This window comes from Schistocerca piceifrons, chromosome 4 (assembly GCF_021461385.2).
Source record: "Schistocerca piceifrons isolate TAMUIC-IGC-003096 chromosome 4, iqSchPice1.1, whole genome shotgun sequence".
NCBI classification, from domain to species: Eukaryota; Metazoa; Arthropoda; class Insecta; order Orthoptera; family Acrididae; genus Schistocerca; species Schistocerca piceifrons.
This window is the reverse complement of record NC_060141.1, coordinates 836,534,439-836,811,915: the sequence shown is the minus strand read 5'-3', so window position 1 is coordinate 836,811,915 and position 277,477 is coordinate 836,534,439. Positions and strand designations below refer to the sequence as shown.

The 277,477-nt window shown below is 43.5% G+C and overlaps 1 protein-coding gene and 1 long non-coding RNA gene across 3 annotated transcripts; one reads left to right on the top strand and one right to left on the bottom strand.

Moving 5' to 3' along the window:
• Positions 1–55,339: 55,339 nt before the first annotated feature.
• Positions 55,340–72,681, bottom strand: LOC124794884. Its single transcript, XR_007016625.1, has 3 exons — positions 72,525–72,681; positions 67,038–67,330; positions 55,340–56,288 (listed from the first exon to the last, which is right to left on the bottom strand). It is a non-coding gene; the product is annotated as an uncharacterized LOC124794884 (long non-coding RNA).
• On the top strand, positions 72,353–203,446 carry LOC124794883 (F-box/LRR-repeat protein fbxl-1-like). Of its 2 annotated transcripts, XM_047258577.1 has the most exons (7): positions 72,353–72,399; positions 87,036–87,429; positions 128,217–128,442; positions 156,095–156,402; positions 190,449–190,628; positions 198,324–198,554; positions 203,134–203,446. In XM_047258577.1, the coding sequence occupies exons 2-7, from the start codon at positions 87,245–87,247 to the stop codon at positions 203,306–203,308; spliced, it is 1,305 nt and encodes a 434-aa protein (XP_047114533.1). In that variant the 5' UTR covers positions 72,353–72,399; positions 87,036–87,244; the 3' UTR covers positions 203,309–203,446. The 2 variants fall into 2 exon arrangements, with proteins under 2 accessions (XP_047114533.1, XP_047114534.1); XM_047258578.1 differs by lacking the exons at positions 72,353–72,399; positions 87,036–87,429 and adding an exon at positions 110,666–110,726.
• The last annotated feature ends 74,031 nt before the right edge of the window (positions 203,447–277,477 follow it).

The following is a 277,477-nucleotide window of genomic DNA, read 5'->3' as shown; positions in this document are numbered from 1 at the left end:
AGCTCTGTTACAGGCTGAGCGCGGACGGATACTGAGTACTGGAGCTCACGCAACACTGTGCAGCCGCTGTGAGTGGCTGACGCGTGGGTGACGAAACAGTCCTAACTTTAAACTGCTAACCGCCATGACTTCCATCGTACATACTGGAGGAAAGACATTTGCACACTTGTGTGACTACATTTTCATACGTAAATTAAGCAAATTTCTTGAGTTGAAGTTAAGATGAGTGAGAAATAGATTGTCAGATTACTCAGACCTTAAATCCATTAATACCGGCACTCGTGAACACTGCTAAAATTAATTATAATCCTGTCTCTCGATGGACAAAGAAAATGGAGTTGTCTTCCATAGTGCACATTCAGACAAGTCCTGATCCTTAATGTATCCAATAGGTTGTAAGTTATACTAATAATTTCCCACTTCTGTTTCAATTGTAAATAAAAACCCGGGAAGGCACTTTAATCCCTGGCACCACAGTGGAAAGGACGATGTACTGCTTGATGAACGCCGCAGACAGCTAACACAGAAAGTAATAACGTAGCACTACACTTCGTGATGCTTTCAAACTGTAATTGAACCACAATGAGTCAGAGGCTCTAACATTGTTTATTTTAACTTAACTGAAGCGGACACTCACTGTACTCATGTATTAGTTGTTAGAATTTACATTCTCTTGAGTATGAGTTCTATCCCCCAAGTGAGAAATGAACGTTCTCTTATTGTTATAAGCAAATATGTACCAAACTTAACTATGCACATAAATGTGAATCTTGCTATTAAGAAATGAAGTAACTGATGAACAAAGAGTGAAAAACTTTATTTTGAAAAATGATATCACATATGTTTATGTAATTTCAATTTATGTACTTCGTACGCCAGTAACATTGTGTCATGTCATGTCATGATCCTCATACCAAAAATCGCGAATAGCTCGAGTTAATCCTTCGACATTCCCTCTCTCCTCATTAATACAACAAATAGAGAACACTTTCAGCCAGAAGGCAGATACTTGTTTATAAAAAATGATTAATGTATAGTAAGATGTCTCATAACGACGGTGGAATATCCTAAATAATGGTATTCGTTGTCTTTGGGCGGCAATATAAACAGAAGAATACGGATCGATATGCGATCCTTCACTATTTTTGAAATGGGTGGTATTAACAAACCGCGAAAACCCAAGGGTGAATGACGGAAGGTGTGGACCAAAGGGATTTGAGGCATTTCATTCACTGTTTCCTTTTAAAAGTATTATCAATGTTATTAATAAAGGAGTGTTGTAAAAAAAAAATAACTACAGGCCTTGTAAATCGCCTAACTGCATAAGTGAACTACTAAAAATAATCGTTAATATGTTTATTGTGTTCCTAAACTTCAACTCACAAATAGCATTCAGTTATTTACTAATTAATTAAATGTCTGTTCAAAGCAATTTCCCCACATAATCAACAAAACTTGAAACCAGAACTCAGTACAGTTCCTTGCTATTAAATGTCTGCGTAAGTTAATGGCCATACATAGTAACGTCTGAACAACAATTCAATTGTCCCTAAAAAAAACAACCATCTATGCATTTCTTTCCCATAATTCTGTAAACATGTTTATACACCTATAGCAAATGGCAATTACGGAAGCGTCCGATCCCGCCCATCTGCTTTGATCCATGACGTCACAAATATGGTGGAAACGACCATAAACCACGATTCCAATATGGCGCATATAAAGTCGTTACGTACACATTATGAGGACGAAAATACATCGAAAAACAAACACACACACTTTCCACAAAGCGCCTAACGACACTAACGGGACAAGCGCGGGAAATGGGGTGTTTTTGGGTGGGGGCAAACTAAATATAAAATTTAGACATCCACCCCCATACAAAACCACACAAAACCACACAAAACGACGAAAAAACGACATCACAAAACTCCCCAAATACCACTAAACAATATTATCCGGAATCGGACACTTCCCTTGACCTATATGGGATCGGGAGCTGCTGTTGAGCTATAAATTACGATCAAACACTTCCCTTGGCCTATATAGCTCAAAAACATCTCCCGATACCAATACCAACATACACAGCCACACTTTGGGATCGAACACTTCCCTTGACCTGCGCACTGTTTGTTCAGGAATGGATATGACGGATAAAATTAACAAACAACAACCGATTAATTTTACTAAAATTACCACACTATGTACAGCGAACACTAAATTAACCTTCACACAAAATCGTTAAAACTCACTGAAGCGAATTCCACTACAAACACGGCCGACACTAACAATTCTGGATAACGAGCAAAAGCAAACTGAGCCCATTACACCACACAAATGAAGACCCTGAACATGCCACCAGAGAGCACAACAAGCCACAACACGACGACATCTACAAACACGCCACACTCGCATACCAAACTCCGCGCCGTCATGACGCCACACGACAACACCCTTACGTCACGGATCAAAGTCGACGCCTGGGATCGGACGCTTCTGTCGACCCAGCAAATGAACCACTTTCGGCCTGAGCCACCAACAACATAAGTCGTTCTCATTACCCACAGAGCCACTCCGAGGTACTGGAAGGAAAACGTAAGCCTTCCACGTGTAAACCAAAGGCACGGTTTCCCAGACTGCAAGCCGTAAGAAACCAGTCAACACGCTCCCGCCTCCAAACACAGGAAGGCGTCGGGCTAGTAAACAACGCCCGCTACGGTGGGCAAGCGCGACTACGTAACTGCTTGCCACAGTGGGTCGGTTTCTCCCGCAGCCTCTGCCAAGACCGGTGGCGAAATTAATGAAATTAGCACCACCTGTGGCACAAAGGGCAAGCAACGCAACAACGTAATAAGGACATAAATTATCTGCATATACAACGTGTCCAAAACAGCTGTCTACCCACTACTTTCAGCACCTCAGAGGACACCACTTAACACACTGCGCGGTATGTTTAGATGACTCTGAATTCAATCTGCGCAAAACCACAAACTTCCTGTGCATGAGCACACTACGCTTAAACTAAAGAGTATTAACTTAATACAACGTACAACTTGTAAATCTCCTGGTGACCGGCCTGGACTCGTGAAATGGATCTACCAACACATCACGGCCAATAAACCACCTCCGCTCTCCACTTGCGAGGCACAAATAGGATATGTCATGCAACACACTTATTAAAATATCTAAAACAGTGTTCGTTACAAGATTAACACTTAATGTCACAGGGAAAGAATCAGGAACATATCGGTTCGTTACAATAAACGCACAAATTACGTGGCTGAAAAACACAACCAAGTCAGTGGCACACAAGAAGGGTAGTAATAGTTAGGCCCTTTATCTTTTCCCATTCAGAGGGGCGTAAAACAATAACACTGAATTGCTCAAATGCATTCATACTTCTCTGCTTAAGTGACTGACAACTACTAAGTTTTTAAATGCAGAACAAGTCCTCACAGGATAAACGCGGCCTTACGCAATGGACTCCTAATAGCAATGTCAAGCGTCCAAAGCACATTGCTCAATAAATACACCACAACGGCAAGCACACTCAGTAATCGCCAGAATCATGGACAATAATGTGATGCCATTGCGAGCACAGTTGGTTTGGATATAAGCAGCATTTTGTTCTGTCACAGAACCATAGAGACGAGAATGTAGTCACAAGAAGCAAACGGTAAATCGATCATAAACAAGGAAGCAGCATGCTCCAGACAGCATCGGCGCCTCTACCCACCTAGTCCGCCGCAAGCGCCCAAACACAATCAGGTAGCGTGGCGAACTCTGCCCTCGCCGCCACCCACGGCTTCACGCTCCGCGCACTACCGCCCATCCCACTGCTTCTGCTCGCCCTCCAAAACCCAACTACTCGACTCTGCCAGGTGCCTCGCCGACTTCCCCCGCGAGGGGGCGCCACTTCTCCCTTTCCTCCGCGATACGGCGATAATATTACACGCGGTACGTTCGATAGATCAAACCCGAGCCGTCACGGCTCAATTTGTTCGCTGGAGAAGAAAAACAGTACAAGTGTTTAGCGCTCAGGGCTTCATTTGTTAACTAACACCAGATTTATGGCGGTCTGATCTAATTCTTTACTAAAAAATAAAAACGTGTTATGTCTAAGTTTGAGTGAAGTGTAAAAAGAAGAAGAACTGTTATAACTTATCGTGACGAGTCACGGGTGACTCGAGAGGACAATGGCTATCTATATAAAAGAGCGCTCAATGGACATGAAACGGACATAAAAATCTACCGTCATTGTAGTACTAAGCATAAGGTACGATATATGTTTTAGTTATAATAAATGTTCTGGAAATATAGGAATGAGCACCGCTAACTGATTCAATATCTCCTCAGGAAAAAGCATAAGTAAAGTGAAAATAATACTAAGATAACAGACTCCAAGATCAGCAGTCCAATGTGCGTGTTACATTGACGATAAAACAGTTTTTTTTTTTTTGTCTTCTTGCATCAGCTTTAACATCACACAAAAGGGAAATTCAATATTACAGTTGCTTTTGCGCCCTTAAAACAATTTCCTAAGGGACCAGAAAGTTCTTGTCATAACAAGAACTTCAAGATCGTACATACGATCACACCCGGTCGTGAAGTAATTAGCTAGCGTGCTATTTATTAACACATTGCATTATCGTCTTTCTGTGACTACTTGCAGTTTCGCGTGGCTTGAAGTAAAGACTATCCTAAAATATTGCATTACGAAATGTGAATAATGGTCAACCCATGATTCTTACGCCAATTGTGACTTATTTTGTTACAACTTTGCCATTGAACATCAGAGTGATAAAACATTAAGTGAAATCTCAAATTCCATCAGAGTGCTGCTTTCGCAAGGTGTGATGGACATAATGGAAGTTGGGAGATGAAGTACTGGCGGACGTAAACCTCTGAAGGTGGCCCGTGAGTCGTTATGGGATGGCTCAATGGCTGAAGCATTTGCCCACGTAGGGCAAAAGTCCCAGTCTGGCATACAGTGCGCCAATTTAAAACTTGCTGTCAGATTAGAACACTTTGCTACAGAGCGAAAATGCATTCTGGAAACTTAACGAATAGTTTATGGGCGCAATTTCATTTTTGTTTTATTATACATTAGTGGTAGTTGTTGTGGTCTTGAGTCCTGAGACTGGTTTGATGCAGCTCTCCATGCTACTCTATCCTGTGCAAGCTTATTCATCTCCCAGTACCTACTGCGGCCTACATCCTTCTGAATCTGCTCAGTGTATTCATCTCTTGGTCTCCCTCTACAATTTTTACCCTCCACGGTGCCCTCCAGTACTAAATTTGTGATCCCTTGATGCCTTAGAACATGTCCTACCAACCGATCCCTTCTTCTAGCCAAGTTGTGCCACAAACTCCTCTTCTCCCCAATTCTATTCAATACCTCCTCATTAGTTATGTTACCTACCCAGATATAAATAAAGACATTTGAATATTGTCAATGCAGCTAACACCTGATCGGTGGAAATTTCAGCATAGTTTGTACGAATAAATGCAAATTTTTGGGATCATTAGATTTCCACTCTTAGCAGCGTATTTTCTCGTGTTCTGCAGTAGGAAGTCCTACAATGAGTGAAGCTGAGTTAGTGAAGAGCTCAAACTAACTGACATGAAGTGTTCTGGCACCTGCTTTCAAATTTACAAAGGGTGTAGTAACAATGCTAAACAATCGGTCTGTGGAAAACGTTGTCGTTCTGACGTCAGAGTATATACAGAGCAGACTGCTATGACCTAGGCCTTCTTCCAATCTATAAAAAGGGTAGAAAAATCGGACACACATAATTACCAGCATATTTCAATGACATCGATTGAACCCAAAATATGTTCCATGATTCTACAGCCAGACATTGTGACCTTTCTAGACTCTGCTGTTTCCTGAAACAAACCATGCTGGTTTCTGTAGATGAGCTTCTCAGTCATGCGAGACACAGCTGGCCCTGTTTGTGCATGATATACAACAGGCTCTAGATATTAGTTCCCAGGTTGGTGGCATATTCCTCCACTTTTTGGCGCAAGCGACAGTGCGGAATTGAGTCAAACGCCTTTCAAAAGTGCGCGCTTACAGTGTATCCGATGACATACGTTGTTGGATAGAAAGTTTTTTAACAGACAGAGAGCAGTATGTCGTTCTGAATGGGGTGACTCAAAACAAGCAATCAGGTGAGCCCCAGGGCAGCGTAATAGTTCCGGTGCTTGTTACGATTTACATAAACAATCTGGTTGGTGGTATTGACAGCGGCGTTAGACTGTTTGCCGTTGATGTTTTAGTCTACAGGAAAGTAGTATCACATGAAAGTTGTGAACAAATCAATGAGGATTTGCAGAAAATAAATGTGTGGTGTAATCACTGGCAGTTGTTATACGCAGTAGGTTACGCTTATCGAGAGACAAGGCGAAAACCCACATTGATGTAAGAGTACAAAATAAATGCCCAGTCTTAGGAAGCGGTAACATCTGTCAAGTACCTGGCTGTGACTGTTCGAAATGATCTCAAATGGAATGATCAGATTACACAGGTAATGGGCACAAAGCAGCGCGGAGCAGACGGCACACCACAAGAGAAGCGGTACTTATAAAATTGTCTTAAGAGTATTGTACCTTTATAGTGTAAAGTGTTGACATAGTTAAGATGCCCCAAACTAATGAAGTTGCGTCATCCTCCGCTAATGGTAAGACGTCAGTGAAGGAAGCCTTACGTATTGTTTCAAAAGTGTTCGAAGGGAATAAAAAGGATTTAAGGGAATCTACTAGTTCAAATGCCGCATGTACATTTTCGATAAAGCCAGAGGAACAAGAAACGTTACTGAAGTTCGTTAAAGCAAAGATAACCGGTGAGGCCAGGTCGAGACTGCAAGTGCACGAGCGCACCGGGACGTGGCAAGAGGTGAAACGCGTTCTAGAAGAAAACTATGCGAGTAAGCGTACCATAGACTACCTCGCATGTAAGATTTTCCAAGCAAGACAGAGACAGGGGGAACCAATTGCATTTCGTCTATTCGGCTTGTCCAGATTCCAGAGAGATTTTCGAGAAGCAGTAAACAGAGTTACGGCTAGAGAAAACTTGAAGGATGCGATAGAACTGGTTGATTCCTTAGAAATGGTAGATATCGAAATAGACGACAGAGGGATAGAGAAACAATTAAAATCGCTCAAAAGAGGAAAGGCCTCTGGACCTGATGGGATACCAGTTCAATTTTACACAGAGTACGCGAAGGAACTTGCCCCCCTTCTTGCAGCGGTGTACCGTAGGTCTCTAGAAGAGCGTAGCGTTCCTAAGGATTGGAAAAGGGCACAGGTCATCCCCGTTTTCAAGAAGGGACGTCGAACAGATGTGCAGAACTATAGACCTATATCTCTAACGTCGATCAGTTGTAGAATTTTGGAACACGTATTATGTTCGAGTATAATGACTTTCCTGGAGACTAGAAATCTACTCTGTAGGAATCAGCATGGGTTTCGAAAAAGACGGTCATGTGAAACCCAGCTCGCGCTATTCGTCCACGAGACTCAGAGGGCCATAGACACGGGTTCACAGGTAGATGCCGTGTTTCTTGACTTCCGCAAGGCGTTCGATACAGTTCCCCACAGTCGTTTAATGAACAAAGTAAGAGCATATGGACTATCAGACCAATTGTGTGATTGGATTGAGGAGTTCCTAGATAACAGGACGCAGCATGTTATTCTCAATGGAGAGAAGTCTTCCGAAGTAAGAGTGATTTCAGGTGTGCCGCAGGGGAGTGTCATAGGACCGTTGCTATTCACAATATACATAAATGACCTGGTGGATGACATCGGAAGTTCACTGAGGCTTTTTGCAGATGATGCTGTGGTGTACCGAGAGGCTGTAACAATGGAAAATTGTATTGAAATGCAGGAGGATCTGCAGCGAATTGACGCATGGTGCAGGGAATGGCAATTGAATCTCAATGTAGACAAGTGTAATGTGCTGCGAATATACAGAAAGATAGATCCTTTATCATTTAGCTACAAAATAGCAGGTCAGCAACTGGAAGCAGTTAATACCATAAATTATCTGGGAGTACGCATTAGGAGTGATTTAAAATGGAATGATCATATAATGTTGATCGTCGGTAAAGCAGATGCCAGACTGAGATTCAGTGGAAGAATCCTAAGGAAATGCAATCCGAAAACAAAGGAACTAGGTTACAGTACACTTGTTCGCCTACCGCTTGAATACTGCCGACCGATGTGCGATCCGTATCAGATAGGGTTGATAAAAGAGATAGAGAAGATCCAACGGAGAGCAGCGCGCTTCGTTACAGGATCATTTAGTAATCGCGAAAGCGTTACGGAGATGATAGGTAAACTCCAGTTGAAGACTCTGCAGGAGAGACGCTCAGTAGCTCGGTACGGGCTTTTGTTGTAGTTTCGAGAACATACCTTCACCGAAGAGTCAAGCAGTATATTGCTCCCTCCTACGTATATCTCGCGAAGAGACCATGAGGATAAAACCAGAGAGATTAGAGCCCACACAGAGGCATACCGACAGTCCTTCTTTCCACGAACAATACGAGACTGGAATAGAAGGGAGAACCGATAGAGGTACTGAAGGTACCCTCCGCCACACACCGTCAGGTGGCTTGCGGAGTATGGACGTAGATGTAGATGTAGATGTAGAAGAGCCTGCTTTATACAGGGATTAAGCAATGATAGAATACAGACAATAGTGAGAAGCAGAGGCGACGAAATTACGTTGGCAGCAGCAGTGGAGGTGGCACTGCAGGAAGAGAGTGCGATATTGTCCATGAGAGAGCGGGGACTAGCCCCGAGGGTAACGAACACTCGAAATGAGGAAGCGGTAAAAAACGATAACGGAACAAGTATTACAATTAGCGGCAGTGTTTGGCCAAATCGAAGAGGAATACGAGCAGATGATAAACGTCATTGTAAATGCTCAAAAGGGAATACTGCAGCCTCACATAATTAATCCAGTCCAGATTGTGAAATATCTAAGTTTAATACGAGACGAACTAAAAGACGTGAAGTTTCCTGTTCCTCTCGCCGAGTCGCCTCTTGTTAAGAATAATTGATTTAGATGTTTTCATTTCCGGTAGCATACTAGGGTACCTAATTAAAATTATTATTATCTATTAAAGGAATGTTAATCTCCCATTACCAAAAGAGATCCCAGATTTGAAAGGAAGGTACGTATACATACAGCCAGAGAAAGAATTTCTACTGATAGTACGCGAAACTTTCTACGGATGACCTAAAATGTAACGAACTGCCTTTTGGATTCATCTAAGAATAGGCGACTGTGCAGACAGTCATTCGCATTGCTATCGACATTCGACCATGAGGAATGCGAAGCCAAATAGTTACAACCGGTAAGAGAAATTCCAGAAGATTGATTCAGTGCGACTATTTTTCGCACACAGAGCCTTTGGATCCATCTAAACAGTAACGAATGGCTATATGTAGCTCCGAAGGGAGAAGGACTAACACAAACAGTATTATGTGGAAAGGAACCCCCAAAGGACTTATTTTTCCTACCCCTTTCATTAATAAGTTTTTATAGTAAATGTAAAGGGCATGGAACGAGAGTGTTCATACAAACAGATAAAGAAATTCATAGCAACGTAACAAAGAAAGATATAATACCTCAAATTAATTTAGAATTTGACTGTTGTGTTGTAAACGAAGAAAATTCTAATGTTAGCATTGAGACATTTTTCTTAGCATTGGATCAGGTAGTAACACAATTAGACGATTTGAAAATCGCTGGGAAAAGACTGGATGATGTCCAGCGAATGGCAGAAAGGCAGGAGGAAGAACTAAAATATTCCAGATATTTTACACATTACTCAATAACTACATATGTTATTATAATAAAAATGACTATCGCTTAGCTACATGTTTCTGTAAAAACTGTAGATGCTGTAAAGGATGCTTGAAAAGCTTATGGAAGTACTTTGACGATAGTAACTGTTGTGGTAAAGTGTGTATAAGAAACACCATAGTAAATCAGTACCCAGAGAATAGCTTAAGTAGAAGACAAGCTAATAAAGAAACTGAAGGTGCAGTAATATATGAAAGATGTGCGAAAAACCAAGAAGAGTCAGTTCTGTTCAGAAACAGGCGTTAAGTAAAATCAAAAGATAAAATATATTAAAAGTGTCTTATGGAAAAAACACTAAAATTGATTTCACCTTTTTATGTGTTATGAAACTGTACCTACTATGTAACTGTAATGACCAACGTTGAATGAAAATTGTATTTTGTATCAGTGCTTTAACAATGTACGTTGATAAACGTATGTTTGTTAATTGTAATCGTATCAATGATTTGTAAAAAAATGTACCTTGATAAATGTATGTATAAAATAATTGTGTCTAACAAAGAACTTAATGGAATTAAGTGTACCGAATGTGTATGAAAGAAAAAAAAAACATGTGGAGTGTTGATGTAAGCAAATAACCCAAATAAAATGAGAGAATCACAATTGACGCTACTCTGAGGAGTAACGCCAATTTCCCTGGCGGGGGAGGTGTTGTAATTAGACTTGGCTTGTTCCTGCGGTTACAATCGTTTCAGGCAGTACGCTGAGAATAGTACGTAGGAAGGAGTTAAAATTGTAGCGCTGGACGCCTGGCGTGGCCGAAGGGTCGGCCGAGGCGGAACTCAAACTGCTGGGCAGCGGCGCTTGACAAGAAAGCAAACAGCCAGCAGATACAAACGAAGGTCTGTGCTTATCACGAGTCCCTACAATCAGTTAAGGAGTATAAACAGAAAGCATTTCTGGCTAGAGAGAGGTCTGGGAGTGGAGAGAGGAAGAAAAAGAGGGCCCTTGGTGGCGACAGCGCTACGTCGTGAGGAGCCAATGAAGGGCTCAGGACGCAGTGCGTGACGTCACCACATAGGGAGAGGCGCCTCTATCCCTCCACCCAGCCTCTCAGGAACAATAGCAACAACAATACTTTAACGATACCAAATACGGACAAGTTGCCTTCGACGCCTCGTCATGCGAAGCGCTGGCGGGGTCGAAGGGGGAACGCTAACAAAACTCGAGAGCACGCAGCTCTGCGGCCGTCTTGTCGGGAGATTGTCGAGTAGTCGGCGTGATAGCAGCAGCCGACTTGGGCTGGGGAACGGGCTGTAGGCAGGCAGCCGGAGATAGTCGCTGGAGCGCGTCAGGGCGTAGCCGCGGGACTCTAACGTAGGGCGCTGGGAAATATTGCTGAGCTTCTAGTGGGCAGTCGGAACGGTGGAGTCAGTCACCGTCTCTGTGTTAGACTTGGCCTTCCTGTGAATACAGCTCACCCTGACTGCAGTTTATTCTGAATGATTGCAACCACCACGCAATGTATTAAAGTTAGCAAGACTTTAATTCTACCCGCTTCCTGTCTCCCTCTCACTAAGGTCAACCGGCTAAATCCCTTTCACGAACCGTGCCGCTCAATCCCTCGCAATACCCACGCTTGGGAAGCGACAGTGGGCTCATGAACTAACAGCTCGAAATAATTTTCAGAGAATGCGTTTAGCACAATTTTGGAAGATATTTTATGCGTACCTCCGGAATTGAACATTAATTTACCCTCGATATGTTGGCGAAAATACGTCACCAACTATTACTGTACGTGTTTGAAATTAAAGATTTCTTTGAACCTTTCAGCAACTGTATCATTTGAACTGGGAGGTCGGTAAAAGGATCCAATTATTAATTTATTCCGGTTGCCAACAATGGCCCATACTAACTCACAGGAAGTATCTAACTTGACGCTAAATTGAAGTAAACTACTTCTGACAGGCTAAACATGGTTGGCGGTGACGTGTTTGTTGCTATCTTTTCGGAACACCTTTAGGTTCTTCGCAAAAATTTCGGCTGGGCTTATATCCGGCTTTAGCCAGCTTAGAAAGCACTGATGCTCAAAACGTTATATTAGCGCTTGGAGCTCTGGTACTTTCCCAACACAGCTACGACAATTTACGACTGTTATACCGATGGTTCCTGTATCTACGTTCTTCCTGTGTTCAGCCTGCACTCCTTGTGACTGAAGCACTTCTTGTGTTTTCCCTAGTTCTCTAACCTAAACAACCGCCCAGTCCATGCCACTCAGACTCTGCTACCCGTGTAACTGCCTCCTGCGTATAGTGGACACCTGACATATTCAGCAGAACCCGAAACCCAACCACCCTTTGGCACAAGTCGGGGAATCTGCAGCCTACATGGTCGCAGAACCGTCTGAGCCTACGATTCAGACCCTCCACTTGGCTCTATACCAGAGGTTCGCAATCGGTCCTGTCGACTATGCTGCAAATGGTCAGCTCTACTTTCATCTTACAAGCGAGACAGGCAGCCTTTATCACTTCTGTTAGGATCAGAAGACATTTCGTGTGGCTAAGTGACAGATTAGAGATTAGATTAGATTAGATTAATACTAGTTCGATGGATCATGAATACGATATTTCGTAATGATGTGGAACGAGTCAAGTTAATATAGCTTAATTATGACATGTATTGGAAAATTTAATTATGTTGTTAAATTAACAACTTTTTTGTTTTTTTAATTTTTTTATAATTTTTTCTTTTTTTCTTAATTTATATCTAAAAATTCCTCTATGGAGTAAAAGGAGTTGTCATTCAGAAATTCTTTTAATTTCTTCTTAAATACTTGCTGGTTATCTGTCAGACTTTTGATACTATTTGGTAAGTGACCAAAGGCTTTAGTGGCAGTATAATTCACCCCTTTCTGTGCCAAAGTTAGATTTAATCTTGAATAGTGAGGATCATACTTTCTCCTAGTATTGTAGTTATGCACACTGCTATTACTTTTGAATTGGGTTTGGTTGTTAATAACAAATTTCATAAGAGAGTATATATACTGAGAAGCTACTGTGAATATCACTAGATCATTAAATAAATGTCTGCAGGATGATGTTGGGTGGACAACTATTATTCTGATTACACGCTTTTGTGCAATAAATACTTTATTCCTCAGTGATGAATTGCTTGCATATGGCATCATATTTTGGGGTAATGAGAGTAAATTAGCTTACTACGCCTATTTTCAAACATGCAATAGGGTCATTGCAAATTTTGGTGATAAACATAAGTAGCTGAACTCAAATGTTTCAGCAGATCATCAATGTGTTTCTTCCAATTTAGTCTCTCATCAATGGACACACCTAAAAATTGTGAATATTCTACGTTAGCTATATGCTTCTGATTGAGGTCTATATTTATGAATGGTTTTGTGGCGACGTCATTTATCCACTGCGCCAAAAACAGCAGGTGAAAGCTGCAGTTGATAGATATTTATCTTTGCCGTAGTCGGCTTGGTTACGAGTTGTTTATTCTTGTTAGTTTTTGATCTGTGCTTGGAAAATAAAATGTTTTCTCATATTATGAAAAAAGCTGTTACTTCATAAAATATAAAGGCTCCCAAAGTTTCACTGAATTTTGATAAGTCACAGTACATACATTTCTGTACAGTAAATGGTATGAGAGTCCGTTTACAAGGAACCACTTAAGAATTAACTGATGAAATTGTCAATAATGTCTTTCAGAAAATTACTGTTTGTCAGGTGTGATTACTATACTTGTATCATCAGCAAAGAGAACTAACTTTGTTGTTGTTAATATATATTAATGACTAGCCGTTCTATATTCATGAAGAGGCAAAGGACCCAAGACCAACCCTTGTGGAACCCCATTCCTGATAGTTCCCCAGTTTGAGGAATGTGCAAAAAGTTGAAATGAGCAGTTCTCATAATATGCAAAGATCAGCACTCTTCCAGTTTGCGACAGTGCACAAATGGTTTAATTCGTACCTCTCATGCCACAATACTCGAGCTTGTCTAGCAGAATTTCATAATTTACACAATCAAAAGCCTTTGGGATTTTTTGTGATCTCTCAATGGGTGGTGTTCGGTTATTCAGATCATTCAAAATTTGATTGGTGAAAGCGTATATGGCATTTTCTGATGAAAAACCTCTCTGGAAACCAAACTGTAAAAATGAAGTACTAACAAAATGTCAGACATGTGAAGCTACTCTTGAATACATTACTTTCTCAAAAATTTTGGACAAAGCTGTTAGAAGGGAGATTGGACGGTAATTGTTGGCATCAGATCTATCCCATTTTTTATGCAAAGATATAACAATAGCATATTTCAGTCTATCAGGGAAAATGCCCTGTTCCAGAGAGCTATTACACATCATTAGTACCGACGTGACCAACCACCTGCAGTTGGCTGCACCCTGTGCTCTTCATGGCATCTGGGAGGACCCTTTCCACATCTGGAATGACTCCAGTGCTAGCAGTAACTGGGTTTGCCACCGGTGAGGAATGATTGGAGGACTCTGACATGCTGAACTTGCGTCGGATCCCCACGGCTGGCCCACAACAGTGGCGCCAATCCACTGCAGCCTCAAGCTGTGAAACCGAAGCCATCACAACCTGAAGCTGAGAGCGAAGTGTCACCAACTCGCCTCGCATCAGCACACAACACTCGCAGTCCCTGACCGTGGAAAACTATACTATTCAGATAAACGGACTATCGGTACGTCCTGCACAACTCTACTGTAGACCCTGACTAAAACGCACGAACTGTGTCTAGTAATAGGCAGATATTCAAAAACCTAATTACCGAAGCACTCAAGTGAAACTAATAGATATAAAATTTACACGCAGAAACTCATGAAACAAAACTAATACCCACAGTTCTCGCATCTTTGTTTGTGTCAGAAAGTAAAACGATAATGTGACATATTACCAGTTCCTTATCAGGGGCAAATTATTTAAAGCACACAGATGGTACAATAAAATTCGCTCCTGGTTAGGAACTCTTAAATGACACAAAAGTGGTTTACTTACCTTTTGCTGCGTCTGTCTCGATCAGCTACCGCTGCCTGACACACTGGTTGTAGCGTTAACTCCGAAGAATGGTATGATGAATCATGCAGTGTAACTTGCTGTGACAGTGCGAGAGAGAGAGAGAGAGACAAAGATATTGTTTATTACTCTGTGGCGGTCAGTGCTCACATAATTATTCTTAGGAGATAGAACTTTTGTTCTTCTTAAGAGTAAAAATTTTAGGAGAGGAGAGCCATTCTTGTGATGTAAAAATCGACACCATTGCGAGTTTTTTATTCACATTGTAAAATATACGTGTATATGGAAGGAAATCAGCTAATAGAACAAATAAAATATTGTTCATTTCAAGAAGGTACGTGTTATTATACACCCAGCGATATACTGCTATTGTGATTTACTAATAAACACCAGCTTGAGAACAGTTCCGACGGGAGCGTTCAGTTCTAGTGAAATAGTTCGATGTTTTCTTCGGAAAAGAAGTCACTTCATGGATCATTCAAATCCACAATAGATTGTTACATAGCAATCAGTACCTGGACATTTCTCAGAACTGAACGCAGAGCCCCGAAGAATATTTCTCCGTACTTTGGTTACCACTTTCAGCTCGACACGGTATCTACAGCATCTGGAGCAGATTTCTACAACAGCGGAAGCGTGTAATCGCTATCAGTTTCACACACCGCCCTGTATGTATTTACCCACAACAGTGAACATACAGTTACTCACACACATAGAAAGACAATACAAGGTGGTGTGGGGAAACATTTCAGTATAAAGGTCCTGTAGAGCTAAACAGTAGTTAGCCTAGTAGTAGTAGTGGTAAACAAAAAAATTTTTCTTTTTTTCAGAGGCGTCTTTATAATGGCTAGTAGAGAGAAGCATTCTGTATGATCTCACGAATGTGTTAGATGATGTTCCTGGCAACCCCTACTCATGTCACTAGCTGCTTAACACAAACTAACAAGTGTTGCAATTAGACGAGAAGCTTTTTATAGCTTATTTCGTAATTATTTTACTTACTCAGAAGAGTTGTGTAAGATGAGTAACAACTGGCTGTAACCTTAGTTGTTAGGATTAGGACTTGAAATTACGGCAACGACACGTGTTTAACGAACAACTTTATTCATAAATGGGTAATTTCCAAGAATGATTGCCTATCGAAGTCGCTGTGTCCAAACGGTACATACCGAACGTGCGATCGGAAATCGATCATGCGACTCCGGTGGCGAGCGCTATGAGTATGTTTATGTTAGTCACTACAGCAACGTCATGTACCGTTTGAACCGAGCGACTTCGGTAGGCATTCATTCTTGGAAATTACCCAAAAAAGGACCGCACACTATCTGTGTGCGTTCCTTGTTCAGAGAACACACACTGCTAGGACAACTATGTACATAACATTTGTGGACACCAACGATATTATGTGGCGGTAAAATTTGAATCTCAACATTAACTACGAAGAGTGAGTAGTAGACAGAAGCATTCTTTATGCTCTCACATAAATTTGTTAATAAGTGTTAAGATGCTTTTGTTGATGTTCATCTTATAGCCTCCTTTCAAGACACTGTCCATTTCGTTCAGCTGCTCTTCCAGGTCCTTTGCTGGTGTGTGTATGGTGCCATTGCACATTGGCAGCTATATTGGAACATCAAGCCTCACAGAGAAAAATAATTATTTGAATATTATATTTATCTTTCTTTACTGTTACGCGATAAGCAAATTAATTTTTTTTACCCATCGTGAGTGAGACTGACATCTTCATGTTCGAATACGTATGATGTGTTTGGCAATAGCGCCCTGAGAAATGAAATTTAGCCATGGCTCTTAATGAACGTAAAAGAGATTTTCTTTAACCAAGCACTCTTTTTGAAAGAGAGAAAAAATGTTCCATTTATTTGAAATGAAAGTAAGTTATGCGATAATATATGTGAGGGAAACAATTTGTGTAATGGTCTAAAAGCCCTGTTGCCATAGTTAATAAATATTCAAAAGTAAAGGTCACAGTCCAACCAATTTTAGAGTATCGTGCAAAAATCTAAATTTGTCAAGAATTTTTCAATATTTTTGCAAAATATTCGTCCCTATTACATGTTATGTGTATATTATATTCTGTACAGTTTTAATATATATTATGTGTCTTTTAGTTCCAATTTTTACATGATACTCAACGATTCAAGAGCTTTTTGAGACACTGGCTAAAAATATTTTCTCTGTATATAATTCTATATATGTACTTATACAGGGTGTTACAAAAAGGTACGCCCAAACTTTCAGGAAACATTCCTCACACACAAAGAAAGAAAAGATGTTATGTGGACATGTGTCTGGAAACGCTTACTTTCCATGTTAGAGCTCATTTTATTACTTCTCTCCAAATCACATTAATCATGGAATGGAAACACACACCAACAGAACGTACCAGCGTGACTGCAACCACTTTGCTACAGGAAATGTTCAAAATGTTCTCTGTTAGCGAGGATACATGCATCCACCCTCCGTCGCATGGAATCGCTGATGCGCTGATGAAGCCCTGGAGAATGGCGTATTGTATCACATCCGTCCACAATACGAGCACGATGAGTCTCTACATTTGGTACCGGGGTTGCGTAGACAAGAGCTTTCATTTATGGGGGCATTTAAAAGTCAAGAGGGTTGAGGTCAGGAGAGCGTGAAGGCCACGGAATTCGTACGCTTCTCAACAACAGATTCGGTGACCGACGGATTGGTAGAGGCGGACCAACACTTCGACTGAAATGTTGTGCCTTTACAAGTACGACACATGTTCTAGCAGCACAGGTGGAGTATCCCGTATGAAATCATGATAACGTGCTCCATTGAGCGTAGGTGGAAGAACATGGGGCCCAATCGAGAAATCAGCAACAATGCCTGCCAAAAGGTTCACAGAAAATCTGTGTTGATGACGTGATTGCACAATTGCGTGCGGATTCTCGTCAGCCCACAAATGTCGATTGTGAAAATTTGCAATTTGATCACGTTGGAATGAAGCCTCATCCGTAAAGAGAACATTTGCACTGAAATGAGGACTGACACATTGTTGGATGAACCATTCGCACAAGTGTACCCGTGGAGGCCAATCAGCTGCTGATAGTGCCTGCACACGCTGTACATGGTACGGAAACAACTGGTTCTCCCGTAGCACTCTCCATACAGTGACGTGCACGAAGAATTGCCTCGTCCACTGCAGGTGTTCTCGTCGTTCTAGGTCTTCCCCAGTCGCAAGTCATAGGCTGGAATGTTCCGTGCTCCCTAAGACGCCGATCAATAGATTTTCAGAACGAAGGTGTCCCGACAGGAAGACGTTCGAAGCAGTCTCGATACAAACGTACCGCGCCACGGCTATTGCCCCGTGATAATCCATAAATCAAAGGGGCATCTGCCAACTCCGCGTTTGTAAACATTGCACTGACTGCAAAACCACGTTCGTGATGAACACTAACCTGTTCATGCTACGTACTGATTGGTGCTTGTGTTGACATGCGACTCATGTGCTTGATGCTAGTACTGTAGAGCAAAGTCAACATTACCTTCCCTCAATTGGGCCAACTGGCGGTGAATCGAGGAAGTACAGTACATACTGACGAAACTAAAATGAGCTCTAACATGGAAATTAAGCGTTTTCGGACACATGTCCACATAACATCTTTTCTTTATTTGTGTGTGAGGAAGGTTTCCTGAAAGTTTGGCCGTACCTTTTTGTAACACCCTGTATACCATATATATTAAAAAATTGCCTATGTTCGTCTAGCAAGTTTCAAAATTTTTGCTGACAGATTCACTTCAAATTTGTAAATGATAGTTTAATAAATGTTCAGACAATGTTTCCCTTTTGTGTACGATCCATAGCTGACATTCATCTGCATGTTTATTAGAGTATCGTGTACGAATTTGAAGTAAATCTTTCAAGTACTTTTGCAGATTTTTGCTAACAACATTTTGCGATTATGTAGTATATGTGTATTTACACTGAAGTACGAAAGAAACTGGTACGGGCATGCGTATTCAAATACAGAGATACGTAAACAGGCAGAATACGGCGCTGCGGTTGGCAATGTCTATATAAGACAACAAGTGTCTGTAGCAGCAGTAACCGATCTAACAACTGACACAATGGCAGGTTATCAAGATTTTAGTGAGTTTGAACGTGGTGCTATAGACGGCGCACGAGCGATGGGACACAGCATCTACAAGACAGCAATGAAGTGAGGATTTTCCTGTACAACCATTTCACATATGTACTGTGAATAGCAGGAATCTGGTGAAACATCAAATCTCTGACATCGCTGCGGCCGGAAAAAGATCCTGCTAGAAAGGCACCAACGATGACTGAAGAGAATCTTTCAACGTGACAGAAGCGCAAACCTGAATTGATGCAGATTTCAATACTGGGTCATCGACAGGTGTCAGCCTGTGAACCATTCAATGGGACATCATCAATAAGAGCTTTCAGAGCCAAAGGCCCACTGGTGTACCCACGATGACTGCACAACAAAAAGCTTTATGCCTCACCTGGACCCATCAACACCGACGCTGACTGTTGGCGAGTGAAAAAATGTTGCCTGGTTGGACGAGTCTTGTTTCAGATTGTATCAAGTGGATTGACGTGTGCAGGTATGGAGACAACCTCATGAATCCATGGACCCTGCATGTCAGCAGGCGACTGACAAACTGGTGGAGGCTCAGTAATGGTGTGGGGCAGGTGCAGATGGAGTGATATGGGACCCCTGAGATGTCTAGATACGACTCTGACAGGTGGCACATAAATAAGCATCCTGTCTGATTATATGCATCCATTAGCGTCCGGTGTGCATTCTGATGGACTTGGGCAATTCCAGCAGGACATTGCGAGCCCCCCTCCTCCCACCCCCCGACCCCACCATGTCCATAATTGCTACAGAGTGGATCCAGGAACACTCTTCTGAGTTTAAACACTTCTGCTGACTACCAAACTCCCTGAACATGTGCTGTTCAGAAGAGATCTCCATGTCCTCACACTCTTACAGATTTGTGGACAGCCCTGCAGGATTGATGGTCTCAGTCCCCTCCAGCACTACTTCAGACATTAGTCGACTCCATGCCACGTCGTATTGGAGCACTTCTGCAGGAGCCCTACACAATATTAGGTAGTGGTAACAGTTTCTTTGGCTCTTCATTGTATATAGCATGTATATTTTAAGAAATTATGTAGTGTATGGCCATAGAAACATTTATTAGAGTATCATGTAAGTATCTGAAGTACATTTGTCAATAACTTTGCAACTTTCACTATATAGTGGTATAGATTTGACATTCCACACATAATTAGAAGTTGTAAATCACGAAAATCTATAACATCACACTTGAAGAGTTCATCACATAAATAACTCTTGCCTTTTTCCTTTGTTTTTGTGATTTCAGCACACTTTGGTAGCCATCTCTAGAGTCAATATTTGCATTAATGAAATATGCCAGAAACAGCCCTAGTCCTGAGTTATTGTAGCGCAAGGATACAGTACTTCTATGAAAACAATCTGCCAGTAAGATTCAAGTGACAAATGGAGCTTTTGCCAGAAAATTTCTCACAAAGATTAACACTGTGTTCCAGACCAGGTCTCAAACCTAGGACTTTTGACTTCTACAGGCAAGGACTATCTAAGTCCGAGTCATTAGCTGCACTTACAGCCTTACTTCTGCAAGTAGCTCTTCTGAAACTTACTGGAAGATTAAAACAGCATGTCAAAGGTAGAAGATCAGCAAGAAACCCCACTGCAGAGTGTAAATTCATTCTGGAAAACTCCTTTGTCAGTTCACAAGGGTAATTTTCAGAAAAGCTGGTGAAGCGTTAATATGAATGTTTATTACACACTAAAATGTAACTGTCATGGACAGCTTAATATACTGATGAAAAAAATAGGTTTATTGGGCTCTTCATTAACCAGTTAGATTGATGTTGTAACTTGTCATTTTGAGGTTTTGGCCAAAATACAGGGTGTTTGGACTTTCCCATTATAAGTCATAGAAGTTTGTAGAGGGGAGTCAGTACATAATATTTTGAATAGGAAGCTTTTTCTGGAAACATACCATTTCTGTTCTGCAACAACTTCAGATATTTAACTCATCCACGTCTCCTTGAGGAACTGAATTAGACATGTTGCAGAACAATTATTAGGGCAATCCAAAGGAAACATAAGTGATAAGTGAATATTTGTTAACCACTGTAATGGCGACTTCCGCCACCAAATGCACCAGGGTGACCAAATGTAGCAGAAACACGCTAAATGTAGTGGATGGGTGCCAGGAGGTGCCGTATTAAAACTCGGCGAGAACTTTCCAAATGATGTATTGTTTCGAACTACGGTGTCCTCGTTCACCTCGGTCTGCGTCACAGGGCCCCGCAATGCTGAGGAAGCACCCCAGCGGCCTGTGCAACACAACGCTGTGTCGTGCCGGCCTCGGTTGCCCCGCTGAGTCCCGATGATGTCAGGATGCCTGCCCCAGCAGCCCACTCAGCGGCCACCGTCCTCGATATCTCCACGCTGCTCCACCGGGAGTCGTAGGCCGGCCCCGCAATGCTTCTTCCTCGCTGGCATAGCTCAGATCGCAGTGGCAACGAGCGCCCACTATCTGGCATCCAAATGTGCGGCCCTCGCCTCGGGAAGTCTCTGGGGTGTGTCGGATTCCTAGACGACAGCCCGCGATAGTGAGCGGAAGAGTGGCCTGCTGCTGGCTGGCTGTTGATCGGCCTCAGAGGGTCGAACCGAAGACCCGCCATGGACTGGGACGCTGGCGTCCCATCTGTTGCTGTGTGTAGCCTGATGGTGTGACACGCCCTGCTGTCCAGGAGAGCTGCCACATTTGAATGACTCTCATTAGAAAATTGCACCTATTTATACTTGGCTGTGTGCCTCTCTTTTGCCAAGTGCGCCACTTCGCGCCACGTATTCGAAACTCGCCCCATTCTGCCTGTGACATGAGCCGTGCAAACTGCTGGGTGTGCCTTCTCCGGTAGTTCTATGCCCCTGCGGCTTGTATTTGCTTTTGCAACTGCTGGTATGTGTAACCCACTGCAATCCGGCCTGCACCTGGCTGTAACGTGTGCTCAGAATATCACACAAAACTAACTTCCCCTATCCTAAACGGTGGTGCCACTATGAGCACATTTGTTTTTAATAACACTCAGACATTACATGTTTACTTTACTCCAAAACAAAAGTGAACCCAGTACACTGTACATACAGAATGTAATGTTTAAGTGTTAATACAGACAAATGCGCTTAAGTGATAAATGGATTATGTTTACTTTCGAACTGTTATCTAATAATTGTACTGCATGACGCTTGATTCAGTTCCTCATGCAAAAGTGGATGAGTTAAACATCTGAACTGAAACTGTCATGTCCAGAAATATACTGTTTCTGTTCTATATGTTCCTATTCAAAACATTATGTACTCACTCTCCTCTACAAATATCGCAGTTTGCAATAGGAATTTCCAAACGCCCTGTATGTAATTCTGAGTAGAAAGTTGACATTTCTGATAATAATGAATAACAAAATGAAATAAAATTCTCAAACTATCATAAATACTGAAACAAAGTCTTTTAAAAATACAGATGGTAGGGGCAGTCCTCCGTTTGCATCATGTACACTTTCAATTCACCATAAATTGTAACACAAAATAATACACATGGCAAAAATGAATTTTCTATTCCAGTTGATATTAAGTAATTGAAAACATTTGGATGGTTAACATTTAACAAATTTCAAGAAAAGTCAGATATTTTATATGTACATCATATGAAAAGATTATATTCTTTTACAAATATGCAATGTTATAAAATTTTGTACTAAGATTTTAAATAATTTGTCGCAAGAAGTTTGTTATGAAATATTGTTGGAAACTGTAACTACATATTAAACAAAGAAGAAATGTGATCAAATTTCTAATCTTTCAACAATCAACAGAGCTGTGATTGCACGTCTCAGTACTGGCTTGGCATCTCTCAGTCTATGGATTTTGGTTACATAGTCATTGCTATTACAGCTGCTGTGAATCATTTGACAAATCATAATAAAATTGTGAATTGGTCTGAAGCAGAATTATGTTTACATCTTTAGTCAGGCATGAGGATCCAACTCATCTCCCAGCCTGAGTTAAGCTAATTAACTTATTTTCAGAGTGGCACATTTACGAAAGCAAAAGCTAGAGCTCTACTTTAGTACTTCCATTAACATAGCTAGAAAGTGCCCAGCTTTGAAATTGGCACCCCACACTTTGGATCACACCACAGCCCTAAACACTTGTTTTAGAATGCTAAAGTCAGGTTGGCACCTCACAACGAAACCATACAAAGTACAGTCACTGCATGCCACACCGATGAATAAGCAGTGCTGGTGTAGCATGTGTATTAAAATTTGTCTACATCAAGTGATACTTGAATCTTCTGAGTACTTACAACTGTCTCTGAATAGTACTGTGCAAATGGATTGCACCAAGTTTATTACCATATAGATATGAAGATTTACTTAAGTGAACCAAGCTCCACTCGATCTGCTCTTGGAGAAAACCAAGGATCCACCATTGCACCAGTGGATGTATTTCCATCTGGCACAACACAAGGCGATGACGATGCCGGTCATAAACTAAACTAGACTCGCCTCACGCCTGCAGGGTTACTGTCTGCACGTGTGTACACACTTTCACCACCTGTTGTTGCCAGCTGCTGTTCTTGAAATTTGTGTAACATATCCAGTGTTCCACCATAGCTGATGAATCACAGGGAACGTCTCTCACCATAATTGTTCAGTTTCAACCACAAGAGACCGAACACCTGCTGCACAACATTCGGCAACTGATGTCGCTAATCTCTCGCCGGTCAGCACTGCCGCAAATTGCTGTGCCTGAATTGCACCCAGAACGTAGTGAGCAAGGGAATGGTCAGAATATCGGGCACAATCTGCAGAAGTGAAGGATTTGCAGCAGTGTAGAAATCTTCCGTGGCAATATGCAGGCAGATGAACAAACTAATTGTGTGTTGTTCCACTCATAACTAAACGAATAGACTAAAACTGGATACTGGTGCTTCCATTTCCCTAATTAAAGACACATGTGGCAGCATTTGTAGCCCACTGCACAACAGCCCACTTCTATTACGTCTGCCTATAATGGACAAGCAATTCCAGTCCTCGGCATCTGCAGTTTGCGAGCAGTTTTCGGTGGAGTTGAGGCGTAGCGCCGTATACCGATCCTGCCTTGGAGGCGGTTAAGTGGAAGATGTGCCTCAGAACTGGATAGTGACAGATGGTGACGCGAAACTGGACGCGCACGTAGTTCATGTATCAGCCGATAGAGGACAATATTGGATAGGGGACTGATTTAGTTTCGATTGTACCCACTAGAGTGCACTAAAGTAATAGAATGTTTTTCATAAACTGTTCTGGTATTTTCATAAAGTGTTATAATGTCTTTTTGTGTATGTAAAATGTTATAAATGTGTTTTAGCAGTATGAATGATGCGTGAATGTGGTTTAAGGTTAATATGAAGATAATTGTTTAACGAGTTACGTAGTAGGATTTAGTGTGGGAACATTTCGAAGAAGTATGGATATGGACAAAGGAGTTTTTTGTAGAATAGATTTGTAAAGTAAGTTTATGGTAAAGGGAAAGTTAATGCAGGTATTTACTATTGTTATTTATAACTTTATATGCTGAAGTTTTGCTTATGCATAGATAATAACGACTGCACTTTTTACCGACGTAATGTTTACTATTTTGCGATTGGTTATTGATGAAAAGCGCAGATTGACGCGGGAGAATGTTGTTTTGTTATTGGCTGTTGAGTAAAATGATCAATGGCAAAGCGATATTCTTCGCGCGCCTTTCTCTGCTGGCAGAGAAGACAGAGTATTCTAGAGAAGAGTCGGAGCCTAACCCTGAAACGGTTCGGACGTGTGTAGTAGTTCCGATGGAAACGATAAGTTGCCGGATCTAGCGGTTTCATACATCGAAAGTGTGATAAAGTGACGGCAATATTATTCCGATTTGCGTGTAGAAATTTCGGAATTTTTAAGTGAATTTTGTGACGAGAAAAGATATATATTCCGCGTGGCGTATTGAGCAGGTCGGTGGCTAAAAACTGTGACTGCATTAGGTACCGACAGACTTAATATTTGGCGAGCATTCTCAATCAAAAACAATCAGTATTTTTGTAGCTATTACGTTTTCGGGAAATGCAACACCATAATTTAGCTAACGTGAGTGAGAGGGATTTTGAGTGACAGTCTTAACACAGTCACTGGCTTAGCAGTGATACTTGTTCACCTAAGTTCCAGAATATATTAATTGAGGACAAAATTTCCAACCTTTCATTTCGTGTGAAAACTTTCTCCCGAAACGTAGATTAGTGACTTTAATTGCAGCCTGGTTCACGTCGAAGTACAGTAGGTTTCGCTCGGCTTTCCTACTGATGATATGCTGAGACAATGTTCACAGGTAGATGCAGGTCCGTCGCAAATAGACGGAAAGAACGGCGCCGCCGCAGAGTGACAAAGTGTGTTTTGTTTCGTGTACTCAATTCTAGAAACAGTGCTAACATATTTGGGTCAGATTTACAAGGGGCATTCGAAAAGCAATGCAACACATTTATTTTCTGAAAGCAGGTCAGTTTTATTCAGAATTCCATATTATTCCCCATTCATTTGGCTACAAAACCCTATTTTTCAGCATAATCTCCATACACTGTGTTGATGTCACCTTACCGAAAAGGCCCGTACGCCCGTGTGGAATGACTGTTTTAGTGGCCCCTGGAGCCGACGCCTCGCCCCGTCAGTAACTTCCCGACATCCACTCCTGTGGAGTGCATCCTTCATTGGGCCAAACTGATAGAAGTCGGAAGGTGCGAGGACTGGCCTTTAGGTCAGGTGAGGAAGAACAGTCCGGTGAAAATTTGCGAGCTGCTCTCGGCGGCGCAGAATTGACAGGCTTTGTGTCGTTATGGAGAAGAAGTTGTTTGCATCTGTATTGACAAACTACACCGAAATCATTTCTTTAGTCTCCTGAGCATAGCAGAGCTGACTGCAGCCAGTCGGCTGCTAGTTGGCTCAGTTTGACGTCGTTGCAGTGATGACAGATGCTTCGTCCGGTGAGTCGGTAAGGTTTTGCTCACTGCCAGGTCTTCGTATACATTCTGCAAATGCCTATGAATATCTCTGTGTTGCTCTCGTTTTCTGCCAAAAGCAAACCAATTACAGCTCTCTGTTTGGAACCCACCTCCTTATGTACACCATTTTGAATGCTACGTATAGTGCTACCACGTATTGGAACTTCATGAAACTATAGGGGCTGAAGCAGGTCCACAACGTCCCACAACAAATTTCACATTTTTGCAACCAAAATTTGTTGAGAAAGAAATTTGTTCCATTACTTACCGAACAGCCCTCGCATTTGATTTGTCCGACCTCTATGTTTTCCATATCAGTGTTTCGATGCCTCACACTAGTATTACTGACTTTTGCAGTAAGTATGAAAAACTGAACCGGGCTTAGTGTAATGTGTGCTTCAATCATAGTCTTTAGCTCTTCCTGAGGGACACGCAGCCACGATTTTCTCGTGCAGTACTTGAGTAAGTTGCTCAGTAACTGCAAAGATGGAAACACAGAAACCGTTTCTGCAAGTTAATGAGCATCATCATTCATCACTCTAAAGAAGCCATCGGGTGGTTTATATCTGTGTAAAGCAACAGTAAATCCACAAACTGTCACGGATTCTTTTCCTCTTTCTCATATGGAGGAAGTGATAGACAGGGACAGAGCAGATACTCATTTCCCGCTGGACGAGCAGTCCAGGCAATACTATGGAACTGGAACAAAGCTAAGTGAGTGTTCATATATATACTTACTTACTTATCGCGAATGGACCCAGAAGGATCACGCAAAGCTTTCTGACGTCGTTTCTTCCATACTTCTTTCATTTGTTCTCCATGTTTTCTTTTTCTTTCTTCTGTCCATTTTGTTCCTGGTCTCTTTAGTGCTTCCTTCTCCGACAATACAATCCACTTTTCCACCTTATTTCTAAAAGTTTTTCTATCTTTGACATCTTTAAGTTCAATATTTGCTTTTTGTAAATCTAATTTTACTTGGCTAATCCATGGTGTTGTTGATTTGACGTTTTCTATGTAAGTGAGAATTCTGTTGGTGAGTGGTGTGGGGGGAAGTCTAGTGACATGTCCATAAAATTTTAATCTTCGCCTTCTTATGTCTGCTGCCAGGTTTGATATAGTTTCTGTGGTTCTTCTTGATTGTATCCGGTATCCTTCTTCTGTTAATTTTGGACCTAAAATCTTTCTCATAATTTTGCGTTCTTCTTTTAGTATTTTTTCTAAATCACATTTTGTGTGGAGTGTGAGCGTTTCACTAGCATATAGTGCTGCTGGCTTAATTACTGCGCAGTAGTGTTTGATTTTTGTGTTCGAGGAGATGCATTTTTTATTGTATATTTCATGTGTCATACCATATGCTCTCTTCATTTTCTGTTGTCTGATCTTCTGTGCAACTTTCTCTCCTCCGGTTGGCTCCAAAATTTCACCTAGGTATTTAAAATGTTTTACTCTATTTATTTTTCCATATTTTGTGTTCAAACTGTGTATATGGAATTTCGTACAGAAAAATTCTGTCTTTTGAAACGAAATTTGTAAACCTACTTTATCCGCGCATTCCTTAAGGATCTCTATTTGTTTGGTGGCGATTTCTTCATCATCTGCAAGTATGGCCAAGTCGTCCGCGAATGCTAAACAAGATATCTCCACGTTGTCTTTGGTTCTACCAAGATGGATTGGTTTCCAGTAGAATTGATTTTTTAATTCTTTTTCCCATTCCTTAATGACTTTATCCAGGACTATATTAAACAGAAGTGGAGATAGCCCGTCACCTTGACGTACTCCAGTTTTTATGAGAAAAGGTTCAGAGATTTCTCCCCTGAATTTAACTTTAGATACAGTGTCTGTCAGTGATTCTTTGATAAGCCTTAGTGTTTTGGAGTCAAGTCCAAGTTCCTCTAAAATGTTAAACAAAGATTGCCGGTCAATTGAGTAATAGGCTTTCTTAAAATCTACAAATGTACAAATTATGGGGGCATTTCTAATTGCTTTGTGTTTTAATATTGTCTTTAAATTAAATATTTGTCTATGCATGAGCGACCGGGGCGGAAGCCTGCTTGATAATCACCAATTTGGCGTTCCAGCTGCTCTTGTGTTCTTTTCAGCAGGCATGTTGAGAGAATTTTGTAGGTGACTTGTAAAAGTGAGATTCCCCTGTAGTTATTGACATTTGTTCTGTCTCCTTTTTTATGTAACGGGTGAATAAGGGCACATTTCCAATCCTCTAGTAATTTTTCTGTTTCCCATATTTTTGTTATTATTTTTGTGAGCTCTTGCAACGTCTTTGGTCCTAGGTTTTTTAATAGCTCTGCAACAATGCCATCTTCGCCAGATGTTCTATTATTTTTTAAGTTTTTAATGTGACATTTGATTTCTTCCTGTGTTGGTGGTAATGAATCCGGTTGAGCGTTGGCACTGATTTCTTTGGGAAACCTTAAACTAGGTTCTGGGCAATTTAGTAGGTTAGAAAAATATTGAGCCAATACTTGACAGTTTTCCTGGTTTGTTAGGGCTAATTTACCATCTGGTTTTCTGAAACATAAAATACGAGGATATATCCCTCAAAATTTATCTGCGAAAGTTCTATAGAAGTTTCTTGTATTATAGTTTTGGAAATTTTCTTCTATGGCATCCAGTTGTGCCTTTGTGTACTTCCTTTTTGCTTGCCTAATAGATTTTGAAACCTGTTTTCTAACCTCGTTAACTAAATGTAGACTTTCTCGTGATTTTTTACTGTTATATTCTTGAAATGCCTTTTTTCTCCTTTCCAATGCATTTTCACAGTCTGAATCCCACCAAGGGTGTTTGAATATCTTTTTAAAGGGAATAGTTTCCTTAGCTATTCGCGTGATTTTAGAATGAAATTCTTCCCATGTGTTTGCCTTTTCCTTCTCCCATTCTTCTTTTACTTTAGATTCTTTAATCTTCTTGGTGTCATATTTCTGTATTTCTGTTTTCTTCTGATGACTTCTTCGTGCTGTAAACTTGATTTTAATTCTAGTTAGGTAATGGTCTGAATCAATGTTTGCTCCTCTGCGTACTTGGACGTCGTAAATTTCTTTTTGTACTGGGTATGAAATCGCCACATGATCTATTTGAAACTCGCCAATTTGTTGTATAGGAGATCTCCATGTCTTTTGTTTTCTTGGACATTTTCTTAGAGATGCTGACATTATCTTCAGGTTATTCTGCTTACATAGTTCGACGAGCCTTGTACCATTTTTATTGGTAAATTTATGTGCAGGATATTTGCCTATGGTTTTTTGGTGGATTTTCTCTCTACCAATTTGGGCATTAAAATCGCCGAGTAGAACTTTTGTATCATCTTTTGGAATCTTGGCCATTATATTCTCCAAATTTTCCCAGAACTTTTCTGTTTCTATGGGGTTTTTCTTGTTGTCTCCGTTTGTGGGAGCATGAACATTAACCATTGTGTATGTTTTGTTGGCACATTGTAAGCGCATCGTCATTATCCTATTATTTACGGGAGTAACTTCCTTGATGGAGCTGAGCACGCTCTTGTGTATGATAAACGCCATCCCGAGATGGGGGGCTCCTCTTCCGATTCGTTTATCCGTCTTGCTCTTAAAGATGCGATAGTTGCCATAATCTGATGTTTCTTCATCTGTAAAACGTGTCTCCTGTAAAGCTAGTATTACTATCTTTTGCTTTTCAAGTTCTGTTGTAAGGTTTAGAAGTTTTCCTGGTTGGAAAATGTATTTATGTTAAAGGTTCCAATGTATGTAGGTGTTTTAAGTGGAAGTTTGCCAGAGAGCTCCGACTTTCTCTGATGTAATCATGTAAGTCCAGGTTCCCCAGAATCCCAATTCCTGGTTGCCATCTGTTGATGGGTGGATTGGTTACCACCTGGGGTAATGTTGTTATTACTTGCACGAGTCATACTTGCTTGTAACCAAGTTGGTCCAGTGTTTCCACTGGGTGTTTAGAACCAGGGATTGTTAGTTCCTGGCGCATTATGACCAGCCGCACATTGTGTGAACAGACGCTGACCAGGATGCCGATGGTTCCCACTTCAGAAGCGTCCTGGATTTGGGTGTTGACAGTGCTTATTGTAATGGCGGCACTTACTCGCCATGACACAGCAACGTCTTCGGGTTCTGTGGTTTTTGAATGAGTGTGACCCTTGCCAAAAGTCACCCTCCCTATGTTCCCCTTAAGGTAAGTCTTTCTGCGCCCGGGATTGGAATGACTCCTTATGCTCTCCCTTAAAACGCACATCCTTTCGTCTTTGCCTCTCCTTCCCTCTTTCCTGATGAAGCAACCTTGGGTTGCGAAAGCTTGAATATTTGTGTGTGTTTGTGTGTTTTTTATTGTGTCTATCAACATACCAGCACTTTCTCATTTGGAAAGTTACAGCATCTTTGTTTTGTATAAATATTTTTCCCATGTTGAATGTTTCCCTCTATTATTTATACATATTGTTACTGCTAACATTGTCCGTGGCTCGTGGTCTTGCAGTAGCATTCTCGCTTCCCATGCACGGGGTCCCGGGTCCGATTCCCGGGCGGGTCAGGGGTTTTCTCTGCCTCGGGATGACTGAGGATGAAACGATGATGAGAGACACAACACCCATTCACTCGCAAGTCGCCGTAGTTGCGTTACAGAATTTGTGCAGCGGCGGCCGAACCACCCCGTGAGGGGTCTTTCAGCCACCAATGCCATACGCTCATTATTACACTCCTGGAAATGGAAAAAAGAACACATTGACACCGGTGTGTCAGACCCACCATACTTGCTCCGGACACTGCGAGAGGGCTGTACAAGCAACGATCACACGCACGGCACAGCGGACACACCAGGAACCGCGGTGTTGGCCGTCGAATGGCGCTAGCTGCGCAGCATTTGTGCACCGCCGCCGTCAGTGTCAGCCAGTTTGCCGTGGCATACGGAGCTCCATCGCAGTCTTTAACACTGGTAGCATGCCGCGACAGCGTGGACGTGAACCGTATGTGCAGTTGACGGACTTTGAGCGAGGGCGTATAGTGGGCATGCGGGAGGCCGGGTGGACGTACCGCCGAATTGCTCAACACGTGGGGCGTGAGGTCTCCACAGTACATCGATGTTGTCGCCAGTGGTCGGCGGAAGGTGCACGTGCCCGTCGACCTGGGACCGGACCGCAGCGACGCACGGATGCACGCCAAGACCGTAGGATCCTACGCAGTGCCGTAGGGGACCGCACCGCCACTTCCCAGCAAATTAGGGACACTGTTGCTCCTGGGGTATCGGCGAGGACCATTCGCAACCGTCTCCATGAAGCTGGGCTACGGTCCCGCACACCGTTAGGCCGTCTTCCGCTCACGCCCCAACATCGTGCAGCCCGCCTCCAGTGGTGTCGCGACAGGCGTGAATGGAGGGACGAATGGAGACGTGTCGTGTTCAGCGATGAGAGTCGCTTCTGCCTTGGTGCCAATGATGGTCGTATGCGTGTTTGGCGCCGTGCAGGTGAGCGCCACAATCAGGACTGCATACGACCGAGGCACACAGGGCCAACACCCGGCATCATGGTGTGGGGAGCGATCTCCTACACTGGCCGTACACCACTGGTGATCGTCGAGGGGACACTGAATAGTGCACGGTACATCCAAACCGTCATCGAACCCATCGTTCTACCATTCCTAGACCGGCAAGGGAACTTGCTGTTCCAACAGGACAATGCACGTCCGCATGTATCCCGTGCCACCCAACGTGCTCTAGAAGGTGTAAGTCAACTACCCTGGCCAGCAAGATCTCCGGATCTGTCCCCCATTGAGCATGTTTGGGACTGGATGAAGCGTCGTCTCACGCGGTCTGCACGTCCAGCACGAACGCTGGTCCAACTGAGGCGCCAGGTGGAAATGGCGTGGCAAGCCGTTCCACAGGACTACATCCAGCATCTCTACGACCGTCTCCATGGGAGAATAGCAGCCTGCATTGCTGCGAAAGGTGGATATACACTGTACTAGTGCCGACATTGTGCATGCTCTGTTGCCTGTGTCTATGTGCCTGTGGTTCTGTCAGTGTGATCATGTGATGTATCTGACCCCAGGAATGTGTCAATAAAGTTTCCCCTTCCTGGGACAATGAATTCACGGTGTTCTTATTTCAATTTCCAGGAGTGTATTATTGCTAACACTGAAAATTGCTGCACCACACAATGGTAGGCTGGAAAAATGTTCTTCTGTGTGCTGCAAAGAATGTCAGATGGATTTTCAGCAATTAAAGGATGCATCGTTAAGTTGTCAATGTTTGATTCATTTTGATCCAGCAAAGTCCATTGTGTTAGCTGTTGATGCATCTTCTTACGGACTGGAGTTCTGCTCTCCCGTAAAATTGGTTCTTCTGGTAGACCTATTGATTTTGCCTCGAAAACTGTTAACAGAGTGCAGTGTAACTACAGTCGGCTAGAAAAAGAGGCACTTGCCATTATCTACGGCGTTATAAAATACCACCGATATTTGTACAATCAGAAGTTCTATTTGCTGACAGATCGTCATTGTTCGATGGCCTTGTTCGACAATGCCACGCTCGTCCCACCCCGGACAGCGCAAAAACTGCTGAGTTGGGCTCTAAGATTGTGTAATTATCAGTATGAGTTGTTGTACAGGCCAACTGTTCGATAAATGAGACAAGAAGTCAGCATTTGAGTGTCGGTCAGCTCTTCAGGTTGTTTCGCAATATGTGCACCATTTGTGGTCATGTAGCTTGAAAGAAATTCCCCACCCAGTGGCGTATCCTACTTTTCAAGTCGTCACATAGTATCCGTGCTACTGGATGTTCTGCTGTCACCTACAGAGAATGACAAAGTGTGTGCGACAATTCCTCACTCCCTTCGGCAGGAAATTTTGTCTGTATAGCATCGAGGTCATTGGGGTGTAGTTCACAGAAAGAAACTATCCAGACTTCATTGTACTCAGCAGAGAACAGGTGAAAAGGTTGCGCAAATGACAGCTCGTTGCGAGTCTTATGCAGAGCATCAGTCAGCTCCACCACGACACCTTTCAGGCAGTGCATTTGTATTGATCTCGTGGGCCTGTTCTGGAGCAAGCACTGGTTATTAATGGTAGATACTTAGAGTAAGTTTCCTTTTGTTATCATAGTACATCCACCACTACTGAAAGCATTGTATCGGTTTTGTCTTCCAGTTTTTGTCTTAAAGGTCTTCCAGAGGTCATTACCTTGGAAAAGGACCACAATTCACATCAGCTGATTTCTGAAAATTTTGTGCTGCCAATACGACTACTACTACTACTACTACTACTACGTGATCAGGCCCAGTGGACCACATGCATCTACAAGTTTCCTCCTCCACTGTATTCTGTCCATTGCTGCTATTCGCAATCCGTTCACACCTATTGACACTTGGTTTAAATCTTCATGGAGGCCATCCCTCCAGCGCTTCTCGGGTCTCCCTGGCGGTGTCTTTCCTGTAGGTGTGAAATCCAGGAGCTTCCGAGGCCATCTGTGATCCTCCATCTGGGACACATGGCCGGCCCACTGCATTCGTTTGGCTTTGACGGTTCCTGCTATGTTGGGCTGCCGGTATAGTTCCTCGAGCTCTCGGTTGCATGTGATCCTCCATTCCACTGTATCTGCATCCAGAACCGGACCGAAGATCTTCCGAAGCACTTTTCTCTCAAAAACGAGGAGCTTATGGAAGTCCTGTTTTCGGATAGTCCATATCGCACAGCCATATAGAACAACAGGCTGGATCAGGATTTTGTACAGTCGAATCTTCAACTATCTGGAGAGATATTTGGACTGAAGCAGTTGTGCTAGGCTGTGGTACGATCGGTTTCCTGCTTGTATTCTGGCATTGATCTCTGCTTCCCATGAAGAGTTCTCAGTGAAAAGTGCGACTAGGTATTTGAATTCTTGCACTCTCTTGTAGGAGTGGTCCCCAACCTGCAGTGATTGTAGATGATGAGCAGTCTGACAATGACCACGCGTCATAACGAGGTACTCTGTCTTGGCTTCCTTTATGTTTAGCCCAAATTTGCTGGCAGCCTCCTTTAGTGCTTTGGCCATTTGCTCCAATTCCTCTTCCGACCTAGAGAGTAAACAGATGTCATCTGCAGAGGCTAAGTATGCCAGTCTCTTTCCTTCGATTTCAATCCCTTCGTTCTCTCGGAAAGTCCTGCGTACAATCTCCTCGAGGGCAAAGTTGAACAGGATAGGTGACATATGCTATGTGACAACTGCACCTATTAACCCTCAGTCTAACAGTGAGCAGAGCGGTTTGTTTAAACATTTAAAAGCTACACAAAGAAGCTGCATTCCTCTCGCACATGGGAGCAAGCTTCACGGGTTTTTTTGTCTTTCTAGCATTCCTTGCCACAAGATGGGACTTCACTGACAGAATTGTTATACGGTCATAGACCACTATTGCATCTAGCGTGGCGAATTTGTTTCACCAACAACAACAATTTCTTCCACCAAGCAAGACAAAGTTTCAGCCAGCTCCGGGAGCATGGAGCCATTACAAAAGCTGTCAACATTTTTCTTAAATCGTCCGAGGTTCTGACGGCCTGTAGCAGCAAAGCCAACAAAATAAGCTGTGTTGTGCATACGAGTAAGTCAGTGATTCTGCTGCAGAATGCTTGAAGGTCTCTCGGGCATGCAGCCGGGTTGACTGGTCGTTGTAGAACGAATTTTCGACGGCGTAACGTGCCATCATCATCAGGTTACTCCTGTTGACAAACGTCCTAGGCCGGTGGGTGGTGTGGTATACAGGGTGTTACAAAAAGGTACATGGAAAGTAAGCGTTTCCGGACACATGTCCACATAACATATTTTTTTTCTTTGTGTGTGAGGAATGTTTCCTGAAAGTTTGGCCGTACCCTTTTGTAACACCCTGTATATACCTGTCGTCTCTCCCCTCCACTGACTCCTCGTACGGACCGAGTGATCTGCAGGCCGTGGTGATGGGGGTAGCTCGCATTGACGAGATGACTGATGGGCGCCAGTACGCATGCCGCCTTCGGCGGGTGTGGTGCCCCGTTTCCGCTGCTCCTGCAGAACTTTTATTGCTGGATTCCACGCTTGACTGAGTTGAAACCTGTTGTCCTTGTTAATAAGGTTCTCGTGCAGCCGGATTTCAATTGCTTTCTTCTATACACAGTCCCAAAAGCGGGATGTGTTGTACTTTTGTGTTCCCGTATTTCGTACAATGATTTGTCTCGGCGCAATGTTCTGCGATTCCAGATTTTGTAGGCTGTCGGAGATCGGTGTGCCGTTTGTGTTCAGTACACCTTTCCTCGATGGTTTGCTCCACATATGCTTTCCCACACTCGCATGGTATGAAGTAAACTCCAGATTTCTGTAGTCCTAAATCGTCCTTCACTGTCCCTACAAGGGACTCGATCTTTGGCGGTGGGCGGTAGACGCTTTTGATGTTATGACTTCCTACAATCCTGCCTATTTTTCCAGATGCGTTGCCCACGTACACTATGTAGGCTTTCGCTTTCAGTGGATCATCATCAGGTGTCGGCTGTGGTGTGGTCTTTTGCTTGAAGGCGCGTCGAATTTGGCAGTCATTGTAGCCGTTCTTGTGGAACACATCCTCGAGGTGGTCTAGTTCCGGTTTTAAGCTTTCTTCGTCGGAGATCACACGAGCTCTGTGAATCAATGTGTTTAGTACTCCTTCCCTTTGTGACGGGTGATGACAGGTGGAGGTGTAAAGGTACAGATCCGTTTGGGTTGTCTTCCGGTAGATGCTGTATCCCAGTGTTCCATCGGGCTTTTTCAGTATCAGAACATCTGGGAACGGTAGCTGCCCATTTTTCGCCACCTCCGCGGTGTACTGAATTTGGGGGTGGATAGAGTACAGATGTTGTAAGAACAGCTGGAGCTTCTCTTCCCCGTGAGGCCAAATGACGAATGCTCAACCCATTCCCAAGTGACGGGAGAGAGCAGGGACGCCAATCCTAGATGTAGGGTAAAAAATTGCGCCCTATGGAGTCGAGCTGGCGGCGTGTGTGTCTGATACGTTCACGCATTAGGGCCAGGCTAGCTCTTCTGGTAATTCGGTTCGCCGCAGGTGTTTGGATATGACGTACGAATGTTCATTCACTGACGCAGCGTACTGCTTCAGTCCACACAGCTGTCTCTCTCTGCCCATTGCAGCCAACGCCACACACTGTGGTACAGACAGAGGTCGACGCCCCACCACTGCCGCAATCACCACCTCCGATGTCATCTCTGTTGGCGCCTTTCCGGTATCCCGAACCGATGTCCGTAGATGTCCTGCACCCGGAAGGTCGTCACACCACTCCAGAAGATCACTTTGCCGCTCAACTGACCACAGTGTTTTCAGCTCCGGACGCAGTTGTGCACGGTGTGACTGTGGGTGACTGTGAACACTGGCCGAAAAACCAAAGTGGATACGGGGGTGCAGGCAGGGATCTGTCATCGGCCGCCGTTCCACTCCCCGTCTCCACATTCGGTCCTCGCGAGCCCTCACCTGCCCCCCAGTTGTCACGTCCCACCGCCCTACATGGCGACGGTGTGAATGTTTGGGGGGGGGGGGGGGGGAAGGAATGTGATCTCACCTGAAGCACGGGGTGTCGGAACGCGTTTGGCACCTCACTACGAAACCACAGAAAACGACAGCCACTGCGTGCCAGACTAACGAACAGGACGCGCCGGTGTAGCCACGTGTTGCACAGCTCCGCTACGCCACTGCGTTCACTGGTCTACTTCTGTCCGAGCAGAGAAACACTCGGCTGTGTCCGCAGTCACCACTCAGGAGGACAGTATTATCTGAGTTAGGATGCCAGCGTATGAAATGTCTTACAAGGGGAGGCCACGACGTTTGACACGCGGATTTACCGCAAACTTCGTACACTTGTAGGGCAACAAAATGTGTAAGCAGTACCGCGTACTTCTCAAGCGTTACTCAGAAAATCGCAACATAATTTCGGTCGTCGAATAATATATTATATCTGTGCGTGGCCATTTTATCCATGAAGAGGCTGCAGCCAAGTGGTGGCGGCACGGTAGCTCAGCGTGTTCGGTCACAGCGTGAGCTCCCTCTGTAATAAAAAAACTGAGTTAATCGATCGACGACCAACTTAAACGGATGTCTTACGACGTCCGCCCCGAGCAGATGCAACGAACCAAATCGAACAAAATGAGTACGCAAAAAAAAAAAAAAAAAAAAAAATTGTGTTCGGTCAGAGCGTTAGCTACCCTTTATAATAAAAAAAAAAAAAAAAAAAAAAAAAAACCTGAGCGAACGGATCATCGACAAACTGAATAGGTGACATCGGACGTCCGCCCTGAACAAATTCAACGAACAAATTGTAAAAAAAAGAAAGTGTTTGGCTTTCAAGCCTCTGGATCGAGTTCCGTTTGTCAGTTTTTTTTTATTTTTAACACAGTCATTTTCTTTATTATTTATATTACAATTGATATAATGGGGAAAATACGTGTAATCGGATGAACTTTTATTAAATTTACAGTGTTATTTGGCAGTCTACTAATTTTTATTATCACAAATAATGTAATATTCATGACTATCGACTAGTAGACGACCAAACGCATAAAGTGATACTAACAATGTACGCTTGTCCATGATTTGAGAAATCCCTTATACCTAGAAGGAGCCGGAAACGACTTTGTTACCTCTGAGTTTTGACCGGCACAGACGGCTTTCGAAAGATGTACAGCTAATCGTCGCTTTCGACATTACGAGCACAAGTTGCAGGATGGTATTTTTCGTAAAAACATGGAAAACATAAAGTTAAACTGCACCAGCTCCATTGAATAAATGCTGTGTTTCCGCATACGCAAGGTCTTTTAACGTTTTCCGTGGAAAAACAAACCTCGTCAGCATTTTCAAAAACCTCTCTTTCAGACGATAGTTTGGAAGTAAACCACGCATAACGCAGTATTTCCTTAAAAATCGGCGCTGATAATCGGTTATGCAGTATCGAGTGTATTTTAATAGTGTCTTCCGAGAAGCAATTTCTCGCTCTCTTTCGATTAAATACGAACAGTTTTGAAGACACGGACAAGCATACATTTTCAGTATCACTTTATGCGTTTGGTCGTTTACTAGTCGATAGCTATGAATATTATATTATTTGTGACAATAAAAATTAGTAGACTGCCAAATAACATTGTAAATTTAATAAAACTTCATCCGATTACACGTATTTTTCCGATGAACGGAACTCGATCCAGCGGCTTGAATGCCAACCACTCCTTTTTTTTATATAAAGGGAAGCTCAGGCTCTGACCGAACACGCTGAGCTACCGTGCCGTCACCACTCGGCTGGAGCCTCTTCATGGATAAAATGGCCACGCACAGATATAATATATTATTCGACGACCGAAATTATGTTGCGATTTTCTGAGTAACGCTTGAGAAAGTACGCGCTACTGCTTACACATGTTGTTGTCCTCGTGGAGTACTACGAGTGTACGAAGTCTGCAGTAGATCCACATTCCAAACGTCGCGGCCTCCCCTTGTTAGTTCGAGTGAAGTCTCGTTACATTGAATATTTAAGTATCACTCGATTCAGGCAGAGACAGTTGTAAATACTCACAACATTCCTCTCCAAATGGACTGTACACAGCTAAGTAAATCTTCATATCCGTATTGTAATACAGTGAACTAATGTTTTACGTGTTATAGCGTCACTCGATATCCTTCCGGAGAAAACCACAGAACCGACCGTTGCACGTGCATTTTCACCAAGCACACACAACAGCAACTCTGATACTTAATTACACACTGATTCTACAGTTGTGTTATGGTCACAAAGAATACTGTAATCTAGTTTGTAATTACGTTTCATAGTATCTGTTTTAGTATCATAGTTAAATATTAATAGTGTATTCATTTTATTGTGGCAATATTATTATAATCTTGACACCGACTGTGTCTGGCTAGGGAATGACATAAAACTGGTAATAAATGAATTGGTAATAATAAATGGAAAGTTTCCGAGCATGGTCTAAATTCTGCAGCATGGCCCGAGGGACACGAGTGCCTGCTACCTTTACACCTACAGGCTGCTTCAGTTCTCCCATCCAATACCGATATCTGCGCCCTCCAGAGATGAGAACTTGTCCTACACTTCCTCACAGCCTGATCCGCTCTGGGATGTGTCTCCAGTAACACATCTCCAACGTATCTTCCCCTCTCTTTTTTCAACAAAGTTTTTATTTGGCAGAGCGCTTATTAATGTTCCACCGCTAATGGTTCTGATCCTTTCCTCCTTCACCTCTGTCTCCCCTCACAGTCACTAAGGATAGGTCTCTCTCGTCTCGGGGGTCGGAGTAACCTACCCTTCCCTTTGGACCTACCCCCTAACTATTCCTCTTCCCTCCCAGACGAAGGACCTGAAAGCTAACTGATGTGTCCCATTTAGTTCGATACGTGTCTGTCTATTGGCAGAACCACACATTCGGCCTCCTGAAGTTAAGCACTGCCCAGCAATGGTGTGTCTGCTATTTTCTGCTTGCTCGTGTCCACAGTCTTGCAATATTTTATGAAGGACCACAATTTCTGCTAAGATGTTCTTAAATTTTATTCACCACAATCACAATTTCATCTTACTGTACCACCTCAAATGGACAGCTCACTATAAAACGCTTGATAGCATTGCTCCTTTTAAGAGAATACTGTCGTTGGGTCAAATATGTTTACATATACTGCCTGTACAGTAAGACCAGAATTTTTATAATTTATGTGGAAGAATTTAGCTGCCAAGTGTCACATCTCAAGGATGTAGGGTAATATGTTACCCCAGCCAAAATGCAACCCCACTGTGAATGCTATTCTTGGACATGCGACAAGTCAGTTGGCATTAGTAAGGAGTTGGAAATACCACTCACTACTGTCAAATGATTGGCAGCTGCAGCAAGTTGGTGTGCCGGGAGACCTCCCGAGGGTCGTGTACCTGTGACACCGGTACCAGAGGTACATCTAGTACCATCCTGTCTCTCCTGCACAAAGTACAGGATCTGCCACTACTCGTCCACTTGTGAGTGGTGTGTCAGCGGTAGATCTCGGTGCCACGCACGGAGTGGACTCGAGGCGTCGTACAGATCCCCCTGACTGACGAGTTCGAGGTGTTGCCTTTAACTGAAACTGAGCCAGTGGGAGTCACTAGATTTGTCGTGGGGAAACATCATTTGTCCAGTGTCAGGAGTTTAATGTACGGCGGGTGGTGGTACCCCTTACGGAAATGGCAGCAAGGGACAGGACGGGACACCAGGTGCTCTCAGTGTGAATGACTGGGGACCTCATTCGGCACATCGAAGAGGCTGTTCTGGCAGGGCAGCCACTGAGGGAACACGGTGCAATCAACTGCAGAGGGGTGTGGCACACATTGGAACAAATGACACCAGACGTCTCAGCTCCGAGGCCATACTTGTGTCACTCCAGCAACTGGCAGAGCAGGTTGAGAAGACTAGCCTTGCGCATGGAGTTTCAGTGAAACCCAGAATTAGCAGCATTGGTTCAGTCCTTCCACTTGAATTCTGGGGACAGAGACTTGTGAACGTTCTGTGACAAGCTAGGCTGTAACTTCCTGGACTTGTGTAATAGGAATGAGAACTGTAGGATTCCACTAAATTGGTCATGTGTGCACTACACAACAGAGACTGCTACTCAGGTAGCTCATTGTGTGTGGGATGCACACAAGGTTTTTTTTTTTCTTTTTTTAGTTTAGGTGACTCTTCATCCAGTCCAGATAACAATAGCTGCAGGAAACCCAGAAGTATCAGTGCAAGATCGAAACAAATTCCTCCCACACGCAAGGGTATTAAAATCCTAATGGTAAAATTTCATAGCATTCGCAGCCGATTCCCAGTTTCCCAACTGGAAGTGCTCGTGAAAAGCAGCGAAGCTCACACAATATTAGGTACATGAAGCTGGTTGAAACCTGAAATCTATAGCAGTGAGATTTTTGAGATAAAATTTAGTGTACCGGGTGATCAAAAAGTCAATATAAATTTGAAAACTTAATAAACCACGGAATAATGTAGATAGAGAGTTAAAAATTGACACACATGCTTGCAATGACATGGGGTTTTATTAGAACCAAAAAAATACAAAAGTTCAAAAAATGTCCGACAGATGGCGCTGGATAGCAAAACGTCAGTGACTCCGCATGACAATTGTGCATAAAAGGAGCTGTAATGAGAGAGAGAATCAGATGCGCCAGCAGTCGCAGCATGTTGACGTTACCTGAAAAGGCGCTTTTAGTGAAGCTGTATTATCAGAATGGGGAATGTGCTAGTTCAGCGTTACGATCTTATCGCCATAGGAAGGGGATTCGAACGGGTAAAGGTCCGTTGACAAATGCAGCTGTGGCGAGAATGATTTCGAAGTTCGAAGCCACGGATTGTTTAGACGATAGACCCCGTATTGGCCGACCGAGCACCAGGCGTAATGCTGCTGAGACAGTTCAGTCTATGCACGGGAAAGTCAGCGCTCGTGCAGTCGCACGCCGCACCGGCATTCCATACATTACTGTTTGGTTGGCACTTAGGCGTACCCTCCGATGCTATCCGTACAAAATCCATCGGCATTATGAACTGTTACCTGGCGATTTAGTGAAACGGAGGGCATTTGCGGTGTGGGCGTTTCAAAAGATGGCGGAAGATGACGATTGGTTGAGTAACGTGTTGTGGACCGACGAAGCTCATTGCACGCTCCGAGGGTCTGTCAACGCCCACAACTGCAGAATTTGGGCTACCGAAAATTCTAGAACTGTCATGGAAACGCCATTGCACGACGAGAAAGTCACGGTATGGGTTGGATTTACCACATCTGCCGTTATCGGGCCGTTTTTCTTCGAGGAAATGCGTGACTCTGGTTTTCTAACTGCTACCGTGATGGGTGGGAGGTACGCCTATATGTTACAGAATCGCATCATCCCCAGCCCGGCTGATAAACACCTGCTGGAATGTACGATGTTTATGCAGGATGACGCTCAACCCCATATTGCTAGACGCATGAAAGATCTCTTGCGCGCGTCGTTTTGTGGTGATCGTGTGCTCAGCCGCCACTTTCGTCATACTTGGCCTCCCAGGTCCCCAAACCTCAGTCCGTGCGATTATTTGCTTTGGGGTTACCTGAAGTCGCAAGTGTATCGTGATCGACCGACATCTCTAGGGATGCTGAAAGACAACATCCAATGCCAAAGCCTCACCATAACTCCGGACATGCTTTACAGTGCTGTTCACAACATCATTCCTCAACAATAACTGTAGTCGAGGAATAATGGTGGACATATTGAGCATTTCCTGTAAAGATCATCTTTGCTTTGTCTTACTGTGTTATGCTAATTATTGCTATTCTGATCAGATGAAGCGCCATATGTCGGGCATTTTTCGAACTTTTGTATTTTTTTGGTTCTAATAAAACCTCATGTCATTCCAAGCGTGTGTGTCAATTTGTACCTCTCTATCTAAATTTGAAACTGAATAAATCACGGAATAATGTATACCGAGTTTTTCATCAGCCAGTATATCGAAAGGATAGGCAAATAGCAAATGGAGGTGGTGTATTTGTTGCAGTAGACAAGAAACTCAAATCCACCAAGACAGAAGTCGAAGCTGCATGTGAGACTATTCTGGCGAGACTCGGTATCAGGGGTGGGCGTAAAAAGATAACTGTATCCTTCTGTCGGCCACCACACTCATCTCTTGACGTAACCAAAAATTTTAGAGAAAACCTCAGTTCACTTGTATGTAAGCTCCCAAATCTTACTAAAATCGTCAGCGGAGACTTTAATTGTCTGACAGATAATTGGAAAAATTACAGTTTTCTTAGTGGTGGGCATGATAACACATCCTCTGAAACATTACTACATGCTTCCTCTGAATATGGCCTAGAACAGATATTTAGGAACGCCATTGATTATGGAAATATATTTGATCTAATGGCAACAAATAGACCTGACCTCTTTGAGGACGTCCACATTGAAACTGGTAACCAGTGACTATGACATGCCTGTGGCAACAATGATTACCAAAGTACAACTACAACTACAGCCTCAGTGAGGAACTTGAAACTTTCAGCACAGGTCACGAGCGTGTAGAGGAACTATGGCTCAATTTAAAAGAATAATTGACCATGCACTGGATAGATATGTTCCCAGTAGAACAGTTCATAATGGGAGGAAACTTCAATGGTATACAGTCATTGTGAAGGAAATGGAGATCACTGCACTACAGGTGTAAAACAAATTATAGGGCTACAGATAAAGAGATTCTGAATGAAAAGCATTTGGCTGCCGAGAGAGCAATGACTACCGCAGCAGAATATAGTCAAGCGATCTTTCACAGAATCCAAAGAAATTCTGGTCATATGTAAAGACTGGACACTAACTTTGGTGCCACTAACAGTCACTAGCGAAGGAGACAGGACCTGAAATCGAGGGTAGCAATGCAAAAGTTGAAAAGCTTAACTCCATTTTCAAATGTTCCTTTACTAAGGAAAACTTGAGAGCATTGCCCCAGTATAATCCTTGTACCACTGGAAATTCAGCATTAGTGTCAGTAGGGTTGACCAACAGCTGAAGTCATTAAAACTGAACAAAGCTGCGGGGCCCAATAGTGTCTCCGTCAGATTCTATATTGAATTTGAGGCTAAGTCAGTCCCTCTTCTAACTATAATCTATCGTAGATCCCTCAAACACAAAACTGTGTGCAGTTCTTGGGAAAAAGCACAGGTTACACCCGTGTACCAAAAGGGTAATCCAATAGCCTCGAAAACGGTTTGTTGTAGAATTGTAGAACATATTCTGATCTCGAACATAATGAGGTATCTCGAATAGAATGACCACCACAATACCAACAGGCACAATTCCAGAAACATTGATCACGTGAAACCCAACTCGTACTTTTCTCTTGTGACATACTGAAAGCTTTGGATCAAGGCAAGCAGCTAGATGCAGTATGTCTTGATTTCTGAAAAAACATTTAACTCACTACCAATCTTGCACTTATTCACAAAAGTATGATCATATGGTGTATCAAGTGAAATTTTTGACTGGATTGAAGACATTTTGGTAGGGAAGACACAGCATCTTATCGTGGTGGAGAACCGTCGACTGATGTAGAAGTAACTTCCAGTGTACCGCAGGGACGTATGTTGGGACCTGTGCTGTTTGTGTTGTATATTAATGGCCTTGCAGATAATATTAATAGTGAAATCAGGCTTCTTGTATATGATGCAGTTGTCTATACCATCTGAGAGAAGCTGCATAAATATTCAGTCACATCTTGAAAAGATTTTAAAGTGGTGTAAATATTGGTAACTTGCTTTAAATGTTCAGAAATGTAAAACTGTACATTCAAAAAACAAAAACATGTATCCTATGACTATAATATCAATGAGTCATTGTTGGAATCCGCCAACTCTTACAAATACCTGGGTGTAACGCTTTTTAGGGATATGAAATGGAATGATCATACGGGTTCAGTCTTGGGTAAAGCAGGTGGTAGCTTTTGGTTTATTGGTAGAACACTGGAGAAATGCAATCTATCTACAAAGGGGATCGCTTACAAATCACTTGTGTGACTGGTTCTAGAATATTTCACAAGTGTGTGGGAACTGAACCAAATAGGACTAATAGGGTATGTGAAGGTATACAGAGAAGGGCAGCACAAATGGTTAGAGCTTTGTTTGGTCGATGGGAGAGTGTCACAGAGATACTGAAGAAACTGAACTGGCTCTTGAAGACAGTAGTAAACAATCCTGAGGAAGTCTGCTGACACAGTTTCAAGAACCAGATTCAGATGGTGATTCTAGGAACATAATGAGACACCCTATGTATCATTCACATGGAGATCAGGAGTCTAAGATAGAATAGTTACTGCACACACAGAGGCATTCAAGCAGTCATTCTTCCTGTGCTCCAGACGTGAACAGAATGGGAAGAAACCACAGTAACTGGTACAGTGGGACATACCCTCTGTCACGCACCTGATGGTGGTTTGCCGAGTACACGTGTAGATGTAGAATTAAGATAAAAAATCCACTACAATTATGGACAATCTGTAGTAGTCAGCGGTTCTGCTTCTATAACAAAACCTTTTTTACAAACCACAGGAAATTATCTATGAGCATTGTGGTTTGCCAATGACAGCCAACTCACGATTTGTCGTATTCATTTCCCATCGTTCAACGTGTGAGTTGTTACTGATATCGACATGTAACACGACAGCCACTGACGTCATACGTGTACTTTTTCCAAGTGTCACATTACGGACTCATTACTGTCAATATGCAAATGGTCGACGTACGCCTAATGTTGTTTGTCACAAATAAACTCGTGACTACAAGTTGTAAATAGTTAGGTAATTTGTTTGATAATGGAGTTACAATTTCTGTCATTAAAAAGAGTGCACTACTTTTGGGACACCCTATATAAACACGGTTTACACGAGGACAATATCCTCTCAAAAGAAACAATGCAGTTACTCAGGGTGGGGTGTTACCACATACAGCAGCAGTACAGGTCTGACAATGGCGGGGCACGTTGTGAATGATGTCACGAATCTCTTGCTGAGGGAATAACTGCCATTTTTCCCATGCTTCCTGCAGAGCTGCTAGCATGTCTTCGAGAGTGGTTGGTGGATGCTGACTCGATGCGAGTCGCCTTTCTAGTGCAGCCCAGACATGCTCTATGGGATTCAAATTAGAACAGTGTGCAGGCCACACCATCTGTGCAGTATCTCCTGTCCCAAGAAAACTTCAAGCACCTGTACTCTATGAGATTGAGCATTATCATCCGTCAGCACAAAGTCTTGCCCCGCAATACCTAGCAGCAACTGCACGTGAAGTCCCGAGATCTTGTCACAATAACTGGCAGCTGTTAAACCTTGCCAATTCACCAGTACAATTTCAAGAAGAAATGTTTGAGTGGTCAACATAATGCCTGCCAAAACAATGAGGAATCCTCTTCAACACTGATTTCTTTCCACAATGTTTGGATCCCGCTATCGTGTTCCACGTTCCCTCCAGATGATAATCTGTCGAAAGTAACTCTCCAGACGAAATCGGGTCTTGTCTGCGAAAATAACATTGGACCACTGTTCCACCATCCGAGTGGCACATTAAGGACTCCACTCTAACGCGTCTTCACGGAAGGAGACATTTAGAGTTACACATACAGTAGGTCTTCGACAATAAAGGCCCTTCTGCCGAAGCCTTCTGTACACCGTTTGCCACAATACCACACGTCCAGTGAATGTTACGAGGTCAGATGCCAGTAGTCGTGCAGTACTAAGGGGGTACTGTCGTGTCCTTACAGCCAAATAACGGAACCGTCTTTCTGACGTCACATGTGGTTGGCCCTGCACTGCTCTTTGGGATACAGTTTTGGTCTCTCTGAACTGTTGCCACACCTGAGAAACAACAGAATGATTCACATAAGCCAGCAAGCCACATTAGTTTGTGAATGTCCCGCTTTCATTCTTCCTAGGTCCTCGTCGAATGCAGAGAGTCGTGTGGGCGTCTTCTCCGTGCCACGCTGCACCATCTGTGGCTGTGTATACAGCGACTGTGGATTTGGGACTACCCGGTGAATGCTACTCCATTTGATAGGTCCTCTAATGTCATCACTGGAATGGTTGTCCATTCCCCCATAATGCCATGTTCCATGCAGAACATGATTGTACAGATGTCTTTGACAGTTTGTATGAGTCTATCACGAATGAGGACAGGGAAATAAAATCTTGTTGCTTTAATTTTGGATACCAGTGTATTAATGTATACATGTATCCTCCTCTGTTTTTCTTCTTACTTACATTTGATAATAGTAATAACTAAAGACTTCACCTAAATTTAAAGAAAAGAATTTTACGCCACTGGTAAGGTGATGTGAAATAAATTATATACCTTGTACTCCAATTAAAGTAAGAGGGAGCACTTGAAAGAACATTAGGCAGGTGGACGACTGAACATTATGTACAGAAGGTAGCGAGTTGCATGGAGCAGGAAAACAGAAACTTTCTCGATTATTCTAGAAGGACATTCAAGTAGGTAGACATTTCTGCCAGCTTAAAAATGCACAGAACAGCTCTGCCAGAGGGGAATCCCTGTACTGCTCTGCTATGCGACAGATCGAGATATCGCACAAAGACATAAAATAGTCCCAGGAGCTATTAACCCTCGAGGTTAAGAACTATTTATTTTAACTGTTATCAGAAGAAGGTAATTTGGGAGATACGTAATGGATGACAATCCTCTCTTTCAGTTCAAATGTTTTCACTCGTTTTTAAAAGTGAATACATCTACTGTGTGTGGTATCGATAGCTACGATGCCGTGGTGTAGGTTGGCACTACGACACCAACACCGACGACAGCGCCCTCTAGCAGGTGCTGTGCAGATCTACGAGTTCCGCTCCAGATTCTCCCCATTTGATCAGGAGCAGACGGCTGGGACACTTCGCACTTCATTGCAAAGTTATGTATTCTTCTTGCTAGAGTAAAGGTGCTTTAACTGTATTTGCAGTACCGACGTGTTTACCTTTTCCTGCTCCTACTCACTTCCTACAATTGGCCAACCTTTCAGTTTCCAGGAGCAGACCCACGCGCCGTCTTCAGGCAGGATACAAAACTGTGATTGACGAGTGCGTTCAGTGGAGCAGGGCACCAGCTAATCCACTGGCACAATCAGGAGATGAAGTCACTAGTGGGCTGCCAGAGAGGCATGTCACACAGATGAATGGTCGGGAAAAATTTTCATTTTATGATGTAATATGTTACTTTTTGGTACTATTGCTTTTTGGAGACTGCTCCGAGTGTCTGAAACGGCATCTGAATAGCAACAGATTATTCTACAAAAAGTATATGCAGTAATATGCAGGAGAAGGAAGTAGCTTTGAATGTGCCTACAAGTATCATTTCCAACTATGATGATTATTACAACAATGGTAGGATCACACTCTCAAGTCATTGTCCTGTTTCAACATTACAAGTAAAAGATTTTAGCGCACGGTTCTGTGTTTGCGAGATTTCTGATGGTCGTGAATTTAACCACACGTATGGCCAGTTGGTTGTGTAATGGAAGTATTAAACAATCACTCTTTTATTCTCTTTATTATGTGCAAATGTGCAAGAATATAGTTTAGAATCATTATTGAAAGGTCTGCATGACCGTGTAAAGCTGATTAATGCAAATGAAAGTTCCTTTACATATTATTTTTCCATGTTGTAACTGTGTAAGTACAGAGAGTGTGACATAAATTTATGAGGTCCTAGAAATGACTAATGTGAGATAAATTCTCTCTGTAGCGAGTTCTCGCCGACCACTGTGGCTGAGCGGTTCTAGGCGCATCAGTCCAGAACTGCGATGCTGCTACGGTCGCAGGTTCGAATCCTGCCTCGGGCACGGATGTGTGTGATGTCCTTAGGTTAGTTAGGTTTACGTAGTTATGTAGTTCTAAGTCTAGGGGACTGATGACCTCAGATGTTAAGTCCCATAGTGCTTAGAGCCATTTAAACCATTTTGTAGCTCAAAAATGGCTCTGAGCACTATGGGACACAACATCTTAGATCATAAGTCCCCTAGAACTTAGAACTACTTAAACCTAACTAACCTAAGGACATCACACACACCCATGCCCGAGGCAGGATTCGAACCTGCGACTGTAGCAGTCCCGCGGTTCCGGACTGCAGCGCCAGAACCGCACGGCCACCGCGGCCAGCCCATTTTGTAGCGAGTTCTCGATTAGCAAGAAGAATCGTGTTCAACACTACTGATGGAAGTATCGTATAAGGCACGTAAAGGAAGACGTTTGCCCGATACTGCTGTCCCTCGTGTGCTCTCGTCTTGAACGACAGTTACAATAGCGAGGGATCGATAATTACAGTCGAGTTTGGCGACTGTCGTTTACTAGAGGACAAAGTGCTTCTCAATTACATTTGAATGTTATTGCAGTTCTGTTACTTTTATTTGTGGCTAACCAACCTTACTTCCCAGGCTACCTCACATAAGTACAATTTGGGTAATGACAGTGCGTATCTATGAGAGTCGGATTAGCACGGATCTCTTACCGGCGAGACGGTGAAATATCGGGGTTCGTGGCGCTCGCACCATTTCAGAAAAAGTGAGATGGCTCTCGTCATGCTGCCCACCATGGTAAATGAAGTGGATGACATGTGTGCACTCGACTAAGTTTTGACTGACATCCAACCGATATGTTTATGTTCTACCAGTTACCGAGATAGGAGGCACAATGGAGGATTATAAAATATATTATTCATTCCCCCCTGACTAAGTTCCAACTGGGATGAGAAATATCCCTTCCCCCATCTGGGACTGAACCCAGGACTTTCAGGGCTGGAGCCATGTGCTCTGCCAGCCAGATCAGCATGGCAACTAGACTGTGACGTATCTCAGTAAATGATGCAACAGTGTACAGGTGAGGGAGAAGTGGTGTGTCTGCTGCCACTGAAGCAGAGAGAATTACACTGAAGAGGTCATGCGTGCTAATGTCAAAACAAATTACGGTTTAATTACAAAGATCTCAGTGCTAGAAATCAATCCCTTTCAGAGATGAAAGGGAAAGCTGGAAAGCTGAAGGCACTGTCATCTAACTTCAGGTGTGTCTCAGGGAAGGGTGATATTCATGTTGAATATTCAATGGTTTGGCCGACAGCATTCATAGTAACCTCAGACCTTTTGCAGATGACGCATTTATCTATTATGAAGCACTGCCTCAACAAAGCTGCACAGAGTCACATATTTGTACAATTTTGATTTCTAAGTGGCACAGAGACTGGCAACTTGCTTTAAATGTACTGAAATGTGAAATACTGCACTTCACAAAACAAAATAAAGTACTAGTCCTATGACCACAATACCAATAACTCACAATTAGAATCAAATCACTTCGCACAGATACCTGGGTGTAACAATATGCAGGGTCATAAAATAGAATGATCACAAAGGCTCGGTCATCTAAAGTGGCTGGCAGGCTTTGGTTCGTCAGAAGAATGGTATGGAAATGTAATCTCATACCAAATAGGACTAACAGGGGATACTGAATGTATGCAAAGAAAAAAAAAAAGAGTACAATGAAAAGTCACAAGTTTGTTTGACCCACAGGATAGCATCACAGAAATACTAAAAAGACAGAAGTGGCAGACACCTGTAGATAACGGAAGTTATCCCGAGAGAGCCTACTAGCATTAAGTGAGGGGAGTAGAAATATACTACAAACCTCCTATACATCATTCTTATAGGAATTTGCACAAGATTAAACTTATTAAACTGTGTACAGGAACCGTACTTTCTGCACTCCACATTTGAATGGAATAGGAAAAGTGGTACAGTGGGTCTGTGGTAAGTACCCTGTGTCATGCAGTTCATTGTGGTTTGTGGAGTAAGGATGTAAGTGTAGGCTCATTGTTTTGGATAGTTAGACAGACGATAAAATGCTGAAGTACAAAATATATGATTGCCTGGACAAACACAATGTCCTCAACTCTTTAACTACAAAAATTTAGATGCTCTATGATACTTGTGTGTTGAGATTACAAAAGAAAAATGGAAATTAAAGTCGTTTAGAATAAAGAAAGGTGCACAACAGGCAAGTTCCCTTTCCCACTTACTCTTCACCACAGTCAGGTTCTGTACTGAAGGAAGAAATCTAAATGCTTTCATATTTGCAGGTGTGTCGCCATTTGGGGTTAAGCCAACACAGAGGTACAAGGAAACTGAATGTGTCAAATACTAAATTCGAGAAGTTGGGCTAACTGGTAAATGGAAACAGAAATGAGACAGTGGCAATACAGTAGTCTGCCGTGACAAGAGTGCCATTTCCATGTTCTGAACAGGCTACGCAAGGACTCCAATCCTTCAGTAATGTAAAAAGACTTACTTCCTCTAAGATCTAAACCTACTGTGTTCACGACTTTCCTTCTGCCCTTCGAATCCTACAGTTTTGAGAGCTGTGTCCTAATCGAAAGCTATAAAAATTAATCACAAGTTTATGAAATGAAATACCATAGGCCTGCTCCACAAAAGGCAAGGACACAGATCAGCAATGGGCGCAATATGCAGGACCTGCAGGTCAGAGCACCGACAGAAGATAGGCCGAGTGCAGCGAGACCGAAATGTCGGTGTCGTGTGAATGGGATGCGGGCTAACCCGACTGTCAGTTATTACACAGAAAGGGATGTGCCAGGATGAAGAGTACGAACTGTATTTGTTTAATCACAACTGCTGTGAAAGATTGTGCCTAGTGCTTCAAAAACATAAATGCCTGACTTCAATTACGAATCTTCCTGGCTTTGTGTGCTAGACTGGGACTCAAACCTGGAGCGAGTGCCTTTCCCTGGCAAGTTCTCTACTGACTGAGCAATAGAATGACAAGATATGCAGAACAACTACTGTGAAGTTCGGGAGGTAGTGGCAGAAGTAAAGCTACAAGGGAAGGTCACGAGATGTGTTCAGACAACTCAGTTAGCAGAGCACTGCTGTGAAAGGCAAGGTGTATGTGCTGGTCAGGCACACAGAGTTTTAGTCTGCCAGAAACTTTCAAACTAGCACACACACTGCTTCTGATTGATCCGTGTGCAAACACAGAATGAACTTTCAAATAGTTTGAGAGACAGAGAGGGAGGGAGGGACTGGGGGAAAGAGGGAGGGAGGGGGAGAGAGAGAGAGAGAGAGAGAGAGAGAGAGAGAGAGAGAGAGAGAGAGAGAGAGAGAGAGAGAGTGGGGTGGGTGGGGGAGGGTGGGAGGAGACAGGAATAATAACTAACCAACAAGCTCACAGTGAGCTTCAGTAACATTTCACCTTAGTGTGCCCTGACATAACATTACAAAAGGGTCACCACGTGGGTGTCAACTAGGTACTGCAGGACAACAGTGGCTAATATAATAATTTTACATGGCTCAACAGTTTGGTGCAACTCTTTCAATTGGATACCACTTTAGCGGCATGCGAGTCCCTAATCTACTCCAGTTGTCCAATCGGGGAAAGGGAACCTACAATTTAACGTGGAATCTGAACCGTGTCTCACGCCTTCCCGTCAGGGTGAGGTTAGGGCTGGGGTAAAGGCAGACTGAAATACCTCTGTGTTTCAACCAGGATTTGATACCGAGAGCTCTCAGTTTCTGAGCACGTGCTTTAGCATTATACGAGGACTATTCAAAATGTATCCAATCTTATTTTTTATGTCGACACCAATAGTGGCTTTGGGACACACATCCCCTCTATGTTGGTAAGCGTACATAGTGCAAACGTGTGATTTTTTTTCACAATAGCAGAAACAACCAGTCACTGCCTAGTTGTTGCCAGGTGAACACTTATAAGAGATAGTTATCGGATTTGGTCGTGAGGACAAAATGACAGAAAAAGTGGGACAACATTATTGCATCAAATTTGTTTTAAGCTAGGCAACTCTCAGGTCGATAGAATCGACAAGATTTGAGAAGTGTTTGGGGACGAAGTGACGGGTACCACATATATAAAAGGAGTGGCACGACCACTTCAAAGATGGCCATGCATCAGTGAAGAGTGAAGCACATTCAGGTAGGTCTTCACCATCCAGAGAGCTGATAACGTAAGGACACTGGTGATGCAGGGTAGATTAAACATGAGCAGAGAACTTGCACACAAGGTTAAAATTACTGTTGAACCCATTCATGCCATCTCAGGAGAATTTATGCCAAAGTTTCTAACAACTGAGCATAAGCAACTTCATTTGGAGATCAGACAGGACGTGCTGGATACTGTCCATAGTAATCCGAACTTTTGTAACGCAGTAATCACTGGTGATGAGTCCTGAGTTTACATGTACAACGGAGAAACAAAGTTCCTCTCATTGCAATGGAAGTATCTGTCATCCCTGAGACCCAAAAGAGTGAGGCAGGTCCGCATCAATGTGTAAGTCATGCTGACCATCTTTCGTGACTCCAATGGTGCAGTCTGTCACGAGTACGCCCCAGAAGGTCCTAATGTCAACGAGGAGTACGACCGAAAGGTTACCTGCGTGAATCGGTGAGATACAAACAGCTGGACTCGCAGGCAGTGGGCACCCTTCACCGTGACAATATGCGTCCTCTCATCGTTCTCCATTAATTCGGAGTTTTTTTTTGAAAACAAAAAAAGACTGTGGTTTGTCAGCTTCCTGTTCCCCTGACCTAGCACTGAGTGACTTCTGGCTTTTCTGTACACAGGAAAAGGCTCTGAAAGGGATCAGATTTCAGAACAGGGAAGACAACGTGCAGAATTCTACGGAGCAGTTGAATGCCCTACCGAAAGAGGCTTTCTGGTGATGCTTCCAGCAGTGGCAGCAGTGTTGGGAGAGGTGTGTAGAAGCTGATGGGCACTGCTTTGAAGCTGAAACTATTGTATCTGAATAAAGATTGATTTTGTAGCTAGAAGTCAGATACTTTTTGAATGGACCAAGCCTGAAAATGAGGACTACACATTTTAGAATATCTGTATAGTAGATATCTGTATAGTAGACAAAACACTAGGCTTGTTCCAAGTGTGCCAGGTGTTTACTTTGGAAGATAAAAGTACTAGATTAGTTACATCAGGAGTTATACCAAAAATGGAGCCTTTTGTGACTTGATTAATTACTGCAACTGTGAAATGCACAGTTAAATATGACTATTGAAAGACATTCTTTGTTTATTTACATGGTACTTGTATAATGTATGTAACCTTGATGAAAAATTATTTATAAGACACTGTATACAATTACTGTATGCACTTGATAAATATTTGTCCTCCTTTGGTACAGATGGTCTGAGCACCACCAGAGTGTGACCAAAGAGGGTGCACGATGACCAACCCTGCCCCCTCCACTCCCCTATGATGGATTAACTACGAGGGCAGTTCAATAGGTAATGCAACACATTTTTTTTCTCGGCCAATTTTGGTTGAAAAAACCGGAAATTTCTTGTGGAATATTTTCAAACATTCCCGCTTCGTCTCGTACAGTTTCATTGACTTCCAACAGGTGGCAGCGCTGTACGGAGCTGTTAAAATGGCGTCTGTAACGGATGTGCGTTGCAAACAACGGGCAGTGATCGAGTTTCTTTTGGCGGAAAACCAGGGCATCTCAGATATTCATAGGCGCTTGCAGAATGTCTACGGTGATCTGGCAGTGGACAAAAGCATGGTGAGTCATTGGGCAAAGCGTGTGTCATCATCGCCGCAAGGTCAAGCGAGACTGCCTGATCTCCCGCGTGCGGGCCGGCCGTGCACAGCTGTGATCGACGGATCACCATCAAACAACTCAGTGCTCAACTTGACATCTCTGTTGGTAGTGCTGTCACAATTGTTCACCAGTTGGGATATTCAAAGGTTTGTTCCCGCTGGGTCCCTCGTTGTCTAACCGAACACCATAAAGAGCAAAGGAGAACCATCTGTGCGGAATTGCTTGCTCGTCATGTGTCTGAGGGTGACAACTTCTTGTCAAAGATTGTTACAGGCGATGAAACATGGGTTCATCACTTCGAACCTGAAACAAAACGGCAATCGATGGAGTGGCGCCACACCCACTCCCCTACCGAGAAAAAGTTTAAAGCCACACCCTCAGCCGGTAAAGTCATGCTTACAGTCTTCTGGGACGCTGAAGAGGTTATTCTGTTCGATGTCCTTCCCCGTGGTCAAACGATCAACTCTGAAGTGTATTGTGCTACTCTTCAGAAATTGAAGAAACGACTTCAGTGTGTTCGTAGGCACAAAAATCTGAACGAACTTCTCCTTCTTTGTGACAACGCAAGACCTCACACAAGTCTTCGCACCCGAGAGGAGCTCACAAAACTTCAGTGGACTGTTCTTCCTCATGCACCCTACAGCCCCGATCTCGCACCGTCGGATTTCCATATGTTTGGCCCAATGAAGGACGCAATCCGTGGGAGGCACTATGCGGATGATGAAGAAGTTATTGATGCAGTACAACGTTGGCTCCGACATCGACCAGTGGAATGGTACCGTGCAGGCATACAGGCCCTCATTTCAAGGTGGCGTAAGGCCGTAGCATTGAATGGAGATTACGTTGAAAAATAGTGTTGTGTAGCTAAAAGATTGGGGAATAACCTGGTGTATTTCAATGCTGAATAAAACAACCCCTGTTTCAGAAAAAAAATGTGTTGCATTACTTATTGAACTGCCCTCATACTGTGCTGGATCTCAGGTGCAGACGTAAATCCACTCTAATAGTAGGTGCAGGAGATCATAGCACATGGTGGATAGATTACACAACATGTAAGGTGTCCTTACCCAGGAAACCCATACTTCTTTGAAATTTAGAAAAGTGTACAACAAACCCTAAGAAGATCCATGTATAATTAAGCAAAAAGGTTGATGGAAAGGTCGTCTCAATAACAGTTGATTCACCAACGTAAAACCTTCGCTAGGTATAAGACACCTTTTATTTGCCTTTTACAACAGAAAATGAGTTACTGCAGATTTATTCTAGCCCCCAACATCATAGGCATTCTGGCAGATGACTAAGTTAAATTTCAAAATAACTGAAAAAGTTATTTCTAGCCAGCTCTGAACCCAATGTGTATTGCTCCTAGGACTTGCCTGTGTCATGGGCATATTCCGTAAGATACACTACAAGCTTACAACAACATTTCGTTGCCAATAACCTTCAATTATTACTAGTCACAAGTTTACACAGTCATTTTACATTCTTATTTAAAGATTTCTTATACAATTGGTTAAATATACATATAATGCATAATATAAACAAACACAGGCACAAAAGTTTTATAACTGAGTAAGTCTCTTAACCAGTTCATAGGTCTTGATATTACCAAATGCAGTTCACTGAGATCACCAGGAAAGTTTATAATAAATGTTCTTCGATCATATGTTGACAAGTCACTTTCACACAGTACGTGGACTACACCACAGGCTTAACAAATTAGAATAATAATTCTAAAGTTTGTACTGCTCAAAATGGAGATACCTTTAAATTTTCATATCTTCATGGCTGCTGATATGTCGGACACTTCCATTTTATGTAACTCACATTTTATTAGTGCTAAATGCCTACCTGCAGTAAATGACAGTTCTGGGGTCAGATGAGGAACTCGAGTAACCAACGAAGTGGTCCACACTCCCGAGAATGGCATGTACTGTTCATAGAACTGTTCCTCTAATGATGGAAGTCTGCAGACACCTACAGCGTACAGTCAGCCTCTACATTAACAAATCCCCACGACACTTGCCTGAGTAAGCACACACCGTGAGGGGCCTGCGATCGCAGTGCCGCCGACAGTGGCTCGTCGGACAAGTCGGTCAGACTCGGACTGTAGAGCTGAGAGCTTTTTCGTGTAGCTTCTGAAAATAAAAACATTTAGTTTAGAGAGTGTACAGTGCCTTCAAACATGCAATTTGGTATAGTAGGAAAGGGAAGAGAAGGAAAAACAGTAGAAAAACATGGACAGGGAAAGGTATGAAAAAGAAATGTGCCTGATAAACCAGATGTTAGCAGTGATTTTATGTCCTGTGCAAAATTTTAAGATTTACTAAGAGGGTATCAGTTCTTTCGGACATGTCCGAAAGAACAGATACCATCGGTGACCGTGCAGCTCATTAGAATGAAATTACAATGAAATGAACACCCTTAGCTGCTTACAGGCGTTGACATACATCAACGGGAACAGATGAAAATGTGTGCCCCGACGAATGTAGTGCGGGACAATACGTTGAGAATGTGGGTTTTGCGGGAGGCGTGCCAGAGATAAATCCCTGCAGTCGCGCTATCCTCTGTGTCCTCGGTGACTCAGATGGATAGAGCATCTGCCATGTAAGCAGGAGATCCCGGGTTCAGGTCCCGGTCGGGGCACACATTTTCATCTGTCCCCGTTGACGTATGTCAATGCCTGTAAGCAGCTAAGGGTGTTCATTTCATTGTAATCTGGTTTAAGAATCGTCTAAGAAGGTTGTATATGTGCAAGAGACCTGGAGACAATGGCAAGTTTCAGATTGATTGTACAGGGTGATCCGTCTAAGACGTCATAAGAGTATTGCATTATATTTACTAAGTTAGTGAATAAATCTCCAAGCGATTTTCTGCAATGTACATGAAAATGGGGCGAGTTAACAATGAATGACCATGCTTTGTGAGGCAAGCTGTCAGCACCTAGTTCACAGTGCAAACAGCAGATGTCAGAAGCACATTGTACAACCTACAGAGGTGACAACAGTCAACACACGCTGAGTGTGCTACCTTGTAAGTGAAAATGGTTGTTACACAGCAACAACGTAGTCAATGTGGCATGTGGCCTAAAAAATTTTCGAGTGTTGTAGAGACGCAGGGAGTTTTCAGGTGTCGGTGCAGTGTTATCAGCCCATTCTTTCTTGTGGAGGAGACTGTTTGTGCTCTCAATTACCTGGAAATAATTGACCAGTATGTCATTTATCAATTACAGAAAGATGGGATACTGGACATCGATGTCTATCAACAGGATGGTGCTCCAGCACACTTGGATGTCATTGTGTGAGGACAATTAAACCAGATATTCAGATATTCAACGATCGCCAGTGTGGGTTTGGTAGACCCCTCCCACAGCCTTTAATATTCCGGCCTAACATCAACATTATTTCCATAAAAACCGCAGAATCTGACTGACCTACAGAGTCATGTTACAGTAGCCTTTTATCAAATCACTCCAGGAATGCTGCACACCCCCAAGGCACAATATGTGCCCCATTTGCAGTGACCGACATGTTGAGAGCTAATGTGCTGTGTGACAAATTTCAGACACAAAGTCCAGCCTCCCCTCCACATGTATGTGCTGCTAATAAGCAACAAGTTTGCACACTTTCTTGTATATAGTGCTTTACTTTTCCAACATCTCAAATGTGTCACCTAACATAATGGTAAGACACGAGATTTTGGAACCACATTTATACTGTAAGACATTTCCAGGGACAGATGTGGGCTCTGACCACAATTTATTTTTTATGAACTGTAGATTATAACTCAATAAATCACAAAATGATAGGAAATTATGGAGATGGAACCTGGATAAGTTGAAAGAACCGAAGATTACTGAGAGTTTCAAAGGGAGAATTAGGCAACCTTTGACTGAAACAGCAGAAAATGAATGGGTAGCTTTGACAGATGAAATAGTCAAGGCAGCAGGGGATCAAATAGGCAAACAGCGAAGGGCTAATAGGATCCTTGGATAACACAGCAGACACTGAATTTAAATGATGAAAGGAGAAAACATAAAATGCAGCAAATGAACTGGGTGCAATGGAATACAGATGTCTAAAGAATGAGATTGACAGAAAGTGCTAAATGACTAAGCAGGAATGGCTAGAGGACAATGCAAGCCGTTATAAGCCTGCATAACTGAGGGAAAGATAGATGCCACCTACAGGAAAATTAAAGAGACCTTTGGCAAAAAGAGAAGCAGCTCTCTGAATATCGAGAGCTCAGAAGGAAAAGCAGTACTAAACAAAGAAAGGAAAGCTGAAAGATGGAGCCAATATATAGATGAGTTCTACAAAGGAAATGAACTTGAATACAGTATTGTAGAAAGGGAAGGGGATGCTGATGAAGATGGGGTGGGAGACATTATACTGTGGGAAGACTGACAGAGCACTGAAGGAACTAAGGCGAAACAAGGCCCCTGGAGTAGACAACATTCTGTCAGAACCGCTGATAGCTTTGGGAGACCCAGCCACAACAAAACTATTCCATCTGGCACGCATGATGTGTGAGACAGGCGAAATACCCTCAGACTTCATGAAGAATGTAATAATTCCAATTGCGAATAAAGCAGGTGCTGACAGGTGTGGATGTTACCAAACTATCAGGCTACTAAGTCATAGTTGCAAAATACTAACAAAAATTATTTACAGAAGAATGGAAAACTGGTAGATGCCTACCTTGGGGAAAATCAATTTGATTTCCAGAAAAATGTAGGGACAGGCAAGGCAATACTGACCCTGTGACTTATCTTAAAAGACTGCATAAGGAAAGGCAAACTTACACTTATATGATTTGTAAACCTACAGAAAGTTTTTGACATTGCTGACTGGAATACACTCTTTTAAATTCTGAAAGAAGCAAGGGTAAAATACAGGAAGTGAAATGCTATTCAGAATTTCTACAGGAACCAAATGGCAGTTATAAGAGTCATGGAGCACAAAAGGGAACCACTGGTTGGGAAGGGAGTGAGACAGGGTTGTGGCCTATACCCTATCATTTGGACTGTATGATGAACATGCAGTACAGGAAACCAAAGAAAAATTTTCTGAACAAATTAAAGTTTCGGGAAAAGAAATAAAAATTTTGAGGTTTGGTGATAAGAACTTAAAAAATAAAAATAAAATAAGGTGATTTACTGTTTAATTGTGTTCTAGAAAAAACTGTAAGGATCTGAAATTCGGAGCTAAACAAATCACAAAATTGAACCAATGAATCTGGGAAGGAAAACAAATGGAATTAAGGTAAACTGCTTGGCTTTTGTGGATGATTTTGCAATACTTTCAGAAAACCTGACAAAAGCTGTTCTTCAGATAAACCTTCTGGAATAAATAGCAAACAGAACTGGTTTCAAAATTTCAGCTGGAAAAAAACAAAATTCATGACAAGTATAAAAAATGTGCCAAAATTCACAGCAAAACAAATAGGTAAAATAGAGCGAGTAAATAAATATACATATCTTGGGAGACTATTCAACAGAATGGACTACAAAAATCTGCAATAGATGTAAGGATTAACAAAATGGAAAGAGCATAGGGTTTGACCAAAAATATTTACAACAAGAAATGTATATCTAGAAAAACAAAACTAAAACCCCACACCACACTGGTTCGACCAGAATGTTTATATGGATCTTAATGCCTAAAAATGAACTATAAGATGGACAGATTAGAGGTTCTCAAAAGAAGGATTATTAGAAAAATAACAACTGCAATAAAAACTGCAGATGGTTGGAATATAAGAAGTAATGAGGAGATCTACAAAAATATAAAGAAAATATATGAAGTAATGCCCACACAAAGATTAACCTTTTTTGGACACCTCTACCGAATGGATGGAAATAAACTAACAAAGCAAATACTGCTATATTTCTGAAAGAAGAAATCGACAATAGCATGGATTACAGTAGTAAGGAAAGATCTAGAAAGAAACAACATTAAAGAACCAGCAATAGCAGAAAGAAACTGTTTTAAAAATAAAATACTAAATTTGGGAGGCATTCAAAGCAGAAGAAATAAAATATGGGGAACAACATGGACAGAAGAAATGAAGAGACTTTATGGAGAGAAAATGAGGGAATACTGGAAAAATAGAAAATAACAAAGGAAGATGAGGAACTGAAGTTGTTAACATGATCCTAGTTGGTCAATACGATTAAAAAAAGTTTCAGTGCACAAAATAGCTATGGTCATAAGCGCCCATTTGTGACTTAGTGAAGGATAAAACAGGAATTGAAATCAGCATCATTGGGAGCGAAACTTAATGAGGAGGAAAACTAAAAAAACAGAAGGAAATCTTAGAAAAGTGCTATTGAAGAGGGGGTTGTTTTCCCCAAAAAGAGTTTCAAATGACCAATGTCATCTCACTCACACTTATAAACTCAAGGACACGATCAGCTGAGCACGAGTCATCTGCTAAAATGGAAGATTTATCGGGAAACAGCTGTAAACGGGCACAAAGCGGTTTAAAATAGGGGCACTGAAGTAACAGGTGTCTCACCATCCACGACTGAGAGCAGTGGGGACAAGGCAGAGGAGGAGCGCCACTTAAAAGATCTCAATGGCTAAAAAGACAATGCCCAATCCAGAGTCAAGTTAAAGTTACCTCCTCCCAACAACAGGGCCAGACGGAAGAGGTCAAAGCACAGGGAAGAGGTTTTATGACCCACAATTTATTATCCTGAAGTGCAGACCAATGAGTGTGCCATAAAAGAGTAACACAACAACATAAAATGCTCTGTAGACCAGCAAACGGAACCGTGCAAACGGCAGGCTGAGGAATACAGAAAGCAACCTTCGCCACTATATGGGCTGCCTCTTTCCACATATACCAACATGCCCTGGGATCCAGAGGAATGCCACAGAGATTCCCCCCAAGTGGAGCATATGGAGGCAGGCCTGAATCTGGTGGACCAGAGGGTGGACAGGATAAAGAGCTTGGAGATTGAGAAGAGAGCTCAGCGAATACTAGCATATAATATACTGTATCCGCTGACGGCAACAGATGTATTGGACAGCACGGAGAACAGCAGTAAAAACTGAACACTGGTCAGGAAACTGAAATTTAATAGGGGTGTCGCCAATAATATAGGCTTTCCTGACACCAAAGGTGGTCTTGGAGCCGTCAGTGTAAATAAATGTGGCATCCTCCATTTGTGTGCATAGAGCAGCTAATGCCCAACGATAAACTAGGGGAGGGGTACTATCCTTGGGAAGCTGACAAAGGTCACAGAGAAGGCATGTCCAGGGGTGGGGCCAAGGTGGCAGCGTACTCCTATTTGTCAGGAAGGTTTTAGGAAATTGGAAGGAAAGTGAATGTAGCAGTTGACGGAAGTGGACTCCTGGTGGCAGCAGAGAGGAAGGGTTACCTGCATACCCTAAATTCAAGGAGGCGTGGGGGGGGGGGGGGGGGGGGGGGGGAACACGGGTCAGATTAGCAGGCATGGAAGACAGATGACTATCAAAATGACTCAGACAGCTCACTGATCGGACAGCGGAGGTTCAGCAGTTTCAGCGTAAAGGCTCTCCATGGGGCTGGTGTAAAAAGCTCCAGATGCTAAATGCAATCCACGGTGGTGGACAGAGTCGAGACACTGAAGAATAGACGGCTGTGCAGAGGAGTAAACTATGCTTCCGTGGTCCAATTTTGAGCACAGTAATGCGCAGCATAGGCGGAGGAGGATCACTCTGTCCGTTGCCCAGGAGCAGAGCACAGAGGGTGTTGAGGGATCGCAGACAGCGAGCCGAAAGATATGAAATGTGGGAAGACCAGCACAGTTTTCTGTCAAACATAAGTCCCAAAAAATTGGCGACATCTGTGAATGGAAGGTCAACAGGGCCTAGATGTAAAGATGGCAGATAAAACTCCATACCACGCCAAAAATTTACACAGACAGTCTTACTGGGAGAAAATTGGAAACTGGTTTTGATGCTCCACGAATGGAGGCAATCGAGGCATCCTTGATGACGTCATTCGAGAAGGCTGGTCTGTTGAGAGGTGTAGTAGACTGCAAAGTCATCGAGAAAGAGGAAGCCCGAGACATCGGAAAGTAGACAATCCATAATTGGATTTGTGGTGATGGCAAACAGTACAACGCTTAGCACGGAGCCCTGGGGCACCCCTTTTTCTTGAGAGAAAGTACGGGATAGAGTAGTGTTCACCTGCACCTCAAATGTGTGCTCTGTCATAAATTCACGGATGAAACTGAGTAGCCGACCTTGAAAGCCCCAAGAGAACAGCGTGCAGAGGATGCCTGTCCTCCAACAGGTGTCGTATGCCCTCTCCGTATCAAAAAATATAGCTATCGTTTGGTGTTTGCTGAGAAAATTGTTCATGATATAAGTGGACAGAGCAACAAGATGGTCAACTGTCGAACGATGCTTTCAGAAACCGCATCGGGCTGTTGTTAAAAGGTTTTGGGACCACAGCCACCAGCCTAAATGGCTATTTACCATATGCTCCAAAACCTTACAAACACTACTCGTGAAAGAGATTGGGCGATAGTTGGAGGGGAGATGTTTGTCCTTTCCAGGTTTTGGAACAGGTATGACAATAGCTTCCCGCTATTTTCTGGGAAGGGTACTGTCAACACAAAAGTTGATTATGAAGGCGAAGGAGGTTGCACAGACAAGGGTATGATAGATGCAGCAACATGTGGACGTGGATACCATCTGCTCCCAGAGCAGAAGAGCGAGAGGAGGAGAATGCATGTCTGAGTTCCCGCATAGAAAGAACGGCATTATACCTTTCACGATATTGAGAGGAAAAAGCAAGAGGTCGCTGGTCGCTCTTCCGCAACCCATTTCTTCAGGAGAAAGACTGCTGAAATTTTGAGCTCTTTGAATTACCCACCAAAGTGTTGACCCAATGACTTAGAGATTGCGACTGGGTACACTAAGGTATCCTGCATGACAGTTAGCCCAGAGGTTGGGGGAAAACTGGAAGTGACGGATATCTGTCGGATTGACTCCAAACAATTGATGAGGGAGTGAAGGTATTAAATGAGCTGCTAAAGAAATTCCAGCTTGCCTTCTTGCAGTCGTATATGATGTGAAGGCATCGCGCACGTAACTGCTTATAGCAGATACAGTTGGCCAACGTAGGATGATGGCGGCAAACACGAAGAGCACGTCTCCACTCGCGTATCGCGTCATGGCACACCTCGTTCCACCGAGGAACTGGGGGGCACTGGGGCAAAGGGGAACTACGAGGTATCGAACATTCTGTGGCTGTAAGAAAAACTTCTTTAACACGAGTGACCTGATAATCGATGCTAGGAAATTGACGGTCATCAAATGTTGCTAGATAGGAGAAAAGCGTCCAATCGGCTTAAGAAAACTTCCAGTGTCTTGGGCGCATAGATGGCAATTGTGGTTGTAATCGAAGGACACATGGAAAATGGTCACTCGAGTATTTATTGGCAAGAGGGAACCATTCAAAGTGCCAAGCTAGCTGAATAGTACTGACCGAAAGGTCCAAATGAGTAGGTTGACATGGAGGCACACAAAAATGTAGGTTCCCCAGCGTTGAGGCAAACAACATCCACTTGGTGGAAGAGGTCAATCAACAGGGAGACTCTCGGACAAGGACGCAGAGGTCCACAAAGTAGGTGGTGGGGATTGAAGTCCCCAGCCAGCAAATAGGGGGGCGGAAGCTGACGAAGAAGATGAGGGAGATCAGCTCTTGCCATTGGTGTGGACGATGGAATGTATACAGCACAAAGAGAGAAGGTGTATCCAGAAAGGGAAAGATGGACAGCAACAGTTTGGAAGGAACACGGAGAAGAGTCACGAGTCCTCCATATGCTGGAGTGCCATCAACAGAGGGGAGATCAAATCAGATTCACTTAAAATGAGGAAAAACAATGTGATCGCGGGGACGCAGCTTTGTTTCCTGATGACAGAAGATGACCGGCGAGTAGGATCGTAAGAGGATCGACAATTCATCCCAACTGGCTCGAATGCCACGGATATTCCAATGGCTAATGGACATCGGGTGGACAGAAAAGGGAAGAATGTGACCAAGGTTGCCGTCAACTCAACGACTGCTCAGAGCCAGTGACCGACAGCGTGGAACAGCATTCAGCCGAAGGCAGAAGATCCCGATCCATAGGTTGTTCGGCAGCAGCTGCTGCCACCAGCAATCGGCCGGTTGATCGGCCGCCAGCAGTGCGCATGGGCCACACAGAAGACGGCCAATCGCGGTGACTGCCAGGTGGTGCTGTAGATGAGACACGCCGTGGCGGAGAAGGAGAGGAACTGGGTTTCTAATTAGCCTTCTTGGAAACAGGACGTTGAGATGAGGGAGGGATCGATGGTTGTGAAGTCGGGGTACGTAAAAAATCTTCACGAGTAGGCTCTTTTTTGGAAGTCTGGGTGTCTGATTTTGGGGCTTGTGATTTAGCAGAGCCCGATGAAGGGTGAGCCATAGAGTGGGGAGGTTGAAGGGGTGATCTTTGCACTGGCCGATCTGACGACCGTGGCACTAAAGGTGAGATCACAAGTCTGCGTGGCCGACTCCTTTGTTGGCCGAGGAGAGGCAAGGACAGTGCTGTATTTACCTGCGTCAGGCACAGTGGGCTTTCGACTGGCGAATAACTTTCGAGCAGAAAAGATCGACACCTTTTCCTTCACTCTGATTTCCTGAAATAACCGTTTGTCTTTGAAAATGGGGCAATCTATAGAGGAAGCAGCATGGTCGCCCATACAGTTGATGCAACAAGGGGATGGAGGTGGACAAGCACCCTCATGGGCATCCCTGCCACAGGTTACACGTTTGGCCATATTGGAACATGACTGGCTGGTGTGATTAAACCTCTGACACCGATAGCAATGCATAGGGTCGGGGATGGTAAACATGAACTGAAAATATCCTGCTTTAATGTTCAATGGAAGTTGAACTCTGTCAAACATCAAAAAGAGAGTGCGGATCGGCACCAATTCCTTCTCAACCCTTTTCGTGACTCATTGTACGGCCATTACTCCCTGATCAGACAGGTAATTTTTAATGTTCTCATTTGATAATCCGTTGTGTGATCTTGTATAAACCACACCATGTGATGAGCTTAAAGTACGGTGCGCTCCCGCCTGGATAGGGGAGGGTGTCTAGCAGCGTAGTTTGAAGCAATTTATGTGCCTGGAGGGCACTATCTGCTTCTAGCAACAAAGTGCCATTTCGTATCCAGGAACATGACTTTACAGGACCTGCAATTGCATTGACACCTTTCTGAATAATGAAAGGGTCGACTGTCGAGAAGTCTCGACCTTCGTCAGACTGAGAAATGACTAGGAACTTTGGCACTGACAGAAGAATTGTCCGTGGCTGAGACTCGTCTAGCTTTCTCTTGTGGGCAGAAGTTTTAGAATTAGAAGAAACCACTGCAAAAGTATCCACCACGATTACTGGCGTCTCTGATGGCGTTCTCCTTCCTAGTGGGAGCCCTCTCTGAGGGCACTCCCGCCTTAGGTGATTGTGTACACCTCAGGCCACACCTCCCGAGAAACGTACGGAAGGACCGATTGGCACGTTCGGAAAGTACCAACTCGGGTAACCGCCCCTCCTTGGGCCTGGCCTTTACCAGGGGGTACGTACGTGTCCTACTTGTCTATCTGGGGTGGGGAATTACCCGTTATCCCGTCACCGGCTACGCGTGGGTTGGTCTTCAGACAGGCACAGGGAGGAAAGAAAGAAAAGGAAAGTAGAGAAGAATTCTCAAGCGCTGCAGCTGAGAAGAAGGGAAAGAGAAGAATCGAGAAAAGAGAAGGGCAAAGTAAGGGCAGATATGTTACATTGTAGAGATAAAAGAAGAGAAATCACTTCATTCGTTCACAAGTGTCCATCTCTGGATGTAGGCGCAAAACAGACTCCCAAAGAGAAGGAGAAGGGGAAGGGGAAGAAGAAGGGAAAAGGGGGGAGGGGGGGAGGAGGAGGATCGGGGACAGGAAGGGATGTGGAAAGGGAAGGCACGCAGCCCAGAAAGGAAAGAGAGTTGCACGAGCTCGGGGTCACGTGCCCACCATGCACAAAAGAGTTGTGGACGACAAGAAATTTGTGGCACAGTGTAACGATCAAACCATCCTTTGGACTGAAGGCCACAAAGTATGCCTACATTTAAAATACAACATAATAAAGAGTCACAAAAAAAGAAATGAATGTAAGTCTCACAAAAGGGCACCAGGTAACAGATTTTTCATTACAGATTCAAGTGCATACAGTGGTTAAATAGCAAAAGAGGCAACCTACAACTTCAATGTTCTGCATCGTTTGGTAAAAGCAACCACCCAATTCTGAAGTTTTCCTCTGGCAAATGAAGAATGTAAATTTTAAGTGTGCATTGTATCTGACTTCTTTTACTCTTGGTCTTTAGAAGTGTGTTGCCTTGACAACACATTTATGTACAATCCTCCAATACTGTTATTTTCGCAGTTAAGAATGTCAACGGAGAGTGCGTGGAATAAAAATTAACATTCACTGGTAGCAAATATATTTCCCTTATAATGCAACAGGACTTTAATGTTAAAGGTTCAAGCAACTAACTGTGGCTCCTCGTTTGTGCATTTCAAACAAAACCGATAAGATAAAAACACAAATTACTTTTTGATACTGAGTAGCACATTAGCCATCTATTAAGAAACTACACCTCAATCTAAATAGCTACACAATGTGGACAATCTGTATACAGTAGGCCTACATGGTTCTTTAATGTGTTGTTAGCACAGTTAAGTGCTCCTTAACAGCTCCATTGCTAAACAGAGATATACAATCTGCCAACAGCAGCATGCAACTCAAGAGCCTGAAGTATACTGTAAGTGCACTTTAGGCCAACAGTTCAAATGTAGGTAGCATTACACATTATATGAACTACTCACCATCATCCTCAATTTATGACTTCAACTTCAGTCACTGCACAAGCATCCATTTTCATTTTCACTCTTTTCCAACTTAACCTTTTTTGCGGTAACTTTCATCTGACATCTGTGATCCTGCCTCTTCAGCCTTTATTTCTTTCTGTTATTTGAAGATGTCTCCATTTTCCACAATTTTGTCTTGGAATTCACCAGTTTCTTACATTTCAGGGGAGGTAATGCTGACAGGCTCGGGTTTCTTTTCCGTCCTCTCAAAAGGTTCTTCTGCCATTCTGTTTACAGCTGTCGCTAAATGCCTTATCGTGCAAAAATACAAACAACGGTAACACCAAAAATTCTGAAAACCAGTTTACTTACATACACATCTCAACACTACCTTTGATGATGAAGCCCTTCACTATCTGTGTCAGTTCCAAACACTAACATTTAGTCCAGTCAATGAAGGAAAATTAGGGGAAAAGTCACATAGTCACAAAGCTTTACACAGTTCTAGGATATATTGTCACAAACATTGTACTAAAAACCCTGACCTGTGGAGTGTGAGCATTGGTGTGGGGGTAGGTTTAAAGGTAATTTTTTATTTTTGTTCTTGAATGACTCAAAAACAACGGATCCTGGGGAAATTCTTCCCCAATACAAAATTAACCTGCATTCACTTCCCTGCCAAAAAAGGTTCTAGTCACTTTTTCTCTAGGACTAATAGTTTGCAGAGGATGAAAAAAATTGCAAATTACGGCACTAAAAATATTGTTCCAATGGTAAAAAATTAATGTACTTCCCTCCTTCCTAGGTAAGCAAACTGAAGGTTAAGCAGGTGATCCCCCTCGCTACATCACAAGAAGCAACTACAGGGTACATCACAAAGTTCTCCGTCCACAATACGCCACACGAATCGCTGGTGACACAGCGTGCAGATGTCCGCGGGGAGGGTTTATTTTGCACAAAATGAGTTAACACTACACAGAATGCAGATACAAGTTACTAACAACACTAATGCAGGGAATGTACATGAACTGGACGTATGTAAATCTCTGCACAATGTTCTACACTGCAAGAGGAGAAACTGATTCTTAGTGATCCGTTACGGGAAAGGCAGCTTCCCCCACCACAGGTGCTGCTCCCCAGCATTTCCTGTCCATTTGTATTATGCAAATGGACAGAATAGCTTCACTGAACTCATGTTTACACAGTGGAGTTATTTTCAGTTTACTGGGTACTTATTTGCAGTTGTTGAGTGCGCTACTCATATCATGTAAAAAAGTTCAACAGCTGGAACTGTCAATTGTCTACCACGCTGAAGAGACTCTTCCAAATAGGACACACTGTCAATATGTACATGACATCATAGATTTCATTGTCACAAGCTGGAATACTTTTCACAGCACAAGGGTTATCAAATGCATCACCCTGCCTCAGTTCTCCAAAAATACGATGAGGCTCAGAGGCTTAATCCACTGCAACAAAAGTAGGTCACCAAGACTATAACAGTTGTTCAGATATTTCAACATAAGTCAAGCAATGCGTTACAGCAGATAACTGTTATAGACTTCAATATTAACAGTCACATTCCATCAGACATAGCCACACCTATCTCGGAAGATGTACTGTGGATGTGCGTTAAGTGGTTCCACTCGGTGCAGCCCACTCTGCAAATGCAGCAATTCATGAATTATGAATGGAAAATATTTATGCAGTCTACCTGTAACACAATTAATGGGAGAGAAGTGCAGTAACATTTTTAGTCATCCATTAATTCACCACCAAGTGCCTAAAACACAATTACACGGTTTTACAATACACAACAGCAGGGTGCCACTTTTTACAGTCCAGTCCCTTTCCCACCAACACCACATAAGTAGCTGACAACATAATAGCTCACTTAACACCTTCAAATAAATAGGCCTACTCCCTTTCCAAACAGGAAATAACTTCACTATATAAACACAAGTTCTGGTTATCACTGTTAGCATTCAACCGCGATTCTTATACATATATTTTAACAACGCGTTTCAAGAGACAATGCTCTCATCATCATATCTTGAAACGCGTTGTTAAAATATATGTATAAGAATCGCGGTTGAATGTTAACAGTGATAACCAGTATAACGAAAACTGCTACCTCGACTCCATAATGGATTATATTAAACACAAGTTCATCAAAGCTATTTTGTCTATCAGCAAAAGATAAGTGGACACGAAACACAGGGCAGTTACAGCCTGTCTGTAAACAGAGAAGTGAGCAGTACTCACAATGGTGGAAGTGATCTTTCTTAGAAGAACACTACGTCTTCTGAACAGAACCATAAAGAACCAATTTCTCCTGTAGCAGTGTAGCACAGTATGCAGAGATTAAAGTAGATTCTGTTCATATTCATTACCTGTATTAGTGTTATTAGTACCTTATATTCGCATTCCATGTAGTGTTAATGCACGTGCAAACTAAACCCTCCTCGAGCGTGTCTGTGCACTGTGTCGGCAGTGATTCATATAGTGCACTACAGAGGGGCCATATAAGTTTGTGATATACTCTGTAGTTGCTTCTTGTGACGCAGTGGACGAGATAGAGTGGAGAATCACCAGCTCCACCTTCAGATTTGTAGACCTATGGAGGTGGGAAGTGCACAAACACAGTGCAGTGAGCTACCTTCACTCACACTCTACTCCACACACCTCCCACAGCCCAGCCTGTTTCACCCCTGGAACACAATTTATCCATTAGTATGCCTCTACTGCACTTAGATATGGTACACAATTTAATAGTTGTTTTTAACCCGTTCCAAATTATTGGTCCAAGAGGAAGAAAAGTACAGTCCCTTTTTGTAGGAAATTGAATGTAGTGTAATTTTGCACTGGAGAACAATTTCGCCAGAAGCCGAGGTTTTCGATTCGTTGGAGAAAAAATAACACACAGGTAACGAATATGAAGGAAGGTGATCCGGAAATCTAAAAGTATGTATCTAAAAAAAGGAAATTGACAAATCAAATAACAAAATGAAAACCATATGGAAATATGTTAAAAGCGAGACAGGGAAAAGCCTGTCTGCCAAAGAAGTGATTAGCTTAAGAACTGGGAGCCTTTCGGTGGATGCTCCCGAAATGGTGGCTAATACCTTTAACAATCATTTCCTAACAGTCACCAACCAAATGGGAGGCCAGGGTTCTGTAAAGAATGCTACAGAATACTTGCATAACACCTTAACTAACAAAATAGATGAGAAGCATCTTCGAAAAACTACAGTGATAGAATTAGAAAAAATGATTGTCTTTAAAATGTAAAAATTCTGCTGGAGTTGACAACACTTCCAGCAAGTTACTGAAATATTGTTGTAAAGAAATAAGTACAGTCCTCTGCCATATTAGTAATACATCATTGGAAGAAGGTGTTTTTCCCAACAGGCTAAAATATGGGCTTATATGACCAATTTATAAAAAGGGAGAAAAGATTGAGGCTACAAACTATCAACCAATTTCATTACTCTCAGTTTTCTCCAAGGTACTAGAGAAATTGATGCATAGCAGAATGGTTGAGCATCTTAGTAAATATAATATCCTCAGCAGTAGCCAGTTTGGCTTTTGGAAAGGGGTATCAACCGTGGATGCAATACATGCCTTTGTTGACAATGTTATGGAAGCCATAAATAATAATATGATGACGGTTGGAATATTTTGTGACCTGTCAAAAGCTTTTGACAGTTTAAGTCACCATATTCTCTTGAGTAAAGCCAAGACCCTAGGAATGGGTGGAACCGTAGGCACGTGGCTTGAATCCTATCTGTGTGGTAGAAAGCAGAAAGTAATTGTGGAAGGACTGCATGGTGGCCAGGTATCTTCAGAATGGGGCTCCATTACTGCAGGAGTACCTCAAGGCTCAGTACTGGGTCCACTGCTCGTTCTAATATTTATAAATAACTTAGCACTATGTACAGAATATGGGAAAATACTCATGTTTGCTGATGACACCATGTTATCAGTTAATAATCTCTCAGGGAATATGTCAAATGAGGCTGCAAATAAAGCTTTTGCAGATTTGACAAACTGGTTTGAAACCAGTGGCCTTACAGTCAACCTAAAAATGACAAATTACATTCACTTCTCTTCTAACACAAATGTTACTAATGAAATGAACCTAAAAATGGGTGAGCACGAGATTTTGAAGGTTGAGTCCTCCAAATTCTTGGCTCTGCATATAGATAGCAAAGTGGCACCACCATATTCAAGATCTGTGCAAAAGGCTAAGCTCAGCAACATTTGCCTTAAAAATAATTTCAGACACTAGGGAAATGAGCACAATAAAAACTGCATATTTTAGCTATTTTCACCAACTTATGGCCTATGGTATAATATTTTGGGAAAATCAACCAATAGCAAAAGAATGTTCCATGCACAGAAGCGAGCAATCAGAATTATGTGTGGAGTACACCCTAGGCACTCGTGCAGGGATCTGTTTAGAGCTCTACAAATCCTTACAACACCTGCCCAATATATTTTTTCCCTGATGTGCTTTGTTTCAAAAAATAGCATCTTATTCAAAATCATACCACAGTTATAACACCCAAAGAAAACTGGATATCCATTATGAGCTAAAGACGAAAAACATGGTCCAGAAGGGGGTTTTATACAGTGGCACCAAGATTTTTAATGCCCTCCCACCGCTCATTAAAGAACTGGTTGGAAACATGCCAACGTTTAAAGAAAATCTGAAGCAGTTCCTTTTAGATGAGTCTTGTTACAGTATTGATGAATTTCTTAGCAAAATCTCTTGTTTGTGCTTAAAACTTACTGTGTGACCTTTACAATTGATTAATCATACTCCGTAAGTACAGTGTAACTTAATACAATACCCAAATTTATGTATGTCTGTATACGACACCTGTATAACTTAAGAACAATACCCAAATTTATGTATGACTGTATATTCTTTCAGATGTCTTGTATCTTAACTAATATTAAGGGTATATGGTAAACTTCACAGTTTCTTTAATCTAATGATAAGATCAATGTACATGTGCACAAAACAATAATCTGTAAAAACCTTGACTCGTTCTATATCCAGGGATATGTTCCCATATGGATCTATGGAACACGAAATAAATAAATAAATCCACATCCACCCCAACGCTCACACCGCACCGGCCACGATTTTTTGTGTTCAACACACTACCTCCTAGCACTGTGCAACAATATGCGAATGCAAGATTTTTTGCCTTCACTTTGCTTGTGGATGGCTTAACGACGGGCGACAGTTAAAGGAACGCGATGTCATCACTAGCCCTGTGCAGGAGGGGGGAATAACTGCCAGTAAGCGGAAATAAAAATGAGTAGACTGGCTGATTCACTCTGCAGTACATGATTGATAGCTTTTCAGGTGAGAATACTTCCGAACATATTACTTCTTGTTATGCATGGTTAAGGTCAATATATGGTCTGTAACTAAATTTAAGAATTACTAATATATTTTATGTAAAGGGTATATAACATGATAATGCTCACAATGGCAGTTATCCGCTGATATCGGATGTTACAAACTTCAGTGATAAGGCCTCATTTGTAATAATCGGCAAAGTCCGAAACTACCTTCTGCTAGAGTGAAAATTGATAACTTTCAAATGCTTTCAGCGTTATTGTCCTGACAACGGAGTGTGAGAAAACATTTGAATACTAGCATTGCCAACACGATAAATGAACACACATGATGTTAGTACTATACGATAGTTCTCTATAAATTGCTTAACAACTCATGTTTGAATACCGATTAATTGAATTATTGTGTGCGTAGTTGACATGCTTTACAGAACTTTTTTCAAAAAGAAAGGTTTGCAAAGCGGTGTTTCACTTTCTAACTCTCGCTCTGTTTCTCCGATAATATTGTATATACTATTCGTTACTGTCAAGCTGTGTTTACTAACTACTAAGGCAACTCACAGTTGCGGGATGTGGTGTGCATAACAAATTATCTTGTACGTTATTTGTTGAACCTCGCTATTTCTGCAACTATAACAAATATAGTACTCGCTCAAATTGCGGTGCTGCTGATGTACTGAAAATGGTCAACAACATGTTCCTGTAAAATGCATAACTTTGTAACTGTAATAACGAAAACGATTCTCGTAGCAGGAGATTATTTCTTCCTTACAAACAAAAATATTTGGGAAGTTTTAAATTTTTGAGTTTTTAAAGCGTGTTGCCAATCCTTGCACCACTTCGAAATCTTATTAAGATGTGACAGAACATGGGATTATTTTTCAGATAGTAGACCTATTTCATAATTATTTATTCACCCATGGATTATTTAGTACAATAGTATAGAACCTGTCGAAAACATAACAGAAATAATATACTCTACATAAGGCATTAACAAAATACGATACTGCATAAAGTCGGCCAGGACCTGATCAAAGGAAGCATCCCAGCATTCATGTTAGCAACAAGGGGAAAGATGAAAACACAAGTCAGTATGGCCCGATGAGAAACAAATCCCAATGTTTTGAATGTCAGTCCGGTACAATAAGGGTAATCATAAAATACATCGCGTATATTGTGACTGCAACAGCTACAAAAAGTGAATCAATGAACACGAAATGTTGAAAATAAAAACACCGTCGCAAAAATTGAAAATAAATGACCAAATTATATGAAAGAATGACGTATTGTGTATTTTGCATTTTTCTGCAATCAATGATGTAGGTAAATCATTAAACTTCTATTCAAAACAATGCTCAAAAAATTGAGCACATTATGTAACACTGCTAAAAGATGTAATGCATGAACACTCGAAAACCTGCCATTATAATCATCACAATTAGGTTAGTACCATATCTCTCCTCAGCAGAGGTGTATTACACAGCATCTGAAACAGAAAACCAACAGCAGAAACATCCTTGCAAAGAAAAACACAATATAGATGGTATATCATTAACACGATCAAAAGAACCCAACAATGAATGAGGGCCTAGGAATCCTATACACTAACATATTCATTTACAATGTAGAAACACTTCTCAGCAAGAAATAATTTTAACTCTGATCTAAAAGCAGTTTCTGTCTCCAATCTCTTTATGTATGTTGGTAGGGCATTATGAAGAGTAGCACCCAAGTGGTTCACATATCTTTGAGTGTTCAGCCATGTGTATTGTGCAAGACTCTAACATTTTCAGGCTTGGGTGTGAAAAACAATATGGCATTTCATTGTCATGCCAGGTATGGCCCTTGCTCAGATATGAAGATGGTAAGAGCTATGTTTCAATGTTTCCAATTAGATGTTACTTGCACAAATAATTTCAATCCCTTCGATGTGAATATTTTCACAGGGTCTATCTTAGGGCAAATATTTCTGAAAGACAGAGATACCAAATAACGACAGACACAGTTGTAACAATCACTAGGAAAAGAACTGCAGCTTGGACAGCAGAAATGGTGGCTACCATAATAAATTTGGAATTTTACATTAAAATATAAGACACATGTTAGATATAAAAGATGTGCTGCTCCTACCAGTACAGTAAAGATATTTCTACAGATGTGCTATGCATAACGAACACCATGTGGAACTCGCAGAGCATGAACAGAGGTCTCTAAATTGATAGTTTAGTTTGTTATCAACCTTTGCAGAACTTACATGATAAAGGAATTACCATAATACGATATATTGTATATGCACAGCCCAATTTTACAAACTAATATAATAAATATAAAATTAACATTTTACAATCCATTAAAAAATGTGATACAGTGAACTAATGCATTGGTCTTCTAGATGCTTTCTGAATAAGTAAATAATGCTTCCAGAATGACATTTTCACTCTGCAGCGGAGTGTGCGCTGATATGAAACTCCCTCGCAGATTAAAACTATGTGCCAGACCGAGACTCGAACTCGGGACCTTTGCCTTTCCGAGGCAAGTGCTCTACCCAATGAGCTACCCAAGCTTGTGGGTAGAACACTTGCCTCGGAAAGGCAAAGGTCCCGAGTTTGAGTCTTGGTCTGGCACACAGTTTTAATCTGCGAGGGAGTTTCAAGTAAATAATGGTTTGAAATGCATGCAGTACACTTTGAGAAACACATTTATCACACCATTTGAAATTAAAAGAGTATAAAAACAAAGTATAAAATTTACAATGAGAACAGAATGATTCATATGACAATGAAGAAGATACAAGTATTTGCCAGTAATTTAGGGTTAAACACATTTATTTAAAAGGCAATTTTTGAATTCACTTTTAAATTTTCTGTCATCTTCCATTCCCTTGATGCAAACTGGAGGAGCATTGTCTTTCTACAAGCAGATTCTTACTGATATGTGTATTGTAAATATGAAAATCAGAATTTGTATGTAAACTACTCATATGTGTTCTTGTAAACAGTACACTTTTGAATATGTAAAAACATGGTACTGTAGGTATTTTTAACTACTGGTTTCTCAATTTGGACCAGCAGTGTTTGTGGAGAGCTGCGTGTAATAATTCAAATGGCTCTTTTCTGTAATTTAAAAATGTTTTACAGATGAGATTTTGTTACACCCCAGAACATTATTCCACAAGATACAATAGAATGGAAATGAGCAAAATATACCGATCTTATACACTCCGTGCTACAGACTGCACAAATTATTCTCAATGCAAAACTTCCAGAATGGAATTTTTGAGGTGTGTATATGACATGGTCTTTCCAGCTCAAGTAATTATCAATGCACATGCCCAAAAATTTTGTAGACATTACTTTCTCTGTCTCTTGGTCGCTCAATAATAAACAGAGGTCATCCTTCTCTTTTATTTCACTGTACTGTATGCAGATTGTTTTATTTAAATGAAGTGTTAACTTGTTAGCACGAAACCACTGCTGCACACACTTCAGAACATTTTCAGCTGTAGTGGATAAGGATTGCCTATCATTACTTATAATTATGCTTGTATCATTATCAAATAGTATAATTTTGGTCGAAGTGTTGGGGCTTTTAATGTTATTTATATAGATCGAGAATAATAGGGGGCCAAGTGAACTGTTGGGGCTTTCAATGTCATCTGTATGGATCAAGAATGATAGGAGGCCAAGAACGCTACCCTGGACTCCTGCTTCCACTTTCTTAGCATGTGAGATGCACTTTATTTTGTGCCTGTTTTGAGATGAGAGGAGTTCCACAACCTGACTTCTGCCTGGAGACGGGATTAAATCAATTTCCTCCCAGTTCATCTGATGTGTATTGTCTCCAGTTTGTCAAGGATAATTTGGTGGTTTACTTTATCAAAGGCCTTAGAAAGATGTAGGGTAACTCCTGCCACCCTTTTGTTATTGCCCAAATTTCTAACAAGTTAGTATCACTTTACTGTGGGTGTAATATGAGGAAAGGAGGAATGGCCATATACACGAAAAGTGGAATATACTCCCAGGCCAGTGAACTCACTAAGTACTGCACTGAACAGCTGTTTGAAAGCTGTGCTTAACCTTGGAAACATACAAGATACCAGTCCTGGCTGTATATGTAGTGGCTCCCCAACAGCAAATGTTTTAAACTTCATTAAACAATTAGAGGGGCTGCTAAAGATAGTATTAATAACAGGGAAATGATTGTATGTGGGGACTTCAATATCAGTTTCATCACATATATTTTGTACTGAGGACACACAGAATTAATGATGTCCAGCTTTGCTTTGACACCCTCAGTAATATTCCCAACAAGAACAGATGGACATAGTGTGATAGCATTGATAATTTATTTCTTAAGGCAACTGTATTTTGTGAAATATATATAAGCCTCATTATTTACTTATTCCCCCGTCAACCACTTAGTGCAATAGTATCAGACATGTCAGAAACATTACAGAAATAATATACAGGGTGATTCTTATTAACATTTGAAAACTTCTGAAGCGACGTAGATGACACTGAGACAATTCATTTGATATAAGACGCACAGAGTTGCAAATGTCGGGAGATACCCCAAAAGTGGATGGCAGCCATGTGATGTGTCCAGGTAACATAACTAACCACTTGTGCAGTCATTGGGCTTGTTGGTTCTACACTTGTTGGTCCAATGGCTCTGTTACACACTACTCCGCTAGTGTACTTTGTATTCATTCTCACATTACCAATGTGACACAGTAGTACTTGCAGTAGTGGTAATCCAATATGATAACTAATCATTTTACATTTACAAAAACAGAGTAGTCTGGCGGAGTGATGTATAGCAATGCCCCCTATGGGCGAGGGTGTGTCGTCTGGTGATGTCACATGTTCAACATTTGCCATTCCAATTTTGGAGTATTTCTCAACATTTGCGAGGACACACGTGTTGTATCAAATTACTTGTCTCTGTGTCATCTACGTCACTTTGAGGGTTTTAAAATGTTAATAATAATCACCCTGTATACAGATAAAATATTAACAAAATAGGATAATATAAAATGATAATAGGGCAGGAAGTGGTTTATCTCGTAACCTTAATCAAATAGCAGCAATAAAGCATTAGTCCAGTTTGAATAAAAAGGGGAAAGTAAAATTTCATAGATATGTATGTAAATGTCAACTCACAGTACTAATAGAGAATTCGTGTGATGAGAAATGGGGAGAAGTTTACTATGAACACACATTATATGAGAAATTTGTTTTCTAGAAATATGCCTACATCTTTATGAATCCAATAATCGTGTACACTGAGTCGGGAAAACATACGTTTGAAGCCCAGAGAAAGGCGGGCCTACATTTGGGATCAAAATATTCTCCAGTATGAAGATATAGCTTTATTTAATGCAAAGGACTAGCTCTAATAAAGACTTTAAAATGTATTACAAGAAGTATTGAAAAATTCTTCACTTTATCATGTTGTTGTTGTTGTTGTTGTTGTTGTTGTGGTGGTCTTCAGCCCTGAGACTGGTTTGATGCAGCTCTCCATGCTACTCTATCCTGTGCAAGCTTGTTCATCTCCCAGTACCTACTGCAGCCTACATCCTTCTGAATCTGCTTAGTGTATTCATCTCTTGGTCTCTCTCTACGATTTTTACCCTCCACTCTGCCCTCCAATGCTAAATTTGTGATCCCTTGATGCCTCAGAACATGTCCTACCAACTGGTCCCATCTTCTTGTCAAGTTGTGCCACAAACTCCTCTTCTCCCCAATTCTATTCAATTCCTCCTCATTAGTTATGTGATCTACCCATCTAATCTTCAGCATTCTTCTGTAGCACCACATTTTGAAAGCTTCTATTCTCTTCCTGTGCAAACTATTTATCGTCCATATTTCACTTCCATACATGACTACACTCCATACAAATACTTTCAGAAACGACTTCCTGACACTTAAATCTATACTCGATGTTAACAAATTTCACTTCTTCAGAAACGCATTTCTTGCCATTGCCAGTCTACATTTTAAATCCTCTCTACTTCGACCATCATCAGTTATTTTGCTCCCCAAATAGCAAAACTGCTTTACTACTTTAAGTGTCTCATTTCCTAATCTAATTCCCTCAGCATCACCCGACTTCATTTGACTACATTCCATTATCCTCGTTTTGCTTTTGTTGATGTTCATCTTATACCCTCCTTTCAAGACACTGTCCATTCCGTTCAACTGCTCTTCCAAGTCCTTTGCTGTCTCTGACAGAATTACAATGTATTCGGCAAACCTCCAAGTTTTTATTTCTTCTCCATGGATTTTAATACCTACTCCGAACTTCTCTTTTGTTTCCTTTATTGCTTGCTCAACATACAGATTGAATAACATCGGAGATAGGCTACAACCCTGTCTCACTCCCTTCCCAACCACTGCTTCCCTTTCATACCCCTCGACTCTTATAACTACCATCTGCTTTCTGTACAAATTGTAAATAGCCATTCGCTCCCTGTATTTTACCCCTGCCACCCTCAGAATTTGAAAGAGAGTATTCCAATCAACATTGTCAAAAGCTTTCTCTAAGTCTACAAATGCTAGAAACATAGGTTTGCCTTTCCATAATCTTTCTTCTGAGATAAGTCTTAGGGTCACTCACATGTTCCAACATTTCTACAGAATCCAAACTGATCTTCCCCAAGGTTGGCTTCTATCAGTTTTTCCATTCGTCTGTAAAGAATTCGCATTAGTATTTTGCAGCTGTGACTTATTAAACTGATAGTTCAGTAATTTTCACATCTGTCAACACCTGCTTTCTGTGGGATTGGAATTATTATGTTCTTCTTGAAGTCTGAGGGTATTTCGCCTGTCTCACACATCTTGCTCACCAGATGGTAGAATTTTGTCAGGACTGGCTCTTCCAAGGCTCTAATGGAATGTTGTCTACTCCGGGGGCCTTGCTTCGGTTTATGTCTTTCAGTGCTCTGTCAATCTCTTCACTCAGTATCATATCTCCCATTTCATCTTCATCTACATCCTCTTCCACTTCCATAATATTGTCCTCAAGTACATTGCCCCTGTACAGACCCTCTATATACTACTTCCACCTTTCTGCTTTCCCTTCTTTGCTTAAAACTGGGTTTCCATCAAAGCTCTTGATATTCCTGCAAGTGGTTCTCCTTTCTTCAAAGGTTTCTTTAATTTTCCTGTAGGCTGTATCTATCTTACCCCTAGTGAGATAAGTCTCTACACCCTTACTTTTGTCCCCTAGCCATTCCTGCTTAGCCATTTTGCACTTCCTGTCGATATCATTTTTGAGATGTTTGTATTCCTTTTTGCCTGCTTCATTCACTGCATTTTTATATTTTCTCCTTTCATCAATTAAATTCAATATTTCTTCTGTTACCCAAGGGTTTCTACTGGTCCTCGTCTTTTTACCTATTTGATCCTCTGCTGCCTTCACTATTTCGTCCCTCAAAGCTACCCATTCCTCTTCTACTGTATTTCTTTCCCCCATTCCTGTCAATTGTTCTCACTTTATCATAAAAAATGCAAAACCCACATACTGTGCAGAAAAAAGAAGTTCAAAACTGTAGAAACAGGGTAAGGCCAAGCAAATGATATAAAACTTGAATCATTGGCTACTGAATTCAGTGAATTCTTCCTAACAGCAGCTGAAAACACAAGAGTGAGAAAATGATCCCTCAATTGCACACCCTCAGATTTACTTAGCCAGGCATTTGTAAATCACCTGTTAGAAGGACCACAGAAATCATTAAGTCACTAAAAGTAGTAACTCTTCTGGCTATTTCAAATTGCTCAGGAAAATTATTAAAAACTTGGCAGTGCCGTCCTTGATTTATCTTTGTAACCAGTCAATGATTGAAAATGAATCACCTGAAATCCCTGGAGTATTCAGTAGTAATACCCATTTACAATCATGGAGATAAGTATCTAACCTTTAATTGTTGATCCCTCTTCCTCATTTCTGTGTTCTTACAATTTTTTTGAGAAAATGGCTAACAAGAGAATGTTTAACCTTCTTTTTAAGATTAACCTCTTAATAACAGCTGAGTTTGGCTTTCATAATGGGTTGTCTACTGAGAAAGCATTATATGATACCCAAAACTCAATTCTGGTCTAAGTAAACAACAAAAATTACACTTTTGAAATTTTCTGTGATCTTGTGGCAATTTTTGCTTGTGTTTTATCAGAAAACTCTACTAGGAAAACTAAAATGGTATGGTGTTAAAGGCCTTCCTGTTGCATACATGGAGTCTTACCCTTTGACTCTTCAAAAACTTTAGTGTCTCGTGATGACACAAGCATATTGATAAAGTACCAGACACAGCAAAGAGAATAACTGTTTCACAGCCAACAGTACAAAAACTGATATTACACTGTTACATTATAAAACTGACTTACAGGGACTGTGAGTATAGATCAGTGGCTGTACACTGGTTGAAGGTGGAAGTGTGAGGTGTGAAATTCCAAGGAATCGAGATGGATAACAACAGAGGTGGATTTGCTAACTGAAAACCCCGCTGCTACCTGGATTATTCTGAGAATGACTTACATATCTACATCTATAATCCGCAAATCACCATGAGGTGCATAGCAGGGGTACGTCCCATTCTACCAGTTCTTAGGGTATCTTCCTGTTCCATTCACGTACGGAGCATGGGAAGAGTGCCTCTGTGTGTGTGCAGTAATTGTTCTTATCATACCCTCAGGCCACCTCTGTGAGCAATACATAGGGTGTTGTAGTATATTCCTATAATAATTATCTAAAGCTAGCTCTTGAAACATTGTTAATAGACTTTCTCGGGATAGTTTACATCTATCTTAAAGAGTCTTCCGGTTCAGTTACTTCAGTATCTCTGTGACACTCTCCCCCGGATTAAACACACCTGTGATTGTTCATGCTGCCCTTCTCTGTATATGATCAATATCCCCTGTTAGTCCTATTTGATATGAGTCCCGCGCACTTGTGCAATATTCTAGAAGTGGTCACACAAGCAATTTGTAAGGTATCTTCTTCAGAGACTAATGGCGCTTCCCCAGTATTCTAGCAATAAACCAAAGTTTACCCTCTGCTATACCCACAGCTGAACCTATGTGATCATTCCCAGGTATTTGTATGAGTTGTCTGATTCCAACAGTGACTCATTGATGTTATAGTCATAGGATACTATACCTTTTTGTTTAGTGAAGTGCACAATTTTACATTTCTGAACATTTAGAACAAGTTCCCAATCTGTGCACTACATTGAAATCTTATCAAGATCTGACTCAGTATTTATGCAACTTTTCTCAGATAGTGCTTTGTTATAGATAACTGCATCAACTGTGAAAAGACTGATTTTACTGTTAATATTATCTGCAAGGTCACTAATATACACTGTGAACAGCAAGTGTCCCAACACACTTCCCTGGGTCACACCCAAAGTTGAAGTTACTTCTACATCTGACAATGACTCTCCATCCAAGATAACATGCTGCATTCTCCCTACCAAAATGCCCTCTGTCCAGATAAAAATTTCACTCGATATCCTATTTGACCGTACTTTTGACAATAAGCCTGGGTGTGGTACTGATCAAATGTTTTTGAGAAATCAAGAATAATGCATCTACCTGATTGCTTGATACAAAGCTTTTACTACATCATGTGAGAAAAGTGTGAGTTTGGTTTCACATGATTGATGTTTTCATGCTTTTTGCCATTGAGGAGGTCATAATGTTTGAGCTCAGAATATGTTGTACGTTTCTACAAAAATCGATGTCACGGATATTGGACAGTAGTTTCGTGGATCACTTCTACTACCCTTCTTGTTACATGGGTGTGACCTATGCCTTTTTCCAAGAACTGGGCATGGTTTTTTGGTCAAGGGATCTACAATAGATTGCGGTTAGAAGAGGGGCTAACTCAGCTGCAAATTCAGTATAGAATCTACAGGGACTCCATTGGGCCCTGGAGCTGTGTTCAGTTTTAACAATTTCAGCTGTGTGTCAACACCACTGTCACTAATACTTATTTCACTGACTCTTCTCAATGGCTTGAGGATTAAATTGGAGCAATTCTCCTTGGTTTTCCTTTGTAAAGGAACGTTTGGAAATGGAGTTAGTCTTTTCAACTTTTGCTTTGCTACCCTCAATTTCAGTCCCTGTCTCATTTGCATAACACCGGAATTTCTTTGGGTTGTGTAAAAGATCATTTGAAAGTATTCTGTGACAAGAGTCATTGAAGGCGTCACACATTGCTGTCTCGAGAGCCAAATGCGTCTCTCTAGCTATAGCACTATGCTTCACTTTACATCTGTTTTGCAGTGGTCTTGCACTTTCAATATGGTTTTATGATATGATCTTCTGGGACAAGGCACCTAATGTCTAATGTGAAAAAGTACTTATTCTGCAAAAGCATGCATTGATAAACATTGTTTGCACAGGAAGTAAGTCAGCAGTCAGCCACAATTCAGTCTGTACATTCTTGCAGATCTAGACTTCAGCTGCAGTGTAGCTTTCATCAGTGTACATGATATGAGTCAAGTAGACAAACTTTGAAATTTTGTTATTGTAGTTTGAGTGCATTCTCTATGAAAATATATTTGCAATCTATGTTTTCTCTGTTTTCCATTAGTATTGCTTTCTTTATACACAGTCTACTGACGTTAATCTGACCACTACCCACATTCGACATTGACACGCAATAAGCACTTGAGGACGGCACGTTGTGGTGTGCGTACTGTAAGACCTTCAGTACACACACCATCAGATTATTTGGCTTGTCGCTCTAACGAAGTAGGCGAGTGTCAGCAATATGTCTCGTGGTCTTATCGTGGTGTGTTTATCTTCTGCCGTTAGGTCAGACGATAGAAATGCCACTTGCACGCTTAGAGTAGCAGATTGACGGTGACCAACTTTAAACAGAACTTGATTAATTTTCACACACATTTATTAAAATAAGAACAAACATAAACATTATGTAACTTGATTCTGGATGCTATTTACAATTGACAATCTGAAGTTCCTTTGGTCTGAGTATGTTAATCTTATTCTCACATATCTCTGATACTTGACAAAGTGTCTATACATTTATATTCATGGCTATGTACAGGCACAGACTGAAACTTGACTATAGACTGGTACAGACTAATGTAGACTGGTACAGACAGGTGCAGATAAATGCAGACTGACTAATCAGAGGTCTGTACACTCGTTATAATACCTCACGCGTTCAGGTAATCACTGTGCGAGTGTGATCCGCGAGGAGAAAAGGTTCTACGTTAGCAGCAATCTCACTGGCTGCGTTACATATTAATACGCGGATCGGCGGAAGCAGAATTTGATCCGTCTCTAAGGCAGCGCCATCTCGTAGTGCGGAGACGGACGAGCGCTGCGCCTGCGCTGTTGTGCTTAGCGGGGAGCGCTCTAGTGGGAAAGCTGTGTACGCGCTGACTACGCGGAACTATGTACACACACATAAAATGTTGGGGTGATACGAAAAATTGTGTATTCATTGTCGTAATGCAGAAATGGAGTGATCTATCTGGCATCCAGAAGTGCACGATCATAGGCTTTTGAGCCGAGGGTGGAAGCATTTTTGAAACAGATAAGTGTGTAAACTGTTTGTATGCTACCGCGATTAAAGTATACCATGTGCGGCAAAATGGCACTAACCAGAAGTGGCGCCAAGGCAACTGTGTTGCACCACAGGTTGCCGTAGGTGACAGGGGTGAAAAATAGCTGCGGAGATGTGTACAGGTGAATAAACGTGCAAGTATCAAGCAAATGACCACCCAGATGAACCCACGGGCTACCACCAGTGTCTCCTCGGCGATCGTTCAGCAAAAGTTGGGGCTCCACAGCAGGTGCCTGGTTCGTGCATCTATGCTGACTGCTGTTCATTGGATGAAGGCTGGAATTTGCACACCAATACCGCAACTGGATGTTCACCGGGTGACGTCAGGTGGCCTTCGTGTACTGTTTTATAAGTGTGAAAGCAAACGAGGAGAAAGCATTACGGTCTTGTGGAATGTTTTTGCGTCATTCCCAGGGCGGTATTGTCGTGGAAGCCACAGTGAATCGACAGAATTGTGCACCTATCCTCGGGCCCGTGTTTAACCGTATATACAGCTCATTTACTCTGGTAGATATGATACTGCGTGAAGAGTTTGACAGAGCACTGAAGGACCTGAGTCGAAACAAGGCCCCCGAAGTAGACAACATTCCATTAGAACTACTGATGGCCTTGGGAGAGCCAGTCCTGACAAAACTCAACCATCTGGTGAGCAAGATGTGTGAGACAGGCAAAATATCCTCAGACTTCAAGAAGAATATAATAATTCCAATCACAAAGAAAGCAGGTGTTGACAGATGTGAAAATTACCGAACTATCAGTTTAATAAGCCACAGCTGCAAAATACTAAGACGAACTCTTTACAGACGAATGGAAAAACTGGCAGAAGCCGACCTCAGGGAAGATCAGTTTGGATCCCGTAGAAATGTTGGAACATGTGAGGCAATGCTGACCCTATGACATGTCTTAGAAGCTAGATTAAGGAAAGGCAAACCTACATTTCTAGCATTTGTAGACTTAGAGAAAGCTTTTGACAATGTTGATTGGAATACTCTGTTTCAAATTCTAAAGGTGGCAGGGGTAAAATACAGGGAGCGAAAGGGTATTTACAATTTGTACAGAAACCAGATGGCAATTATAACAGTCGAGGGGCATGAGAGGGAAGCAGCAGTTGGGAAGGGAGGGAGACAGGGTTATAGCCTCTCCCCGATGTTATTCAATCTGCATATTGAGCAAGTAGTGAAGGACACAAAAGAAAAATTTGGAGTAGGAATTAAAATCCATGGAGAAGAAATAAAAACTTTGAGGTTTTGCGATGACATTGTAATTCTGTCAGACAGCAAAGGACCTGGAAGAGCAGCTGAACGGAATGGACAGTGCCTTGAAAGGAGGGTATAAGATGAACATCAACAAAAGCAAAACGAGGATAATGGAATGTAGTCGAATTAAGTCGGGTGATGCTGAGGGAATTAGATTAGGAAATGAGACACTTAAAGTAGTAAAGCAGTTTTGCTATTTGGGGAGCAAGATAACTGATGATGGTCGAAGTAGAGAGGATATAAAATGTAGACTGGCAATGGCAAGGAAAGCGTTTCTGAAGAAGAGAAATTTATTAACATTGAGTATAGATTTAAGTGTCAGGAAGTTGTTTCTGAAGGTATTTGTAGGGAGTGTAGTCATGTATGGAAGTGAAACATGGACGATAAATAATTTAGACAAGAAGAGAATAGAAGCTTTCGAAATGTGGTGCTACAGAAGAATGCTGAAGATTAGATGCGTAGATCACATAACTAATGAGGAGGTATTGAATAGGATTGGGGAGAAGAGAAATTTGTGGCACAACTTGATTAGAAGAAGGGATTGGTTGGTAGGACATGTTCTGAGGCATCAAGGGATCACCAATTTAGTATTGGAGGGCAGCGTGGAGGGTAAAAATCGTAGAGGGAGACCAAGAGATGAATACACTAAGCAGATTCAGAAGGATGTTGGCTGCAGTAGGTACTGGGAGATGAAGAAGCTTGCACAGGATAGAGAAGCATGGAGAGCTGCATCAAACCAGTCTCAGGACTGGAGACCACAACAACAATATTCTGGGCACAATGACATCTACCGGCAGGACAATGCGACATCTCATTGTGGTTCGAAGAGCCCCAGGATGAATTTGCCGTACTCGGTTGACCGCCGTACTACCCGAATTTAAACCCGATCGAGAATCTGTGGGACCACGTCAGTCGGGTTATTCCTGCTGAGAAACCCAGCGTAGCTGACCACAGCACGTGAATCGGCACAGTTCCACACCCCCATCGGTACCGTCAGAAACCTTACTGTCTCTCTTTCTGCACGTCTCACAGTGATTTGTGTCACAAAAGATGGTTACTCAGGTGTCAGACAGGTGGTCACATTAATGTATCTCTAACATAGTGTATAATAATGTCCTGCGTTTGACCATACAGTTAACAGAATAACTACTAGTTTCTGCACAACTGGATAGTGCTGCTGCAGTGAAAATGTGGACTGAATTGACAAGTAACTGCTCCAGTTGCTAAAAAGTACTTACGTTTACTTCATGACCAACTTTGGCTCTTAGCCACATGGGATTAGCCGAGCGGTCTAGGGCGCTGCAGTCATGGACAGTGCGGCTGGTATTGGCGGAGGTTCGAGTCCTCCCTCGGGCGCGCGCGCGTGTGTGTGTGTGTGTGTTTGTGTGTGTGTGTGTGTGTGTGTGTTTGTGTGTGTGTGTGTGTGTGTGTGTGTGTGTGTGTGTGTTCGTGTGTTCCCATAAGATTTCACACACATTTGAACATTTTTTTTTTTGGCTCTTACATTGAAACAATTTTCTAGTAGAATCTGAAAACTGTATTGTGGTGAAGTAAAATCAAGTTTGAAAATTGCGCTACATTGAAGCAAACTCAAAATCATATGACTTCCCTTCAACGTAGCACAATTTTATGGTTCCATTACAAAATGAGTTCAGTATAAACCCAAAACCAGTCCTCGAGTAAAATGTAGAACTTTTTATCAACTGGAGTGATTACTCATCAGTCAGAAATAATTGCTGCTAATGAGAAATTTGTGATCAGGCAGAGTAGAAAATTTTTGTTTCAGCAGCCGGAAGCAGTCGCCGCTGACAGGTGGTGACACACCACTGCGGCTGCAGAGACGGAGCAGAGGTTCGCACTGGCCACGTGGCACGGCGAGGCTGCAGACCGACCGCATTACCGGAGGCTGCCGCGGCGAGTCGGAGAGAGACTGCCGGTCCGATACACGCCGCTGTGCCGGAGCTCACCTTCGACAGTAGTAGGACAGTTCTGAGAATGGTTGCAGGAGATGGTCAGGGGAAGAATATTGATGATCTCCCAGATGAAATAATACTAGATGTATTTTCATTCTTCAGTTTTAATGAGCTTATAGACATCTTGCAAAATGTGTGTGTGCGATGGAAGAGATTGGCACACGACCCGGTGCTCTGGCGTGACAAAGAGTATATCATCAGAGGAAGGTAAGCAGTTATTGTTAATGTTCTGTTGTTGCTGATAGAGTCAACAGTCCAAAGAGTGGCTTCAGGTAGCTCGGTTGCTAACCTATCCTGTGCTTAACTCCGTTTTCAAATGTTCCTTTACAAAGGAAAACAGAGGAGGATTGCCAGAGTTTAATCCTCATACCGCTGAAAATGTGAATGAAATATTATTGGTGTCAGTGATGTTGAGAAACAGCTGCAATTGCCAAAATTAAACAAAGCTCCAGGGTCCGATGAAATCGCTGTCAGATGCTATACTGATTTTGCAGCTGAGTTAGCCCCTCTTTTAACTGTAATCTATCGTAGATCCCTCGAAAGTGAGGTATCTTGAACGGAATGACATCCTCGATGCCAGCTAGCACAGATTTCAACACACTGATCATGAGAAACGCAACTCACACTTTTCTCACGTGACTTTCTGAAAACTTTGGATCGAGGCAACCAGGTAGGTGCAGTATTTCTCAGTTTCCACACCACACCACACCTACACTTATTGCCAAAAGGATGATCGTATGGGGTATCGAGTGAAATTTGTGAATGGATTGAGGACTTTTTGGTAGGTAGCACACAACATGTTATTTTAGACGGAGAGGCTTCATCAGATGTAGAAGTAACTTCGGGTCTGCCCAGGGAAGTGTGTTGGGACCCTTGCTCTTGATGCTCTACATTAATGTCCTTGCAGATAATATTAATAGTAAAAATCAGGCTTTTTGAAGATGATGCAGTTATCTGTAATGAAGTACTATCCGATAAAAGCTACATAAATATTCAGTCAGATCTCGATAAGATTTCAGTGTGGTGCAGAGACTGGGAACTTGCTCTAAATATTCAGATATGTAAACTTGTGCACTTCACAAAACGAAAAATGTAGTATGCTATGACTATAATATCAGTAAGTCACTGTCGGAATTGGCCAACTCGTAAAAATACCTGAGTGTAACACTTTGTAGGGATATGAAATGGAATGCTGACATAGCTTCAGTGATAGGTAAAGCAGTTGATAGAATTGTGGTTTATTAGTTTCATAACATACATAACCATTTGATCCAGGTACAGGAGAGACATCAAAAGTTGGGTAAAATTTACTGAAAACATAGAAAGCTGATCTTTACATACAGAATCATAATAATAATACAATTTTGTTTTATATGCACAAAAGGCAGAGATAATAATGACAACAGTAATAAAAATAGTATCTATAAATGTAACACTAAATTGCCCAAACTCGAATTATCATGTCATCCTCTAAAAATCCTTCTATCGAGTCACAGTAGCATTTCTCTCCCAGAATCTGATGTAGCATTATTTTTAAGATCTCTGGCTTAACATTAAATATATTTTTGCCCATTAATTTATTATATATTGTCATCCTCATATACTGTGGAGCATGTTCATATTATTTCAATTTGTGTTTAGGGAGCATAAAATTATTTTTATTTGTTGTGTTGTATGTGTGGTTAAAATGATTTTCCTCAAATAATTTTTGCCTGCTGTGTAGAAAGATAATAATTTCATAAATGTATATGGAGGGTAGAGTTAGGATTTGCAGTTGTCGAAATAATGGGTGACAAGATTCTGTTTTCTGTGTGGTACACATGTATCTGATATTCTTTTTCTGAAGTTTCAGTATATGAGAAATATTAAAAATAAATTATACCATACCTAATGACAGATTCAAAATAACTACTGTATGCTATTTTTTGTGTAGACGTGTCAGTAGAATTTGCAAGTATCTGCACTGCAAATGCAAAACTGCTTAGTTTATTTGATAAGGAGTCAATATGTGTGTTCCAGTTCAAGTTCTTGTCCACATTTAGTCCTTGGAATTTGACAGTGTCAACTTCTTCGTAAGTTGATTATTGTGTGTTATTTTAAGCTCTGTGCATTTTAAGTGTTTGGTTTGAAAATGTACCATATGGGTTTTTGCAATGTTCAGTTTCAACCCATTTAACTGGAACCAGTTTTCTAGAGTATCCAGTGTGCTCACAATGAGGCTTGGAATTTTTTCTGCATCGCCATCTTCAATTAAAACAGAAGTATTGTCTGCAAACAGAAGTGATGGGGAATTGATATTTGTGGAGAAGTCATTTACATAGAATAGGAACAAGATTGGCCCCAAAATGGAGCCTTGAGGCACACCTTGTGATACAGTATTCCACTTTGGAAAATAACTCACCACATTTGAAGTGACAGTTACCCTTTGTTTTCTGTTCTGCAGGTAAAATGTAAGCCATTTGAGAATATTGCCCGTAATTCCATATTTATCTAATTTATAGATGTGCAAGGGATGTTTTACAGAGTCGAAAGTTTTAGTAAGATCACAGAAAATACCAGCAACTTTACTCCTCTGGTCCAGTGCTTTGCATATCTTTTCAGTAAAGTTATTTATTGCATCCAGGGTGTTTTTTCCTGGTTGGAATCCAAATTGATTATTTATAATAATATCATTTTTTACAATAAAATTTTGCATCTGATTTGCAACTACTTTCTCAAACACTTACAATAAGATTGGAAGAATAGAAATAGGACAATAGTTTCCCATTTCTTCCCTCGACCCTTTCTCGAACAGAGGTGTGACTTCAGCATACTTCAACACATCAGGAAAGCATCCCTGTTCAAAATATTGCTTAATTATTTTAGTTAGTGGAGATGCTATTATGTGATACACTGCTTTTATCACTTTAGTCGGTATCCCATCCCACCCAACTGAATATTTTTAATGATAGTATAATATTTTCCACATGCTTTATTGAGACTTTTTTAAAATCTGTGAGATACTCAGCTCTTTGCTGGAGTCCAAAGGGGTTTACTTTGCTCTGATACTCTACTGTATCAACATCTGACTTTGTCATACTTATGAAGAATTCATTTAAACACTCCGATATTTGAGCTGGGTTTACAATAAGGCTATCATTTACTTTAATCCTAGATATTCCATTTCTATTAATTCTAACACGTAACTCTGATTTGACAACGGGCTACACTACCTTTGTTTCACTTTAATGTTGTGAAATGAACTTATTGTTTGCAATTTGTTTGGCTGCTTTCACAATTTTTTCGAACGTAGCTTTATAATGTCATACATATTCAGTAAAATACCTGTTTTTATTATATCTCATTTCATTGCCTCTTCCTAACACTAGAAATTTTTATACCCAGAGTTATCCATTTAACTTTACCAGTGATTTTGTTACATGTGGTTCTAAGTGCGAACCATGGATGAAGGGTATCAGACGGATGCCATATTCCTTGACTTCCGGGAAGTGTTTGACTCGCTGCCCCACTGCAGACTCCTAACTAAAGGACGAGCGTATTGGATTGGTTCCCAAATATGTGAGTGGCTCGAAGACTTCTTAAGTAATAAAACCCAGTACGTTGTCCTCGATGGTGAGTGTTCATCGGAGGTGAGGGTATCATCTGGAGTGCCCCAGGGAAGTGTGGTAGGTCCGCTGGTTGTTTTCTATCTACATAAATGATCTTTTGGATACGGTGCATAGCAATGCTGTGGTGTACGGGAAGGTATCGTCGTTGAGTGACTGTAGGAGGATACAAGATGACTTGGACAGGATTTGTGATTGGTGTAAAGAATGGCAGCTAACTCTAAATATAGATACATGTAAATTAATGAAGATGAATAGGAAAAAGAATTCTGTAATGTTTGAATACTCCATTCGTAGTGTAGTGCTTGACACAGTCACATCGATTAAATATTTGGGCGTAACGTTGCAGAGCGATATGAAGTGGGACAAGCATGTAATGGCAGTTGTGGGGAAGGTGTATAGTCATCTTCGGTTCATTGGTAGAATTTTTTGAAGATATGGTTCATCTGTAAAGGAGACCGCTTATAAAACACTAATACGACCTATTCTTGAGTACTGCTTGAGCGTTTTGGATCCCTATCAGGTCAGATTGAGGGAGGACATAGAAGCAATTCAGAGGCGGGCTGCTAGATTTGTTACTGGTAGGTTTGATCATCACACGAGTGTTACGAAAATGCTTCAGGAACTCGGGTGGGAGTCTCTGGAGGAAAGGAGGCATTCTTTTCGTGAATCGCTACTGAGGAAATTTAGAGAACCAGCATTTGAGGCTGACTGCAGTACAATTTTACTGCCGCCAACTTACATTTCGCGGAAAGACCACAAAGTTAAGATAAGAGAGATTAGGGCTCGTACAGAGGCATATCGACAGTCATTTTTCCCTCGTTTTGTTTGGGACTGGAACAGTGAGAGAAGATGATAGTTGTGGTGCAAGGTACCCTCCACCACGCACCATATGGTGCATTGCAGAGTATGTATGTAGATGTAGATGTGGAAAAGTTTCATTAAACACCCCAAGAAAACTGCTTAAATATTTGTCAAAGTTACTACTACTTGAAATACAGTTGTCATAAAGCCATTCAACCTCTCTTAACTTATTTCTAAATACAATTAATTTTTTTCATTGGAGTTACTTTTCATAGAGCTTCTGTTGCATGGAATTTCTTTGTTAATTTTTGGTAATTCAATGAATAATGCAGAGTGGTAAGAGTTCCTTAGATCTAAGCAAAATTTATGGACATCTTCAAATACACAGTTGGTTAGGATATTATCAATACAAATGGCTGACTGTGCATTTACCCTAGTGGCTTGCTTAAAGTTTACTTTGAAGCCAAAAGTTTTTACTGTCAGTGAATTTGGACACATCATTGCTTTCACCTAGGATATTATTGTTGAAGTCAGCAGCTGTTACAACCTTTTTTCTTTTTATTTTTTTAGATTTTCAAGGAGGCACTGAAACTTGGACAGAAAAGTTTCAATTGCAGCTTTCTCTGATACTCTGTAAATAGAAACTACTATGATATTTAGGTCCCTTAACTCGATACAGCAGCTCTCAAATATACTGTCTTCATTCAAATGATTATAATTATTTCTTATTGCATATTTTATTTCAGAATGTGTAAGTATGCAAGAGCTTCCACATGATTTCTCACATCTACAAAAGCTGTTTGCTACTTCAAAATTTTCGATTTTGTTAAGAATTTTGATATTGTCACATGTAAGCCAATGTTCATTGAGGCAAATAACTTTGATATTTTTATACTGCAAAAGAATAATTTGTAATTCGTCCATTTAATGACTTTTGTTTTGAAAGTCAGCACTTAGACCATTTAAATTCAAGTGCATTATGTAGGAACATTCTTTCTTATTTATGGTTTCAAGCAGTATTTTCTTTCTTGGGTATCATTTCGGTTTTGTCATTTTTGTTACCAAACACTGTTTCTCATCCCCATCATTCCTTATAAGTTTCCCCCTTTATTCAGAATTTTACAAGTATCAGTGAACAATTTGCTGTGAATTTTTGATCCTAATCTGTTAAAATGAAGACCATCTTTACCCAAGCATTTATTGCTTAAGAACTTATTAGGATTTACATACACGGCTCCCATATCATTACAGCTTTCATTTATATCACTATTTATTCTCGCTATTTAACTATCACTCACAGATCTTCTGTAGACAATACCACTCACTACCATTCTAAACGTCTTGTAGACGTATCTGTCAGATCAAATTAAATTTTTTGTTTTGTTTACAATTTCCTCTTCAGTGTTGCTTGTAAGGGAATTTGTACCTACGTGGATGAATATCCCCTTGTAATTCTTCCGAGATGCCTCTGCTGAACCATCCTTCGAGTTATATATGTTGTTAAAACGTTTCTTCAGTTGATGGGTCTTGAAACCTGGGCGAATGTCTATTGTGGAATTTGGCACTGCCACATTTTTGAGCAGAGAATTGCCCATAACAAGGAAATCACTGTTTTCGTTCTGTTTTACATTACTGAGGTGCTTTGAGTTCTTTTTTCTGCATGTTACACTTGCCCATTTACATTAAATTGGAGTTTTTGTGATTTCTGTGCTAGTTTCTTCTGTAGGTGTTGCAGGTGCATTGTTTTGAACAGATGTAATAGTCCGCGTGTTTTTGATGTTATTTTCGTCAATTGTCACAGCTATTTCACAAAAACATTTTCTTCCCCTTTCAGGTCCCAATTTTTTTTGCTTCTGCACTGATAGTTCTGCTTTTAAAGTGTGAATGTTGCTCCGTAGGATTTTGATAATTTCTTCCTGTGAGCTCATGGGTTATTGGTAGAATAGTGGGGGAAGTGCAATCAGTCTAAAAAGGAGATCGCTTACAAGTCACTTGTGTGACTGATTCTAGAATATTCCTCAAGGGTGTGGGACCCATACCAAATAGGACTAACAGAGGATATTGAATGAATAGAGAGAAGAACAGCATGACTGGTCACAGGTTTGTTTGGTCAGTGGCAGAGTGTCACAGAGATACTGAAAAAACTTAACGGACTCTCTAAGACAGGCGTAAATTATCCCGAGAAAGTCTACTAACAAAGTTCAAGAACTGGCTTTAAATGATTACTCTAGCAAGAGACTACAACCCCTTATGTATCGCTCACATAGGGATGGTGAAGATAAAATTAGACTAATTACTGCATGCACAGAGGCCCTCAAACAATCATTCTTCCCGCATTCCATATGTGAATGGAACAGGAAGAAACCCTAATAACTGGTACACTGGAATGTACCCTCTGCCATGAACCTCACGGTGTTTTGTGGAGTGTAGATGTAGAGGTAGAAGTCTCTTCACATTTATATAAACACAAAAACCTACATACGAGGGTAATCCCAAAAGTAAGGTCTCCTATTTTTTTTATAAGTACATAGACCTGTTTATTTCTACAATGGTTTACATCAGTTTACAGCTTGAACATTTAGCTATTTTTCAACATAATCACCATTTCTGACGATGCATTTTTGTAGATGCTGTGGCAGTTTTTGTATGCCCACATCATACCAGCTCACTGCCATGCTTTTCAGAAAATTATGAACCTCTTCTTACACCTCACCATTGGAGCTGAATCACTTTTCGGCCAAATGTTCTTTTAACCTAGGGAACAGTTGATAGTCACTGGCCACCAAGTCAGGACCACAGGGTGGGTGGGTGATTATGTTCCACTGAAACTGTTGCAGGAGAGCAAAGGTTTGCCGAGCAACGTGTGGGCGAGCATTGTCACGGAGAATGTGTACGCCCTTGCTTGACATTCCTCTTCTCTGGTTCTGAATTGCCCATTCAAGTTTTTTCAGAGTCTCACAGTACCTGTCAGTGCTAACTGTGGTCCCAGCTCTGACCACAAGGTGAAAGGAGAGGTTCATAACTTTCTGAACAGCACGGTGGCGAGCTGGTATGATGTGGGCATACAAAAACTGTCACAGCGTCTACAAAAATGCATTGACAGAAATGGTGATTATGTCGAAAAATAGCTAAATGTTCAAGCTGTAAACTGATGTAAACAGTTGTAGAAATAAACAGGTCTATGTACTTACAAAAAAAATAGGAGACCTTACTTTTGGGATTACCCTTGTACATTTGAATTTGCTCATTGTATTCAAGTTTTGTCTTCTGTATGACTTTTACCCATTCACCACACTTTCCTCCATTCCTTGATGCCTCAGAATGTCTTAACAACCTGTCCCTTCTTTTTGTCAGTTTGTCCCAATTAAATACAGTTAATTACTCTGACAAAGTTTTGACTTCCCTAAATTGTGCCCTGAAATGGGGTTCATTCTGTCTGACATTTTGCCTGCCACCCTCGCAATCTCTGCAATATCCTTTCAGACCTCATTCTCCTTCTGCACCTCTCTCCCTATGCTATTTCTCCTACCCCTGTGGTTGTCTTCACTGTAAGACTTGCACCCTCCTACCACCACCTGTACTAGCCCTGTAACTGGCAGAACATGTACAGTCAAAGAGAGAGCCACCTGTGAAATGACACACATCATGCACCAGCTGTTATTTAAACACTGTTCGGCCTTTTACATTGGCACAACTACCACCAAGTTATCAGTTAAGGTGAATACGCATAGGCAGAGGGTGCACACCAGCAACACGCACTATCCTGTTCCAGAGAGTGCTCTACAGCGTCGAAGTGGTGACCTCGGTGTGATTATCAGAGTGTCTTTTTTTGTTATATTTTCAAAAACTGATTATTTTTGTTTATTAGTTTAAGTGTATTATCTGATGTACCCATTCCATTTTCATCATTCACCTGTAGAACCAGATTTCAAAAACTATTATCTTTGCCTCATCTATACTATGTATTATCCATGGAAGACTACTCTCCAAATGAATGCATAACAAAATGCTAGCTAACACATATACTTAGATTAGATGATAACATACTCACTTTTTCAGAGACACATTTCCTTCTTTTGGCAGTACTAATTTTATACCCTCTTTATTTCTGATGACTTAAATTACTTTCCAGTCCAGATAGTAAATGTATCTACAACATATAGAAACTAATTTTTTTAATCCAATTCCCTCCAGCATCACCTGACTTGATCAGATTGCACTTCATTACCTTTGTTTTATGTTGTAAGGATCAGTCCATATGAAAAGATCTAATGAGAGTTGCTTGACCATTTTTAAATATTTTGTTGTTTTTTTTCATGTGATTAACCTTAATTTAAAAGTTCAAAACAGTTTTTTAAAAAGATTTACCTTGCACCCTTACTGAATGGCACCCATTTTTATTTGTGAGTGCACAACGGTTTTTCAATTTGGAGACACTAGCATTAATTTTAATATCTCTGCACTAGACTAAGTTACAACATTGCAACTGACATGACTGTTTTTAGAAAAATGTCCTCTGCAACATCGTTTATTACCCAAAACACCCTAAATTAAAAAATAACCAGTCAAAATTACTTCCAAAGTTTGGTATTGAAAACTCAGAAAATCCACTTTTTAGACCCAAAAATAACAACCAAGAAGTGATTATCAGAGTGTATTTTTTTTCTCTAGTTAGATATCATAAACTCCTAGCCTTAAATAGAGCAAGAACACTGACAAAGGTTTCCTTAAATTTTTATAAATTTTTGAAATTTGAGAATCATTATTTTTTTGTAAGGTTTGGAGCTATTTATCTCTGGTGAGACTGAATATAAAAATTTGTTTTGTTCACTTATTGTACACTTATATGATAGCAAAGTACTGTAAAAATTTCAACATTAATATTTGACTGTGAACAAAGATATGAATTTTTGAATACGATGAAATAGTTGATACTGTGCCCGTTTAAATGGTTTATTGTTCCATTGTAATAAAATTTAGTTGCCACAGTGGTAACACCGGTTCCCATCAGATCACCGAAGTTAAGTGCTGTCGGACCGAGCTAGCACTCGGACGAGTGACCTTTCGGTCTGCCGAATGCTGTCAGACCGAGCTAGCACTCGTCCGAGTGCTGTCGGCAAGTGGGGTGCACTCGGCCCTCGCGAAGCAAACTGAGGAGCTACTCGATTGAGAAGTAGTGGCTCCGGTCTCGGAAACTGATATTCGGCCAGGAGAGCGGTGTGCCGACCGCGTGCCCCTCTGTATCCGCATCTGATGACGTTGCCTGTGAGCTGAGGATGACACGGCTCGCGGTCAGTACCCTCGGGCCTCCGTGGCCTGTTCGGGGTGGAGTTTAGTTTAATATATTAAGTTAACACCGTCATCCTATATTTAGTTATTATTATTTATTTTAATAACAAAATATTCAACAATAGGAGCTTTTGTTTTGGTTCTATGTTTAAGAAAAATTGCCCATTTACACCTAGGTTTATTCTAAAAAAAAGTAGCACATTATTACAAGTTCAAAATGATAAAAGTAAAATAATAAACATGAAAAATTTCCCTATTGTTGGTAAGTCTACTATTTTGTGCATGACAAGTGTGTACAGGGGCTTGGTAGCCAGAATCTCAATGTAGACAAGTGTAATGTGCTGCGAATATACAGAAAGATAGATCCTTTATCATTTAGCTACAAAATAGCAGGTCAGCAACTGGAAGCAGTTAATACCATAAATTATCTGGGAGTACGCATTAGGAGTGATTTAAAATGGAATGATCATATAATGTTGATCGTCGGTAAAGCAGATGCCAGACTGAGATTCATTGGAAGAATCCTAAGGAAATGCAATCCGAAAACAAAGGAAGTAGGTTACAGTACGCTTGTTCGCCCACTGCTTGAATACTGCTCAGCAGTGTGGGATCCGTACCAGATAGGGTTGATAGAAGAGATAGAGAAGATCCAACGGAGAGCAGCGCGCTTCGTTACAGGATCATTTAGTAATCGCGAAAGCGTTACGGAGATGATAGATAAACTCCAGTGGAAGACTCTGCAGGAGAGACGCTCAGTAGCTCGGTACGGGCTTTTATTGAAGTTTCGAGAACATACCTTCACCGAAGAGTCAAGCAGTATATTGCTCCCTCCTACGTATATCTCGCGAAGAGACCATGAGGATAAAACCAGAGAGATTAGAGCCCACACAGAGGCATACCGACAGTCCTTCTTTCCACGAACAATACGAGACTGGAATAGAAGGGAGAACCAATAGAGGTACTGAAGGTACCCTCCGCCACACACCGTCAGGTGGCTTGCAGAGTATGGACGTAGATGTAGATGTAGATGTAGTTACAAGTCTGTACTGCAGCCCAGTAGTCGGTGACATAAACTGTGTTCCCCCACTACATTTGCTGGGTATGGTATTGTTTTAGCCGGTCTGTCCAGAAACCTCTGTTAGTATGGATCTACATACTTCATTGAGAGCATAGAATATTTTATGTAATTTTGTTTTTAGTGCAATTTGAAATCAACTAAAATAATTTTAAAATTTAATAATAAATAAATTTAAAAGCCTAATTGGAATGCAATAAAATGGATGAACAGTGCTCTAAGTTAAGTGTGTCACAAAACAGTGTATGGTTCAGTTTCAAAAAATGTAAAATATGTTAGTGACTTTGATGAAGATAGACAAACTTTGTCTAAAATAACAAGTAGGGTCTTCTGTATCACCAGTTTCTGAGTATCTTAAGGGAAAATATGTTCTGACATACAATCACATTTCTGGAAAAAAAAAATGCTCTGATCCATTCAAAGTTTATAAAAAGCCACTTACTAAAGGTTCGAGGGAAATAAAATTTGAACATCTGTCCTTGCTAAGTGAGAGTAAAACAGCTACCCAAATGAAACTTAATGTAAATCCTGGAAATTCCCCATGCCCAAATTGTTATTCAAAAATATTTGTGATGAATCCAGGACCAAAACTGTGTAATCTTGTAAATGACATTTTGGTTCCTAATGAAAAAGCTATTAGCAAATTGGATTTTGTTTTTCCTGATGTAGAAATATCTTGTGCCTCAAAAATAAGAAAACTGAGTTGCAGAAAAATAAAAGCAGCTATTGAAAGCAAGGTACAATGAATTTCAGACAATATTAGAAAAGACTTAGAGCCATGTTTATGTCATCAAAACGTCAGACTGGTGACTATGGGTGCAAAACCCCAATGATGTTATCTACAAAAAGTTACTAGATTTAACAGGCTGTGACACTAACAATGATGACTGCATGATGATTTTGTATGATAAATGCTACAATAATGAAACTGCTCTCGAATTGTTTAGCGAATCTGACAGTGCTACCTTGAGACAGTGGGTCACAACTGCAGTGCTGAAATGCTTAAGTGATTAAATCTCAGGAAGAGTACTTTGAATCTTTAATTGATAACTTAGAGAATCACAAAGTCACCACTATGTTTCTAAATACCAAACTAAGTTTTTAGTTTACGTTTGTGGTTCATGATGCAATACAAGGGTACCACTGGGTCAATGACCAGGTGACAGTGCATCCATTTGTTCTGTACTTTAAAAATGAGGACGAAATTTGCAGTTCATCAATTTGCATTCTAAGTAACTGCTTGGAGCACAGCACTTTGGTTTTCCATGTGTATGTAACAAATTACATAAAAGAAAAGTTGTCCAAGGCTGAGAAGCTCATACACTTTTGAGATAGAAGTGGTAGTCAATACAAGAACAAAAAGAATTTTCAAATCTTTGCAACCGCAAAGTAGATTTTGGCTTGGAGACCGAACATTGAAGTAGGAGGTACAACAAAATGTGAAGTGAGTAAATCCAGCATACAAAGAAAGACCACAGACAAATTTCTTACAGAAGAGGATATGTATGCCTTTTGCAAGCATAATATTAAAGATATCACCTATTTTCCCATCAAGAAAGAAGAGATAGTGCTTCATATAGAAACAACACTTCAAATCAGATCTGAAAACTGTATAGAAATTAAAGGAACAATGCAATTCCACTTTCACTAATGAAATATTAAATGGCTGGGTAACTGGAAGTCACCCGTTGGGATTTTTTATGACCTATCAAAGGCTTTTGATTGTGTAAATCATGGAATACTTCTAGATAAGCTCAAGTACTGTGGTATGAATGGGACAGTGCTCAAATGGTTTAAATCATACCTAACTGGAAGAGTGCAGAAAGTTGAAATAAACAGTTCACATAATATGCAAAAAACTGGCGATTTCTCAGACTGGGGAACAATCAAGAATGGAGTGCCGCAAGGTTCGGTCTTGGGTCCTCTGCTGTTCCTAACATATATTAATGACTTGCCATTCTATATTCACGAAGATGCAAAGCTGGTACGTTTTGCCGGTGATACAAGTATAGCTATCACACCCAACAGACAAGAATTAACTGGTGAAATTGTAAATGATGTTTTTTAGGAAATCATTAAGTGGTTCTCTGCAAATGGGCTCTCATTAAACTTTGACAAAACACAGTATATACAGTTCCACACAGTAAATGGAATGACACCATTAATAAATATAGACTTCAATCAAAAATCGGTAGCTAAGGTGGAATATTCAAAATTTCTAGGTATATGCACTGATGAGGGGTTGAACTGGAAAAAACACACTGAGGATCTGCTGAAACGTTTGAGTTCAGCTACTTATGCTATTAGGGTCATTGCAAATTTTGGTGATATACAGCTCAGTAAATTAGCTTAACACGCCTGTTTTCATTCTCTGCTTTTGTATGACATCATATTCTGGGGTAACTCATCATTGAGTAAAAGAGCGTTCATTGCACAAAAGCGTGTAATCAGAATAATTGCTGGAGCTGATCCAAGATCATCCTGCAGACACTTATTTAAAGAGCTAGGGATCTTCACTATAGCCTCACAATACATATATTCACTTATGAAATTTGTTATTAATAATCCGAATGAATTCAAAAGTAATAGCAGTGTACATGGCTACAACACTAGGAGGAAGGATGATCTTCACTACTCAAGGTTAAATCTAACTTTGGCTCAGAAGGGGGCAAATTATGCTGCCACAAAGGTTTTGGTCACTTACCTAATAGCATCAAAAGTCTGACAGATAGCCATATAGCATTTGAAAGGAAATTAAAAGAATTTCTTAATGGCAACTCCTTCTACTCATTAGATGAATTTTTGGATATAGTAAGTGGGTCATTCTCCCCCCGCCCCCTCCCCCCCCCCCTAAAAGAAATTAAAAATATTGAGTGTCATGTAATATTTTATTTAATGTCATATCTATGACACATTCCACATTATTACGAAGTGTCATATTCACAATCTATGGAACAAGTACTAATCTAATCTAGATACCTTGGAATTGCAGAATACTAAGTTCGATGTTACAAAACATCAGATACCGAAATTTACCAGGATCATTGTGTCAGTAAAAGTACTTCTCTGTCTTTAACACTGAATGACACAGGAGCATGTGTGTGTGATAGACAGTGGTGGCATGCAGAGGTTGAAAGTCATAAGTTTGGAAAATAATTATGTTTCTGTGCATTTTTACCACCCTGCTGGCCCAATAACACCATTCAAGAAATCGAATAGTGACAAAGTTTTTAAGGACTTCAGGAAGGCAGGAAGGCTGTGAGGGACACACGTGTATTCAGGGGATTCCTTGACGACACTGATCATTATTTAATCTGCAATGAAATTGGGATTGCGAGGCCGAAAGTGCAGGAGTTCAGGTCCATATGTAGGAGGATAAGAGTGGAGAAACTTCAGGATAAGGAAATCAGGCACAAGTACATAACAGCGATCTCAGAAAGGTACCAGTTAGTTGAATGTAGTCAATTACAGTCATTGGAAAAGGAATGGACAAGGTACAGGGACACAGTACTAGAAGCGGCTAAAGAATGTCTTGGAACAGTAGTGTGTAAAGGTAGGATGAAGCAAACAGCTTGGTGGAACGACACAGTCAAGGCAGCCTGTAAAAGGAAAAAGAAGGCGTATCAAAAATGGCTACATACTAGAACTCAGGTAGACAGAGAAAGTTATGTTGAAGAAAGAAACAAAGGCAAACAGATAATTGCAGCATCCAAGAAGAAATCTTGGGAAGACTTTGGAAACAGGTTGGAGACTTAGGGTCAAGCTGCTGGAAAACCATTCTGGAGTGTAATTAGCAGTCTTCGAAAGGGAGGAAAACTGCTTGTGAATCCTGTGGATTCCTTGGGCAGATGGAGGAAATATTTTGGAGAGTTGCTCAATGTAGGTGAAAATACAATCAGTAATGTTTCAGATTTCGATGTACAATGGGATAGGAATGATGATGGAAATAGGATCACATTTCAGGAAGTGGTGAAAATGGTCAATAGATTGCAGTGCAATAAAGCAGCTGGGGTGGATGAAATTAAGTCGGAACTCGTCAAATTCAGTGGAATGTCAGGTCTTAAATGGCTATACAGGATAATTGAAATGGCCTGGGAGTCGGGACAGGTTCCATCAGACTGGACAAAAGCAGTAATCACACCAATCTTTAAACATGGAAACAGAAAAGATTGTAACAACTACAGAGGTATCTCTTTAATCAGCATTGTGGGTAAAATCTTCTCAGGTATTGTTGAAAGGAAAGTGCGACTATTAGTTGAGGACCAATTGGATGGAAATCAGTGTGGGTTTAGGCCTCTTAGAGGTTGTCAGGACCAGATCTTTAGCTTACGGCAAATAATGGAGAAGTGTTATGAGTGGAACAGGGAATTGTATCTATGGTTTATAGATCTAGAAAAGGCATATGACCGGGTTCCTAGGAGGAAGTTATTGTCTGTTCTACGAGATTATGGAATAGGAGGCAAACTTTTGCAAGCAATTAAAGGTCTTTACATGGATAGTCAGGCAGCAGTTAGAGTTGACGGTAAATTGAGTTCACGGTTCAGAGTAGTTTCAGGGGTAAGACAAGGCTGCAACCTGTCTCCACTGTTGTTCGTATTATATATGGGTCATATGTTGAAAACAGTAGACTGGCTGGGTGAGATTAAGATGTGTGAACACAAAATAAGCAGTCTTGCATATGCGGATGACTTAGTTGTGATGGCAGATTCGATTGAAAGTTTGCAAAGTAATATTTCAGAGCTAGATCAGAAATGTAAGGACTATGGTATGAAGATTAGCATCTCCGAAATGAAAGTAATGTCAGTGGGAAAGATATAAACGGATTGAGTGCCAAATAGGAGGAACAAAGTTAGAACAGGTGGACAGTTTCAAGTACTTGGGATGCATATTCTCACAGGATGGCAACACAGTGAAAGAACTGGAAGTGAGGTGTAGCAAAGCTAATGCAGTGAGCGCTCAGCTTCGATCTACTCTCTTCTGCAAGAAGGAAGTCAGTACCGAGACTAAGTTATCTGTGCACCGTTCAATCTTTCGACCGACTTTGTTGTATGGGAGCGAAAGCTGGGTGGATTCAGGTTACCTTATCACAAGGTTGAGGTTAAGAACAGGCTTAGATGGTGGGGTCATGTTACATGCATGGGAGAAGCAAGGTTACCCAAGAGACTCGTGGATTCAGCCGTAGAGGGTAGGAGGAGTCGGGGCAGACCGAGGAGAAGGTACCTGGATTCGGTTACGAATGATTTTGAAGTAATAGGCTTAACATCAGAAGAGGCACCAATGTTAGCACGGAATAGGGGATCATGGAGGAATTTTATAAAGGGGACTATGCTCCAGACTGAACGCTGAAAGGCATAATCAGTCTTAAATGACGATGATGATGATCATGATGATTTCAGTTCTTGAACTTGCCACAACAACTGGGAGGTCTTATTCTATATCCCTCAAGCTGTCTGAAGAAATAAGTGGTCTTAACAGAAACTACTAGTATTCAGAAGCACCACATCTTGAAAAATTACTGAACTCAACATTTGTATTATGTTGAAAAATTTTAAATAAATATTTTCAGTTAACGTACTTTAGAGTTTATGCATATAATTCAGTACCTTAACTTCAAATTGATTACGTCTAGCCAATATCACACATGAATTAGGCAACAGCCATAAGATCAATTGTAATGTGATGGGAATTATTTCCTCATTTTCAAAAATTCGTATCTACGTTCACAGTCAAATGTCAATGTTGAGTTTTTTACAGTACTTTGCTATCATATAGGTGCACAAAATGTGCAAAAATCAATCAGTCCCACCAAGGATAACTAGTCCCACACTTTACAAAAAATTAAGATTTTCAAATTTCAAATATTTATAAAAATTAAGGAAACATTTGTCAGTGTTCTTGTTCTGTATAAGGCTCTATATAAGGCTAGTAGTTTATGATGTCTAACTAGAAAAAAAATTGTTTCTTGGTTGTCATTTATGAGCCTAAAAAGTGGCTTTTCTAAATTTTCAATACCAAACTTTGGAGGTTATTTTGACTGGTTATTTTTGAATTTAGGATATTTTGGGTAATAAACAATGTTGTAGAGGAGACTTTTCTAAAAACAATCATGTCAGTTGCAGTGTTGTAACTTAGCACAGTGCAGTGATATTAAAATTAACCTAATGTCTCCAAATTGAAAAACCACCATGTGCTTACAAACAAAAATGGCTGCCATTCGGTAACGGTGCAAGGTAAAATTTGTTTTAAAAACTATTTTGAACTTTTCAATTACAGGGTAGTCACCCATAAAAAATCAAAATATTTAAAAATGGTCAAGCAACTGACTTAATTTTTATTGGATCACTTCATTAGGACTGGCCCTAAAGTAAGCTGCCAATTTGTGCAACAATTTGAAATCGTATATAGGTATCTGACTGGATATGTTTTTGGATAGCACTCAATTCGATGACTGCGTAATCTGCAAAAAGTCTGAGATTCTTGATGTAGCTGTTACTTCCTGGTCTCCAAATTGAAAAACCACCATGTGATTACAAATAAAAATGGCCACCATTCAGTATCAGTGCAAGGTAAAATTTTTTTAAAAACTATTATGAACTTCTCAATTACACCTGCATAGCATTAGTTCGTCCTTGTACTTCCCATGTTAATCTCCCAGACTTCATCAGTGATATTGTAATAATTACTTTAATTGTAAAATGTGATGTAGAACAGATAACATTTTTTAAATTTTAAACTTTTCACACAATTTGCAACTGAAGATGCGACATATATTCCTATACTTTATGTACATTGATAACTTGTACTATTCAAATGTTTTTATCGTTGCTCATAAAAGATTGATATCAAATTCAGAAATGTATCTCCCTTCCAGTTCACCATTTTTATTGTCGATATAACAGTTCTTGAGAACATTGCACATCTCCAGGGCAGGATGGCGACCCACGTAATGCTTACTGCCATGTCCGAGCAGCTGTTTCCTCTCACTAAGTTGCTGCAACTGCAGTCCCATGCCGAAGATGCGTGTCATCGCTCAGTATCCACTACACAATTTGCACCACACAAGGAAACTGCTACTAAGGTAGCAGAGTAATTCTGGAGTGCACATGGGATTTTTTTGGCTAGGCAGTAGTTTGAGGTGCTCTGACGGACACTCACCATTCAATAAGCATCGAGGGGAGTCAAACGGCGTTCAGAATAAAGACACTTTGCCTGTCAATTTTATGAGTAAACTGTCGAAGTCTTCGTAATAACGTACCTGAATGTACTGCCCTCCAGGAAAGTTCTCACGCTCAAATTATTCTTGGGCTGAGAGGTAGCTGAAACGTGAAGAGTAAAGTTAAGAGATATTTAGCTAACTGTGGAGTGTATATTGGAAAGACAGATTAGAGGCCATAGGAGGGGAAGTATTCGTTGCAGTTGACAAAAATGTTGTCTCTGAGGTCGAAGTGGGTGTGACAAAGAAGTCACATATAACAGGTGTAGGTGAAACCAAGTTAATTGTTGGATGTTTTTACTGTCCACCCAATTCTGCTGTGACACTTCTAAGAGTCATTAGAAGAAAATGTACCTTCATGCATAAATACTCAGATCGTGTAGTACTAACTGAAGGTGATTTTAACCTACCGAGAATAGACTGGGATGTCTGTCGATTCATTGTGGGAATATACAGACATCCAGTCATGCGAAACACCTGTGAACATGTTTTCTGAAAATTGTCTCGAGCAGCTAGCTCGGCAGCCCGCATGCAGTGGAAATATCTTAGACCTTGTAGCAATAAACGGTCTTGACCTTATTGACAGAGACAGTACAGAAACAAGGATTAGCGATCGTGATGTCATTGTAGCAATTATGAGTACGAAAGTTATTAATTCAGTCAAGAAGGCTAGGAGAGAGTTTCTGCTCGATAGAGCATATGGGCAGTTATTAACATCTCACTTAGACTGTTTATTGGCATCATTTACTTCCAGTACCATGGATGTTGAGGAATTATGGCCAAAGTATAAGCCTATTGTAAATCGTGGTCTGGAGAGTTACATGGCTAGTAAGCAGAAAACAATGGAAAAGACCCACCACGGTTTAATAACAAAATTCGTCGGATGCTGTGGAAGTAGAGGCTGTTGCACTCTCGGTTCAAAAGCGAGTGCATAATTGACGACAAGTGAAGGTCAGTAGAGATTCGTGTGTCTGTGAGATCTACACGCGACGCATACAACAACTACCGATGTGATACTTTAGCGAGAGATCTGGCAGAGAACAGAGTAGAAAGATCGAACCCGTAGTGTTCGGATACAGTATTACTAGTGTCCTGGTCGACACAGTCGAGTCATTTAAATATCTGGGCGTGACATCGCATACCGGTACGAGCTGGAACGAGCGTGTGAGAACTGTGGTAAGGAAGGTGAACGGCTAACTTTGATTCATTGGGAGAATTTTAGGAAAGAGTGGTTCGAACGTAAAGGAGACTGCATATAGGACACCGGTGCGACCTCATCTCGAGTGCTGCTCTAGTGGTCGAGATCCGTACCGGGTTGGACCGAAGGAAGACGTCGGAGCAATTCAGAGGTGGGCCGCTAGATTTGTTGCCAGTAGGTTCAAACAATGTGCGAGTGTTATGGAGATGCTTTGGGAACTCAAATGGGAATTCCTGGAGGAAAGCCAATGTCATTTTTGAGAAACACTATTGAGGAAATTTAGAGAACCTGCATTTGAAACTGACTGCCAAACGATTGTACTGCCGCCAACATACATTGTGCGTGAGGACCACGAAGATGAGATAGAAGAAATCAGAGCTCACGAGGAGGGATATCGACAGTCGTTTTTCCCTCGCCCTATTTGTGAGTGGAGCAGGAAAGGAAATGACAAGTAGTGGTACACAGTGCCCTCCGCCACATACTGTACAGTGGCTTGTGGAATATCTGTGTAGACATAGATGTAGATATGGCCCACCAAATGTGCAATAAAAATAAAACCAGCACACAATATGTGCCTGTTTATATTAGACTTACACTGGAATAGCAATGTGCACGTATACAGGTGGGGTATAAAAGGGCAGTGCATCGGTGAGCTGTCATTAATACTCAGCCGATTCCTGCCGAAAGGTTTCCGACGTGATTATGGCCGTATGACAGAAGTTAACGGACTTTTAATGTGGAACAGTAGTCGGAGCTAGACGCGTCGGACATTCCGTTTCAGAAATTGTTAGGGAATTCAAAATTCTGAGATCGGTAGTGTCTGGAGTGTGGCGAGAATACCGGATTTAGGGCATTAACTCTCACCGTGGACAACACAGTGTCCGATAGCCTTCACTTAATGACTGAGAGCAGTGGCATTTGCTCAGAGTTGTCATTGCTTACTCACGAGCGACACTTCATGAAATAACTGGAGAAACGAATCGGGGACATACGACAGACGTGTCCGTTAGGGAAATTTGGCGTTAAGGGGCCACGGCAGCAGACGACCGATGCGGGTGCATTTGCTAACAGTACGAGACTGTCTGCAGTGCCTCTCCTGGGCTCGTGAGCATATCGGTCGAATGTTAGATTATTTGAAAACTGTGACCCGGCCAGACGAGTCCCGATTTAAGTCGGTAAGAGCTGACGGTAGGGTCTGAGTGTGGCACGTAGCCCATGTAGTCGCGGACCCGAGTTGCCAACAGTGTGTTGTGCGAGCTGGTGGTGGCTCCACAATGATGTGGGCTGTCTTCACACGGAACCAAACTGGTCCATTGGAGCAGTTCTCTTTGGCTACTAGGAGACAATTTACAGCCATTCATTGACTTCTTTTTTGCAAACAGTGATGGAATTTTTATGGATGGCAATGTACCATATCACTGGACCGCATTCCGGACAACTCGAGTGAACAATTCGGCCACCCGGAATGCCTGAAATGCAAATCTCGTTGAACATTTGTGGGACGTTATCGAGAGGTTGGGCTGTGCACAGTACTGTGCTGTGGCAACGCTTTTGCAACTACTGTGTAAACAGCTACAGAGGCAGCGCGGCTCAGTACTTCCGCAGAGGAAATGTACGTAAATGACCTTGTGGGTGACATCGGAAGTCCACTGAGGCTTTTTGCGGATGATGCTGTGGTGTATCGAGAGGTTGTAACAACGGAAAATTGTACTGAAATGCAGGAGGATCTGCAGCGAATTGACGCACGGTGCAGGGAATTGCAATTGAATCTCAATGTAGACAAGTGTAATGTGCTGCGAATACATAGAAAGATAGATCCCTTATCATTTAGCTACAAAATAGCAGGTCAGCAACTGGAAGCAGTTAATTCCATAAATTATCTGGGAGTATGCATTAGGAGTGATTTAAAATGGAATGATCATATAAAGTTGATCGTCGGTAAAGCAGATGCCAGACTGAGATTCATTGGAAGAATCCTAAGGAAATGCAATCCGAAAGCAAAGGAAGTAGGTTACAGTATGCTTGTTCGCCCATTGCTTGAATACTGCTCAGCAGTGTGGGATCCGTATCAGTTAGGTTTGATAGAAGAGATAGAGAAGATCCAACGGAGAGCAGCGCGCTTCGTTACAGGATCATTTAGTAATCGCGAAAGCATTACGGAAATGATAGATAAACTCGAGTGGAAGACTCTGCGGGTGAGATGCTCAGTAGCTCGGTAGGGGCTGTTGTTGAAGTTTCGAGTACATACCTTAACTGAGGAGTCAAGCAGTATATTGCTCCCTCCTACGTTTATCATGCAAAGAGCCCCTGAGAATAAAATTAGAGCCCACACAAAGGTATACTGACACTCCTTCTTTCCACGAACAATACGAGACTGGAATAGAAGGGAGAACCGATAGAGGTACTCAGGGTACCCTCCACCACACACCGTCAGGTGGCTTGCGGAGTATGAGTATGGATGTAGATGTAGATGTAGATGTAGAGGACTCCAGTGACTTGTCGAGTGCATGTCAACTTGCTGCACTGTGCCGGGTAAAAGAAGGTCCGTCAGCAATTTAAAGGGTATCCTATGACTTTCGTGGCCTCAGTGTATTATTGTATGTTCTGTTATTATAAATTACTTTTATTTAGAGTATCATTTGTTGGTAAGAAGACGTAGGGATATGTCTCACTTCTGTGTAGTGTTAAGCCCATTACAGGCTACTGTTACTATTGTGTGCCAGTTCATTAACGCACTTCCCTCAGTCACACTTGAAGTTACTTCTACACCTGCCGACGGCACTCCATCTGAGATAAAATGCTGCATTCTCCTCACTGAGAAGTCCTCAGTGTGGTCACAAATTGTAGTTGCTCAGCAATCGAGCCTGCACTAAAGTTTGGGCCACAATTCTGATAGTATACAGTTATGAACTTCTGAATGTACAGCTTTTATACTTTGCATGCTTTGGTTGTTTCTCTCTCACACCGCCTAATGCCCGAGTGCAAAATACTGTGTAGCGAAGTAAGTAAGAAGTTCCTCTTCGTCATGCTTCTGAACCGACAAGTGATAGCCGTGTCGAGATGTCCTTCCCTAATATTGTTAACTCTGAAAGCATACTCTGGTTGGGATTTGTGGGGAAGATGCAGATGACAAGATGCCCAAATGAATAATGAAAGACAGGTTGTGTTCCACCAGATGGAAGGGCTGACCGAGAGCTAGATGGCGGGATACTGTATCCACTGACCTTAATGAGATAGAGATCTGATGGAGGAGAAAAACAGAGAACAGATACGTATGGAGGAAGAGTATTGAGGAGCTCGAGGTCCACCGAGACCTGTAGTGCCAAAACGAAGAGGAAATGTGTTTCATTTTATCAGCCTCAGTCCTTCTTCTCACTGCACACAATACACTCCCTTGCAGAAGAGCCCAATTTGACTGTGTTTACATCCCAGTTATAAAGGCACATTTGCATGCCGAGCGTGAGTTTCCTCGGAAACGCGAAATATTAATTAAATAAATAATCAGTGACAAATAAATAAAGCCTATGGCACACAACTGCAGCGCTGTGTCGCTGATAAAACAAAAGCACAATTATGTTACTCTTATGTTTGATTAAGAAAGGGGAGAGCTCTGGTTGAAGTGGTGCGAGAAGCACATATTTTATTTTATTGTCTGGCACACCGCCATATTTCATGTTATAGAAGAATACTGCGAGTTACAACCACACTAGGCACTCGATTCTGTAAAGAATTTATATTTATAAAAGTAAGTAGGATTATGAACTGTAGGCTTATTCATTGAATATATCTGATTTAACTAACTGTGTAACTTTTTTATGTTTAGTAGACATTCACCTCTGTACAACGTATTGGCATGGCTGGCAAATTATTGTAATATTGAGATTTAGATTATGAGTCCGCACCTACCGCAGCAGTCTTTGGAAACGATTTAATTACGAAGTCCGATTATTCAGTTTTATTTCACGGTCAACTACGAGTAACATTGCCTTTACGAAAAAGCCATTGTCAAGCGTCTGATACCGAATAATTAAACGTCCACGTTCCAGATAAGCAAATACAATTGCAATCACAATCACCATCATACAGATAGAATAATTAACATATTTAAAATAACATTTTTTATTTATTTTATTTATTTTATATTGGCGACTGCGTGTCGGACTTGTTATTTTGTCATTTGTTACATTGTTCTCTTTGTTTCATGTAAAAAATCAACTTTCTGGACCTGGACGTCAATGTATGAGAGATAACAAAATCTGAAGATATTTTCCAATTCTGAAATTTTGCGGGAAGACGCAATGAAACTTCCAGCAAAATAAGGTAAGACGCAGCATCTTTGCATTGGTAGGCTTGACCAGACGTATAATTCAGTGTATTAGCTTTTCAGTAAATTCTGTAGTGTTTCTTTTCTGCATAACAGTTTCAGTGATAAATTTCATTCTCAGTACTTTTCCCTAAACAATAACGTATGCAACAATACCAATACACGAGTGTACAATATGGCCGACTTCTGTACGATATCATGTAACATGGCCAGCAGCCATTACCAATAATCTCAAATTCAGTTTATATTTTTAAATTAACAGACAGCCATTGTTGCTACGAGCGATTCATGCTCAACTACATTTTATTTTAAAATCAGTGTCAAAAATTTTCTTGAAACATATATCATGTGTGGCATGGTAATAACTAGAAAACAATACGCAAAAATGGAACAGCAAGGACGTACTATTCAGACGCAATCCGACTCGGACGTGAGACAAGTGTTAGAAAATGACTTTACGACAGCAACCGGTAGTGACGATTCATCAAACATTGACGCAAGTGTTGACGAAAATTTTGACGATAGGCCGTCCACTACAAAAATTTCAAAATCTCAATCAGAGCCCATGTTAATGCATGACGTCACGTCTAATGAAGCGGCGGGGGCAGAGAACTTGCAAACGGTAAACATTGCCGACATGTTACAAATGCTAATGAAACAAAACGCCGAAAACATGGCAACCTTAAAGGCACAATTAGAGACACAAAATGAACAGTTAAAAACACAAAATGACGAAATCAAATCTGATCTCATAGCAATCAAGATAGGTAATGACACTTTATGTAAGCGTGTGGAACTTATAGACGCCACACTGACCAAACAGATGACCGAACTCAGTACTAAATTTTCCCAGCTCAATATGAGACAAGAAAAGACTACAACTGACGTAGCACTTTTACAGACACAAGTAAAAAACCTTAATGTCACGTGTGAAGTTCTTACTGAACAAATTCAAACATATCCTTCAGTACATGACAACCTTGAAAAACGAATTACTGACGTACAGAATAAATTTGACAATGTTGAACAACACCTGACTGACATCTTACAATCAGATGCCACAGCTCATTTTCAAAATATTAATAAAGAATTTCATGATTGGGTTGAGAACAAAGACAAACATTTTGATAGATGCTTACGTGAAAATTTACCAACAATTGTGCACGACTCCGTAGCGCAATACATTACTAATAACAAACAGCTGATCAGTGACGCAGTACAATCCGTCACTGCACCCATGAGACAATTCACCGATCAACTACAGTCTGAATGTAACGAAAATATCAGTCAAAATGTACAGTTCAAAACCAATATACATTCGAGTATGATACACACATTCCGCACACGACAAATACACAAGAACAAAACACACCACGACTACAACACATACCACGATGTGCAAACACAAACACAAGCTATTATCATGGTAAACCACAGCAACATTATCGTAATTACTCGCCAGCTGAACATACCAGTAATTACAGTGGAATAAATCCATATCACAATGCGAAGGAAGATGAAAGCTTAATGAAACACAGGCAATTTCAGATTTTTATCCCAGAAAAACGAACCATTCATCCGGTGATTTTTCTTAAATCTTTTAGTAACGTATTTCCATGCACTTGGAGTGACCGGAAAAAGATTTCATATATTGTCGGTTACATCCAAGGCGATGCAGCTGTCTGGGCATACAGTCAAGCTGACGTATGTACCACGTACAGTGAGTTTGAGCGTGCTTTTCTGAACAAATTCTGGTCGCAATCCGTCCAGGAGCGACTCAGAAGACAAATTTTAGAACCTGAAACTTTTAACAGTAAAAATGGTAACTTACGCAGATATTTTGAAAAATACTTGAGCATGGGACATTTTTTAGACGAACCAGTCGCAACACATGATATACTCCGAGCGTTGAAGGCCAAATTGCCTTTCAACATTAAGGAAAAACTTCTACATATCCCGGATGATGATTCAGATTATTTTTTAACAGCTTTAGATTCGGTTGACATGTTACTTGAAGATCAGCGCTTCGCGCGGCAAAACAGCAGCCACAATGTTTACACTAGTGGTATGCAAAACATGCAGGCTTGCCAACACAATTCTGGCGCGCCCACAGTTGGATACGCGGTACAACAAAAACAGCAAACTCACATGCCGTCTCAGTACGGAAATCAAAATCAACACGCGTATTCCAATACAAACAATAGTTACAACAGTAATAACATTTCATGCGGCAATCCATACAAAAGGCACCGCGGTAATAACTACAACGGTAACAACGGATACAAAGGTAATAACAAAAACACAAACAGAAATAGAAATAATAGTAACTACGAGCCAAGACAGCATCAAGGTTGGACTCGTAACGATCAGTACTTTCATTCAAACTCTGCTTTACCACAGCAGCCACCAGGACAAAATTGGAGCATACCTTACGACCGACAGGTAAGTTATAATGCACAACAGCAACAACAACCGCAAAAGTTTGGAGATCATAATAGGCAATATCCGAATGTGAATATAATAGAAATGACACCTGATGCACAACCTCAATCTGTGTCAGTACCTAGTACAAATGATAATCCAACAAACTAGAAACAGTCACTACTTTGCCCCAGGTTGTGGCTGAAGAATTCTTGGGGGGCGACTTCAATGTTAATCAGTTATTTGACACCACACTTGAACAACAGAATAATGATATGCCGAGTAATTCTAAACAAAAACTACCTGTTTTATTTATAAGATACAACCACAATAACAATATATCAGATGAACTTTTACAAGGCAGTACACAATGTCGTTTAAACACAAATGAAATTGTTTTAGCATCTACTACTGGTGTAGTAGGTGGGATTCCAACTACTATTATCCTAGATGATGATGATGATGTTTGGTTTGTGGGGCGCTCAACTGCGTGGTTATCAGTGCCCGTACAATTACCCAATCTTTGCTCAGTCCAATTTCGCCACTTTCCAGGATGATGATGAAATGATGAGGACAACACGAACACCCAGTCATCTCGAGGCAGGTGAAAATCCCTGACCCCGCCGGGAATCGAACCCGGGACCCCGTGCTCGGGAAGCGAGAACGCTACCGCGAGACCACGAGCGGCGGACGTATTATCCTAGATACAGGTGCAGCTGTGAGCGTTTTGTCTTTTAATTTCTATAAAAAGATGTGTGAATTGGAACCTGTGCCTGAATTTCCTGCCCAAAACTGTAAAATAACTACTGCACTAGGTAATAAGTCATGTAGGGTTACGAAGCAAGTTTTTGTAAACGTTAAAATAGGTAATGGAACCGTACAATGGCCATTCCTGGTTGTACAAAACCTTGTGACAAATTGCATATTAGGAATGGATATTATGAGTGAGAAGGACTGCATTATAGACTTCTCCAAAGGTAAATGTATTTTAAATGATAAAGGCAGTGTAATTATTATTGATTTGGACAGGAGAACTCTAAAGCATGACAAACACTGTACAGGGTACAAGGTTCAGTTAGTACTTGACAATGACATTCAAGACATGCAAACACACTCATCTGACACAGAGCTAATGGACTTGAAAACATTGCTTGATCATAAGATAAGTGAAGCTACAGCTCTCAGTGTACATGAACGTATAAAACTACAGGAAGTGTTATCCAAATATTTACAAGTTTTTACCAAACGATTAGGTGTTATCAACACGTATGTGTACAAGATTGAAGTTAAGCCTCACAAGATCTTCTACCATAAGACAAATAACATACCGCATCCTGGTGCGTATCTGTTACAACATCCTAGAACTAACAAAATTATTGGGCTATACGCACACCGAGATCTTAGAGCATTTCATGCTGAATAATGTCAAAGTCATACCCATCAAAATATTGCTAAGCAACTCGAAAAACTCTGTTGTTACAACACAGATAATAAGTAGTATAGAAATTTTCATTTCAGCGGTTCCAGTGACGCAGTTGAAGACAGAAGAACTCTTCTCTCAGCGCGCGCCTCCACCTGAAAGACGGAATATTAAAGTAAAATTTATGATTACGTAGCAGTGGATGACATATTAATTTTTCACGGAACAGTTGTTACTGAAGGTGCCACTGACTTGGTGTGACACCTGACGAACGAACAGACGTCATCTGTGAAGCGATCTTTTACTTTGAGAAATAGATTAGACGCACATCTCTCAACACGAAGAGCATCTATCAGTAGTCAAGGCCACACAGACACTCTACACACACGCACAAAACGCGAGGAATCGAACATTTTCTCTCTCTTACTATTTTGAATATTTATTGAGTAGTGAAAACGCCTGGTCTTGCCTACTGATGTAATGAATGTTGTGTCTAACCTATCTTAATTTCAGATGACATCACAAAAAACATCGATAATATCCCAGCAAAACCGCTAAAGAGGATGTAAATATCTGCAATTCATGTAATCAAATGTGACACAATGTAATAACCTATAGCGATGTAATGATGATGTAAACATGTTTATGTGCAACTATATTATGTTTATGCTAAGAAAATATGTGACGTGTGTATGTATAATTACTTATTTTTTTAACTGATGTATAGTGTAACTGTTACTATGTAAAAAATTTGAACAAAACGAGTGCCAAAAAGACATTGCATAGTGAACCACTGTTCACGGACATTAACGAACATTACTAACTCTGCAACTACACGGAAACCTATGTGAAAGAAACTGTTAATGCCATTCATTATGCAGCGTATCTATGTAAACGCGATGAACGATTTCCTTGATTAATAACTACGAACATTTAGGTGAGCTATATTCAGCAAAAAACTGAAAATGTGAAGTGCATAATTCGTGCATCGTCTAGTGATATTACTACAGTACCCAACTTCAAGATGTTAACTGGATTAAATGGACACAAAGTGCCTGTCCAGAAAACAACACGACGGGTGGAAGAATTTTGGTTGGAACTTCAGGGAATGAAATGTTCTCGAAATGTGACGGACACTCTTACCTGGACTGTCCAAGGATCGACGCCAGCTATGTGCCGTCCGAGGTTCTGCAACCAAGCTTCCACGGAATGTAAAAAACGAACTGCACGTGGACCAATTACTCGACGGGTCACGTCTGATCTGTAATAAGCAATGCTTTTAGTCACAACGAACTGCATCACTACGACTATAATGGAAATGAGAAATGGACACGCTTATGTATTAATCACGTTGTTATACAACGATGTTACTGTGATCAAAAAACTTTACCACGACGATACTAACCTGTAAAAAATTATTGTGCAGCGGATGAATATGAACTGTAATAACGACACGATGTGTATAGGTCAACGCACCTGAAAAATACGGACATTTTTCTTTGAAGTATTTCAAAACAATACTATGTAACTAAGAACATTCAACAATCTAAGTTGTATTGTGTTATAACAAATATTGTAAATTTAAAACTAAGTTACCTGTCATAGAATGTAAGTCATGTAAATAGTTGTAGATAACTTAGATTTTCTTGTGCCTTTAGGTGAATTGCTCGCCTGCAGGTGTGTCCTTTCGCCTCGCAATTCAGGGGGCAATATAAAGGCACATTTGCATGCCGAGCGTGAGTTTCCTCGGAAACGCGAAATATTAATTAAATAAATAATCAGTGACAAATAAATAAAGCCTATGGCACACAACTGCAGCGCTGTGTCGCTGATAAAACAAAAGCACAATTACGTTACTCTTATGTTTGATTAAGAAAGGGGAGAGCTCTGGTTGAAGTGGTGCGAGAAGCACGTATTTTATTTTACTGTCTGGCACACCGCCATATTTCATGTTATAGAAGAATACTGCGAGTTGCAACCACACTAGGCACTCGATTCTGTAAAGAATTTATATTTATAAAAGTAAGTAGGATTATGAACTGTAGGCTTATTCATTGAATATATCTGATTTAACTAACTGTGTAACTTTTTTATGTTTAGTAGACATTCACCTCTGTACGACGTATTGGCATGGCTGGCAAATTATTGTAATATTGAGATTTAGATTATGAGTCCGCACCTACCGCAGCAGTCTTTGGAAACGATTTAATTACGAAGTCCGATTATTCAGTTTTATTTCACGGTCAACTACGAGTAACATTGCCTTTACGAAAAAGCCATTGTCAAGCGTCTGATACCGAATAATTAAACGTCCACGTTCCAGATAAGCAAATACAATTGCAATCACAATCACCATCATACAGATAGAATAATTAACATATTTAAAATAACATTTTTTATTTATTTTATACAGTCCACCTTGCCTCTCAACTCCAGCATATTTGACAGATATTTTTATGAAAAATTTCAACACCAGTATTTATGAGTGGTATAACGCCATACTCGTCTTTTTGAGATATTTTGATTGCCATTTAAAAAAAAGAGGTTTTGATTGCCATTAAAATGTATGCTGTTCCATTAAAACAAATTATGATTGGGAAAAGGGTTAACTGTGTTCACTCCATAACAAATTTAGATGCCCCTGTGCTTACTACCAATTGCTGAAAACCTCATGTCAGTATCTTGAAGCTGAAGGGGGTGTGCCTTGCATGAATCAAGCTGTTTATAATATTCTAGCAAAGTTTTGATAGAATTTAAACTCTTTTTAGATTAAAGGAGACTAGTCACTGAAAGTGTATGTCTGTGTGTGTGTGTGTGTGTGTGTGTGTGTGTGTGTGTGTGTGTGTGTGTGTGTCAGAATCACAATTTTATTGTCTCATGACATACATAATTGATTTAAAGTAGAGGATGCTTGTAATTGTAAATAATGTACCAGAGGTACATACAATGTAGAAAGAAACCTAATCTATAAAAATCATTACAAATTTGTTTCATTATTCTACAAAAGGAATCTTCCCCGTCATTCAGAAATTCCATGCATGAACAATAACATTTCTGCACTAGGATGGTGCATAATTTTATCTTCAGTGAACCTAGTTCCATACTGAGAAAGTTTTTCATTTTTAATTTATCATAAATTTTTATAGCTGTTTATTGAGGAGCCTGGGAGTAGAGCTTTAGCCTATGATATAGCAACAGAAAATTATCTTCGTTTCTTGTGCCATATATAAATTGAAAATGGTTTCCCATAAATAATTCTGGATTGATATGGCCAAAGACAAACAGTTCATAAATGTAAATACATGAAGTAGTTAAAATTTTTAGACCTTTGAATAAAGGTCGGCATGACACTGTAGGATCAATAGTTCATATATTTATACTAATACTTTTTCAAACTAATAATATTCTATTTACACTACTTCTTCCCCCCCCCCCCCCTCCCAAAAGATTATACTATATCTAATAATAGATTCAAAAGAGTTGTGGTAAACAACATTCCTAGTGAAACTTCCTAGCAGATTAAAACTGTGTGCCAGACCGAGACTCAAACTTCACAGAAGCTTTTCTGTGAAGTTTAGAAGAGAGGAAATGAGGTTCTGGCAGAATTGAAGCTGTGGGGATGGGACGTGAGTCGTGCTTGGGTAGCTCAGTTGGTAGAGCACTTGCCCGCAAAAGGCAAAGGTCCCGAGTTCGAGTCTCGGTTCAGCACACAGTTTTAATCTTCCAGGAAGTTTCATATCAGCGCGCACTCCGCTGCATAGTGAAAATGTCATTCGGAGAACTTTCCTAGTGTTTGTGTCACTTGCATAGAACAGTATTGTCATTGAGATAGGCTTATATGAGAAGACCGGGATAATTTTTTTTTCTAAAAATACCCCAAGGAATTTGACAGATTCTGCTTCTCCAAGTTCCTCGTTTTTATGGATAATTTGGAAGTCCGTTGATTTTGGTTTTTTAAACTGTAGTATTTAGTTCTTTTCCTGTTCAGTTGTAATCCACTTGCACCAAACCAGTGTTATAAACTATTTAGGGTGACATTCACACAGTATCTAATAATAGAATTAAGTAATTTCAGTACACATCTTATTTTTGAGGTAAGAAAAAACCTTCAATGTTGTACCGACCGAAAGCAAGTAAAAAGTGTGCAATATTCTAGCATTATCCTATATCCACATCTGCATCTACAGAGTGTCCCAGGATTTGGGAACGTGACAGAAACGATCATTGTAAACAAAAAACGTCACATAAGCATGGGCTCTAAAGTACATACCATAAGAGCTATGAATACACCCTGTATATTGTGTAAAAAGTCCCTTGTACTGCAAGCTCTCTGCTTTCCGCATTTTGAGAGGTGGTGGTATGGATCAAAACAAAGAAAAAATTTCCAGTAAGCAGGGGCTCTTAAGTGCATAGCTTAAGAGCTACAAACATTTATTCAGTAGAAGAGATGTTTTTCAAAATAGCTAAGATGAACCAGTGGTCATAGCTTTTAAGGTATGACCACAGGCACATTTTACAGCCCATTCCTACAAAATTTTTTGCTTCAATCGATCATTCCTGTCGTACCTCCGAATATTGACTGTTCCTGTTGGGATATGCTGTACGAAGGAAGGATCGATATACTGGTGGACTTCCGGGAAGTTGACTTCTGGGAACGTACGCACTCATAATTTTAAAAGTAAGCTATTCTGTGGTACACGACACTCCTCTCGCAGTGTTTACCATTTGAGTTGACTGGACATCTCCTCGATGCTTTCGCACTTACTAAATGAACCTTTACGAAGAAGAACCTACAAGATGTGAAACGTAGAGAAAATGTACATTGTTGCAACACAAGAAGCATCAAACACATATACACGCCTTACCACAGACTATCAAAATCAATAAATAGCTATGAAGTCACAGGGCACAAACTATTTAATAAGCTCCCACATGCTATACAGGATCTTCCTGAACATACATTCAAAGAAAGACTGCATGAATGGTTTATTGCCCACCCGTTCTATGATATCAATGAATTCTTCAACTGTAAAATGCAGTAATCCAACAGATGATCCACTGTACATTTATTGTAATATAAGCTAAAATATTTCAGTAGTCAATACCTTATCACACTGTATTATAAATTGTAACTTCATTTGACGTTGTCAATTGCTGTAATGGCCTAAAGACAATAAAATCTTTATTATTATATGACAAAATGTTCTGCTCTACTTTTGGGTATTGTCTGTTTCTTCTATCAGTCCTATTTGTTACAGATCCCAGACTCACGAGCAGTATTCAAATACAGTGAAACCTCGCACAGTGAGCACAATTCGTTCCGGAATCTTACTCGTAGTGCAAAACACTCTTTAAGGGAAATAATTTATCCCGTATAAAGTGATGTAAAATACGATAATGCGTTCCATGCAGAAAAAGTACTAAAAGTTTTATCTTCCTTGTTCCATTTGTTCAAAGAAAATTATGCATACAGTATTACGTACGTGATAGGGACAGGGAATGTGAAGTAGGTGGTGACCTGGTAAAGATAGCTACCCAAACATAACACTATGTGCATTTCGTGCAGCGTTTCAGCATCACAATTGGCCTCATCTTAATGCGGCTGTTAGGCACCTTAACATGGTGCTGGAGAAGGCACTGGTGGCAGAGGGGATGGGTCACATTGCAATTGTGCCAGTACAGTCTTATCAGTAGATCAGGTTTCACTAGGCATGGCCTGCACCTCAAAAGATATAGGGAGGGGAGGCTGGCAAAGCTTATAGGTGACAGTGTAGTGGGAGGGGGTGGTGGGATCACTCGTGGAAAAATTCCTGTAGTAGTTGGTGTTAGAGCTGCACCTTTTTTAGATTGAAGTCAGCTGATAGGTATACCTGCTTAAAGGAAGCCCCTCTAACTAAGGAATCACCGTCAGAGGACGTCATGTTCCCGAGTAGAGAAGGAATTAACGTATTTCATCAAAATGTAAGAGGTATTAGAGATAAAGTTAGTGAACTGCTTATAGATGTTGACTCTGAAATTATTGGTATATGAGAGCACCACATAAATAATTTGACAATTCAGAGGCTTCTTTTACCAGGATACAGATTAGCTGGCTGTTTTTCAAGCAGTTCCTTGCAGGATGGGGGAGTGGCTATGTACGTAAAAAATAGTATTCCATTCGAGTCCATAGACGTATCATGGCACTGCACTGAACAGATATTTGAATGTTGTGCAGGGGCAGTTGAATTTAATGAAACTAAACTTGTATTTTTTCTTGCTTATAGGGCCCCCAACTCTTTCTGCTCAAGCTAGTGAGGTTTCTCGATTCACTTTATAATAAGTACCAGAAATTAGTTATACATGGTGACTTCAGTGTTAATTTTGTATATGATTGTGCAAGAAAAATGGTGTTGGTAGATCTCCTAAATTCATGTGATCTGATACAGACTGTGTTTTTTCCTACTAGGGTGCAGGGGCACAGTAGCACAGCCATAGACAATATTTTTATTCATTCTTCATTACCAGATGGGCATTCTGTTAGTAAAAGGGTGAATGTCCTTTCAGACCATGATGCACAAATTTTAGCTCTAAAAGGCTTGTGTATTCAAAAGAATGTCACATATAATTACAAACTGTGTAGAAAAGTTAATACAAGGGCAATTGAGAGTTTTTTAAAACTCGTCAAGGAACGAGAGTGTCAGGATGTTTATAGTGCCGATAACATAGATGATGAATATAACGCTTTCCTTAACACATTGCTCCTGCTCTTTCAGAGCTGCTTTCCATTAGAACGTTCTACATGGAGTACTAGCAGTAAAAGGCAGCCTGGGTGGCTGACTACTGGGGTAAGGATATCATGTAGAACAAAGTGGGAATTATATCAAAATGTTAGAAGTAGTCACAAACAAGCTACAGTTGCCCATTGCAAGCTGTATTGTATGGTGCTTAAAAATATTACTAGGAAGGCAAGAGTATGTGGTGCGCAAATAGAATAGCTAATTCACAGGATAAAATTAAGACCATATGGTCAGTTGTGAATGAAGTGTCTGAAGGTTGACAATATAAAGTCAGTTCGTAGTAAAAATATTTCTGTTACTATTAAATCAGATATATGTACAGTATTTAACAATCATTGTCTGAGCATTGCTGGTGAATTAAATAAAAATTTAATTTCTACAGGGAATCATATAATTCTCTTAGAAAATGTCTTTCCAAGGCTGATGTCTGAAATACTCCTCTGTGATACTGACAAGGGGGAGATTTAGTCAATAATTAAATCACTGAAGACTAAGGATTCTCATGGATATGATGGAGTTCCTTGCAGAGTATTAAAGTACAGTGATGCACATGTAAGCCCTGTACTTAGCCATATTTGTAATTTTTCCTTTAGGTATGGTCAGTTTCCTGAACAATTAAAATACTCACAAGGGAACCTCCACATCACACTCCCCTGAGATTTAGTTATAAGTTGGCGCAGTGGATAGGCCTTGAAAAACTGAACACAAAACAATTGAGAAAACAGGAAGAAGTTGTGTGGAACTATCAAAAAAATAAGCAAAATATACAAACTGGGTAGTCCATGTGGAAGATATGCAACATCAAGGCTAGTGTGAGCTCAGGAGCGCCGTGGTCCCGTGGTTAGCGTGAGCAGCTGTGGAACGAGAGGTCCTTGGTTCAGTTCTTCCCTCGAGTGAAAAGTTTTTTTTCTTTATTTTCGCAAAGTTATGATCTGTCCATTCGTTCATTGACGTCTCTGTTCACTGTAATAAGTTTAGTGTCTGTGTTTTGCGACCGCACTGCAAAACCGTGCGATTAGTAGACGAAAGGATGTGTCTCTCCAATGGGAACCGAAAACATTTGATCGCAAGGTCATAGGTCAACCAATTCCTCCACAGGAAAACACGTCCGATATATTCTATATGACACTGGTGACGCCATGTGCATCACATGACAAGAGTATGTTGTCGATCCACCTAACTTGTGCACTTGGCGAATGGGTAAAAAGATTCTACCTTGCCCGATTTAGGTTTTCTTGTGGATGTGATAATCACTCCCAAAAAAGTGATGAAAACATAAGAGTTTGTCTCATAAACTGCAACAAATGAATGCAACGGTTTCACAGTCACACTGTTTTCCTGTGCTCTGTCAAAACATATGTTTTTAACATTTTCAAATTTTTCCGTGTGCAGACTGTCAAATCCTGCATATGTCCAAGCAAATCTGAACATGTTCTGGAATTTTGGAGAGCGAAGTTGGTTATGTGTAAGTGCCTGAACTTTGATAATTGTCTGAAAATAAAAAATTAAACTTTACACTGGAGGGAAGACTTGCACCAAGGACCTCTCGTTCCGCAGCTGCTCACGCTAACCACGGGACCACGGCGCTCTTGCACATGGACTACTCAGTTTGTATATTTTGCTTATTTTTTTCATAGTTTCACACAACTTCTTCCTCTTTTCTCGATTGATCTGTGTTCAGCTTTTCAAGGCCTATCCACTGTGCCAACTTTTAACTAAATCTGAGGGGGGTGCGATGGGGAGGTTCCCTTGTCAGAAGTAAAGCTGCTTTATAGAAAGGGATAATGTAGACAGTTTTAGACCTATTTCTATGCCATCAGTGTTTGCTAAAGTTATTGAAAAGGCTGCTTATGTAAGGATAATTGATCATTTTATGTCACACGATTTGCTATCAAATGTACAGTTCGGCTTTAGAAATCATTTAACAGCTGAAAATGCTATATTCTCTTTTCTCTGTGAGGTACTGGATGGGTTAAACAAAAGGGTTTGAATGCTAGGCATATTTTTTGATTTAACTAAGATGTTTGATTGTTTTGATCACCGACTATAGCTCCATAAGTTGGTCCATTACAGAATAGGGAGAGTAGCTCAATTGGTTCATCTCTTACTTTAGAAACAGATAGCAAAAGGTCATTACTCACAATGTTGAGAATGTCTGTGATGTGGGATCTGAGTGGGGTACTGTCAAATGGGGGGTTGCCCCAGGGATCAGTGTTGGGGCCGCTCCTGTTCCTTATTTATGTAAATGATATGCCCTCTAGTATTATGGGTAATTCTAAAATATTTCTGTTTGCTGACGACACTAGCTTGGTAATAAGGGATGTTGTGTGCAACAATGGCTTGGTTTCAAATAGTGCAGTTCATGACCCAAGTTCATGGCTTCTGGGAAATAAACTAACACTAAATCACAGTAAGACTCATTTTTAGAGTTTCTACACGTAATTCAACAAAACCTGACATTTTAATTTCACAGAATGGGCTTATGATTAGTGAAAATGAACAGTTCAAATTTCTGGGTGTTCAGATAGATAGTAAACTGACGTGGAAAAGCCCACGTTCAGGATCTCGTTCAAAGACTTAATGCTGCCATTTGTACTATTCGAATGGTATCTGAAGTAACTGATGGTTCGACATGAAAATTAGTCTACTTTGCTTATTTCAATTCACTTATGTCATACGGTATTATATTTTGGGGTAACTCTTCTCATTCTAAAAGGATATTTTTGGCTCAGAAATGGGTGGTTTGGGCAATAAGTGGTGTAAGTTCGCGAACCTCTTGTCTGCCGCTGTTCACTAGTCTGGGTATTTTGACATTGGCCTCTCAATTTATATATTCTTTACTGCTGTTTCTTGTTAGCAATATCAGATTATTCGCAATATCAGCTTATTTGCAAGAATAAGCAGCTTTCACTCAGTTCATCCTCGGCATAAATCCAACCTGCCTTTGTATCGTACTTCCTTGACTCATAGGCAAAAAGGTGTGCAGTATACTGCTGCATCCATTTTCAATAAACTACCACAAGAATTCAAAAATCTTAGCAGTAATCCACGCACTTTCAAATCGAAACTGAAGAGTTTCCTCACGGGTCACTTCTTGTATTCTGTTGTGGAGTTCCTTGAAAAATTAAGCTGATTCTTATGTTGTATTGTTGACTGCGTTTACTTAAACTTATGGACTGACTTTTTTTGGGGTGACGATTTTCAGTGGACGATGCAACCAATTCCCACACTTTCAGCATTTCTCGTATTGGACCAGAAGATTGCTGCTTTGCTGTTACTGCCGCCTCCTCTTTCTCCTCTTCCTCCTCCTTTGAAGAACTCCTCTCCACAACTCCCTGCCGTGAAACACACTGCAACTCTATAAGCTCTTTGGTGCTCATTTCTTGGCTGTAATCTTCCACAAGCTGATTGATATCACTGTTGTCCACTTTTAGTCCCGTGCTCTTAACAAAGACACAATCTCATTGACTACAGGCTCCACAGGTACTGACTCTATTGCCTCCAAGTCACATTCGACAGTGCACTCTGGCCAAAGTTTCTTCTGAGTAGAAGTGAGAGTTCTCTCGGTAATCCCATCCCACACCTTTTTGGTGATCTTGACACAGGTAATCGTGTGTAAGTGATATTTCCAAAACTCTCCAAGAGTGAGATTGGTAACTTCAGTCGACTCAAAGAAATGCCTGAAGAGTGCCTTAGTGTAGGGCTTCTTAAAATTAGAAATAATTTACTGGTCGATAGGCTGGAGTAACGGATTTTGATGAATTGAAATTCTTCAAGGAAGTGGTCTTGTAGGCCTGGAGGATTGGAGAATAGGCAGGAGTGTTGTCCATAATGAGCAAGATACAGAGTGGTAGATTAATCTCGAGAGAATATTTTTTCATCGAAGGACCGAACACTTCGTCGATCTGATCACAAAAAAGATCGTGTGTCACCCGAGCCTTGTAGTCGGATCTCCACATCACATTTAACCTGCTCTTGTGCCCTTTACACTTTTTGAAGGCTTGAAGAGTTTCTGAATGGTAAACAGGGAGAGGTTTAATTTTCAAATAATCTCTCGCATTGGCACAGAATAGCAGTGTGAGATCGGCTTTGGTTGTCTCACACCTGGGTAATGCATTCTCCTCTGCTCTTACAAAGGTATGCTTCAGTATATTTTTCCAGAACAGACCTGTCTCATCACAATTAAAAACCTGCTGTGGCAGATAACACTCAGAATCTACGAGCATTTTGAAGTTTCTGATGAAAGCTCTCTGCTGCCTCTGTGTCCGCCATGCAGTGGACGCTAGTTCTTCTCTTAAACTTCTCGGACCACCCACCGCTTCCCTTAAACACTTCAGTGAATCATTCTCACCTTTTCACAATTTATGTTCTCATTAATAGTGTTTTGCAATTGCTTTTCATTTATCCATTTTATCCGTATAAGGTACAACCTGTCAGTATCGTCCAGAATACAAAACCGTTGTTTGGATGTTCATGTCACTCGCTTTGCAGCCTCTATCTCCTTAATCTTGTCCCGGTTCTTGAGGATAGTGCAAATAGGTGATGCTAAATCAGCAATGCTCACACCACGTCTGCATTTTTCAATTATTTTACGTTTCATTTCTAAGGTCATTTTCTTACTCTTACGGTCATATTCTTGCAGCTTTAGCTTCTGGGACATTTTTAAGAAGCTTATTAAAATTTGTGCATAAAAAACACTGTGGGAACACTATTTTAGAAAAAATGTGTGATTGCAAGCTGCAGTAAGGTGGGTAGCAGAAAGAGCGCTAAGCCCGGACTGTGGTATGTACTAAAGACATTATTGATATGCTGCTGCTGACAATGAAAGTTGCTCATATTGGCAACCGTTTCCCCCACTGCGTGCATACGGCTGGTGATGTTGCACTAAATTGTCGTGACTCGTGCTTGTTAGCGTGTCTGTTTTTAATAATTTGTTTAGCTCATTATGTGAATTGCACATTGTGGGAGCTGCTTATTAAGTGAGGTTCCACTGTATTGGCTGAACGAGGACTTTTGGACTAGCTCCTTTGTGGGTGGTCAGCTAATCTCAGTGTGGCATCAACGTTTTCCTACACTTAGTTTTACAAGGATATTCTATTTTAAAATGCTCTGTGCACATATTCCAACATAATAAATATGGCTGCTTCCAGGGATTGTTTGGCAATTGTGTAATTGTCCAGTAATGGGTCTTTCTGTTTATTTATGTGCAATATGTTAATTTGCTTACTTTGGGGGTCAACTAACAGTCAGTGCACCAAGTGTCAGTCCTCTGCAGTCATCATCTGCAAACTGACTGACGGGCCTCTTGACGTTCTCCACAAGGTCATTTATACACTCTGTGGATAGTTACGGTCCTACAGCACTCCTTTGGGGTATCAACTTCCTTTGTTATAATGCTATTGCAATTTTGGCTTACATGCCTTTATCACACTTAAGATTCAGTGCCGTATTGTTGTTATTGTTCTGCTTTTCATTCCAAAGATTCGTGTGATGCACTTCCCCCTGCCACTCTTTCCTGTGCAAGCCCCTACGTCTCCAAGTAGCTGCTGCAACCAATGTGATGTGCATTCCAGCCCAAGATGCTGGATTGGTGGTCATGTGTGCATGGTGTGTGTGTGTGTGTGTGTGTGTGTGTGTGTGTGTGTGTCTTTACTGACACAGGCTGTGGCCAAAAGCTATATGTGTGAGTGCCTTTTAATCTCATCTGACCGCAACCTGATGTGTCTTCTTTATGGTAACTAGCAGTCCGTCTCTTCCTACATTGTTGGTGTTCGTACCTCGAGTTTCGATTGTTTGATATATGAAAAATAACAAGTCTTCGCTTCAGCTTACGACCTTAGTGCACATCGACAGCAGGAATTAGTACCCTGTCACAACTAAATTTTTCTGTACCTTAACTATGTGTCTGAACAATTTCTTTTATTTCATCATCTGTGGAGCTAGTTGGTATGTAAACCTGTACTACTGTGGTGAATGTTGGCTTCATATCCGTTTTTGGCCTGCATGGACTCCTATTTTGTATGCATTATTAAACCTACTCTTGCACTACCCTATTTGATTTGTATTTATGGTCCTGTACTCACCTGACTGAAACTCCTTTTCCACTTGCCACAGAACTTCACTAATTCCCACAATATCCAACTTCAAATCATCCAGTTCCCTTTTTAAATTTTCTAACCTACCTGCCCAATTAAGGGATCTAGCAGTCTATGACCTCACCTGTAGATTGTATGTTTGGTTTTTCACGATGACGACATCCTCCTTATCGGACCCACGTGGAGACCCGAATGGGGAACTATTTTACCTCCAGAATATTTTACCCAAGAGAATGCCATCATCGTTTAACTACACAGTAGAGGCAGCACGCCCCCAGGAAAACTAACAGCTGTATTTTCCTGCCGCATTTAACTGTTTGCAGTACTGGCACAGTGAGGTCGTGTCGGTTCTTGTTACAAGACAGTGGCTTATAATCCAAAATTGCAATAGCACAATAAAAACAGTTACAGCTAAAAGTGAAAATGACATCTTTTAAGAACTCCCTTGGGATATTTCAGAGGTTACTAATATGTCTGAAGGTTTCTCTTTACTAAGAATGGCATACTATGTTCCATTTGTTAGGAGCTCTTCTGTTCAGTCACAAAACTGGTCTTTTGTTTATTAGGCTACAGTGTGGAACCCTGTCAGACATCTTCCAAAAGTCGAGGAATGTCAACCTGGGCACCAGTATTTGCTGCCTTCATGATCTTGTGGATTAATTCACTATAAATGGACTACACAGTTAACGAGAGTAGTTTTACGCACGAAACTTACGTCAAAGTATAAGAATTCGATCATTATGTGTTTCTCATTGTGCGCCTCTCACACTGCAGGGCACAGAACGGGAGGAGCTGCTGCGGTGTCACCTGCTCCGAGTGCGCCCACTGCAGGTGTGAGAAGACGGACAGAGAGGTCTTACGGACAGCCGGTATGATGCCACAACTCCGGACACTTACGATGATGCGCGGTACCAGAGCTCGCATCTTACGTAAGATCTGCAGGAACTGTCCGAATCTCACAACTTTGCAGCTTCACGGCTGTCAGAAGATGAACTACTCGGTAAGTTGAACCTTCAGCTATAGTGTGAGATATAAATGAGGGGCCACTTGTGCGAGTACTGTTTTTAACCAGATGGACAATTCCTGGTTTCTGTACTTTATAGTGAGGGACTGGACGGGTTAAAAGATACGTGTGCTTCTGAGAAACAGAACGTGCACGTGATTCAAAATGTAGCAATGTGGGACCTCTCATCTTGCTTTGAGATCGCTCTTAGAGTTCATACATGGTATGTTTCTTTTTTTTCATTTTTTAATTTATTTTTGGACTACAGTTACCTGTTAAAATTATATTGTAGGTTACATTTCTCGTATTATCGTTAACTAGCCTTTTCCCTGTGGCTTCGGTCACATACACTTTTGACACATATATTACACACACGTCCTCCTCTCACTCGCTGTGTCCACTTCTTCCTCTCCCTGTCTCCCTCATCCTCCCACCTCTTCCCTACTCCCACCTCTTCCCTATTCTCTCTCTCTCTGCCCATCTCTTCCTCCCCTTTTCTCTCTCAGCTTCTTCCTCCTCCCTTTCTCACCGTCACTCTCTCCTGCGCCCCCACCCCACCTTGCTCAGCTGTGCCACTGCAAGTCGTGCAGATACTACTCACATGACATGCCAGTCATGCAGGGCAGCCTACATGTCAGTGGTAGGAAACCCTTTTGTGCCCATATAACCACTCCTGTGGAAGCTAGGAAGTTCTAACTGCCATAGTGCTGAATGTGATACAGCAAGCAGCATGTCTTCCAAATTTGGGTGAAATTGATTAAGATGCAATTGACAATTTGCTTATTTCTGTAGTGTGAGAATTTTTGATGCAATGACCAAACTCGGCAATCACGGTTAATAGAATAATAAAAAGTAGCAACCGGGATCACAGATTTGTTTTATATCTGGTGTCAGTAATTGGTTTCAGTCATTAAACCGACTTCAGACTGAGACCCCAGATGATGGAGGAGCCTGTGCCAAGCTCTGTTGTGTGATGCCTGTTGCTGTCTGGGACAGATACTACTTGATACTGGCTTCTCTCCTCATCTGGAGTCTCACTCTGAAGACAGATGTCATGTTCTCAGCTGTAATTTTTTATCATTACGGTAGAGTGTAATTAGTCTTGTCGAGGAAGCAGCTTCTCGTACAGCTTAGCTGCAGCGTGCTACCTCGGATGACAGTGAGGGAAACCAGACACGGATCAGCTCTGTGCAGCAGATTAACGACCAGGTCTTCTGTTTTTGTTTTAGGGTGCAGGGTCGTACGCACCCGTGTCAGAAATGTAGAATGTCGGTGCCAATGACGTAGGCACCCCTGACATCACGGTCAGTTCGAGAGCTGTCAGTATATGCAAAGGTACTATTGTGAATTTCCGTGTGAAGGTCGTGAAACTGAAGGCGATAGAGCGAGGCTGGAGGTAGTGACTTTAGGAAGCGAATGGAGGCTGAGGCGAACACGGGCCGCTGCGTGAAGTCGAGCTGGTGAAGGGTTCACACGCATCAGGAAAGTGGCAGGTATTGTGAAGTTAAGCTGTCGGAGGAAGAGCCGAAAGTGAACTCTGGGAGGTAACAGAGAAAAGGGACGTGCCCCATGCTGGCGATCAAAGGAGTCATTGAAGAAGGACGCATAGGGTGGGTGGCCTGCATGGCAGACAAACGGTGTGCTTACCTACTGAGGAGAAAGTAGGATAGCGGTAGTTTGGGAGCTTCAGCATACAGACTCTCAGCCGGTCCAGTGAATAGGTGCCAGTGACCAAACAGATGCCACAATGGTGAATAGTATTGAAACAGGATAAGAGGGACAGATGTGCAGATGCAAAAACAAAACACCCCTAGTCTAGTTTTGAATGGAAAAGGGACCGGTACAAACAGTGGAGGGTGGTTCGATCTGCTCCCCAGGAAGTACCACTGAGGACATGTACAACATTGAGGGAGTGCATACAGTGGGCTGTTAGGTAAGACACGTGAGAGGACCGAGAAAGTTTCCTATCGAGCGTGAGACCCAAGAATTTCATAGTTTCAACAAACTGAAGAGGTACAGGCCTGAGGTGCAAAGATGGCGGAAGAAACCCGTTGCGCCACAAGAAATATGTACAAACAGTTTTGTCAACAGAAGAACAAAAGCCACTGTCCGTGCTCTACAAGTAGAGACGATCGAGACATCGCTGAAGATGCTGCTCGATGAGCCGAGTCAGTGGAGAACTGGAATAGATGCAAAATCGTCGAAAAAAAGGGAGCCAAAGATGTCCAGTGGGAGTCAGGCCATTATGGGACTAATGGCGATAGCGAAGAGGACGACACTTGGGATGGAACCTCGAGGCACACTGTTTTCCCAGATAAAGGTGTCTGACAAGGCAGAACCCTCACGTACTTTGAAAACTCGGTCTTTTAAAAATTCCTGAAGGAAACGGGATATGTGGCTACCGAAGCCCCACCTGTAGAGAGGACAGAGGATACCGGTCCTCCAGCAGTTGTCGTAGGCTTTCTCCAAATCGAAAAACATGGCCACAATCTGGGAGTTCCGCAGCAAACCGTTCGTGACACGGGTGGACGAAATGAAGAGATGGTCGACTGCAACTAAATCCACAGTGTGCAATGCTTAGTAAATTGCGAGAATCATATGTTCCGTCACCTTGCAAACACAGCTGGTGAGAGAAATGGGGCAGTAGCTAGAAGGAAGGTCCTTACTGGCCTTAGATATGGGTATGACAGTGGCTTCATGCCAGAATCTGGGATGTGATGTCATCAGTCATACGACCACACCACCGCCTGAGACACCGATCCGCCGGATGTGATTCTCTCAATAAATGGAACAGAAGAATGGCTGTGTTAGCCAAAGAGTACACAGCCAGTCACAGTACTTACGCTTGCCACGAGGCACTGCTGGGCCATTTCGTGTGCTGCAGGAGAGTAATGCAGTTGTGCCAGTCTACAGTTCGTAGCCGCGCTCAGTGGTCAGCCAGTGCCAACATTAGTCATCATCTGCAGCTCAGTATTGCTGCCATCGAGTCTTTGTTGCTTCATTCCAAGTTAGTCTTCAAATTCACCGGATTCGACATTTGAGATTACAAGACATTAAGTCATCACTGCACGATTTTTGACATGTATATTATGTCATTCTACAGATGCCTAGTCTAGTCGCGCCTTCTATAATTGATGACCAACTGATCATGGACTGCAGCAAAGTTAAGTAATAACTTCTTTCTTATTTTGTACTCCTGCTAATTAGTTGTGTTTTCCTGTTGTAGCTACCGAGCAGTCTTGGCATAGTTGAACCCACGTTTCCACCTCCTCGGCTACCTCATCTTCACCACCTCGTGTTGACGGACTCGATTATGGTGGAAGATCGAGAGCCGTTGTGGGAAATGTGCCCTCTGCCCAGATGCGGTCGTACATGTTAAGCAGAAAGTGCTTGCCCTGCCCGAGCCTCCTCCACTCATTTCCGACGGATGAGAAGGCAGGAAAATGGCAGCCCAAGGTGTCGGAGATAGCAGTAGGGTCCACTGTGACATTGTCTGCTACTGTCAGGCCCGAAAATCCCAGAGATCTGTCAGAGATTGGCCCACATGGTGGGCGAGGGAGTGGAATGTTAAAAGAGCTAATGAATGAAACCGAACTAGATTGTTTGCTGTCCTGAAGAAGGTGATGACACTGTGCACACAACTGTTTACAATGAATGCAGTTTGCCATTGTAGGATTACGGTTAAAAATGCAGAGAGCACGTGTCCACACACAAATTGCGTCGCGGCACGCCTCGGTCCACCGAGGGACCGGGGGGCGCAGCGTGGTGAAGAGAAAGTGTGAGGAATGGAATGTTGTGTCACAGTAATGATAACATCTGCAAGATACTCTACCTGGTCAGCACAATGTTTGTCGAAGGTCACCAGAGAGGAGTAGAGCCTCCAGTCAGACTTAGTAAGCTGCCATTTGGGTGTGCACGTAGATGGGATAGGAGTCAGCAAACAGATATTACACGGGAAAAACGGTCACTCGATTACGTGTCAGAGAATGTACGCCTCAGACAGTGGGCGAGCTGGTCAGTGCAGAAGGATAGCTCCAAATGGGAATAGGTGTGCGTGAAGTCTGAAAGGAACATGGGTGCTCCTACATTAAGGCAGAGGAGGTTAATTTGATTGAGAAGGTCAGCCGAGAGGTCACCTCTCCGACACATTCTGGTAGAACCCCAAAGGGGCCGATGCACATTAAAGTCACTGAGCAGCAGAATGGGGTGAGGTAGCTGCCCAATAAACTCTAGAAAGTCTGCCCCGGCGATATCAAATGACAGAGGGACATAAATGGTACAGAAGGAAAAGGTCAAGTGAGGAAAGAAAAGGCAAACTGCAACAGCTCGGAGATGGGTAATCGGAGAGGTGGATCGACTGTAAACATCATCCCGTACGAGCTACAAGGCTCCTCCACGAGGAGGAGGAGGTCAAAACAGACTGGAAAGAAATGCAAGAGCTCAAAGTGGTCGTGAGGATGCAATATTGTTTTCCCGGAGGCAGAGGACGAGTGGACACTGTGATCCTAAGAGCACCCATAAATTGTCGTCGTCGGATCGAAGAACGCAAATGTTCCACCGGAGGAGAGTCACGATGAGGAAAACACGGAGGGGTGTCACCTCGGCGGCTGCCGAGTGCCGGCCTACATATACCTGTCACTACGGGACACAGAAGCGGGAACATCCCACTCCGTGAAGTCTACAGGAGTGTCGGCATTCTCCGTCTGTCGGCCTGCGTATTCCAGGGCAGAAAATCAGCCGAGAGTGCACACCGGCGACACAGAGTTCGGCCAGGTGAGGGTATCACGTGGGGACAGCATCGCAGGGGAGACCGTCCGCCTCCGTTCCACTTCTCGGAGCCTTTCCGGTTGGCAGAGGAAGACTCTGATGTCGGCTGGCTGGAGGGATGTACAAAGTCTTTGTAGGAGTGTTCCTTCTGTCCTTTATGCCTGCCGGTTGTGTAGCAGGTGGCTTAACCCTGGGAGGCAAAAATTTGTCGCCCAGCTGGAGGAGGAGACGGGGACGCTACCGGGACACCGAGCAATTTCACAATCGCGGTGCTAAATATTAGGTCGGACGTCTGCACGGCCGGGTCCTCCGTAGAGCGAGAACGATACTGTAGGTGCCAGGCGGTAGGACGTGGGGTTTACGAGTAGCCGACAACTTACGAGCAGCCGGGTAATGCAGTTTTTCCTTCACTCATCTCTCCCGGACAGCCGACTCGTCGAGATACGCGGGATAATCGCAGGAGGATTCGGCACGGTCGTCAGCGCTGTCGCTGCAGCGGGGAGAAGGAGGTGGGCACTCGCCCTCGTGAGCGTCCCTACCGCAGGTTACACATCTGGCCAGGAGTCGACAGGACTCTCAGGTGTGGTCGTAACGGTGACACCGGTAGCAGTGCGTCGGGTTTGGAATATACAGTCTGACTGTGATAACTTCATCACCTGCTTTGATCTTTGACAGAAGAACCACTCTGTCAAAAGTGAGAAACAGAGTGCGTGCGGGCACTGAGGAGGCATCTACCTTTTTCATCACACGATAGACTGCGATGGCACTCCGATCGGAGAGGTATGTTCGGATTTCTGCCTCAGTCAGACCGTCGAGTGGTGTAGTGTAAATAACACCGCAGGAAGAATTCTGCATTCGGCGGGCCTCGACACCGACGGGATAGCCGCGAAGGAGCGGAGCTGCGAACAGTGTCACGCCTGAGAGTCAGAAGTAGCCTTCGAAAGCAAAGTGACATTGTGTAAATGAGAGCAGGAGTTCACAGGGCCAGCAGTTGCATCGACACCTTTCCGGGTAATATACGGATTTAGCGTAGTGACTGACCGTCTTCAATATGTGAAACCACGTGGAACCGTGGTGCAGCTGGGAGGGTCTTTTGAATCATTGGCCTCATTCCGTTTATGTTTTGTAGACGTTGAAGGTGAAGACGATTGGCTCGTTGCGAGAAAATCCCCCACGATTTTCGGCATCTCCGACGGCGTGCTCCTTACTACTGGGGGGCACACGTCAGAAGGGGGCACACTTGCCTCAGACGATTGTTCACACTTCAGATTGCACCTCACGAACACCTAACAGACGTTCCAATTGGCAATTTGAGAAGGTAGCAGCTCGGGCAATCATCTCTCCTCAGGCCCGGCCTCTACGAGGGGGTACGTGCGAACTCTACCTGTCGACTCGGGGCTGGGTTTTACACGTTACCCGTTCACGTGTTACGTGTCAGAGGCATAGGCGGTGCACGGGGAGGAAGAAGAAAAAAGGAGGACATCGAACGCCGAAACGGAGGAAGGATAGGAGAAGGGGAACAAGGAAAGAAAAAAGAAATGAAAAACAGTGCAGAGACTGTTCTGATATTGGCCACTGAAAATGCAAAACACCTTTCCAGAAACATTCCGGACACGTTCCCCGAGGGAGAAGAAATAGAACAGTGTGAGGATATACGTGCAGCACCGAAGGGAAACTGTGCTGCAAAGGCAGCGGCCTCACGGTAGCCGAGCACAGACCCGACGAAGAGTGGCGAGTCCCGTGAGGGGTTGGGAACCGGTGGTCTGGTACTTCGGTCAGCCCGAGTGTGGCTTTTAGGTGGTTTCCTGCACTCGTGTAGGGAAATGCTGGGCTGGTCCCCAATCTCCACTCGGTACAAATATCTGTAATATACGGTTACACAAAGGACAAAGTTTACACGATCCATAGTCGTGTGGCCACCACAGCTCTCCTCCCTGACGTTAACTGGTGACTGTGGCACCAGGAAGGGTAGCCTCAAATTTAAAATAAAAACAAAATCTGCCAAATCGTGTTAAATAGTAGTGCCTTATGATGGGGTAAATGCTAGGATAGACAGTCAGTGTTTGTGACGAAATTTTATTTTGCAGAACAACCTGATTTTTGATATTTCATAGTACCGTGCAGTCAATAAATTTCAGCATCAATAATAATACTTCCTAGGACAATGACCTGTACTGCTCTATAGTACTAAGTTCCTTAATTTAAAAAATTCTTTAATTTGTATCTAATTTTCAATAATTTAGAATGTACTTGTATTTAATTATTTAATTTTGCATGTGAACATGTAATCAGGAGTATACTGCATAAATTACACATAAAAAATAGGACATGTTTAATCAATTTACAAATGTATGTGAATTACTGAGAGACATAAGGAAATTTGTGTTAATTATATTACACTGCTTGATAAAATTATACAACCATAAATTATATGACCCACTGAGAACCATAAGAGGCCAAAGCGTATCATCATTGATTGAGACTGTAGCATTTATTTATGCTTCTGACATCCATCAATCTTAGGCTGTGTCACGTTTGTCTGTGCTCTAGATCCACATTGTATGTATGAACAGTCACGAAAAGCTATCTCACTGGCTTCTCTGATATTCGGTTTGATGATGGTTTGCTTGAGGCCCTTGTGGTTATTAGTGTGTGTGTGTGCGTGTGTGTGTGTGTGTGTGTGTGTGTGTGTGTGTGTGTGTGTCTGTCAGTTGTACAGAAAGTGCAAAATTGCTAAGCAGGAATGGCTAATGGATGAATGCAAGGCTACAGGAGCACGCATTACTGTGGGGAAAGATAGATGCCATGTAGAGGAGCATTAAAATGACTTTCGGAGAAAAGAGAAATAGCTGTACAAATATAAAGAGCTCAAGTGGCTCGCCAGTACTACGCAAAGAATAGAAAGCTGAACGGTGGAAGGAGTGTGTAGAAGGACTTTACAATGGAAATCAACTTGAAAGCAAAGGGATGATGAAGTAAATGAAAATGAGACGGGGGATCTTATTGTGCGAGAAGCATTTGTTGGAGCACTGAAGGTTGAAATAAGGCCCCTGGAGAAAATGACATTCCCTCAGAATTATTGAGATCCTTGGGAGAGTCAGCCATGACAGAACTATTCCATTGTGTGTGTACAAGGTCTGTTCAAAATATTCCAGAACATTTGTAATTTAGAGTGAAATGTGGTTGGCATCCGCGTATGCTTGTGTTTAATGTGTTTCATTGTTGTATTTCTGTTAGTTATTGTTGAGTGCTGCATTTAGTAGAATGTTGTGTTGCACAGTTTGTGAATTTCGAGATGGAAGAGCTAGAGGAGCAATGCATCTGCATTAAATTGTGCACGAAACTCAAGAAAATCTGCAGAGACACTCCAAACGATGCAGGAAGCCTACGGTGATGAGTGATTAAGTCGTACTCTGTGTTACAAATGGCTGACACAGCTTAAAAATGGCTGGACAGAAGTTAGAGATGACCCTCATTCGGGACACCCTCCGACGTCTACCACTAACACTCGTGTCGGTAACATCGACAAAATTGTGCGATCCAGTCACAGACTGACTGTCCGAGAGATTTCGGAAGAATGTAACATTTCAATTGGACCGTGTCATGAAATCTTGACACAGCATATTGGAGTGCTATGTGTTGCCAGCAAATTCGTCCCACAGCTCGTGAGTTGAGACCAGAAAGATCTTCGCCGTGCAACCTGTGAAGGGCTCTCGCATCGCACAAATGAGAATGAGATGGTCCTTAAGAGTATCATAACGGGTGATGAGATGTGGGTCTACAGTTATGATGTTGAGACTCAGGTTCAATCTTCACAATGGATTGGGAAGGATTTTCCGACACCAAAACTAGCTCATCAGGTCAGATCAAATGTCAAAGCGACGTGGACAGTTTTCTTTGACTTTGAATGATTATTTCATCTTCATCACAAATTTGTTCCACAGGGACAAACTGTTAACCGATGGTAGGATTGGGACGTGTTACGAAGCCCAATAAAATGTGAGAAGGAAACAGCCTGAAAAGTGACGAGACAGTTCACGGCTCTCGCTTCGCGATAACGCGTCCACACATCTCTCCCTGTTGCTGCACGACTGTAGCACAAAAAATGAAATCACTGTGCTGCCTGATGCTCCGTACTCTCCAGACCTGGCCTCTGTGGACTTTTTTTATTTTTGAAGTTGAAATCCCTTTTGAAAGGACAAAGATCTGCAATGATAGACGACGTAAAAGAAGATTTTAAAACAGCGTTTTGCGTAATCCGTCTAGAGGCGTACCAGGACTGCTTCCACATGTAGAAACGACATTGCGAGCGGTGTTATCAATTGTGGTGGAGAGTATTTTGAAAGAGAGCGTGTAGAAATAGAAGGTAAGCATAGACAAATTTTTTGGACAAAGTTCTAGAATTATTTGAACAGACCTCGTAAGGTGTATGAAACAGGCAAAATACTCTCCGAGTTCAAGGAGGGTGTCACGATTCCAATTCCAGAGAAGGCAGTTGCTGTACTTACAGTTGTGTATTCTACTGGACCAACGGTTTACTAAACCATTGTTGCAAAATACTGACACCGTGAGGACAAGTCAACGAATAAGTCACAAATATCAGTTTACCTTATACTGTGTTTAAATCGTGCATACATACTTTGCCAGCAGATAGTGGCACGTGTACACATTTAGAGGCTGCAGGGAAGTGTACACGAGTAGAATAGTATGTGGTCGTGCATTTATTGTGGGTGGAAGGGCTGTTCACAGGGGAAGTGTATCGTGAAATGGGTCCCGTGTATGTTGACAACTGTTTATCACAGAAATCTGCGTTCACTCGGATCAGGAGTTTATAAAGGGAAGGCAAAGCGTCAGAGATTGGGAGCGTGCTTGCTGTCCTGCAGTGGTTGCAACTGAAACCGAGAAGCAGTGTGTGGAGCAGATAATTCGTAACGAGTGGTATGTGGTGATCAGTGACGTAGCACGTGCTGTAGGCTGTTCGTGTCAAACAGCTTACACTATAATGGGTGAGCAGCTGAAGTTTCATAAAGTTTGTGCACAGTGGTTGCCTAGCATGGTGACTGAGGAGCACAAAATGAATATAATGGGCTTTTCTCAACAGCACCTCATTCGATACTCTGGGGAAGGAAGGAGGGAAGGAGAGGATTTAGTGGCACAAATTGTTGCAGGGGTCAAGTTTTGGGTTCACCACTTTCAACCAGAGACCAAACGACCATCCACGGAACGGAAGCATTCTACCTCCTCGACAATAAGAACACTGAAGGCCATTCCGTCAGCCTGCAAGATTCTGCTCACCACGTTTTGGGACACGTGAGGGCTGTACTGGTGAAATTCCGGCCTCACGGTGAGGCACCGAATGCCGTGTCATACTGCACGAGTGTGTGGGAACTCTTGATACACCATTCACCACAAATGTAGTGATTCCTCTAGATGACAGTACCTGCCCTCGTACAGAAAGACAAATACGGGACCTGTTACCAATATTTAATTGGGAATGCTTTGAACAGTTGCCCTACGGTCCCAACTTACCCTCGGAAGACTTCTTTGCTGCCAGTTATTGAAGGCTTGTAAAAAGGTGGGATAAGTGTCTGAATGTACAGTGTGAATATGTAGCAAAGTGAAACAAATTTCAGGAAGTTACTTCGATTTTTATTGCCTCTAGCCTGTTTTGCAACTTATTTATTGACACGCCATCACACTTACAGAGGTACGGGAAAACTAGTAGAAGCTGGCCTCGAGGAAGGTCAGTTTGGGTTCCAGAGAAATGTAGAAACACACAGCGCAATACTGCCCCTGAAGTTAGCTGGCATAAAATACGGGGAGTGAAAGGATATTTATGGCACGTACAGAAAGTAGACTGCAGATGTAAGAGTTTAAGGGCACGAAAGTTGCAGTGCCGTACAGTATCAATACCATGCCAGGCAGAACGCATCCGCTGCCGTCTTGAAGCCACATCTCTGGTCGTACACATATGTAGCACCACTGCTGAACTGGATAAGAAGACACTGCAATGAGCCAACTAGTAGTCTACGAGTGAAGGTTATAGTGGCATTTCTGTATTTTGATCATTTATAATGATTAGGCTCTGTCTAATGGAATCTCTTGGACATGCTGTACGAATTTACGTAAACAGCAGTGCCACTGTGATTGTGCGTACTTCTAATCGTATCTGCTCTCTGTCTAAGCACCCGCTATTCCATGACACCCGCCACGTGTGGATCCGACGAAAGGGAAGCAGTGCTGCAAAGCGAGGAAGATGGGGTTGTAGCCTAAACCAGGTGTCGTTCAGTCTGTTCACTGAGCGAGCAGTAAAGGAAACTGGGAATAAATTTGAAAATGGAATTAAAGTTCAGGAAGAAGAAATTAAAAGCTTGAGGTTTCCTGATGACTCTGTAATTTCTGTTAGTGTCGGGAGAGGGGTCGGAAGAGTAGGTGAACAGAACGGATAATGTCTTGAAAAGAGGATATTAGATGAACGTCGACAAAAGCAAGACAGGGTAGCAGAATATAGTCAAATTAAAACGGGCTGTGGCGAGAGAATTAGATTGGGAAATTGGACACTAAAAGTAGTGGAGGAGTTATGTTATCTGAGTAGCAAAATAACATAATTGCTGAATTAGAGAGGATGTAAAATGCAGGTTATCAATAACAAGAAAAGCATTTCTGAAAAAGAGGACTCTGTTAACATCAAATTCAAACTTAAGTGTCAGAAAGTCCACCTCTGCAACCAAACGATTAATGTTGCTGCCTTCAGTGTGGAGGTCGCAGGTTCAATTCCTGGTACCTCTTCAGATATCTTTTGAGATAGGGAGATATGGTACGGTATTCACTCAGCCCTTGTGAGGTCAAATTAAGAAGCAACAGCATCATCAGGATTCATCTGGTGGCTACAACGGCTGGAGCAATTGTCAGCATGCCGATCACACGTTCCACCGTCGTAGACCGCTCCTCGTAGTGCCTTTTAGGCTGCAGTTGGCCAGCCAGAACAGGCCTAAGGCCTAATCCATGAGCGGTGTTTACGCTTATGTTAGGAGACCTTTCCTGAAGGTACTTGTGTGGAGTCTACACTTGTATGTAATTGGGACGTGATTGATAAGCAATTCAGACAACAGTAAAACAGATCCTTTTGAAATATGGTGCTACAGAAGAAAGCTGAAGGTTAGATGAGTAACTGACAAAGAGGTACTCTGTGAAATAGAGGTAACATAGATTTAGGATTGTCTGACGACAATGCTCTCACCATTGAAATCCCTTTAAGGTCAAACGACGATAAAAGTATAAATAATATTTACAAAAGAAACTTCTCTGTGGACAGCTGTCATCTGTTCATAAGTATCTTAGAAAAGAAAAACTGGTTAGATGTTATGAAACAAACAAGTACAGATGAGGCATATAGTGTATTTTCATCGAATTATCTGATGAACTTTGATATGTGTTTCCCAAAGAAACTGACCAGAATCAAGTCTAATGGACACATAAAGTCAGGTTCTCGGATGACTCTTGGCATTAATAAATCGTGTGAAAAAATGAAAAAACTCAATTCAGATTTGAGGGAGTGTGCAGATACTGATTTTATAGAATATGTCAAAACGTATAGGAAAATATACTGCAGAGTAATTGCAAATGCAAAGTTAATAAGTAATGACATGGAAATAAAACAGTCCAGAAATAAAACTAAAATAGCATGGGAAATTGTGAGAAAGGAAACTGGGGTACCTATCAAAGATAAGGAAATTATTCTAAAAGATGAGGAGAATAGAATGTTAGATAAATATGCCATGCCCAGTTATATAAATACACTCCTGGAAATGGAAAAAAGAACACATTGACACCAGTGTGTCAGACCCACCATACTTGCTCCGGACACTGCAAGAGGGCTGTACAAGCAATGATCACACGCACGGCACAGCGGACACACCAGGAACCGCGGTGTTGGCCGTCGAATGGCGCTAGCTGCGCAGCATTTGTGCACCGTCGCCGTCAGTGTCAGCCAGTTTGCCGTGGCATACGGAGCTCCATCGCAGTCTTTAACACTGGTAGCATGCCGCGACAGCGTGGACGTGAACCGTATGTGCAGTTGACGGACTTTGAGCGAGGGCGTATAGTGGGCATGCGGGAGGCCGGGTGGACGTACCGCCGAACTGCTCAACACGTGGGGCGTGAGGTCTCCACAGTACATCGATGTTGTCGCCAGTGGTCGGTGGAAGGTGCACGTGCCCGTCGACCTGGGACCGGACCGCAGCGACGCACGGATGCACGCCAAGACCGTAGGATCCTATGCAGTGCCGTAGGGGACTGCACCGCCACTTCCCAGCAAATTAGGGACACTGTTGCTCCTGGGGTATCGGCGAGGACCATTCGCAACCGTCTCCATGAAGCTGGGCTACGGTCCCGAACACCGTTAGGCCGTCTTCCGTTCACGCCCCAACATCGTGCAGCCCGCCTCCAGTGGTGTCGCGACAGGCGTGAATGGAGGGACGAATGGAGACGTGTCGTCTTCAGCAATGAGAGTCGCTTCTGCCTTGGTGCCAATGATGGTCGTATGCGTGTTTGGCGCCATGCAGGTGAGCGCCACAATCAGGACTGCATACGACCGAGGCACACAGGGCCAACACCCGGCATCATGGTGTGGGGAGCGATCTCCTACACTGGCCGTACACCACTGGTGATCGTCGAGGGGACACTGAATAGTACACGGTACATCCAAACTGTCATCGAACCCATCGTTCTACCATTCCTAGACCGGCAAGGGAACTTGCTGTTCCAACAGGACAATGCACGTCCGCATGTATCCCGTGCCACCCAACGTGCTCTAGAAGGTGTAAGTCAACTACCCTGGCCAGCAAGATCTCCGGATCTGTCCCCCATTGAGCATGTTTGGGACTGGATGAAGCGTCGTCTCACGCGGTCTGCACGTCCAGCACGAACGTTGGTCCAACTGAGGCGCCAGGTGGAAATGGCATGGCAAGCCGTTCCACAGGACTACATCCAGCATCTCTACGATCGTCTCCATGGGAGAATAGCAGCCTGCATTGCTGCGAAAGGTGGATATACACTGTACTAGTGCCGGCATTGTGCATGCTCTGTTGTCTGTGTCTATGTGCCTGTGGGTCTGTCAGTGTGATCATGTGATGTATCTGACCCCAGGAATGTGTCAATAAAGTTTCCCCTTCCTGGGACAATGAATTCACGGTGTTCTTATTTCAATTTCCAGGAGTGTAATTACTTTTTAAATATACCCCAGACATTAAGCAGGAATTTTGGGGTGCAGATGAGGAGAGCAGCACCCAAGGCACCCAGCAGTATGACGGCAGTCCCAACATACGAAAAGAAAGTTTTAAAAATGATTAAAAGTCTCAAGTCCAACATGTCAGCTGGAGTAGTTGAGGTGTCAATAATAATAGCAAAGAAAACAGCTAATCAAATAGCGAAACCATTGGTGCACGTAGCAAACGTGTCAATGGCTGAGGGAGTGTTTCCACAGAAACTGAAAATTTCTAAAGTCGTCCCCCTGTTGAAAAAGAGAATTAAGCTTAAAATAGAAAACTACAGACCTGTCTCACTTCTCCCAACTTTCTCAATGTGTGACTCTATATTTCATTTGTATCTGTAAAACCTTAATCTTAATATCCACAATCTGGTAAACAGTAATCAGCACAGTTTTCAAGCTGGGAGAAGTACCGAAACAGCTGTACTGGAATACACAAAAGAAATAATCAGTAAATTGAGAGAGGGAAAAAGTGTAGTTGGATTAAATCTAGATCTGTCAAAAACCTTTGACACTGTTGACCACAGCATACTTTTGGAAAAACCTGAAGCTATAGGTATTAGAGGACCGGTAAAAAAGTGGTTTGAGTCGTATCTGGAAAAGAGGATGCAGGTAGTTGAAATTACAGCACCAAATATTAACCAAAAAATTAAACTAAGGTCAGGTCCAAGGGAGGTCACTGTAGGAGTACCCCAAGGAAGTGTATTAGGCCCTTTGCTATTCCTCATTTACATTAGTGATATCCGGGTGTCAGAGAGAAAAGCTAGAATCGTGTTATTTGCTGATGATACTAGTTTAATAGTTAGTGATATGAAGCAGTCATTGCACAGTGCTGTGGACCATGTCCTACAAGATATACAAAAATGGTTTAGTGCAAACAAGCTAACAGTGAATGAAAAAAAAAACTAATTATGTGCAATATGGAAAAATAAGTGAACATGATGACCTAAATGCCACCATGGAGGACAAACAACTTGAGTACAGTGTGCAAAATTCCTGGGTATGCACAGTGATGAGAAGATAAACTGGAAGGACCATTTGGTGAGCTTAGCACTAAAACTAAATTCAGCATGTTTTGTACTTAGAATAATTTCAAGAGTTTGTAGTAATGACTGTACCAGATTAGTATATTTTGGCCATTTTCAGTCCATTGTGTCCTATGGGATAGTATTCTGGGAAAAAATAAATTGTCGTCTAAATGAGACTTTCAAATTGCAAAAATGCGCTATTCGGATAATGAGCCAGAGCCCACCTCAAACACATTGTAGGCCCCTTTTTAAAGCATTGAAAATTTTAACAATTCCATAATTATACATTCTGAAATTTCTGTTGATGATCAAAAGAAATCAGGACAAAATTAAAACCAATACAGACTATCATAATTACGATACACGGCAATGTAAAGCTCTCCCCTTACAAGCTGTAACAAGGACCCGAAGTCAGAAACATGTTTGTAATCAAGGCATCAAACTTTTTTAATGCACTACCAAAACATATCAAAGAGCTGGAAAATGAGGATAAATTTAAAACTGTTATAAAGAGTCACATGCTTGACAAATGTTGATACAGTGTAAGTGAATTTCTAGGCTCAACTGTATTAGAATATAAAGAACCACATGCTTGACAAATGTCACTACAGGATAAGTGAATAGCTCTGCTCAACTGTATAAGAATATATGATATCATAAATGTGACAAATGAAATCACAACATCAAGGAATAGGTCTGTTAAGCACATAAGAAATTATGTTATAAAAACACTTATTAGTTGTATTTTGTATTAAACATAAGATAGATTCATATGAATTCAGCATAGAAAAACATTTTGTTAAGATATTATATAGTTGTTGAAATGTATCCTGACAAATCCTATATCACAAGTGTGATCATTGGGATGATAATAAATAAATAAATAAATTGGGGGGAAAATAACTCCCTGGCACAATATGGCTAAAGGAAGGAGTAGCTCGATACAGCACAATCTGCGGCATTGAGGAGTAATTAATTTGGTGGTGAAGGGAAGTATATTTGATTATAATGCTTTACTTGGACTGAAGTTCAAAATACTTTTCAGTTACTGGTGCCTGCTATATGAAGTGGACTTTGAAGGAATATGAGGAAACTCTGTACACCATAATAAATCTCCATTTCATCGCAATAATATAATAGTTTTGTTGTAATACTTCCTTCTTTTGTTTACCCACCTCAGTGTAGAAAACTATTAGTAGATCAGTTTTCTTGGATTTAGTAAAATAATTTGTTCTTATTTTTAAGTCAAAGACAACTACCACTCATTGCTGTAATAAAAGGCTTATTACATTCTCTGAGTTTCTAATTGCAATCTTCCATTTGGGCTAAATGGGTCTTTAATGCTTCTTTTCCATATAACTTCCCAAACTCTGTGCAAAATAAATAAAAATACCCAGTTGCAAATTTTTTAAATTGTGAATAATTCCTCTCACTACAGATAATGTGATATTGTGAATTGTGATAATTGTGATAATTCCTCTCACTACTCACTATGAATCTACATTATACATTCACAAATCATTTCCTATGATGAACAGGTGGAAAATAATTCTACTGGCAATAGGCAATAACTGAACATTTTCTTAATATAAATTACACGGTACAGTTACAGAGCCGTCACCTTTTTTTTATTGACTATACAGCTGCCGTGTTCTCACCTTTGCTGACTGTCAGCTAAAAAATCGTGGTGCCTGGTGTTGCATCAGATGAGAAAGATGATACCACACTGTCAGTATTGTAAACTCCACATGAAATGGAGAATGAGAAAACATTTGAGTAAATGTATCGAAAAGAAACTAAACTAAACTACGCCCGAACAGGCCGTGAAGGCACAACGGTACCAACCGGCTGCCATGCCGTCCTCAGCCCACAGGTGTCACCGGATACAGAGGGGGACGTGGTCAGCACACTGCTCTCCCGGCCGTACGTATGTTTAAGAGACCGGAGCTGCCACTTCTCGATCGAGTAGCTCCTCAGTTTGCCTCGCGAGGGCCGAGTGCACCCCGTTTGCCGACAGCGGTCGGCAGATCGGATGGTGACCTGTCCGAGTGCTAGCCCGGCCCGACAGTGCTTAACTTCGGTAATCTGGTGGGAACAGATGTTACCACTATGGCAAGGCCACTGCCAAATGTATTGAGATGAAGCTAACGTAAATGCTGTGAAGTATAAAATTATTAATGTTTGCCTGATGTCATTTGGGCAGGGAATGTTAGTAAGACTACATATTTTAGAGGCAGACCAGAACTTAATTACAGGAAAGAAGGAAAGACATTCAAACAAGTGTAGGCTGAGTGGTTATTCAGAGATGAAGAGGCAGACAGCTGCATCAAACTAGGCAACTCGTACAAATCTCTGGATGTAAGAATTTGTAGGGAAATTGAACTGAACTGTTTTGTAGCCTCTGCCATAGGTAAACAGGTGGCAGACTTTGGTTCATTGGTAGAACACTAAGAAAATAGAATGAGTGCACAAAAGAGATTGCTTGCAAAACACTTCTGCAATCCATTCTAGAATAATGCTCAGGTGTGTGAGACCCATACCAGACAAGACTGATAGGGAATATTCAGAGGATAGAAAGAAAGGCAGCCCAAATGATCACAGGCTTGTCTGACCCGTGAGAGAGTGTCACAGATATACTGCGGATACTGAATTGACAGACTCATCTACATCTACATCTGCATCTATACTCTGCAAACCACGGTGAGCTACACGGCGGAGAGTATGTCCCGTTTTACCAGTTACTGGGGTTTCTTCCTGTGACATTCGTGTATGGAGCATGGGAAGAATGATTGTTTAAATGCCTCTGTGTGTGCAGTAATTATTCTAATCGTACCATCGCGCCACCTCTGTGAGCAATACGTAGGGAGTTGTAGTACATTCCTAGAGTAATTATCTAAAGCCAGCTCTTGAGGGATCATTAACAGAGTTTGTTGGGATAGTTTACATTTATCTCCAAGAGTCTTCTGGTTCAGTTCCTTCAGTATCTTTGTGACAGTCTCCCACAGATTAAAAAACCTGTGACCATTAGTGTTCCCCTTCTCTGTATACATTAATATCCCCTGTCAGTCCTATCTGGTACGGCTCCTACCCACTGGAGCAATATTTTAGGATAGGTCACACGAGTGATTTGTAAACAATCTCTGTTGTAAACTGATAGCACTTCCCTAGTATTCTACCAATAAACTGAAGTCTACTACGTGCTTTATCCATGACTGAACCTATGTGATTATTCCATTTCATGTACCTACAAAGCATATACAAGCACCTGGTTGTAGAGATGGCTGATTCCAGCAGTGACTCATTGGTATTTTGGTCATAGGTTACTACATTTTTTTCATTTTGTGAAGTGCAAAATTTTACATTTCTGAACATTTAGAGCCAGTTGCCATACTCTGCATCATGTTGAAATCTTATCAAGATCTGACTGAATATTTATGCGGTTTCTCTCAATTAGTACTTCATTATAGATAGCTGAATCATCTGCAAAAAGACTGGTTTTACTATTCATATTGCCTACAAGTCATTAATATACAACATGAACAGCAATGGTCCCTGGTGCACAGCCAAAGTTATTTCTACATCTGATGATGGCTCTCCATCCGAGATAACAGGCTGCACTCTCCCTACCAAAAAGTCCTCAACCCAGTCACAAATTTCATTTGATACCCATATGATCATACTTTTGACATTGCAGTACTAAGACAATTGCTTTTTGGAAATCGAGAAACACTGCGTCTACCTGGTTGCCTTGATCCAAAGCTTTCAGTATGACATGTGAGAAAAGTGCAAATTGGGATTTTCACATGATCAATTTTTTAAAAAACCGTGCATCACTTCTACAACGCTTCTTGTAGATGAGTGTGACCTGTGCCATTTTTTCAAAAATTCGGCACGGCTTTTTGTTCGAGGATCTACGATAGATTGTAGTGAGGAGAGGGGTTAACTTGGCTGCAAATTCAGCAGAGAATCTGACAGGAACTCCATTGGGCCCTGGAGCTTTGTTTAGTTTTAACAATTTCAGCTGTTTCTCAGCACCATTGACACTAACACTTATTTAATTCATCTTTCCAGTGGTTTGAGGATTAAATTGGAGCAATTCTCCTGGGTTTTCCTTTGTAAAGGAACAGTTGAAAATTGAGTTAAGCATTTCACCCTTTCATCTACATCTACATCATACTCTGCAAGCCACCTAATGATGTGTGGTGGAGGGTACTTTCACTACCACTTTTTGACCCTGCAACCCTGTTCCACTCCTGAATAGTGTGTGGGAAGATTGATTGTCGGTAAGTCTCTGTATTGGCTCTAATTTCTTGAATTTTCTCCTCGTGGTTAATACACGGGATGTATGTCGGGGCGAAGTAATATGTTGTCGGACTCCTCCTGAAAAGTGCTGTCCTGAAATTTCAATAGGAAATCTCTCCGTGATGCACAATGCCTCTCTTGTAACATCTACCAGTGGAGTTTGTATAACATCTCTGTAATGCTCTCTCGCCAGCTAAAAGATCCCGTGATGAAATGTTCTGCTCTTTGTTGGATCTTCTTTATCTTCTCTACCAGTTCTACCTGATAGGGATCCCAGATAGATGAACAATACTCAAGAATCAGATGAACAAGTGCCTTATAAGCCACTTCTTTTGTGAATGAGTTATATTTCCTTAAGATTCTTCCGATGAATCTGAGTCTTGTGTCTGCTTTTCCCAGTATCTGTTTTATATGGTCATTCCACTTAAGGTCACTCTGGATAGTTACACTTGGATATTTTATGGCAGACACTGTCTCAAGGTGTTTGTCATCAATAGTGTAGCTGTACAGTAATGGATTTCTTTTTCTATGTATGCGCAAGATGTTACATTTATTTATGTTCAGGGTCAACTGCCAGAGTCTGTTCCATTCATCAATTCTCTACAGGTTGTTCTGCAAATTCTTATTATCTTCTGATGTTGCTACTTTGGTATAGACAACTGTGTCATCTGCGAATAGCCTTAAAGAGCATCCGATGCTTTCTTCTAAATCATTTATGTATATTGTTAACAGCAACGATCCTATCACACTTCCCTGTGGTACTCCGAATATTACCTTTACACCTGTCGATTTAGTTCCATTAAGAGCAACATGTTGAGTTCTGTCTGCAAGAATGTCTTGAATCCAATTGCAGGTCTGCTGTGATACTCCGTAACCACATATTTTTTTCATTAAATGGCAATGAGGGACGGTGTCAAATGCCTTACTGAAATCAAGGAACACGGCGTCAACCTGAGCACCATTGTCCACTGTGCTGTGGATCTCATGGAGGAATAGAGTGGGCTGAGTTTCACAGGATTCCTATTTGTGGAATCCATGTTGATTTCATTAAAGGAGATGTTCATTTTCCAAAAATGTCATAATTCTTGAGCATAAAACATGTTCCATAATTCAACAACAGATTGACATCAATGATATACGTCTGTAACTGTGTGGATCTGTCTTACGGCCTTTCTTAAAAATGGGAATGACCTGCCTTTTTTCCAGTTGTTAGGTATTTTTCATTGCTCAAGCGATCTGCAATAAATTACTGCTAGAAGGGGAGCAAGTTCTTTTGCATAAACTTTATAGAATCTTATAGGTATCTCATCTGGGTCTCAAACCTTTCCACTATTAAGCTATTGTAGCTGCTTTTCAGTTCCGTGATCAGTTATCTCAATATCTGCCACTTCGATGTTCGTACGATGATTGAAAGTCCACGGTGAAGCAGCTTCAGAAGACCGAATTCAGTATTTTGGCCTTCTCTTTGTTATCTTCCATTTTGGTGCCAGTGTGGTCACCAAGAGAATGAATAAATGATTTTGACCCACTTACTGATTTTACATACAACCAAAATCTCGTAGTCTTCGTTGATCCATTATGGACGCTGGCATGAACTTCCTGATGCGATAATTTACCAACAGCCGTATGTATTGTAGAAATTTATTTTATTTTATGAAATTCTATGTGCTATCAGTTTCGGCATTACATTGATGCCATCTTCAGGCCCCACACGTCATAGTCGTAAAATTGCTATACACGGAGGGAGCCATATAATTGGATCCGTGATTCAAATCATTGTGCAACAGCTCTTGGTGGCCAGGCGACACAGCCTCTCTTAGGGTTTTTTCTCAGATTTGTTGACAATGTCTTACTTTCAAAATCATTGAACGCTTCTCTCATTGCTCTCCTTACACTCATTTTCGCTTTGTTCAGCTTTTGTTTGTCACCTAGGTTTTTACTTCTCTTGAATCTGAGTTGAAGTGCTCTTTGTTTATGTAGTGCTTTTCTAACATGACTATTACACCATGGTGGATCTTTTCCATCTCTTAAAACATTACTCATAACATACTTGTGTAGGGCATATTGAACGATGCCTTTGAATTTTTTCCATTTGTTCTCCACATCTTTGTCCTCATCACCGAATATTTGATACTAACTGCTGAGATATTCTGAAATTTATATCCTGTCACCCTTGCTGAGCAAATATGTCTTCCTACCTTTCTTAACATTCCTTGTAGGACCCATCATCATAGATTCTGTCACAGCCTTGTGATTACTGATACCTTTCTCTGTGTTAACTGATTTTATAAGTTCAGGTATGTTTGTTGCCAGGAGGTCTAAAACGTTATCCTCTTGAGTTGGTTCTCTAACTATCTACTCAAAGTAATTTTAGGGCAAGACATCCAGGACAATGGCTCATGATTCTCTGTCTCTGGCACCACTTTTGATGGCATAACACTTCCAATCTATACCTGGCAAGTTGAAGTCACCCCCTATTACAGCGGCACAATCAGAAAAATTACTAATGATATTGTGCAAGTTCTGTCCGAAGCATTCTACAACTACAGATCCTGACCCAGGTGGTCTATGAAAGCATTGGATAACCATTGTTGACCGTTATTTGATACTCAATTTCACCCAGATTAATTCACATTCAGAGTCCGTGGTAACCTCACTAGATATTATCGAATTTTTTACTGCAATATGCACGCTGCCACCATTGGCGACTAACCTATCCCTAGGATAAACATTCCAGTCTGAACTTAGGATTTCATTGTCACTGATGTCTGGTTTCAACCAGCTTTCTGTTCCCAATACTAACTGTGCAATGCCACCTTCAGTAAGTGATACTAATTCTTGGACCTTTCCTGGGATGCTCCTGCAGTTTACTAAAATCATATTAATCTTTCTATCTCTGATCTGCGAGGACCAAGAATCTCCGTGGTTGCTGTGGTTGATTTGACATGCAAATCATCTTTGCTCCCAAGGGAGGAGTTCTCTAACCTGAAACAGCTCCGTGTGCACACCACACGTACTCCACTACTCTAGTAGCCGCATCCTGCATTTATAGTTCAATTCTTTTATCTTGGCGGCTTGCGCATGCCCGCCCAGATGCGGGAGATTGCTGCGTTGCCAGTTGCAAACGACGTACACGCCAAGAGAAGCAGCGCCAATTTACGTTTAGGCGGGAGCGCGCAGTTTATGAAGTAAAGCCACCACGGCCGCACCAACCCTTTCGCTGCTAAGAGACGTGCTCCCCGCATTCCGTTTAACAAAAGTCCTGGAGTACTCTAAAATATCAAGCAAAATACCGACAAACACTGTTGGTATGACTACGAATTGCTCACGTTTCATCGAAGTACAATAGGAAATAAACAATTACCGCTTTTCTTTATTGCAAAAAAGCGGTTCGTGAGAATGATACAAACACCTTTCCTTGCTATCACCTGAATTAGGAGGCTTATTGCTTGTTTGGCTTAATTAATTAATAGAATATGAAGCAGTTGGTATAAATAATGCTTTTTCCAAACTTTCTATAAAAAAAAGTCTGCTATCAAGACTTTGCTTTTGTTCGATTACTTTATATATGACTGAACGTTTCTAAAACTTAAGACACTCGTCCGTGCTCTGCACTGCAGTCAAGTTCTGGCAACATCGTTCTCTGTTCATCGGCTGACTGTGTTTTGTGACGTCAGATGCGCAGAAAGAACCTAAACTTGCCCGCCGTCATAAATGACGCGCACTTTAGTGCACGCCTGACCTATTAATGGGAACCTTAAAATTCTGCACCCGATAGCGGAGGTCGTGAAATTTGCATCCGATACTGCCACAGAGTCGTCTGAGCCTCTGGTTTAGATCTTCCACTCTGCTCCAAACCGGAGGACCACGATCGACCCTGGGTACGATGCTACAAATAGACAGCTCAGCCTGCAACCTGCGTGCAAATTCTGAGGCAGTGGCTACCTTCGCCTTACACGCTTAATTACGGTTATATCTGTTATTGGTTGCTGATTTTTAAGTACTTTGTCACACACAATGATGATGGTTAACATTCACAACAATCCTCACTGCAATCGACGGTCGTTACCGGCAGACGCGGTTCATGCGAAACACAAAATTCGGCACTTGTCACTTTCAGTTTTATATCACTCACAAATCGGTATTGATGAGGGTCAACCCCACAACGATAATGGGGATGCGCTCATTTGTTACACTTCCGTGAATTTACAATTTACTCCTCATTCGGCACATCCGCCATTGACACCATACTCGGCTCGACCACCCTTCTTGCCCATCTTCTCAGTACTGCCGCTCACTCGACACTCCTCTCACTGCCTCCTGCAGCGCTCGACAATCGACTCCTGTCTACTATTGACCTGGGCGTCGGATACTAGTATCTGTGTTCATGGGATCACAGATCCCTTACAACATTAATCTCATTTCCTTCTTTCAAGACATTGTCCATTCTGTTCAGCTGCTCTTCCAGGTCCTTTGCTGTCTTTGAGAGAATTACAATGTCATCGGCAAACCTCAAAGGTTTTATTTCTTCTCCATAAATTTTAATTCTTTCTCCAAATTTTCTTTTGTTTCCTTTACTGCTTGCTCAATATACAGATTGAATAATATCAGGGATAGGCTACAACCCTGTCTCACTCCCTTCTCAACTGCTGCTTCCCTTTCATGCCCTTTGACTCTTATAATTGCAATCTGGTTTCTGTACAAGTTGTAAATAGTTTTTCGCTCCCTGTAAATAACACCGGCTACCTTCAGTATTTGAACAAGATTATTCCAGTCAACATTGTCAAAAGCTTTTTCTGAGTTTACAAATGCTAGAAACATAGGTTTGCCTTTCCTTAACCCATCTTCCAAGTTGTAGGGCCAGTATTGCCTCACATTTTTCAACATTTCTACAGAATCCAAATTGATCTTCGGTGACTCAGCTTCTACCAGTTCTTCCATTCGTCTGCAAAAAATTCGTGTTAGTATTTTGCAACCGTGACGTATTAAACCGATAGTTTGATAATTTTCACATCTATCAACACCTGCTTTCTTTGGGATTGAAATTATTGTATTCTTCTTGAAGTCTAAGGGTATTTCACCTGTCTCGTACATCTTTCTCACCAGATGGAAGAGTTTTGCCATGACAGGCTCTCACATGGCTGAGTGTTGTGGAGTGTTGTCTACTTCCCAGGCCTTGTTTTGACTTAGGTCTTTCAATGCTCTGTCAAATTCTTCAGCCGTATCATATCTCCCATTTCGTTTTCATCTACGTCATCTTGCATTTCCATAATATTACCCTCAAGTACATTACCCTTGTATAGACCCTCAATATACTCCTTCCACCTTTCTGCATTTCCTTCTTTGCTTAGGGCTGGTTTTCCATCTGCGCTCATCTTTACAGTTGACCTCTAGCCATCCCTGCATAAGCATTTTGCCCTCCCTGTCGATCTCATTTTTGAGATGTTCGTATTTCTTTTTGCCTGCTTCATTTATGGCATTTTTATATTTTCTTCTTTCATCAGTTAAATTCAATAACTGCTGAGTTACCCAAGGATTTCTGCTAGCCCTCATATTTTTACCTACTTGATCCTCTGCTGCCTCCACTATTTCATCTCTCAAAGCTGCCCATTCTTCTTGTATTGTACAGTTAACCATTAGGATTTCAATACTCTCACCTGTGGGAGACATTTCTTTCGATCTTACACTGATACTTCTGGGTTTCCTACATCTATTGTTATCTGGATTGGATGGAGAGTCGCCTAACCTGAGAAACCCTTGTGTGAATCCCACACACAGTGAGTTACCTCTGATGTGTAGTGCATGCCTGACCTACTTAGGGAGTCCCTACAGTTCTCAACCCTATGGTGCAAGTCCAGGAAGTTGTAGCCTAGTTTGTCACACAACTTTTGAATTCTCTGGTTCAGTCCTTCCACTCTACTCATAACCAAAGGGCCACCATCACTTCCGGGGAGAATGCTGCAAATTGTGAGCTTCATTGAAACTCCACGCACAATGCTGGTCCTCTCAACCTTCTCTGCCAGTTGTCGGAATGACACAAGAATGATTTCAGAGCCCAGACGACAGACATCATTTGTTCCAATGTGTGCCACAGTCTGTAGTTGGCTGCAACTTATTCTTTCAATGACTCCTGGAACAGCCCGTTCAACATGTTGAATGAGCCCGCCCCCCCCCCCCCCCCCAGGCACTGAGTGCACCTGATGTTCTTTCCCGTCCCTTGCTGCCATTTCCCTGAGGGGTACCACCATTCACCGTACATTCAAAGTGCTGACGATTAATTGACCCCTACCCTTTTGCGTTTGCTTCCTCTCGACACTGGACAAAACAGGTTTCCCCACAACAGGTGTAGTGGGTTCCACTGGCTCAGTTTCAGTGAAAGACGGCACTTCGAACTTGTCGGTTAGGGGGATCGGTACGACAGTCTGAGTCCTCCTCGGTCACCGTCCGCCCTGTACAAGCCACGCAAAGTCAGTTGGACAGGTAATGACAGATCCTGTACTTTCTGCAGAGGAGGCAGGATCCACAGGAGAAGAGGTACCTCTGGTAGAGGTATCACAGGTACACGACTCTCGGGAGTTCTTCCGACACACCAATTCGCAGCAGCTGTCAATCGTTTGTCAGTAGTCGTGGTAATTTCCGACTGCTTCTGAACGTCGACCAACTCGTATAGTTTACATATATCTTGAGAAAGCCTGTTAAAAGCTTCAAGAACATGCTTGTAATGATAATTCTATAAATATACTACATCCCCTTATATATATTGCTCACATAAGGATTGTGAGAACAAGAGAAGGTTATTTACAGCATGCAGAGGGGCATTCAAACAATCATTCTTCCTGTGCTCCGTACATGAATGGAATTGAAAGAAACCCTAATAGATGACACAGTGGGTCATCCCCTCTTCCACTCACTTTGTAATGAAGCAGGGTTGCCCACTGATATCCTGTTTTGGTTTTACACTGCTTTAGTAACTTAGTTAAGCAATGAACTTGTATTTTTTTTCATTTTCACTACTCAGATTCCGACTACAGATTCTGTGACGTTCAGCCTCAGCGTACAGAATTCAGAAATAGTTTAAATAAAATTCCCCTTGTAAAATCTATTATTTCAGTACATTCTAATGTCCATTCTGAAAGTAATGAGCTAATTAGTTTTATTGGAAATGCATCATATTAACAGTTATGAACAATGACATATATTGTGCAATACATATTAAATAAAATTCGAGTGAGCTAATAGATCGAATTCAGCTAGAAGACTGCATCTAAAAGAAAGCCTAAATTTTACTGATTCCAGCAAAGTGTTTAAATTAACCTAAAGTCTATTAATTAAATAGATATTAAGACTTGAAATCTGCAGCCTGTATGACTTTAAGTGCCAATTGGGACCAAACTACTGTATAATTCCGAGATCTGTTTTGATACTTTTGCTACCTATATTTTCTTCGTAAAATGACTCCAGTCTCAACTTTGTAAGTGCATTAATTAAGAATTAAGTAAATTTGAATATGTAAAAATTATTGTTCAAGAGGTGCCATGGTTATAAGTCAGGAATTCCCACGGCGGATGCATAAGTTAGTTCCCTGTATTTAAATTGATACAGCTCACTCATGTTATTTAAGTAATAAAACCCTATAGTTAACTTCAAAACCAATTAGAAAGGATCATTTTAACCCTGGGAAATTATAAAGTATGATATATTAACTTGACGATTAAGTGTAAGAGGCCTGGTCACATGAATATTGTGTGTGCGAGTGATAACAAATAAATCACACTGTGGTTGACATAAATGTTCAACAGTGAATATGATCTTGACTTTTGATTTTGGAAAACTTAACCTAGGATCCTGGCTTCTTAATTTCAATGTGATTTAGGTGAGACAGACGCAGCTACCGGGAAGACAATATTGAATAAGCAAAGCAAGGTAGGTCGAGAACATTGCGCACTATCTACTGGGTGAGGAAATGTTTCAAAACCGGTTCATCCAGTTGTGACATGAACTTTAAGTGGCACTAATACATGATACATGTCCCGGCACGCTCCAACTTCACTGCGGTTTGCTGAGTGTGGATGTAGATGGTGTTCTTACACTCATTTTCACATTAACGAGAATGCAGCTGTATAAATTCGTAGAGAATATTAATAGCAATACTGGTATTGAGAAGGTTGGTTTCAGTGTGTGAAATATGACAATAGTAAATGAATAGTTACATCCCATAATGAGATGTAATCTATGGAAAATACTGATGTACTAACAAATACACTGCAATTTGTTCTCCCTGCAGCTCCTGAAGTACATATTTGAGAAGTGTCCGAAGATAGAGAAGCTGATAATCGCCAACAACTTACTGGCCGACCGACAGTACGCGGAGTTGGTGTCGCGCCTGGAACACTTGCAGAGCCTGGAAGTGTTCGAGAATCGGAGAGGTGCGGGGCCCGTGGTGCTGCGCTTCCTGGCAGCCACCTGCTCGAAGTTGCGGGAGATAAACCTCAGCTGTGACTACCACCCACTGGAGGACGTCGAGTACTTTGTGAAGGCCAAGAGGGACACACTCACTTCTGCCACCGTGCGCTGGACCATGGCGGGGAAGAGGTGAGTCTGTCGGCATCTTTCTCCGCGTTCTGGTACGTCACCTAAATTCACACAGACGTAAAATACTCCACAAGCCAGTGTACGGTGCGTGGCGGAGGATACCTTTTACCACCTCTAGTCACTATCTTTCCTGCTACACTTGTAAATGGAGCAAGCTGAAAAGTGGCTATCTGTTCTCCTCTGTACCAGTGCCGATTTCTCTTACCTTACCTTTGTGGTCATTATGTGATACGTATGTCGCTTGCTGTAGAATCGTTCTGCAGTCTGTCACAAATGCCAGTTATCTAAATATTCTCAATAGTGCTTCACAAAAATGATATTTTCTTCCCTACAGGCATTCGGATTTCAGTTCTCAGAGTATTTCTGCAATACGCGTTGATCAAACCTGTAACAGATTTCAAATCTGAAATAATTGCATGTATTCCTTTAATCCAATCTGGTATGGATTCCAAACACTTGAGCAGCATTCAAAACACAAGTATTCTATTTGCAGACTTCTTTATAGCTAAGCTACATTTCCATAAAATTCTCCCAAAAAACTAAAGTCAACCACTTGCCTTCTCTTTACACACTCATTCCATTTCCTATCACTTTGCTACATTATGCCTAGATGTTCTGTCAGGCCACACACCACTAATACTGTATTCAGACATTACAGAATTGTTTTTCGTAGTCATTTTTATTAACTTACATTTCCCCACATTTAGAGCAAGCTGCCATCCATCTCATAAAATAGAAACTCTGTCTAAGACGTCCTGAATCTTCCTACAATCACTCAAAGATGACACTTTCCATAAACTACAGCATCAGAAAATTTTCAGTGTCAATGAACTTATTGTATGAAACTTCCTGGCAGATTAAAACTGTGTGCCAGACAGAGACACGAACTCGGGCAAGTGCCCTACCGTCTGAGCTACCCGAGCACGACTCATGAGCCATCCTCACAGCCTCAGTTCTGCCATTACCTCGTCTCCTACCTTCCAGACTTCACAGAAACTCTTCTGTGAACCGTGCAGAACTTATTGTATAGCGTACGGGGCCTGAAGATGGCAACACGAACACGAATTGCCGAAACTGGTTGCTTTCAAAATAAAATAAAATATCTTAAAGTGTACAGCTGTCGGTAAGGTTTATTGACATTGAAAAGTACATACTAGCCGATGTCCCCTAATTGCAACGGACCGACTGAGATTGTCAGAAAATTGTTGCTGTTCACCCTATCTGTCTGGTCATTTGTGTATACAGATGTACAGAGGACAAGAGTGGTCCTAGCACACTTCCCTGGGGAAATCCTGATAGTTACTTTCTCTGTGAGGAACATTCACTGTCCTCATTGATGAGGATTTAAATTGGAGAAAACAAATTTTGGAATTCCTGAAACAACTTAGTTCACCCACATTTGCGCTTAGAAACATTGAAAATCCCACGGAAAGACAAAACAGTAAGCTGACATTTTGTATATTTTAATTCTATAACGTCATATGAAATAATTTTCTGGGATAACTCATCTTTAAAAAAGAAAGTCTTCATAACTCAAAAAGGGCTGTAAGAATAATATGTGTTGCTCACCTGTGATCAACTTGTAGACATCTGTTTAAGGAGTTCTGACTACTGCTTCCCAGTGTATTTATCCCCTCATGAAGTTTGTTGTAAATAATCCACTACAGTTCGAAAGGAGCAATGATGTACAAAATTACAATAGGAGAAGGAGAAATGACATTCATCACTCCACATTAAGGTTGTCTTTTGCACAAAAAGGGGTGCACAGTGCTGCAACTAACATTTTTGATCACTTACACAAGGACATAAAATGTCTGACAGGCAGCCAAGTAAAATTTGAAAACAAATTAAAAAACTTTCTACTTGACAACTCCTGTTCTGTACAAGAATTTCCATTATTGTAACATGTAAAATGTTGTGGGTAAGAATTACTAACTCACATCTGTATATTTAATACATAATAAAAAAAACTTATAAATGTTCAGCATATAGCCATATTTACAAATTAATTTGCACTGCGAACATCAAATAAGACTCGTTTGACGATTACGATTTATCATGCAAAAATGATCCGTGGAACACAAAATGAACTAACTAACTTTTCTATTACGTAAACACTCTTAGAGATGCTTACTTATCTGAGAACCTATTCTACGAGCTCGAACCTTCATTAACGGTCTGCTGTTTGGCACCGTGTCGAATGCTTCCTGCAGATCTAGGAATTTGCAGTCTGCCTGTTGCCCTCGATTTACAATTTGCAGGACATCGTGTGAGAAGAGGACGAGCCGAGTTTCACCGGAATGGTGATGTCTAGATCCCTATCGATTTTTGGATACGAGCTTTTCTCTCTCAAGAAGATTTGTTGTAATGGAAACTCCGGGTAGGAATATCGACAATGTAGGAAAAGACAGATTGCTACTTACCGTAAAGAAGACATATTTAGTTACAGACGAGCACAATTTAAAGACATTTATATAAAGCTTTCAGCCACAGCCATCATCAGTAAAAGAGAGACACGTGCCATTCGTACGTACAAGAAAGCATACCTCACGCAGACACGACCACCGACTTCAGTTTCTCGGGCCGGAATGTGACTGCGATGTGGGATACGAGCGACAATCTGGAGGGGCAAGGAAGGGGAAGGGGCGGTAGTGTACGAGTGCAGAGAGAGACAAACGCTGCCTAGCGGAGTGAGTGGGGACTCGAATGCTGACGAGTGCGGCGTTAGGAGGTCGTGGGACAGGTAGGTAGGGAAAACAAGGAGCAAACGAGGAGAGGAGCGAGGAAACGTGGGCAGGTGTAATGGCAGAGAATAGCAAACAAGGAAGGTGCGAGATGGGAATGGAGAGGAGATAACAGAATGTAGGGGAGTGGAAACTGTCGGATACAGAGTGCAGGAACAGTATGTTACTGTAGGTTGAGTTTGGGATAGTTACAGGAGCACAGTTCGGAAAGGCTGGTAGTGAATGGGAGGACCCAGATGCCCCGGGTAACGATGCAGGCGTCGAAATCAAGCAAATTATGTTCAGCTGCACGCCATGTCCCAGGGCGGTCCACTTCGCTCTCGGCCACAGTTTGGCAGTGGCCGTTCCTCCCGGTGGACAGCTGGCTGGTAGTCGTACTGATATGAAAAGCTGTGGAGCGGTTGCAACAGAGCTGGTAAATGGCGTGGCTGCTTTCACAGAAGGCCTGGCCCCTGATAGGGTGACAGCACTGGAATAGGGAGTGTTGGGTGACTGACTGAGCCAATTTTTCACCTCTGTCTTCCTCAGAGATATCTCGTCAATGTGCTAACACGAGGATCAGTAGTGTGTCACACAATTATGAGGCTAAGTAAGCAACATCGTTAAGCTTCAGAATCACCACTCTACCATTCCAGCATACCCCCATACTAAGGTATTTGGAATAAAACTGGTTGGACTGCATTGATTTGTACTATTTTTAGGTCGGGTCCTGCCTTCTATTGCACGAATCCTCCCACGTCGACTTACGAGGGTTGCCCAGAAAGTAATGTACCACATTTTTTTTCCCTCAACAACTCTTTATTGAACGTAATGAGAATTACACACACAAAATAATGGTGTTTCATCTGTTGCTGTTGTTGTGGTCTTCAGTCCAGAGACTGGTTTGATGCAGCTCTCCATGCTACTCTATCCTGTGCGAGCTTCTTCATCTCCCAGTACCTACTGCAGCCTACATCCTTCTGAATCTGCTTAGTGTATTCATCTCTTGGTCTCCCTCTACGATTTTTACCCTCCACGCTTCCCTCCAATACTAAATTGGTGATCCCTTGATGCCTCAGAACATGTCCTACCAACCGATCCTTTCTTCTGGTCAAGTTGTGCCACAAATTTCTCTTCTCCCCAATCCTATTCAATACCTCCTCATCAGTTATGTGATCTACCCATCTAATCTTCAGCATTCTTCTGTAGCACCACATTTCAAAAGCTTCTATTCTCTTCTTGTCCAAACTAGTTATCGTCCATGTTTCACTTCTATACATGGCTACACTCCATACGAATACTTTCAGAAACGACTTCCTGACACTTAAATCTATACTCGATGTTAACAAATTTCTCTTCTTGAGAAATTCTTTCCTTACCATTGCCAGTCTACATTGTATATCCCCTGTACTTCAACCATCATCAGTTATTTTGCTCCCCAAATACCAAAACTCCTTTACTACTTTAAGTGTCTCAGTTCCTAATCTAATTCCCTCAGCATCACACAACTTAATTCAACTACATTCCATTATCCTCGTTTTACTTTTGTTGATGTTCATCTTATATCCTCCTTTCAAGACACTGTCCATTCCGTTCAACTGCTCTTCCAAGTCCTTTGCTGTCTCTCACAGAATTACAATGTCATCGGCGAACCTCAAACGTTTTATTTCTTCTCCATGGATTTTAATACCTACTCCGAATTTTTCTTTTGTTTCCTTCACTGCTTGCTCAATATACAGATTGAATAACATCGGGGAGAGGCTACAACCCTGTCTCACTCCCTTCCCAACCACTGCTTCCCTTTCATGCCCCTCAACTCTTATAACTGCCATTTGGTTTCTATACAAATTGTAAATAGCCTTTCACTCCCTACATTTTACCCCTGCCACCTTCAGAATTTGAAAGAGAGTATTCCAGTCAACATTGTCAAAAGCTTTCTGTAAGTCTACAAATGCTAGAAATGTAGGTTTGCCTTTCCTTAATCTACACACCCTATTTTTCTATGTAATCTCCATCCTGTTCTACAGCCTTCCTCCGGCACGAGACGAGGGCGTGTGTGCCCTGTCGGTACCGATCCTTGTTCTGGGGCCAGAGCCAGTGCTTCACTGTCTGAATCGTCTCCTGATTGCCCTCAAAATGTCTTCCACGAATTGCATCCTTTAATGGCCCAAACAAGTGGAAGTGCGAGGGGGCTAGGTCAGGTGCGAGAGCTGTCAACGGTCTCCCCGACCGCTGAAAATCATGGAGCTCTGCCGAACTGCCTTCGTGTCACTTCACCCTCAGTGCCCAACAACTGACTGTACTTCTGTCAACAGCAGGTACTCCTTAAACTCTGGACAATCGTTTTTGAGTATTCCCCACAATTTCTTTTCCTGCAGCGAGTCATTCGATGACGGCACATCACTCGTAACGTCTGTCACCTACAGACGCCATTCTGAAACTGTCCCGAAGCTACGCTATCCGTCGGAAGTGACTGAAACTTGGCACACTCTCTCGGGAGACTTCAAATAATACGTATGTAATGTTTTGCATTTGTAGCATTGTTTCTGGCTGAAAAAATAAAATGCTTTGCATTATTTTCTAGGCAACCCTTGTATTAATGAGAGCATGTAGTTGTCTCAGAGATGAGGCAACAGAGCTTACCTCATCAGCTGTGTCATATCTACTAAGAAAGGTAAAGCTGTGCCAATAGACATTTTTGCTGGATCTGAGCTTTGCAGGTTTGTGTAGTCTGTACTTGAAGCAGCCCATTAGTTAGCTGGCTGGCACATACATTCCAGTGTCGACTACAAGCTCGACGAGAGGTGCTTGATAAGTTATGGATGGTGTTGCATAAAGTGTGAAACCTTTTATCTCTTCTATATCTGTCCCTCTCCTCTCTGTGGCAGTGTGGAAGCTAATTTCATCTCTGCAATCTAGCCATTGTCCAGACTCGAAATCAATGTAAGGCGGTCTTGCAGTAGTTTGCGCACGCACACACAACTGTTTTGAATTTAAATTCTCAGTTCAGAGGCAGTCAGAATCCAGATAGTGCCCAGCACTTTTAGCATCACTAACGTACATCTACATCTACATCTAATCAAGATTTCACTAATCACTGTGAGGTGCTTGGCAGAGGGTACCTCCCACTGTACCTGTTATTAGGGTTTCTTCCTGTTCCACTCTTGTACAGAGTGCAGAAAGAATGATTGTTAATGCCTCTGTGCATGCTGTAATTATTCTGATCTTGCAACTTCCTGGCAGGTTAAAATGGTGTGCCAGACTGAGACTCAAACTCGGGACCTTTGCCTTTCGCAGGCAAGTGCTCTACCAACTGAGCTACCCAAGCACGACTCACGCCCCATCCTCACAGCTTTACTTCTGCCAGTACCTCATCTCCTACCTTCCAAACTTTACAGAAGCTCTCCTGCGAACCATGCAGAACTAGCACTCCTGAAAGAAAGGGTATTATGGAGACATGGCTTAGCCACAGCCTGGGGGATGTTTCCAGAATGAGATTTTCACTCTGCAGTGGAGAGCTTCTGTAAAGTTTGGAAGGTAGGAGACGAGGTATTGGCAGAAGTAAAGCTGTGAGGACAGGGCGCGAGTCGTGCTTGGGTAGCTCAGATGGTAGAGCATTTGCCTGCGAAAGGCAAAGGTCCTGAGTTCGAGTCTCGGTCCAGCACACCATTGTAATCTGCCAGGAAGTCTCATATCAGCACACACTCCATGCTAGTTCTGCATGGTTTGCAGGAGAGCTTCTGTAAAGTTTGGAAGGTAGGAGACAAGGTACTGGCAGAACTAAAGCTGTGAGGACGGGGCGTGAGTCGTGCTTGGGTAGCTCAGTTGGTAGAGCATTTGCCCGCAAAAGGCAAAGGTCCCGAGTTTGAGTCTCGGTCCGGCACACCGTTTTAATCTGCCAGGAAGCTTCATACCAGTGCACACTCCGCTGTACAGTGAAAATCTTCCTGTGTGAGTGATATTTAAGGCATTGTAGTATATTCTTAGAGTCAGCATTTAAAGCCAGTTCTTAGAACTTCAGTAGACTTTCCTGGTATGGTTTATGTCTCACTTCAACAGCCTGCCAGTTCACTTCTTTCAACATCTCTGTGACAGTCTCTTGCTACGGCTCAAACAAACCTGTGACCATTCATTCTGCCCTTCTCCGTATACGTTCAGCGTCTCGTGTTAATCCTACGTAGTACAGGTCCCACGCACTTGAGCGATATTCTAGAATAGGTCGCACGAATGATTTGTAAGCAATCTCCTTTATAGACTGATTGCACTTCCCCAGTAATCTACCAATAAACTGAACTCTACTGCCTGCTTTCTTTACTCATTACTGAGCCTATGTGATCATTCAATTTCGTATCCCTATAAAGTGTTACACCCAGGTATTTGTATGATTTGGCCGATTCCAACAGTGACTCATTGATATTTTCGTCATAGGATACTACATTTTTTCTATTTTTCAAAGTCCACTATTTTACATTTCTGAACATTTAGAGCAAGTTGCCAATCTTTGTACCACTTTGAAATCTTGTCAAGAGCTTACTGATTATTTATGCAGCTTCTTTCAGATAGTATTTCATTATAGATAACTGCATCACTTGCAAAAAGTCTGAGATTACAGTTAATATTGTCTTCAAGGTCATTAATATACAACACGAACAGAAGTGTCTGGACACACTTCTGTGGGGCACACCCTGAGTTACTGCAACACCTGACAGTGACTCTCCATCAAGATAGCACACTGTGTCCTCCCTCCCGAGAATTCCTCAGCCTGCTCACAACTTTCACTTCACAGCCCATACAATGATCCTTTCAGTAATAAGGATAGCTACGGTACTGAGTCAGACACTTTTCGGAAATTGAGAAATGTTGCATCTCCGTGACTGCCTCGATCTGTGGCTTTTAAGATTTCCTGTGAGAAAAGTATGAGTTGGGATCCACACGATCAATGATTTCAAAATCCGTGCTGGTTGGGATGGAGGAGGTCATTCTGTTCAACATACAGCATTACATTTGTACTCAGAATATATTCTAAGATTCTACAGCAGATGGATGCTAAATATATTGGATGGTAGTTTTGTAGATCACTTCTGCCATCCTTCTTGTGGAAGTGTGTGTCCTGTGCTTTCTCCCAACTACAGGGCACAGGTTTTTGTTTGAGTGATCTGCGATAGATTATTGTAAATTAGCCACAGGTCTGATATGGAATTTGATGGAGATTCCGTCAGGCCCTGTAGATTTGTTCAGTTCTAGTGATTTCAGTTATTTTTCAACACCACTGACACTAAAATCTATATTGCTTATCTTTGCAGTGGTGCAAGAATTAAATTGAGTCAGCACCCGTAGATTTTCCTTTGTAAAAGAACATTTGAAAATCAAGTTAAGCATTTCTGCTTTTGCTTTGCTACTCTCAGTCTCAGTCCCTGTCGTGCCCACGAGTGTCTGGAGACATACCAGCAACAGCCTTTACTCGCGATCTGAATTTCTTTTGGTTTCTCGACAGGCCTTCGATAAATTTCTGTGACGGTAGTCATTACTCTCTTGACAGCCAAATTTGTAGCGCCTCTCTGTCCGTAGCCCAATGTTTTAAGAAAATGAACTGCTCTACTAGGTACATATCTGTCAAATTTATGGGCAATTATTTTTTTAAACCTAAGCCACAGTTTGTCTGCAGTATTCTCACTAGAGCTCAATGTTTTGAGTTCCTTACTGAGATATGGCACTACGTCATCTCTATCTAGTTTACTGAATTTGTGAATGTTTCTACTCATTTTGGTGCTTTTTGTATTTTGCTAATCATTGTTACTACAGCTGCCTCAGTCACTGATACCGGCCTATGTGTAAATCCTCAAAGAGCTCAGGTTTATTTATTATTGTTATATCCAATATATTTCTATCGTGACTGGTCTTCCAGACAGTATGATGTAGGTGGTTTAATAATGTTTTGCAGGGTACCCTGCCATGCCCACCACTTACAAAACTGTATTCTTCTCATCTACTATGAGAAATACACCACATCCATTTACCATTAGCCTACTCTTTCAATACGCATTTAAAGTTTTCGCAAAAATCTCACTGCCATCAGTTTCCGGTTTTAACCGGATTTCTGCACCTAGCATTATGTGAGTCACTCTCATCTGAATCCTGCTGCAATTAATCAGTAGGATTTTAAGACTCTCACCTGTACGAGGCATTTCTTTGAATCTTATACGGACACTTCTGCGTCCCCTACATCTGTCATTGTCTGGAGTGAATATTGGGTTACCTAATCTAAAAAGCCCTTGGGTGCACTCAATACACATTCAGCTACCTGGGTAGCAGCCTCTGATATGTAGTGCATTTCTTACCCATTTAGGGGGACCGTACAGTTCTCGATGTTATCTTGCTATTCCAGAAAGTTTCAGAACCTTTGAAGCCTGTCATTCGACCCTTCCACTCCATTCAGAACTGTGGTGCCACAGTAAGTTCTGGGGTCAGTGCTGTAAACCGTGACCTTTGAACAAGGATGGTCTCCTCAGCCTTTCCTGCCATCTGCTTGGGATAATTTGAGTATGACCTCGGAGCCAAGATGACAGGCATCATTTGTTCCAACACCCACCACAACCGGTTCTCGGTTGTGCCTCATTTTGTCAACGGCTGCCAGACTAGCCTCTTCGGTGTGCTGAATGAGACCCCCCAGGCAGGTGAATCTTATCTTCCTTTACATCCCTAGCTGACATTTCCCTAACAGGTACCATTATTTGCCATACATTTGAACTACAAATTAGTGATAGACTGTACACTTTCACATTTCCCTTCTCTTGACCTGAGACAGAACAGGTTTCCGACAGTGAAAGTGAGTCTCACTGGCTGAGTGTAGTTTCAGGGGAAGTCAGCATTTTGAACTTGTCTGTTATTGAGATGGGTCTAACACACGGAGTTCTCCCTGGTTCCTGTCTCCCCTGGAAATGTTGCCTAGCCCTCCCACTGACACGTCACCCACAGCCGAGTGGATGAATAGTCTTCTGTAGAGGAGACAGGAGAGGATAGTGCTGGAGGTAACTTTGTTACCTCTGGTACAAAACTCTGGGGAGCTCTCCCAACACACATATTCAAAGCAGTTTCCAATTGTTTGACAATAGTTAGGCAATTTCCATCTATCTCATCCCATGTTTGAGAACAGCCTTCACAGTGAGGCTCCGTTGTGGCGGGTGCAATGTTTTACTAAACAGCAACAAATAACTTTAAAATAAGTCTGCTGATTCTCTTTTAATTTCTGGATTTGTTAAGCTAAAAGTATTACTAATTCCCTTTAAGTGCTGAAGCAATAAGCATACAAAACAGTATTTCCATAAAGCAACCTGGGACAAAAATTACTAATTTCATGAAACTTACTTTCAGAGTTATAGTCGTTAAAATTTACGATAAATGTGGACAGTGGAAATGTCGAGACATTACTGGCTGTCACCTTTGATCCAAGAAGTCACGAATATAGCATACTTAGCCATATTACCTCTGTCCACCACATTGACAAACTCAGTAAATTAACAAAACAAAAACAAATACAAAATTTGATTATAGTAATTTAAAGAATAACATGAAAGTAACAGGAAACACGTAGGAATTAGGGGATTTTGGGTAGTGATAAACAAAACAAATGACTTTCTGTGTTAACTCACATACCCAAGCAAAATAATACACAGGAATCAATAACATCTACATTGCATGAAGGCCACAAAAACCCACACAATTTGGTATTGTCATTTTTTATTAACCTGTTTAGGTAAACCGAGCTTTATAATACCAATTAATGAGTAAATCTGTAAGAAAATGTATCAAAAAAGTCTAACCAAAAATCCAAACCTCACTACAAATTCTCGTATTGGAAACTTCAATTGACCACATAGCTAGAAAGAAGTCCACGATACTAAGAAAGCAAAACTTGCAACAAAAATTGGCACTGAAACCTCCACTTGACCTATATAACTAGAATTCTGCCCTCAGTACCAAGAAAGCAAAACATGCTGCAAAAACTGTTACTGAAAACATCACTTGATGTACATGCATAACTGACACATTGCCAACCTATGAGCATCAGACACACAGCATTCACTGGCCCTGACACTCATATATTTAGGTATACAACTGAATCACATTCTGCTATATCAAATAAATCCACGACATTCTTCTTAAAATGCAAAAAATTAAAAATGTACTTACCTAGCAAAATCCCCCTTCTCACGCGCACGCACGTGCACACACACACACACACACACACACACACACACACACACACACACACACGAACTTCATTAGCAGGGAAAGATGTGTTTGTGTGTGTGTATGTGTGTGTGTGTGTGTGTGTGTGTGTGTGTGTGAGAGAGGAGAGAGAGAGAGAGAGAGAGAGAGAGAGAGAGAGAGAGAGAGAGTGTGTGGGGCAGTGTGATAAAACTTAAGAATATATCTGAATCCAATTAAAAGAGATTGTCATATATCAAAATCAGATTTTAGGCACTGACATGTAGGTAAGAAGTACATCGAACAATGAAAAATCCAGGAAGCTGAAGAGACTGTGGACACGTGCGTGCGTGCGTGCATGCATGTGCGTGCGTGCGTGCGTGCGTGTGTGTGTGTGTGTGTGTGTGTGTGTGTGTCTGTCTATTTTTACAAAGGCCTTATTTTGTGACAGTCTTTTTGTTGTGCCTATCTGCGACTCAGCATCTCTGCTATATTGTAAGAAGTACGTCATTTTATATAAATCACCAAAATTGCTAAGCAGTGCACTGAAAAGTATCTTTTAAGAGAAATAGATCAAATATGGGAACCAGTGAGACAAAAGCATATGATAAATGTAATCATGGTGAGTAACTGAAAATACAGGGCGGTATAATGAAATATAGGTGTGCAGAATGCTGACATATGAAATTTAATGCTGTGTAATATTTAAGCTGTTCTTTTAGGCTCCTGCGAAATCACGACCTTGGAAAATGGAGCATTTCAAAACAAAACAAAAACCACACTATGTTTTTGAGATGATTATTTAAACTCCCACATTCAGATGTGACTTAGACTTTGGGCTACACTACGGATCAGTCTGCCGCGGCAGCCAGTTTTCTTCCATTCACATTTGATGGCTTCCCCAACTGACAATTAATTAAACATTCCACATTAACATAGACTTCAGGCTATGCTACATATGTGTTTGTCATCACAGTGAGTTTTCTTTGATTCACATTTGTTGGCTTCACCATCTTGCAACCAAACTGTGACATTCCAAAGTAGCCTAGGCTTATAGCTACACTACAGATCCTTGTGTACTGTGATCATTTTCTTCCATTCACATTCATTGACTTCACCAGTGCCCAACCACACTAACATTTCAACTGTACATTGATCATTCCATAATGCTTTGCTCAAGAATGTGTTTATTTTAGGAATGTCTTTTAATTTTGTTTCTCCCTGCCCAAAACTCTATAATTCTCAAGCGTCATGTTAGTTTCATGTTCTGAAGTGAAATAAAATGGTCTCCGGTTGTCGGTAGTAACCGAGTCCTTGTTTATAGTTCTGTCTGTCATTCTGATGCTTCACGCGATCACCTTTGTCTCATTTGAGCCCGACGCTTGCCTTCTCGTAGCTCTCTCGACGCTGTGGAAATGCTGCACAGTGCCACTACTTCTGGCCATGTGACTTCGACTCCTCCTGCAGAAGGTCAAGGTTGTAATACCTCTTTATATTCGATGAATTATTCTGATACAATTCTACCCTTGAATGATGTTTACTAACTTTCTATCTTCATACTTGCAGAATCCATGCGCAAAGTAGTTTCATACAATAGCTATGCCATGAGCACATAATTATTCTTTGTAGTACTCTCTCTGGTGGTTGTCAGAAAAAGCTTCCGAGATTGTCTTCGTGCCGATTAGCCTGAGCTTTGTTTGAAGAATTGTAATCTGAATATTGAAATTTATGACAAAAGATAACTGATACGAAATTGTACGATTAAAAGGGAAATATATATATATATATATATATATATATATATATATATATATATATATATATATATATATAATAGAGGGAAACATTCCACGTGGGAAAAATATATCTAAAAAGAAAGATGATGAAACTTACCAAACAAAAGCGCTGGCAGGTCGACAGACACACAAACAAACACAAACATACACACAAAATTCTAGCTTTCGCAACCAATGGTTGCCTCGTCAGGAAAGAGGGAAGGAGAAGGAAAGACAAAAGGATATGGGTTTTAAGGGAGAGGGTAAGGAGTCATTCCAATCCCGGGAGCGGAAAGACTTACCTTAGGGGGAAAAAAGGACAGGTATACACTCGCGCACACACACACATATCCATCCACACATACACAGACACAAGCAGACATTTGTAAAGGCCTTTACAAATGTCTGCTTGTGTCTGTGTATGTGTGGATGGATATGTGGGTGTGTGCGCGAGTGTATACCTGTCCTTTTTTCCCCCTAAGGTAAGTCGTTCCGCTCCCGGGATTGGAATGACTCCTTACCCTCTCCCTTAAAACCCATATCCTTTTGTCTTTCCTTCTCCTTCCCTCTTTCCTGACGAGGCAACCATTGGTTGCGAAAGCTAGAATTTTGTGTGTATGTTTGTGTTTGTTTGTGTGTCTGTCGACCTGCCAGCGCTTTTGTTTGGTAAGTTTCATCATCTTTTTTTTTTTATATATATATATATATATATATATATATATATATATATATATATATTTATTTTGCTCCTTTATACAAAAGGTGTGTATTTGACATTTGAGAATTAATGATATCCATCAATATATTGCGTAGTTGTTAATCAGAAGGGACCTTCCGAAAGACTGGATATGAACCTGCATTTAATAATCCAAGAGCTCCATTACTTCTTCAGAAGGTTAAACTTCATCAAAGCCAAATATCCGCATAATCTGAGGTTTCCCGACTGATTGTACAACGCTCCCAAAATTACGAGGCATTTTATTTGTACAGATTAGCAGACTGCCACAAAGCACGAGCCTGCAGAGAAGAAGAATCATCGCCTGATTTCATTCTAACAAGTAAAATTTCTGAATCATTTGAGTGACTGAGATATGATTGTGTTTCCTATTATGAATGACTGATTGCTTGAACGAATTGAGAACTACATAACTACATAATTACATAGATAGGAGGAAAAATTACTCAGTCTGTAAGAGAGTGCAGATGTACATCAACTATTTACGCAAAGATGTAAACAGTGTATCGTTAAATCTCCTGTATTATATGTTCACTACTTCTCTGTGTACAACTTCAGTGACACTCTAGGTGAACAGATCTCAGGAAGTCTCAACATACATAAGTCTTGCTTTGATATTAGCCAATGACTGAGTGACAGTTCTAACAACTTTCATCATTTGATTTCTCTGTTGACTTTCTTGCACACTTCTTTTCACTCCTCGTCCTTCAAGCCACCACTGAGCTGCGATGTCCCAAAGAAAAAGCGCTCTGCCATGGCAGGTGGAGTGTTTTATTCACCGTCGTGCCTTGCTGATGTCTGGAGCTGACATTATTTACAGTTCATCTGCACAGACGTAAAATTAGGGCACACACAGTGTAAGGTTGTCCACTTAATAAATGCCTAAAATATGTTTTCCACTCTAATACAGCCGGTATTGGAAATTTTGGTATTTCTGTACATCCTGTATAATAAAAATTTTTAAAAAGCTTAAAGTGTGTCACTTGCAGACAGATGTGTGGTTCCCGTGCTGAAAGAGGCCGCCAGCTCTCTCGAGAAACTGCAGCTGCGCCTCTTTGACGTGGCACCCGAGGAGGAGGCCGTGACGTTTGCAGATCTCTGAGAGCTGCACAACCTGCGTGAACTGCACTGCAACCAGCTCTGCCCGCACCGGCCTTGCCTCATCTCTCTCGCCTTCCAGTAAGTCATTCCTCACTATTTATAGGTACGAGGCTGAGTCGATATAAATCAGATTTTATTTTTTAAAAATTCATTTATTGAAAAAAAGGCAGTTACAATTTATTTTTCCACATAATTCCCTGCTTTAGAAGTACATTTTTCCCAGGGAGAAGGAAGGTTTCTTTATTGCAGCATTATAGAATGCAGCTGGTCACGTCAGAAGCCAACTGCGCACGGATTCCTCCACACCCCCGTCATCTTCAAATTGGTGCTCTCCTAGAGCTTTTTTCAAGCTGTCCAAATAAATTGAAATCACATTGTGATAGGTGCAGGCTGTAAGGAGGACGACTAAGTTAAGTCCAGTGCATTTTCTGTAATTTGGAGATCACCAGAGCTGCAGTATCGGGTCCAGCACTGTCACAGAGGACGACGACCTGTCAAATCGGTCAACCTCGTCTTTTGAGGTGATACGCAGCCCTCACATTCTTCGGCAGCTCACAGTAGTATGCAGCACCGATTGTGCATTGCTCGTGTAAAAATGCAGTGAGCAAAATGGCTTACCGGTAAAAATGAAAAATGGTGGAAAGAACCACGCTAGCTGACAGCTGAGCCCTGTCTTTCCCTGGGGCTTCCTCCCCCTTCCTCCAACACTCCTTACTGGCCCGTCTGGATGTGTGAGTGCAGTGGTGGACCGACACACAGGTCACAGCTGACGATCCGACTCAAAAGTGCATCACTTTATTTCTCAAACCTTGCTGTAAGACTTTGACAGACCTCCGAATGTGTCAGCTTCTGATTTTTGATCAAAAGGCGAGGTACCCATGTGGAACAAACTTTCCGGAGCTGTAGGTAATTTGTGACGATCGCTCGAAAGCTCCCGTAACTTATTTCTGATACTCTCACCTATCGGTCGCCTTCGAGAATGTATCGAACTGCACAAATGTCTCAGTTTGTAATACTGGTCCGAGGATGATGATCGTATTGCTGATTTTCCACACGTTCCCGTTCTTCCTCGAAATCTTTATGCCAGCAAACACACGCATCCTTGACAGTATTTGATCACCGAACTGTGCAATCAGTCTCTGGAAGATTTCTATCACTCTAACTCTTTCACGAGCAAGAATTTTTGTAATAATTATGCATCGCGCAGTGGAGAGGTAGACCTGTCACTCAGATATCTTGCGCATTACGGACGGAGCTGTCGGAGGTATGCGATAGCCGGCTCTCCCTGCTCCTCACGGAACCACCCGACAATACTAGCAGCACGGTCCTACCAACTGTTGGTGCTCAGGAACAAAAATCCCATTTGTATTTGATTTAACCTCGTACCAACTCTGTTAAGTGTCAGGATGGTAACGGCCAAGAAGTAAGAAAATTCTATGAAAGGGTTCGTGAACTAAATAAAGGCTTTTATTCGTGTACTGTATTCTGCAGTGCTAAAGAAGGAAATTTTATAGGAGGAGAAGAACAGATTCTGGAATGGTGGGCTGAATATTTTAGTAAACTGCTGATCAGAGATAAACGGAAACCTCTTTATAACTTTCCCTCAGATAATGTTTCCCCCGTGTTCTGTCTTTCTTTTCCAGTCCCGACGAAAAGCCCGTTTGCCCACTGCTAAAGTTTCCTCTTTAGTATGTTTACTCTGTACAACACTTTCCTCCATGTAACATTCATATTTTTGGAACCCTAACCAATTATTTCTCTCCTCATAGCATTTAAGCCTTTGGTGGAGGTGCTTCATTTCCCGTCCTGTGTATTTGCACAAGCTCTGAAAGGTCACACTGGGCGTGAGTCACACGTCAGCGTCAGTGCCCGCGTGATGTGAGATGTGACACACATTGCGCTTGTCGTTTGTCTCGTCGGCACTGTTTTTTTGTTTTTCGTGTGAGCAAACGGTGAACAGCTGTACGGTGTGTTTAACACTCCACCTCAATTACACTATACACCTGAGGTGCACTGCAGGCATACGTGTTTGGAACTGCAGATTGGTTCACGTCAACCAATTACACAGTACACACAGGGTATCCCTGGCACGAATCTGCGTGTTTACACTAGATGGAATAAAATGTGAAAATGGAAGGAGAATTAGTGATTTTTCGTAACTTAATTCATTTGAATTAAAAATTTCTGACAGGTGTGACCTTGAGGTTCCTATTTTTTAAAGTAATTGTTGTTCTGTTACGTAGCTAGCACAAAATTATTTTATTACTGTTCTGAATTATGACCCAACTGTTTTGTATTATAATGGTTGTTTGCTCAAGGACACTTTATCTAAATTTATAACAATAATGGAAATTCCAGGATGGAGCAATACGTAAAATAAGGGAAAGGCAATTACCTACGGTCTAACAGATTGGTATGTGGAACATAGAAACACTTAAAAGCAACAACATTCATCCTAGCTTTTGAGCATTTACTCTTCTTCCAGCAGTAGTACACACAACCACACAGGCCATAAATTTACACACGGTAGACGTAGCCGTTTTTCGAATATTTCCCTGGCAGTGCCTGTAACCATTAGGATGAGGGCAGGATGATGATGATGTCAATGACTGTGATGAAAAAGACAAACGTTTTTGGGTTCACCCTGGATGGGAAGAAGGAATCTGGCGCCTGAAGATCCATTTATACAAAGGTGGCTGAAGGATTTGAAACATTCAAAACATTCAGAAGATTTATGATGACCCCTCGGGTACAACAATAGCACAACTTTCTCATTTGGAGCAAGAAATGGTTCTAATACAGCCCAGAGGAAATAGGAAGCAAACATGTTTGCTTGATTACTTCAAAGAACCCTGGGTACAGGATGTTCAATTTGTGTCAGTTCATAGATTTTTGCGAAAGTCTGACTGAAGTTGTATTTTACAAGTTCATTATTAAAGTAATTATTTGTAGCTAATTCTTTTTTAATTTTTACTATTTACTGTCTTCTTATGTAGTATAACCTCAGTAAAATTTGACTCAACTTTTATAATCATCAATTAGAAGTCTTCACCTTTACAGTGTTTACCTCGATGCAGTGTTGAGAATTCGTGGTCCCTTGAAAAAAAATATCATAGAGAGATTTCACTGTAGTAATACTGGAAGAAAATGAAACAGGGCACAGTCGGCCATGCACAGTGGTAGCTAGGATGAAATATTTGCACCCACAACAATAGTAGAGAAAATTAGGTTGCCAGTTAAAAGCCTGAAGAATAATGGGGTCTCGGAGAACAATAACATTTCAGCAGAGATGACTGAAGGTGGTGGTGAACATCTGACACACCCTGTCCACCAGCTGATCTTTGAAATATGAGAAAAAGAAGTGATGTCAGACCAGTGGAACTTGGCCATTATTTGCCCGATTTATAAGAAGAAGGAGAAAGCAGATTGTGAAAATTACTGTGGTATCGCCTTATTTGATGTTGTGTACAAAGTCTTAGCCAAAGTCATTCCTGTGAGACTCATTCCATTTGCAGAAGAGATACTTGGAGACCATCAGTGTGATTTCTGACAGGGCAGATCAGTGACTGACTGTATATTTACTATAAGGCAAATAATGGAGAAGCTCATTGTAGGTTTCAAAAAGGCTTACAATAGCTTTAAAAGGAAGAAGCTATATCAGATTGTAATGGGTATGAAATTTCATTATAAACTAATGAGATTGGTACAATTGGTTCTCACCAGCATGAAATGCCAAGTGCAAATAGAAAGAAATTCTTCTAAAAATTTGAAGTTAACCAAGAGTTATGACAGGGGGATCTACTATCTGCACTACCTTTCAACATAGTGTTGGAGAAAGTGATGAGAAGGGGAAAGATCAATAACCCATGTGGTACTCTGTTTAACCATGTGAACCAAAACCGAGCATATCCCTATGATGATTGCATGTTGTCCAGAAAATTGAAAGAACTGGGACAAGTATTTGGCAGACTGGAAAAGAAAGCAGAAGAGTTGAGCATTTGAGTAGATGACATCAAAACTCAGTACTTCTTTGCTTCCAGGAGAAATGCTGCTGTTAAAGAGAAATACATCGAGTTGAACGGGACCAACTGTGAGAGATGAGAGAAAGTCTAGTGCTCAGAAGTGCCGATAATTGATAATAACAGCATAAGCGAAGAAATAAAAGGTGTGGATTGCTGTGTGAGATAGAGCTTACTGGCCCCTGATTAAGATTATTTAGTCACATAGACCGAGCAGAAAATTGAGGTGACTTTCTGTCAAGCAGTTATGAGGCAGGTTGTAAGATAGACTATGTGATCAAATGTATCTGGACACCTGACTAAAAATGACTTACAAGTTTGTGGAACCCTCCATCAGTAATTCTGGCATTCACTTTGTTGTTGGCCCACCCTTAGTCTTGATGACACCATCCACTCTTGCAGGCAAACGTCCAATCAGGTGCTGGAAGGTTTCTTGGGGAATGACAGCCCATTCTTCACCACAGAGCACTGCACTGAGAAGAGGTATCGATGGCAGTAGTAAGGCCTGGCATGAAGTCAGTGCTCCAAAACATCCCATAGGTGTTCTATAGGATTCAGGTCAGGACTCTGTGCAGGCCAGTCCATTACAGGGATGTTATTGTCATGTAACCACTCCGCCATAGGTGGTGCATTATGAACAGGTGCTCGATCATGTCGAAAGATACAATCGCCATCCTTGAATTGCTCTTCAACAGTGGGAAGCAAGAAGGTGCTTAAAACGTCAATGTAGGCCTGTACTGTGATAGTGCCACTCAAAACAACAAGGGGTGCAAGTCCATTCCATGAAAAACACGTCCACACTATAACACCACGAGCTATAAATTTTACTGTTGCCACTACACACGCTGGTAGATGACGTTCACTGGGCATTTGCCATACCCACACCCTGCCATCGGATCGCCACATTGCATACCGTGATTTGTCACTCCACACAATGTTTTTCCACTGTTCAATCGTCCATTGTATGTTTATGCTCCTTACACCGAGCAAGGCGTTGTTTGCCATCTACCAGTGTGATGTGCGGCTTATCACAATGAATTCCAAGTTTTCTCACCTCCTGCCTAACTGTCATAGTACTTGCAGTGGATCATAATGCAGTTGGGAATTCCTGTGTGATGGTTTGGATAGATATCTGCCTATTATACATTACGACCCTCTTCAACTGTCAGCAGTCTTTGTCAGTCAACAGACGAGGTCAGCCTGTACGCTTTTGTGCTGTATGTGTCCCTTCACTTTTCCACTTTACTGTTGTTGTTGTGCTCTTCAGTCCAGAGACTGGTTTTATGCAGCTCTCCATGCTACTCTATCCTGTGCAACCTTCTTCATCTCCCAGTATTTACTGCAACCTACATCCTTCTGAATCTGCTTAGTATATTCATCTCTTGGTCTCCCTCTACAATTTTTACCCTCCACGCTGCCCTCCAGTACTAAATTGGTGATCCCTTGATGTCTCAGAATATGCCCTACCAACCGATCCCTTCTTCTAGTCAAGTTGTGCCACAGACTCCTCTTATCTCCAATTCTATTCAACACCTCCTCATTAGTTATGCGATCTACCCATCTAATCTTCAGCATACTTCTGTAGCACCACATTTCGAAAGCTTCTATTCTCTTCTTGTCGAAACTATTTATCGTCCACATTTCACTTCCATACAAGGCTACACTCCGCACAAATACTTGCAGAAAATACTTCCTGACGCTTAAATCTATACTCGATGTTAACAAATTCCTCTTCTTCAGAAACGCTTTCCTTGCTATCGCCAGTCTACATTTTATATCCTCTCTACTTCAACCATCATCAGTAACTCATTTGCTACTTTAAGTGTCTCATTTCCTAATCTCATTCCCACAGCATCACCCGATTTAATTCGACTACATTCCATTATCCTCGTTTTGCTTTTGTTGGTGTTCATCTTATATCCTGCTTTCAAGACACTGTCCATTCCATTCAACTGCTCTTCCAGGTCCTTTGCTGTCTCTGGCAGAATTACAGTGTTATTGGCGAACCTCAAAGTTTTTATTTCTTCTCCATGGATTTTAATACCTACTCCGAATTTTTCTTTTGTTTCCTTCACTGCTTGCTCAATATACAGATTGAATAACATTGGGGAGAGGCTACAATCCTGTCTCACTCCCTTCCCAACCACTGCTCCCCTTTCATGCCCCTCAACTCTTATAACTGCCATTTGGTTTCTATACAAATTGTAAATAGCCTTTCGCTCCCTATATTTTACCCCTGCCACCTTCAGAACTTGAAAGAGAGTATTCCAGTCAACGTTGTGAAAAGCTCTCTCTTAGTCTACAAATGCTAGAAACGTAGGTTTGCCTTTTGTTAATCTGTTTTCTAAGATAAGTCACAGGGTCAGTATTGCCTCACGTGTTCCAACATTTCTATGGAATCCAAACTGATCTTCCCCAAGGTTGGCTTCTACCAGTTTTTCCATTCGTCTGTAAAGAATTCGTGTTAGTATTTTGCAGCCGGGGCTCATTAAGCGTATAGTTCAGTAATTTTCACATCTGTCAACACCTGCTTTCTATGGAATTGGAATTATTATATTCTTCTTGAAGTCTGAGGGTATTTCGCCTGTCTCATAGATCATGCTCACTTGATGGTAGAGTTTTATGTGGCCTGGCTCTCCCAAGGCTGTCAGTATTTCTAATGGAATGTTGTCTATTCCCGGGACCTTATTTCGACTGAGGTCTTTCAGTGCTCTGTCAAACTCTTCACGCATTATCGTATCTCCTATTTCATCTTCATCTACATTCTCTTCCATTTCTATAATATAGTCCTCAAGAACATTGCCCTTGTATATATCCTCTATATACTCTTTCCACCTTTATGCTTTCCCTTCTTTGCTTAGAACTGCGTTTCCATCTGAGCTCTTGATATTCATGCAAGTGCTTCCCTTTTCTCGAAAGGTGTCTTTAATTTTCGTGTAGACAGTATCTATCTTACCGCTAGTGATATGCACCTCTACATCCTTACATTTGTCCACTAGCCATCCCTGCTTAGCCATTTTACACTTCCTGTCGATCTCATTTTTGAGACGTTTCTATTCCTTTTTGCGTGCATCATTTACTGCATATTTGTATTTTCTCCTTTCATCAATTAAATTTAATATCTCTTCTGTTACCCAAGGATTTCTACTAGCCCTCGTCTTTTTACCTACTTGATCCTCTGCTACCTTCACTATTTCATCTCTCAAACCTACCCATTCTTATTCTACTGTATTTCTTTCCCCCATTCTTGTCAATTGTTCCCTTATACTTTCCCTGAGGCTCTCTACATCCTCTGGTTCTTTCAGTTTATCCAGGGAAATAGAGGGTCTTTCAAAAAAAAAGTAAAGAATGTTTTGATCTGAGAGCTGCACAATTCTACCCCCAATCCCGCCACTGTGTCTTACACCTTCATTGTCTTCAGTGCCAGTATGACACAAACAGCATGTGTCATTTACTGTTTATTTGTATGATTTTTAAACGTGTGACAAAATTAATGATCCCACCAAGTGAGAGTGTAGAGTGTTTTTCTGTATGGCTGTGAAAGCTGGGAATTGAAGGCAAGAGAGACAGAATATAATAAATTTAAGAAGAATATAATTAACTTTCTTGAGAATGAGAAGCTTATGTACACGGATCAGCACAGTTTCGCTTGTGTGAGTCAGCTTGCCCTTTTCCCACGTGACATACTGAGAATTATGGATGGTGGGCAACATGCAGATTTCCAGAAAGAATTTGACACGCTACCCGCTTGCAGGCTGTTAACAAAAGTACGAGCATATGGAATGAGTTCACAGATATGTGAGTGGCTCGAAGACTTCTTAAATAATAGAACCTAGTATGTTGTCCTCGACGGTGAGTGTTTGTCAGAGACAAGTGTTTCTCCAGGAGTGCCCCCGTGAAGTGTGACAGTAGCGCTCTTGTTCTCTGTATACGTAAATGATTTCGTGGACAGGGTGGGTGGCAATCTGCAGTTGTTTGCAGGTGTCAAAGTTCAGTGACTGTATGAAGATGCAAGATGACTTAGACAAAATTTAGTTGGTGTGATGAATAGCAGCTAGCCCAAAATGTGGAAAAATGTAAGTTAATGTGGATGAGTAGGAAGATCAAACCTGTAATGTTCAGATACAGTATTACTAGTGTCGTGTTTGACACAGTCAAGTCATTTAAATATCTGGGATTAACGTTGCAAAGTGATACAAGGTGGAACGAGTGTGTGATCACTGTGGCAGGGAAGCTGAATGGTCGACTTCAGTTTATTGGGAGAATTTTAGGAAAGAGTGGTTCACTTGTAAAGGAGACTGCATATAGGAAGCTAGTACTACTCGAGTGTTTGGGATCTGTATCAGGCCGGATTGAAGGAAGACGTCGAAGCAGTTTAGAGGTGGGCTGCTAGGTTCGTTACCAGTAGGTTCGAACTGTATGTGAATGTTATGGAGATGTTTCAGGAACTCAAAGGGGAATCTCTGGAGGAAAGGTGAAGTTATTTTCGAGAAACACTATTGAGAAGATGTAGAGAACCCACATTTGAAGCAGGGTGCCAAACGATTCTACTCTCAGTAATATACTCTGTGTGAAGGGCCGTGAAGATAAGATAGAGAAATTAGGGCTCATATGGAGGCACGTAGATAATCATTTTTCCCTTGCTCTATTTGCGAATAGAGCAGAAACAGAAATGACAAATATTGGTACAGAACACCCCCTGCCACACACCATATGACGACTTCCAGAATATCTATGTGGGTGTAGATCTAGATGTAGAGAGAGAGAGAGAGAGAGAGAGAGAGAGAGAGAGAGAGAGAGAGAGAGTGTGTGTGTGTGTGTGTGTGTGTGTGTGTGTGTGTGTGTGAGGGAGATTTAAAGAATTTGAGATGTGAGGTTGAAAGAAGAATGGAGAAAACAACATGAGTGGGTAAAGTGAGGAGTAATGGGGTAGTGAAAAGCATAAAGAAGCAAAGAAATCTCCTAAACTTCATTAAGAAAAGGGGAACAGATTTAGCGGAACACATAAAATGAGTAAAAGGATTTCTGACAACAGCTCTCTTGAAGGTTCAGTGAGAGCACAGAAGAAAGTGGGAAGGAGTAGAATAAAAATGTAGGATGAAGTCAAAAGAGGATGATTCCAGCGCAGGAAGCAGTTGACCTATGGAAAATGGTGTCAGAAAGTAGGCAATAGTCACAGCACCTTGTAATGATCATGAAGTGTGAGGTTCTTAGCATAATGTGGTTTCTGAATGCCAAAAAGTCTGCTGTATTGAAATTTAGAAACACATAACAAAACATTATGGAAGTGTGTTGAATGAAGTTTTAGTTCAAAAATTGTGCATCACATTTAGTGGCAGACAGAGGAAAATTTATGATGAAGAACGATCAGCCAGACTGGCAGTTGCTACTGACAAACCCAGGAAAAAAATTCGATGCCATAAACGTTCCACTTTTGATGGACTGAACTTGTACTTTCCTGAAATTTCATGATCAGTTTTTTCAAATTGATTCTGGTGATTTGGGCTATAGAAAGTGTGTACCACATGGATTTTATCAAACTGATTCTGGTGATTTAGGCTATAGAAAGTGTGTACCAGGTGGTATTCTTGACATTTGGCAGCAACATTTCTCACACAGCACAACAAGTATGGTGGGGATTTTTGTAACCGCATTGTCACTGGTTGCAAGACGTGGGTTCCATGTAAAAGTACAGAAACAAAGTGCGTGTCATTCAAATGGCATCATTCGTGATTTACATCAAAACAAAAAAAAAATCAACAAATTCTGATCACCAGAAAGGCTACAGCCACAGTGTTTAGGGATTGAATGGGCATCCTGCTCGTTGGCTGTAGGGTTAAAGGAGAGACCAAAAATGCTGCAGCCTGCCGTCAGACCCTTCGGAGACTGTGCCAGGCAAATCAAAACTGATGCATGGGTTGTTTTCCGGCAGCACTGTGGTTCTTCACGATAATGTTCAGCCGCATTCTGCTGCGTCGCCATGGCAGTTTACGTGGAAAGCTTTTGAACAGCGACGTCATAGCCCAGATCTGGTCATGAAATGATTATGATATTTTTCACAAAATGAAGAACTTTTTGAGCTGAGAGCACAATGGTAATGACAACAAACTGAAAGAGGTCAGTAGTGACTGGCTCAACAACTTGATGGCAAATGAGTCTGTGACAGGTATTTAAATTTGAGTGGCAGCTACATAGAAAAGTAGCTCAGCTACCAAACTATGTTGTAAAATAAGTTTTCTTCAATTATCTTCAATGAAAAGTGCTGGAGAACCAAAAACCAAATATTTTTTTCCTCGACTCTCGTATTTGGTACTATTTGAGAGTGTACTTGTTCAAATGTCTTATTAGAACACAGCTGGTGACGTGTTTGACAACCACCAATATTTCGATAGGCACACACCCCACCGTTTGAGAGCCACATATGCAGTGAGAGATGAGAGTGTGCTGTGCAAGGAAGTTTAAAACCTCGGTATGCTGGTCAAAAAGGACACACACACACACACACACACACACACACACACACACACACACACAGAGAGAGAGAGAGAGAGAGAGAGAGAGAGAGAGAGAGAGAGAGAGAGAGTAAATACTAGCTCCACTGCACAGCCAAAGATGATGAACACCGGAAGTTATTGATTGTGAATATTAATTATCAGCAGGAGAGGAAGCAACATTAACTCTGTCTCTCTGTTGTTTCAGGAGAGAGAGAGAGAGAGAGAGAGAGAGAGAGAGAGAGAGAGCTGGATTTTAAATGGAACTTAAGCAAAAACTTCCATTTGTAGAGACGTCACCATTTAGTATTTGCTATTGATAACTTTTGACATCTATCATCACAGTGTTTGTCTGAATGTGACCTGCATATTGAGGTTTTAAACTTCCTCACACAATGCTGCCCTATTGCATTTGTGCTGCGAAAATGAAGGGCTGTTCACCTGGCTACGTGTCATTGGTTGCCTAAAACGTTTCCTGACTGTGCTCCCTCAAGTTGTTTGAATATCTTATACATCAGCAGAAATTCAAGTTTGACAAGTTTGTGATTGGCTTTGATACGACCTAAGTGAACATTTGCGTGTGCCAGCAGAGAGTGCCATTCTAAGTGCACCGTACACAAAGTTACTCACCCCATAAAGACATCACATTAACACCTTCACAGTGGCTGAGAGTCCAGACGCTGTTTCAGGTATGCCAAACCCAGCCGGAGCCCCTCGTCAATGCTCAGATCGTCTAGAGCTACGCCGGCACGGTAGCTCAGCGTGTTCGGCCAGAGGGTTAGCTGCCCTCTGTAATAAAAAACTGAGTTAATCGATCAACAACGAACTTCAATGGACGTCTTACGACGTCCGCCCCGAGCAAATGCAACGAACAAAATGAGATTAAAAAAAAAAAAAAAAAAACAAAGAGCTACAAAAAATGTGGGGATATCGATTGCTACTTCCCACCACTATTTGAGATAGTCCTACATATTTTTCAGTTGAAACTTCTGGGCTGAGAGGCCGTGGTCGATGTATAAAATTTCCACCTGACGTTTCGTCTCCATCTGCGGGAGACATCTTCTGAGGTCGACCGGCTACTGCCACTGAGGCACCATGTACTCTCGCATTTATAGAGCGCATAGAGGGCACCACCATTCGTCACGTGATGCCGACGGTATGCCTATCTTTGGGAGGCGTCATCATTCTCGATTAAGAGTAATTGTCTGCTGGCGCAACGTCGACATCCATATTTTGTCCAACTTTAAAACTTCCTCTTTTCTATTAAAGTTATTATGGTGTTTATGAATTTCTATTGCTTCTCTACACATGCGAGCATGATAATGGGATGTTCGTGCTAGAACGCTTGTCTCATTAAATTTAATTTCGTGATTCCCATCTCGAAAAACATGCTCAGCTACGGCCGATTTTTCGATGTGTCCTAAGCGACAGTTACTTCTATGTTCGGCTAAGCGGGTGTTTACACTTCTTTTCGTTGTTCCAATATATACTTGTCCACAACTGCATGGAATTTTGTATACCCCAGGTGTTGCTAGGGGATGTCGGGCGTCTTTTGCAGTTCTTAAATATTCCTTAAACTTCATGGTGGGTTACGGACCGTATCGAGAAAGTTCTGGCCAAGTATGGGTTCGAAACAATCTTCAGACCCACCAAGAAGATTAAGGAATATTTAAGAACTGCAAAAGACGCCCGACATCCCCTATCAACACCTGGGGTATACAAAATTCCATGCAGTTGTGGACAAGTATATATTGGAACAACGAAAAGAAGTGTAAACACCCGCTTAGCCGAACATAGAAGTAACTGTCGCTTAGGACACATCGAAAAATCGGCCGTAGCTGAGCATGTTTTTCGAGATGGGAATCACGAAATTAAATTTAATGAGACAAGCGTTCTAGCACGAACATCCCATTATCATGCTCGCAGTGTAGAGAAGCAATAGAAATTCACAAACACCATAACAACTTTAATAGAAAAGAGGAAGTTTTAAAGTTGGACAAAATATGGATGTCGACGTTGCGCCAGCAGACAATTACTCTTAATCGAGAATGATGACGCCTCCCAAAGATAGGCATACCGTCGGCATTACGTGACGAATGGTGGTGCCCTCTATGCGCTCTATAAATGCGAGAGTACATGGTGCCTCAGTGGCAGTAGCCGGTCGACCTCAGAAGATGTCTCCCGCAGATGGAGACGAAACGTCAGGTGGAAATTTTATACATCGACCACGGCCTCTCAGCCAGGAAGTTTCAACTGAAGACAACACCGGCTGTGAAAGCCTACATTGTATGAGTCCCACATCTCCAATGGGATTTATACTGGCTGATATAGAGGAGAAGTCAAGGTGTGGCAGGGCTATTGAATGTTCATGAAACTGGGTATGTATGCTTACAGCCCTGTGAACATGGCTGTTGTCATCTCAAATGAAAGGAGTGTCCACAGCATACTGATCAGGAACATACACAGAAGGAAAACGTTTGGTTACTGAGAATGTGGAAATAAACACTGTTAATGTTCACAGTAACCTCAACAAAAGTGCTCAAGTCACGGTACATACTGCAGATTAAACACCTCATTGGGTCACCAGTACACTCGATACCTCGTGTCGTACAAAAATGAGCAGTACCACGACCCACTGGACCAAACCGTACAACTCCAACTGGGTACTGTCCAGTCCGTGTCATTTGGCTCGTCGAATGTGTGCAGCTCGTGGTTGCTCCACCTCTTCCTCACGGTCAGATGGAAGGTGTCAGTGTAAAACTATTGCTTAGGTGGTTGGGCTGCAGAGAATTTTCCACTGTGTTCGTGCCGGTTTCACGAGTGTCCAGAGTCGGAGCGAGCCAAGCTAGCACAGAATGTCACCAGGGTGCGATAGCGGTCAAGTGTCGCCACCTGTAGTGTAGGCGTCACTCGTGCTTTGCGTCGTGGCTCGGCTGTGTCTCAGAAGGCAGAGAATGAGACGGGCCACCCAGAATGACGACGTCCAGACGGACGGTTGAAAGGAGCTGAAGAAAGGTGTCATTCTCTTCTGATCTGTTCTGAGATTCCTTTTGGATATGTTTTTCTGATTAACAAGAGGTGCAATTATAAGCTCCCGTCTCCTTGGAGATTATATGGCTTAACTAATGATTATTATGTTACATTCCTCTTGTTTTAGTTGACCGTGTATATCGAGATTTCGTTCATTGTTACATGCAGTGGTGTGGTACTAACTGATGGAGACACATTAAGAACTGGTAAAATTTAATTTTTTTCCCTTATCACACTGCACAAACATAAACACACTATTAATCAAACTGTGTCACTACTATTAAACACAGAGATAAATCCTTCGCTACGCAACCGCCTTCGGCTCACGCAGCCTACACCGTCCACAGCCTCTCAACAACTGCCTCTACTTAGCGACTCTCTGCGCCACTGGGCATTGTCGCCCACCAAAGAACAACCACTTACAGATACTACACACCACTACCCTCACACTGTGTTGTAATTGTTAGGAAGAACAACCGAAAACATAATGGTTCTTCAAAGAGTTGTTACATCATTTAGTAGTGTAAATACTACAAAGCTCTCTTCCCGCCCTCGGTATTTTGTAGACGGAGAAGAAGTCAGACTGCAATATTTGGCATTGTGTAGCAGGTCCTGTGCACCGAGAAAATTTGAGAAAGGCAACTGTGTGAGAAGACAATCGAGGTAAAAGTCATCGAGAATAATTCTCGGATGCAGACCGCTCGTGAAGTTGTCGACTCAATTACAGTGCGTAACTCGAGCTGCAACTTTGAGCTTTACGTGCAGCTCTGAATGACAGCCTTCTGTGAGGCACCAAACACCGTACGTTCGTTACGTGCAGTTCTCTTTATAATGTTCATCTCGAAAATGCAGCAGTTCTTGTCAGGTACGAAATTATCGTCGAAAAGGCGCGAGACTCGTCTCCCTGTCAGTTAGAATCTCGTTAGGACCTCTGTTCTATTATGCTGTGAGTTGTGCAGTAGCCTCTGTAGGCACAGCAGACGCTCTGTGTCGATACCCCAATAAATGCGGCAACTTCACTGACGGTGTGGTCACGGGCACATGCAGACGAGACACCTCCTCTGCGCCACTCTGCCACGTCTCCTGCTCAGCACACCTTACTGCACCGCCTCGTGACCGCTCACTACCACTTCCACACGTGTGCAGCGCTCCAGAGCGATCTGTGTACCGTTGATGTTGTTGTTCTTGTTGTGGTCTTCAGTCCTGAGACTGGTTTGATGCAGCTCTCCATGCTACTCTATCCCGTACAAGCTGCTCCATCTCCCAGTAACTACTGCAACCTACATCCTTCTGAATCTGCTTAGTGTATTCTTCTCTTGGTCTCCCTCTACGATTTTTACCCTCCACGCTGCCCTCCAATACTAAATTGGTGATCCCTTGATGCCTCAGAACATGTCCTACCAACCGATCCCTTCTTCTAGTCGAGTTGTGGCACAAATTTCTCTTCTCCCCAATCCTATTCAATACCTCCTCATTAGTTATGTGATCTACCCACCTAATCTTCAGCATTCTTCTGTAGCACCACATTTCGAAAGCTTCTATTCTCTTCTTGGCCAAACTATTTATCGTCCATGTTTCACTTCCATACATGGCTACACTCCATACAAATACTTTCAGAAACGACTTCCTGACACTCAAATCTATACTCGATGTTAACAAATTTCTCTGCTTCAGACACGCTTTCCTTGCCATTGCCAGTTTACATTTTATATCTTCTCTACTGCGACCATCATCAGTTATTTTGCTTCCCAAATAGCAAAACTGCTTTACTACTTTAAGTGTCTCATTTCCTAATCTAAGTCCCTCAGCATCACCCGACTTAATTCGACTACATTCCACTATCCTCGTTTTGCTTTTGTTGATGTTCATCTTATATCCTCCTTTCAAGACACTATCCATTCCGTTCAACTGCTCTTCCAAGTCCTTTGCTGTCTCTGACAGAATTACAATGTCATCGGCGAACCTCAAAGTTTTTATTTCTTCTCCATGGATTGTAATACCTACTCCGAATTTTTCTTTTGCTTCCTTCACTGTTTGCTCAATATACAGATTGAATAACATTGGGGAGAGGCTACAATCCTGTCTCACTCCCTTCCCAACCACTGCTTCCCTTTCGTTTCCCTCAGCTCCTATAACTGCCATCTGGTTTCTGTACAAATTGTAAATAGCCATTCGCTCCCTGTATTTTACCCCTGCCACCTTCAGAATTTGAAAGAGAGTGTTCCAGTCAACATTGTCCAAAGCTTTCTCTAAGTCTACAAATGCTAGAAACGTAGGTTTGACGTTCCTTAATCTAGCTTCTAAGATAAGTCGTAGGGTCAGTATTGCCTCACATGTTCCAATATTTTTACGGAATCCAAACTGATCCTCCCCGAGGTCGGCTTCTACTAGTTTTTCCATTCGTCTGTAAAGAATTCGCGTTAGTATTTTGCAGCCGTGACTTATTAAACTGATTGTTCGGTAATTTTCACATATGTCAACACCTGCTTTCTTTGGGATTGGAATTATTATATTCTTCTTGAAGTCTGAGGGTATTTCGCCTGTCTCATATATCTTGCTCACCAGATGGTAGAGTTTTGTCAGGACTGGCTCTCCCAAGGCTGTCAGTAATTTTAATGGAATGTTGTCCACTCCCGGGGCCTTGTTTCGACACAGGTCTTTCAGTGCTCTGTCAAACTCTTCACGCAGTATCATATCTCCTATTTCATCTTCTTCTACACTCTCTTCCATTTCTATAATATTGTCCTCAAGAACATCGCCCTTGTATAGACCCTCTATATACTCCTTCCACCTTTCTGCTTTCTCTTTTTTGCTTAGAACTGGGTTTCCATCTGAGCTCTTGATATTCATACAAGTGGTTCTCTTTTCTCCAAAGGTCTCTTTAATTTTCCTGTAGGCAGTATCTATCTTACCCCTGGTGAGATAAGCCTCTACCTCCTTACATTTGTCCTCTAGCCATCCCTGTGTACCGTGTTTACTCGAATCTAAGCCACACTTTTTTTCCGGTTTTTGTAATCCAAAAATCCGCCTGCGGCTTAGAATCGAGTGCAAAGTAAGCGGAAGTTCTGAAAAATGTTCATAGGTGCCGCCACAACTAACTTCTGCCGTCGAATATATGTAGTGCTACACAGGCTTGCTTTGCAGGCACAAAGATAAATACTGGTGCCAAAACCTCTGCGTCAATAAATAAATTAAAAAAAAAATGGAAGATGAGCTTTTTCCTCCGCCCCGAGTTTCGACCACTGCATTTTCATACATTATCCAACGAAGTAAATAAAAATACCGTATTGTTCATCTTCGAATGTAGCAGCATTTCAATGTACTATGAAAATCCGACAGGCAAGACTGTTTGCGGTTTTTGTCAATATGGCCAATTCTACATTCTGAATTTTTACCTACCTGTGAGAAGAGATGGTTGCTAATAGGAAATTTTATGAATTGTGAATCACATGCGGTATTCTCTTCACCACAATATAATAATACGAATATAAACATTTTGCCATGTATTCTTTCGTGTTTGCTGCTATCTCATTTAAATCCTGTCTGCGTAATAAACTACGAAACTAGAGTGAGACAACAGCAAACGCGGAAGAATGTACATATCATGTCATGTTTATATTCGTATTAAATGGTTCAAATGGCTGTGAGCACTATGGGACTTAACATCTGTGGTCATCAGTCCCCTAGAACTTAGAACTACTTAAACCTAACTAACCTAAGGACATCACACACATCCATGCCCGAGGCATGGCGACTGTAGCAGTTGCGCGGTTCCGGACTGAGCGCCTAGAACCGCTAGACCTATTCGTATTATTCTTATGCCTATTAGTGATACAGTCAGAAATGAAGCACGGCAATTGACTAGATTTTTAAATCTAAGATGACTCTAATTTCTGTGCAGAATGTAATGTACTAAAGAGGCGTCTGCAAAGATTTTCAAACGGAGAAAAATTTTCGCTAAACTCTCGTTGAGAACATCTTCCCCCGCCCCCTCCCCCCCCCGCCCCCCACCCCCCCGCTGCCATTGTAAGCGGCGGTAGCGCGCACATAACCAAGCCATGCCGCGAGCGGCGACAGGCCGTAAACACTCACTATCATAATGCTACAAACAATGCGTGACACAGTACAGTAATGCATTTTCCGCTCAGTGACGTAAACACCTATAACAAAGAGAACGGCACTTACGAGATCAAAGAAATATAAGCAATCAATTCAAACCAGACGAAGCACGTGAAAAAGGAAGGGTACCCGTATAAATACCGACGGAGCGCCTGACGCATAGCAATGGCTACCTGGTAAAGCTTAATTGCTAAGCTTACGACTCGAACCAAACTACTGTAGCTGTATCGTCATTCATTCGACCTAAATTGTGTCTCGTATTAAAATGAACCAACTTTGTTTCGATTTGGAGGTGCGGCCTAAAACTTTTCTCTCCCCTTGAATTTCGAGTCTCAAATTTCAGGTGCGGCTTAGATTCGGGAAAAATTTTTTTTCTTGCTTTCGAGTCTCATTTTTCAGGTGCGGCTTCGATTCAAGTGCGGCTTACAAGGGGAAGGCCTCAGACACGGCCAACCGATTCGGCTCAAATTTGGCAGGTCGCTTGTGTACAACCTAAAACGAAGGAATCTAAGTTATTTTGGGTCAACACCCCCGCGTTTTTGAGAAAATCGCCCCTAAAAGTTGTGAAGAGCAATCGACTCGAAATTGGAGGGATCGATAGATAATTGTAAATAGAACATTTTTCATCATCGGGTATGGGGTCCGTAAACGCAAACTTTTCCAGAAATCGAGGAAAGAAACTTTTATAACTGCCGCTTCTGTGCCCACGTGGTAAACGCTATTCGGCGACAGCGCTGATAGCGCACCGGCCAAGGTAACTGGCTGGGTCTCGAGGAACCCGGGTTCGAATCTCGAAAAAATATGACACAACAAACAATAACTAGTTACTACAGCATAAACAGACGAGCTAATTACCACAAACTACAGACAATAATCGTCATATGTTACTTACGGAAGGACTGTATTAATTCACAAATCGTATTTCATTCGGCGCATTAACGATGGAAAAATCACTACATGTATCGGCGAGGTTCGCGGCAGCCTATGACGGAAAACAACTCTTTCCGATTGACTTCTATGAGGCTCGTGCTGCACACCTTCACTCTTCCAGGTTCTCAACTATGATATGACGAAGAGGCAACCGGGACAACAAAACTCTCCGCGCGTACATTCTGTCCCGTGCCTCGCTGTAAACAAGCGTCGCACGGTTGGCTGTCTGTGATCCCTCGTGAGGAATTCGCAGCACTCTTGCTCGGAGTTGTTTTCATGTGACGAGGCTTAAAAGTTTAATACTTTACTAACTCACGGCGTTTGGGAAATTAGTTTGCTTACCTTATTATTATCATTCGTTATTGATTTACTTACCTTATTAAACGTCCTATCCTTATCAATTGAGATATGGAAAAATACAAATGAAAATAATAACATCCGCTAGGTTTCTTCGAGATTCGAACCCGGGTTCTCCCATTCCAAGCCAGTTACCTTTGTGCTATCGGCGCTGCCGGCGGAAAGCGTTTTGCATGTCGGTACAGAAGCGGCAGTTGTAAAAGTTTCTTACCCCCATTTCTGGAAAAGTATGCGTTTTCGGACCTCATACCTGATGATGAAAAATGTAATTACAATTATCTATCGATCCCGCCAATTTTGAGTTGATTGCTCGCCATAACCTTTAGGGGTGATTTTCTCAAAAACGAGGGGGTGTTGACCCAAAATATCTTAGATTCCTTCGTTTTGGGTTGTACACAAGCGACCTGCCAAATTTGAGCCGAATCGGTTGGCCGTGTCTGAGGCCTTCCCCTTGTTAGATTCGAGTAAATACGGTACTCTTTTGAGGGTCTGACTAATATTTCACCTGTGCGGCTTAGATTTACATTCACAACAGGTGTTGTTTTGAACAACTGCAGGCCCGGCTGCCTACCACTGCTGCAGAAGTTGGACCTGCCGCACGCCACCGACCTCCCGGATGACGCGGTGGTCACCATTTCTCGGGGGTGCCCGCCACTGCGCCACCTGAGCCTGACTTTTGCGACGAGTCTCACAGACGGAGCACTTGCCGAGATCCACCGTCTTAAACACTTACAGATGTAAGTACCTGACGTCGCTGTTGCGCAGTTTTTGAACATGTTTTATGCTCACGTACAAAGGAAATTCAAATATTAATTTGCATTTTTTGTTTATAAGTTCACTTCAGAAAAGTTCACTTCAGAAAAACTCATACACACAAGTTATTTAATCTGTGTATAGTCTTCTGAATGGGAAATACATTTTTCCCAGGGGATAGGTAGTTTTCTCAACCCCGTTTTCACAAAATGAATGTGGCTGTAACAGCAGGGTTCACACAAACACTTTGACAGTGCAATTGTTGTTAGATCTGTGTCGTCCGACTGCTTCTTTTAGTGGTCCAAACAAATGAAAATCACAGGACAATAAGTGCGGAGTGTAGGGAGGATGTCCTAGTGTGGCACACGACAGCTCCCGAACTTTTTGTCGAGTCCGGGCTGCCGTGTGGGGCCGAGCACTGTCACGCGGCCTAGTCACGCCCCAGATTTGGTATTTTCTGACGATATTCGCTTTCCGATCTATGCAAAAAATGGCAGTAGTATACGGCGCTCACAGTACAGCATTCTTGGACAAAACTGATGAGAACTTCCTTAATATAAAAAAAGACTGTCGCAATAACCTTCCCCACACAGAGACAATTTTAGGCACTCCGTGGGTGTAGAGTCGTCAGTGGGTGTAGACTGGTCTTTTTTGTGCCATTTTGGGCTGCTTTTTTCGATTCCCGTGCGTAACAGTGTACCCACGTTTCATCACAGATCAAAATCCGGTGCACAAAATGTTCCCCTTCAATTTGGTAGCGTACCAGTAGCTGTTTGTACGCCTCAAGATGATGAAATTTGTCGTCTGTGGTGAGAAGATGGGGTACCCACTTTGTGGACTCTGTTTGAAATCCGACGTTGTCACTAATGATCACCTGAGCACTACCGTATGTAATGTCTCTTGCGGCGGTCTCTACGCGATATTTTCAGAAATATTATAAAAATATATAACTCAGTACATATCTCGAAATATCTCTTCTTATCTTTTATCAATGCAAAGTAGTTTCAAGCCCTATTATTCCTTGGAGCGTGCATTTACTCCATGGAATACCTTCTCTGCTATCTATGTTTTCTCTTATGAAAAGAATATTATATATTATAAAAATATATAACTCAGTACATATCTCGAAATATCTCTTCTTATCTTTTATCAATGCAAAGTAGTTTCAAGCCCTATTATTCCTTGGAGCGTGCATTTACTCCATGGAATACCTTCTCTGCTATCTATGTTTTCTCTTATGAAAAGAATGAAGGAGATCTTGCCGATTAGCCGTGAAAGAACGAAGATGTATGTGTATGTATTGTTGAGCTAGTCGCCATCTTGATGAGATTCTGTATAAGGAATTTAATACATGAACTAAACTAAAGTAAGTGTGTTCGCGTATTATTTAACTGATTATTATTGACAGTGTCTGCTTACTATGCTGTGTTGCACGGGATCAGTGGGGAACGTCTGATTTACACTGGACGAACCTGCCGTTTTGTACGCTCGAGATATCCAGTTTATTACTTCCAATAAATGGGCTAACACGGTCTTACCAGCACATCTCCGGTCTTCCCCGTGTGGTCACCGAAAGTTAATAATTATTACAAATGTTTTCAGAAGATCGACTGACAATTTTCGTCTCACCGAGACTTCGAAATTGCTTCACTGCCTTATGGAATTTAAGTTAAGCTCAATTTAATCAGGATAGGACAGCATTGAACTGTGTAAATGTGATAAGCCTGCTTTGTGAATGAAAATTCCCTAAATATTCGCGTGTTTTTTACTATCCTGATCTGTGAAGCTCAATCGGGCCGGTGTGAGAGAGGTTTTTAAATTTCAGATCCCACAAAAAATATTAAACGTAGCTTATGCCAAACTTGTGGCAGGCATCCCACAGAATCACGTGGGTAGCAGCACGTCAGCGTTTACCTGTGGGAGGAGATTTAATGGCCGGGCCAACCTGTGACGACGGTGGAGCACCCAGCGAAGCAAAAGCCAGTGTGAGCTAGACCTCCACGCCTCGTGGACAGTTACGCCTATTTCCGATTCTGTTAGCCACGGACCACGCGGATCGAGTACAATGCTACGGTCGCAGGTTCGAATCCTGCCTCGGGCATGGATGTGTGTGGTGTCCTTAGGTTAGTTAGGTTTAAGTAGTTCTAAGTTCTAGGGGACTGATGACCACAGTAGTTAAGTCCCATAGTGCTCAGAGCCATTTGAGCCAGTGAGATGAGACGTAGTTTGCACGTTCGGCGGCACGCGACGGCAGTCCGACACAGTTCCGGACTCGTCGTCGTGCACTTGACGTCTGCGTAGCCACCCGGAACGGCTCCACTGTATACCGGAAGCATCCCTGACGTGTCACGGCATCACCCGGACGGACGCACTTCGGCTCGTACTTCTCGGCCTGCGAATAATCCCAAGGACGACATCGGTATTCCACCTGTACACCTCGCCTGTGCTCACTCGCTCGCCATTCCCGGTGAATTAGTGGAGGAGGTACTACCGTCACACGCTGCCTCGGTGCCCGACACCGGCAGAACATCTGCGCAGTCGTACACCCGACCTCCGACTGCACGCGCCGACACGGCACAGTACCGGTGGGTATTTGCTCGAGCCGATTTACACTGTTCCACATTATACAGAGTGAAAAGTATTTATACCGACAAACTCTGGGAGGTTGTAGGGGACATCAAAACAAATATTTTTCCCTAATGTCATTTTTTCCTATGAGGAGTATTTAAACCGGTAGAGGAAGATTTCTCTGGCGGCAAATTAATTAAACCAAGAAACACTTTTCCATTTTTTTATGACCACATTAACACAACCCAATTTCAATTACAGTAGATTTTCAGAAATGCCTCCATTGACACACGTAAACAAAGGTTACACCGTCGGATCATGTTATGTCTGACACGGGCAAAACCCCAGCAGTATCCTTAACTGTTCCTGCTGCTGCTACTATCCGGGCAACCAGATCCTCTTCTGATGCAACAGGAGGTGCGTAAACAAGGTTGCGCATCTCTCCCCACACAAAAAAAGTCCAGAGGGGACATATCTGGGGATCGAGCAGGCCACGGTACAGGACCACCTCTGCCAATCCACGTTTCTGGGAACCGTCGGTCCAGGAATCGACGCACACGACGACTGAAATGTGCCGGCGGCCCGTCATGTTGGCACCACGTGCGTTGTCTTGTAGGGAGCGGGACGTCTTCCAGCAATTCTGGCAATGCTCTGGCGAGAAAACTGTAATAGTGCCTGCCATTTAATGGCCTAGGTAGCAGATACGGCCCAATTAAACAGTCCCCAACAACACCGACCCACACATTAACGAAGAACCGCACTTGATGAGCGCTAGTAACTGTGGCATGTAGGTTATCCTCACTCCAAACATGCGAATTGTGCATGTTGAAGACTCCATCGCGCCCGAACGTTGCTTCATCGCTAAACAACACAGAGGATGGAAATGTAGGATGCATTTCACACTGTTCCAGGTACCACTGCGAAAACTGTGCTCTGGGTGGATAATCAACTGGTTCCAGGTTGTGGACACGCTATAAGTGAAATGGACGTAACAATTGCTCTCGAAGGACTGTTCTTACATTCGTCTGATTAGTCCCCATGTTATGTGCAGTTGCACGAGTGCTGATTGAAGGATCCCTCTCCACCTGCTGCAAGACAGCTTCCTCAAACTGCAGTGTTCTTACCGTGCGACGGCGTCCCTGTCCAGGTAATGTGCTAAATGACCCGGTCTCACGCAGACGTTGGTACACAGCAGCAAAGGTCGTATGATGCGGGATACGGCGATTAGGATATTGCTGTTGCTAAACCCGCTGTGCAGCTCGTCCGTTGTGGTGCGCTACGTAGTACGCACAAACCGTGTCCTTGTACTCACTCCAGATGTCTCGCTCCATTAGTAAACAGAGACAATGCACTACTACACTGGTGGACAGCAGTTGCTCACAACTGAAGAGCGTAATAAACCCTCTAACATCTCAAGATCGCAATACGGCGTCTAACAACTGACGAGCATAATACAGCCTCCACCAGTTTAAATAATCCTCATAGGTAAAAATGACATTAGGGAAAATATTTGTTTTGACGTCCCCTACAACCTCCAGGAGTTTGTCACATTAAATACTTTTGACCCGGTATTGTGCGTAGACGTGGCACGGCCACCACTTACGCTGCCATAGAGTGCACCGCACGATCACCGTGACGAGAACATTTTGCAGATCAAATGTAATGGCGAGCCGACTAAAGTCTCCGTGGACAGAATTGAGACAGCTTTCACCTCAACTACTCCGATTCTCGTTCAGTTCTTCAAACCAGTGGAGGACTTGAATGCGATTTTCACTCTGCAGCGGAGTGTGCGCTGATATGAAACTTCCTAGCAGATTAAAACTGTGTGCCGCACCGAGATTCGAACTCGGGACCTTTGCCTTTCTTGGGCAAGTGCTCTACCCCTGAGCTACCCAAGCACGACTCACGCCCCGTCCTCACAGCTTTACTTCTGCCAGTATCTCGTCTCCTACCTTCCAAACTTTACAGAAGCTCTCCTGCGAAACTTGCAGAACTAGCACTCCTGAAAGAAAGGATATTGCGGAGACATGGCTCAGCCACAGCCTGGAGGATGTTCCCAGAATGAGATTTTCACTCTGCAGCGGAGTGTGCGCTGATATGAAACTTCCTAGCAGTTCGAGTCTCGGTCCGGCACACAGTTTTAATCTGCTAGGAAGTTTCAGTGGAGGACTTGTCCACGGACGACCTGTTAGGCAGAGCCCACTCCCCTAGCCGTCAGCGGTGCACGGGTACCGCCAGCTGGCAGTGCGCAGCCACACCCACCTCGTCCCGTCCCCGACCTGGCCGGGCAGCCCTCGAGACCGTGCTCCAAACGGGCACTCCGGCAGCCGGCAGACTGCGTCACGCTAGCTGGCCGCCGCGTCCATTTCGAATGCCCGTGCCGCACCGTAATGGCGTCACACCACACGACACGGCCAGCTTGCACCCTGCCTGCCATCTGCTATTAACACACTGTCCCCGGCAGGCCACTTCACTGGCTGTGATCTCGTCTTCAGTTCTCCAGACGTCTCCTCCCGTCTCGTCGGCCGACTGCCCGTCACAGCTCCCGGGCCCACTGTCGTCGCATCGGGCATTGGGGCCACTGTCGGTGTGCGTGTCACGTTCCCGCTGAGCTCCAGATACTACCCCGACCGCGTCCGGGCTCGTCCGTCGCAGTTCCCGGACCCGTGTTCCGGCCCCAACGACACAGCGAGCCTGTGCTCTCCGTAGTCATGTAGTGATGTAAAATTATGATGTAAAATGTGCCCATATAAATCAATAAATATATGAAAATGCACCACTCATTAATGAAGACCCTGTACTTTTTCCCCTTAGCTGCAAAGGCCCAGAAGATTGTGCCACGGGACAGAGCTGAGTGAAAGTCTGTTCTCGTGCATGTATTTGCAACAGCCGCTGCACTTAGTGTGCACAGGAAATTACTCACGTGTAAATGCCGCTCCAAGTCAAGAAAACGTCACACCACGAAGGAATTGTCCAGAGGGATGGAAACTGGCAGATGTGATGTACGTGCACAGACAAACAAATCATTAAAATTTCAGAAAAGTTGGATGATTTATTCGAGAGAAAGAGCTTCAGAAATTGAGCAATTTGACTACGCGTCGGTCTACCTCTGGCCTGTACGCAAGCAGTTATTCGGCTCGGCTTCGATCGACAGAGTTGTCGGATGTCGTCCTGACGGATATTGGGTGCCCAATTCTGTCATCGAAATCCTGACATCATTAAAGCCCTGCCTGTAATGCTCCAAATGCTCTCAGTTGGGGAGAGATCCGGCAACCTCGCTGGCCGAGGTAGAGTTTGGCGAGCGTGAAGACGAGCAATAGCAACTCTCGCAGTGTGCGGGCGGGCATTATCTTGCTGAAATGTAAGAGCAGGAAGGGCAATCAAAAGGGGCGTAGAATATCGTTGACGTATCACTGTGCTGTAAGGGTGCTGTGGATGGCAACCAAATAGTGTCGACTTACTGCTATGCCACAAGTTTTCCGAGGATAACAACCGAAAGTGACCTGCTACGAAAACAAGTGGCACTCCAGACTATCAGTTCCGGTTGTTTTGCTGTCGGTTGGTATCCCACTACACTCCGGGGTGTCCCCAGGCAGGTCTTTGCTGGTCACTGTGGCTCAATTTCAAGCAGAGCTCATCACTGAAGACAATTTTATTCCAGACTGAAGACGCGTCTGGAGGTACCCTGGATAGCAGAGGGATATCAACGTGTCTGTCACCCGCCATACGGTGCGACAACCGGAAGTGACGGTTTGAGGTGCCATTTGTTTTCAGCACTCCTTCGGTTGCCATCCTCGGAACACTTGCGGCACGACAGTAAGTCGATGCTACTCTACGCCCCGTTTTGTCGCCGTTCGTGGCGAGCTGTCCTTGGCTTACGTTTCGGCAAGATAATGCCTGCCTCCACAGGGCGAGAGTTTCTACTGTTTTTCTTGGTGCTTCGCAAACCCTACCTCGGTCAACAAGTTTGCCGGATGTCTTCCCAATTGAGAGCATTTGGAGCGTTATGGGTAGGGTCCTCCAACAGTCTCAGAATTATGACGATCTGATGGATCAATAGGACAGAATTTGGCCCGATATTCCTCAGGAGGACACTCGACAACTCTGTCATCAGTGCCAAGCTTGCACAGGTGCCAGAGATGGACCAATGCGCTATTGATTTGCTCAATTTGTGGAGCTCTCTCTCCTGAATGAATCATCCAGTTTTTTCTGAAATTGTAATGTGGTGTGCGTACTGTAAGACATTCGGTACACACACCATCAGATTATTTGACTTGTCGATCTAACAAAGTAGGCGAGTGTCAGCAATATGTCTCGTGGTCTTATTGTGGCGTGTTTATCTTCTGCCGTTAGGTCGGACGGTAGATATGCCACTTGCACGCTTAGAGTAGCAGGTTGACGGTGACCGACTTCAAACAGAACTTGATTAATTTTCGCACACATTTATTAAAATGATAAAAGCATAAACATTACGTAACTTGATTCTGGATGCTATTTACAATTGACAATCTGAAGTTCCTTTGGTCTTGGTACGTTAATCTTATTCTCACATATCTCTGATACTTGACAGTGTCTATACATTTATCTTCGTGGCTATGTACAGGAATATGATAATCTTATTAGGCGCACACTGAAACTTGACTATAGACTGGTACAGGCTAATGCAGACTGACTTATTGGAGGTCTGTACACTCGTTATAATACCTCGCGCGTTCAGGTATCACTGCGCGAGTGTGATCCGCAAGGAGAAAAGGTTCTACGTTAGCAGCAATCTCATTGGCTGCGTTACATATTAATACGCAGATCGGCGGAAGCAGAATTTGGTCCGTCTCTAAGGCAGCGCCATCTCGTAGTGCGGAGACGGACGAGCGCTGCGCCTGCGCTGTTGTGCTTAGCGGAGCGCGCTCTAGTGGGGAAGTTGTGTACGCGCTGACTACACGGAACTATGTATACAACATGTAACCATTTGTTTGTCTGTACATGTACTGATTTCTGTCCCATTTGGATAATTCATTGCCTTTCTTTTTTGTCGTACTGTGTATTACACAGCAAATTTCATGTTGTCACCAACATCTTAAAGTGTTACATTATTTTTCTGTTTGTTCTTCTAGACTGGATCTTTCAGGATGCAGTGGGCTGGGCGGATCTGCCGTGGCGCACGTGGCGCAGCTGGCGGCCCTCTGCACGCTGCTCCTGCAGTACATTGACGACCTGACAGAGCTGCAGCCGAGCCTACGGCACGTCCTGGACTTGAAGCAACTACGCTGCCTCGACATCCTGTACAGCGGCCACATCAGAGCTGTGGCATTTGAAGAATTTTCTGTCAGGCTCGTGAACCTCAGGTAGGTTGCTCCTGCTGCTTCTGTTCACCGTCCGAGCCCGGTTCTGATGACTTTGCGTTTCTACCGTATGACCTCGATGACTTCCACGAGACTGGGAACGGAGTGCTAGTATTAGAGTGAGTGTAAGGCAGGGATATAAACTTTCAATCCCAACTTTCCAGTTTATATATCAAAGAAGCAGTGAAAGAAATAAAAGAAAGATGGAAGAGTGGATTAAAATTCAGGGAGAATGGATATTAATAATATCATTCACTGATGATACTCCTATTGGCTTGTGAAAGGGAGGAAGAATTTCAGAACCTGTTGAATGGAAAGAACAGTCTAATGAGAACACACTACAGATTGAGAAAGAAACAAGGAAAGATGAAATTAATGAGCATTAGCTATATGAGATTAGTTATGGATTTAACATCAAAACTGGTGTCCATGAAGAAGTGATGCAGTTCTGATACATTGGAAATAAAGTAACACACGATGCATGAAGCAATGATGACATACCAAATGGCTGTAATTAAAGTGCAGATACTCGCAGAGGTCCAGTGTGGGCTGTAATTATCATATGGAAGCGAAACTCGATTTGTATTCTAATGCGTTAACACAGAACAGTTTTATGCTGGAGAAAAATTAGTTTCAATTTTGGCGACCAGGTGCGAATCTGGTGCTGCGAATGCAAATAGTTCCCACTTATTCGTTTTCTCTGTAAGTTCAGTGGTAATCCGTGTTCCCACTTCTAACTTATGCTACCATCTCTGTTAGAGTGTGCTAACTATGTATAGATTGTCAACAGTTAGGCTAAAGCTGTTGTTTTTCTACCTTGTGAGTCAATCATTGCAGAAGCGCAGTTCCCGTGTGAAAACGAGCCACTGTTTCGACCGCTACAGCGTTTTTTGGATAGTGTGCTTTCCTTTTCCGTGTGAAGTGACTTGTGTTGTATTTATCTATTTTTGTATTTATGAGGGAGATAGTATTCGTGGATATTTGCTGCATTTGACTGAAAATTACATAAATATTACAAGGTAAGTTAGTGGAAGCAGAACTGAAGTATTCTGCCCATTGGCTGTGGCAGAGTATAATAAAATAATGGGAGGAGTCGATAGATTTGATCAGCTGCGTCAACGGTATGCTGTAGGCCGTCGTTCGTGGAAGTGGTGGCACAAACTGTTTTCCTTTCTTGTGCATTTGGCAGTTGTCAGTTCCTACGTTATGTGGAAGCTACAGAAGACAAAAGCAGACCAGCTAACATTTAGATTGCACTTGGCAAGGCAGCTTATCTCTGGCTTCTCAAGTCGTAAGAGAAGAGGAAGGTCAAACACCAATAAGAGGTGTGTCTGGAGTACCAGATGAAGTTCGTCCGGAGAAAGTTGGAACTCATTTCCCTACAAAAGGTACAACAAACAGAAGATGCCGCCAATGTAGCACCAAGAACAAAGAAAAGCGAACAAAAGTAATGAGTAGCAACTGTCGTGTACCTTTGTATGTAGCACCATGCTTCTCTAAGTTCCATAGTACATCACCTTAGTGAACTCAAAGGACAGTATGAACTAATACAAATATAAATGTAATGTTTAACATGTTTTTGTACTAAAAAATAAAGGAAATACATTTGTTTTAAATTAGCAAGTGAAGTTACTCCACAGTTCCAATAGTTCCCACTAATTTTTTTACACTCATAGGCTAAACTCTCATTTCAAGATTTAAACTATTATTTTATGAACGGTTTCTTAGCCCAATAAAGTGTTCATAAAAATCTACAACTTCCGGAAATAATTTGGTCACTAAAGGGTTAATTCATTCTGTACGAGCACTGGAGATGTCGAATGAGATGCTACTTCTGTAAAACGATGTGATCAACACTTGCTCACAGTAGTTCCGGTGGAATTTAAGCGATGTGTTCCTGCGTACTGGCCTTCAGATCAGGTAGAGACCTAATGTGCCTCTGGTAAAGGTATTCTTTTAGGTATTCCCAGAGTCGAGAGTCATATGGATTCAGATCAGGTCATCTTGCAGGCAATGCATCTGAAAACCTCTCGATATAATTTGTTTTAAGGAAGGTTGCACTAAGCAGATCTTTCACTGGGTGAGTGACATGCAATGTTGGCCCATCTTACATGAAAAGAATGGTTTCCACACAGTTGTGCTCTTCCAAAGCAGGAATCACGTGCTGTACAAGGAGGTCTCCATAACGTAAAGGCATCACAGAGGGCCCCCCCCCCCCCCACCACCACCGACAGGCTCTACGGATGTATCCTCTTCAGAGAACGGACCAAGAATAAAGATGCTTGTGACTCCACACCAAGCAGTCATATACAGCAACTGCAGTGGCTCTTGGTGCACAACATGCAGTTTAACAGTACCCTTAAATTTGGCAGTTCTGTGTATTTACTGTACCCTGTAGTGTAGAATGTGCCTCTTCACTCCATAGAAAATTGCCTGGTCGCATGTCATCGACTTCTATCTGTCCGAAAACTGAAGAGCTAATTCAGTACGTTGCTGCAGATATGATGATTTGGTTGCTGCACCGTCCGGATCTTGTAGGGGCACCAGTCTAAATGCACGCGTTTTAGCTCACGCAGGCTGGCGTGAGGAGGGAAGGACTATGCTGACGTGAGGTCTGGAACATGACAGGGAATGAGAATTCAGAAAGCGGACGTAATTACTTTCATACTTAACTTTAATCCATTGATGACGAACGTCGCTCTTGACGGTACATGATTCACAATATTATTTGTTCAGAATACAGTCTTGAAGTAATTAGTTACAGTAACTGAATATGGCGCCTTGCTAGGTCGTAGCAAATGACGTAGCTGAAGGCTATGCTAAACTGTTGTCTCTGCAGATGAGAGTGTCTGTAGTAAGTGAACCATCGCTAGCAGAGTCGGCTGTACAACTGCGGCGAGTGCTAGGTAGTCTCTCTAGACTAGACCTGCCGTGTGGCGGCGCTCGGTCTGCAATCACTGACAGTGGCGACACGCGGGTCCGACGTATACTAACGGACCGTGGCCGATTTAAAGGCTACCACCTAGCAAGTGTGGTGTCTGGCGGTGACACCACACAAAAACTGTCCACACCATTGACCACAGGATGGACAATTCTCGTGGAAGGGCACAAACACTAGCATTAGCCGGGACACGTGCTGCATACTGAGTTGCAGCAATAATAACTGTGTCAATATCTTCCACTGCGGTAGGATGCATTCCTCTTCCAGGTGCCACACCAAGCCCACCCACGTTTTTGAATTTCATCGTCATTTTGTTTAAAGCATTTAATGACATCTGGCCCCTCTGTCAGTGCAGCACTGGAATTGCTGCCGTTCACATGAAACTGTTTCACTAACAGCACACAGTCTTTCTCCTCAATTATCACTACTGTTCACTCACGTTACAGCTTGTCGAACGATAGTGTAGATGTCGTACAAACGGTGTACTGTGCCAGATTTGCTCGTAGTGGCCGTAGTTGGAAGTAATTGTTTTTCCAGCATAAATTGGTCCTGCATTAACACATTAGCATACCTACCAAGATTCACTGCCATATGATAATTCAGCCCACACTGGACCTGTGTAAGTGGCTGAACTTTAATTATAACCAAACAATACGTATAAAGCAAATTAGCACAGGCATAGAGGGCATTTCTGGCCAGGAGAAGTCTGCTGGTATCAAACATCAACCTTAAGTAGAAGAAGAAATTTCTGAGAATGTACGTTTGGAGTACAGCATTGTATGAAAGCGAGGCACAGACTATGAGAAAACTGGAAGAGAAGAGAAGAAAATTGATAGAAGAGTGTTGAAAGTTAGGTGGCCTGTTATAAGAAATGAGAGATGGGTTATGTGCAGAATCAGTGTGGAGAACACTGACAAGAAGAGGGATAGGATGATAGGAGAGAAACAGGATGATAGGATATGTGTTAGGATATTGAGCAATGACTTCCGTGGTACTAGGAGGAGTTGTGAGGAGTAAAAAGTGTAGAAGGAGAGTGTAATACATCCAACAAATAATTGAGGACACAAGATGCAACTGAAATCAAGAGATTGGCTCACGGGAGGACTTTGTGGTGGGTTGTATTGAACCAGTCAGAAGACTGACTGGAAAAAAGGAAAAATTTTGAAAATATCTTGTAGGATGGTCCTCAGGTATTTAAGGCACAGAGGAAAAAAACACTTTCTTTAAAATCATCAGTCGCAAAATAGTGCATTATTCCAAATTTCATTGGATTTGATGTATTCGAGAAATAATTAGAATGAAAAACACAATAGAAATCATTTAGTACTTACCTCAGCTGCATGTTGAGACCAGTTTTCACTGTTTTTGTAGGTTCTTCATTTCTCCAAGTCCTTTATTGAGATATCAGTCAAAACACCATATGCTACCCACATATTTCCACAGTTAAAACCTGTTTAATATGAAGATAGGTATTAACTAGAATTTGTATCTCCTAAGTTTAAAAATTCTGATAAATTTCCTTTGCACTTCATTTATGACACAGTTCATCAATGTTTATGGTTTGTAGTATTACAAGAAATAGGGTGTAATAAAATACAGAAATACAAATGTTGCAGTTACTTTTTCTCTTTCTTCTTCCAGAGAACTACATGTGACATATGAGGAAGAGGATGAGGTTTTCTACAAAAATGTTTTTGCTGAGATGCAGAGTCAAATGCCTCGGCTCAGAATAATTAATACTTTCCGATGGACAGAGAATGACTTCCTAACAGATTACGAAACGGATGATGATGATGACACCGACATAGGGTACTGAGAAATAATTTTGGTTTTCAGACTGCAGAGTGTAACATTGGAGCCCCTGGATGAGTGAACTGTTTGAAAAGCAAGTAAAAGACGAAATATGGATTTATGAAATTATTGTATAAGAGCAAAGAAAGTGTTGGCCGAAATAAAAATGCAATTTTTCGTGTTTAAAAAAATTTTATTTCACAAAAGAATTCATTATGTCAGCCACTGAAACTGATTTTATTTCCCTCCATATTGAAGCTCATTGTCACAATTATCATTACACAAATGGGAATTTTTGGCACCATAGTGAATGTCATATTCATACCTTTTATTGCCATATCCTTGTGTTGATCAAATTGTCCTTTAAATCTGAATGGGCAGGCAATCCTACCTCCATGTGTCCTGAATGTCTTTCAGATGCCTGTTTCACACTTTTCAGTTATTTCATATGTGCACTATTTTGATGTCACCTGCAGATAGTAATACACTAACGAAAGGACACAACGATTTTTATTTGGGACGAAATGGAAATAAATTAATAAAGTGTCAAACAATGGAAAATCCAGGACGGACTCGGCATTTCCGCTAAATGTTGAGTAGCAACTTTCCTTCTCATAATGTTGTTAATAAAGTGTCAGTCATACATACATTACATGCTTTCCATGTTGCACTGATCCAGAGCTCAACTGTCAGATCTGACCAGTTTTCATATTCTAGAGGTTCTGAAACACATTGCTGCACAGTCAGTGTCACCAGAAGTCACACTTCACTGCCATTCCGTTGTTCAGTATTTCTAATCTATATTTCACGATTTACATATAATTAGAAGTTATAAAACATAAACATTAACAACATCACAATTGGAGGGCTCATTAGGAAAACAATTTTTGTCATTTTCTTTCATCTGTCGTGGTTTCAGCACACATTGTGGAGTGGCACAAGTGTGGGTTTGGTGATCCACTCCATGAATGATCTGTCACCCTGCTGATGTGTGTGCCAACTTAAACATTATAAATATCTTGTGGTCACCATTCTCGATTTTGCTTGCTGACAGACCTGCAAAGCTGTGAGTCTAAAGCATAAGCGACCCTCCACAGCAGGTGGAAACACGCACTCACCGTCGCGCCTTGTCGTCATTCTTATTTGTCTCGTAATACACAATTTGTGGGAGACGTGTCAGGATTTAAAATAAGAAACATTTTTAAAGAGAAATGCAATAGTTTACATTATTTTATGTATACTACTGAGATACTGCTACACAAATGCATACTGCAGTTTCCAGTATACAAAAATAAAATGCATAGTTACCATCTTAAAACTCTGAAACTGTCCCCATTGAATTCGTCAATAGACTAATAACACTTTTCCACTAGAATGGTAAAAACTAATCTTTTAAATGAACCAAACTCCATGTTAAATATATTACTGCCTTTTATTTTATTGTAAATTTTAAGTCCCTTCTACCCTGGTGTTTGGGTAAAAAGTTTTCAGTAGTGTTTCAAGAGTTTAAAATTCTCTCTGTGGTGAGTATTTTAGTTGTGGACGAAACAGAGTTTACTGTATACTGACTTTTATATAAGAATAAGATCACCTCATATATGTAAAGGGAGGGTATAGATAGTGTATTGAAATCTTTTAACAATAGTTGACAGGACACCTGTTGTTTGGTAACACTTATGTTCCTAAGTATTTTCTTCTGTAATACTAGGAGTCTCATTTGTTGAATTTCCCCATAAGATTATGCCATAATGAATAACTGACTCAAAGTAGAAGTTATAGACTACCTTTCTAGTCTGTGTTTCTCGCACCTGCCAAAATACAAATTGAAAATACTAAGCCGTTAAGTAGTCAATGTGTGCCTTCCAGTTTGGATATTTTTGGAGATTTAAGGTGTAAAAACGTCATACGTTTTGCTTCTATGACATCCTAATCATCGTATGTTACCTTTTAACGATTTAGCTTCAAATAGCATCATTTCGGTTTCTCCATTCCCGTCAACCTACAGTCCGACAGTTTTCGCACCCTCTGTCCTGTCACCTCCTTCCCGTTCTCGCCCGCTCACCCTCTTTGTGTGCCACACTCTGCCAATGCGTCCCCCCGTCTTCCCCCTTCCCCACTCCTGTCCTTTTCCCCTCACCTCCCAGCCCCACAACCTGCTGACACTGCGCCTTTCGGCAGTCTGGTCCTACACAGTCCGCCAGTCAGCGTTCCTCTCTCTCTCCCCACCCCCCCACCCATTTGCTGCTGTTCCCCCCCCCCCCCCCCCTCCTCTAGAGATTGCTGTTTCCATCCCACATTACAGCCACATCCCAGTCCCACCTGTCAGAGATGGTGGTCGTGTGTGTGTGTGTGTGTGGTGTGGTTGCTCGTGTGAGTGAATGTGTGTGTGTTTCACTTTCTGAAGGCTTTGGCTGGAAGCTAAATGTGTAAGCATCTTTTCATTGTGCCTGTCAGCAAGCCAATGTGTCATCTTTACAGTTAGTAGATCTATCTTTTCCTTATGCTGTTGAAATTCGAACCTGGAGTTTCCATTGTTTGATTTTTGCCTAACGGGTTTTCTACAATCGCACAACTCTGCAATGTTTTCCTTTGTTACTATTCTCTATAGTATTATTCTTCTCTCTGTACATTTTCTCTCTTCTTTCCAGTGTTTATTCACCGCCTTTCAAACTGCACACACTTCCGAGCAACTCTGTACGAACGATTTCTTCCACTAAAAATGTGGCTTCGTGACTGCACGGGGTGTCGGTGCAGCATCTGATGCTCCAAGTTCTTCCCACTGCAAATGATAATTATTCCTATTGATCCCATTTTATCCCTCATCCTCACTTATTTTTACATTTTATTCTCCACACCTACCTGTGCCACACGAACTTTGATCCCCCGTCCCCCACTTTTCCCTTACGCACGCATATCCCGTTCCTCGTCGGTTCCTTTTTTCGCGTGTTTCTGTACATTTTTAACGTATCTGTGCATGTTTTTGCGTGTCGTATTTTTTTACTCCTCTTTTCTGTTATTGAGCTCCCCTCACGACAATCTAACTCCTTCATTTGCCCATTTCCGTGTCCTTCCCGTTTTACCTACAGTGTCCCTACCACAATGTACCCGCTCCATCTTTCTGCACCAGTTGAGAAGAGTATCCCTTTCCCTGGCTAAAACTTAGTCCCACATCCTGTTTCTTAAACGCTGCCTAAACCACAGTACACCCCCCACCCGTACAATGGTCTAACTGCAAAAATTCCTTTCTCTGGATCCCACCCCTGCTTTCATAATGAGCATCTTCTCAGGTTCCGCTGGTCCCTGGTCCTCACTAAACTGGTACTGCAAATACACATCTGTACGGCACAGGCATGCCAGAACTACCTCAGCAACCCTCCAAGACAAGCTGTATACATCGTGTCTCTGAAACTGAATCCCACACTGTCCAGCACCTGGAATGGCATTATGAGCACCGCTTTCATAAGTCATCCAACCTGCTGACATGCTACTGCCACCTCAGTGAACCAGTATCCAGTCCCTATCCACCCCATAGCGCTCCAAACCCTGCCTAGCTGATCTTTTCAATTTGCCACATCCCAAAAACTCCCTGGTAACACTGCACCAAATCCAGAGCCAGAACATTCCCCTAACACTGTTGTTAACCTTTCCTCCAAAACCCTCAGCCCCACAGAAGTTTCGGTCGTAGGTAGAGGCCTCACCTTCCGCCCAACACCCGAGCTTCACCTTGATGATGTGTCAAAGACCTACTCTCCTTCTCCTGATTCATGAAATGGAAACACGTCTTTTGCCACCAGTCTCTCCAACCAGAGCCAACGTAATCCCAACACTGATCCCTGTCTCTCCTAGTTCATAGCACTGTCCAACCATGATCCTCACCCCCCCCTCCACCCTCCACCTAACCAGCCACTGGTCACGATCCAGGAATTCCTTACCTCCAGCTTGACCTGTCCCTTCCTCAGAACACCAGCCTTTCAGCAGAAGCAATGTAATACACTACGGGCCATTAAAATTGCTACACCAAGAAGAAAGGCAGATGATAAACGGGTACTGATTGGACAAATAAATTATACTACAACTGACAACTGACATGTGATTACATTTTCACGCAAGTTGGGTGCATAGATCCTGACAAATCAGTACCCAGAACAACCACATCTAGCCTTAGTAACGGCCTCGATACGCCTTGGCATTGAGTCAAACAGAGCTTGGATGGCGTGTACAGGTACAGCTACCTATGCAGCTTCAACACAATACCACAGTTCATCGAGAGTAGTGACTAGCGTATTGTGACGAGCCAGTTGCTCGGCCACCATTGACCAGACGTTTTCAATTGGTGAGAGATCTGGAGAATGTGCTGGCCAGGGCAGAAGTCGAACATTTTCTGTATCCAGAAAGTCTCGTACAGGTCCTGCAACATGCGGTAGTGCATTATCCTGCTGAAATGTAGGGTTTCGCAGGGATCGAATGAAGGGTAGAGCCACGGGTCGTAACACATCTGAAACGTAACGTTCACTGTTCAAAGTACCGTCAATGTGAACAAGAGGTGACCGAGACGTGTAACCAATGGCACCCCGTACCATCACGCCGGGTGATACGCCAGTATGGCGATGACGAATACACGTTTCCAATGTGCTTTCTCCGCTATGTCGCCAAACACGGATGCGACCATCATGATGCTGTAAACAGAACCCGGATTCATCCGAAAAAATGACGTTTTGCCATTCGTGCACCCACGTTCGTCGTTGAGTACAGCATCGCAGGCGCTTCTATATTGAGCTAACAGTCATTGGATCTGGACCAACGCGAGCAGCAATGTCGCGATACGATAAACCGCAATCGCGATAGGCTACAATCCGACGTTTATCAAAGTCGGAAACGTGATGGTACGCATTCCTCCTCCTTACACGAGGCATCACAACAACGTTTCACCAGGCAACGCCGGCCAACTGCTGTTTGTGTATGAGAAATCGGTCGGAAACTTTCCTCATGTCAGCACGTTGTAGGTGTCGCCACCGGCGCCAACCTTGTGTGAATGCTCTGAAAAGCTAATCATTTGCATATAACAGCATCTTCTTCCTGTAGCACGTCATCTTCGTGGTGCAGCAATTTTAATGGCCAGTAGTGTATATAGATTTTTCCTTGCTACTGCAGTGTTATCTTGAAGCTGTGAGAAAGGAGGACAGGCCCACCAAGGTGCGGAAGCAGAGACGATGCTGGGGGCAGACAAAACTGGGAGAGATGCTGTTACTACAGGAAGTAAACCGTTAGGGGAAAGCCTTGCGAAAATGCAGACGCGGCCCCAGGGCGCTAGTTACTCTTCGAGGAATTCACACGTAACTTCATATGTCGTCTAAACGGTGTGCTAGGTTGCCACCGTAGAACTTTGTAACCTACGGGCATGTAGTAGTGTATAAAGCCAGATTGATACCAGCCCTGAGGCCAGCAGCGTCAGTAGGCTCACAAGGCTTAGGAAGAGAGCGACAACGCCAAAAAGCTGTTGACCCAGCAGTCCCCACTCCGGGGATCCCGAAGGGTGGGGCTAAATGACGTGTGACGATAATGTTGCAAGTCTTATTTGGCAGAGCAGTTACGTTTAGCTTTCAGCTGAACAATGTTGATACCAAATACGGACTTAGTGCAACTGCATTATCATCCCTGCCTGACGAGCAGTAGAGGGGACCTAACTAAACCGCGATTGGCAGGCGCCTGCAAGAGACCTGCGGGTTTGGCTGGGTGGCTTTAAGTGGGAAAAACAGTGCCCCCACGCGACTCTGTAAAACTCCTAGATTCCGCATCTTGGCGGAGTTCTCAGTCAGACGATCTGGGCGCCGAATCCGCGTCCATCGACTCCAGCCTCGGTCCAGCTCCGCGTAAGTCTGCTCTCTCTCACTTGGAGTGCCTCAGTGAACAGTGTCGCATTCAGTATGTTTTGTTTCGCAAGTAAGTTGTTGCCTTTAGATGGTGCTAGTGTTTGCTACTGTGGTTATCATCCACTCCTGGGACTTGTGCACTGGCTTCTGTTGTAACAATGTTATTCGTGCTTTTTCTAACCCTAGCCTCCAGTGTATTAGTTAGTCCTCTCTGGAATAAACAACTATTTCAAACCCCTGTTTGTCCGAGAGTCTCTACAACGAGTTCCCTACCGAGTCTCACCGCCTGCTCTTCTAGTAAACGCCTGCACCAGTGCCGGCTCAGATAGATGGAAGCATTCAAATGCCTTCACTGTGAATTGTCCTTCTGTGTACTGCTGTGTACTGCTCGGGAGCGCAGACTGACCAGCAACCCCTTTCCTTCCTCTGCCAACTGTGTCAGGACACGACAGCAAGTACAGCCGTACACAGCCTCAAAACAAATCCTGACCTAATCATCGTGCCGAGTAAAACTGTGTGGAACGGGAAAAACCCACCGTGGTTCAACAACAAAGTTAGGGAACTACTGCGAAAGCAAAGAGAGCTTCACTGTAAGTTTAAATGCAGCCAAAACCTCTCACACAAACAGAAGCTAAACGATGTCAAAGTTAGCGAAAGGAGGGCTATGCGTGAAGCGTTCAGTGAATTCGGAAGTAAAATTCTATGTACCAACTTGACAGAAAATCCTAGGAAGTTCTGGTCTTTCGTTAAATCAGTAAGTGGATCGAAACAGCATATCCAGACCCTCTGGGACGATAATGGCATTGAAACAGAGGAAGACACGCGTAAAGCTGAAATACTAAACACCTTTTTCCAAAGCTGTTTCACAGAGGAAGACCGCACTGCAGTTCCTTCTCTAAGTCCTCGCACAAACGAAAAAATGGCTGACATCGAAATAAGTGTCCAAGGAATAGAAAAGCAACTGAAATCACTCAAGAGAGGAAAGTCCACTGAACCTGACGGGATACCCATTCGATTCTACACAGAGTACGCGAAAGAACTTGCCCCCCTTCTAACAGCCGTGTACCGCAAGTCTCTAGAGGAATGGAAGGTTCCAAATGATTGGAAAAGAGCACAGGTAGTCCCAGTCTTCAAGAAGGGTCGTCGGCAGATGCGCAAAACTATGACCTATATCTCTGACAACGATCTGTTGTAGAATTTTAGAACATGTTTTTTGCTCGCATATCATGTCATTTCTGGAACCCCAGAATCTACTCTGTAGGAATCAACATGGATTCCGGAAACAGCGATAGTGTGAGACCCAACTCGCTTTATTTGTTCATGAGACCCAGAAATATTAGATACAGGCTCCCAGGTAGATGCCATTTTCCTTGACTTCCGGAAGGCGTTCGATACAGTTCCGCACTGTCGCCTGATAAACAAAGTAAGAGCCTACGGAATATCAGACCAGCTGTGTGGCTGGATCGAAGAGTTTTTAGCAAACAGAACACAGGATGTTGTTCTCAATGGACAGACGTCTACAGACGTTAAAGTAACCTCTGGCGTGCCAGAGGGGAGTGTTTTGGGACCATTGCTTTCACAATATATATATATATATACTCCTGGAAATGGAAAAAAGAACACATTGACACCGGTGTGTCAGACCCACCATACTTGCTCCGGACACTGCGAGAGGGCTGCACAAGCAATGATCACACGCACGGTACAGCGGACACACCAGGAACCGCGGTGTTGGCCGTCGAATGGCGCTAGCTGCGCAGCATTTGTGCACCGCCGCCGTCAGTGTCAGCCAGTTTGCCGTGGCATACGGAGCTCCATCGCATTCTTTAACACTGGTAGCATGCCGCGACAGCGTGGACGTGAACCGTATGTGCAGTTGACGGACTTTGAGCGAGGGCGTATAGTGGGCATGCGGGAGGCCGGGTGGACGTACCGCCGAATTGCTCAACACGTGGGGCGTGAGGTCTCCACAGTACATCGATGTTGTCGCCAGTGTTCGGCGGAAGGTGCACGTGCCCGTCGACCTGGGACCGGACCGCAGCGACGCACGGATGCACGCCAAGACCGTAGGATCCTACGCAGTGCCGTAGGGGACCGCACCGCCACTTCCCAGCAAATTAGGGACACTGTTGCTCCTGGGGTATCGGCGAGGACCATTCGCAACCGTCTCCATGAAGCTGGGCTACGGTCCCGCACACCGTTAGGCCGTCTTCCGCTCACGCCCCAACATCGTGCAGCCCGCCTCCAGTGGTGTCGCGACAGGCGTGAATGGAGGGATGAATGGAGACGTGTCGTGTTCAGCGATGAGAGTCGCTTCTGCCTTGGTGCCAATGATGGTCGTATGCGTGTTTGGCGCCGTGCAGGTGAGCGCCACAATCAGGACTGCATACGACCGAGGCACACAGGGCCAACACCCGGCATCATGGTGTGGGGAGCGATCTCCTACACTGGCCGTACACCACTGGTGATCGTCGAGGGGACACTGAATAGTGCACGGTACATCCAAACCATCATCGAACCCATTGTTCTACCATTCCTAGACCGGCAAGGGAACTTGCTGTTCCAACAGGACAATGCACATCCGCATGCATCCCGTGCCACCCAACGTGCTCTAGAAGGTGTACGTCAACTACCCTGGCCAGCAAGATCTCCGGATCTGTCCCCCATTGAGCATGTTTGGGACTGGATGAAGCGTCGTCTCACGCGGTCTGCACGTCGAGCACGAACGCTGGTCCAACTGAGGCGCCAGGGGGAAATGGCATGGCAAGCCGTTCCACAGGACTACATCCAGCATCTCTACGATCGTCTCCATGGGAGAATAGCAGCCTGCATTGCTGCGAAAGGTGGATATACACTGTACTAGTGCCGACATTGTGCATGCTCTGTTGCCTGTGTCTATGTGCCTGTGGTTCTGTCAATGTGATCATTTGATGTATCTGACCCCAGGAATGTGTCAATAAAGTTTCCCCTTCCTGGGACAATGAATTCACGGTGTTCTTATTTCAATTTCCAGGAATATATATATATATATATATATATATATATATATATATATATATATATATATATATATATAATGACCTAGTAGATAGTGTCGGAAGTTCCATGCGGCTTTTCGCGGATGATGCTGTAGTATACAGAGAAGTTGCAGCATTAGGAAATTCCTGCGAAATGCAGGAAGATCTGCAGCGGATAGGCACTTGGTGCAGGGAGTGGCAACTGACCCTTAACATAGACAAATGTAATGTATTGCGAATACATAGAAAGAAGGATCATTTATTGTATGATTATGTGATAGCGGAACAAAAACTGGTAGCAGTTACTTCTGTAAAATATCTGGGAGTATGCGTGCGGAACGATTTGAAGTGGAATGATCATATGAAATTAATTGTTGGAAGCCGGGTGCCAGGTTGAGATTCATTGGGAGAGTCCTTAGAAAATGTAGTCTATCAACAAAGGAGGTGGCTTACAAAACACTCGTTCGACCTATGCTTGAGTATTGCTCATCAGTGTGGGATCCGTACCAGGTCGGGTTGACAGAGGAGATAGAGAAGATCCGAAGAAGAGCGGCGCGTTTCGTCACGGGGTTATTTGGTAAGCGTGATAGCGTTACGGAGACGTTTAGCAAACTCGAGTGCCAGACACTGCAAGAGAGGCGCTCTGCATCGCGGTGTAGCTTGCTGTCCAGGTTTCGAGAGGGTGCGTTTCTGGATGAGGTATCGAATATATTGCTTCCCCCTGCTTATACCTCCCGAGGAGATCACGAATGTAAAATTAGAGAGATTCGAGCGTGCACGGAGGCTTTCCGGCAGTCGTTCTTCCCGCGAACCATACGCGACGGGAACAGGAAAGGGAGGTAATGACAATGGCACGTAAAGTGCCCTCCGCCACACACCGTTGGGTGGCTTGCGGTCTATAAATGTAGATGTAGATGTAGACCTGCAGACAAAGGTTCTTCCACCACTGTTGTTATGAATCACAGTTAATAGAAGGCGGAAGGTCTCTGCCAGTTACCTGACTCCTCCACCTGTAAACTCTGCCAGAATGATCCCAGCCCTGAAGTCCAACGTAACCTTCAATCTGCTTAAAGTGGTAGGCCCTTCCGGCAACCACTGCCCTAAATCCGTATCACGGTCCTGGGAGGACCGCCTGGGCGTCAGCAGGCGCCTCCAGCGGCTGCAGGTTACACGACACGACACCACGCCCGGCCCGAGATAGCGCAGCTCTGGACAGGTGGTAGCAACTCGGCTCCAAGGGCAGCATCTGCACGTACCACAATGGAGCAGCGCCAGCTTGCCTCTACTCAGCACTTCGCATCACAAACACAGCGAGTCATGACGACCCCTAACTCTGCCGATACTGAGAGCAGTATTTCAATAAGCGATGCGTTACAGTTGATCCCTCAGGCCTTTGATGGCACTAAGTCAACATTAAATGAATTTATAAATAATGTACCTACCACCTTTGGACTATGATGTGAAGGAGATCATCCTATCCTTTTAAAATTTGTCAAAACAAGAATCCAGGGTCCTGCGCAAAGCAAATTTCTCGTGCGCGAACTACACTACTGGCCATTAAAATTGCTACACCACGAAGATGACGTGCTACAGACGCGAAATTTAAGCGACAGGAAGAAGATGCTGTGATATGCAAATGATTAGCTTTTCAGAGCATTCACACAAGTTGGCGCCGGTGGCGACACCTACAATGTGCTGACATGAGGAAAGTTTCCAACCGATTTCTCATACACAAACAGCAGCTGGCCGGCGTTGCCTGGTGAAACGTTGTTGTGATGCCTCGTGTGAGGAGGAGAATCGCGTTTCATTACTGCAGGAACAATGTTGACTTCTCTCCAAGCAACTAAGGCAGCTACGTTCACCGCTTGAAACCTCTCTTCGGAGTCCAGTAGCTTGTCTCCGACAGACCACAGATCATGCACATTAACCCTTCACACCGGCACACTGACGATGCGTCACAGAAATTGCGTCTCGTTTGAATACTACGGGCTATATGTCGACTGCCCTCCAAGCTACTAACGTGGATACCTTCAGCACATGGAATCTCTCATGGGAGGCCAGCAGCCTTTTTCCGATGCTCAACTTCCCATTTACTGTTACCCTCGCACCCTCATATTGATGATGCGACGCAGAAACTGCAATGCGATTGAGTACTGCAGCTTCCATCCTGACTTCTCTTCAAGTGAAGCGAGTAGTCTGTTTCTGATGCACCACTGCCCGTTTATTGTAACCCTCGCACCCTCATATTGACAATGTGACGCAGATATGCCATCACGATTGAATACTACAGACTCCACGCTGACTTCTCTCCGAGCGTCTAATGGGACCTTTCCTGGGAGACCAGCGGTTTGTTTCTGGTGCACCGCTGTCCATTTACTGTAACCCTCGCAGTATCACATTGACGATGCAACACATAAAAAGCGTCGCGATTCAATACTACAGGCTCCATGCCGGCTTCTCTCTGAGCGACTAATGCCACCACGATCACCACAAGGAACTTATCCTGGGACGCCAGTAGCTTGTTTCCGATGCACCACTGCCCATTTACTGTAAAACCTCTCACCATCACATTGACAATGCGACACCGAATTTCTGTCTCGATTGAAAACTACAGGCACCATGCCGACTTCTCTCCGAGCGACTAACGCTTCTATAATCACTGCATGGAACCTCTCCTGGGGTGCCAGTTGCTTGTTTCTGTTTTGCCACTCCCGTTTACTGTATCCTTCACACCCTCACATTGACGGACGACACAGAAATTGTATCTATTTTCAAAACTGCAGCCTTCATCCCGAATTCTCATCAAATGACTTACGTGGCTACATTCACCAAATGGAACCTCTCCTGGGAGCCCAGTAGCTTGTTTCCGATGCACCACTGCCCATTTACTGTAAAACCTCTCACCATCACATTGACAATGCGACACCGAATTTCTGTCTCGATTGAAAACTACAGGCACCATGCCGACTTCTCTCCGAGCGACTAACGCTTCTATAATCACTGCATGGAACCTCTCCTGGGGTGCCAGTTGCTTGTTTCTGTTTTGCCACTCCCGTTTACTGTATCCTTCACACCCTCACATTGACGGACGACACAGAAATTGTATCGATTTTCAAAACTGCAGCCTTCATCCCGAATTCGTATCAAATGACTTACGTGGCTACATTCACCAAATGGAACCTCTCCTGGGAGGCCAGTAGCTTGTTTCCGATGCACCACTGTCCATTTACTGTAAAACCTCTCACCATCACATTGACAATGCGACACCGAATTTCTGTCTCGATTGAAAACTACAGGCACCATGCCGACTTCTCTCCGAGCGACTAACGCTTCTATAATCACTGCATGGAACCTCTCCTGGGGTGCCAGTTGCTTGTTTCTGTTTTGCCACTCCCGTTTACTGTATCCTTCACACCCTCACATTGACGAACGACACAGAAATTGTATCGATTTTCAAAACTGCAGCCTTCATCCCGAATTCTTATCAAATGACTTACGTGGCTACATTCACCAAATGGAACCTCTCCTGGGAGGCCAGTAGCTTGTTTCCGATGCACAACTGCCCATTTACTGCAAAACCTCTCACCATCACATTGACAATGCGACACCGAATTTCTGTCTCGATTGAAAACTACAGGCACCATGCCGACTTCTCTCCGAGCGACTAACGCGGCTACAGTCACCGCATGGCACCAGTCCTGGGGTGCCAGTTGCTTGTTTCTGTTTTGCCACTCCCGTTTACTGTATCCTTCACACCCTCACATTGATGGACGACACAGAAATTGTATCGATTTTCAAAACAGCAGCCTTCATCCCGAATTCTTATCAAATGACTTACGTGGCTACATTCACCAAATGGAACCTCTCCTGGGAGCCCAGTAGCTTGTTTCCGATGCACCACTGCCCATTTACTGTAAAACCTCTCACCATCACATTGACAATGCGACACCGAATTTCTGTCTCGATTGAAAACTACAGGCACCATGCCGACTTCTCTCCGAGCGACTAACGCTTCTATAATCACTGCATGGAACCTCTCCTGGGGTGCCAGTTGCTTGTTTCTGTTTTGCCACTCCCGTTTACTGTATCCTTCACACCCTCACATTGACGGACGACACAGAAATTGTATCTATTTTCAAAAATGCAGCCTTCATCCCGAATTCTCATCAAATGACTTACGTGGCTACATTCACCAAATGGAACATCTCCTGGGAGGCCAGTAGCTTGTTTCCTATGTACCACTGTCCATTTACTGTAAAACCTCTCACAATCACATTGACAATGCGACACCGAATTTCTGTCTCGATTGAAAACTACAGGCACCATGCCGACTTCACTCCGAGCGACTAACGCGGCTACAGTCACCGCATGGAACCAGTCCTGGGGTGCCAGTTGCTTGTTCCTGCTTTGCCACTCCCGTTTACTGTATCCATCGCACCCTCACATTGACGGACGACACAGAAATTGTATCGATTTTCAAAACTGCAGCCTTCATCCCGAATTCTTACCAAATGACTTACGTAGCTACATTCACCAAATGGAACCTCTCCTGGGAGCCCAGTAGCTTGTTTCCGATGCACCACTGCCCATTTACTGTAAAACCTCTCACCATCACATTCACAATGCGACACCGAATTTCTGTCTCGATTGAAAACTACAGGCACCATGCCGACTTCTCTCCGAGCGACTAACGCTTCTATAATCACTGCATGGAACCTCTCCTGGGGTGTCAGTTGCTTGTTTCTGTTTTGCCACTCCCGTTTACCGTATCCTTCACACCCTCACATTGACGGACGACACAGAAATTGTATCGATTTTCAAAACAGCAGCCTTCATCCCCAATTCTTATCAAATGACTTACGTGGCTACATTCACCAAATGAAACATCTCCCGGGGTGCCAGTTGCTTGTTTCTGTTTTGCCACTCCCGTTTACTGTATCCTTCACATTCTCACATTGATGGACGACACAGAAATTGTATCGATTTTCAAAACTGCAGCCTTCATCCCGAATTCTTATCAAATGACTTACATGGCTACATTCACCAAATGGAACATCTCCTGGGAGGCCAGTAGCTTGTTTCCTATCTACCACTGTCCATTTACTGTAAAACCTCTCAGCCACACATTGACAATGCGACATCGAATATCTGTCTCGATTGAAAACTACAGGCACCATGCCGGCTTCTCTCTGAGCGACTAACGCTTCTATAATCACTGCATGGAACCTCTCCTGGGGTGCCAGTTGCTTGTTTCTGTTTTGCCACTCCCGTTTACTGTATCCTTCACACCCTCACATTGACGGACGACACAGAAATTGTATCGATTTTCAAAACTGCAGCCTTCATCCCGAATTCTTATCTAATGACTTACGTGGCTACATTCACCAAATGGAACATCTCCTGGGAGGCCAGTAGCTTGGTTGCTATGTACCACTGTCGATTTACTATAAAACCTCTCACCATCACATTGACAATGCGACACCGAATTTCTGTCTCGATTGAAAACTACAGGCACCATGCCGACTTCTCTCCGAGCGACTAACGCGGCTACAGTCACCGCATGGAACCTGTCCTGGGGTGCCAGGTGCTTGTTTCTGTTTTGCCACTCCCGTTTACTGTACCCATCGCACCCTCACATTGACGGACGACACAGAAATTGTATCGATTTTCAAAACTGCAGCCTTCATCCCGAATTCTTATCAAATGACTTACGTGGCTACATTCACCAAATGGAACATCTCCTGGGAGGCAAGTAGCTTGTTTCCTATGTACCACTGTCCATTTACTGTAAAACCTATCACAATCACATTGACAATGCGACACCGAATTTCTGCCTCGATTGAAAACTACAGGCACCATGCCGACTTCTCTCCGAGCGACTAAAGCTTCTATAATCACTGCATGGAACCTCTCCTGGGGTGCCAGTTGCTTGTTTCTGTTTTGCCACTCCCGTTTACTGTATCCTTCACACCCTCACATTGACGAACGACACAAAAATTGTATCGATTTTCAAAACTGCAGCCTTCATCCCGAATTCTTATCAAATGACTTACGTGGCTACATTCACCAAATGGAACCTCTCCTGGGAGGCCAGTAGCTTGTTTCCGATGCACCACTGCCCATTTACTGTAAAACCTCTCACCATCACATTGACAATGCGACACCGAATTTCTGTCTCGATTGAAAAGTACAGGCACCATGCCGACTTCTCTCCGAGCGACTAACGCTTCTATAATCACTGCATGGAACCTCCCCTGGGGTGCCAGTTGCTTGTTTCTGTTTTGCCACTCCCGTTTACTGTATCCTTCACACCCTCACATTGACGGACGACACAGAAATTGTATCGATTTTCAAAACTGCAGCCCTCATCCCGAATTCTTATCTAATGACTTACGTGGCTGCATTCACCAAATGGAACATCTCCTGGGAGGCCAGTAGCTTGTTTCCTATGTACCACTGTCGATTTACTGTAAAACCTCTCACCATCACATTGACAATGCGACACCGAATTTCTGTCTCGATTGAAAACTACAGGCACCATGCCGACTTCTCTCCGAGCGACTAACGCGGCTACAGTCACCGTATGGAACCTGTCCTGGGGTGCCAGTTGCTTGTTTCTGTTTTGCCACTCCCGTTTACTGTACCCATCCCACCCTCACATTGACGGACGACACAGAAATTGTATCGATTTTCAAAACTGCAGCCTTCATCCCGAATTCTTATCAAATGACTTACGTGGCTACATTCACCAAATGGAACATCTCCTGGGAGGCCAGTAGCTTGTTTCCTATGTACCACTGTCCATTTACTGTAAAACCTCTCACAATCACATTGACAATGCGACACCGAATTTCTGTCTCGATTGAAAACTACAGGCACCATGCCGACTTCTCTCCGAGCGACTAACGCTTCTATAATCACTGCATGGAACCTCTCCTGGGGTGCCAGTTGCTTGTTTCTGTTTTGCCACTCCCGTTTACCGTATCCTTCACACCCTCACATTGACGGACGACACAGAAATTGTATCGATTTTCAAAACAGCAGCCTTCATCCCGAATTCTTATCTAATGAATTACGTGGCTACATTCACCAAATGAAACATCTCCCGGGGTGCCAGTTGCTTGTTTCTGTTTTGCCACTCCCGTTTACTGTATCCTTCACATCCTCACATTGATGGACGACACAGAAATTGTATCGATTTTCAAACTGCAACCTTCATCCCGAATTCTTATCAAATGACTTACATGGCTACATTCACCAAACGGAACATCTCCTGGGAGGCCAGTAGCTTGTTTCCTATCTACCACTGTCCATTTACTGTAAAACCTCTCAGCATCACATTGACAATGCGACATCGAATATCTGTCTCGATTGAAAACTACAGGCACCATGCCGACTTCTCTCTGAGCAACTAACGCTTCTATAATCTCTGCATGGAACCTCTCCTGGGGTGCCAGTTGCTTGTTTCTGTTTTGCCACTCCCGTTTACTGTATCCTTCACACCCTCACATTGACGAACGACACAGAAATTGTATCGATTTTCAAAACTGCAGCCTTCATCCCGAATTCTTATCAAATGACTTACGTGGCTACATTCACCAAATGGAACCTCTCCTGGACGCCAGTAGCTTGTTTCCGATGCACCACTGCCCATTTACTGCAAAACCTCGCACCATCACATTGACAATGCGACACCGAATTTCTGTCTCGATTGAAAACCACAGGCACCATGCCGACTTCTCTCCGAGCGACTAACGCGGCTACAGTCGCCGCATGGAACCAGTCCTGGGGTGCCAGTTGCTTGTTTCTGTTTTGCCACTCCCGTTTACTGTATCCTTCACACCCTCACATTGACGGACGACACAGAAATTGTATCGGTTTTCAAAACAGCAGCCTTCATCCCGAATTCTTATCAAATGACTTACGTGGCTACATTCACCAAATGGAACCTCTCCTGGGAGCCCAGTAGCTTGTTTCCGATGCACCACTGCCAATTTACTGTAAAACCTCTCACCATCACATTGACAATGCGACACCGAATTTCTGTCTCGATTGAAAACTACAGGCACCATGCCGACTTCTCTCCGAGCGACTAACGCTTCTATAATCACTGCATGGAACCTCTCCTGGGGTACCAGTTGCTTGTTTCTGTTTTGCCATTCCCGTTTACTGTATCCTTTACACCCTCACATTGACGGACGACACAGAAGTTGTATCGATTTTCAAAACTGCATCCTTCATCCCGAATTCTTATCAAATGACTTACGTGGCTACATTCACCAAATGGAATCTCTCCTGGGAGCCCAGTAGCTTGTTTCCGATGCACCACTGCCCATTTACTGTAAAACCTCTCACCATCACATTGACAATGCGACACCGAATTTCTGTCTCGATTGAAAACTACAGGCACCATGCCGACTTCTCTCTGAGCGACTAACGCGGCTACAGTCACCGCATGGAACCAGTCCGGGGGTGCCAGTTGCTTGTTTCTGTTTTGCCATTCCCGTTTACTGTATCCATCGCACCCTCACATTGACGGACGACACAGAAATTGTATCGATTTTCAAATCTGCAGCCTTCATCCCGAATTCTTATCAAATGACTTACGTGGCTACATTCACCAAATGGAACCTCTCCTGGGAGCCCAGTAGCTTGTTTCCGATGCACCACTGCCCATTTACTGTAAAACCTCTCACCATCACATTGACAATGCGACACGGAATTTCTGTCTCGATAGAAAACTACAGGCACCATGCCGACTTCTCTCCGAGCGACTAATGCGGCTACAGTCACCGCATGGAACCAGTCCTGGGGTGCCAGTTGCTTGTTTCTGTTTTGCCACTCCCGTTTACTGTATCCATCGCACCCTCACATTGACGGACGACACAGAAATTGTATCGATTTTCAAATCTGCAGCCTTCATCCCGAATTCTTATCAAATGACTTACGTGGCTACATTCACCAAATGGAACCTCTCCTGGGAGCCCAGTAGCTTGTTTCCGATGCACCACTGCCCATTTACTGTAAAACCTCTCACCATCACATTGACAATGCGACACCGAATTTCTGTCTCGATAGAAAACTACAGGCACCATGCTGACTTCTCTCCGAGCGACTAATGCGGCTACAGTCACCGCATGGAACCTGTCCTGGGGTGCCAGTTGCTTGTTCCTGTTTTTGCCACTCCCGTTTACTGTATCCATCGCACCCTCACATTGACGGACGACACAGAAATTGTATCGATTTTCAAAACTGCAGCCTTCATCCCGAATTCTTATCAAATGACTTACGTGGCTACATTCACCAAATGGAACCTCTCCTGGGAGGCCAGTAGCTTGCTTCCAATGCACCACTGCCCATTTACTGTAAAACCTGTCACCATCAAATTGACAATGCAACACCGAATTTCTGTCTCGATTGAAAATTACAGGCACCATGAAGACTTCTCTCCGAGCGACTAACGCGGCTACAGTCACCGCATGGAACCTGTCCTGGGGTGCCAGTTGCTTGTTTCTGTTTTGCCACTCCCGTTTACTGTATCCATCGCACCCTCACATTGACGGACGACACAGAAATTGTATCGATTTTCAAAACTGGAGCCTTCATCCCGAATTCTTATCAAATGACTTACGTGGCTACATTCACGAAATGGAACCTCTCCTGGGAGGCCAGTAGCTTGTTTCTAATGCACCACTGCCCATTTATTGTAAAACCTCTCACAATCACATAGAAAATGCGACACCGAATTTCTGTCTCGACTGAAAACTACAGCCACCACGCCGACTTCTCTCCGAGCGACTAACGCGGCTACAGTCACCGCATGGCACCTGCCCTGGGGTGCCAGTTGCTTGTTTCTGTTTTGCCACTCCCGTTTACTGTATCCATCGCACCCTCACATTGACGGACGACACAGAAATTGTATCGATTTTCAAATCTGCAGCCTTCATCCCGAATTCTTATCAAATGACTTACGTGGCTGCATTCACCAAATGGAACCTCTCCTGGGAGCCCAGTAGCTTGTTTCCGATGCACCACTGCCCATTTACTGTAAAACCTCTCACCATCACATTGACAATGCGACACCGAATATCTGACTCGATTGAAAACTACAGGCACCATGCCGACTTCTCTCCGAGCGACTAACGCGGCTACAGTCACCGCATGGAACCAGTCCTGGGGTGCCAGTTGCTTGTTTCTGTTTTGCCACTCCCGTTTACTGTATCCATCGCACCCTGACATTGACGGACGACACAGAAATTGTATCGATTTTCAAATCTGCAGCCTTCATCCCGAATTCTTATCAAATGACTTACGTGGCTACATTCACCAAATGGAAACTCTCCTGGGAGCCCAGTAGCTTGTTTCCGATGCACCACTGCCCATTTACTGTAAAACCTCTCACCATCACATTGACAATGCGACACCGAATTTCTGTCTCGATTGAAAACTACAGGCACCATGCCGACTTGCCTCCGAGCGAATAACGCGGCTACAGTCACCGCATGGAACCAGTCCTGGGGTGCCAGTTGCTTGTTTCTGTTTTGCCACTCCCGTTTACTGTATCCATCGCACCCTCACATTGACGGACGACACAGAAATTGTATCGATTTTCAAATCTGCAGCCTTCATAGCGAATTCTTATCAAATGACTTACGTGGCTACATTCACCAAATGGAACCTCTCCTGGGAGCCCAGTAGCTTGTTTCCGATGCACCACTGCCCATTTACTGTAAAACCTCTCACCATCACATTGACAATGCGACACCGAATTTCTGTCTCGATTGAAAACTACAGGCACCATGCCGACTTCTCTCCGAGCGACTAACGCGGCTACAGTCACCGCATGGAACCAGTCCTGGGGTGCCAGTTGCTTGTTTCTGTTTTGCCACTCCCGTTTACTGTATCCATCGCACCCTCACATTGACGGACGACACAGAAATTGTATCGATTTTCAAAACTGCAGCCTTCATCCCGAATTCTTATCAAATGACTTACGTGGCTACATTCACCAAATGGAACCTATCCTGGGAGGCCAGTAGCTTGTTTCCAATGCACCACTGCCCATTTACTGTAAAACCTCTCACCATCACATTGACAATGCGACACCGAATTTCTGTCTCGATTGAAAACTACAGGCACCATGCCGACTTCACTCCGAGCGACTAACGCGGCTACAGTCACCGCATGGAACCAGTCCTGGGGTGCCAGTTGCTTGTTCCTGCTTTGCCACTCCCGTTTACTGTATCCATCGCACCCTCACATTGACGGACGACACAGAAATTGTATCGATTTTCAAAACTGCAGCCTTCATCCCGAATTCTTACCAAATGACTTACGTAGCTACATTCACCAAATGGAACCTCTCCTGGGAGCCCAGTAGCTTGTTTCCGATGCACCACTGCCCATTTACTGTAAAACCTCTCACCATCACATTGACAATGCGACACCGAATTTCTGTCTCGATTTAAAACTACAGGCACCATGCCGACTTCTCTCAGAGCGACTACCGCGGCTACAGTCACCGCATGGAACCAGTCCTGGGGTGCCAGTTGCTTGTTTCTGTTTTGCCACTCCCGTTTACTGTATCCATCGCACCCTCACATTGACGGACGACACAGAAATTGTATCGATTTTCAAATCTGCAGCCTTCATCCCGAATTCTTATCAAATGACTTACGTGGCTACATTCACCAAATGGAACCTCTCCTGGGAGCCCAGTAGCTTGTTTCCGATGCACCGCTGCCCATTTACTGTAAAACCTCTCACCATCACATTGACAATGCGACACCGAATTTCTGTCTCGATTGAAAACTACAGGCACCATGCCGACTTCACTCCGAGCGACTAACGCGGCTACAGTCACCGCATGGAACCAGTCCTGGGGTGCCAGTTGCTTGTTTCTGTTTTGCCACTGTCATTTACTGTATCCATCGCACCCTCACATTGACGGACGATCAGAAATTGTATCGATTTTCAAATCTGCAGCCTTCATCCCGAATTCTTATCAAATGACTTACGTGGCTACATTCACCAAATGGAACCTCTCCTGGGAGCCCAGTAGCTTGTTTCCGATGCACCACTGCCCATTTACTGTAAATCCTCTCACCATCACATTGACAATGCGACACCGAATTTCTGTTTCGATTGAAAACTACAGGCACCATGCCGACTTCTCTCCGAGCGACTAACGCGGCTACAGTCACCGCATGGAACCAGTCCTGGGGTGCCAGCTGCTTGTTTCTGTTTTGCCACTCCCGTTTACTGTATCCATCGCACCCTCACATTGACGGACGACACAGAAATTGTATCGATTTTCAAATCTGCAGCCTTCATCCCGAATTGTTATCATATGACTTACGTGGCTACATTCACCAAATGGAACCTCTCCTGGGAGCCCAGTAGCTTGTTTCCGATGCACCACTGCCCATTTACTGTAAAACCTCTCACCATCACATTGACAATGCGACACCGAATTTCTGTCTCGATTGAAAACTACAGGCACCATGCCGACTTCTCTCCGAGCGACTAACGCGGCTACAGTCACCGCATGGAACCAGTCCTGGGGTGCCAGTTGCTTGTTTCTGTTCTGCCACTCCCGTTTACTGTATCCATCGCACCCTCAAATTGACGGACGACACAGAAATTGTATCGATTTTCAAATCTGCAGCCTTCATCCCGAATTCTTATTAAATGACTTACGTGGCTACATTCACCAAATGGAACCTCTCCTGGGAGCCCAGTAGCTTGTTTCCGATGCACCACTGCCCATTTACTGTAAAACCTCTCACCGTCACATTGACAATGCGACACCGAATTTCTGTCTCGATTGAAAACTACAGGCACCATGCCGACTTCTCTCCGAGCGACTAACGCGGCTACAGTCACCGCATGGAACCAGTCCTGGGGTGCCAGTTGCTTGTTTCTGTTTTGCCACTCCCGTTTACTGTATCCATCGCACCCTCACATTGACGGACGACACAGAAATTGTATCGATTTTCAAATCTGCAGCCTTCATCCCGAATTCTTATCAAATGACTTACGTGGCTACATTCACCAAATGGAACCTCTCCTGGGAGCCCAGCAGCTTGTTTCCGATGCACCACTGCCCATTTACTGTAAAACCTCTCACCATCACATTGACAATGCGACACCGAATTTCTGTCTCGATTGAAAACTACAGGCACCATGCCGACTTCTCTCCGAGCGACTAACGCGGCTACAGTCACCGCATGGAACCAGTCCTGGGGTGCCAGTTGCTTGTTTCTGTTTTGCCACTCCCGTTTACTGTATCCATCGCACCCTCACATTGACGGACGACACAGAAATTGTATCGATTTTCAAATCTGCAGCCTTCATCCCGAATTCTTATCAAATGACTTACGTGGCTACATTCACCAAATGGAACCTCTCCTGGGAGCCCAGTAGCTTGTTTCCGATGCACCACTGCCCATTTACTGTGAAACCTCTCACCATCACATTGACAATGCGACACCGAATTTCTGTTTCGATAGAAAACTACAGGCACCATGCCGACTTCTCTCCGAGCGACTAACGCGGCTACAGTCACCGCATGGAACCTGTCCTGGGGTGCCAGTTGCTTGTTTCTGTTTTGCCACTCCCGTTTACTGTATCCATCGCACCCTCACATTGACGGACGACACAGAAATCGTATCGATTTTCAAATCTGCAGCCTTCATCCCGAATTCTTATAAAATGACTTACTTGGCTACATTCACCAAATGGAACCTCTCCTGGGAGCCCAGTAGCTTGTTTCCGATGCACCACTGCCCATTTACTGTAAAACCTCTCACCATCACATTGACAATGCGACACCGAATTTCTGTCTCGATTGAAAACTACAGGCACAATGCCGACTTCTCTCCGAGCGACTAACGCGGCTACAGTCACCGCATGGAACCAGTCCTGGGGTGCCAGTTGCTTGTTTCTGTTTTGCCACTCCCGTTTACTGTATCCATCGCATCCTCACATTGACGGACGACACAGAAATTGTATCGATTTTCAAATCTGCAGCCTTCATCCCGAATTCTTATCAAATGACATACGTGGCTACATTCATTAAATGGAACCTCTCCTGGGAGCCCAGTAGCTTGTTTCCGATGCACCACTGCCCATTTCCTGTAAAACGTCTCACCATCAAATTGACAATGCGACACCGAATTTCTGTCTCGATTGAAAACTACAGGCACCATGCCGACTTCTGTCCGAGCGACTAACGCGGCTACAGTCACCGCATGGAACCAGTCCTGGGGTGCTAGTTGCTTGTTTCTGTTTTGCCACTCCCGTTTACTGTATCCATCGCACCCTCACATTGACGGACGACACAGAAATTGTATCGATTTTCAAAACTGCAGCCTTCATCCCGAATTCTTATCATATGACTTACGTGGCTACATTCACCAAATGGAACCTCTCCTGGGAGTCCAGTAGCTTGTTTCCGATGCACCACTGCCCATTTACTGTAAAACCTCTCACCATCACATTGACAATGCGACACCGAATTTCTGTCTCGATTGAAAACTACAGGCACCATGCCGACTTCTCTCCAAACGACTAACGCGGCTACAGTCACCACATGGAACCTGTCCTGGGGTGCCAGTTGCTTGTTTCTGTTTTGCCACTCCCGTTTACTGTATCCATCGCACCCCCACATTGACGGACGACACAGAAATTGTATCGATTTTCAAATCTGCAGCCTTCATCCCGAATTCTTATCAAATGACTTACGTGGATACATTCACCAAATGGAACCTCTCCTGGGAGCCCAGCAGCTTGTTTCCGATGCACCACTGCCCATTTACTGTAAAACCTCTCACCATCACATTGACAATGCGACACCGAATTTCTGTCTCGATTGAAAACTACAGGCACCATGCCGACTTCTCTCCGAGCGACTAACGCGGCTACAGTCACCGCATGGAACCAGTCCTGGGGTGCCAGTTGCTTGTTTCTGTTTTGCCACTCCCGTTTACTGTATCCATCGCACCCTCACATTGACGGACGACACAGAAATTGTATCGATTTTCAAATCTGCAGCCTTCATCCCGAATTCCTATCAAATGACATACGTGGCTACATTCATTAAATGGAACCTCTCCTGGGAGCCCAGTAGCTTGTTTCCGATGCACCACTGCCCATTTACTGTAAAACCTCTCACCATCACATTGACAATGCGACACCGAAATTCTGTCTCGATTGAAAACTACAGGCACCATGCCGACTTCTGTCCGAGCGACTAACGCGGGTACAGTCACCGCATGGAACCAGTCCTGGGGTGCTAGTTGCTTGTTTCTGTTTTGCCACTCCCGTTTACTGTATCCATCGCACCCTCACATTGACGGACGACACAGAAATTGTATCGATTTTCAAATCTGCAGCCTTCATCCCGAATTCTTATCAAATGACTTACGTGGCTACATTCACCAAATGGAACCTCTCCTGGGAGCCCAGTAGCTTGTTTCCGATGCACCACTGCCCATTTAATGTAAAACCTCTCACCATCACATTGACAATGCGACACCGAATTTCTGTCACGATTGAAAACTACAGGCACCATGCCGACTTCTCTCCGAGCGACTAACGCGGCTACAGTCACCGCATGGAACCAGTCCTGGGGTGCCAGTTGCTTGTTTCTGTTTTGCCACTCCCGTTTACTGTATCCATCGCACCCTCACATTGACGGACGACACAGAAATTGTATCGATTTTCAAAACTGCAGCCTTCATCCCGAATTCTTATCAAATGACTTACGTGGCTACATTCACCAAATGGAACCTCTCCTGGGAGGCCAGTAGCTTGTTTCCGATGCACCACTGCCCATTTACTATAAAACCTCACACCATCACATTGACAATGCGACACCGAATTTCTGTCTCGATTGAAAACTACAGGCACCATGCCGACTTCTCTCCGAGCGACTAACGCGGCTACAGTCACCGCATGGAACCAGTCCTGGGGTGCCAGTTGCTTGTTTCTGTTTTGCCACTCCCGTTTACTGTGTCCATCGCACCCTCACATTGACGGACGACACAGAAATTGTATCGATTTTCAAACCAGCAGCCTTCATCCCGAATTCTTATCAAATGACTTACGTGGCTACATTCACCGAATGGAACCTCTCCTGGGAGCCCAGTAGCTTGTTTCCGATGCACCACTGCCCATTTACTGTAAAACCTCTCACCATCACATTGACAATGCGACACCGAATTTCAGTCTCGATTGAAAACTACAGGCACCATGCCGACTTCTCTCCGAGCGACTAACGCGGCTACAGTCACCGCATGGAACCTGTCCTGGGGTGCCAGTTGCTTGTTTCTGTTTTGCCACTCCCATTTACTGTATCCATCGCACCCTCACATTGACGGACGACACAGAAATTGTATCGATTTTCAAAGCTGCAGCCTTCATCCCGAATTCTTATCAAATGACTTACGTGGCTACATTCACCAAATGGAACCTCTCCTGGGAGGCCAGTAGCTTGCTTCCGATGCACCACTGCCCATTTACTGTAAAACCTCTCACCATCACATTGACAATGCGACATCGAATGTGTGTCGCGATTGAAAACTACAGGCACCATGCCGACTTCTCTCTGAGCGACTAACGCGGCTACAGTCACCGCATGGAACCTGTCCTGGGGTGCCAGTTGTTTGTTTCTGTTTTGCCACTCGCGTTTACTGTATCCATCGCACCCTCACATTGACGGACGACACAGAAATTGTATCGATTTTCAAAACTGCAGCCTTCATCCCGAATTCTTATCAAATGACTTACGTGGCTACATTCACCAAATGGAACCTCTCCTGGGAGCCCAGTAGCTTGTTTCCGATGCACCACTGCCCATTTACTGTAAAACCTCTCACCATCACATTGACAATGCGACACCGAATTTCTGTCTCGATTGAAAACTACAGGCACCATGCCGACTTCTCTCCGAGCGACTAACGCGGCTACAGTCACCGCATGGAACCAGTCCTTTGGTGCCAGTTGCTTGTTTCTGTTTTGCCACTCCCGTTTACTGTATCCATCGCACCCTCACATTGACGGACGACACAGAAATTGTATCGATTTTCAAATCTGCAGCCTTCATCCCGAATTCTCATCAAATGACTTACGTGGCTACATTCAGCAAATGGAACCTCTCCTGGGAGCCCAGTAGCTTGTTTCCGATGCACCACTGCCCATTTACTGTAAAACCTCTCACCATCAAATTGACAATGCGACACCGAATTTCTGTCTCGATTGAAAACTACAGGCACCATGCCGACTTCTCTCCAAGCGACTAACGCGGCTACAGTCACCGCATGGAACCTGTCCTGGGGTGCCAGTTGCTTGTTTCTGTTTTGCCACTCCCGTTTACTGTATCCATCGCACCCTCACATTGAAGGACGACACAGAAATTGTATCGATTTTCAAAACTGCAGCCTTCATCCCGAATTCTTATCAAATGACTTACGTGGCTACATTCACCAAATGGAACCTCTCCTGGGAGGCCAGTAGCTTGTTTCCGATGCACCACTGCCCATTTACTGTAAAACCTCTCACCATCACATTGACAATGCGACACCGAATTTCTGTCTCGATTGAAAAGTACAGGCACCATGCCGACTTCTCTCCGAGCGACTAACGCTTCTATAATCACTGCATGGAACCTCCCCTGGGGTGCCAGTTGCTTGTTTCTGTTTTGCCACTCCCGTTTACTGTATCCTTCACACCCTCACATTGACGGACGACACAGAAATTGTATCGATTTTCAAAACTGCAGCCCTCATCCCGAATTCTTATCTAATGACTTACGTGGCTGCATTCACCAAATGGAACATCTCCTGGGAGGCCAGTAGCTTGTTTCCTATGTACCACTGTCGATTTACTGTAAAACCTCTCACCATCACATTGACAATGCGACACCGAATTTCTGTCTCGATTGAAAACTACAGGCACCATGCCGACTTCTCTCCGAGCGACTAACGCGGCTACAGTCACCGTATGGAACCTGTCCTGGGGTGCCAGTTGCTTGTTTCTGTTTTGCCACTCCCGTTTACTGTACCCATCCCACCCTCACATTGACGGACGACACAGAAATTGTATCGATTTTCAAAACTGCAGCCTTCATCCCGAATTCTTATCAAATGACTTACGTGGCTACATTCACCAAATGGAACCTCTCCTGGGAGGCCAGTAGCTTGTTTCCGATGCACAACTGCCCATTTACTGCAAAACCTCTCACCATCACATTGACAATGCGACACCGAATTTCTGTCTCGATTGAAAACTACAGGCACCATGCCGACTTCTCTCCGAGCGACTAACGCGGCTACAGTCACCGCATGGCACCAGTCCTGGGGTGCCAGTTGCTTGTTTCTGTTTTGCCACTCCCGTTTACCGTATCCTTCACACCCTCACATTGACGGACGACACAGAAATTGTATCGATTTTCAAAACAGCAGCCTTCATCCCGAATTCTTATCTAATGAATTACGTGGCTACATTCACCAAATGAAACATCTCCCGGGGTGCCAGTTGCTTGTTTCTGTTTTGCCACTCCCGTTTACTGTATCCTTCACATCCTCACATTGATGGACGACACAGAAATTGTATCGATTTTCAAACTGCAACCTTCATCCCGAATTCTTATCAAATGACTTACATGGCTACATTCACCAAACGGAACATCTCCTGGGAGGCCAGTAGCTTGTTTCCTATCTACCACTGTCCATTTACTGTAAAACCTCTCAGCATCACATTGACAATGCGACATCGAATATCTGTCTCGATTGAAAACTACAGGCACCATGCCGACTTCTCTCTGAGCAACTAACGCTTCTATAATCTCTGCATGGAACCTCTCCTGGGGTGCCAGTTGCTTGTTTCTGTTTTGCCACTCCCGTTTACTGTATCCTTCACACCCTCACATTGACGAACGACACAGAAATTGTATCGATTTTCAAAACTGCAGCCTTCATCCCGAATTCTTATCAAATGACTTACGTGGCTACATTCACCAAATGGAACCTCTCCTGGACGCCAGTAGCTTGTTTCCGATGCACCACTGCCCATTTACTGCAAAACCTCGCACCATCACATTGACAATGCGACACCGAATTTCTGTCTCGATTGAAAACCACAGGCACCATGCCGACTTCTCTCCGAGCGACTAACGCGGCTACAGTCGCCGCATGGAACCAGTCCTGGGGTGCCAGTTGCTTGTTTCTGTTTTGCCACTCCCGTTTACTGTATCCTTCACACCCTCACATTGACGGACGACACAGAAATTGTATCGGTTTTCAAAACAGCAGCCTTCATCCCGAATTCTTATCAAATGACTTACGTGGCTACATTCACCAAATGGAACCTCTCCTGGGAGCCCAGTAGCTTGTTTCCGATGCACCACTGCCAATTTACTGTAAAACCTCTCACCATCACATTGACAATGCGACACCGAATTTCTGTCTCGATTGAAAACTACAGGCACCATGCCGACTTCTCTCCGAGCGACTAACGCTTCTATAATCACTGCATGGAACCTCTCCTGGGGTACCAGTTGCTTGTTTCTGTTTTGCCATTCCCGTTTACTGTATCCTTTACACCCTCACATTGACGGACGACACAGAAGTTGTATCGATTTTCAAAACTGCATCCTTCATCCCGAATTCTTATCAAATGACTTACGTGGCTACATTCACCAAATGGAATCTCTCCTGGGAGCCCAGTAGCTTGTTTCCGATGCACCACTGCCCATTTACTGTAAAACCTCTCACCATCACATTGACAATGCGACACCGAATTTCTGTCTCGATTGAAAACTACAGGCACCATGCCGACTTCTCTCTGAGCGACTAACGCGGCTACAGTCACCGCATGGAACCAGTCCGGGGGTGCCAGTTGCTTGTTTCTGTTTTGCCATTCCCGTTTACTGTATCCATCGCACCCTCACATTGACGGACGACACAGAAATTGTATCGATTTTCAAATCTGCAGCCTTCATCCCGAATTCTTATCAAATGACTTACGTGGCTACATTCACCAAATGGAACCTCTCCTGGGAGCCCAGTAGCTTGTTTCCGATGCACCACTGCCCATTTACTGTAAAACCTCTCACCATCACATTGACAATGCGACACGGAATTTCTGTCTCGATAGAAAACTACAGGCACCATGCCGACTTCTCTCCGAGCGACTAATGCGGCTACAGTCACCGCATGGAACCAGTCCTGGGGTGCCAGTTGCTTGTTTCTGTTTTGCCACTCCCGTTTACTGTATCCATCGCACCCTCACATTGACGGACGACACAGAAATTGTATCGATTTTCAAATCTGCAGCCTTCATCCCGAATTCTTATCAAATGACTTACGTGGCTACATTCACCAAATGGAACCTCTCCTGGGAGCCCAGTAGCTTGTTTCCGATGCACCACTGCCCATTTACTGTAAAACCTCTCACCATCACATTGACAATGCGACACCGAATTTCTGTCTCGATAGAAAACTACAGGCACCATGCTGACTTCTCTCCGAGCGACTAATGCGGCTACAGTCACCGCATGGAACCTGTCCTGGGGTGCCAGTTGCTTGTTCCTGTTTTTGCCACTCCCGTTTACTGTATCCATCGCACCCTCACATTGACGGACGACACAGAAATTGTATCGATTTTCAAAACTGCAGCCTTCATCCCGAATTCTTATCAAATGACTTACGTGGCTACATTCACCAAATGGAACCTCTCCTGGGAGGCCAGTAGCTTGCTTCCAATGCACCACTGCCCATTTACTGTAAAACCTGTCACCATCAAATTGACAATGCAACACCGAATTTCTGTCTCGATTGAAAATTACAGGCACCATGAAGACTTCTCTCCGAGCGACTAACGCGGCTACAGTCACCGCATGGAACCTGTCCTGGGGTGCCAGTTGCTTGTTTCTGTTTTGCCACTCCCGTTTACTGTATCCATCGCACCCTCACATTGACGGACGACACAGAAATTGTATCGATTTTCAAAACTGGAGCCTTCATCCCGAATTCTTATCAAATGACTTACGTGGCTACATTCACGAAATGGAACCTCTCCTGGGAGGCCAGTAGCTTGTTTCTAATGCACCACTGCCCATTTATTGTAAAACCTCTCACAATCACATAGAAAATGCGACACCGAATTTCTGTCTCGACTGAAAACTACAGCCACCACGCCGACTTCTCTCCGAGCGACTAACGCGGCTACAGTCACCGCATGGCACCTGCCCTGGGGTGCCAGTTGCTTGTTTCTGTTTTGCCACTCCCGTTTACTGTATCCATCGCACCCTCACATTGACGGACGACACAGAAATTGTATCGATTTTCAAATCTGCAGCCTTCATCCCGAATTCTTATCAAATGACTTACGTGGCTGCATTCACCAAATGGAACCTCTCCTGGGAGCCCAGTAGCTTGTTTCCGATGCACCACTGCCCATTTACTGTAAAACCTCTCACCATCACATTGACAATGCGACACCGAATATCTGACTCGATTGAAAACTACAGGCACCATGCCGACTTCTCTCCGAGCGACTAACGCGGCTACAGTCACCGCATGGAACCAGTCCTGGGGTGCCAGTTGCTTGTTTCTGTTTTGCCACTCCCGTTTACTGTATCCATCGCACCCTGACATTGACGGACGACACAGAAATTGTATCGATTTTCAAATCTGCAGCCTTCATCCCGAATTCTTATCAAATGACTTACGTGGCTACATTCACCAAATGGAAACTCTCCTGGGAGCCCAGTAGCTTGTTTCCGATGCACCACTGCCCATTTACTGTAAAACCTCTCACCATCACATTGACAATGCGACACCGAATTTCTGTCTCGATTGAAAACTACAGGCACCATGCCGACTTGCCTCCGAGCGAATAACGCGGCTACAGTCACCGCATGGAACCAGTCCTGGGGTGCCAGTTGCTTGTTTCTGTTTTGCCACTCCCGTTTACTGTATCCATCGCACCCTCACATTGACGGACGACACAGAAATTGTATCGATTTTCAAATCTGCAGCCTTCATAGCGAATTCTTATCAAATGACTTACGTGGCTACATTCACCAAATGGAACCTCTCCTGGGAGCCCAGTAGCTTGTTTCCGATGCACCACTGCCCATTTACTGTAAAACCTCTCACCATCACATTGACAATGCGACACCGAATTTCTGTCTCGATTGAAAACTACAGGCACCATGCCGACTTCTCTCCGAGCGACTAACGCGGCTACAGTCACCGCATGGAACCAGTCCTGGGGTGCCAGTTGCTTGTTTCTGTTTTGCCACTCCCGTTTACTGTATCCATCGCACGCTCACATTGACGGACGACACAGAAATTGTATCGATTTTCAAAACTGCAGCCTTCATCCCGAATTCTTATCAAATGACTTACGTGGCTACATTCACCAAATGGAACCTATCCTGGGAGGCCAGTAGCTTGTTTCCAATGCACCACTGCCCATTTACTGTAAAACCTCTCACCATCACATTGACAATGCGACACCGAATTTCTGTCTCGATTGAAAACTACAGGCACCATGCCGACTTCACTCCGAGCGACTAACGCGGCTACAGTCACCGCATGGAACCAGTCCTGGGGTGCCAGTTGCTTGTTCCTGCTTTGCCACTCCCGTTTACTGTATCCATCGCACCCTCACATTGACGGACGACACAGAAATTGTATCGATTTTCAAAACTGCAGCCTTCATCCCGAATTCTTACCAAATGACTTACGTAGCTACATTCACCAAATGGAACCTCTCCTGGGAGCCCAGTAGCTTGTTTCCGATGCACCACTGCCCATTTACTGTAAAACCTCTCACCATCACATTGACAATGCGACACCGAATTTCTGTCTCGATTTAAAACTACAGGCACCATGCCGACTTCTCTCAGAGCGACTACCGCGGCTACAGTCACCGCATGGAACCAGTCCTGGGGTGCCAGTTGCTTGTTTCTGTTTTGCCACTCCCGTTTACTGTATCCATCGCACCCTCACATTGACGGACGACACAGAAATTGTATCGATTTTCAAATCTGCAGCCTTCATCCCGAATTCTTATCAAATGACTTACGTGGCTACATTCACCAAATGGAACCTCTCCTGGGAGCCCAGTAGCTTGTTTCCGATGCACCGCTGCCCATTTACTGTAAAACCTCTCACCATCACATTGACAATGCGACACCGAATTTCTGTCTCGATTGAAAACTACAGGCACCATGCCGACTTCACTCCGAGCGACTAACGCGGCTACAGTCACCGCATGGAACCAGTCCTGGGGTGCCAGTTGCTTGTTTCTGTTTTGCCACTGTCATTTACTGTATCCATCGCACCCTCACATTGACGGACGATCAGAAATTGTATCGATTTTCAAATCTGCAGCCTTCATCCCGAATTCTTATCAAATGACTTACGTGGCTACATTCACCAAATGGAACCTCTCCTGGGAGCCCAGTAGCTTGTTTCCGATGCACCACTGCCCATTTACTGTAAATCCTCTCACCATCACATTGACAATGCGACACCGAATTTCTGTTTCGATTGAAAACTACAGGCACCATGCCGACTTCTCTCCGAGCGACTAACGCGGCTACAGTCACCGCATGGAACCAGTCCTGGGGTGCCAGCTGCTTGTTTCTGTTTTGCCACTCCCGTTTACTGTATCCATCGCACCCTCACATTGACGGACGACACAGAAATTGTATCGATTTTCAAATCTGCAGCCTTCATCCCGAATTGTTATCATATGACTTACGTGGCTACATTCACCAAATGGAACCTCTCCTGGGAGCCCAGTAGCTTGTTTCCGATGCACCACTGCCCATTTACTGTAAAACCTCTCACCATCACATTGACAATGCGACACCGAATTTCTGTCTCGATTGAAAACTACAGGCACCATGCCGACTTCTCTCCGAGCGACTAACGCGGCTACAGTCACCGCATGGAACCAGTCCTGGGGTGCCAGTTGCTTGTTTCTGTTCTGCCACTCCCGTTTACTGTATCCATCGCACCCTCAAATTGACGGACGACACAGAAATTGTATCGATTTTCATAACTGCAGCCCTCATCCCGTATTCTTATCAAATGACTTACGTGGCTACATTCACCAAATGGAACCTATCCTGGTAGGCCAGTAGCTCACTTCCGATGCACCACTCCCCATTTACTGTAAAACCTCTCACCATCAAATTGACAATGCGACACCGAATTTCTGTCTCGATTGAAAACTACAGGCACCATGCCGACTTCTCTCCGAGCGACTAACGCGGCTACAGTCACCGCATGGAACCTGTCCTGGGGTGCCAGTTGCTTGTTTCTGTTTTGCCACTCCCGTTTACTGTATCCATCGCACCCTCACATTGACGGACGACACAGAAATTGTATCGATTTTCAAATCTGCAGCCTTCATCCCGAATTCCTATCAAATGACATACGTGGCTACATTCATTAAATGGAACCTCTCCTGGGAGCCCAGTAGCTTGTTTCCGATGCACCACTGCCCATTTACTGTAAAACCTCTCACCATCACATTGACAATGCGACACCGAAATTCTGTCTCGATTGAAAACTACAGGCACCATGCCGACTTCTGTCCGAGCGACTAACGCGGGTACAGTCACCGCATGGAACCAGTCCTGGGGTGCTAGTTGCTTGTTTCTGTTTTGCCACTCCCGTTTACTGTATCCATCGCACCCTCACATTGACGGACGACACAGAAATTGTATCGATTTTCAAATCTGCAGCCTTCATCCCGAATTCTTATCAAATGACTTACGTGGCTACATTCACCAAATGGAACCTCTCCTGGGAGCCCAGTAGCTTGTTTCCGATGCACCACTGCCCATTTAATGTAAAACCTCTCACCATCACATTGACAATGCGACACCGAATTTCTGTCACGATTGAAAACTACAGGCACCATGCCGACTTCTCTCCGAGCGACTAACGCGGCTACAGTCACCGCATGGAACCAGTCCTGGGGTGCCAGTTGCTTGTTTCTGTTTTGCCACTCCCGTTTACTGAATCCATCGCACCCTCACATTGACGGACGACACAGAAATTGTATCGATTTTCAAAACTGCAGCCTTCATCCCGAATTCTTATCAAATGACTTACGTGGCTACATTCACCAAATGGATCCTCTCCTGGGAGGCCAGTAGCTTGTTTCCGATGCACCACTGCCCATTTACTATAAAACCTCTCACCATCACATTGACAATGCGACACCGAATTTCTGTCTCGATTGAAAACTACAGGCACCATGCCGACTTCTCTCCGAGCGACTAACGCGGCTACAGTCACCGCATGGAACCAGTCCTGGGGTGCCAGTTGCTTGTTTCTGTTTTGCCACTCCCGTTTACTGTGTCCATCGCACCCTCACATTGACGGACGACACAGAAATTGTATCGATTTTCAAACCAGCAGCCTTCATCCCGAATTCTTATCAAATGACTTACGTGGCTACATTCACCGAATGGAACCTCTCCTGGGAGCCCAGTAGCTTGTTTCCGATGCACCACTGCCCATTTACTGTAAAACCTCTCACCATCACATTGACAATGCGACACCGAATTTCAGTCTCGATTGAAAACTACAGGCACCATGCCGACTTCTCTCCGAGCGACTAACGCGGCTACAGTCACCGCATGGAACCTGTCCTGGGGTGCCAGTTGCTTGTTTCTGTTTTGCCACTCGCGTTTACTGTATCCATCGCACCCTCACATTGACGGACGACACAGAAATTGTATCGATTTTCAAAACTGCAGCCTTCATCCCGAATTCTTATCAAATGACTTACGTGGCTACATTCACCAAATGGAACATCTCCTGGGAGCCCAGTAGCTTGTTTCCGATGCACCACTGCCCATTTACTGTAAAACCTCTCACCATCACATTGACAATGCGACACCGAATTTCTGTCTCGATTGAAAACTACAGGCACCATGCCGACTTCTCTCCGAGCGACTAACGCGGCTACAGTCACCGCATGGAACCAGTCCTGGGGTGCCAGTTGCTTGTTTCTGTTTTGCCACTCCCGTTTACTGTATCCATCGCACCCTCACATTGACGGACGACACAGAAATTGTATCGATTTTCAAATCTGCAGCCTTCATCCCGAATTCTCATCAAATGACTTACGTGGCTACATTCAGCAAATGGAACCTCTCCTGGGAGCCCAGTAGCTTGTTTCCGATGCACCACTGCCCATTTACTGTAAAACCTCTCACCATCAAATTGACAATGCGACACCGAATTTCTGTCTCGATTGAAAACTACAGGCACCATGCCGACTTCTCTCCAAGCGACTAACGCGGCTACAGTCACCGCATGGAACTTGTCCTGGGGTGCCAGTTGCTTGTTTCTGTTTTGCCACTCCCGTTTACTGTATCCATCGCACCCTCACATTGAAGGACGACACAGAAATTGTATCGATTTTCAAAACTGCAGCCTTCATCCCGAATTCTTATCAAATGACTTACGTGGCTACATTCACCAAATGGAACCTCTCCTGGGAGGCCAGTAGGTTGCTTCCGATGCACCACCGCCCATTTACTGTAAAACCTCTCACCATCATATTGACAATGCGACACCGAATTTCTGTCTCGATTGAAAACTGCAGGCACCATGCCGACTTCTCTCCGAGCGACTAACGCGGCTACAGTCACCGCATGGAACCTGTCCTGGGGTGCCAGTTGCTTGTTTCTGTTTTGCCACTCCCGTTTACTGCATCCGTCGCACCCTCACATTGACGGACGACACAGAAATTGTATCGATTTTCGAAACTGCAGCCCTCATCCCCAATTCTTATCAAATGACTTACGTGGCTACATTCACCAAATGGAACCTCTCCTGGGAGGCCAGTAGCTTGCTTCCGATGCACCACTGCCCATTTACTGTAAAACCTCTCACCATCAAATTGACAATGCGACACCGAATGTCTGTCTCGATTGAAAACTACAGGCACCATGCCGACTTCTCTCCGAGCGACTAACGCGGCTACAGTCACCGCATGGAACCTGTCCTGGGGTGCCAGTTGCTTGTTTCTGTTTTGCCACTCCCGTTTACTGCATCCATCGCACCCTCACATTGACGGACGACACAGAAATTGTATCGATTTTCAAAACTGCAGCCCTCATCCTGTATTCTTATCAAATGACTTACGTGGCTACATTCACCAAATGGAACCTCTCCTGGGAGGCCAGTAGCTTGCTTCCGATGCACCACTGCCCATTTATTGTAAAACCTCTCACCATCATATTGACAATGCGACACCGAATTTCTGTCTCGATTGAAAACTACAGGCACCATGCCGACTTCTCTCCGAGCGACTAACGCGGCTACAGTCACCGCATGGAACCTGTCCTGGGGTGCCAGTTGCTTGTTTCTGTTTTGCCACTCCCGTTTACTGCATCCATCGCACCCTCACATTGACGGACGACACAGAAATTGTATCGATTTTCATAACTGCAGCCCTCATCCCGTATTCTTATCAAATGACTTACGTGGCTACATTCACCAAATGGAACCTATCCTGGGAGGCCAGTAGCTCGCTTCCGATGCACCACTCCCCATTTACTGTAAAACCTCTCACCATCAAATTGACAATGCGACACCGAATTTCTGTCTCGATTCAAAACTACAGGCACTATGCCGACTTCTCTCCGAGCGACTAACGCGGCTACAGTCACCGCATGGAACCTGTCCTGGGGTGCCAGTTGCTTGTTTCTGATTTGCCACTCCCGTTTACTGTATCCATCGCACCCTCACATTGACGGACGACACAGAAATTGTATCGATTTTCAAAACTGCAGCCTTCATCCCGAATTCTTATCAAATGACTTACGTGGCTACATTCCCCAAATGGAACTTCTCCTGGGAGGCCAGTAGCTAGTTTCCGATGCACTACTGCCCATTTACTGTAAAACCTCTCACCATCAAATTGACAATGCGACACCGAATTTCTGTCTCGATTGGAAACTACAGGCACCATGCCGACTTCTCTCCGAGCGACTAACGCGGCTACAGTCACCGCATGGAACCTGTCCTGGGGTGCCAGTTGCTTGTTTCTGTTTTGCCACTCCCGTTTACTATATCCATCGCACCCTCACATTGACGGACGACACAGAAATTGTATCGATTTTCAAAACTGCCGCCTTCATCCCGAATTCTTATCAAATGACTTACGTGGCTACATTCACCAAATGGAACCTCTCCTGGGAGGCCAGTAGGTTGCTTCCGATGCACCACTGCCCATTTACTGTAAAACCTCTCACCATGAAATTGACAATGCGGCCCCGAATTTCTGTCTCGATTGAAAACTACAGGCAAGATGCCGACTTCTCTCCGAGCGACTAACGAGGCTACAGTCACCGCATGGAACCTGTCCTGGGGTGCCAGTTGCTTGTTTCTATTTTGCCACTCGAATTTACTATATCCAGCGCACCCTCACATTGACGGACGACACAGAAATTGTATCGATTTTCAAAACTGCAGCCTTCATCCCGAATTCTTATCAAATGACTTACGTGGCTACATTCACCAAATGGAACCTCTCCTGGGAGCCCAGTAGCTTGTTTCCGATGCACCACTGCCCATTTACTGTAAAACCTCTCACCATCACATTGACAATGCGACACCGAATTTCTGTCTCGATTGAAAACTACAGGCACCATGCCGACTTCTCTCCGAGCGACTAACGCGGCTACAGTCTTCGCATGGAACCAATCCTGGGGTGCCAGTTGCTTGTTTCTGTTTTGCCACTCCCGTTTACTGTATCCAACGCACCCTCACATTGACGGACGACACAGAAATTGTATCGATTTTCAAAACTGCAGCCTTCATCACGAATTCTTATCAAATGACTTACGTGGCTACATTCACCAAATGGAACCTCTCCTGGGAGCCCAGTAGCTTGTTTCCGATGCACCACTGCCCATTTACTGTAAAACCTCTCACCATCACATTGACAATGCGACACCGAATTTCTGTCTCGATTGAAAACTACAGGCACCATGCCGACTTCTCTCCGAGCGACTAACGCGGCTACAGTCACCGCATGGAACCTGTCCTGGGGTGCCAGTTGCTTGTTTCTGTTTTGCCACTCCCGTTTACTGCATCCGTCGCACCCTCACATTGACGGACGACACAGAAATTGTATCGATTTTCAAAACTGCAGATCTCATCCCGAATTCTTATCAAATGACTTACGTGGCTACATTCACCAAATGGAACCTCTCCTGGGAGGCCAGTAGCTTGCTTCCGATGCACCACTGCCCATTTACTGTAAAACCTCTCACCATCAAATTGACAATGCGACACCGAATTTCTGTCTCGATTGAAAACTACAGGCACCATGCCGTCTTCTCTCGGAGCGACTAACGCGGCTACAGTCACCGCATGGAACCTCTCCTGGGGTGCCAGTTGCTCATTTCTGTTTTGCCACTCCCGTTTACTGCATCCATCGCACCCTCACATTGACGGACGACACAGAAATTGTATCGATTTTCAAAACTGCAGCCCTCATCCTGTATTCTTATCAAATGACTTACGTGGCTACATTCACCAAATGGAACCTCTCCTGGGAGGCCAGTAGCTTGCTTCCGATGCACCACTGCCCATTTACTGTAAAACCTCTCACCATCACATTGACAATGCGACACCGAATTTCTGTCTCGATTGAAAACTACAGGCACCATGCCGACTTCTCTCCGAGCGACTAACGCGGCTACAGTCACCGCATGGAACCAGTCCTGGGGTGCCAGTTGCTTGTTTCTGTTTTGCCACTCCCGTTTACTGTATCCATCGCACCCTCACATTGAAGGACGACACAGAAATTGTATCGATTTTCAAAACTGCAGCCTTCATCCCGAATTCTTATCAAATGACTTACGTGGCTACATTCACCAAATGGAACCTCTCCTGGGAGGCCAGTAGGTTGCTTCCGATGCACCACCGCCCATTTACTGTAAAACCTCTCACCATCATATTGACAATGCGACACCGAATTTCTGTCTCGATTGAAAACTGCAGGCACCATGCCGACTTCTCTCCGAGCGACTAACGCGGCTACAGTCACCGCATGGAACCTGTCCTGGGGTGCCAGTTGCTTGTTTCTGTTTTGCCACTCCCGTTTACTGCATCCGTCGCACCCTCACATTGACGGACGACACAGAAATTGTATCGATTTTCGAAACTGCAGCCCTCATCCCCAATTCTTATCAAATGACTTACGTGGCTACATTCACCAAATGGAACCTCTCCTGGGAGGCCAGTAGCTTGCTTCCGATGCACCACTGCCCATTTACTGTAAAACCTCTCACCATCAAATTGACAATGCGACACCGAATGTCTGTCTCGATTGAAAACTACAGGCACCATGCCGACTTCTCTCCGAGCGACTAACGCGGCTACAGTCACCGCATGGAACCTGTCCTGGGGTGCCAGTTGCTTGTTTCTGTTTTGCCACTCCCGTTTACTGCATCCATCGCACCCTCACATTGACGGACGACACAGAAATTGTATCGATTTTCAAAACTGCAGCCCTCATCCTGTATTCTTATCAAATGACTTACGTGGCTACATTCACCAAATGGAACCTCTCCTGGGAGGCCAGTAGCTTGCTTCCGATGCACCACTGCCCATTTATTGTAAAACCTCTCACCATCATATTGACAATGCGACACCGAATTTCTGTCTCGATTGAAAACTACAGGCACCATGCCGACTTCTCTCCGAGCGACTAACGCGGCTACAGTCACCGCATGGAACCTGTCCTGGGGTGCCAGTTGCTTGTTTCTGTTTTGCCACTCCCGTTTACTGCATCCATCGCACCCTCACATTGACGGACGACACAGAAATTGTATCGATTTTCATAACTGCAGCCCTCATCCCGTATTCTTATCAAATGACTTACGTGGCTACATTCACCAAATGGAACCTATCCTGGGAGGCCAGTAGCTCGCTTCCGATGCACCACTCCCCATTTACTGTAAAACCTCTCACCATCAAATTGACAATGCGACACCGAATTTCTGTCTCGATTCAAAACTACAGGCACCATGCCGACTTCTCTCCGAGCGACTAACGCGGCTACAGTCACCGCATGGAACCTGTCCTGGGGTGCCAGTTGCTTGTTTCTGATTTGCCACTCCCGTTTACTGTATCCATCGCACCCTCACATTGACGGACGACACAGAAATTGTATCGATTTTCAAAACTGCAGCCTTCATCCCGAATTCTTATCAAATGACTTACGTGGCTACATTCCCCAAATGGAACTTCTCCTGGGAGGCCAGTAGCTAGTTTCCGATGCACTACTGCCCATTTACTGTAAAACCTCTCACCATCAAATTGACAATGCGACACCGAATTTCTGTCTCGATTGGAAACTACAGGCACCATGCCGACTTCTCTCCGAGCGACTAACGCGGCTACAGTCACCGCATGGAACCTGTCCTGGGGTGCCAGTTGCTTGTTTCTGTTTTGCCACTCCCGTTTACTATATCCATCGCACCCTCACATTGACGGACGACACAGAAATTGTATCGATTTTCAAAACTGCCGCCTTCATCCCGAATTCTTATCAAATGACTTACGTGGCTACATTCACCAAATGGAACCTCTCCTGGGAGGCCAGTAGGTTGCTTCCGATGCACCACTGCCCATTTACTGTAAAACCTCTCACCATGAAATTGACAATGCGGCCCCGAATTTCTGTCTCGATTGAAAACTACAGGCAAGATGCCGACTTCTCTCCGAGCGACTAACGAGGCTACAGTCACCGCATGGAACCTGTCCTGGGGTGCCAGTTGCTTGTTTCTATTTTGCCACTCGAATTTACTATATCCAGCGCACCCTCACATTGACGGACGACACAGAAATTGTATCGATTTTCAAAACTGCAGCCTTCATCCCGAATTCTTATCAAATGACTTACGTGGCTACATTCACCAAATGGAACCTCTCCTGGGAGCCCAGTAGCTTGTTTCCGATGCACCACTGCCCATTTACTGTAAAACCTCTCACCATCACATTGACAATGCGACACCGAATTTCTGTCTCGATTGAAAACTACAGGCACCATGCCGACTTCTCTCCGAGCGACTAACGCGGCTACAGTCTTCGCATGGAACCAATCCTGGGGTGCCAGTTGCTTGTTTCTGTTTTGCCACTCCCGTTTACTGTATCCAACGCACCCTCACATTGACGGACGACACAGAAATTGTATCGATTTTCAAAACTGCAGCCTTCATCACGAATTCTTATCAAATGACTTACGTGGCTACATTCACCAAATGGAACCTCTCCTGGGAGCCCAGTAGCTTGTTTCCGATGCACCACTGCCCATTTACTGTAAAACCTCTCACCATCACATTGACAATGCGACACCGAATTTCTGTCTCGATTGAAAACTACAGGCACCATGCCGACTTCTCTCCGAGCGACTAACGCGGCTACAGTCACCGCATGGAACCTGTCCTGGGGTGCCAGTTGCTTGTTTCTGTTTTGCCACTCCCGTTTACTGCATCCGTCGCACCCTCACATTGACGGACGACACAGAAATTGTATCGATTTTCAAAACTGCAGATCTCATCCCGAATTCTTATCAAATGACTTACGTGGCTACATTCACCAAATGGAACCTCTCCTGGGAGGCCAGTAGCTTGCTTCCGATGCACCACTGCCCATTTACTGTAAAACCTCTCACCATCAAATTGACAATGCGACACCGAATTTCTGTCTCGATTGAAAACTACAGGCACCATGCCGTCTTCTCTCGGAGCGACTAACGCGGCTACAGTCACCGCATGGAACCTCTCCTGGGGTGCCAGTTGCTCATTTCTGTTTTGCCACTCCCGTTTACTGCATCCATCGCACCCTCACATTGACGGACGACACAGAAATTGTATCGATTTTCAAAACTGCAGCCCTCATCCTGTATTCTTATCAAATGACTTACGTGGCTACATTCACCAAATGGAACCTCTCCTGGGAGGCCAGTAGCTTGCTTCCGATGCACCACTGCCCATTTACTGTAAAACCTCTCACCATCACATTGACAATGCGACACCGAATTTCTGTCTCGATTGAAAACTACAGGCACCATGCCGACTTCTCTCCGAGCGACTAACGCGGCTACAGTCACCGCATGGAACCAGTCCTGGGGTGCCAGTTGCTTGTTTCTGTTTTGCCACTCCCGTTTACTGTATCCATCGCACCCTCACATTGAAGGACGACACAGAAATTGTATCGATTTTCAAAACTGCAGCCTTCATCCCGAATTCTTATCAAATGACTTACGTGGCTACATTCACCAAATGGAACCTCTCCTGGGAGGCCAGTAGCTTGCTTCCGATGCACCACCGCCCATTTACTGTAAAACCTCTCACCATCATATTGACAATGCGACACCGAATTTCTGTCTCGATTGAAAACTGCAGGCACCATGCCGACTTCTCTCCGAGCGACTAACGCGGCTACAGTCACCGCATGGAACCTGTCCTGGGGTGCCAGTTGCTTGTTTCTGTTTTGCCACTCCCGTTTACTGCATCCGTCGCACCCTCACATTGACGGACGACACAGAAATTGTATCGATTTTCAAAACTGCAGCCCTCATCCCCAATTCTTATCAAATGACTTACGTGGCTACATTCACCAAATGGAACCTCTCCTGGGAGGCCAGTAGCTTGCTTCCGATGCACCACTGCCCATTTACTGTAAAACCTCTCACCATCAAATTGACAATGCGACACCGAATGTCTGTCTCGATTGAAAACTACAGGCACCATGCCGACTTCTCTCCGAGCGACTAACGCGGCTACAGTCACCGCATGGAACCTGTCCTGGGGTGCCAGTTGCTTGTTTCTGTTTTGCCACTCCCGTTTACTGCATCCATCGCACCCTCACATTGACGGACGACACAGAAATTGTATCGATTTTCAAAACTGCAGCCCTCATCCTGTATTCTTATCAAATGACTTACGTGGCTACATTCACCAAATGGAACCTCTCCTGGGAGGCCAGTAGCTTGCTTCCGATGCACCACTGCCCATTTATTGTAAAACCTCTCACCATCATATTGACAATGCGACACCGAATTTCTGTCTCGATTGAAAACTACAGGCACCATGCCGACTTCTCTCCGAGCGACTAACGCGGCTACAGTCACCGCATGGAACCTGTCCTGGGGTGCCAGTTGCTTGTTTCTGTTTTGCCACTCCCGTTTACTGCATCCATCGCACCCTCACATTGACGGACGACACAGAAATTGTATCGATTTTCATAACTGCAGCCCTCATCCCGTATTCTTATCAAATGACTTACGTGGCTACATTCACCAAATGGAACCTATCTTGGGAGGCCAGTAGCTCACTTCCGATGCACCACACCCCATTTACTGTAAAACCTCTCACCATCAAATTGACAATGCGACACCGAATTTCTGTCTCGATTCAAAACTACAGGCACCATGCCGACTTCTCTCCGAGCGACTAACGCGGCTACAGTCACCGCATGGAACCTGTCCTGGGGTGCCAGTTGCTTGTTTCTGTTTTGCCACTCCCGTTTACTGTATCCATCGCACCCTCACATTGACGGACGACACAGAAATTGTATCGATTTTCAAATCTGCAGCCTTCATCCCGAATTCCTATCAAATGACATACGTGGCTACATTCATTAAATGGAACCTCTCCTGGGAGCCCAGTAGCTTGTTTCCGATGCACCACTGCCCATTTACTGTAAAACCTCTCACCATCACATTGACAATGCGACACCGAAATTCTGTCTCGATTGAAAACTACAGGCACCATGCCGACTTCTGTCCGAGCGACTAACGCGGGTACAGTCACTGCATGGAACCAGTCCTGGGGTGCTAGTTGCTTGTTTCTGTTTTGCCACTCCCGTTTACTGTATCCATCGCACCCTCACATTGACGGACGACACAGAAATTGTATCGATTTTCAAATCTGCAGCCTTCATCCGGAATTCTTATCAAATGACTTACGTGGCTACATTCACCAAATGGAACCTCTCCTGGGAGCCCAGTAGCTTGTTTCCGATGCACCACTGCCCATTTAATGTAAAACCTCTCACCATCACATTGACAATGCGACACCGAATTTCTGTCACGATTGAAAACTACAGGCACCATGCCGACTTCTCTCCGAGCGACTAACGCGGCTACAGTCACCGCATGGAACCAGTCCTGGGGTGCCAGTTGCTTGTTTCTGTTTTGCCACTCCCGTTTACTGTATCCATCGCACCCTCACATTGACGGACGACACAGAAATTGTATCGATTTTCAAAACTGCAGCCTTCATCCCGAATTCTTATCAAATGACTTACATGGCTACATTCACCAAATGGAACCTCTCCTGGGAGGCCAGTAGCTTGTTTCCGATGCACCACTGCCCATTTACTATAAAACCTCTCACCATCACATTGACAATGCGACATCGAATTTCTGTCTCGATTGAAAACTACAGGCACCATGCCGACTTCTCTCCGAGCGACTAACGCGGCTACAGTAACCGCATGGAACCAGTCCTGGGGTGCCAGTTGCTTGTTTCTGTTTTGCCACTCCCGTTTACTGTGTCCATCGCACCCTCACATTGACGGACGACACAGAAATTGTATCGATTTTCAAAACTGCAGCCTTCATCCCGAATTCTTATCAAATGACTTACGTGGCTACATTCACCGAATGGAACCTCTCCTGGGAGCCCAGTAGCTTGTTTCCGATGCACCACTGCCCATTTACTGTAAAACCTCTCACCATCACATTGACAATGCGACACCGAATTTCAGTCTCGATTGAAAACTACAGGCACCATGCCGACTTCTCTCCGAGCGACTAACGCGGCTACAGTCACCGCATGGAACCTGTCCTGGGGTGCCAGTTGCTTGTTTCTGTTTTGCCACTCCCGTTTACTGTATCCATCGCACCCTCACATTGACGGACGACACAGAAATTGTATCGATTTTCAAAACTGCAGCCTTCATCCCGAATTCTTATCAAATGACTTACGTGGCTACATTCACCAAATGGAACCTCTCCTTGGAGGCCAGTAGCTTGCTTCCGATGCACCACTGCCCATTTACTGTAAAACCTCTCACCATCACATTGACAATGCGACATCGAATGTGTGTCGCGATTGAAAACTACAGGCACCATGCCGACTTCTCTCTGAGCGACTAACGCGGCTACAGTCACCGCATGGAACCTGTCCTGGGGTGCCAGTTGCTTGTTTCTGTTTTGCCACTCGCGTTTACTGTATCCATCGCACCCTCACATTGACGGACGACACAGAAATTGTATCGATTTTCAAAACTGCAGCCTTCATCCCGAATTCTTATCAAATGACTTACGAGGCTACATTCACCAAATGGAACCACTCCTGGGAGCCCAGTAGCTTGTTTCCGATGCACCACTGCCCATTTACTGTAAAACCTCTCACCATCACATTGACAATGCGACACCGAATTTCTGTCTCGATTGAAAACTACAGGCACCATGCCGACTTCTCTCCGAGCGACTAACGCGGCTACAGTCACCGCATGGAACCAGTCCTGGGGTGCCAGTTGCTTGTTTCTGTTTTGCCACTCCCGTTTACTGTATCCATCGCACCCTCACATTGACGGACGACACAGAAATTGTATCGATTTTCAAATCTGCAGCCTTCATCCCGAATTCTCATCAAATGACTTACGTGGCTACATTCAGCAAATGGAACCTCTCCTGGGAGCCCAGTAGCTTGTTTCCGATGCACCACTGCCCATTTACTGTAAAAACCTCTCACCATCAAATTGACAATGCGACACCGAATTTCTGTCTCGATTGAAAACTACAGGCACCATGCCGACTTCTCTCCAAGCGACTAACGCGGCTACAGTCACCGCATGGAACCTGTCCTGGGGTGCCAGTTGCTTGTTTCTGTTTTGCCACTCCCGTTTACTGTATCCATCGCACCCTCACATTGAAGGACGACACAGAAATTGTATCGATTTTCAAAACTGCAGCCTTCATCCCGAATTGTTATCAAATGACTTACGTGGCTACATTCACCAAATGGAACCTCTCCTGGGAGGCCAGTGGGTTGCTTCCGATGCACCACCGCCCATTTACTGTAAAACCTCTCACCATCATATTGACAATGCGACACCGAATTTCTGTCTCGATTGAAAACTGCAGGCACCATGCCGACTTCTCTCCGAGCGACTAACGCGGCTACAGTCACCGCATGGAACCTGTCCTGGGGTGCCAGTTGCTTGTTTCTGTTTTGCCACTCCCGTTTACTGCATCCGTCGCACCCTCACATTGACGGACGACACAGAAATTGTATCGATTTTCAAAACTGCAGCCCTCATCCCCAATTCTTATCAAATGACTTACGTGGCTACATTCACCAAATGGAACCTCTCCTGGGAGGCCAGTAGCTTGCTTCCGATGCACCACTGCCCATTTACTGTAAAACCTCTCACCATCAAATTGACAATGCGACACCGAATGTCTGTCTCGATTGAAAACTACAGGCACCATGCCGACTTCTCTCCGAGCGACTAACGCGGCTACAGTCACCGCATGGAACCTGTCCTGGGGTGCCAGTTGCTTGTTTCTGTTTTGCCACTCCCGTTTACTGCATCCATCGCACCCTCACATTGACGGACGACACAGAAATTGTATCGATTTTCAAAACTGCAGCCCTCATCCTGTATTCTTATCAAATGACTTACGTGGCTACATTCACCAAATGGAACCTCTCCTGGGAGGCCAGTAGCTTGCTTCCGATGCACCACTGCCCATTTATTGTAAAACCTCTCACCATCATATTGACAATGCGACACCGAATTTCTGTCTCGATTGAAAACTACAGGCACCATGCCGACTTCTCTCCGAGCGACTAACGCGGCTACAGTCACCGCATGGAACCTGTCCTGGGGTGCCAGTTGCTTGTTTCTGTTTTGCCACTCCCGTTTACTGCATCCATCGCACCCTCACATTGACGGACGACACAGAAATTGTATCGATTTTCATAACTGCAGCCCTCATCCCGTATTCTTATCAAATGACTTACGTGGCTACATTCACCAAATGGAACCTATCTTGGGAGGCCAGTAGCTCGCTTCCGATGCACCACACCCCATTTACTGTAAAACCTCTCACCATCAAATTGACAATGCGACACCGAATTTCTGTCTCGATTCAAAACTACAGGCACCATGCCGACTTCTCTCCGAGCGACTAACGCGGCTACAGTCACCGCATGGAACCTGTCCTGGGGTGCCAGTTGCTTGTTTCTGTTTTGCCACTCCCGTTTACTGTATCCATCGCACCCTCACATTGACGGACGACACAGAAATTGTATCGATTTTCAAATCTGCAGCCTTCATCCCGAATTCCTATCAAATGACATACGTGGCTACATTCATTAAATGGAACCTCTCCTGGGAGCCCAGTAGCTTGTTTCCGATGCACCACTGCCCATTTACTGTAAAACCTCTCACCATCACATTGACAATGCGACACCGAAATTCTGTCTCGATTGAAAACTACAGGCACCATGCCGACTTCTGTCCGAGCGACTAACGCGGGTACAGTCACTGCATGGAACCAGTCCTGGGGTGCTAGTTGCTTGTTTCTGTTTTGCCACTCCCGTTTACTGTATCCATCGCACCCTCACATTGACGGACGACACAGAAATTGTATCGATTTTCAAATCTGCAGCCTTCATCCGGAATTCTTATCAAATGACTTACGTGGCTACATTCACCAAATGGAACCTCTCCTGGGAGCCCAGTAGCTTGTTTCCGATGCACCACTGCCCATTTAATGTAAAACCTCTCACCATCACATTGACAATGCGACACCGAATTTCTGTCACGATTGAAAACTACAGGCACCATGCCGACTTCTCTCCGAGCGACTAACGCGGCTACAGTCACCGCATGGAACCAGTCCTGGGGTGCCAGTTGCTTGTTTCTGTTTTGCCACTCCCGTTTACTGTATCCATCGCACCCTCACATTGACGGACGACACAGAAATTGTATCGATTTTCAAAACTGCAGCCTTCATCCCGAATTCTTATCAAATGACTTACATGGCTACATTCACCAAATGGAACCTCTCCTGGGAGGCCAGTAGCTTGTTTCCGATGCACCACTGCCCATTTACTATAAAACCTCTCACCATCACATTGACAATGCGACATCGAATTTCTGTCTCGATTGAAAACTACAGGCACCATGCCGACTTCTCTCCGAGCGACTAACGCGGCTACAGTAACCGCATGGAACCAGTCCTGGGGTGCCAGTTGCTTGTTTCTGTTTTGCCACTCCCGTTTACTGTGTCCATCGCACCCTCACATTGACGGACGACACAGAAATTGTATCGATTTTCAAACCAGCAGCCTTCATCCCGAATTCTTATCAAATGACTTACGTGGCCACATTCACCGAATGGAACCTCTCCTGGGAGCCCAGTAGCTTGTTTCCGATGCACCACTGCCCATTTACTGTAAAACCTCTCACCATCACATTGACAATGCGACACCGAATTTCAGTCTCGATTGAAAACTACAGGCACCATGCCGACTTCTCTCCGAGCGACTAACGTGGCTACAGTCACCGCATGGAACCTGTCCTGGGGTGCCAGTTGCTTGTTTCTGTTTTGCCACTCCCGTTTACTGTATCCATCGCACCCTCACATTGACGGACGACACAGAAATTGTATCGATTTTCAAAACTGCAGCCTTCATCCCGAATTCTTATCAAATGACTTACGTGGCTACATTCACCAAATGGAACCTCTCCTTGGAGGCCAGTAGCTTGCTTCCGATGCACCACTGCCCATTTACTGTAAAACCTCTCACCATCACATTGACAATGCGACATCGAATGTGTGTCGCGATTGAAAACTACAGGCACCATGCCGACTTCTCTCTGAGCGACTAACGCGGCTACAGTCACCGCATGGAACCTGTCCTGGGGTGCCAGTTGCTTGTTTCTGTTTTGCCACTCGCGTTTACTGTATCCATCGCACCCTCACATTGACGGACGACACAGAAATTGTATCGATTTTCAAAACTGCAGCCTTCATCCCGAATTCTTATCAAATGACTTACGAGGCTACATTCACCAAATGGAACCACTCCTGGGAGCCCAGTAGCTTGTTTCCGATGCACCACTGCCCATTTACTGTAAAACCTCTCACCATCACATTGACAATGCGACACCGAATTTCTGTCTCGATTGAAAACTACAGGCACCATGCCGACTTCTCTCCGAGCGACTAACGCGGCTACAGTCACCGCATGGAACCAGTCCTGGGGTGCCAGTTGCTTGTTTCTGTTTTGCCACTCCCGTTTACTGTATCCATCGCACCCTCACATTGACGGACGACACAGAAATTGTATCGATTTTCAAATCTGCAGCCTTCATCCCGAATTCTCATCAAATGACTTACGTGGCTACATTCAGCAAATGGAACCTCTCCTGGGAGCCCAGTAGCTTGTTTCCGATGCACCACTGCCCGTTTACTGTAAAACCTCTCACCATCAAATTGACAATGCGACACCGAATTTCTGTCTCGATTGAAAACTACAGGCACCATGCCGACTTCTCTCCAAGCGACTAACGCGGCTACAGTCACCGCATGGAACCTGTCCTGGGGTGCCAGTTGCTTGTTTCTGTTTTGCCACTCCCGTTTACTGTATCCATCGCACCCTCACATTGAAGGACGACACAGAAATTGTATCGATTTTCAAAACTGCAGCCTTCATCCCGAATTGTTATCAAATGACTTACGTGGCTACATTCACCAAATGGAACCTCTCCTGGGAGGCCAGTGGGTTGCTTCCGATGCACCACCGCCCATTTACTGTAAAACCTCTCACCATCATATTGACAATGCGACACCGAATTTCTGTCTCGATTGAAAACTGCAGGCACCATGCCGACTTCTCTCCGAGCGACTAACGCGGCTACAGTCACCGCATGGAACCTGTCCTGGGGTGCCAGTTGCTTGTTTCTGTTTTGCCACTCCCGTTTACTGCATCCATCGCACCCTCACATTGACGGACGACACAGAAATTGTATCGATTTTCATAACTGCAGCCCTCATCCCGTATTCTTATCAAATGACTTACGTGGCTACATTCACCAAATGGAACCTATCCTGGGAGGCCAGTAGCTCGCTTCCGATGCACCACTCCCCATTTACTGTAAAACCTCTCACCATCAAATTGACAATGCGACACCGAATTTCTGTCTCGATTCAAAACTACAGGCACCATGCCGACTTCTCTCCGAGCGACTAACGCGGCTACAGTCACCGCATGGAACCTGTCCTGGGGTGCCAGTTGCTTGTTTCTGATTTGCCACTCCCGTTTACTGTATCCTTCGCACCCTCACATTGACGGACGACACAGAAATTGTATCGATTTTCAAAACTGCAGCCTTCATCCCGAATTCTTATCAAATGACTTACGTGGCTACATTCCCCAAATGGAACTTCTCCTGGGAGGCCAGTAGCTAGTTTCCGATGCACTACTGCCCATTTACTGTAAAACCTCTCACCATCAAATTGACAATGCGACACCGAATTTCTGTCTCGATTGGAAACTACAGGCACCATGCCGACTTCTCTCCGAGCGACTAACGCGGCTACAGTCACCGCATGGAACCTGTCCTGGTGTGCCAGTTGCTTGATTCTGTTTTGCCACTCCCGTTTACTATATCCATCGCACCCTCACATTGACGGACGACACAGAAATTGTATCGATTTTCAAAACTGCCGCCTTCATCCCGAATTCTTATCAAATGACTTACGTGGCTACATTCACCAAATGGAACCTCTCCTGGGAGGCCAGTAGGTTGCTTCCGATGCACCACTGCCCATTTACTGTAAAACCTCTCACCATGAAATTGACAATGCGGCCCCGAATTTCTGGTTCGATTGAAAACTACAGGCAAGATGCCGACTTCTCTCCGAGCGACTAACGAGGCTACAGTCACCGCATGGAACCTGTCCTGGGGTGCCAGTTGCTTGTTTCTGTTTTGCCACTCGAATTTACTATATCCAGCGCACCCTCACATTGACGGACGACACAGAAATTGTATCGATTTTCAAAACTGCAGCCTTCATCCCGAATTCTTATCAAATGACTTACGTGGCTACATTCACCAAATGGAACCTCTCCTGGGAGCCCAGTAGCTTGTTTCCGATGCACCACTGCCCATTTACTGTAAAACCTCTCACCATCACATTGACAATGCGACACCGAATTTCTGTCTCGATTGAAAACTACAGGCACCATGCCGACTTCTCTCCGAGCGACTAACGCGGCTACAGTCTTCGCATGGAACCAATCCTGGGGTGCCAGTTGCTTGTTTCTGTTTTGCCACTCCCGTTTACTGTATCCAACGCACCCTCACATTGACGGACGACACAGAAATTGTATCGATTTTCAAAACTGCAGCCTTCATCACGAATTCTTATCAAATGACTTACGTGGCTACATTCACCAAATGGAACCTCTCCTGGGAGCCCAGTAGCTTGTTTCCGATGCACCACTGCCCATTTACTGTAAAACCTCTCACCATCACATTGACAATGCGACACCGAATTTCTGTCTCGATTGAAAACTACAGGCACCATGCCGACTTCTCTCCGAGCGACTAACGCGGCTACAGTCACCGCATGGAACCAGTCCTGGGGTGCCAGTTGCTCATTTCTGTTTTGCCACTCCCGTTTACTGTATCCATCGCACCCTCACATTGACGGACGACACAGAAATTGTATCGATTTTCAAATCTGCAGCCTTCATCCCGAATTCTCATCAAATGACTTACGTGGCTACATTCAGCAAATGGAACCTCTCCTGGGATCCCAGTAGCTTGTTTCCGATGCACCACTGCCCATTTACTGTAAAACCTCTCACCATCAAATTGACAATGCGACACCGAATTTCTGTCTCCATTGAAAACTACAGGCACCATGCCGACTTCTCTCCAAGCGACTAACGCGGCTACAGTCACCGCATGGAACCTGTCCTGGGGTGCCAGTTGCTTGTTTCTGTTTTGCCACTGCCGTTTACTGTATCCATCGCACCCTCACATTGACGGACGACACAGAAATTGTATCGATTTTCAAAACTGCAGCCTTCATCCCGAATTCTTATCAAATGACTTACGTGGCTACATTCACCAAATGGAACCTCTTCTGGGAGGCCAGTAGGTTGCTTCCGATGCACCACCGCCCATTTACTGTAAAACCTCTCACCATCATATTGACAATGCGACACCGAATTTCTGTCTCGATTGAAAACTGCAGGCACCATGCCGACTTCTCTCCGAGCGACTAACGCGGCTACAGTCACCGCATGGAACCTGTCCTGGGGTGGCAGTTGCTTGTTTCTGTTTTGCCTTTCCCGTTTACTGCATCCATCGCACCCTCACATTGACGGACGATACAGAAGTTGTGTCGACTTTCAAAACTGCAGCCCTCATCCCCAATTCTTATCAAATGACTTACGTGGCTACATTCACCAAATGGAACCTCTCCTGGGAGGCCAGTAGCTTGTCTCCGATGCACCACTGCCCATTTACTGTAAAACCTCTCACCATCAAATTGACAATGCGACACCGAATGTCTGTCTCGATTGAAAACTACAGGCACCATGCCGACTTCTCTCCGAGCGACTAACGCGGCTACAGTCACCGCATGGAACCTGTCCTGGGGTGCCAGTTGCTTGTTTCTGTTTTGCCACTCCCGTTTACTGCATCCGTCGCACCCTCACATTGACGGACGACACAGAAATTGTATCGATTTTCAAAACTGCAGATCTCATCCCGAATTCTTATCAAATGACTTACGTGGCTACATTCACCAAATGGAACCTCTCCTGGGAGGCCAGTAGCTTGCTTCCGATGCACCACTGCCCATTTACTGTAAAACCTCTCACCATGAAATTGACAATGCGACACCGAATTTCTGTCTCGATTGAAAACTACAGGCACCATGCCGTCTTCTCTCGGAGCGACTAACGCGGCTACAGTCACCGCATGGAACCTCTCCTGGGGTGCCAGTTGCTCATTTCTGTTTTGCCACTCCCGTTTACTGCATCCATCGCACCCTCACATTGACGGACGACACAGAAATTGTATCGATTTTCAAAACTGCAGCCCTCATCCTGTATTCTTATCAAATGACTTACGTGGCTACATTCACCAAATGGAACCTCTCCTGGGAGGCCAGTAGCTTGCTTCCGATGCACCACTGCCCATTTATTGTAAAACCTCTCACCATCATATTGACAATGCGACACCGAATTTCTGTCTCGATTGAAAACTACAGGCACCATGCCGACTTCTCTCCGAGCGACTAACGCGGCTACAGTCAACGCATGGAACCTGTCCTGGGGTGCCAGTTGCTTGTTTCTGTTTTGCCACTCCCGTTTACTGCATCCATCGCACCCTCACACTGACGGACGACACAGAAACTCTATCGATTTTCAAAACTGCAGCCCTCATCCCGTATTCTTATCAAATGACTTACGTGGCTACATTCACCAAATGGAACCTCTCCTGGGAGGCCAGTAGCATGCTTCCGATGCACCACTGCCCATTTACTGTAAAACCTCTCACCATCAAATTGACAATGCGACACCGAATGTCTGTCTCGATTGAAAACTACAGGCACCATGCCGACTTCTCTCCGAGCGACTAACGCGGCTACAGTCACTGCATGGAACCTGTCCTGGGGTGCCAGTTGCTTGTTTCTGTTTTGCCACTCCCGTTTACTGCATCCGTCGCACCCTCACATTGACGGACGACACAGAAATTGTATCGATTTTCAAAACTGCAGATCTCATCCCGAATTCTTATCAAATGACTTACGTGGCTACATTCACCAAATGGAACCTCTTCTGGGAGGCCAGTAGGTTGCTTCCGATGCACCACCGCCCATTTACTGTAAAACCTCTCACCATCATATTGACAATGCGACACCGAATTTCTGTCTCGATTGAAAACTGCAGGCACCATGCCGACTTCTCTCCGAGCGACTAACGCGGCTACAGTCACCGCATGTAACCTGTCCTGGGGTGCCAGTTGCTTGTTTCTGTTTTGCCTTTCCCGTTTACTGCATCCATCGCACCCTCACATTGACGGACGACACAGAAGTTGTGTCGACTTTCAAAACTGCAGCCCTCATCCCCAATTCTTATCAAATGACTTACGTGGCTACATTCACCAAATGGAACCTCTCCTGGGAGGCCAGTAGCTTGCTTCCGATGCACCACTGCCCATTTAGTGTAAAACCTCTCACCATCAAATTGACAATGCGACACTGAATGTCTGTCTCGATTGAAAACTACAGGCACCATGCCGACTTCTCTCCGAGCGACTAACGCGGCTACAGTCACCGCATGGAACCTGTCCTGGGGTGCTAGTTGCTTGTTTCTGTTTTGCCACTCCCGTTTACTGCATCCGTCGCACCCTCACATTGACGGACGACACAGAAATTGTATCGATTTTCAAAACTGCAGATCTCATCCCGAATTCTTATCAAATGACTTACGTGGCTACATTCACCAAATGGAACCTCTTCTGGGAGGCCAGTAGCTTGCTTCCGATGCACCACTGCCCATTTACTGTAAAACCTCTCACCATCAAATTGACAATGCGACACCGAATTTCTGTCTCGATTGAAAAGTACAGGCACCATGCCGTCTTCTCTCCGAGCGACTAACGCGGCTACAGTCACCGCATGGAACCTGTCCTGGGGTGCCAGTTGCTCATTTCTGTTTTGCCACTCCCGTTTACTGCATCCATCGCACCCTCACATTGACGGACGACACAGAAATTGTATCGATTTTCAAAACTGCAGCCCTCATCCTGTATTCTTATCAAATGACTTACGTGGCTACATTCACCAAATGGAACGTCTCCTGGGAGGCCAGTAGCTTGCTTCCGATGCACCACTGCCCATTTATTGTAAAACCTCTCACCATCATATTGACAATGCGACACCGAATTTCTGTCTCGATTGAAAACTACAGGCACCATGCCGACTTCTCTCCGAGCGACTAACGCGGCTACAGTCAACGCATGGAACCTGTCCTGGGGTGCCAGTTGCTTGTTTCTGTTTTGCCACTCCCGTTTACTGCATCCATCGCACCCTCACATTGACGGACGACACAGAAACTGTATCGATTTTCAAAACTGCAGCCCTCATCCCGTATTCTTATCAAATGACTTACGTGGCTACATTCACCAAATGGAACCTCTCCTGGGAGGTCAGTAGCATGCTTCCGATGCACCACTGCCCATTTACTGTAAAACCTCTCACCATCAAATTGACAATGCGACACCGAATGTCTGTCTCGATTGAAAACTATAGGCACCATGCCGACTTCTCTCCGAGCGACTAACGCGGCTACAGTCACTGCATGGAACCTGTCCTGGGGTGCCAGTTGCTTGTTTCTGTTTTGCCACTCCCGTTTACTGCATCCGTCGCACCCTCACATTGACGGACGACACAGAAATTGTATCGATTTTCAAAACTGCAGATCTCATCCCGAATTCTTATCAAATGACTTACGTGGCTACATTCACCAAATGAAACCTCTCCTGGGAGGCCAGTAGGTTGCTTCCGATGCACCACTGCCCATTTACTGTAAAACCTCTCACCATCAAATTGAAAATGCGACACCGAATTTCTGTCTCGATTGAAAACTACAGGCACCATGCCGATTTCTCTCCAAGCGACTAACGCGGCTACAGTCACCGCATGGAACCTGTCCTGGGGTGCCAGTTGCTTGTTTCTGTTTTGCCACTCCCGTTTACTGCATCCACCGCACCCTCACATTGACGGACGACACAGAAATTGTATCGATTTTCAAAACTGCAGCCCTCATCCTGTATTCTTATCAAATGACTAACGTGGCTACATTCACCAAATGGAACCTCTCCTGGGAGGCCAGTAGCTTGCTTCCGATGCACCACTGCCCATTTATTGTAAAACCTCTCACCATCATATTGACAATGCGACACCGAATTTCTGTCTCGATTGAAAACTACAGGCACCATGCCGACTTCTCTCCGAGCGACTAACGCGGCTACAGTCACCGCATGGAACCTGTCCTGGGGTGCCAGTTGCTTGTTTCTGTTTTGCCACTCCCGTTTACTGCATCCATCGCACCCTCACATTGACGGACGACACAGAAATTGTATCGATTTTCAAAACTGCAGCCCTCATCCCGTATTCTTATCAAATGACTTACGTGGCTATATTCACCAAATGGAACCTATCCTGGGAGGCCAGTAGCTCGCTTCTGATGCACCACTCCCCATTTACTGTAAAACCTCTCACCATCAAATTGACAATGTAACACAGAATTTCTGTCTCGATTGAAAACTACAGGCACCATGCCGACTTCTCTCTGAGCGACTAACAGGGCTACAGTCACCGCATGGAACCTGTCCTGGGGTGCCAGTTGCTTGTTTCTGTTTTGCCACTCCCGTTTACTGTATCCATCGCACCCTCACATTGACGGACGACACAGAAATTGTATCGATTTTCAAAACCGCAGCCTTCATCCCGAATTCTTATCAAATGACTTACGTGGCTACATTCACCAAATGGAACCTCTCCTGGGAGGCCAGTAGGTTGCTTCCGATGCACCACTGCCCATTTACTGTAAAACCTCTCACCATGAAATTGACAATGCGGCCCCGAATTTCTGTCTCGATTGAAAACTACAGGCACCATGCCGACTTCTCTCCGAGCGACTAACGAGGCTACAGTCACCGCATGGAACCTGTCCTGGGGTGCCAGTTGCTTGTTTCTGTTTTGCCACTCCCATTTACTGTATCCAGCGCACCCTCACATTGACGGACGACACAGAAATTGTATCGATTTTCAAAACTGCAGCCTTCATCCCGAATTCTTATCAAATGACTTACGTGGCTACATTCACCAAATGGAACCTCTCCTGGGAGGCCAGTAGCTTGTTTCCGATGCACCACTGCCCATTTACTGTAAAACCTCTCACCATCAAATTGACAATGCGACACCGAATTTCTGTCTCGATTGGAAACTACAGGCACCATGCCGACTTCTCTCCGAGCGACTAACGCGGCTACAGTCACCGCATGGAACCTGTCCTGGGGTGCCAGTTGCTTGTTTCTGTTTTGCCACTCCCGTTTACTGTATCCATCGCACCCTCACATTGACGGACGACACAGAAATTGTATCGAATTTCAAAACTGCAGCCTTCATCCCGAAGTCTTATCAAATGACTTACGTGGCTACATTCACCAAATGGAACCTCTCCTGGGAGGCCAGTAACTTGCTTCCGATGCACCACTGCCCATTTACTGTAAAACCTCTCACAATCACATTGACAATGCGACACCGAATTTCTGTCTCGATTGAAAACTACAGGCACCATGCCGACATCTCTCCGAGCGACTAACGCGGCTACAGTCACCGCATGGAACCTGTCCTGGGGTGCCAGTTGCTTGTTTCTGTTTTACCACTCCCGTTTACTGTATCCATCGCACCCTCACATTGACGGACGACACAGAAATTGTATCGATTTTCAAAACTGCAGCCTTCATCCCGAATTCTTATCAAATGACTTACGTGGCTACATTCACCAAATGGAACCTCTCCTGGGAGCCCAGTAGCTTGTTTCCGATGCACCACTGCCCATTTACTGTAAAACCTCTCACAATCACATTGACAATGCGACACAGAATTTCTGTCTCGATTGAAAACTACAGGCACCATGCCGACTTCTCTCCGAGCGACTAACGCGGCTACAGTCACCGCATGGAACCTGTCCTGGGGTACCAGTTGCTTGTTTCTGTTTTGCCACTCCCGTTTACTGTATCCATCGCACCCTCACATTGACGGACGACACAGAAATTGTATCGATTGTCAAAACTGCAGCCTTCATCAAGAATTCTTATCAAATGACTTACGTGGCTACATTCACCAAATGGAACCTCTCCTGGGAGGCCAGTAGCTTGCTTCCGATGCACCACTGCCCATTTACTGTAAAACCTCTCACAATCACATTGACAATGCGACACCGAATTTCTGTCTCGATTGAAAACTACAGGCACCATGCCGACTTCTCTCCGAGCGACTAACGCGGCTACAGTCACCGCATGGAACCTGTCCTGGGGTGCCAGTTGCTTGTTTCTGTTTTGCCACTCCCATTTCCTGTATCCATCGCACCCTCACATTGACGGACGACACAGAAATTGTATCGATTTTCAAAACTGCAGCCTTCATCCCGAATTCTTATCAAATGACTTATGTTGCTACATTCAACAAATGGAACCTCTCCAGGGAGCCCAGTAGCTTGCTTCCGATGCTCCACTGCCCATTTACTGTAAAACCTCTCAAAATCAAATTGACAATGCGACACCGAATTTCTGTCTCGATTGAAAACTACAGGCACCATGCCGACTTCTCTTCGAGCGACTAACGCGGCTACAGTCACCGCATGGAACCTGTCCTGGGGTGAAAGTTGCTTGTTTCTGTTTTGCCACTGCCGTTTACTGTATCCATCGCACCCTCACATTGACGGACGACACAGAAATTGTATCGATTTTCAAAACTGCAGCCTTCATCCCGAATTCTTATCAAATGACTTACGTGGCTACATTCACCAAATGGAACTTCTCCTGGGAGGCCAGTAACTTGTTTCCGATGCACCACTGCCCATTTACTGTAAAACCTCTCACAATCACATTGACAATGCGACACCGAATTTCTGTCTCGATTGAAAACTACAGGCACCATGCCGACTTCTCTCCGAGCGACTATCGCGGCAACAGTCACCGCATGGAACCTGTGCTGGGGTACCAGTTGCTTGTTTCTGTTTTGCCACTAACGTTTACCGTATCCATCGCACCCTCACATTGACGGACGACACAGAAATTGTATCGAATTTCAAAACTGCAGCCTTCATCCCGAATTCCTATCAAATGACTTACGTGGCTACATTTACCAAATGGAACCTCTCCTGGGAGGCCAGTAGCTTGCTTCCGATGCACCACTGCCCATTTACTGTAAAACCTCTCACCATCAAATTGACAATGCGACACCGAATTTCTGTCTCGATTGAAAACTACAGGCACCATGCCCACTTCTATCCGAGCGACTAACGAGGCTACAGTCACCGCATGGAACCTGTCCTGGGGTACCAGTTGCTTGTTTCTGTTTTGCCACTCCCGTTTACTGTATCCATCGCACCCTCACATTGACGGACGACACAGAAATTGTATCGATTTTCAAAACTGCAGCCTTCATCTAGAAATCTTATCAAATGACTTACGTGGCTACATTCACCAAATGGAACCTCTCCTGGGAGGCCAGTAGCTTGCTTCCGATGCACCACTGCCCATTTACTGTAAAACCTCTCACAATCACATTGACAATGCGACACAGAATTTCTGTCTCGATTGAAAACTACAGGCACCATGCCGACTTCTCTCCGAGCTACTAACGCGGCTACAGTCACCGCATGGAACCTGTCCTGGGGTGCCAGTTGCTTGTTTCTGTTTTGCCACTCCCGTTTACTGTATCCATCGCACCCTCACATTGACGGACGACACAGAAATTGTATCGATTTTCAAAACTGCAGCCTTCATCCCGAATTCTTATCAAATGACTTACGTGGCTACATTCACCAAATGGAACCTCTCCTGGGAGGCCAGTAGCTTGTTTCCGATGCACCACTGCCCATTTACTGTAAAACCTCTCACAATCACATTGACAATGCGACACCGAATTTCTGTCTCGATTGAAAACTACAGGCACCATACCAACTTCTCTCCGAGCGACTGACGCAGCTACAGTCACCGCATGGAACCTGTCCTGGTGTGCCAGTTGCTTGTTTCTGTTTTGCCACTCCCGTTTACTGTATCCATCGCACCCTCACATTGACGGACGACACAGAAATTGTATCGATTTTCAAAACTGCAGCCTTCATCCCGAATTCTTATCAAATGACTTACGTGGCTACATTCACCAAATGGAACCTCTCCAGGGAGGCCAGTAGCTTGTTTCCGATGCACCACTGCCCATTTACTGTAAAACCTCTCACAATCACATTGACAATGCGACACCGAATTTCTGTCTCGATTGAAAACTACAGGCACCATGCCGACTTCTCTTCGAGCGACTAACGAGGCTACAGTCACTGCATGGAACCTGTCCCGGGGTGCCAGTTGCTTGTTTCTGTTTAGCCACTCCCATTTACTGTATCCATCGCACCCTTACATTGACGGACGATACAGAAATTGTATCGATTTTCAAAACTGCAGCCTTCATCCCGAATTCTTATCAAATGACTTACGTGACTACATTCACCAAATGGAACCTCTCCTGGGAGGCCAGTAGCTTGCTTCCGATGCACCACTGCCCATTTACTGTAAAACCTCTCACCATCAAATTGACAATGCGACACCGAATTTCTGTCTCGATTGGAAACTACAGGCACCATGCCGACTTCTCTCCGAGCGACTAACGCGGCTACAGTCACCGCATGGAACCTGTCCTGAGTGCCAGTTGCTTGTTTCTGTTTTGCCACTCCCGTTTACTGTATCCATCGCACCCTCACATTGATGGACGACACAGAAATTGTATCGATTTTCAAAACTGCAGCCTTCATCCCGAAGTCTTATCAAATGACTTACGTGGCTACATTCACCAAATGGAACCTCTCCTGGGAGGCCAGTAGCTTGCTTCCGATGCACCACTGCCCATTTACTGTAAAACCTCTCACAATCACATTGACAATGCGACACCGAATTTCTGTCTCGATTGAAAACTACAGGCACCATGCCGACTTCTCTCCGAGCGACTAACGAGGCTACAGTCACCGCATGGAACCTGTCCTGGGGTGTCAGTTGCTTGTTTCTGTTTTGCCACTGTCATTTACTGTATCCATCGCACCCTGACATTGACGGACGACACAGAAATTGTATCGATTTTCAAAACTGCAGCCTTCATCCCGAATTCTTATCAAATGACTTACGTGGCTACATTCACCTAATGGAACCTCTCCTGGGAGGCCAGTAGCTTGCTTCCGATGCACAGCTGTCCATTTACTGTAAAACCTCTCACCATCAAATTGACAATGCGACACCGAATTTCTGTCTCGATTGAAAACTACAGGCACCATGCCGACTTCTCTCCGAGCGACTGACGCAGCTACAGTCACCGCATGGAACCTGTCCTGGTGTGCCAGTTGCTTGTTTCTGTTTTGCCACTCCCGTTTACTGTATCCATCGCACCCTCACATTGACGGACGACACAGAAATTGTATCGATTTTCAAAACTGCAGCCTTCATCCCGAATTCTTATCAAATGACTTACGTGGCTACATTCACCAAATGGAACCTCTCCTGGGAGGCCAGTAGCTTGTTTCCGATGCACCACTGCCCATTTACTGTAAAACCTCTCACAATCACATTGACAATGCGACACCGAATTTCTGTCTCGATTGAAAACTACAGGCACCATGCCGACTTCTCTTCGAGCGACTAACGAGGCTACAGTCACTGCATGGAACCTGTCCCGGGGTGCCAGTTGCTTGTTTCTGTTTAGCCACTCCCATTTACTGTATCCATCGCACCCTTACATTGACGGACGATACAGAAATTGTATCGATTTTCAAAACTGCAGCCTTCATCCCGAATTCTTATCAAATGACTTACGTGACTACATTCACCAAATGGAACCTCTCCTGGGAGGCCAGTAGCTTGCTTCCGATGCACCACTGCCCATTTACTGTAAAACCTCTCACCATCAAATTGACAATGCGACACCGAATTTCTGTCTCGATTGGAAACTACAGGCACCATGCCGACTTCTCTCCGAGCGACTAACGCGGCTACAGTCACCGCATGGAATCTGTCCTGAGTGCCAGTTGCTTGTTTCTGTTTTGCCACTCCCGTTTACTGTATCCATCACACCCTCACATTGATGGACGACACAGAAATTGTATCGATTTTCAAAACTGCAGCCTTCATCCCGAAGTCTTATCAAATGACTTACGTGGCTACATTCACCAAATGGAACCTCTCCTGGGAGGCCAGTAGCTTGCTTCCGATGCACCACTGCCCATTTACTGTAAAACCTCTCACAATCACATTGACAATGCGACACCGAATTTCTGTCTCGATTGAAAACTACAGGCACCATGCCGACTTCTCTCCGAGCGACTAACGAGGCTACAGTCACCGCATTGAACCTGTCCTGGGGTGTCAGTTGCTTGTTTCTGTTTTGCCACTGTCATTTACTGTATCCATCGCACCCTGACATTGACGGACGACACAGAAATTGTATCGATTTTCAAAACTGCAGCCTTCATCCCGAATTCTTATCAAATGACTTACGTGGCTACATTCACCTAATGGAACCTCTCCTGGGAGGCCAGTAGCTTGCTTCCGATGCACAGCTGTCCATTTACTGTAAAACCTCTCACCATCAAATTGACAATGCGACACCGAATTTCTGTCTCGATTGGAAACTACAGGCACCATGCCGACTTCTCTCCGAGTGACTAACGCGGCTACAGTCACCGGATGGAACCTGTCCTGGGGTGCCAGTTGCTTGTTTCTGTTTTGCCACTGCCGTTTACTGTATCCATCGCACCCTCACATTGACGGACGACACGGAAATTGTATCGATTTTCAAAACTGCAGCCTTCATCCCGAAGTCTTATCAAATGACTTACGTGGCTACATTCACCAAATGGAACCTCCCCTGGGAGGCCAGTAGCTCGCTTCCGATGCACCACTGCCCATTTACTGTAAAACCTCTCACAATCACATTGACAATGCGACACCGAATTTCTGTCTCGATTGAAAACTACAGGCACCATGCCGACTTCTCTCCGAGCGACTAACGCGGCTACAGTCACCGCATGGAACCTGTCCTGGGGTGCCAGTTGCTTGTTTCTGTTTTGCCACTCCCGTTTACTGTATCCATCGCACCCTCACATTGACGGACGACACAGAAATTGTATCGATTTTCAAAACTGCAGCCTTCATCCCGAATTCTTATCAAATGACTTACGTGGCTACATTCACCAAATGGAACCTCTCCTGGGAGGCCAGTAGCTTGCTTCCGATGCACCACTGCCCATTTACTGTAAAACCTCTCACCACTAAATTGACAATGCGACACCGAATTTCTGTCTCGATTGAAAACTACAGGCACCATGCCCACTTCTCTCCGAGCGACTAACGCGGCTACAGTCACCGCATGGAACCTGTCCTGGGGTACCAGTTGCTTGTTTCTGTTTTGCCACTCCCGTTTACTGTATCCATCGCACCCTCACATTGACGGACGACACAGAAATTGTATCGATTTTCAAAACTGCAGCCTTCATCCAGAATTCTTATCAAATGACTTACGTGGCTACATTCACCAAATGGAACCTCTCCTGGGAGGCCAGTAGCTTGCTTCCGATGCACCACTGCCCATTTACTGTAAAACCTCTCACAATCACATTGACAATGCGACACCGAATTTCTGTCTCGATTGAAAACTACAGGCACCATGCCGACTTCTCTCCGAGCTACTAACGCGGCTACAGTCACCGCATGGAACCTGTCCTGGGGTGCCAGTTGCTTGTTTCTGTTTTGCCACTCCCGTTTACTGTATCCATCGCACCCTCACATTGACGGACGACACAGAAATTGTATCGATTTTCAAAACTGCAGCCTTCATCCCGAATTCTTATCAAATGACTTACGTGGCTACATTCACCAAATGGAACCTCTCCTGGGAAGCCAGTAGCTTGTTTCCGATGCACCACTGCCCATTTACTGTAAAACCTCTCACAATCACATTGACAATGCGACACCGAATTTCTGTCTCGATTGAAAACTACAGGCACCATACTGACTTCTCTCCGAGCGACTAACGCGGCTACAGTCACCGCATGGAACCTGTCCTGGTGTGCCAGTTGCTTGTTTCTGTTTTGCCACTCCCGTGTACTGTATCCATCGCACCCTCACATTGACGGACGACACAGAAATTGTATCGATTTTCAAAACTGCAGCCTTCATCCCGAATTCTTATCAAATGACTTACGTGGCTACATTCACCAAATGGAACCTCTCCTGGGAGGCCAGTAGCTTGCTTCCGATGCACCACTGTCCATTTACTGTAAAACCTCTCACCATCAAATTGACAATGCGACACCGAATTTCTGTCTCGATTGGAAACTACAGGCACCATGCCGACTTCTCTCCGAGTGACTAACGCGGCTACAGTCACCGCATGGAACCTGTCCTGGGGTGCCAGTTGCTTGTTTCTGTTTTGCCACTGCCGTTTACTGTATCCATCGCACCCTCACATTGACGGACGACACAGAAATTGTATCGATTTTGAAAACTGCAGCCTTCATCCCGAAGTCTTATCAAATGACTTACGTGGCTACATTCACCAAATGGAACCTCTCCTGGGAGGCCAGTAGCTCGCTTCCGATGCACCACTGCCCATTTACTGTGACACCTCTGACCATCAAATTGACAATGCGACACCGAATTTCTGTCTCGATTGAAAACTACAGGCACCATGCCGACTTCTCTCCGAGCGACTAACGCGGCTACAGTCACCGCATGGAACCTGTCCTGGGGTGCCAGTTGCTTGTTTCTGTTTTGGCACTCCCGTTTACTGTATCCATCGCACCCTCACATTGACGGACGACACAGAAATTGTATCGATTTTCAAAACTGCAGCCTTCATCCCGAATTCTTATCAAATGACTTACGTGGCTACATTCACCAAATGGAACCTCTCCTGGGAGGCCAGTAGCTTGTTTCCGATGCACCACTGCCCATTTACTGTAAAACCTCTCACAATCACATTGACAATGCGACACCGAATTTCTGTCCCGATTGAAAACTACAGGCACCATACCGACTTCTCTCCGAGCGACTAACGCGGCTACAGTCACCGCATGGAACCTGTCCTGGTGTGCCAGTTGCTTGTTTCTGTTTTGCCACTCCCGTTTACTGTATCCATCGCACCCTCACATTGACGGACGACACAGAAATTGTATCGATTTTCAAAACTGCAGCCTTCATCCCGAATTCTTATCAAATGACTTACGTGGCTACATTCACCAAATGGAACCTCTCCTGGGAGGCCAGTAGCTTGTTTCCGATGCACCACTGCCCATTTACTGTAAAACCTCTCACAATCACATTGACAATGCGACACCGAATTTCTGTCTCGATTGAAAACTACAGGCACCATGCCGACTTCTCTTCGAGCGACTAACGAGGCTACAGTCACTGCATGGAACCTGTCCCGGGGTGCCAGTTGCTTGTTTCTGTTTAGCCACTCCCATTTACTGTATCCATCGCACCCTTACATTGACGGACGATACAGAAATTGTATCGATTTTCAAAACTGCAGCCTTCATCCCGAATTCTTATCAAATGACTTACGTGACTACATTCACCAAATGGAACCTCTCCTGGGAGGCCAGTAGCTTGCTTCCGATGCACCACTGCCCATTTACTGTAAAACCTCTCACCATCAAATTGACAATGCGACACCGAATTTCTGTCTCGATTGGAAACTACAGGCACCATGCCGACTTCTCTCCGAGCGACTAACGCGGCTACAGTCACCGCATGGAACCTGTCCTGAGTGCCAGTTGCTTGTTTCTGTTTTGCCACTCCCGTTTACTGTATCCATCGCACCCTCACATTGATGGACGACACAGAAATTGTATCGATTTTCAAAACTGCAGCCTTCATCCCGAAGTCTTATCAAATGACTTACGTGGCTACATTCACCAAATGGAACCTCTCCTGGGAGGCCAGTAGCTTGCTTCCGATGCACCACTGCCCATTTACTGTAAAACCTCTCACAATCACATTGACAATGCGACACCGAATTTCTGTCTCGATTGAAAACTACAGGCACCATGCCGACTTCTCTCCGAGCGACTAACGAGGCTACAGTCACCGCATGGAACCTGTCCTGGGGTGTCAGTTGCTTGTTTCTGTTTTGCCACTGTCATTTACTGTATCCATCGCACCCTGACATTGACGGACGACACAGAAATTGTATCGATTTTCAAAACTGCAGCCTTCATCCCGAATTCTTATCAAATGACTTACGTGGCTACATTCACCTAATGGAACCTCTCCTGGGAGGCCAGTAGCTTGCTTCCGATGCACAGCTGTCCATTTACTGTAAAACCTCTCACCATCAAATTGACAATGCGACACCGAATTTCTGTCTCGATTGAAAACTACAGGCACCATGCCGACTTCTCTCCGAGCGACTGACGCAGCTACAGTCACCGCATGGAACCTGTCCTGGTGTGCCAGTTGCTTGTTTCTGTTTTGCCACTCCCGTTTACTGTATCCATCGCACCCTCACATTGACGGACGACACAGAAATTGTATCGATTTTCAAAACTGCAGCCTTCATCCTGAATTCTTATCAAATGACTTACGTGGCTACATTCACCAAATGGAACCTCTCCTGGGAGGCCAGTAGCTTGTTTCCGATGCACCACTGCCCATTTACTGTAAAACCTCTCACAATCACATTGACAATGCGACACCGAATTTCTGTCTCGATTGAAAACTACAGGCACCATGCCGACTTCTCTTCGAGCGACTAACGAGGCTACAGTCACTGCATGGAACCTGTCCCGGGGTGCCAGTTGCTTGTTTCTGTTTAGCCACTCCCATTTACTGTATCCATCGCACCCTTACATTGACGGACGATACAGAAATTGTATCGATTTTCAAAACTGCAGCCTTCATCCCGAATTCTTATCAAATGACTTACGTGACTACATTCACCAAATGGAACCTCTCCTGGGAGGCCAGTAGCTTGCTTCCGATGCACCACTGCCCATTTACTGTAAAACCTCTCACCATCAAATTGACAATGCGACACCGAATTTCTGTCTCGATTGGAAACTACAGGCACCATGCCGACTTCTCTCCGAGCGACTAACGCGGCTACAGTCACCGCATGGAATCTGTCCTGAGTGCCAGTTGCTTGTTTCTGTTTTGCCACTCCCGTTTACTGTATCCATCACACCCTCACATTGATGGACGACACAGAAATTGTATCGATTTTCAAAACTGCAGCCTTCATCCCGAAGTCTTATCAAATGACTTACGTGGCTACATTCACCAAATGGAACCTCTCCTGGGAGGCCAGTAGCTTGCTTCCGATGCACCACTGCCCATTTACTGTAAAACCTCTCACAATCACATTGACAATGCGACACCGAATTTCTGTCTCGATTGAAAACTACAGGCACCATGCCGACTTCTCTCCGAGCGACTAACGAGGCTACAGTCACCGCATTGAACCTGTCCTGGGGTGTCAGTTGCTTGTTTCTGTTTTGCCACTGTCATTTACTGTATCCATCGCACCCTGACATTGACGGACGACACAGAAATTGTATCGATTTTCAAAACTGCAGCCTTCATCCCGAATTCTTATCAAATCACTTACGTGGCTACATTCACCTAATGGAACCTCTCCTGGGAGGCCAGTAGCTTGCTTCCGATGCACAGCTGTCCATTTACTGTAAAACCTCTCACCATCAAATTGACAATGCGACACCGAATTTCTGTCTCGATTGGAAACTACAGGCACCATGCCGACTTCTCTCCGAGTGACTAACGCGGCTACAGTCACCGGATGGAACCTGTCCTGGGGTGCCAGTTGCTTGTTTCTGCTTTGCCACTGCCGTTTACTGTATCCATCGCACCCTCACATTGACGGACGACACGGAAATTGTATCGATTTTCAAAACTGCAGCCTTCATCCCGAAGTCTTATCAAATGACTTACGTGGCTACATTCACCAAATGGAACCTCCCCTGGGAGGCCAGTAGCTCGCTTCCGATGCACCACTGCCCATTTACTGTAAAACCTCTCACAATCACATTGACAATGCGACACCGAATTTCTGTCTCGATTGAAAACTACAGGCACCATGCCGACTTCTCTCCGAGCGACTAACGCGGCTACAGTCACCGCATGGAACCTGTCCTGGGGTGCCAGTTGCTTGTTTCTGTTTTGCCACTCCCGTTTACTGTATCCATCGCACCCTCACATTGACGGACGACACAGAAATTGTATCGATTTTCAAAACTGCAGCCTTCATCCCGAATTCTTATCAAATGACTTACGTGGCTACATTCACCAAATGGAACCTCTCCTGGGAGGCCAGTAGCTTGCTTCCGATGCACCACTGCCCATTTACTGTAAAACCTCTCACCACTAAATTGACAATGCGACACCGAATTTCTGTCTCGATTGAAAACTACAGGCACCATGCCCACTTCTCTCCGAGCGACTAACGCGGCTACAGTCACCGCATGGAACCTGTCCTGGGGTACCAGTTGCTTGTTTCTGTTTTGCCACTCCCGTTTACTGTATCCATCGCACCCTCACATTGACGGACGACACAGAAATTGTATCGATTTTCAAAACTGCAGCCTTCATCCAGAATTCTTATCAAATGACTTACGTGGCTACATTCACCAAATGGAACCTCTCCTGGGAGGCCAGTAGCTTGCTTCCGATGCACCACTGCCCATTTACTGTAAAACCTCTCACAATCACATTGACAATGCGACACCGAATTTCTGTCTCGATTGAAAACTACAGGCACCATGCCGACTTCTCTCCGAGCTACTAACGCGGCTACAGTCACCGCATGGAACCTGTCCTGGGGTGCCAGTTGCTTGTTTCTGTTTTGCCACTCCCGTTTACTGTATCCATCGCACCCTCACATTGACGGACGACACAGAAATTGTATCGATTTTCAAAACTGCAGCCTTCATCCCGAATTCTTATCAAATGACTTACGTGGCTACATTCACCAAATGGAACCTCTCCTGGGAAGCCAGTAGCTTGTTTCCGATGCACCACTGCCCATTTACTGTAAAACCTCTCACAATCACATTGACAATGCGACACCGAATTTCTGTCTCGATTGAAAACTACAGGCACCATACTGACTTCTCTCCGAGCGACTAACGCGGCTACAGTCACCGCATGGAACCTGTCCTGGTGTGCCAGTTGCTTGTTTCTGTTTTGCCACTCCCGTGTACTGTATCCATCGCACCCTCACATTGACGGACGACACAGAAATTGTATCGATTTTCAAAACTGCAGCCTTCATCCCGAATTCTTATCAAATGACTTACGTGGCTACATTCACCAAATGGAACCTCTCCTGGGAGGCCAGTAGCTTGCTTCCGATGCACCACTGTCCATTTACTGTAAAACCTCTCACCATCAAATTGACAATGCGACACCGAATTTCTGTCTCGATTGGAAACTACAGGCACCATGCCGACTTCTCTCCGAGTGACTAACGCGGCTACAGTCACCGCATGGAACCTGTCCTGGGGTGCCAGTTGCTTGTTTCTGTTTTGCCACTGCCGTTTACTGTATCCATCGCACCCTCACATTGACGGACGACACAGAAATTGTATCGATTTTGAAAACTGCAGCCTTCATCCCGAAGTCTTATCAAATGACTTACGTGGCTACATTCACCAAATGGAACCTCTCCTGGGAGGCCAGTAGCTCGCTTCCGATGCACCACTGCCCATTTACTGTGACACCTCTCACCATCAAATTGACAATGCGACACCGAATTTCTGTCTCGATTGAAAACTACAGGCACCATGCCGACTTCTCTCCGAGCGACTAACGCGGCTACAGTCACCGCATGGAACCTGTCCTGGGGTGCCAGTTGCTTGTTTCTGTTTTGGCACTCCCGTTTACTGTATCCATCGCACCCTCACATTGACGGACGACACAGAAATTGTATCGATTTTCAAAACTGCAGCCTTCATCCCGAATTCTTATCAAATGACTTACGTGGCTACATTCACCAAATGGAACCTCTCCTGGGAGGCCAGTAGCTTGTTTCCGATGCACCACTGCCCATTTACTGTAAAACCTCTCACAATCACATTGACAATGCGACACCGAATTTCTGTCCCGATTGAAAACTACAGGCACCATACCGACTTCTCTCCGAGCGACTAACGCGGCTACAGTCACCGCATGGAACCTGTCCTGGTGTGCCAGTTGCTTGTTTCTGTTTTGCCACTCCCGTTTACTGTATCCATCGCACCCTCACATTGACGGACGACACAGAAATTGTATCGATTTTCAAAACTGCAACCTTCATCCCGAATTCTCATCAAATGACTTACGTGGCTACATTCACCAAATGGAACCTCTCCTGGGAGGCCAGTAGCTTGTTTCCGATGCACCACTGCCCATTTACTGTAAAGCCTCTCACAATCACATTGACAATGCGACACCGAATTTCTGTCTCGATTGAAAACTACAGGCACCATGCCGACTTCTCTCCGAGTGACTAACGCGGCTACAGTCACCGCATGGAACCTGTCCTGGTGTGCCAGTTGCTTGTTTCTGTTTTGCCACTCCCGTTTACTGTATCCATCGCACCCTCACATTGACGGACGACACAGAAATTGTATCGATTTTCAAACCTGCAGCCTTCATCCCGAATTCTTATCAAATGACTTACGTGGCTACATTCACCAAATGGAACCTCTCCTGGGAGGCCAGTAGCTTGTTTCCGATGCACCACTGCCCATTTACTGTAAAACCTCTCACAATCACATTGACAATGCGACACCGAATTTCTGTCTCGATTGAAAACTACAGGCACCATGCCGACTTCTCTCCGAGCGACTGACGCGACTACAGTCACCGCATGGAACCTGTCCTGGGGTGCCAGTTGCTTGTTTCTGTTTTGCCACTCCCGTTTACTGTATCCAGCGCACCCTCACATTGACGGACGACACAGAAATTGTATCGATTTTCAAAACTGCAGCCTTCATCCCGAATTCTCATCAAATGACTTACGTGGCTACATTCACCAAATGGAACCTCTCCTGGGAGGCCAGTAGCTTGTTTCCGATGCACCACTGCCCATTTACTGTAAAACCTCTCACAATCACATTGACAATGCGTCACCGAATTTCTGTCTCGATTGAAAACTACAGGCACCATGCCGACTTCTCTCCGAGCGACTATCGCGGCTACAGTCACCGCATGGAACCTGTCCTGGGGTACCAGTTGCTTGTTTCTGTTTTGCCACTAACGTTTACCGTATCCATCGCACCCTCACATTGACGGACGACACGGAAATTGTATCGATTTTCAAAACTGCAGCCTTCATCCCGAATTCTTATCAAATGACTTACGTGGCTACATTTACCAAATGGAACCTCTCCTGGGAGGCCAGTAGCTTGCTTCCGATGCACCACTGCCCATTTACTGTAAAACCTCTCACCATCAAATTGACAATGCGACACCAAATTTCTGTCTCGATTGAAAACTACAGGCACCATGCCCACTTCTCTCCGAGCGACTAACGCGGCTACAGTCACCGCATGGAACCTGTCCTGGGGTACCAGTTGCTTGTTTCTGTTTTGCCACTTCCGTTTACTGTATCCATCGCACCCTCACATTGACGGACGACACAGAAATTGTATCGATTTTCAAAACTGCAGCCTTCATCCCGAAGTCTTATCAAATGACTTACGTGGCTACATTCACCAAATGGAACCTCTCCTGGGAGGCCAGTAGCTTGCTTCCAATGCACCACTGCCCATTTACTGTAAAACCTCTCACAATCACATTGACAATGCGACACCGAATTTCTGTCTCGATTGAAAACTACAGGCACCATGCCGACTTCTCTCCGAGCTACTAACGCGGCTACAGTCACCGCATGGAACCTGTCCTGGGGTGCCAGTTGCTTGTTTCTGTTTTGCCACTCCCGTTTACTGTATCCATCGCACCCTCACATTGACGGACGACACAGAAATTGTATCGATTTTCAAAACTGCAGCCTTCATCCCGAATTCTTATCAAATGACTTACGTGGCTACATTCACCAAATGGAACCTCTCCTGGGAGGCCAGTAGCTTGTTTCCGATGCACCACTGCCCATTTACTGTAAAACCTCTCACAATCACATTGACAATGCGACACCGAATTTCTGTCTCGATTGAAAACTACAGGCACCATACTGACTTCTCTCCGAGCGACTAACGCGGCTACAGTCACCGCATGGAACCTGTCCTGGTGTGCCAGTTGCTTGTTTCTGTTTTGCCACTCCCGTTTACTGTATCCATCGCACCCTCACATTGACGGACGACACAGAAATTGTATCGATTTTCAAAACTGCAGCCTTCATCCCGAATTCTTATCAAATGACTTACGTGGCTACATTCACCAAATGGAACCTCTCCTGGGAGGCCAGTAGCTTGTTTCCGATGCACCACTGCCCATTTACTGGAAAACCTCTCACCATCAAATTGACAATGCGACACCGAATTTCTGTCTCGATTGGAAACTACAGGGACCATGCCGACTTCTCTCCGAGTGACTTACGCGGCTACAGTCACCGCATGGAACCTGTCCTGGGGTGCCAGTTGCTTGTTTCTGTTTTGCCACTCCCGTTTACTGTATCCATCGCACCCTCACATTGATGGACGACACAGAAATTGTATCGATTTTCAAAACTGCAGCCTTCATCCCGAAGTCTTATCAAATGACTTACGTGGCTACATTCACCAAATGGAACCTCTCCTGGGAGGCCAGTAGCTTGCTTCCGATGCACCACTGCCCATTTACTGTAAAACCTCTCACAATCACATTGACAATGCGACACCGAATTTCTGTCTCGATTGAAAACTACAGGCACCCTGCCGACTTCTCTCCGAGCGACTAACGAGGCTACAGTCACCGCATGGAACCTGTCCTGGGGTGCCAGTTGCTTGTTTCTGTTTTGCCACTGTCATTTACTGTATCCATCGCACCCTGACATTGACGGACGACACAGAAATTGTATCGATTTTCAAAACTGCAGCCTTCATCCCGAATTCTTATCAAATGACTTACGTGGCTACATTCACCAAATGGAACCTCTCCTGGGAGGCCAGTAGCTTGCTTCCGATGCACCACTGTCCATTTACTGTAAAACCTCTCACCATCAAATTGACAGTGCGACACCGAATTTCTGTCTCGATTGGAAACTACAGGCACCATGCCGACTTCTCTCCGAGTGACTAACGCGGCTACAGTCACCGCATGGAACCTGTCCTGGGGTGCCAGTTGCTTGTTTCTGTTTTGCCACTGCCGTTTACTGTATCCATCGCACCCTCACATTGACGGACGACACAGAAATTGTATCGATTTTCAAAACTGCAGCCTTCATCCCGAAGTCTTATCAAATGACTTACGTGGCTACATTCACCAAATGGAACCTCTCCTGGGAGGCCAGTAGCTCGCTTCCGATGCACCACTGCCCATTTACTGTGAAACCTCTCACCATCAAATTGACAATGCGACACCGAATTTCTGTCTGGATTGAAAACTACAGGCACCATGCCGACTTCTCTCCGAGCGACTAACGCGGCTACAGTCACCGCATGGAACCTGTCCTGGGGTGCCAGTTGCTTGTTTCTGTTTTGGCACTCCCGTTTACTGTATCCATCGCACCCTGACATTGACGGACGACACAGAAATTGTATCGATTTTCAAAACTGCAGCCTTCATCCCGAATTCTTATCAAATGACTTACGTGGCTACATTCACCAAATGGAACCTCTCCTGGGAGGCCAGTAGCTTGTTTCCGATGCACCACTGCCCATTTACTGTAAAGCCTCTCACAATCACATTGACAATGCGACACCGAATTTCTGTCTCGATTGAAAACTACAGGCACCATGCCGACTTCTCTCCGAGTGACTAACGCGGCTACAGTCACCGCATGGAACCTGTCCTGGTGTGCCAGTTGCTTGTTTCTGTTTTGCCACTCCCGTTTACTGTATCCATCGCACCCTCACATTGACGGACGACACAGAAATTGTATCGATTTTCAAAACTGCAGCCTTCATCCCGAATTCTTATCAAATGACTTACGTGGCTACATTCACCAAATGGAACCTCTCCTGGGAGGCCAGTAGCTTGTTTCCGATGCACCACTGCCCATTTACTGTAAAACCTCTCACAATCACATTGACAATGCGACACCGAATTTCTGTCTCGATTGAAAACTACAGGCACCATGCCGACTTCCCTCCGAGCGACTGACGCGACTACAGTCACCGCATGGAACCTGTCCTGGGGTGCCAGTTGCTTGTTTCTGTTTTGCCACTACCGTTTACTGTATCCATCGCACCCTCACATTGAC

Coding starts and splice junctions, on each gene's coding strand:
- LOC124794883 (XM_047258577.1), top strand. CDS start 87,245: ATGGTTGCAGGAGATGGTCAGGGGAAGAATATTGATGATCTCCCAGAT. Junction 87,430..128,216: donor GAGTATATCATCAGAGGAAG/GTAAGCAGTTAT, acceptor CTCACACTGCAG/GGCACAGAACGGGAGGAGCT. Junction 190,629..198,323: donor CGTCTTAAACACTTACAGAT/GTAAGTACCTGA, acceptor TTGTTCTTCTAG/ACTGGATCTTTCAGGATGCA.